Genomic DNA, 282,397 nt, shown 5'->3' with positions numbered 1-282,397 from the left:
ACTCCAGTTTCCTCCCACAGTCCAGAGATGAGCCGCTAAGGTGGATAGGCCATGCTAAATTGCCCCTTAGTGCAGGGGGACTAGCTAGGGTAAAAATATGGGGATAGGGCCTGGATGGATTAATGGTTAGTGCAGACTCAATGGGCCAAATGGCCTCTTTCTGCCCTATAGGATTCTATAATGTCGGGTGGAAGAAGAACAGTCAAGGCTGGAAAAGGTGGTGCAGGTACAGAAAAGGCAGACAGTTGTTTGCATTGTCCACTGATCTCGATGGGATGTTCAACGAGGACTGGATTAAATTCAGCTTTTAAGTCATGTCACACTTTCTCTTTACACACATACAGAATCACAAGATAAAGTTGTCTGCACACCCTGTCTCATCTTCGTCATGACAACTGGTAGCTTTGATGGGGAGCATGAAACTCCAAAAAGGGCTGTATCCCAATAAGCATTGATGCCCTAAGGAGACAAGGGGAGCAAATAGATGGGAAGCTGGGGGTGGGGTGGGGGGTGGTAATAAAGACTTGCTGAGCATTGCTGTTCAGGGGAATGTAACACATGGTAGCGAGGCTTCAGTCTGAGAATGGTTCATATTTCGCTGGCCTGACACATGTTTGTTTCAAGAAAACCAGGATCAATTAAAGATGATTGGGATCTACTCTCTGTACTGCTGCGCAGAAAAGTGAAGGGATAAAAGCTGAATGCTCATCTGTCACAATAATACAAAGTGTCACACAGGGAATGTTTAGCATTCCAGCCTGCTCACTGAGGAAGGCTAGAGTTGGTGCCGAAGAGCTAGTGGGATTAAACACATGGAAAAAGAGTTATATGACTCTTTTATTGGTATACTCAGCTATAGGCCACCTGGTTACAGTGAACACATCCAAATATGGTCAGATTGATCAAACACCATTAGTCACTGGTCAGCTGGCATTCCTGAATGTGGCCACCAATGGGGTGAATCTGGGCTGCATGGTATTACTGACAGCACAATATTTTTGTTAATGTAACAGACAAAGGGATTTTTAAACACTATTCACTGTCAATTTAGCCCAGGGCATTTTCTACTTTGATTAGTTTTCAGGATTTGATTTCATTTGATTTATTATTGTCACATGTATTAACATACAGTGAAAAGTATTGTTTCTTGTGTGCTTTACAGACAAAGCATACTGTTCATAGAGAAGGAAATGAGACAGTGCAGAATGTAGTATTAGTCATAGTTAGGGTATAGAGAAAAATTAACAATGTGAGGTAGGTCCATTCAAAAGTCTGACAGCAGCAGGGAAGAAGCTGTTCTTGAGTCGGTTGGTACGTAACCTCAGATATGAGGTGATGCACTTTGGCCGGAATAATGTGGAGGGGAGTTATACGATAAAAGGTAGAACTATCCGGAGTATAGATACGCAGAGAGACCTGGGGGTGCAAGTGCATAAGTCCCTGAAGGTGTCGGTACAGGTGCAGAATGTGATGAGGAAAGCGTATGGTATGTTAGCCTTCATAGGAAGAGGTATAGAATATAAGAGTAGGAGTCTGATGTTGCAGCTGTATAGAACGTTGGTTAGGCCTCACTTGGAGTACTGCGTCCAGTTCTGGTCGCCGTACTACCGGAAGGATGTAGAGATCCTGGAGAGAGTGCAGAGGAGATTTACCAGGATGTTGCCTGGTATGGAAGGGCTGTCTTACGAGGAAAGATTGGATGAACTTGGGCTGTTTTCCCTTGAGAGACGTCGGCTGAGGGGGGATCTAATAGAGGTTTATAAGATTATGAAGGGGATAGATAGAGTAAATGGTGGTAAGCTTTTTCCGCTACAAGAAATGGATAGAACGAGGGGTCACGGGCTTAGGGTGAGGGGGGCTAGGTATAAGACAAATATTAGAGGGCAGTTTTTCACGCAAAGGGTAGTGGGGGTGTGGAATGCACTGCCGAGTAAGGTGGTGGAAGCAGGCACGCTAGGGTTGTTTAAGAGTCACTTAGACAGCCATATGAGCGGGCTACATATAGGGGGATATAGTAGGCCTTACTGAACATTGTAGGCTTGGGAATACGTTTTGCCTCGAATGTTAGTCTTTGCCTGTTTAATAATGAATTTTTTTGTCTCCACAGGCATTTAAGTCCAGCAAGGGGCATGCGGGCGGCATGTTGTAGTGGGCTGCTCTTGGATGTTGCTTCGGGAGTTGCCTATTGCTTCATGTCGTTAGTGTGCTTAAACTGGACCATCTCGAGGGCAACATGACAGCTCAGAGACTATCTCTGTTGCTGTGCGGACACATGGATTTGGGCCTGTGTCTGTGGGAGTTTGCACGTTCTCCCCGTGGTTGCGTGGGTTTCCTCCGGGTGCTCCGGTTTCCTCCCACATCCCCCAAAGATGTGCTTTTAGGCTGATTGATTGGGTACTAAAATTGTCCCTAAATTGGACCTCCCTGATCCTCGCACGTTAGGCGTAGACTAAAATCATGAATAGGTCACTGAGATAGTAGGACGGCGGCGCGGGCTCGTTGGGCCGAAGGGCCTGTTTCCCGTGCTGTGTTGTTCTTTGTTCTTTGTATGAGGATTGCTGGCAAGGCTATGATTTATTGCTCACCCTTTCTTGGCCTCTGAAAGGGATGGTAGACCTTCTTCAAAATTAGTTTGTTTGTGCAACTTAGCCATGCTTCACAGGACATCAAGAGGCAACCACAAAATGCAACACTATTTCACCTGATTGGTGGCACTGATACTAGCTGAGAAGTTAGTGCTTGTTATGCTGCATTCCTGGTCTGCCAGACCTGGTGGTTGATGTGATTGAGGGCCTAAACCTCACAGAGAGTTTCCTGATTCTGGGAAGTATGCTCTTTGGGGATTTTGTGTGCACTGGCAACTTGTTTACAGCACTGCCAGTGTTAGGAGGAATCTCTGAGATGGAAGGGCTTCAGCTATTCTTTTTACAACTTACATCCCACCCCTGCTTAAATTAATGACAGCCATTGTGGTACAGTCCTCTTAGCAGCCTCCTGGTAATTTGTAACCTTTGTTTTTGAAGGCCCACGTGGTGACAGCGCCATCTTCTTCTGTGCTGAGCTCTCAGCTCAGCTGCACAGTAACAACCAACATTTATATAGTACCTTGGATGTAGTGAAACTGCCCAAAGCAACTTCACACAAGCAAAATTTAATCAAGTAAAATCTGACATCATAAGGAGACATCAGAACTGATGATCAAACAGCTTGATCAAAGAGGAAGACTCGAATGACTTGAGAGGTAGAGAGGCTGGGAGCGAGGTTTAAGAAGGGAATTCCAGCACTTTGGCTGAGATTTTCCTGTCTTCATCACAGGCAGAATGGGAAAATTTGGAGAGTGCAATGATGCCGGCTATTGAAGGGACTGGAAAATCACACTCCTAGTAAACCAGACCGTGGAAGGCACATGTTCCTGATACAAACTTGTGAAGCAGCTTGAGAGGTTTTACTGTGTATTAGGTGCCATGTAATAGAAATAGCTGTTGTACTTATCTCACTGGCCATGAATTCATTTGTATGATTTTGGGAAACCTTCCCCCACTAGATCTGCTGATTCTTAAAAACCCCACCTTGAGTATGAATGATGTTTATGCAAATATATTTACATCATCAGAAGATTCAGTGATATAATCTATTTGCCTACAGGTTAATGGAGCTCTTCTGAACCCTTAATCAATTTGTCCAACAATTAGTTACTGACCTAGGATATAATAATTTTCATACACGCCTCTGTGAAAGGAAGTGAAAAGGGGTTTGCAGCTATAAAGAGAGGCTAGGTAGCTTGGATTGTTTTCTTTAGAATAGAGAAGACTGAGGAGGGACATGATTGAGGTGTGTAAGATTATGAGGGATATGGACAGGGTGAATAGGAGGCAGCTGTTCCCCTTGGTTGAGGGTCAATCAAGAGGATTTTTGGTTTCATGATTATCATTAGGCTTTTAATTACAGATTTTAATTGAATTCAGATTTCACCATCTGCAGTGGTGGGATTTGAACACAGGTCCTCAGAGCTCTCGGTCTCTGGATTACTAGTCCAATGACAATATCAATATACCACCACCTCCCCTTTTGACATAATGGAAGATAATTGACTGACAATCCTTACATTATTCATAAACAAGATTGCTTTTTATTAAGCAGACAAGTTTGTATAGATTTGCAGCTTCTTCACTCACCAGGAGCAATGGAAGCCCAAATGGACTCAGAACAGTTTGAATTAGTCTTTATAAAGGAAGCAACATGCCTACAGCTGCAGGAGAGCATTCAGGAACCCTCTGAGGAGCAGGTGGATGAGAAACATGAAACTTAAAGAGAAGATGATGGCCTAGTAGTATCACCACTAGACTATTAATCCAGAAACTCAGCTAATGTCTAGCAACCTGGGTTTGAATCCCACCACAGCAGATGGTGGAATTTGAGTTCAATAAATTAAGGATGGAATTAAGAATCTACTGATGACCATGAAACCATTGTCGTTCGTCAGGAAAAACCCACCTGGTTCACTAATGTTTTTTAGGGAAGGAAATCTGCCATTATTACTTGGTCTGGCCTACATGTGACTCCAGAGCCACAGCAATGTGATTGATTCTCAACTTCCCTTGGGCAACTAGGGATGGGCAATAAATGCTGGCCAGTCAGCAATGCCCATGTCCCATAAATTATTAGAAAAAAGAGGGGGTATAGTTTTAGTGTAAGGGGCTCGAGATTCAGAAAAGATTTGAGAAAAAGAAATACACTCAGAGGGTGGTGGGAATCTGGAATGCACTGCCTGGGTAGGTAATGGTGGACAAAAACTTTACAATTTTAAAGAAATATTTGCATAAGCACTTGAAATAGCATAACATTAAGGTTATGGGTCAAGTACAGAAAAATGGGTTCAGCACATCTTTACTAGAAATTATTGCCAGTGCAGTCTTAATGGGCTGAAGGGCCTTTTCTGCATTGTAAGATCCTATGACTATATTCTCAAATTAAATCATTCTAAAAGTGCCTTATTTTATGTGCTGTGTTATGTGTCTAAGCCCTGAACTAAGCACCCAATGTTTGTGAAAAGGTAGGGAGGTGTAGAGGATGTTACAGGTTTGTAATCTCCTCCAGCCCTCCAATCTTCTGCATTCTTCCAAACACAGACTCTTTTGCATCTCCTGAAGTGTCATCAGAAATGGTCCCAGGGTATTATCCACAGAGAATACTAGAAAGAATGCATCAAGGAGCTTCCAAATGTTTATTAACGATGGCCAAAATTTTTAGCATGAACGGAACCCAACTCCCACCATCTGGGAAGCTGGTGGGAAACACCCGCTGACTTTGAAAGGCCTTTGGCCATTTCATGCTCTAATGAAAATTGATTAGCAGCAGATGGGACTTGTGTCCTCACTTGGACAGTCGTCTTGTCTTGGAGAGCTGCCAGTCAATCAGATTGGTTGACAGCTCGCCAAGCCATCCAGGCATTGTGCTACAGTGGCTGGAAGAGGCAATGCAACAATGTGCTGGGACTAAGTGTTGGGATACAGAGGTCAGGTAAGTGGCAGGACTCCCAGGGAGTGGAGGTTAGGGGACTGACATGAGGTGAGGTCAAGGGGGGGTGGGGGGAACAATTGGGGAATTGGTGGGTAGATTAGGGGAACAGGGAGGGAGGTCTGAAGATGTCTGGTCCTTTTGGGGATGCCTCCCTAACATTTCTGCCTAAATTCTAGGATTTAAAAAATGTTTATTTCCTACTCTGATTTGTCTGATGCCGGCAAGCCTAAAAATTGAGCTTGGTTGGGAAATCGGAAGAAGACACTCAGGCCCTTAATTGGGCCAATGGCAGGTATTCCATCTGAGGCCCTGCTGACTCATCTGTAAAATTGCAACCAAGTCGGAGCAGCCAGGCAGGATCCTGGCGGGAATCCCATCCATGCAATTTCATGGCCCATTCATTTATGCTCAGAAAGGACCAGGCAGACCCAAATCCATTCCTTGCTGCTATAAAAACTAAATTCAAAATCCAGTTGAACCTAATTCAATGTTCCCTTGAGAGGGACAGAGAAGATCTAAGCTGACAAGATAAGGCATTGCACCCCATCTTGGGCTTGATCTAAGTTCTGGTGACATGTGTTCTGACTACATTGATGATGTACATTAGCGATTAACCCTTATATGACATCTTCCACCCAAGAGTTTCATTATACTCAACAAACTACTCATTAACTATTTACACATCCCACATCCTCCTGCTTCACAATTACTTGTACCAGTGGCACAATCTCCAACTGTGTTCTTGGCTCCCTAAAAGGACATATAAGTTGTATGTTCTCCATATTCTTCCTGGAATTTACATGAATCAGTAGACAGAGATTCCTGTCTCTGAAGTAGGGTGCAACAATAATGAACAGACTCTTTTTCTTTTTTTTGGTACTCTATGGGTTGTGCTGCTCTTTTTTGAATGATTGAGACTTGGTCAGTTTCTGTTAATATTTGTATATCTGTAGTGTGTCCAGAATTTTTTGATCCAGCCTGGCAAAAATATCCATTGCTTAAATCCATTCAGTTATTCCTGTACCCGGAGTTAAGTGTGAGTGAATCCAATGAATAAACAGAAGAATGAGAATTATTTTCAAGTGGAATTAATGATACTTCGGTCAATACTGTGGAGTTTTGTCTTACTGCTTATGGTTGTTTGGCCTGTGCATACTTTGCTTTCATGTCACTGTGAGTTTGTTGTTCACTCAGTATTGTCATTTTAAGAGCTTCAGTCGTCAGGCTAACATCAGGAGTAGAGTTTTAAGTTAATTTATTAGTGTCACAAGTAGACTTACATTAATACTGCAATGAAGTTACTGTAATCTGAATGTCACCCTTAGCGATGGAAAGGTGGTAGGACTGGAGGGCCTCAGTGACATTATTGTTACTAGAGAGGCGGTGCTCGACAGACTGGAGGGACTGATTGTGGACAAGTCACCAGGACCGGATGGAATGCATCCGAGGGTTCTGAAAGAAATGGCGGAGGTGATAGTGGATGTCTCGGTGGTTATTTTCCAGACGTCGCTGGATTCCGGGGAAGTGCCGGAAAATTGGAAAGCGGCTAATGTCACGCCGTTGTTTAAGAAGGGTGCCAGGCAAAAGGCAGGGAATTATAGGCCGGTTAGTTTAACGTCTGTTGTAGGTAAAATGTTAGAATCCATCATCAAGGAGGGAATAGCAAGGCATCTTGAGGGGAATTGATTGATAGAGCAGACGCAGCACGGTTTCATTAAGGGGAAGTCATGTCTGACAAATTTATTGGAGTTCTATGAGGATGTGTCTAGGGCGGTGGATAGAGGAGAGCCGGTGGATGTGGTCTTTCTTGATTTTCAGAAGGCGTTTGACAAGGTACCTCACAAGAGGTTATTGCAGAAGGTAATGGGGCATGGAGTTGGGGTAGGGTGTTAGCGTGGATAGAGGATTGGTTGTCAAATAGGAGACAGAGAGTGGGGGTTAATGGGTGCTATTCGGATTGGCGGTTGGTGACTAGTGGAGTGCCCCAGGGGTCGGTGCTGGGACCTCAGCTATTTACCATTTATATAGATGATCTGGAGGAGGGAACCAAGTGTATGGTGTCGAAATTTGCTGATGACACCAAGATTGGTGGAACGGCAAATTGCGCGGAGGGTGTGGAGAGTCTGCAGAAGGATCTAGATAGGCTGGGTGAATGGGCCAGGAAATGGCAAATGGAATTTAATGTTGGCAAGTGCGAGGTGGTCCACTTTGGTAGCAATAATGGTAGGAAGGACTATTACTTATGTGGCGAAAAACTGCAGCAGGCGACGGTGCAGAGGGACCCCGGGGTCCTTGTGCATGAGTCGTAAAAACCCAGCCTGCAGGTGCAGCAGGTGGTCAGGAAGGCTAATGGGATGCTGGCCTTCATAGCGAGGGGGATTGAATATAAAAGTAGGGAGGTCTTGCTGCGGCTGTATAGGGCATTGGTGAGGCCGCAGCTGGAGTACTGTGTGCAGTTTTGGTCGCCGTACTTACGCAAGGATATTTTGGCCTTGGAGGGAGTGCAGAGGAGGTTTACTAGGCTGATACCGGAGTTGAGGAGGTTGAGCTATGAGGAGAGGCTGAATAAACTAGGCTTGTACTCGTTAGAGTTTAGAAGAATGAGGGGAGATCTCATTGAGATGTATAAGATGATGAATGGGATGGATAGGATAGAGGTGGAGAGGCTCTTCCCGCTCAGAAAGGACAGTAGGACTAGGGGGCACAGCCTCAAGATAAAGGGGGGTGCGGTTTAGAATGGTGTTGAGGAGGAACTTCTTCACTCAAAGGGTGGTGAATCTCTGGAATTCTCTGCCCGTTGAAGTGGTGGAGGCTGCCTCGCTAAATATTTTTAAAATGCAGGTTGATGGGTTTTTGATAAGCGAGGGAATTAAGGGTTATGGGGAGAGGGCGGGAATGTGGAACTGAGCCATGACAGATCAGCCATGATCTTATTGAATGGCGGGGCAGGCTCGAAGGGCTGGATGGCCTACTCCTGCTCCTATTTCTTATGTTCTGATGTTATGTTCTTATGTAGCTATATAGTGTTTTACTCGGTTAGGTTGTTCTGCTCCCTCTACTAGGTTCAGAGAAGTTATGCTTCCTTGTACATATAAAGTGTGTGAGAGATCAGTAGCTAGTATATCAGTATGCTAGTATATAGTAGCTAGTGAATCAGTAGTTTCAGTCACTTCCTCTTCAGCCTTGACATCAGGATCTGAAGAATCAGCATTGTGTTCAGCAATTGTTCAACTGGGCATTGTCAAAGCTTCTGTTCCTGGTTTCTCTTCGTGAAAGTCAGTGCCTGCATCAGGTTGTTCATGAGCATCAGTGATTTTACCATAAGGTGGATTGCCAGCCTGGTAACTCTAATATGTGGTAACTTTGTTATCATGGGGAGGTGATGGTCTGGTGGTATTATCACTAGACTATTAATCCAGAAACTCAGCAATGTTCTGGGGATCCAGGTTCAAATTCCATGATGGCACCTGGTGGAATTTGAATTCAATAAAAAATATCTGGAATTAAGAATCTACTGCTGACCACGAAACCAGTGTCGCTTGTTGAAAAAACTTATCTGGTTCATTAATGTCCTTTAAGGAAGGAAATCGGCTGTCCTTACCTACATGTGACTCTAGAGCCACACAATGTGGTTGATTCTCAACTGTCCTTGGGCAAATAGGGATAGGTAACAAATGCTGGCCAGCCAGCAACGTCCATGTCCCATGAATGAATATATTTTAAAAATACTTGTCCAAACTCTGTTCTTGTAATTGTCATCACTAGTGGTCTGGTTTTCTTTCCTCATCAATCTGCTCCTCAGAGAGTTCCAGAATGCCTTCCTGTGGCTGCAGGCATGTTGCTTCTTCTATGAAGGCTAATTCAAACTGTTCTGAGTCCATTTGGTTTCCGCTGCTCCTGGTGAGTTAAGAAGCTGCAAATCTTTACAAACTTGTCTGCTTATAAGAACATAAGAACATAAGAAATAGGAGCAGGAGTAGGCCATCTAGCCCTTCAAGCCTGCCCCGCCATTCAATAAGATCATGGCTGATCTGTCGCTGCTCAGTTCCACTTTCCCGCCCTCTCCCCATAACCCTTAATCCCCTCTCTTATCAAAAACCCATCAACCCGCGTCTTAAAAATATTTAACGAGGCAGCCTCCACCACTTCAACGGGCAGAGAATTCCAGAGATTCACCACCCTTTGAGTGAAGAAGTTCCTCCTCAGCTCCGTTCTAAACCGCCCCCCTTTTATCTTGAGGCTGTGCCCCCTAGTCCTACTGTCTTTTTTGAGCGGGAAGAGTCTCTCCACCTCTATTCTATCCATCCCATTCATCATCTTATACGTCTCAATGAGATCTCCCCTCATTCTTCTAAACTCTAACGAGTACAAGCCCAGTTTATTCAGCCTCTCCTCATAGCTCAACCCCCTCAACTCCGGTATCAGCCTAGTAAACCTCCTCTGCACTCCCTCCAAGGCCAAAATATCTTTGCGCAGGTGCGGCGCCCAAAACTGCACACAGTACTCCAGCTGCGGCCTCACCAATGCCCTATACAGCTGCAGCAAGACCTCCCTACTTTTATATTCAATCCCCCTCACTATGAAGGCCAGCATCCCATTCGCCTTCCTGACCACCTGCTGCACCTGCAAGCTGGGTTTTTGCGACTCATGCACAAGGACCCCGAGGTCCCTCTGCACCGTCGCCTGCTGCAGTTTTTCGCCCCATAGGTAATAGTCCTTCCTACCATTCTTCCTACCAAAGTGGACCACCTCACACTTGCCAACATTAAATTCCATTTGCCATTTCCTGGCCCATTCGCCCAGCCTATCTAAATCCTTCTGCAGACTCTCCACACCCTCCGCACAATTTGCCGTTCCACCAATCTTGGTGTCATCAGCAAATTTCGACACCCTACACTCGGTTCCCTCCTCCAGATCATCTATATAAATGGTAAAAAGCTGAGGCCCCAGCACCGACCCCTGGGGCACTCCACTAGTCACCATCCGCCAATCCGAATAGCACCCGTTGACCCCCACTCTCTGTCTCCTATTTGACAACCAATCCTCTATCCATGCTAACACCCTACCCCCAACTCCATGTCCCTCGACCTTCTGCAATAACCTCTTGTGAGGTACTTTGTCAAACGCCTTCTGAAAATCTAGAAAGACCACATCCACCGGCTCTCCTCTATCCACTGCCCTAGACACATCCTCGTAGAACTCCAGTAAATTTGTCAGACACGACTTCCCTTTAATGAAACCGTGCTGCGTCTGCTCTATCAAGCAATTCCCTTCAAGAGCAATCTTGTTCATGAATAATGTAGAGAGTGTCAGTCAATTATCTTCCATTATATCAAAAGGGGAGGTAGTGGTGCATTGATATTGTCATTGGACTAGATATCCAGACACCAAGAGCTCTGAGGACCTGCGTTCAAATCCCACCACCGCAGATAGTAAAATCTGAATTAAATTAAAATCTGGAATTAAAAGTTTAATGATGATCATGAAATCAAAAACCTCTGGTTCACTAACATGGAGAGGGAAATCTGCAATCCTTACCTAATCTGGCCCACTTGTGACTTCAGATAGTGGATTAGCAGATAGTGAGGAGGATTGTCAGAGAGTACAGCAGGATTTAAATCAGCTGGAGATCTGGGCAGAAAGATGGCAGATGGAATTAACCTGGACAAATGTGAGTGATGCGATTTGGAAGGTCTACTGCAGAAGAAAAGCATACAGTAAATGGTAGAGCCCTTAGAAATATCAGCATACAGAGGGATCTATGTATGCAGATCTACAGTTCCCTGAAGGGTGGCAACTCAGGTGACAAGGTGGTCAAGAAGGCGTCTGGCATGCTAGCCTTCATCGGTGGGGGCTTTGAGTATAGGAATTGGAAAAATCCTGTGGCAGCTGTATAACACTTTGGTTAGGCCGCGTTTGGAATATTGTGTACAATTCTGGTTGCCACACTACCAAATTTAATGTTGGCAAGTGTGAGGTGGTCCACTTTGGTAGGAAGAATGGTAGGAAGGACTATTACTTACGTGGCGAAAAACTGCAGCAGGTGACGGTGCAGAGGGACCCCGGGGTCCTTGTGCATGAGTCGCAAAAACCCAGCTTGCAGGTGCAGCAGGTGGTCAGGAAGGCGAATGGGATGCTGGCCTTCATAGCGAGGGGGATTGAATATAAAAGTAGGGAGGTCTTGCTGCAGCTGTATAGGGCATTGGTGAGGCCGCAGCTGGAGTACTGTGTGCAGTTTTGGGCGCCGCACCTGCGCAAGGATATTTTGGCCCTGGAGGGAGTGCAGAGGAGGTTTACTAGGCTGATACCGGAGTTGAGGGGATTGAGCTATGAGGAGAGGCTGAATAAACTAGGCTTGTACTCGTTAGAGTTTAGAAGAATGAGGGGAGATCTCATTGAGACGTATAAGATGATGAATGGGATGGATAGGATAGAGGTGGAGAGACTCTTCCCGCTCAAAAAAGACAGTAGGACTAGGGGGCACAGCCTCAAGATAAAGGGAAGGCGGTTTAGAACGGAGTTGAGGAGGAACTTCTTCACTCAAAGGGTGGTGAATCTCTGGAATTCTCTGCCCGTTGAAGTGGTGGAGGCTGCCTCGCTAAATATTTTTAAGAAGCGGGTTGATGGGTTCTTGATAAGAGAGGGGATTAAGGGTTATGGGGAGAGGGCGGGAAAGTGGAACTGAGCCACAACAGATCAGCCATGATCTTATTGAATGGCGGGGCAGGCTCGAAGGGCTAGATGGCCTACTCCTGCTCCTATTTCTTATGTTCTTATGTTCTTATGTAAAAGGATGTTGAGGCATTGGAAAGAGCGCAGAAGAGATTTACCCGGATGTTGTCTGGTTTGGAGGATATGGATTATGAAGAGAGGTTGAACAAACGTGGATTGTTTCCATTGGAGCATCAGAGGATGAGGGGGAGCTGATAAAGATTACGACAGGCTTGGATAGAGTGGGTAGTCAGAGTCTTTTTCCCAGGGTCGAATGGGCATAGGTTGAAAGTGAGAGGGGGAAAGTTTAAAAGAGACGTTAGGGGCAAGTTTTTCACAGTAAGAAGTCTCAACACCAGGTTAAGGTCCAACAGGCAGTCTTCAACATGTCATTGATGAAGATGAACATCTTGCCAAGGCCATTCCCACACCCCCACTCCTTCCCTTCAAACAACCGCACAATCTCAAACAGACCATTGTCTGCAGCAAACTACTTAGCCTTTAGGAGAACAGTGACCACGACACCACACAACCCTGCCACAGCAACCTCTGCAAGACATGCCAGATCATCCACACAGATGCCGTCATCTCACGTGAGAAAACCATCCACCAGGTACACGGTACAGAATCTTGCAACTCGGCCAACGTTGCCTACATTGGGGAGATCGTGCAGATGTTACGACAACGGATGAATGAACACTGCTCGACAATCATCAGGCAAGGCTGTTCTCTTCCTGTTGGCGAACACTTCAGCAGTCACGGGCATTTGGCCTCTGATCTTCGGGTAAGTGTTCTCCAAGGCAGCCTTCACGACACACAACAGCATAGTCGCTGAGCAGAGACTGATAGCCAAGTTCCGCACACATGAGGACGGCCTCAACCGGGATCTTGGGTTCATGTCACACTATTTGCCTGGGCTTGCAAAATCTCACTGTCGTGTCTGGAGACAATACATACCTCTTTAACCTATGCTTAATGCTATCTCCACTCACATTGTCTTTAAGGCTTGATTAGCTGTAAAAACTCACATTCTAATCAGTATTCTGCAAACTGAATATGTGTCTTTACATCCCCTGTTTGTGATCAGAACTCTCCACTCACATGACAATGGGTCAGAGGCCCAAAAGCTAGTGGCTTTTGCTACCAAATAAACCTGTTGGACTTTAACCTGGTGTTGTGAGACTTCTTACTGTCTTTACTCCAGTCCAACGCTGGCATCTCCACATCATGACTGCCATCAACTCCACAGCAAGTTTTTCACACAGAGGTTGGGATGCGTTGCTGGAGGTGGTCGTGGAAGCAGATTTTATAACAACGTTCAAGAGATATCTGAATAGAATAAGCAGGGAATAGAGGGAAATTGACCATGTACAGACAAGAAAATATTAGATTAGAGAGGCATCTGTGTCAGCACAGACTTGGTGGGCCATAGTGCCTGTTCCTGTGCTGTACTGTTCATTGTTCGTGATCCAGAACGATGTGGTTGCCTCTCTCTAGTAAGCTTAGCAAGCCATTTAGTTCAAGGGCAATTTAGGATGGGTAGATCACCTTTGTTTAGCACCAATCTGACAACCCTTTTAAAAGTGATACACAGTCAAATGGAAAAATGAGTACATGACCTTAGGTCTGGCATTAATTAACAAACAGAAGGATTCTGAGTTATTGTCACTGGAGTGACAGAAATGACAAGAATAAAGCAAATTAACTTTGATTTTCTCTAATCAGCAATTCCAAACCAAGCTCCATGACCTGCAAAAATAAATCATTGGGTTGCTTATTATTAACTTCTGCTCGCTACAGTAAAAAAGGAAATTTAAAACATTACCTTCTATATGGAGATAAAGGAATTGTGATAACAATCTCAGGAGCAAACACATTTTTGTGACAGCATCAAAACACGAGTGACCCTATATTTTATTAGAAAGATAAAGCAATACTATCAATTCAAAAGTAATATGCTGTTGTGACAGGAATATAGCATGCTGGAAGGAGTCTTGATTATTGATCAGAGCAAGAATGATGTTGGCAGAATAAAATTTTCATGCACTCCCAGTCTGAGGATTAGATCCCACTTGTTTTCTCAAGTAAGATTCTTTGCTACTAGGAATATTTGATTCTATAATTAAAAAAAAATTCATTCATAGGATGAGGGCATTGAGGGCCAGCAATTATTTGCCCATCCCTGAAGACAGTTGAGAATCAACTACATTGCTGTAGGTCTGAAGTCACATGTAGGCCAGACCAGGTAAAGAAAATTAGTGAACAAGGTGGGTTTTTATGCCAATCATTTTGTGGCCTACTTCTGTACTGTTGGGATTCTGTGATTCAATTCCAGATTTTTATTGAATTCAAATTTCACCATCTGCTGTGATGGATTTGAACCTGAGTCTCTGGATTACTAGGCCAGCAACAATACCACTAAGCCACTGCATCCAGGTACATTTTAAAAAGTAGAAGGTTTGAAGGAAAATATTCTTAATTTATTAAGTTTCTAATAAGTTTTGTCTAATATTTTAAGAAACTATTCTTATAGGCAAACATGCAATGTATTTATAAATAAAAACGTTGATGTACAGGTATTGGAATAATCAAGGCAAAACATATTTCATTAGTTGTGAATGTGAGCTATGGTCAAGGTATATATTCTTATGAAACCTGAAGCTAAATTTGGTGATATATTGGGTTTGAAGTTTCAAACAGGATTCAACAGCATACCCAGTTTTCACATTATTGGGATTCATGAACATGATGTGGACATGGAAATCGAACTACACTCCTGTATTATTCCTATTATGATCATAAAAGTCACAATATCTAAGGGGAGATGGTGATACAGTGGTACTGGCATTGGACTAGTAATCCAGAGACCCAGGGTAATCCTGGGTTTGAATCACATCACAGCTGATGGTGAAGTTTAAACTCAGAAAACATCTGGAATTAAAAACCTAATGATGACCATGAAACCATTGTCGATTGTTGTAACAACCCAATTGATTCACTAATGTTCTTTAGGGAAGGAAAACGACTGCCCTTTTCTGGTTTAGCCTATGTGACCCCCAGATCCGTAGTAACGAGGTTGACTCTGAAATGTTCTCTGAAAATGATCTAGCAAGCTACTCGGTGGTAATCAACTGCTTCAAAGAAAACACAAAGAGGGCAATTTTGTCAGCTTGCTCTGCCCATCGCTGGATGGGGCAAGCCGTTAACATCGCGCGAGAGCCGAAAAATCAGGTTCTCACACCATCCTGACAAATATTCCTCCCTCAACCATAAAAAAAATCTCACTGTCATGTTTGGGAGATTAATAGCATAGAATGTACAGTGTGGAATTTGCACGTTGTCCCCTTGTCAGCATGGTTTTCCTCCAGGTGCTCTTGTTTCTTCCCACAGTAAGAAGTCTCACAACACCAGATTAAATTCCAACCAATTTATTTGATAGTAAACTCACAAGCTTTCGGAGTTAGAACATAGAACATAGAACATAGAACATTACAGCGCGGAACAGGCCCTTCGGCCCACAATGTTGCGCCGACCAGTCTTATTTTTAAAAAAAAAACATTGACCCACTAATCTAAACCACTCCTTTTTCGTCCATAAACCTATCCACCAATCTCTTAAACGCCCCCAAACTAGGCGCATTTACAACTGCAGCAGGCAGGGCATTCCAGTCCCTCACCACCCTCTGGGTAAAGAACCTGCCCCTGACATCCGTCCTATAACTACCCCCCCTTAATTTAAAGCCATGCCCCCTCGTGCTAGATTTCTCCATCCGAGGAAACAGGCTATCACCATCCACCCTATCTAAACCTCTAATCATCTTATATGTTTCTATAAGATCCCCTCTTAGCCGCCTTCTTTCCAGTGAAAACAACCCCAAATCCCTCAGTCTCTCCTCATAGGACCTCCCCTGCATACCAGGCAACATCCTGGTAAACCTCCTCTGCACCCTCTCCAAAGCCTCCACATCCTTCCTGTAATGTGGGGACCAAAACTGCACACAGTACTCCAAGTGCTCCAAGAGTTTGAAGGGACAAACCCCAAAAGCTTGTGAGTTTACTGTCAAATAAATTGGTTGGACTTTAACCTGGTGTTGTGAGACTTCTTACTGTGTTTACCCCAGTCCAACGCCGGCATCTCCACATCATTCTTCCCACAGTCCAAAGTTGTTCAGGTTAGGTGGATTGGTCATGCTAAATTGCTGCTGTGTCAATAGATGTGCAGATTAGCTGGATTAACCATGGTAGATGTGTGGGTTTATGGGGATAGGGCGGGCTGGGGTGAGGTGGGGAGGGTGGAAGCAGGTAGGATTATCTTTTGCAGAGTTGAAGAGCCAAAAGGCCTCCTTCTGCATTGCACAGATTCTACAGTTCCTAATGGTCGCCATGTTTTCCCATAGATCAACTGCACTTCAAAGATAATTATGTGAAGCATTTTGAGATGTCTCTATGGTGTGGAGAAATGCATATTTAATTGCAAATATTAATTTTAAAAATGTTGTGTATGTCAGCTGGCTTAGGAAGCTGAGATCAAGAAAATAACGTCACAGGAATGAGGGTAAAAAGAGAGCAACATTCAGGATTAAACATCTGTTGCAGGAATCAAAACTCAGAAAAGTACATTTTAAAGCAATTCTATGCCCAGGAACAATTTAACACAAAACTAACAAACAGGCGATGTAAATTGCAGCATTTAGCAACCAGTTCCTTTCTGCTGAATAGCCCATTGCTATAAATGATTATCTGGGTGTCGGTGAGGTCTAATTCACAGAACTGTAACATATGGCTGTCATTAAACTTCACAATTTATGGTGGTGTACTCTGACTCCAGAGGTATTTGTGGTCAAGTTAAAGTATGAAGAATTGAACACAATGTGGGTCTCCTCACTTGCTCTGTTACTGAGAAAACAAAGTCAAATACGAAGCAGATGCACGAAACGTACTGGAGGAGGTGAGGAAATCCATGAATGAACATAATTAAAAATACATAATGTAAAATATCATGACCCATGCATGACATTCCAATCTGTCCTGATGCCAAAGGGAACATGGAAAGTGTCTAGAACAATTATATAATTCTTCTCCTTTTTACATGCTTTTATAAAACAGTGTAAAGATTTATTTTATATTAAAAATGTTACCTTCAAAAAAACAATTTGTTTCTGAGTTTAAGAATTCAGGATGGGGCTTGATGGGTGCAGTGATCTGCCATTATCGCTTTGGACAACGATCTGGAGAACAGATCATTTGTTTGTTTTAGAATCAGCCAGCTTTTCATTTCTGTTGGATTTATTCGTTATATAAGGGATAGAAGATTCACTAAATTAGTTTACTGCCCAAGAAATAAAAAGTACAAAAAGTAGTCCTATGAAACTGGGAGCTTCCTAGGGCTACAAAAAGTAGTCCTGGAAAACTGAAGCAGTAAATCTAAAGGGAAATAAATCCTTGACTGTTCTTAATAGACTTGGAAATGTGTAGAAGTTGTGACATACAAGCAGAACATTCAGGCCAACTAGTGTTAGTGTTTGCTCTCCATGTGAACAGATCATCCAAATCACATTTATTCTCCCCACCTGACCTTGCATTTCTTCATTCACTTTATAGAATTATAAAATCATCGAGTCCCTACAGTGCAGAAGGAGGCCATTTGGCTCATCAAGCCTGCACCGACAACAATCCCACCCAAGCCCTATCTCTGTAACCCCACAGATATACCATGCTAATCCCCCTGACACCAAGGGTCAATTTAAAATGGCCAGTCAACCTAACCTGCACATCTTTGGCTTTACATTCAATTTAATCTTGAATGTTAGCACAGGTTTTACCTCAACCAGCAACCCATAGCGAGGGGGATTGAATATAAAAGTAGGGAGGTCTTGCTGCAGCTGTGTAGGGCATTGGTGAGGCCGCAGCTGGAGTACTGTGTGCAGTTTTGGGCGCTGCACCTGCGCAAGGATATTTTGGCCCTGGAGGGAGTGCAGAGGAGGTTTACTAGGCTGATACCGGAGTTGAGGGGATTGAGCTATGAGGAGAGGCTGAATAAACTAGGCTTGTACTCGTTAGAGTTTAGAAGAATGAGGGGAGATCTCATTGAGACGTATAAGATGATGAATGGGATGGATAGGATAGAGGTGGAGAGACTCTTCCCGCTCAAAAAAGACAGTAGGACTAGGGGGCACAGCCTCAAGATAAAGGGGAGGCGGTTTAGAACGGAGTTGAGGAGGAACTTCTTCACTCAAAGGGTGGTGAATCTCTGGAATTCTCTGCCCGTTGAAGTGGTGGAGGCTGCCTCGCTAAATATTTTTAAGAAGCGGGTTGATGGGTTCTTGTTAAGAGAGGGGATTAAGGGTTATGGGGAGAGGGCGGGAAAGTGGAACTGAGCCACAACAGATCAGCCATGATCTTATTGAATGGCGGGGCAGGCTCGAAGGGCTAGATGGCCTACTCCTGCTCCTATTTCTTATGTTCTTATGTTCTTATGAACTCCACAATTCCCTTCAGGGAAGTTTGGGGTGGCACAGTGGCTCAGTAGTTAGCACTGCTGCCTCAGAGTGCAGGCACCCAGGTTTGATTTCTGGCTTGGGTCATTGTCTGTGTGGAGCCTGCACATTTTCCCTGTGTCTATGTGGGTTTCCTTCGGGTGCTCTGGTTTCCTCCTACAATCTGAAAGACGTGCTGGTTAGGTGCCTTGGCCATGCTAAATTCTCCCTCAGTGTGCCCGAATAGACAGTGAAGTGTGGCAATTCAGGGATTTTCACAGTAACGTCATTGCAGTGTGAATGTAAGCCTACTTGTGCCACTAATAAATAAACATTAAAACTTTAAACATTTGCCTTTTGTTCTAAAGCTCTTACATTTAATTTAGTAGCCTCTGGAACTAAAATTTGGAGGTGTGTCTAACCATGACCAAGTCATATTATACATTTACATTATCATCTAAAATGATCCCCAGTGATGTCTGCCCTTGCCACAAATTTCATTCCACTGCACAAATTTAGTGTCGGGCTAAATCTCAGTGTCCTATGATAAAAGCAAGCATCCTTAGTGTCCTATGATAAAACTAAGCCTCCTCAGTGTCCTATGATAAAAGCAAGCATCCTTAGTGTCCTATGATAAAACTAAGCATCCTTAGTGTCCTATGATAAAACCAAGCCTCCTCAGTGTCCTATGATAAAAGCAAGCATCCTTAGTGTCCTATGATAAAATCAAGCCTCCTCAGTGTCCTATGTGTCCCGATGTTCAGCTTCCAACTCCGTACTCTCTTAATCACACAACACTGTCAACTTCCATTAATCCCCATAATATTACTTCCTCTGACACTACCTCAGTTGAACTGTTGTTAAAATCTTCCTTTGGTTCTGTGTTTAATTTTGAGATATCTATTTTAAGATATATTGGCGGCATGGACAAGTTGGACCAAAGGGCCTGTTTCCACGCTGTAAACCTCTATGACTCTACATTAGGAGGAGCGACCAACCACTGGGTCAATGGATTGGATTTTAAAGGGGAGGGGAATTTTTTTTTCTATTTGTTCTATTCGTTCCTGGGATATCGCAGACAAGACCAGCATTTGTTGTCTGTCCCAAATTGAGAATGCCCATGTGGTATGGGTACACCCACAGTTCTATTTGGAAGGGAGTTCCATGTTATTGACTGGGAATGGTGAGGTTTAGGGAAGGACGTCAGTGTGATGGGGAAGAAGAGATGGAAGTACAGCAGCTTTTGGTAGGGGAAAGGCTGGGGTGAGGAATTTAAGACTCAAGGTTGGGCAGAATAAAAGGAGTGCTGCCGAGGAGGATGGTTAGTGGTTGTAGAAATGGACAAGGATTTAGATGGGGAATGGCAGGGTCACGAGTAGATTTTAGCAGGCGGATAATGAGAATTGTAAACTGGAGAAGTGGAAACCAAGAATCACTGTCCTTTAAATCCTGAGCAGCATTAAAAGGTTGGATGAGAAGTGGATGTATCACCTTATTGGAGAATTTAGAACAAGGGGGTTACTGTTTAGAAATAACGGATTGTTCATTTAAAACAAAGATGAAGAGAATTTTCTTCTACCAGAGGATTGTGGATCTTTGAAACTCTCTTCCTCAAAAGGCAGTGAAAATAGAAGCTTTGAATGTTTTTAGGCAGAGCTAAATGGAGACAAAGGGGCGGAAAGGTTGTTGAGAGTAGGCAGGAATGGGTTGAGGTTACAATCAGATCAGCCCATCTGCTCCTGAACTTCACATTTAGGCCACTTATCTCCTCTAGAATTGATGTGGAACATCCAACCATTCCAACCATTATCTTGCAATTTAGTCTATAAATGCCGTGTTTGTGAACCCAATTCTCCACTCACCTGATGAAGGAGCAGCGCTCCAAAAGCTCATGATACCAAAGAAACTAGTTGGACTTTAACTTGGTGTTGTGAGACTTCTTACTGTCCTCTAGAATTGACTGCTACAATGTACTCTTGGCCACCTTCCCATTCCCCACACCACCCATAAATTTCAGTTCATCTAAAACTTGCACTCTCTTTGGCATCAAGTTCCATCACCCCTGGCCATCTTTGCTGAGTGACATGCAAGCAATACATATGACCATATAAATTAGGAGCAAGAGTAGGCCACTCACCCCTTGAACTTGCTCTGTCACTCATTATGTTAGCCCAAAAGTTGTCGCATTCTGCACCCCTTTTAAACATTTTCCTATTTATAGCTTATACTGTCTTTCCTTTGAAAATGAATCACTTCATACTTCTCTCCATTAAGTTGCATCTGAATGTGTCTGCACGTTTCATAAATCTGTCTATATCTTTCCAAAGTCTGCCACTAGCCTCCACACTATTACTTTTCTGAGTTTCCAGGTCATTAATATATATTCTATGATTCTATGATTCTATGGTATCATAAAGAGCAGTGATCCTAATACCAATCCCTCCGGTCTGAAAAACAACTATTCACCACTATTCCCTGCTTATTGTCCCTTAGTCAATTCTGTATTCATGCTGTAACATGCTGCAGCTGTATAGGGCATTGGTGAGGCCGCAGCTGGAGTACTGTGTGCAGTTTTGGGCGCCGCACCTGCGCAAGGATATTTTGGCCTTGGAGGGAGTGCAGAGGAGGTTTACTAGGCTGATACCGGAGTTGAGGGGGTTGAGCTATGAGGAGAGGCTGAATAAACTAGGCTTGTACTCGTTAGAGTTTAGAAGAATGAGGGGAGATCTCATTGAGACGTATAAGATGATGAATGGGATGGATAGGATAGAGGTGGAAAGACTCTTCCCGCTCAAAAAAGACAGTAGGACTAGGGGGCACAGCCTCAAGATAAAGGGGGGGCAGTTCAGAACGGAGTTGAGGAGGAACTTCTTCACTCAAAGGGTGGTGAATCTCTGGAATTCTCTGCCCGTTGAAGTGGTGGAGGCTGCCTCGCTAAATATTTTTAAGAAGCGGGTTGATGGGTTTTTGATAAGAGAGGGGATTAAGGGTTATGGGGAGAGGGCGGGAAAGTGGAACTGAGCCACGACGGATCAGCCATGATCTTATTGAATGGCGGGGCAGGCTCGAAGGGCCAGATGGCCTACTCCTGCTCCTATTTCTTATGTTCTTATGTTCTTATGTTCTTAACTACTCCTTTAATTCCATTGGTTTCAGTTTTGGGAAAAGGTTTTGGCCAACTTATGGTTAATTAAAGGTAACCTCTATCAGGAGAAATGGTGACAGTGGTAATGTCACCAGACTTGTAATACTAAGGCTAATAATGCTTGTGTTCTTGTTGATGTTTCTCCATGACATGGGACATGATTTAAAAATTGGGAGTCTCCCATTTAAGGCAAAGATGAAAAGAAGTATTTTCCCTCAAGGGAAATTAGTGTGTGGAACTCTGTTCTCCAGAAAGCAGTGGAGGCTAGGTCACTGAATTTATTTAGGATGGATCAGCAGGTTTTTGATAGATAAGGAAGTCAAGCTTTGTGGGGGGCAGCAAAGTTGAGTTGAGGCCACTATCAGATCAGTCATGATCTTATTGAGTGGTAGAGCAGGATTGAGGGGCTGAATGGACTACCCCGTGACCCTAAATCATGGGTCCTTACATTCAATTTTACATATTGTTTTTAAAATTCATCCCTTCACAGGATATGGATGTTGCAAGAGAGGCCAGCATTCATTGCCCATCCCTAATTACCCTTGAGAAGGTAGTGGTGAGCTCCTTTCTTGAACTGCTGCAGTCCATGTGGTGTAGGTACATCCAAATCGCTGTTGGAAAGGGAGTCTCAGGAATTTGATCCAGAGACAGTGAAGGAACAGTGAAATATTTCTACAGCAGGATGGTGCATGGCTTGGAGGGGAACTTGTTGGTAGTGGTTTTCCCACCTGTCCGTTGCCCTTGTCCTTCTAAAGGTTATGAGTTTGGAAGGTGCTATTGAAGAAACCTTGGTGAGCTATATATTTACCTGGTTCTTGTTTTGAAGAAATTACCTGACACATTAGCAACTGCAACATAACTATTGTAGTAATGTGTTAAATAAATAAATGGTCCTGACAGATACTGCCATATTACATGGTCCTGTGAGTAAGCAAATATTGATCTTATTGGTTGAAGTGTCCAAGTTTCATGTTCAGCTATCTCTTCACTGGCTATGTACTAAATACAATAAGCTCACAAAAGGTTGGATGACAGATGTTTCATTTCAAGCACTGGCCCTAGTAGTACATACAGAACAAATGATTCCTTCCACTGAAGGAGTAGGACGGGTAGGTCACATTTCCTCACAATCACATATTAAGTGTTGTTTAGAAACATAGGAGATGATTCTCCCAAAGTACTGAATTGGTGGGAAGACTGTTCAAGATCACGATTGTTTTTTCAGTGCAGCTTTTCACGTGAATCTCTCCACCCTGTGCAATTCAGAGATCACAATAGGGAATCTCATTAAAAACCCAGGGGGGCAGGGGGGTTGGGGCCTATTCACATAGAAACTGACAGTTCCGGAACTCCGCGCATGCACAGTGGCCACGATCCGTCAGTCTCCCCATTTGCTGGCCAGCCCAGGACTCCTGTAGTGCTGTCCCTCCAGCCTACTCCCCCCATGATCTGACCGTGGCCCCCACAACAATTGCTGGGCCAACTCTGAATGACTCCCCCACCCCAGAGCACTCTGATGTGCAGCCCACCCCCCTCAGCAGTGGTGAACCCCCATTCCCTCACCCTGGCAGATTCCCCCCTTCACCCTCCCCTGCTGACCCACTCCCTGGAGTCAGACCTCCCCCAGGAGGCAGGACCTCCAGCAAACCCTACCCCCCAAGGAGGCAGGCCCCCCGGCAGACCACCATCCCCTCAGCCCGCCCCAATTGCTGCCCTCTCTCCAGCCCAGACTGATCCCAATGCAGAGTGGCAGTAGGACCCCTCACCCATTGCCCCTAGGCCCCACCCACAATAGGCCTCACCCCCTTGGCACTGCCCAATGCCCAGTGGACAGTGCCAAGATGCTTCTGGGCATGGGCACTTTGTCCCTTGGGCACTGCCAGGATGCCAATGCCTGAGGGCAATTTCCTTCGCTGCCTGACCCCATGGGGGTCCCTGATTGCTCCCTCCTTCACTCCGGCAGGGTCTCCTGCTAGTTACCTGAACATGGGAAGCTACTCTAAACCCCGCCCTGGCAGGGTGGGAGATGCTATCGGGGCCAGAAAGTTCCATGCTGAGTCCAATAATGGCATACAAAATACATTTAAAATACATTAAAAATAGATTCAAATCATTTACCTTGCTTCCCGCCAGTTTCCAGCACGGTCTCGATTGCAACTGTTCTCCGGTTCTGGGAGACATGCATGCGTTCCTGACGCATCCCACGAAATGGCCAACACGCGATTCTCCAGACCAGACCCGCCAGAAAAATTGCAGGTCGCGATGAGAGAATCGGGCCCTTCGGAACCGATCACATTTAAAAAAATCTCCACACTCTTACATTTTTGCTTTGATCAAAAGGAAGATAGTTTCATTTTGTTTGATAATTAAACTTGCCTGACTTATCTATGGACCAGTCAAGTGAAGAAATACTTGAAGAGCAATTCTGAGATCGTCATTGTTAATCGCCTAATGATTCATCACACAGCTCAGATCTTGCAGCCATGATAAAATAAAGTTTCACATGACTACCCCCTGCTACCTTTCCAAATTAATCCCCTCAGGCGTGTTCATGAGGCTCCATTGGTTTGATCTTCCCAGTGGTTATATCTTGGAAGATAAACGCTTTAAGAATGTTTATGGTGCCTGAGCTTGACAGGCCATGTGGAATTTTGACTCACAAATTACTCAAATTGGCCATAACTGTTATTTTGTAAATCTTTGCTTTTCCTTTGGTTTCAATAGTTTTGGGTGGGATTAGCTAATTACTTTAAAGTAAGGATTGTGGCTTGCTTGCACAAGTATGTTTTCTTTTGTGCTGTACTTTCCCACAGTTAAACAATGACTACATTTTAGAAGTGTTTAGAAGTATTTCATTGGCTGCAAAGAGCTTGGTTTGCCTTGAGGTTGTGAAAGATGCTAAATAAATGTAGGACTTTCATTATTGTTACCATTTCATCATTATGGGGTTATTTTTGTCCCTGTTTTCAGCAGGCGGGAAAGCCAGTTAGAACAGAGAATCTAACGGGAGTCCCCAAAAGGCTTTTACACCAGTTGAATTTCCCGTTGATATTTTCACTGCCCCTGCCAAAATGTAAAGGGATTGGACCATAAGACATAGGAGCAGGATTAGGCCACTTGGCCTATCGAGTCTGCTCCGCCATTCGATCATGGTTGAGATTTTTCTCATCCCCATTCTCCATGATTCTGCCATGAAAGATCAGGAACTCAATTACCATACATTTAAATACCATTAGCAGGCTTCCCCACTGTATAATTTCCCCACATAAGGATTCCAATCCTCCCCCACCGTCCCCTGCCAGTTTAACATTGCATAACTGTGTTTACAACAGTTTAGGATAAATGGAGATGTGGTGAATGGTCCCCGCCAGGAGAACACAGATAAATACAGCCCCCGGAAGGGGACGATAGAGGGTCATGCAGGGCAGTACCCTGGCATTGTCCCCTGGAATTGACAACTGTTTCATTAGGGAGGCTCAGAGTGGGGATGGTTCCTGGGGAGGTTGGGGGGGGGGGGTGTTCCCTGTGGCAAGGAGGGTCATGTGTCCATGCTAGTTAATCCATGTGTCAATCCTGGTTAGGAGTGAAAGTAATAGGGTAATTGTTATGGGGGCCTTTAACTTTACGAATATTGATTGGAATTGCTATAGTTCTAGCTCGTTAGAGGGGTCAGTGTTTGTACAAAGCGTGCAGGAAGGTTTTTTGACTCAGTATGTAGATAGGCCAACTAGAGGTGAGGCTATATTGGATTTGGTGCTGGGAAATGAGCCAGACCAGGTGCTAGACTTGGAAGTTGGTGTGCATTTTGGTGATAGTGACCACAATTCGGTTACGTTCACCTTAGTGATGGGAAGGGATAGGCATGAACCTCGGGTCAGTAGTTTTAGCTGGGGTAAGGGTAATTATGAGGCTATTAGGAGTGAATTAGGAAGCATAGATTGGACTAGGAGATTACAGGGACTGGGAATGTCCGAAATGTGGAGTTTTTTCAAGGAGCAGCTACTGCGAGTCCTTGATAGGTATGTCCCTGTCAGGCATGGAGGAATTGGTAGATCTAGGGAACCGTGGTGCACTAAAAGAGTTGAGTCGATGGTTAAAAAGAAAAAGGAGGCTTATGTTCGGATGAGATTTGAGGGCTCAGGTAGTGCACTAGAAAGCTTTAGATTGGCTAGGAGGGAGTTGAAGAGGGAGTTGAGAAGGGCTAAAAGAGGACATGAGAAGATCTTGGCTGATAGGATTAAGGAGAATCCTAAGGCATTCTATAGGTATGTCAGGAACAGAAGGTTGGTCAGGGCAAGATTAGGGCCAGTTACAGACAGCAGAGGGAAGTTGTGTGTGGAACCGGAGGAGATTGGAGAAGCATTGAACCAATATTTCTCTTCGGTGTTCACGCAGGGGGACATGAATATAGCTGAGGAGGACACTGGGTTGCAGGGGTGTAAAATAGACAGTATTACGGTTGATAAGGGGGATGTGCTGGATATTCTTGAGGGGCTGAAAATAGATAAGTCCCCTGGTCCAGATGGGATCTACCCTAGGATTCTCTGGGAGGCTAGAGAGGTGATTGCAGAGCCTCTGGCTCTGATCTTCAGGTCGTCATTGGTCTCTGGTGTAGTCCCGGAGGATTGGAGGATAGCGAATGTTGTCCCATTGTTTAAGAAGGGGAACAGAGACTTTGCCGGGAATTATAGACCGGTGAGTCTTACTTCTGTTGTGGGCAAGGTTTTAGAAAAAATTATTAGGGATAGGATTTATAGTTATTTGGAGTGTAATGAATTGATTAGAAATAGTCAGCATGGTTTTGTAGCGGGTAGGTCGTGCCTTACTAACCTTATTGAGTTTTTTGAGAAGGTGACCAAAGAGGTGGATGGGGGCAAGGCAGTTGACGTGGTATATATGGATTTTAGTAAGGCGTTCGATAAGGTTCACCATGGTAGGCTTCTGCAGAAAATGCAGGTGTATGGAATTGTGGGTAATCTAAGAAGTTGGATCAGGAATTGGCTATCAGATAGGAGACAGAGGGTGGTGGTTGATGGTAAATATTCATCATGGAGTTCGGTTACGAGTGGTGTGCCTCAGGGATCTGTTTTGGGGCCACTGTTGTTTGTAATCTTTATTAATGATCTGGATGAAGGTATAGTTGGGTGGATTAGTAAATTTGCTGATGACACCAAAGTCGGAGGTGTGGTAGATTGTGAGGAAGGGTGTCATAGTCTGCAGGGAGACTTAGATAGGTTGCAGAGCTGGGCCGAGAGGTGGCGGATGGAATTTAATGCGGAGAAGTGTGAGGTAATTCACTTTGGTAGGAGCAACAGATGTGTCGAGTATAGGGCTAACGGGAGGACTTTGAATAGTGTGGATGAACAGAGGGATCTAGGTGTATGTGTACATAGATCCCTGAAAGTTGGGAATCAAGTAGATAAGGTTGTTAAGAAGGCGTACGGTGTCTTGGCGTTTATTGGTAGGGGGATTGAATTTAGGAGTCGCAGCGTCATGTTGCAACTGTACACTACTCTGGTGCGGCCGCACTTGGAGTACTGTGTGCAGTTCTGGTCCCCACATTACAAGAAGGATGTGGAGGCTTTGGAGAGGGTGCAGAGGAGGTTTAGTAGGATGTTGCCTGGTATGGTGGGGAGGTCCTATGAGGAGAGACTGAGGGATTTAGGGTTGTTTTCGTTGGAAAGAAGGCGGCTAAGAGGGGATCTTATTGAAACATATAAGATGATTAGAGGTTTAGATAGGGTGGATAGTGATAGCCTTTTTCCTCGGATGGAGAAAGCTAGCACGAGGGGGCATGGCTTTAAATTAAGGGGGGGTAGCTACAGGACGGATGTCAGGGGTAGGTTCTTTACCCAGCGGGTGGTGAGGGATTGGAATGCCCTGCCTGCTGCAGTTGTAAATGCGCCTAGTTTGGGGGCGTTTAAGAGATCTGTGGATAGGTTTATGGACAAAAAGGGATTGGTATAGGCTAGTGGGTCATTGTTTTTGTAACTGGTCGGCGCAACATCGTGGGCCGAAGGGCCTGTTCTGCGCTGTAATGTTCTATGTTCTATGTTCTATGTTCTAGGGGAGTTTCCTTGTGGAGGAGAGTCCCATGTTTGTGGTAGTGACCTGATGTTGTCAGGCCAATGGTGCCAGGCCTATGGTGCCAGGTTGATGGTGTCAGGCTGAGACATCTTGGCTCCTCTTTGATTACTGATGGATATTATGATTCAACAGTTATACAATTTGCTCAATGAATCACTTGTTCCCATTTGCTTTCTTTTTATTGTGAGGAAGCTAATTTTTCCATCTGTACAGAATAAATGAGAGAAGTGCCTAGGTTGCAGTCAATTATTCATCACAGGGCCTAAAATACAGCAGAGTTTCTCCATTACTAACCAGTTTTGCTAATCTCCAATTTTGTCTTAAAGTTTCCGTTTTCTTTGAACACATTTGCTTTTTAATTGAATATGATTGCAATTTGCAAAGAAAGGCATTTTGAACAAGTGTGTTGATTTGGTGACAAAAGATCATGTGATGAAACCTCCTGGAAGGCATTCAATCTGAGTTGGAGACTAATAATCACCTTAATTTCAGATCAACCTCACCTCCGAATGTAAACAAAGACTGAAAAAAGAAGAAATTATTGTAGAATTTGTTAAGAATTGTGGCTAGGGCACGAGTCTTTTCAGAGAAAATGAAAGCAGGGTCTTTGAAGGAGAAGCTAATCTTTTAGTGGTGCGGGTGGGCAGACTGCCTGCGCAAGCAGTGTACAAGAATGGATGGCTTATAATTAGCCCACAGACTACTGGAGGGATTCCACTTGCAATGAGCAAAATAAGGCGTTGTTTCATTGAGAGACAAAGTCTTTCCCAGTCCGCAGCCCTGTGGATACGCATTTGAAAAGATGGAAGTCCAGTATTTATATAAATGGTGCCAATGCAGAAACCTTTCAGCTCTTGAAAGGCCATTCGTGCTGATTGGAGTTTCAGCTGTGCAGTTGTAGTATTGGACCTGATTGAGCTCATGTTTGCCTCGGAATCAGAAAGTTGTGGATTTAAATCCCACTTCGGAGACTGGAGCACAAAACCTAGGCTGACACTTCAGTGCAGTATTAAACAATATGAATAATGTCCTTCAATGAGATGTTAAAAAAAGTCCAAAGATGTGCAGGTTAGGTTGGTTGGCCATGCAAAATTACCCCTAAGTGTCCTGGGATATGTAGGTTTAGAGGGATTAATGGGGTAAATGTGTGGGGTTGTGGGGATAGGGCCTGGGGTGGGATTGCTGTCAGTGCAGACTCGATGGGCTGAATGGCCTCCTTCTACACTGCGGTGTTTCTATGGTTTAGCCATGGCACTGTCTGCCCCATGTGCTTATCTCAGTGCTTGAGGAGCAGCCTTTAAGAAGGACATTAGGGTTTGTTCGACAATCCTCCCATTGAATCTGGAGGATGCAGTGGAGATATTGCTGATAACAGTTTGTTCATGTGTTACTGATACAGAGTCCAGGTCATACATCAACCCCTGGTCAGTCAAATATTCCATCTCCCATACATGTTGAAAGAAGACATTGAAATATGTTGAGGATTTATCATACTTTGGTAGTGTCCTCTCTCAGAAGATCATCATTGACCAGAAGATCCAACACCAGATCAACTGCTCAGCCTTTGACCAACAATGGCAACGAGTCAACAAAACTCCTATTGTATGAAGCAGTTGTTAACACCAGACTTACATATTACAGTGGGACCTGGACTCTGCATCAGTGTGAGACAATCGCTCCATCGTAAGGCTAAACAGCAACTTCCAGACCTCTGACCGCTATCACCAAGAAAGACAAAGGCAGCAGATGCATGGGCACTACCTGTAAATTCCCCTCCAAGTCATGCACGATCTTGACTTTGAAACTATAATCTCTCCATTAACCTTGTCTTTTGATCTCATCATTAATTTACTGCTCCTCCTATTTCATTACTATCTGAAAATGTTTATACCAACCCTCTAAGCCAATTTCCAAATCATTGCTATGCACAGGACCAACTTCAAAACAATTCACTTCCAGCCAACCTGAACTACTACACTTAACTGTTGTCACTCATTAACCAGTTTTAATCCACTTCCCCTTAATTCCCTGAGGGCACAGGCCTGAATGGAATGTCACAGGAACAGTTAAGAATCCCCACTTTTTCCTCATTTATATTAACAAATTGGATATAGAAACTCATCATATTCATAATTGACGACAAACTACAAATAGCAGTAGAATTGAAGATCAGCAGATCCTCATTTAAATAAATCATTGGAGACATCAAGGCCAGATTGACTACCTGGCCGGAGAAGGGCAGCAGGAATTTGTGTCAGGAGGGGCCTATAGGAACATTGCCTGGCTTTTTACATGAGAAGCAAGGCTGCTATTATGGGTGAAATAGGGTGGCAAAGATGGAGGGAACCTGAAGGGTCGACTGCAATCAGGAGAGACTTGACACATAAGCAACTTAAAAACAGGTAAAGTTGTAAAATTTACTTAGGCCTCTTCTCACTCCCAGTGCAGAGATTTATGTGCTATGTGCACCCATCAGGAATTCAGGCACATGTGTCAGATCATTATCTGACCTTAATGGAGAATTGTGCATGGCACTCACTGATTTCTCTAAATGTGCCCCCATTGCATGATCCTCCGCACTAGGGAAATTAATTAAGTTTAAAGGACAGCCATGATGCTATTGAATAGCAGAGCAAACTCAAGGGGGCATATGGCCTATTCCAGTTGCTATTTCTTGTGTTTTATTACTTCATTTCCATCTGATCATCATTGCACACAGAATTATCAACATGTTATCCAGGAATAGAAATATAAAATAGGCAACATTTGCAACATAATGCAGTCTTATTGCTACATAACAAGAGAGCTGTAATTGCTTTGTATCCACTTTTCTTCCCTCTGAGCCGTCTCTTCAGCAGTATCCCTGCCTTTGTTACCTCCAGACTGACTTTTCCAATGGTCTCCTGGCTGAACTCTGTACATCTTCCATGAACTTCAGTTGATCCCAAACTTTGCTGCCTGTATCTTATCTCACACCAAGTCCCACTCACCCATTACCCCCTTTCCTTGCCATTGTAATTTGGCTCCCAGCTCCTCAAATTTAAAACTTGCATCCTTGTATTCAAGTCCTTCTATCGCCTCAACCCTTCCTAGCTCTGCAACTGTATCCAGTCTTACAAACTTCGGAGATCGCTGTTCATCTAATTCTGGTTTGCTGAACATCCCTATTCCTTTCCTCCTTCCAATGGTGGCCATTTTGACCCTAGATTCAGGAATTGTCTTCCCTCAAACACCTCACCTTTCTACTTCTCTCATTCAGCACACTTCTTAAAACCCGTTTCCCTGACCAAGCTTTTCATCTGACCTTATATGAGCCTGGCCCTACTTTTCATTGATTAATCTTCTGTGAAAGGCATTAGGTACTTTTCTACGTTAAAGGCACCATCTCAAGGCAAGTTTTATTATTTATTTATCAATTAGTGTCACAAGTGGGCTTTCGTTAACATTGCAATGAAATTACTGTGAAAATCCCCGAGTCGCCAACTCCAGCGTCCGTTTAGATACACTGAGGGAGAATTTAGCATGGCCAATGCACATAACCATCTTTCAGACTGTGGGACGAAACTGGAGCACTTGGAAGAGTCCCATGCAGACATGTGGAGAATATGCAGACTCTGCACAGACTGTGATCCAAGCCAGGAATTGAACCCAGGTCCTTGGCACTGTGAGGCAGCAGTGCTAACCACTGTGCCACTGTGTGCGAGTAGTCACTAGTATCGAGAGAAAACAAGTGCAAGTAAGTAAAACCCAATGGATGAGAACTATTATGATTGCAAATATGGACCTGGTAGCCAACTGATAAAACAAACCAGCTCCTGAACCCGCCCCCACCTCCATCTGACAGTAACTGGCACCAGAGTGGTACAGTGTGAGGTGGCGATGAGAATGATTTGCTTCTGTGCCATTGCTCAGTACCATCCTGTGCAACTACATTTCAGACTCTGGCTGACTATTGCTGTGCTTGCATGGGCATGGTAGTGATAACTTTTCCGACAGGATGTGGAACAGCTTGGCATCTACTGTTAAGCTAACTCAGACACTAAGAAAACAGGACCACATTATCAGTGGCAGGATTGCCAATGTCTCCAGAAATGGTTAGTGGCATCCTGGCAAATGCTGTCAGTCAGCATTGGCTTTTGACCATCTTGGCATTCATTCTTTCATCCATTTGTGTGGTACATTAAAAAATACATCATATTGTGATAGACGCCCTTCTGCTGAACAGCCAGCATTACAGTTAATCAGGCATTCAAATACCATCAGCTGGTGAAACTCTGTGGCAGAGTGAAACCTCCATCGTAATTATGTCTTGTTTAGGAATAAGCCACTCTCTCTGTTTGGAAAAGGTTGTCATCTTATAATTATCAATCATGAAATTCTACCTCAGTTATATTATCTCCTGATTTCAAAAATGATGTGACCTTCATCCCTAAATGTAATCTTTCCCATTTGATATTCCAGACAGATGTTCCAAAACCATGTACACTTTGCAGGAAATGTTTGTTGGATTTGGGTCACATCCTTAATGACTGCAGATGTTAGGCTTAAGGAAGAAAGTGAGAGGATGTGGGATGCAGCAAAGTAACCAGGCAGGGTGCAAAAGAGTAGCTCCTTTGTTGTTCTTGTTGCTATGGAGCAATTTGAGTAGAAGGATTGGTTGTGTCTAACTGCAAGTTATAAACTGAGCTGTGGTCTGTCAGAGCTGCTCACAGAACCATGGACTTGTTTAACTGTGGAGAAACAGCAGAGTTTTCCATTACTAAGATTTTTTTCCGAATCGTCTTCTCCCCACCCCCATAGGAAAGCAAGCAGCGATACTAACAAACATTTACATTGGCAAAGGCACCAAAAGTATGTTTTAAGAAGAATCATTACTGAAAAGGTATTATAAGATATTAATAATTATTTCTGCTGATCTCCGGTCATGGTTTATACAAAGGATCAAAATAACAGAGTGAAATAGTAAAGTAACTTTCAAAATGAAATGATCTGTGAATACAGCATGCAAAATCCAAACAAGAGCTCTTTACAAAACAACTTCAGCTTTCAGTAGAAACAGCCAGGGAATAACATTCAACAAAATGATATTGTATTGCAGGTTATGATTGATCTTTCTGGTGCCCTATTCAAATAAGCTTCTCCTTCAGGTACTTGGCTATTGCTAAGCCAACAACAGAATGTGGAAAATCAGATTCAATGCAAATACAAGCTGGAACATATTGTTCTTTTAACGAGACACTAAAAACCAAGGTCGTGTTGGTCTGCTCCGGATGGGGTGCCAACTTTGCTTGTTTGCTTGGGTGTATTTTTTAAAAATGTATTAATTCACTGGATTTAGACATTGTTGGTTTGGCCAGCATTGACTACCAATCCTTAATTGCCCTTGAGAAGATGATGGTGATGTGTCTTCTTGTACTGCTGCAGTCTATGTGGGTGTAGGTATGCCCACAGTGCTGTTAGGGAGGGAGCTCCAGAATTTTGACCCAGCAACAGTGAGAGAACAGCGACATATCTACATAGAACATAGAACACTACAGCACAAACAGGCCCTTCGGCCCACAAGTTGCGCCAATCACATCTATACCTACCATTTCCAATGCCATTAGATCCCATGTACTCATCCAGAAGTCTTTTAAAAGACCCCAGTGAGTTCGCCTCTACCACCACCGACGGCAGCCGATTCCACTCACTCACCACCCTCTGAGTGAAAAACTTACCCCTAACATCTCCTCTGTACTTGCTTCCCAGCACCTTAAACCTGTGTCCTCTCGTAGCGACCATTTCAGCCCTGGGAAATAGCCTCCGAGAATCCACCCTATCTATTCCTCTCAACATTTTATAAACCTCTATCAGGTCGCCTCTCAACCTTCGTCTCTCCAGGGAGAAGAGACCTACCTCCCTCAACCTATCTTCATAAGGTATGCCTCCCAATCCAGGCAACATCCTTGTAGATCACCTCTGCACCCTCTCAATAGCTTCCACATCCTTCCTGTAGTGAGGCGACCAGAACTGCGCATAGTACTCCAAGTGGGGTCTGACAAGGGTCCTATAAAGTTGCAGCATTACCTCCCGACTCCTAAACTCAATCCCTCAATTAATGAAGGCCAGTACACCATACGCCTTCTTGACCACATCCTCCACCTGCGAGGCCGACTTAAGAGTCCTATGGACCCGGACCTCAAGATCCTTCTGCTCTTCAACCCAGCTAAGACTCCTACCCTTGATATGGTACTCCTGCATCCCGTTGGTCCTGCCAAAATGGGCCACTACGCATTTATCCATGTTGAAGTCCATCTGCCACTTCTCCGGCCAGTCTTGCATCCTATCTATGTCACGCTGCAACTTCTGACAGCCCTCCAGACTATCCACAACACCACCAACCTTCGTATCGTCGGCGAACTTACTAACCCATCCCTCCACTTCCTCATCTTGATCATTTATGAAAATGACAAACAGCAAGGGTCCTAGAACGGATCCCTGGGGCACTCCACTGGTGACCGACCTCCATGCAGAAAAAGACCCATCCACAACCACTCTCTGCCTTCTGCAGGCAAGCCAGTTCTGGATCCACAAGCCCAAAGCCCCTTGGATCCCATGCCCTCTCATCTTCTCAAGAAGTCTTGCTTGGGGGACCTTATCAAACACCTTGCTGAAGTCCATGTAAACCACGTCCACCGCTCTTCCTTCGTCAATGTGTTCAGTCACATTTTCAAAGAACTCAACTAGGCTCGTAAGGCACGACCTGCCCTTGACAAAGCCGTGCTGACTATTCCTGATCATTCTAAACTTCTCTAAGTGCTCATAAATCTTGTCCCTCAGAATCCTCTCCATCAACTTACCAACCACTGAGGTCAGACTCACTGGTCAGTAATTTCCTGGGCTCTCCTTGTTCCCTTTCTTGAAAATAGGAACCACATCCGCAATCCTCCAATCCTCCGGAACCTCTCCCGTCTCCATCGACGATGCAAAGATCATCGCCAGGGGCTCTGCAATCACTTCCCTCACCTCCCACAATAATCTGGGGTACATTCCATCCAGTCCCGGCGACTTATCTATCTTGATAGAATTTAAAAGTTCCAACACATCCTCTTTCTTAACATCCACATACTCAATCTTTTCAGTCTGCCGCAGACCTGTAGTACAACCTCCCAGATCACTTTCCACCATGAATATCGAGGCAAAGTATTTGTTAAGCACCTCTGCCATGTCTTCTGGTTCCACACAGACTTTTCCCCATTCAAAGCTTTGTGGTTTGGACGGAAACTTGCAGGTGATGATGCTGCCATGTAAAATTAAAGTTTATTTATAGGTCACAAGTAAGGCTTTCATTAACACTGCAGTGAAGTTACTGTGAAATTCCCCTAGTTAACCACAGTCCGGTGCCTGTTCGGGTCAAAGCATCTAACCAGCACGTCTTTCAGAATGTGGGAAGAAACTGGAGCATCCGGAGGAAACCCACGCATTCACAGGGAGAACATGCAGACTCCACACAGACAGTGACTTGTTTAAGTCACAGCTAGATAGATTTCTGATTGATAAGGGAATTAAGGGTTACGGGGAGCAGGCGGGTAAGTGGAACTGATCTACTTCAGATCAGCCGTGATTTTTTGAAAGGTGGGGCAGGCTTGAAGGGCTAGATGGCCTACTCGTGCTCCTATTTTTTATGTTCTTATGTGACCCAAGCTGGAAATCAAACCCAGGTCCCTGGTGCTGTGAAGCAACAGTGCTAACCATTGTGCTACTGTGCCGCCCATGTATCTGCTGCATTTGTCCTTCTAAGAACATAAGAAGTAGGAGCAGGAGTAGGGCATCTAGCCTTTCGAGCCTGCCCCGCCATTCAATAAGATCATGGCTGATCCGAAGTGGATCAGTTCCACTTTCCCGCTTTCTCCCCATAACCCTTAATTCCCCTGTCTATCAAAAACCTACCTGTCCGTGACTTAAATATATTTAGCGAGGTAGCCTCCATGACTTCAACGGGCAGAGAATTCCAGAGATTCACCACCCTTTGAGTGAAGAAGTTTCTCCTCAACTCCGATCTAAACTGCAGCAACCCGCCGCCGCCCCCCCCCCCCCCCCCCTATCTTGAGGCTGTGTCCTCTAGTCCTGCTCTCCTTTCTAAGCGGGAAGAATCTCTCTACCCCTATCCTATCCATCCCCTTCATTATCTTATATGTCTCTATAAGATCCCCCCTCATCCTTCTAAACTCCAATGAGTACAGACCCAGTCTATTTAGTCTCTCTTCATAGGCCAACCCCCTCATCTCCGGTATCAGCCTAGTGATAGGCTAGATAGTAGCAGTCACAGATTTGGAAGGTACTGTCAAAGGAGCTTTGGTTAATTGCTGCAGTGCATCTTAGAGATGTGGTACACTGTTGCCACTGTGTGTCAGTGGTGGAGTGGGTAAATGTTTAAAAATGGTGGATTGGTGTCAAAGAAGTGAGCTGCTTTGTCCCAGATGGTGTTGAGCCTCTTGAGTGATGTTGGAGCTACATTCATCTTGGTATGTAGAGAGTATTCAATTACACTTCTGATTTATGCCTTGTAGATGGTGGACAGGCATTAGGGAGTCCAGAGGTGAGTTACTTGCCACAGTATCCCTAGCATCTGACCGGTTCTTGTAGTCATGATGTGGATGTACCGGCGTTGGACTGGGGTAAACACAGTAAAAAGTCTGACAACACCAGGTTTTAGTCCAACCGATTTATTTGATAGTAAACGCACAAGCTTGTGCGTTTACTATCAAATAAATCGGTTGGACTAAAACCTGGTGTTGTCAGACTTTTTACGGTTCTTGTAGCCACAGTATTTATAAGAACATAAGAAATAGGAGCAGAAGTAGGCCAAGTAACCTTTGAGGCTGCCCTGCCATTCAATATCATGGCTGATCTGAAGTGGATCAGTTCCACTTTCCCGCCCGCTCCCCATAATCCTTAATTCCCTTATCTATCAGAAATCTATCTACCCGTGATATATTCAACGAGGTAGCCTCCACCACTTCAAGGGGCAGAGAATTCCAGAGATTCACCACCCTCAGAGAAGAAGTTCCTCCTCAACTCTGTTCTAAACTGCACACCACCTCCCCGCCACCCCCCCTGTTATTTTGAGGCTGTGCCTTCTAGTTCTGGTTTCCTTTTTAAGTGGAAAGAATCTCTCTACCTCTACCCTATCAAGCCCCTTCATTACCTTGTAAGTCTTTATAATATCCCCCCTCAGCCTTCCAAACTCCAACCAGTACTGGCCCAGTCTATTTAATCTCTCCTCATAAGCTAACCCCCTCCCTCCAATATTAGGCTGGTGAACCTTCTCTGTACTCTGTCCAAGGCCAATATATCCTCTCGCAAATAAGGGGACCAAAACTGCACACAGTACTCCAGTTGTGGCCTCACCAGTGCCTTGTACAGTTGCAGCAAGACCTCCCTACTTTTATATTCTATGCCCCTCGCTATAAAGGCCAACATTCCATTTGCCTTCGTGATCACCTGCTGCACCTGCAGACTGAGTTTTTGCGAGGATTAAGGAATAGTAAGGGGAGAAAGTCACTGGTGGGTATGGTCTATAGGCCCCCAAATAATAACTTTGTGGTGGGGCGGGCTATAACCAGACAAATAATTGATGCGTGTAAGAACAGAACGGCGATAATCATGGGGGATTTTAACCTGCACATTGATTGGTTGACTCAAGTCGGACACGTGGGCTTGAGGAAGAGTTCTTGGAACGCTATCAGAATAGTTTCCTTGAACAGTATGTTACGGAACCTACGAGGGAATGAGTTATCTTAGATCTGGTACTGTGTAACGAGGCAGATAGAATTAGGGATCTTCTTGTGATGAGTGATCACAATATGGTTGAATTTCTGATACAGATAGCGGGTGAGAAAGTAGGGTCCCAAACCAGCGTCCTCTGCTTGAACAGAGGGGAGTATGATAAGATGAGGGCGGAATTGACTAATGTAGATTGGGGGCACAGACCGGTTGGTAGGACAACTGAGGAACAGTGGAGGATTTTTAAGGAGAGCTTTCTCAGTACTCAGCAGAAGTATATTCTGGTGATAAAGAAGGACTGTAAGAAAAGAGATAACCAGCCGTGGATATCAAAGGAAATAAAGGAGAGTATTAAATTAAAAACCAATATGTACAGAGCGGCTAAAAATAGTGGGGAATGAGAAGATTGGGAAAAATTTAAAAAACAACAAAGAATGACTAAGAAAGCGATAAAGAAAGATAGAGTATGAAACTAAACTAGCTCTAAATATAAAAAATGATAGTGAAAGTTTTTACAAATATATAAAGAAGAAGAGAATGGCTAGAGTGAATGTTGGACCCTTGATTAAGGGATAGTCAACACGGTTTTGTGAAGGGTAAGTCGTGCCTCACAAACCTTATCGAGTTCTTTGAAAAGGTGACCAAAGAGGTAGATAAGGGTAAGGCAGTTGATGTGTATATGGATTTTAGCAAAGTGTTTGATAAGGTTCCCCATGGTAGGCTACTGCAGAAAATGCAGATGCATGGGATTGAGGGTGATTTAGCAGTTAGGATCAGGAATTGGCTAGCTGATAGAAGACAGAGGGTGGTGGTTGATGGGAAATATTCAACCTGGAGTTCAGTTACAAGTGGTGTGCCTCAGGGATCTGTTTTGGGGCCACTGCTGTTTGTCATTTTTATAAATTACCTAGATGAGGATGTAGAAGGATGGGTTAGTAAATTTGCTGATGACAAAGTCAGAGGAGTTGTAGACAGTGAGGATGGATGTTACAGTTTGCAGAGGGACATAGATAAGCTGCAGAGCTGGGCTGAGAGGTGGCAAATGGAGTTTAATGCGGAAAAGTGTGAGGTGATTCACTTTGGAAAGAGTAACAGGAGTACAGAATATAGGGCTAATGGAAGGACACTTGGTAGTGTCGACGAGTAGAGAGATCTCAGTGTACATGTACAAAGATCCCTGAAAGTTGGCACCCGGGTTGATAAGGTTGTTAAGAAGGCATGCAGTGTGTTAGCTTTTATTGGTAGAGGGATTGAATTTCAGAGCTGTGAGATCATGTTGCAACTGTACAAAACTCTGGTGCGGCCGCACTTGGAGTATTGCGTACAGTTCTGGTTGCCACATTATGAGAAAGATGTGGAAGCATTGGAAAGGGTACAGAGGAGGTTTACCAGGATGTTGCCTGGTATGGTGGGAAGGTCTTATGAGGAAAGGCTGAGGGACTTGAGGTTATTTTCATTAGAGAGAAGAAGGTTAAGAGGTGACCTAATTGAGGCATATAAGATGATCAGAGGGTCAGATAGGGTGGATAGTGAGAGCCTTTTTCCTCAGATGGTGATGGCTAACACAAGGGGACATAGCTTTAAATTGAGGGGTGGTAATTATAGGATGGATGTCAGGAGGTAGGTTCTTTACTCAGAGGTAGTAAGGGCGTGGAATGCCCTGCCTGCAGCAGTTGTGGACTCACCAACTTTAAGGGTGTTCAAATGGTCAGTGGATAGGCATATGGATAACATTGGATTAGTTTAGGATAGAGGGTCATTAGATTGGTTCCACTGGTCGGTGCAACATCAAGGGCCGAAGGGCCTGTACTGCGCTGTAATATTCTATGTTCTATGTTCTTGGAGGATGAGAGGGGGGATTTAATGGTGAGAAACAAGGAAATGGCTGAGACTTTAAATAAGTTTTTTGTGTCGGTCTTCATATAGCTGGTCCAGTTCAGTTTCTGGGCAATGGTAACCCATAGGACTTTGATAGTGGGGGATTCAGCAATGGTAATGCCATTGAATGTCACAAAGAGGTGGTTAAATCTTTCCTGTTGGTGATGTCATTGCCTGGCACTTCTGTGGTGCAGATATTGCTTGCCACTTGTCAGTCCAAGCCTGCATATTGTCCAGGTACTGTTGCATTTGGACATAGACTGCTTCAGTATCTGAGGAGTTACAGATGGTGTTGATTCCAGATTTATTAATTGAATTTAAATTCCACCAGCTGCTGTGGTGAGATTTTAACCCGCATCCCCAGAGCATTATTCTGGGCCTCTGGATTGCTAGTCTAATGACATTATCACTATGCTGCCTCCCCTTCGATTCCTGGAGGTTTGATCACATGATGAATAATCATGTGAAAATTGATCACATGCCAATTATTCAGTTTGCAAATGTTATTTTACTTACCTAATATAAGTTGATTTCCCCTGTAATAACATGCACAGAATCAGACCCAGCATAAGTTAATGTCCTCAAGGCCACATAAAAAAGGAAGTTGGAAGAAAAATATAAATTTGCACCCTTGAATTCTCTAGTCAATAACCAAATATGTTCATGATCTTACTTGAAATTGTGCTTTGATGGCACTTTTCAGATAGGCATCATGGATTACTGATTTTTTTTGAAAAAAAATAGCATTTATACAATGCTTGTATAAATTTTGTTATGATCATTTCAGGGGAGCTGTAAACTAAAATAAACAAATAAAACAAATGTCTCCTCAGAAAAAAATTACCAACAAGATTTCACTTTTTGTAACTTTTCCTTAACTTTGAATCAGAATGACCATAAATGATACTTCAAATAAAAAGGTACATTTAACCTAAGTTGATACAACAACGTTAGATTGACAGGACCAGGCTTTATTTGTATAGTACACAAGAAACAATACTTTTCACTGTATAGTAATACATGTGACAATAATAAATCAAATCAAATCAAATCAAATCAAACCACAAGCAGCAACATCACTTCTTGTATAAATGTGCTATGTAGCTTCACAGTTCCACAATATGCTGTATTCAGGCAGGGCAGATCAGGAGTCCTATTCAACAATAGATTTCACCTTCCAGTTTCACAGGTACAACTGTCATCAGCAAGGCACAATTCTATAAATCCTCTCTCCCTTGCGTTGCAACAGTCCTGATAATCTAGCTTTCCAGGCTTCCTTTTTTACAGATCAACCAATAAACTTCAGTACATGGTTTGGCCATTTCTGGGAAAACACCAAGCATTTTTTACCAGCTCCAATTTGTTCACACAGCTTACCAAGTCTTAGACTTTTTAAAGCCAGCTTTCATATTGCCTCCAAGAGTTCTAGTCTCCTTTTCTGCTGAAAACAAGACAGATCTCTTCTTGCAAGAGATTTGCTTCTTCTCCTCACACAAGAATTTGATGTGCTCTACTTTCTGCCTCAGTCTGCTTTCTCTTTGTGTCTGCATCTGTGTGCTGATCTCCTTAAATAATCAGCTCTCCTGCTTGTAGCTCTCCTTTATGTCTGTTGCTCTCCTTTGTGTCTGCAGCTCTCCTTTCTGTCACAGTCACACAGTTTCTTGTTCTAACTTTCTTCCTGTTGGTGCCATTTCCAGGTCAAGTATTTATTGGTCACATGAATCAATATTTTATATTATCAAAGAAAAGTACCATTGACCATTTTGCCATTGATGCAAACTCATAAAAGTCATTTTCAAACATTCTTTCAAAAAAAAACAGATTCCATAGACATTTTAAAGGCATTTCTCATTTTCCTTTCTGTATTGCTTCCAGGTCAAACAATGTCACGTAGTGGATACAACAGTTGTTACTTCAGGGACGTGTCCACAAGCGGGGTTTCTTTTTAATTTTCCTTTAAATTTAAGCTTAAAGCTTAATGCTCTCTCCACTTACATTGTCTGTACCTTTAAGACTTGATTAGCTATAAAGACCTGCATTTCAATCATTATTCTGTAAATTGAGTTTGTGCCTTTATATGCCCTGTTTGTGAAAAGATTTCCCACTCACCTAACAAAGGAGAAGCAAGCGCTCCGAAAGCTAGTGGTGTTTGCCACCAAATAAACCTGTTGGAGTTTATCCTGGTGTCGTAAGACTTCTTACCAACATGATGCAGGCAGTGTAATGATTTTCTCCAAGGCAACACGTATATGAAAGGAATTAGGCCGCATACTTAAATTATAAACAATGTTATCTGAATGCTTCAAGGATGACTGGAAGCCCTTTCAATTTACTTAACAGTTATTCATATTCATGATTGTTTGGATACTAGTTATTAAGTCTGGATTGCTCAAATGTTGAGGATGTTTATAAATTGCTGTGAGTCATATAGCTCCTACAAATTGGAAAATAATAACTGCATACTTTAACTTTAAATTAATAGATATTGCAATCATTGACTATTTTATCTTTGAGGAGCAAATTTGATATAGTTAGTTATGTGCTGTATTATCATTTCATACATTCGCTTCATAAGTAAAGCTTGAAATGAGGTCTGATGTAAAGTGATGCGCTGCACTTTGCAAAGATTTGAGAAATGCTCTGTGCTAGCTTAAAGGAAATCTTAAAGAAAGGTTTTCTGTTCATTATCCTGAGCATGTTACCACAGTTTACCAAGACATCAGGGCCGTGAAGGCACACTTGAAGGGCACAGGATTTAAAAACTCACCCATAAGAGTAACCCACAAAACTGAAACAAAAATGAAAGTCAAGCCCAGACCAGCAATCACAATTGCCCATTTCCTATTTGCATTTCACTAAGAAGAAAGGCAAATTTTTCAGATTGGGTACTATGTTGAAGAAGGAACTTTGCTCGTAAGACCACCCCCCTTAAAACAATTTTGACCAAGGTTTTAGTCATCTGTTCTAATGTCCCCATCAATATTTGTCCAATCATGCTCCCGTGAAGCGCCATGGGCTATTTTACTACTTTAAAGGCCCAATATAAACACAAGCCTTTGTCTTAAAGACTGAGTCACTCGGACTAACCATTAAGATATACATAACTTTGGTGTGGGTTAATTAAGACAAAATACATATGAATATACAAATTAGGAGCAGGAATAGGTCAACTGGTAATGTTGCAGGAAAGGCATGTGCCGGTAAAGAGGAAGGATGGGAAAGGCAGGATTAGAGAGCCGTGGATTACAAGGGATACTGAGGACTTGGTCAGGAAGAAGAGAGCAGCATATATTAGGTCTAAACAACTGGGAACGGAGAGAGCGCTGGAGGAATATAGAGAGAGCAGGAGGGATCTTAAAAGGGGAGTTAGAAGGGCGAAAAGGGGGCATGAAATGGCTTTGGCTGATAGGATTAAGGAAAATCCAAAGGCATTTTACTCTTATATTAGGAACAAGAGAGCGGTTAGAGGGAAAATTGGTCCTCTTAGGGGCAAAGGAGGGGAGCTATGCATCGAGTCTGAGGGAATGGGGGAGATCCTGAATGAATACTTTGTGTCGATGTTCACAAAGGAGAGGGGCTTGGTGTCTTGTAATGTCTTGGAGGGAGCTGTAGATCAGTTGAAGGAAATATCCATTACGAGGGAGGAAGTGTTAGGGTTTTTAGGTAGCATAAAAACTGATAAAGCTCCGGGGCCTGATGGTATTTATCCCAGGCTGCTTAGGGAGGTGAAAGATGAAATTGCTGGGCCTCTGACGCAAATCTTTGTCTCTTCTTTGGACACAGGTGAGGTCCCAGAGGACTGGAGGATAGCTAATGTGGTACCGCTGTTTAAAAAGGGCAGTAGGGATAACCCTGGTAATTATAGACCAGTGAGTTTGACGTAGGTGGTAGGAAAATTGTTGGAAAAAATTCTTAGGGATAGGATGTATAAGCATTTGGAGAGTTGCGATCTGATTAGGGATACGCAACATGGCTTTGTTCAGGGGAGGTCTTGCCTTACAAATCTGGTAGAATTTTTTGAGGAGGTGACAAAAACAGTTGACGATGGGCGAGCCGTTGATGTCATCTATATGGATATTAGTAAGGCGTTTGACAAAGTCCCTCATGGTAGGCTGGTAGAAAAAGTTAAGGCACATGGGGTACAGGGACAGGTATCTAGATGGATTGAAAACTGGCTAGGCAACAGGAGATAGAGAGTAGTAGTGGAAGGGTCCTTTTCTGGCTGGAGGTCTGTCACCAGTGGTGTGCCGCAGGGCTCGGTACTGGGACCTCTTCTCTTCGTAATATATATAAACGACTTGGAAGAGGGCGTACGTGGTGTGATCAGCAAGTTTGCAGATGACACCAAGATGGCAGGATTGGCGGATAGTGAGGAAGATTGTCAGGTGACACAGCAGGATATAGATAGGTTGGTATACTGGGCAGATAGATGGCAGATGGAATTTAATCCTGACAAATGCGAGGTGATGCATTTTGGAAGGAATAATGCAGGGAGGAGTTACATGATAAAAGGTAGACCGATTAAGAGTATAGAAATGCAGAGGGGCCTGGGAGTGCTAGTGCACAAGTCTCTGAAGGTGGCAACACAGGTGGAGAAGGTTGCAAAGAAAGCTTATGGAATGCTAGCCTTTATAGGAAGGGGTATAGAGTATAAGAGCTGTCGTCTAATGCTTCAGTTGTACAGAACGTTGGTTAGACCGCATTTGGAGTACTGCGTCCAGTTCTGGTCACCTTACTACCGGAAGGATGTGGAGACCCTGGAGAGAGTGCAGAGGATGCGGCCTGGTATGGAAGGACTGGGTTATGAGGAAAGATTGGGTAAACTGGGGTTCTTCTCCTTAGAAAGACAGAGATTAAGGGGGGATCTGATAGAGGTGTACAAAATAATGAAGGGTATAGATAGAGTCAACAGTGGCAGGCTTTTCCCTAGATTGGAGACATCTGTCATGAGAGGTCACGAGCTAAGGGTGAGGGGGGAGAAGTATAATTTGGATACTAGAGGAAGGTTTTTCACACAGAGGGTTGTGGGGGTATGGAATGCACTACCAAGTAAGGTGGTGGAGGCAGGCACGCTGGACTTGTTTAAGGTTTACTTAGATAGGCACATGAGTGAAACAGGGATGGAGGGTTATAAACGACGGTTTTAAAAAGGATCAGAGCCTCGGGATGATACTGGAAATGTAATACTACATGTTAATGTTTTGTCTCTTTTAATCCACAGGTGTGTCAGTCCACCTTGTTGTCAAACGAGGGGCATGCTCACGGTGAGTCGTGCGTGGGCTGCTCTTGGATGTTTCGAGAGAGGCCTAGTACTTCGTGTCGTTGTGTGTGCTTAAACCTGGACCAGCAGACAGGCACCACAACAGCTCAGTGACTATCATGCTAGCTGTGCAGATACATGGATTTGGGCTAGTGTCTGTGGGAGTTTGTGCATTCTCCCTGTGGTTGTGTGGGTTTCCTCTGGGTGCTCTGGTTTCCTCCTACACCCCAAAGATGTGCTCTTAGGCTGATTGGTGTACCAAATTGACCCTACACTATTCTTCCCTGAATCTGGCTACAATAGGGGTACCATTCGCATACACATGGGTCAAGGTAGGTGTAGGAAAATGCTTTGCTAAAATGGCGGCGCGGGCTCATTGGGCCGAAGGGCCTGTTTCCCGTGCTGGGTTGTTCTTTGTTCTTTGTACTTGATCTCTCAAGCCTGCTCCACCATTCATTAAGATAATAGCTGATCTGATTGTAGCCTCAACTCCACATTTCCACCTATCCCAATAACCTTTCACCCCCTTGCTTATCAAGAATCTATCTACCACTTCTTTCAAACTATTCAAAGACTTGGCTTCCACTTGAGGAAGAGTGTTCGAAAGATTCATGACCCTCTGAGAAAAACAAAATTCTCCTAATCTCCATCTTAAATGAGCAACACCTTAACTTTAAAACGTAACCCCTAGTTCTAGATTCACAAGAATCCACAAGAATAAACATAAGAACATAAGAAGGAGCAGGAGTAGGCTATCTGGCCCCTCGAGCCTGCTCCACCATTCAATAAGATCATGGCTGATTTTTTTTATGGACTTAGCACCACTTACCCACCCCTCACCATAACCCTTAATTCCTTTACTGTTCAAAAATGTATCTATCCTTCCCTTAAAAACGTTCAGTGAGGTAGCCTCAACTGCTTCACTGGTTCACAACCCTTTGTATGAAGAAGTTCCTCCTCAACTCAGTCCTAAATCTGCTTCCCCTTATTTTGAGGTATGCCCCCTAGTTCTAGTTTCACCCGCCAGTGGAAACAACTTCCCTGCTTCTATCTTTTCTATTCCCTTCATAATCTTATATGTTTCTATAAGATCGCCCCTCATTCTTCTGAATTCCAATGAGTATAGCCCTAGTCTAGTCAGTGTCTCCTCATAAGCCAACCCGCTCAACTCCAGAATCAACCGAGTGAATCTCCTCTGCACTCCCTCCAGTGCGAGTATATCCTTTCTCAACTAAAGAGACCAAAACTGTACACAGTACTCCAGGTGTGGCCTCACCAGCACCTTTACAGCTGCAACATAATCTCGCTATTTTTAAACTCCATCCCTCTCGCAATGAAGGACAAAATTCCATTTGTCTTCTGAACTACCTGCTACAGCTGAAAACCAACTCCTTGAGATTTCTGCACAATGACACCCAGGTCCCTCCGCACAGCAGCAATTTTTTACCATTTAAATAATAGTCCATTTTGCCATTATTCCTACCAAAATGGATGACCTCACATTTACCTCACATTCTACCAAAATGGATGACCTCACATTTATCATGCCAAGTACTCTGCAATCTCATCTTTAATAATGGATTCTAAAATCTTGCCAATGACCGAAGTCAGGTTAACCAACCTATAATTTCCCATCTGCTGCCTCCCTCCCTTCTTAAAACAGTGGTGTTACATTAGCTACTTTCCAGTCCTCTGGTATCTTCCCAGTGATTCCTGAAAGGTCACCATCAATGCCTCCACAATTTCCTCAGCTATCCCTTTTAGAAACCTGAGGTGTAGTCCATCAGGTCCAGGTGATTTATCCACCTTTAGACCTTTCAGTTTCCCAAGAACCTTCTCCTTAGTGATGGCCACTACATCCACCTGTGCCCATTGATTCTCCTGGAGCTCTGGCATCCCACTGGTGTTTTGCACTGTGAAAACTGATGCAAAGTAACTATTCGTTCCTCTAGCATTTCTTTGTTTCATATTGTTACTTCTCCAGCCTCATTTCCAGTGGTCCAATGGCTATTTTTGCCTCTCTCTTACCTTTCATATATTGAAAAAACTCTTCCTATCTTCTTTTATATTACCAACTAGCTTACACTCATTTTTCATCTTCTCCCCCCTTACTGCTTTTTTAGTTGTTCTCTGCTCACTTTTAAAGGTTTCCCAATCCCCTGGCTTCTCATTAATCCTCGCCACTTTGTATGGCTTTTTCTTTTGCTTTTATGCTGTCTTTGAATTCCATCGTCAGCCGTGAATGCCTCTTCCTCCCTTAGCTTGCTTCCTCCTCCTTGGGATGAATTTCTGTTGTGCCCCTGAATAACCCAGAGATTGCAACAGTAATTCAGCGCTGTGTATAAGTCAACACTGAAACAGAAAAATTTAAATGTTCTTTGATAGAGGGAAGCTGCTGGGAATAGTAATTCCTGTGCATACATGAGCTACATATTGAACAATAATACCAACCAATTGTCTCTTACTCTGCTAAGCTGTAATAGATACAAGCCTAGACTGTCCAACCTTTCCTCACCAGTCAACCTGCCCTTTCACTCACTCTCACCATCTACTCAGTCGGTCCTACTAAGACCTGGAACTTGCTGAGTGATAAACTACAGGAAAGAATCTATGCTTTACCATTGCATTGGCCAATGTATCACTACATTTTCACACTCTGCAATCAGGATCAACCTTTATTTGATTTATTATTGTCACACGTATTAGTATACAGTGAAAAGTTTTGTTTTTTGTGTGCTATACATAGCATACCATTCATTGAGAAGGAAACGAGAGAGTGCAGAATGTAGTAAAACAGTATAATACTACAGCTAGGGTGTAAAGAAAGATCAACTTAATGTGAGGTACGTCCATTCGAATGTCTGATTGTAGCAGGGAAGAAGCTGTTCTTGAGTCGGCTGATATGTGTCCTCAGGCTTTTGTATCTTTTTCTCGACAGAAAACTGTTATAACTCTTGTTATTCTTATAACTGTTATACACAAACCTACAAAATTCTATCACCAATACATTGCTAAAAGAATCATGCAAAGAATCCAATTTGTCAATCAAATTAAAAAAATAAAAATCAGGATAAGCTAATGGGTATGCACTCAATATTTAAGATGATGTGCTACAGAGAAATCAGTAACAGATTATCCTTTCTGCCATTGACAGTGAGAACAAACCACAATGGAGTCATTCATGTGCACTTTCCTTCAGAAGTGTAATCATTTTGTTGCAGTGGTGGAAGGCAAAAGGGCAAGTATGCAGAAGGGTTGGTGCAAAATGTAAAATTATGCTGATTGCAACAGTAATCCAGCGCTATGTTTAAGCCAACACTGAAATAGAAAAATTTAAAAGTTCTATCATCGAAGGAAGCTGCTGGGAACAGTAATATTTGTGCACATATGAGCTACATATGAGCAATAATACCAACCATTTATCCTGAGATAAACTATACTGAATCAGTTCTGGTCCAAACCTACACAAAAATATCAAGCATTCCTAAGAATGGCACATGTTTATGACTGACTTCTGCCATCCTCATAATTCTCCCTTTAAACAAAAACATTTAGTTTGTTACTTTTAGTCAATAAGTCCTTTTAAACAAAATATATACTGGGCATTATTAATATGTTGATCTTGAGACAGCATCAAAATTCTCACTGTCCTCATTGTGTTGGTGCCAGAAACATGCATTGGATGCCAGTTCTTCACAACTTGTATGTTTCCATCAGGATAGTAACTCTGGCACACGTTTTCTGAGTGCTAAACTTACATGTCAAGTTTTTAAGCACAAATTTATTTGCATTGCAACCTCATTGCTTGGCAGCCATGGTGCAAAAATTGTACAACGGTGACTTGTAATTCTTGTGGTGAATTCACAGTTTAGAAGATATATTATAAAGCAACAGGGAAGACAGAAAACATCACCGTGAATACAGATCAAATGGAACTAATCAGATCAGTATGTGAGGATAGAACAGGCATCACTCTGCCAAATTTTAGAACAGCAAGGTTAATCCTTACATGAATTTCTTGCCTGTGCACGTTCCTAAATTTCTAATAACAGCAAGATAGTTGTCCTCCTAAATGTGTTTTTCTGCTGTTTCTTTGCACCAAGTGATCCAAGGGCTTGGGGCCTACGATAACTTGGTTGAAAGAAACAAGCAACTGCTGCTTTGATGTCACATATGTAACTGATCCAGCCACTGTTTGTTCACCAGTTTAGGGAAAATACAATTCATTTATTTATGGGCTAAAACAGGTTTACAGGTTATACAGAGACTTGCAGCCTTGTGACTGTAGTTAGCTCCCGAAAAGACCCAGAGTGCAGAAGTACACACTTACCAAAGCTCCCAGACTGGTTCCCTGGGTCATATGACCCTTATTCTGCAGCACCAATATGTTTGCTCATCTATCACAGTAGCTGATGCTTCCCATTTACCCAGAGCATAACAGTAATAGAGGCAATCTTGTCCGCTCTTATATTAAACAGTGAGTGAACATTTAAATCATTGGTGCTGGACTCTTCCACATTGTGTAATGGTAACATGTTATTTAATCAGCTACTTAGAACATAGAACATAGGAAATCAAATAATAGTAATTGACTAATTGAATACTTGATTTTGCTCTGCACCTCTGCCTTAAACTGCCTCTCATATGACATGGAAAAACAGTCTCCTTATACCTGCAGATTCAGGGGAGCGGTTACTTCTACATCAGTAACATTCCACTTCAAACTTTGCCAATTGCTTTCCTCTTATAAATCTTCTTGTTTTATTTGTGGCTGATTTCCCACTTTGTTTTGGTGCCACAGCTTACTGCAGATTCCTGCCCTAACTGATGAAAACAAAAATAAAGATTTCAAAACCATGCAGAGAAATACGAAGCTTTGAGTTGCTGAACTTAACTATCTCTGACTATAACTTTTACATTGAGCAATACTTTGGAAATTTCCTGGTGGATGATGTTTATACATCTATCTCCAAGGAGGCTGCATGCATCTTTTATATTCTGTTGCACTACCGACATTAATGATTAAAAGGAGTCCCAAATGGGATCCCAAGTTTTAAGTGTGCTACAGAAAGAATAACTCTTTTAACTTCTCTTCAGCACTGATGCAAAGCATACTAATTGAATATAGCCAATCCTTTTGCACATAACAAGTTGACAAATAGAATTTGCATCCCATGAGACATCTTGATTGTCTATTGATATCATTTCAAAGTTGTGATGTCTTATGATGGGTTCGAAATGGCTGCTCAGAGACATCTGTTTGATTCACAACTGAAGAAATCTCTTGATCTGTGGGCTTTATAATTGGCATCAGTCATGGTGTGATAGAATTAATGACAATGTAATATAGTATTGTCAGGCATTAAATAAAGAAGATCATGATGACAGAGAAGGTGGAACACACAGCCCATTTGCTTGCTTGCCTGTTTAAAAGAAAAACAATTGACTTCAAAAGAGAAATGTCCTTATAATTAAGTTATGTTCTAATGGTCCTAAATTTCTCTCAAACATACAACTATTTGGCAGGTGGCTGAGCTCTACAAACAATAATCATGCATCAGGGATGGTGGGGTGATTTTCTGGCCACAGTGCATTATGGCCAGAAACCTTCACGGGATTTGCGTTGGGAAGATCTCAGAAGGAGTATCTCGCCAGCAAAGTCATCAGATTCACACCCAATGAGGGCATAGTTACCATGGATTAACATACATTCAATTATTCATAATTGGCTCTACGTTGTTGCTTTTGCATTGGTTGTATGGTTCTCTCCCTTCCCACCACACCCCCTACCCTACACCCACTGGCGTGACATCTAAAAACAGAAACCAGTCATGATGACCACCCCAGAGATGTGGAGGCCAGTGTACCCCCTGGCTGGTCAGGGACATGGCATCCTGGACACTGCCATGTTGACACTGCCAGGTGCCTGACCTATAGGGGTGTGGCCTCAAGGGGGTAGGGCCCATAAGGGGCAGAGCATAAAGGCAAACTCATAGTGGAGTTTGCATCTATGAGGGGAGACAGTGGGGGAGAGAGTGCTGATGCCCTGATGCTGGTGACTTGGAGTGGGAAGGGAGGGAAGCGATGACCCAATGATGACAAATGCAGATGGGGGCTGGGGGGGTTTTAAGATTAATTTGAAATCAAGGCGTCCTTTAGAAAGAGCATTGAGATAGAGGCCGGGATTTCATGTCCCACCCACCATGGGAATCCAAATGGGTGAGGTCAGACCATGGAAAGGTCTGTTGAACCTGGGCAGGATTTATGGTTTCAGGATGAGCGAGGCCATAAAATCCTGCCCACTGAATCAGTCACAATCATACTGAACAGTGGAGATGGCTTGAGGGACTAAATGGCCTACTCCTTCTGTGCTGAAAAGTATCTTACTTATGCTTTTTATTCTACTGTACTTATGGGGAAGTAAAGGCCTACTGGAATTATCGCTGAACTATTAATACAGAAACTCAACTAATGTTCGGGGTTCTATTCCTGTCACAGCAGATCGTGGAATTTGAATTCCAGATAAAAAATATCTGGAATTAAGAATCTACTGATGACCATGAAACCATTGTCGATTGTCGGAAAAACCCATCTGGTTCATTAATGTCCTTTAGGGAAGGAAATCTGCCATCCTTACTTGGCCTGGCCTACATGTGTTCCCATTCACAAAGGGAGGGAGATATCCTCACTTACATATATTTGGTGACTTGCCTATGAAGCAGGGTGGGAGAAGGTACAATGGCATTGAGCAGGGGAAAGTGCCCACAGTAATTCTGCGGTGGTGGGTAAGCGGTAAAGAGAACTCTGATACTTTGTGGAGGCATGGTGGGAGGAAAAGAGCCCATGACACCTCCGTGGTGGCGGAGGGGACCCCAATGCTTGTCGAGTGGGGAATCCTCAGTGTCCATGGGGTGTGGGGGAAGTTCCAGCACTGATCAAGTTGCCCTTTAAAGATGGCATCCCGATCACGGTGGAGCCAACCTTGCCAGATCTATCAGGCCCCACCCCGCACAGTGATGGTGTAAACCACACCCTCAGACTTTTTCTTGCACTAAGTGCCAGAAAATCTGATCTGGAAACTCAACTACACACCTGGATTTGAAGTCAGAGACTGACACTCCAACAAATTATTGTAAAATTCCACCAAATTGTTACCAAAAATCTGAAAGATCTTGCTACAGACATTTCGTACTGGCATTTTATGTCTTCAGAACCCTGATAATGTTGTGATTTATATAACTCAATCAAGAGTCCTCGGAAAGGGATAATTGAAAATTTGGAGTTACAGTGGTGCAGACGGTAAATACTTAAAATGTAATTTGCCCTGCCTCTCTGTTTAATCAATAGTTCATTCCCTCTCTTTATTTTTCTCTGTGTCTAATTTGATTCCGATCCACTAATCTCTTCCTGAATATTAAAGGAAAATACCATGAATGCTGGAAATCTGAAATAAAAACAGTAAATGCTAGAAGAAATCAACAGGTCTGGCAGCATCTGTGGAGAGAGAAGAAGAGTTAATGAATCAACTTTGTATCAGACTCACAATGTTAACTTTGGATGGAATTTTCCAGTCACCTGCAGCATGTTTGGAGGTGGCTTGCCATTGGCTGCCGGCAGGATTTTCCGGTCCTGCCAATGCGTATGATGTTTTGCATGGCTCACCCATCCCACTGGAGGTTGCCTTCAGCAGGACCGGAAGATCCTGCTAGTGGGAAGGGTCAGAAAATCCTGTCTGCTGCTTCTCTGTCCTCAGAAGCTGCCAGACTGCTGAGTTTTCCAGCATTTCCTGTTTCTATTTACTTCTCTACTGTCTGTCTATTTCTCTATCCCTACATCTCATTGGTTAAGGAGCTAAGACTACCTGATGTGCATGAAATCAAAAGAACTTTGTTGCCCTCCCCGGGCCATTCTAAGCTAGCAGTTCCAGAAATTTACTTTGCAAACATAATCTGACCTGAAGAGTGAGGGGGAAAAATAAATCAATTTCATGTTGCGATCTCTGAGCTGTTTCACTCCAGCAATTTCAGGACCTTGATTTCCTTCTGTAGATAGTAATTTCTGGTCCTTTATTTCATTATGATCTCATTGAATGCTGGAGTAGACTCGATGGGCTGAACAGCCTACTTCTGCTCTTATGTCTTATCGTCTCTTATGGCCTTACCTTTAATTCCAATATTATAACTGAAATTGAAACAAGTTCCCTTGGCTTTGTATAGAGCATTGGTGCACCTACATCTGGAATAATATTGACTATTCTACCTTCAACAAGGACCCTCTTGTATGATGAAGTTTTAGAGAAGGGTAATTTGATTGACTGCAGGCTCAGACCTGAAGAAAGACTCACAATACTGTGGTTGATATTGGAGAAAAGACAATTGAGAAGGACTGTTAATCAGGCCTTTAAAAGGATGAAATTATGGATAACATGGCTATAAATCTGAATGGTCAGTGCTGAAATTGGGAGGAATACTTCAGGTTAATAAGCTTGAAACAAAACAATAAATTAAAACTTCACCATCCCCGCTCCACTTGAGTGTACATGAAAAAGAGGATTGGCAGCTAATGGTGCTCTGATTCATTCCTTCACAGAGACTGAATAAACATCTGGTTTTGGATCCTATTGCAAGTTTGAAGAAGTATAAATAGAGATGATCAAATACTCCATGAATGTAATGCTTCCTGCTTTGCTGAGACGGGTCAAAATGCTATTTGTGGAATGCGACAGGCTGTCCTTGAATGGTGAAGTGCGAGTGATCAGAAAGGTTGTAGAGTTTTGTAACATTTAGGATCATAGTAATTTAAACATCTTGCTCATCAAGAGATTAAGTAATTTTGATGGAATTCAAATTCATGAACATAGCCTGTGGAGGAGTCAACCGTCACATTCCAATGGGAGGTGATGGCCTAGTGATATTATCACAAAACTATTAATCCAGAAATTCAGCTAATGTTCTGAGGACCCGGGTTTGAATCCCACCATGGCAGATGGTGGAATTTGAATTCAATAAAAAAAACCTGGAATTAAGAATCTACTGATGATCATGAAACCATTGTCAATTGTTGGAAAAACCCATCTGATTCACTAATGTCCTTTAGGGAAGGAAATCTGCCATCCTTACATGGTCTGGCCTACATGTGACGCTAGATCCACAGCAATGTGGTTGACTCTCAACTGCCCTCCAAGGGCAACTAGGGATGGGCAATAAATGCTGGCCAACCAGCATTGCCCATGTCCCACGAATAAGTTAAAAAAAACCATGTTGATGATTATTACTTATTTTTGGGAAATTAATTATTTCATGACACAAGATGGTATATTTGCTAATGAATTCCAATGTAAAGAAGTGTTGACACAATCGGTTAGGAAATGCCTCCCAGCTAGTCCTGTTTCGCGTCACAACATTTTGGGTAAAATAGGGCTTCTCTCTTACTACTGATGGAATTACTGAAAGGAAGCAGAACTTACTCCAAGTAATTTCATGGCCAATTGCTGACTGAAAGTTAACAAATTATTTGCATCTAACAATATTAGTTGCTATTTACCTGGTAAAAGTGGATTTAAAATCAATAATGAGCCTAGACTGCTGAAGGCATGGCTGCCAGTGGGAGGCAAAGGAGGTGAATAAATGTATTAGAAACCAGGGTCAGAGTTTAAGTTGTAGGACGGCAGGAGGTTGCAGAGAAAAAAAGGGATGAGCCCTTGATAAGATTTAAACATGACAATGAGAATTTTAGTTGGAAATGTCTGGAAGGAATCAATGTAATCCAGTGATTTACGTGATTTGTCCTGTCATTCAATTTGAAATTATTACAGCTTTTAATTCCCTAGCTCAACAAAATACTATCAGCTACTGTTTTAAAATTTTCCATTGACCTCAACATCTCTTGTGGAAGAGTGTCCCAAATTTCTATCCTTTGCACTGAGTGGTGCTGTCATCACCTGTCTAGAAGCTAACTCTAATTTTGAAGTCAAATCCCTTTGTTCTGAATTCCCTCTCAGTTCTAACTACACTACCAAATCCAATCATTTTAAACACTTCAGTTAGATCACTTCACTGCGCTTAGGGAAATCTATGCAACTTGTCTTATGCAATTTGCTCTCATAATTCAACCTTTTCAGCGCTGATATCATTCTGGTGAATCTACACGGCACCCACTCTGAAGAATCCTGCTTCGCACACAATAAAATAGTCTTTACCCATGGATACAGTTACTTTAGTTGACTTCCAACTTACACATTGTTAGAAATCTTCTGCATTAACCTTCTTGTTACAACATTAATGTTATTCTAACATTTTTGGTATTATAGTATTAACACTAACGAAGTTAACAGCTTTCTCACTACCCCATCTCCCATCTTCAAGTCCTTGCAGTGAGAGATTCTGGTGGTCTGAAGGCCTTATAACCCTTCCACATCTCATTCACTGTTCTATCAGGAGAGTGATAGGCCTTGGTGTTGCTTGGAGGTTGGATTGGTGTTAGGGTGCGGTTTCGTCCATTTCTTCCATGGTTTGATGTGAAACTACATCTGCTTGGTCTGGTGGTTGGGATATGCATTTTTTTTGTCTTAATCATTACTTACAGGGTGGACAAAAATGGTACTTGTCTACTTGGCAGTGCTTTATCATCTTGCTTTTTGGTTTAGGCTATCGGAATACTCTCTGAGGCTGAGTAGAAGCATTCCTGTGACAAGAAGAAGATCGAGCAGCATGCTCACCCCAGCTTTTTGTTGCTGATGGTGCGCAACTGTTATTAGGTACTAGCATCCTTCGTAATTTTGGCATGCTGACTTGAAGTTGCTGTGTGTACACAATGGTTGGTTTGTCTATCAGCTGTACCATCATCATGGGTGGAGGTAGAGCCCTCAGACTTTTGATTTTTCTTGTGTGGTCAGTTGGTCTGATCACTGGGGACGTTCCAGCACCTGGAATGACAATGGCCAATCCTGCTCCACAACAAGAGAAGAGAGTGATCACAGGTGAAATCAGAGGACTCCAGAACATGCTGCTATAGCCACGTGTCAAGCTCCCTCAACTCCACACAGTGGAGTGTCTGTTGCTCAAATTCAACGACCTCGGAGTTATGGCTCTTCACCTGATAGGAGTGTTATGCTGGCACCTGAATCTAATTTAAAATTTATTAGATGACCATTTACCGGGATTTCATCATTTCAAAATGAAGAATGGCTTTCTCTGATGTCCCCCAAGAAGAATGGCTGTGCCTCTTCTGGACCTTCAGTCTCAACCTCGTTAATGGACCTTTGGACTGTTCGTTGGATGCTGGGGTTTTGACTTGCACACTTTGCCAATGTGTCCTTGTCTGTTACAGTGGAAGCACTGAGCAATACTGGTAGGACTCTGATCTTTTCTGTGAGGGCACTTAGCACTGCAGCGCTGATAAGGTTTCTCTGCTGGGCAGTTCAGGGGTTGCTTTCCCGGAGTTATGTGAACTCTGCATTTTTGTGACTTGATATAGTAGACTGAAGGTTGATTTGTGTCTCATGAAGTGCTCTTTCCCCTTAGAATGGTCCAGCTAGCTGGATAGACTGGTCAAGGGTAAGTTCATTTTTAGCTTGTAGCAGATCAGAGAGTGAATTGTCTGAACACTCATCATGACTGTAGCAGTATTGGATGAACACAGACTTAAAATTGGCATATTTACATCTTCTTGCCTCTTAGAGAGATCATTACTGAAGGAATCAACAGATTGCCCAGGGGGATGAAATCTCTTATTAAAGCCTTTTATGTATTTTATTGGATCTCAAGTTGAAATAGACATTTAAAGAAGACAAATTTGGTAGATCTTTCATCATTAGCTTTGCATGCAATGATGCTGTCGCCTATTGGCCCAATTGAGTAAAGAAGTGTACTAATTTGTTCTGCTTATGATTTTTTATTTAGACCAACAACAATGCTATAGCTTAAAAATCTTCATAGAACCATAGAATCCCTACAGTCAGAACCTGTACCAACAACAATCCTACCTAGCCCCTATCCCCGTAAGCCCACACATTTATGCTGCTAATCCTCCTTATCTGCACATTTTGGACAATAAGGGGCAATTTAGCATGGCCAATCACATCTGTGGACTCTACGAGGAAACCGGAGCATCTCGAGGAAACCTTTGTAGACACGGGGAGAACGTGCAAACTCCACACAGACAGTCACGCAAGACTGGAATTGAATCCAGGTCCCTGGCACTGTGAGGTTGCAGTGCTAATCACTTTCTCCTCTAAAGACTCCACTTCAGTGACTGGTCTGGGCCATTGGTAAGTGCCAGTGATGCTGGAAATGTGAACTATTGAACCACTTTTGATGATTTCAAAAAGCTTGGATATAACTTTAAGAGATTACAGCTTCCAAAATGGTGGTACCAGTTACTGCTGAACAAAGGATTCTATGCTTGCGAACTTTTGGTGGGATTTTCAAAATGACGGTGATGCACTTCTGGCTAAAAAGACCTTGACTTCAAGGATTTGAAGATGGGAGATGGGATAATGAGAAAGTTATTAATGTTGTTAGTGTTAATTATATAATAGCAAAAATGTCTGGTACTTGTGTGGCACAAATGTAATTTGCCACTTGTACTGCATTTGGATAAGGACTGCTTTAGTAACTGAGGAGTCACAGATGGTGCTGAACATTATACAACCTGAATGGCTGTAACTTGAGAGAGGGGAGTGCACAGAGGGGCCTGGGTCTCCTTGTGCACCAGTCACTGAAAAATGCAGGTGCAGCAGATAGTAAAGAAGGCAAATAGTATATTGGTCTTCATTGCAAGAGGTTTTGCGTACAGGTACAGGGATGTGCTGTTGCAATTATACAAGGCCTTGGTGAGGCCACACATAAAAAAACATGCGCAGTTTTGGACTCCTTTTGTGAGGAAGGACGTTCTTGCTCTTGAGGGAGTGTAGCAAAGGTTTACCAGGCTGATTCTGGGGATAGCCAGACTGATGTATGAGGAAAAATTGATTAAGGTAGGATTGTTTTCGCTGGAGTTCAGATGAATGAGGGAGGCGCTCACAGAGATTTATAATATTCTAACAGGACCAGACTGGGTAGATACTGGAAGGATGTTCCCGATGATGGAGTGGAGAACCAGGGATCACAGTCTGAGGATTTAGGGCGGAGACGAGGAGACGTTCCTTCACCCAAAGAGTGTTGAGCCTGTGGAACTCGTTACCACAGGAAGTAGTTGATGTCAAAACAATGAGCCGGCTGGATATAGCACTTGCGGCAAATGGGATCAAAGGTTATGGGGAGAAAGCAGGATTAGGCTATTGAGCTGGATGATCAGTTATGATCGTGATGAATGATAGAGCAGGCTCAAAGGGTCAAATAACCTCCTCCTTCTCTTAAATTCTAGTTTTCTATTTTCTATGTCCTTGTGCATGAATCGCAAAATGTTGGTTTGCAGATGCAGCAGATAATTAAGCTGCCAAATGGAATGTTGACCTTCATTGCTAGAGGGATGGATTTTAAAAACAGGGAGGTTATGGTGCAGCTGTATCAGGTGCTGGTAAGGCCACACCTGGAGTACTATGTGCATTTTTGGTCACCTTACTTGAGAAAGGACGTACTGCATTGGAGCGGGCGCAGAAGAGATTCACTAGGTTGATTCCAGAGTTGAGAGGTTTGGCTTATGAGGAGAGACTGAGTAGACTGGGACTAGTCATAGATAGTGTCATAGTGGTTTATAGCGTGGAAACAGGCCCTTTGGTACAACTTGTCCATGCGCCTTTTTTTCTTTTACAGCTAAGCTAGTCCCAATTGCCCGCATTTGGCCTGTATCCCTCGATAGCCATCTTACCCATGTAACTGTCTAAACGTTTTTAAAAGACAAAATTGTATCCTCCTCTACTACTACCTCTGGCAGCTTGTTCCAGACTCTCATCACCCTCTATGTGAAAAAACTGCCACTTTACGCCCTTTTGTATCTCCCCCCTCACCTTGCACCTATGCCCTCTAGTTTTAGACTCCCCTACCTTTGGGAAAAGATATCAACTATCTAGCTGATTTATGCCCCTACTTTATAGACTCTTTTACAATCAGTCCTAAGCCTCCTACGCTCCAGAGAAAAAAGCCCCAGTCTATCCAGCTTCTCTTTATAACGCTAACCATCAAGTCCTGGTAGCATCCTAGAAGATCTTCTCTGCACTCTTTCTAGTTTAATAATATCCTTTCTATAATAGGGTGATCTGAACTGTACACAGCATTCCAAGTATGGCCTTATCAATGTCTTGTATAACTTCAAAAAGACACCTCAACTCCTGTATTTGATGTCCTGACCAATGACTATACTCATTGGAATTCAGGAGAATGAGGGGAATAGATAAGATAGAAGCAGGGAGGTTGCATCCTCTGGTGAGCGAAACTAGAACTAGGAGGCATAGCCTCAAAATAAGGGCAGCAGATTTAGGACTGAGTTGAGGAGGAGCTTCTTCACCCATTGGGTTATGAATCTGTGGAATTCCCTGCCTAGTGAAGCTGTTGAGGATACCTCCTCGAATGTTTTTAAGACAAAGACAGATAAATTTTTGAACAGTAAAGGGATTAAGGATTATGATGAGTGGGCAGTTAGTGAAGCTGAGTCCATGAAAAGATTGGCCATGATCTTATTGAATGATGGAGCAGGCCTGAGGTCCCAGATGGCCTACTCGTGCTCCTAGTTCTTATGCTATTCTATCCTTATGTTCTTATGTAATTGCCCCATCCTGAAATAAGTAACACAGAAGGGACTGCTTAAACTCCTCACTAAAGAAAATTACACATCGGGCATCAAAGCATATGAATGAACTACTTTGTTTCGCATCATAGTGTGGAAAGTACATTCACCTGGTGGAATGAAGAGATGCTCATGACAGATTAGAGGCAATCATTAAAAGATTAAAATCAGGATTTCAGCATGTTTAAATAAAGATATCTGGCAATGAAGTTGTTTAATAATTTTACAGCTGAGCTCACCAGTTTAACATACACGTGAAAATCTTAAATAAAACGTCTGGAAATAAATACATAGCAGCAGCTCAGCTGGTGTGTGAAAAAAGAACTTGAAAAAAATATCAATTTACATTTTAACTGGGGAAGAAAACTAAAATTCTTAACTCTGTATTCAGTCCACCAGATTAATAAACAAATATCATACTCCATGGTTACACTGATGCACGCTGTTTTACTAGTGACAAGTATTACAAGAATTCAACTTCCTGTTCAGGAAGAGTGTTTCATATTTTGCATGGGCTCACACCACAACTTGAACAAAGCTTGCTGTGTCCTTATGGCAACACCTGCACCATGTAAATTCCTTTCTCTGGGACTTATTTATGGTTTAAATGATTGGATTATTATCCCTTGCACTAAAGTGAGACAGAATCAGATTTTGACAAGTTCAATACTTTCTATCTGATCACTGTAAGGAATAGAAAGTAGAAAGAGCTTGAAGTAAACATTTGTCAATACCTGTATTCGGACACTGGATCTAGTCCTGTGGAGGTAAACTTCATGTTGTCTCTTTGTCTTAATGATTTCAGCTTGCAGTCCAATGAGACTGTTGCTGCTGATTGGCTGCATTCTCAATGGGAATCCCAGTGTATGTGGCAAACATTGCTTTCAGCTAACCTGCTGCAGCTCTTAAAGGGAGTCTGTCTCTCTGAAAGGACAGCTGCATTCAGGAGCTGCTGTGGATTGTCGATAGAAGACTTGGTAGAAGGAGAGGCACAGAAAATGGAGAGGGCCCTCTGGTCTTCTGATACAGTGCTGAAGGTATTAGTCCAGGAAATGGAAAGAAGCAGTTGTTTCTGTGGTGGTGGTGGGTGGTGGTGGGTGGGGGGAGGGGGTGTTTGCTAGGAGGTCCTCAACGTGCAGCCTGAGAATTGGAGCAGTTGGCAAAGGAAGTCAATTCTTAAAGTCTGGCTTTGAGTTGCTGGCAGCAGTGCTACAAGAGTTCAATTACCCCAAATGGGTGGTAAAGAAAGTAAATTCACCACCTGTACCACCAGCCTCTCATTCTGCTCAATGTACTACTTTCCCATCACTGGCCCATCAGCAATTTTCAGGAATCAATATTAACATTCAGATATTCCATATCTCCCCCTTGCACATATGCCAATATTACCGGCTTAAGGTTTCACAAACATGCTTTCACATATCTCCAGATAGTCAGCAATGGCAGGCTGATTACCCAAGCACATTGCTGCACATTCTCAGAAATTCTCTCTTCTCTTTTATTGGACAGGGTGGCTCATTACCATAGATCAGAACTTGCAGGGACAGGCACACTAGTATCGCCTGAGCTCGCAGGAGAACAGCACGCTCTGTATCATGGGTCTGACTGTCAACATGGCATTCAGTTACATCCAGTGCCACAAGAACTGCCAGAATGACAGATGTCGTAGAAACCCTACAGTGCAGAAGGAAGCCATTTGGCCCATTGAGTCACCACTGACCACAATCTCATCCAGGGCCTACTCTCATAAGCCCATTTATTATTTGCCCTGCTAATGCCCTGACATTAGGATCAATTGAGCATGGCCACACATCTTTGGACTGTGGGAGGAAACTGGATCACCTGGAGGAAACCCATGCAGACAGAGGGAGAAGGTGCAAACTCCACACAGACAGTGATCTGAGGCCCAAGTTGAACCCAGGTCCCTAGTGCTGTGAGACAGCAGAGCTAATCACTGTGCCACCCTAATGCTGAATGTCCTTGCTTTTTTAACTTTTCTTACCTCATCCTCTTACCTCATCTGTTTCCAGTCCAACAAGGAAGGATTCATTGCTAGACCTGGTTCTGCAGAATGAAGTGAGTCAAGTGGATCCAGCATCCACAGTATTTTGCTTTCATATTCATATTTAGCTAACTTGATGAGGTTTTGGATGAGACAGAGAGAGTTTATGAGGGTAGTGCAGCTAATGTGGTGTACACGGACTTCCAAAAGACGTTTGATAAAGTGCTATATAATAAGCCTGCCAGCAAAATTGAAGCCCATGGAATAAAAGGGCTAGTGGCATGGATACAAAGTCACCTGAATGAAACAGGGAACTCATTAATGGAGAGCAGTTGTTTATCAGGCTGACACTATCCCAGTCTTTATTAGGATTATTAATGTTTTTCATTATCACTACTCTACTCAGCTTCCTGTCAGAATATTGATATTTGCATGATTTAGATGTCCACATGGTGGGATGCACTTTGAAGTTGACCTTTCTCTTTTCTGTTGATGAATATAATGTCACATTCCCAAAATAAAATTAATCAACAAATATGCTCCATTTCAGGGCAAATTGAAGGGCTCATTTTTTTTAGTGCCAGTGCAAGGAGAATTATGGCAGAGGTTGTTTCTCCTCATCTATAGACAGGTCACAATCATTTTCATTGCCCTTTCCTGAATATTAATATTACACTCCTTGTAAGATCCAAAAAAAACTTTTTAACGTTTGAATGCATCAGGTGACAATGCAACATCAAACTGATCCTCAATCCTTTCACCAGCCAACACTTCCCCTTCAAGAAATCTGCTCACAAGCACAACAAAGTCCTTCCCTCTATAGAAACCAAGGAACAGGGAAACAGTTTGCTTAATAAAATCTTGTAGTCCCTTCCCACCTTTGGAAACACTGGCAATCACTCAATCACCATGCTTTCAACCTTTTCCCTTGTCCTTTTCTCAAGATTATAGGTGAAGCAGTTGCTACAGTCATCAGCCAGAAATGACATATGGATGATCCTTCTTGGCCTCCTCTGGAGGTACACAGCATCACAGATGCCAGCTTTCAACCAATTCAAATCTCTCCACATGATGTCACAAAATGGCTGAAGATACTGAATACTGTAAATTCAATGGGTCCTGACAATATTCTGATGATAGTAGTTAAGACTTGTCCTACAGAATTTGCCACGTCCATAGCCAAGCTGTTCAAGTAAAGGTACAACCCTGGCATCTATCCGGAAATGTGGAAAATTGACCAGGTACGTGCTATACACAAAAAGCTGGATAAATCCAACCCAAGTTATGGGAATGTAGCTCCTTTAAAAGGCAATACTTTGTAGACCATGTGATCAGACTGGACAATATGGAACAGCTGTGTGGAAAGCAAGGCCAATCAGGACAAAGGCACACAGTCTGTGACAGGAAGGACCTGTGTAAGTGTTTCCATCAGACCCTTACCATGTACATATATTTGTTTTGCGCATGGGTGGCACAGTGATTAGTACTACTGCCTCACAGCGCCAGGGACCTGGGTTCAATTCCATGCTTGGGTGACGGTGTGGAGTTTGCATGTTCTGCCGTGTCTCTGTGGGTTTCCTCTGGGTAGTTCGGTTTTGTCCCACAGTCCAAAGTTGTGTGGGTTAGTTGGATTGGCAATGCTAAATTAGCCCTTAGTGTCAGGGGGATTAACAGGGTATATATGTGGAGTTACGGGAATAGGGCCTGGGTGGGATTGTGGCTGATGCAGACTCGATTGGCCGAATGGCCTCCTTCTGCACTGTAGGATTCTATGATCCTGAAACATTCATCCATCAGTCTGTCTCCTCAGTCTGAGTGTTAACTACAAAATAAATGACTTGGTCTTGTAAAGAGAAGGAAGGTGTTCATCTGCATGGCTGTCTTTAAAATCTTGAAACCAATGGGAGCTTGTTATAATGGGAGTCCAGAGAGGCATGTAAGGAAATGTATGGCCAATAATGTTTTACCTGATCACAGATCAGGTAAAGGAAACAGAATGTGGTTTGGTGCAAACACCAAAATTCTTTATCTAGCTTTTTATTTATAAGTTATGGACTGAACAGTTTGAGGAACTTTGGATGGAACTAATGATAGATTGGCATGTTAGGCACCACTGGATAAAGTGACCTTCATGTGAGTTTACAGATGGTTGAATTTTGACATTCGAGTGAGATACGGAGAAAAAATTTGCAACATGTTAACATGCTAGCCGGCCTGCTCAAACGTTTTGCCAATAGATATTGGAAAGTTCTCCTCAGTACATTTGCACCGATGTCCTATGGATCTCTATCATCTGACATTTGACTAAGATCTCCCTCATGCAAGCTTTGAGAATGTGATTGCAGAGATGGAAGCTCTGGTTTTGTGTCTCATTTATCTTTGTTGACCTTGTGTAAGGACATTCCCACACCTAAATGTTGACCCCTCTGCTAGTGTATGACATTAAGGAAAAACCAAAGACTCCCCAGAACAGTAGGTCGCTGCTAAGTTTTCACTTCAGCACCACACTTCTTCAGTAGCTTTATTGGAATGTGACTGCAGGTAAAGTTTGTCGCCTTCAGCTGTCTTGCTTTTTCTTAAAGTCGCGGTGCTCATCAAATGTTTGTCTTGCTATGTATGAGGAAGTGTTCCTCTGCAGCTCGAACCAACTGACTTCTTCAATGTTGCCATCTGCCTTGAGTGTCTATTATTAAACACAAACATTTTGCTTTCTTCCTCCACCTCTGACAGCCATTTCAAGATCCACGTATAATTGTCAGAACCTGACAATCAGTGAGCTGGGGCGGCTTGAGGTAGTGGAATGAGCCTTAGATGCATCACAAACAGTTAAAAGTGGAAAGGGCCAGAAAATACATGAAGTGGAGTGGAAGAAAACTAGTTGGAGGAAAAAAAGATAGAGAACTGGTGCAACGATGAGATATAAAATATTCTGCTACTTAGAGGCAATGCTAGCTTAAGCCTGTCTAAAATATCCAACATGACTAGGTCAATACGAAAAATCAACTATTACAGACCAAAGCAAATTATTTGTACTTCATTGAAAAGGGGGTGGAGTGGGACTGAGTTGTTCTTGCACAGTGCTAGTATGAACACAATGGGCCGAATAGCTTCCTTCTATGCTGTAATTGCTCGAGCGAGACTGGAAATTCTCGCCTGAGGTCAGTGGACATTTTCATTGTCCGTCTCTCGCTTGCTCTGATTCCATGGCAGGCGAGGCAATAGAATTCCAGTATCTGAGCCTGACAATGTATGGAACAGTTTGCTATTTTGTAAAACTGGTTTGAAGGATTTAATATTACACAGAGCCAAGTAGATCAAGTGTCAATAGTGAACATCTACGGAACAGTGATCATAGTAGCATAGGTTTAAAATTAGCTATGGTAAAAGACAAAGGATGGTAGGTAACGAACGTGCTGGAGGTCTTACTCAGCAGACAGTTAACAGACTTTCCTGGGATCGACAGGTAATGAAGGTGATGGGAGAGTCTTCTCATCGGACATTTAACTGACTTGCCTGGAATTGGTAGGTATTGAAGGAGATGGGGGTCTTGCTCATCAGACATTTAACTGATTTTCCTGGGATTGTGGATGCCAGAGGAGGAAATCCTGCCCCCCACCCCGTCCAAGAGCTGCCAGTCTATCAGAGGTTAGCCACTGTGTGTTGCTCAACTATGCCACTGGTGCAGCGATGGTTGCTGCTGGAAATGCACTCAAGGCCTAGCATCTGATGAACCCAGGCCACGGGTAAATGAAAACAGGAGTGGGAATTCATGGCTTGGGGTGGGATCAGGGAAGTAGACAGCAAGGATGAATGGTGGCTCTTAGCAGGCCCCACCTTCTTAATGTCTGGTCCCTCGTTCAGGCATCAATTGTCTTTGAATGGGCCCACATCCTCCCCACCCTGAAGCCACAAGCAATCCCAGCAGGGTTTGCCCCTTGAGCTTCCGCATGATGAATGCTTCATTAATTGCCCACTTAAGAGACTCAAATTACAAAGAGCCAGGAAGGTATTCCATGAACATTCCTGCCGAAGACTTAACTGTTGCAGTGATGGTAAAGTAGCAGATTTCCCAACTAGCAGTTTCTGAACTAACTAAATCTGCAATGGCAGAGAGTATTAAAGGGTACAGCTGACTAGGGAACAAAAGAGGGATAATTTTTCAGGCAGAGAGAGTGAAGGAATAGAGATCTGGGGCTGGTTATATGTGCACAAATCATTGGGAAAGTCGAGAAAGCGGTGAAAAAGGCATCCTGGGCTTTATAACTTTTAAAAATTATTTGTTCAAGGAACGTGGACTTTGCTGGCTGGGCCAGCATTTATTGGTCTTGCAATGAGTGGTTTGCTAGTCCATTTCAGAGGGCATTTAAGAGTTAGCCACATTGCTGTGGGTATTGAGTCACATGTAGGCCAGACTTAAGTAAGAGTGGCAGATTCCATGAACCAGATGATTTTTCTTTTACAACCATTGACTTTTAATTCAAAATTTTGATTGCTGTGGCAGGATTTGAACCTGGGTCCTGAGAGCATTATCTTAGGTCCACGGATTACTTGACATTACTATGCCACCAACTTCCCATAGAATACCAGGAATCTCTATATAATACTGGTTCAGTCTTAACTGGAGTATTGTATCCAATTCTGGGCACAGTACTTTATGATGTGGGTATGCCGGCGTTGGACTGGCGTAAACACAGTAAAAAGTCTGACAACACCAGGTTTTAGTCCAACCTATTTATTTGATAATAGACTCACAAGCTTTCGGGTTAGCCCCTTCGTCAGGTGAATGGAGAGTTCTGGCCTCAGACAGAGCATATAAAGCACAGACAGTTTAGAGATTACTGATTAGAATGCGAATCCTTACACCTAACCTTCTGTTCAAGACCTGAAGTGGCTGATAATGTGAGTGGAAGGAGCACCTATCACAGTTTAAAGAGATGTGTATTGTCTCCAGACAATACAGTAAGTGAGGTTTTGCAAACCCAGGCAAGTCACGGGGGTTACAGATAGTGCGACATGAACCCAAGATCCCTGTTGAGACCGCCCTCATGTGTGCGGAACTTGGCTATCAGTCTCTGTTCAGCGACTCTGCGCTGTCGTGTGTCGTGAAGGCCGCCTTGGAGAATGCTTACCCGAAGGTCAGAGGCTGAATGCCCGTGACCACTGAAGTGTTCGCCAACAGGAAGGGAACAGTCTTGCCTGGTGACTGTCGAGCGATGTTCATTCATCCGTTGTCGTAGCGTCTGCATGGTCTCCCCAATGTACCATGCTTCGGGACATCCTTTCTTGCAACGTATCAGGTAGACAATGTTGGCCGAGTTGCAAGAGTATTTACCATGTACCTGGTGGACGGTATTCTCACGTGTGATGATGGTATCCATGTCGATGATCCGGCATGTCTTGCAGAGGTTGCTGGTATGGTGGGAAGGTCTGATGAAGAAAGGCTGAGGGACTTGAGGTTATTTTCATTAGAGAGAAGAAGGTTAAGAGGTCTCCTAATTGAGGCATACAAGATGATCAGAGGGTTAGGGTGGTTAGTGAGAGCCTTTTTCCTCAGATGGTGATGGCTAACATGAGGGGACATAGCTTTAAATTGAGGAGTGCTAATTATAGGACGGATGTCAGAGGTAGGTTCTTTACTTAGAAGGTAGTAAGGGCGTGGAATGCCCTGCCTGCAGCAGTTGTGGGCTCGCCAACTTTAAGGGCGTTCAAATGGTCAGTGGATAGGCATATGGATTACATTGGAATAGTTTAGGTTGGAGGGTTGTTAGATTAGTTCCACTAGTGGGCGCAACATCGAGGGCCGAAGGGCCTGTACTGCGCTGTAATATTCTATGAAACTTGGAGTTTTGCACTTCCAGCTATAAGTGTCACCCTCACCACCACTTGTTCCAAAATCTAACAGTTGAGTCTCTGTTGCCAGCTGGAGCCTTCCTTCTGTGCAGTTGGCCACCCAATTGTTTCCTGCAGCTTTGTCCATCACTCTTCTGTCCCCACAATGCCATAGGGTGCCAACCCCATTCAAAGCCTGGGTGTGGAGTGCCCACTTGCCATGCCACTTGCACAATACATTGTGTACATTCTCCCTTTGTCCACTGACCATCTTATGGGGCTGTGGTGATGCCCTGGGTAGTCATGACTGGTGCTCCATTCAGCCCTCCCTGCAGTTGATCTGTTTCTGAAAGCTCAGATAACTTCTTTTAAATTTAATCCCCAAACCTTGTCAAGCTGCAAAGGAGCTAGTAGATAGATAAAATTGGCCTTGGAAGGGGAATGGAAATGTTGTTCATACCCTGCTCATGATTATTACCAATGCCAGGAAAGGCATCTTGAAACTGATGTGCTGCCTGCTGCTGGTATTCCCACCCACCTCAGTTCCCAACTGAAAAATTCAGCCTAATAGTATGGGACTGGAGTCTTGTATTGGCTGGATCATGCAGCAGTGGGAGATTACCTTCCCTGAAGGACACTGATGAACCAATTAGAGTTCAGCAATATTCAAGTAACTTTCATGGTCATTATTCTGCTGCTCATCTACAAATTACCACATTTACTGAATTAATTTTCACAACTTGCCATTATGGGATTTGAGGGTGGTTCTAGAGGGTTGTTTTTCAAACTGAAGGCCTGTGACCAGTGGTGTGCCTCATGGATCTGTTATTTGTCATTTATATTAGTGATTTGGATGAGAATTTAGTAGGCATGGTTAGTAAGTTTGCAGATGACACCAAGATTGGTGGCATACTGGACAGTGAAGAAGGTTATTTCAGATTGCAATGGGATCTTGATAAATTGGGACAGTGGGCTGACGAATGGCACTTGGAGTTTAATTTAGATAAATGGGAGGTGGTGTATTTTGGTAGGTTGAACCAGGGCAGGATTTACTCAGTTACTGGTAGGGTGTTGGGAGAATTATAAAACAAAGAGATTTAGGGATACATGTTCATAGCTCCTTGAAAGTGAATTTGTAGATGGACAAAGTGGTGAAGAAGACATTTGGCATGCTTGGTTTCATTGGTCAGAACATTGAATACAGGAGTTGGGATATCTTGTTGAAGTTGTACTAGACATTGGTAAGGCCACATTTGGAATACTGTGTACAGTTCTGGTCACCCTATTATAGAAAGGATATTATTAAACTAGAAAGAGTGCAGAAATGATTTACTAGGATGCTACCGAGACTTGATGGTTTGAGTTATAAGGAGAGGCTGGATAGACTGGGACATTTTCTTTACAGCGTAGGACACTGAGGGGTGATCTTAGAGGTCTATAAAATAATGAGGGTGATAGATCAGCTAGATAGTCAATATCCTTTCCCAAAGGTAGGGGAGTCTAAAACTAGACTGCATAGGTTTAAGGTGAGAAGGGAGAGATACAAAAAGGTCCAGAGGGGCAAATTTTACAGTGGTGAGTGTCTGGAACAAGCTGACAGAGGTCGTAGTAGAGGCAAGTATATTTTGTCTTTTTTAAAAGCGTTTAGACAGTTACATGGGGAAGATAGGTACCGAGGGATATGGACTAAATGCAAGCAATTGGGACGTGCTTTGGGGCTTTAAAAAAAAAGGCTGGTATGGCCAAATTGGACCGAAGAGCCTGTTTCCATGCAGTAAACCTCTGACTCTATAACTCATGATGTCAAGACTCCCAGATCCTATGTTGAGTGAATATATTTGAGCACAGTGTTCAGAAGTAGGATTGCTTTCATGAGGTAGATATTTTCATTTCATTAAATGAAAACAAAACTGATTGTGCTACATTGCAATCAAGGATGTTGGAAAGTGCGCCAGAAGGCATCTAGGGTGTTAGCGTGGATAGAGGATTGGTTGTCAAAAAGGAGGCAGAGAGTGGGGGTTAATGGGTGCTATTCAGATTGGCGGTTGGTGACTAGTGGAGTGCCCCAGGGGTCAGTGCTGGGGCCTCAGCTATTTACCATTTATATGGATGATCTGGAGGGAACCGAGTGTATGGTGTCGAAATTTGCTGATGACACCAAGATTGGTGGAACGGCAAATTGCGCAGAGGGTGTGGAGAGTCTGCAGAAGGATCTAGATAGGCTGGGCGAATGGGCCAGGAACTGGCAAATGGAATTTAATGTTGGCAAGTGCGAGGTGGTCCACTTTGGTAGGAATAATGGTAGGAAGGACTATTACTTATGTGGCAAAAAACTGCAGCAGGCAACGGTGCAGAGGGACCCCGGGGTCCTTGTGCATGAGTCGCAAAAACCCAGCCTGCAGGTGCAGCAGGTGGTCAGGAAGGCTAATGGGATGCTGGCCTTCATAGCGAGGGGGATTGAATATAAAAGTAGGGAGGTCTTGCTGCAGCTGTATAGGGCATTGGTGAGGCCGCAGCTGGAGTACTGTGTGCAGTTTTGGTCGCCGCACTTACGCAAGGATATTTTGGCCTTGGAGGGAGTGCAGAGGAGGTTTACTAGGCTGATACCGGAGTTGAGGGGGTTGAGCTATGAGGAGAGGCTGAATAAATTAGGCTTGTACTCGTTAGAGTTTAGAAGAATGAGGGGAGATCTCATTGAGACGTATAAGATGATGAATGGGATGGATAGGATAGAGGTGGAGAGACTCTTCCCACTCAGAAAGGACAGTAGGACTAGGGGACACAGCCTCAAGATAAAGGGGGGGCGGTTTGGAACGGAGTTGAGGAGGAACTTCTTCACTCAAAGGGTGGTGAATCTCTGGAATTCTCTGCCCGTTGAAGTGGTGGAGGCTGCCTCGCTAAATATTTTTAAGACACAGGTTGATGGGTTTTTGATAAGCGAGGGGATTAAGGGTTATGGGGAGAGGGCGGGAATGTGGAACTGAGCCACGACAGATCAGCCATGATCTTATTGAATGGCGGGGCAGGCTCGAAGGGCTAGATGGCCTACTCCTGCTCCTATTTCTTATGTTCTTATAACACCAAGCTTATTTTTCACTCTTACAAAATTGATGTCGTTCTTTGCCACTTTGATAATTTGAGCTTCAACGATCACTTGTTCTGCACTAATTGTACAATGTTGATTCAGTTATCTCTATATACAGACAGATAACTAAAAATAAGATATTAACATTAAACATTAGTGGTTTATTGTGAAATGGTATGATATCTTCTTTGGTGTTAGAGAAAAACATGACAAAAATATTGGCTGTGGTGTAGTTGAACTTATCTCCTTAAAATGATGCATGAACTGTGTCTTATGTCACATAGTACATTCCAATAACTGATAACTGTTAAAAACTGATGAAGTAATAGGTTCAAATTCAAATTTAGAAATCAGCTGCTGGTCCCTTTTTTAGCCTTTTTCCAAATATCCCTGGTTTGTATCTCATTGCCTGAATGGTGCTTAGTTTAAAGGATAGAACAGTTTCAAATTTTCTGTTGGGTAAGGAAAACAAGGTCAGATGCCGAAAACGCTGATGTTTGTACATTTTTGTGGGCTGGATAACACTCCTGTCTCAATCTGAATCTCCAAAATTGAAATACTTTTCAGATTTTATATAGACTCATCATCAACTTATTTTCTACACCTCATTATAAAACCTAGAATTCTTCTTAGTAAACATCCTCTGACATTGAGTTCAATGCCAGACTTTGTACTGCTGAGGTTTTATTTAAGCTCATCATTACTGATGGATTTTATGTTCCACACCTCCTCATAATATAATTACTACTTTTATGTTACCAAAATGCATCACCTCATGCTCACAGACATTAAATTCCATTGACTGTCTTTTAGCTATTACACCTTTTGCAGCTGCCATGGAAACTCAGGCAGCTTCTTGTTTGGCTGTGTGGTCCACTGTAGATAATAACATAACATTATGCCTATACTTGATGCTCAGAGAGCTGCAGGAGTGCTGAGACGCAGTGCAAGGACAGCAGCTTTGTCTTAAGGGAGAGACACTTCGGCTGAAGCTTCTGCCCTCTCTGGTGGTGAATGAGACAGGGAGGACATTTAATTAGATGGAATGGTGATGTACCCCAACCTGCTGTCTTCCTGCCTGAATGAAGGCCCTTAGGTGGGCAATTAATGACCACTTAAGGGTCTTGTCTCACCACTGCTAATATCAGCCCAGCTTCAGTTGGGCCTGTCGCCATCCAGCACATATGTTTGCTAAAACTTCATAGCCAGTTTGTCACCCCCTGACTTGGATGATCAGTCATAAAAAAGGCCAAATAGTCTATTTCTGCTCCTATTTTCTTTTTTTTCCAATTCATAGAATATAGAAATGACAGCAAATCACCTGGCTATTACCTGGTTACCCGGTTACATGGGTAGGATGGGTATAGAGCGATATGGGCCAAATGCAGACAATTGGGACTTAGGGTGGCATAGACAAGTTGGGCCAAAGGGTTTATTTCCAGGCTGTAAACCTCGATGATTCTATTACTCTACAACCTGACAATAATAGAAAGGAGTAAAATACTGTGCTGAAAATCTGAAAAACAGAAAATCCTGGAAATACTTGCCATGTCAAGTAGCATCTGTGAACAGAAAAACTGAGTTGGGCACCTCAGACTGATGTGATCTTGCAAGGATGAGGGCAGCATGGTGGCACAGTGGTTAGCACTACTGCTTCATAGCACCAGGGACTGGGTAAGACAGTGGCTAGGAATACTGCAGTGAGTAACTCACCTCCTGACTCCCCAGAGCCTGTCCACCATCTAGAAGGCACAAGTCAAGATTGTGCTGGAATACTGGTATTTCTGGAAATCTCTCCCTAACAGCATTATGGCTCAACCCACAGCAAGTGGACTGTAGCACTTCAAGAAGGCAGCTCATTGCCACATTTTCAAAGGGCAACTAAGGATGGCAAAAAATGCTTGCCAGCCAGTGACATCCATGTCCCACAAATGAATAAACAAAAAGATGCTCTGTTGGAGAGTTGGTGCAGAACCAATGGGTTGAATGACTTCCTTCCTCCTTCTGCACTGTAGGGATTCTATGAGCAGTAAAGAAACAAATATATCTGGAGGAGGTGTAATCTGAGGAATGACAACAACCACTCTCTCGAGAGCATTTTTGAGGAGGAGGATGATGACGACAGGTTTGAAAGGGAGAAGACAGTGGCAGTGGAAATGGAATCATTAATAATATCATGTAATGGGGGGGACCAGAAATTAAGCTGAGAAATCAACAGTGTGGTGGAAACAGGCTCAAGAGGGGTAGACCCCCAGAAAAGTATGCGCTTGAAGAGGACATATCGGGACAATGGAAAGAAGCTGGAGAAAGTTAGCAAGTTACAAGATATTCTGGGTGTAGCCAGGTTGGAAAAGAGTAGCAAAGTATTAGCATTTGAGTTCCTTTTCAAATTGCCATGCAATGCGACTAAATAATAAAAGTTTAATGACGTATTCTCCTTTTATTGCACAACCTCCTTCAAACAGGGCAGGTCATGTATTCACCTAATTTCTTCCAACAGTTGCAGTGGGTACAAATGCTATCAGGAGAATAAAAGATTTCTGCAGTATGAAACAAATGTGGAGATGCCTGTGTTAGACTGGGTTAAAAAACTGTAAGAAGTCTCACAACACTAGGTTAAAGTCCAACAGGTTTATTTGGTAGCACGAGCCACTAGGTTTCTAAGCATTGCTCCTTCATCAGATAAGTGGGAGCTCTGTTCACAAACAGAGCATGCATTCCAACCATTATTTTGTAAATTGAGTTTATGTCTTTATGTGCCTAAACTGAAATCGCAGTCACCTGATGGAGCAGTGCTCCAAAAGCTAGTGGCATGTGCTACCAAATAAACCTGTTGGACTTTAATCTGCTGTTGTGAGACTTCTTACTGTATGTAACAAAGCCAGCTGACCCAAGTTATACTGTTGTCTGCACTTTGCAATAAGATCTTTGGCAAAGGAGCTCTGCATCCTTTCATGCATGTGTGAATCTTTGCTCTTAAGAAGCTAATTTTCAATATCAATGTAAGTGGGCAAGCCAGAATGCAATTTATAAGGATCCCCTGGGAACTTTTGGAATGTCTGGTAGTTTTAAACTCTGACTTTGTATCAAACTGAAGTTACTCTTCCATTGGTGACACCCAAGTTTGAGGCTAAATTTGGTGACAATCTCAGAATTCTGGACTTTGTTGTACTCAAATCAGACCACTTGAATGTTACACATACCAAAACCATTTCAGCTTGATACATTATTAGATCTAATTGATATAGTCAACACGAATGTCTGGTTGCAAAAGTTATATTTATCTGTCTTGGAACATTATACATCTGTAACAGATTTACAATGCAAATTGTAAAGTCAAATTATATTTACAGTCCAATCTCAACTAGTAAACCCATAAAAATCTATTCCTAAGCAGCACAGAAATAATCCTTTGCCATTTCAAATTTATTCTGTTCCTCATTATGAATTGTCTAGATGTTAATAAACGAGGGTTTTTTAAATTAGAGGATTGTGGCGTGTACAAGATTAATTAAGTGAGGTTTATGTTGCTTTGTTTGGTGCAGGCACTGCCAAAAGAGAGAATTTGCATAAATAGAATCATAGCAACAGGAGTGGACCATTCAGCTATGATCCTGTTCAGCCATTCAAGTAGATCATGAATGATCTATATATTATAGTTATTAGTTGTTAAGTCACCTGACACTTTTGTATTCTGAAGATAGGGGCCCGATTTTTGTGGGGCTGAAAAGGGTCAGGTGATAAAAATCAAATGGCAGCAGCAGTATGGATATTTTGATTTGTTTTATTATTGTCACATCTATTAACATACAGTGAAAAGTATTGTTTCTTGTGGGCTATACAGACAAAACATATCTCTCATAGAGAAGGAAATGAGAGAGTGCAGAATGTAATATTTATTACAGTCATAGCTAGGGTGTAGAAAGAGATCAACTTAATGCAAGGTTGGTCCATTCAGAAAGTCTAATGGCAGCAGGGAAGAAGCTGTTCTTGAGTCGGTTGACACTTGACTCAGACTTTTGTATCCTTTTCCCGATGGGAGAAAGTGGAAGAGAGAATATCTGGGGCATGTGGGGTCCTTAATTATGCTGTCCGCTTTGCCGACAGAGCGGGAAGTGTAGACAGAGTCAATGGATGGGAGGCTGGTTTGCATGATGGGTTGGGCTACATTCACAACCTTCTGTAGTTTCTTGCAGTCTTGGGTAGAGCAGGAGCCATACCAAGCTGTGATACAACCAGAAAGAATGCTTTCTATGGTGCATCTGCAAAAGTTAGAGAGAGTCATAGATGACTGATCAAATTTCCTTAGATGTAAGATGTAGAAATCCCGTCTCCATTTCCAGAACTGGCCATTCCCGTGGGTGAGGCAACATCGTGGGATGTTGGCTATGCCATGAAGGTGATTACAGGATTAATAATTCCAGAATGTTGACAACATTGGGTGAGTTATAGATCATGGCAGCACAGTGCAGTCAGGAATGGAGCAAGAGGTCAATCTCAAAGATGTAAAAAGCTCCAGAAAGAGTGAAACTAAGCAGAGTTTTGCTGTAAAGTGGAAGTACTGGAGTTGAAACAAGGGAGAGGGCAAGAGGCAGGGTACTGCTCATTGGCAATTCAGGAGCTGCTCAAAATCTGTCATCAATAGAGCCTCGAGCCATTTATCTAGGCTCCCAGAAAGTCCACATGAAGAAAATAATTCTGTCACCAAAAGTGATTGCAGTTCCCTCAAACCTGTGAGGCAGCACTGTCATAAGGAAAAGGTTCCTGGGCAAGAGAGAAAACCTTAGGAACCAAGGATAAGGAGGAAGATGACTTGTGAATACCAGGAACACCATGCCTACCACAACCTAGAGGTAAAGGTGCAGATTAACTGTCCAGGGAGATAGATCCAGGTCATGGCTGTTGAGTCTTGGAGCTGCTAAGTCCCAGCTCTCACTTAGCTGCTGGATAGCTGTGACATTCTGGAATTGGAGTAGCTGAAGAGCATGAGTCAGTATGTGTGTTTTCCATGTATGTGGTGTGTCATTAGGTTGGCATCCTTACAAAGTGGTGAAGGGCTGGTGATCTGTAGTCCAGTTAGTGGTGAAAAGTGGCCTCACATGGTTATGTGACAAAATCGGTGTTGATACTGTAGGCAAGGATCAATGATATAAGACATATAAGCACGTGGAAATGTTTAGTGGTTAGTCTCCTCTGAGGTTGCAGCATCTGGGGAGGTGTGGGGGCAATACAGTTAAGGATTGGGTGTGGGGAACAATCCTTAAATTGGGCTGCTGTAATGTGGTGCTGCATGTTCAGTTGAGTGAGCAGCAGTTGCAGCGCAGTGCAGAGACTGGCTGGGACAGCAGACCCTCAGAGCTCGACGTTTCCAATACAACAGAACAAGAAGTCAAGTGAGCATGCAGTAAGCTGGGATATTACTGAGAGTTCCTTCAGGCTGGGCCAGCTTTCACAGGGCCATCAACAATGACAATAACTCCTCTCAATTCAAGTTCAGTTCTTCTTGTATTTCTTGCAGCACAAAGATGGTGATAGAGGCAGTCCACTTATCAGACCCAAGATGGGTTAGATCCTCCTCCAATTATGGCTCCATTTGTCTCAGTCCCGGTCCAAGAGACAACAGGCCCAACACGAGCCTGTCCCTCTCCCCCACCCCCAAAATATTCTGTAAACTGACACTCTCAGGAGGATTACGATGTGTGGAAATTTTCAACCCCTGAGTTCTGTGTCCAAGATGAAAGCCTGGCCCCAGCATTTTCCAGGATAGCTGTCGCCTCCCTTAACACATTTATTATTTGAGGAAATAAAACAACCGAAAATGTGTCGGGTGGATTTACAACTTTAAAAGTACACTCAGATATAAAGAGACTGTTATGATGGACCAACGTAGTTTGAAACTGATCCTAATCTATCTTATAAAGCAAACTGAATCCTCTAATTGATAACAGAACAGCTAAGTTTAAAGTAAAACCAATTTTGACACCCAGTGGTAACTCTGAGGTACTGCAGCATACAATGACAAACATGAAATCGGGGTAAATTTGTATTCTTTCCATCAATATTGCATGTATTTTTTCCAATTGTTCTTATGAAGTTGCCTTTCCCTTATCATGGAGGTGAAAGAGGACAAAAAAGCCCTCCAAGTTTATTTGTATTTACTTCAAATTCTCATGGCTTGCTTAAATTCCCATGGCTTGTTCAAAACAACCTGCCAGGCTAAATGATAGTGACTTATGGAGATATTATGCTATATGGAAAAGTGCAAAAAAAAGGCAATACAGGTAGCTTGCACTCATAGGATTTGGCTCTAACTGATTCTTTCTTAGAATCTCAAAACTATGCAGTTTCTTCGCTCTCCAGTCTTTCATTCCTTTCATCATTTTCAAAGTATTAATCTAAGTTAGTCTTCACTCCATCCTTTCTTCCCATTTCATGCCCTCTGTTGTCCCATTTAAACTGTTTTCAACTTTGCTGGGAATGAGTAAGGCCAAAAGACCACAAGACATAGGAGCAGAATTAGGCCACTTGGCCCATCGAGTCTGCTCCACCATTCAATCATGGCTGATATTTTTCTCATCCCCATTCTCTTATCTTTCCCCACAACCCCTGATCCCCTTATTAATCAAGAACCTATCTACCTCTGTCTTAAACACACTCAATGACCTGGCCTCCACAGCCTTCTGTGGCAAGGCGTTCCACAGATTCACCACTCTTGCTGAAGAAATTCCTCCTCATCTGTGTAAGAGTACTTTAGGTCCCATAACGTCACAGTTTCTCAGGATAAAAATTCAGTTTGTTATATGGCAGAACTAATCTGATATGGGGGAAGGATTAACATCTGATTGACAACTGACTAATGTCAGTCAGCTACCGAGGAGTTGCTGAGATGGAGATAGGGTGATGGGGGGAGGGGAAGTCAAGCAAAACTGGAGTACATAAGAACATAAGAAATAGGAGCAGGAGTAGGCCATCTAGCCCTTCGAGCCTGCCCTGCCATTCAATAAGATCACGGCTGATCTGAAGTGGATCGGTTCCACTTTCCCGCTGTCTCCCCATAACCCTTAATTCCCTTGTCTATCAAAAACCTGTCTACTCGTGACTTAAATATATTTAGCGAGGTAACCTCCACCACTTCAACGGGCAGAGAATTCCAGAGATTCACCACCCTTTGAGTGAAGAAGTTCCTCCTCAACTCCGATCTAAACTGCACCCCCCTTATCTTGAGGCTGTGCCCTCTAGTCCTGCTGTCCTTTCTGAGCAGGAAGAATCTCTCTACCTCTTCCCTATCCATCCCCTTCATTATCTTATATGTCTCTACAAGATTTCCCCCTCATCCTTCTAAACTCCAACGAGTACAGACCCAGTCTATTTAGTCTGTCTTCATAGTCCAACCCCCTCATCTCCAGTATCAGCCTAGTGAACCTCCTCTGCACTCCCTCCAAGGCCAAAATATCCTTGCACAAGTGTGGCAACCAAAACTGCACACAGTACCCAAGTGCGGCCTCACCAGTGCCCTGTACAATTGCAGCAAGACCTCCCTGATTTTATATTCTATCCCCCTTGCTATAAAGGCCAGCATCCCATTCGCCGCCTTGATCACTTGCAGACTGGGTTTTTGCGACTCATGCACAAGGACCCCCAGGTCCCTCTGCACCGTAGCATGCTGCAGCTTTTTGCCCTTTAAGTAGTAATCCCTCCTACTATTATTTCTGCCAAAGTGGATAACCTCACACTTGCTAACATTATACTCCATCTGCCAGGTCCTCGCCCACTTGCTCAGCCTATCCAGATCCCTCTGCAGACTTTCCACACCCTCCGCACAATTTGCTTTTCCACTCATCTTTGTGTCATCAGCACATTTTGTCACCCTACACTCAGCCCACTCTTCCAGATCATCTATATAAATGGTAAATAGCTGAGGCCCCAGCACCAAACCCTGCGGCACTCCATTAGTCACCAACCGTCAATCAGAATAGCACCCATTGATACCAACTTTCTGCTTCCTGTTAGACAACCAATCCTCTATCCACACTAACACCTTACCCCCAACTCCATGCCCCCTAACCTTCTGAAGCAACCTTTTGTGAGGCACCTTATCAAACACCTTTTGAAAATCTAGAAACACCACATCCACCGGTTCCCCTCTGTCTACTGCACTAGTCACATCCTCATAGAAAACCAATAAATTCGTCAAACACGACTTCCTCTTAACGAATCCATGCTGCGTCTGCTCGATCAAACCATTCCTTTCTAGGTGCCTCGCTATTTCTTCTTTGACGGATTCAAGCATTTTTCCAACTACAGACGTTAAACTAACCGGCCTATAATTCCCTGCCTTTTGTCTGCTACCTTTTTTAAATAGCGGCGTAACATTAGCCGTTTTCCAATCTTCTGGCACTTGCCCGGAATCCAGCAAATTTTGGTAAATAATCACCTCCACTATCACCTCTGCCATTTCCTTCAGAACCCTGGTCCATCCGGTCCTGGGGACTTGTCCACCATCAGTCCCGTTAGTCTATCAAGCACTACCTCTCTAGTGACGGCAATCGCATTCAGGGCCTCAACTCCTACCAACCTTCTATCTTTAATATCCGGCAAAGTATTCGCGTTGTCCTCCGTGAAGACTGAGGCAAAAAACTTATTTAAGGCCTCAGCCATTTCCTCACCTCCCACCACTAAATCCCCCCTCTCATCCTCTAAGGGTCCAACATTCACTCTAGCCAGCCTCCTCCTCTTTATATATTTGTAAAAACTCTTACTGTCCTTTTTTTATATTTAGTGCTAGTTTAGCTTCATAGTCTATCCTACCTTTCTTTATCAACTTCTTAGTCATTCTTTGTTGATTTTTAAACCTTTCCCAACCTTCTACTCACCCACTATTTTTAGCCACTCTAAATGCATCAGCTTTTAATTTAATACTCTCCTTTATTTCCTTCGATAACCACGGCTGGTTATCCCTTCTCCTACATTCCTTCTTTACCATCGGAGTATATTTCTGCTGAGCACCGAAAAAGATCTCCCTAAAGATCCTCAGCCGTCCTAACAACCAATCTGCGCCCCCAATCTACATTTGCCAATTCCTCTCTCATCCTATCATACTCCCCTCTGTTCAAACAGAGGACCCTACTTTCTCATCCTTCATCTGTATCAAAAACTCAACCATACTATGATTGCTCGTCCCAAGAGGATCCCTCACAATAAGATCCCTAATTCTTCCTGCCTCGTTACACAACACCAGAGTATGAGCTGATCCTGGCTGCTCTCATGCACCTCCTAGTGACATCATGAAGGAAATTACTGGAGAAGGCCTGAGACTAGGACAGATCACACAGTTGCCCAATCAATTGCGTTTATTAACAGGGGCTTGAGTTTAAGAGTTGTTGGGTAATGCTGCAATTATATAGGACCTTGGTGAGACCACATTTGGAATACTGTGTGCAATTCTGATCACCTCACAAAAGAAGGATGTGGAAGCTTTGGAGAGAGTGCAGTGGAGATTTACCAGAATGCTGCCTGGTTTGGATATTAGGTCTTATGAGGAAAGATTGAGGGAATTGGGGCTTTTCCCTTTAGAGTGGAGGAGGATGAAAGGTGACTTTTTAGGACACTGATTGGGAGGGACTGTTAGCTGGCAAGTCCACGGTTGGCAAGTGGGAGGCTTTTAAGGGCAAAATGAAATGGTTGCAGGGGAGGTATGTTCCGGTTAAGCGGAAGGATGGGAAAGGTAGGATTAGAGAGCCGTGGATTACAGGGGGTATTGAAGACTTGGTCAGGAAGAAGAGGGAGGCGTATGTTAGGTCGAAACGACTGGGTACGGAGAGTGCGCTGGAGGAATATAGAGAGAGTAGGAGGGAGCTGAAAAGGGGAATTAGAAGGGCGAAGAGAGGGCTTTGGCTGGTAGGATTAAGGAAAATCCGAAGGCATTTTATTCCTATATTAGGAGCAAGAGAGTAGTTAGAGGGAAAATTGGTCCTCTTAGGGACAAAAGTGGGGAGATATGTATTGAGTCGGAGGGAATGGGGGAGCTCCTGAATGAATACTTTGCGTCGGTATTCACGAAGGAGAGGGGTTCGGAATCGTGCGGTCTGTTAGAGGGAGCTGAGGATCAGCTGCAGGAAATATCTATTACGAGGGAGGAAGTGCTAGGGCTTTTAGGTAGCGTAAGGACGGATAAAGCTTCGGGGCCTGATGGTATTTATCCCAGGCTGCTTAGGGAGGTGAAAGATGAAATTGTTGGGCCTCTGGCACAAATCTTTGTCTCTTCTTTGGACACAGGTGAGGTCCCAGAAGACTGGAGGGTAGCAAATGTGGTACCACTGTTCAAAAAAGGTAGCAGGGATAACCCTGGAAATTATAGGCCGGTGAGTTTGACATCGGTGGTAGGGAAATTAATGGAAAAAGTACTTAGGGGTAGGATGTATGAGCATTTGGAGCGTTGCGGTCTGAGTGGGGATACGCAACATGGCTTTGTTAGAGGGAGGTCTTGCCTTACGAATCTGGTGGAATTCTTTGAGGAGGTGACAAAAACGGTTGACAATGGGAGAGCCATTGATGTCATCTATATGGATTTCAGTAAGGCGTTTGACAAAGTCCCTCATGGTAGGCTGGTAGAAAAGGTTAAGGCGCATGGGATACGAGGTCAGGTAGCTAGGTGGATTGAGAACTTGCTGGGTAATAGGAGACAGAGGGTAGTTGTGGAGGGGACTTTGTCCGGCTGGAGGCCAGTGACCAGTGGTGTGCCGCAGGGCTCAGTACTGGGACCTCTCCTCTTTGTAGTCTACATAAATGACTTGGAAGAGAGCGTAGGTGGTGTGATCAGCAAGTTTGCTGATGACACCAAGATGGCAGGGTTGGTGGGTACCGAAGTGGATTGTGAGGTGATACAACAGGATATAGATAGGTTGGTGCATTGGGCAGATAGGTGGCAGATGGAATTTAATCCTGACAAATGCGAGGTGATGCATTTTGGAAGGAATAATGTAGAGAGGAGCTATGTGATTAAAGGTAGACAAATTAGGAGTATAGAAACACAGAGGGACCTGGGAGTGCAGGTTCACAAATCCATGAAGGTTGCGACACAAGTGGAGAATGTTGTCAGGAAGGCTTATGGAATGCTAGCCTTTATAGGAAGGGGTATAGAGTTTAAAAGCTGCCGTCTAATGCTTCAGTTGTATAGAACGTTGGTTAGACCGCATTTGGAGTACTGCGTCCAGTTCTGGTCACCTTACTACCGGAAGGACATGGAGGCTCTGGAAAGGGTGCAGAGGAGGTTTACCAGGATGTTGCCTGGCATGGAGGGGCTGGGTTACGAGGAAAGGTTGGAGAAACTGGGACTGTTCTCCTTGGAAAGACGGAGATTGAGGGGGGACATGATAGAGGTATATAAGATACTGAAGGGAATAGACAGAGTCAATAGTGAGAGACTGCTCCCTAGATTGGTTACAAATACAAGAGGACATGATTTAAGGGTGAGGGGGGAGAGGTATAATTTGGATATGACAAGAAGGTTCTTTACGCAGAGAGTTGTGGGGGTATGGAACGCGCTACCGAGTAGGGTGGTGGAGGCGGGAACGTTGGATTCGTTTAAGGTTCAGTTAGATAGGCACATGAGTGAAACGAGGATGGAGGGTTATGGTAGGGGTTATTAAATAAGGGTTAGAACCTCAGGAGACACCGGAAAGGCAGGCTTGTGATTAACGTTTTTGTCTTTTATTCCACAGGTGGAGGTCCACCTCGTTGTCAAACAAGGGGCATGCACACGGTGGGTCGTGCGTGGGCTACTCTTGGAGGTTCCGGGAGTGGCCTAGTACTTCGTGTCGGTGTGTGTGCGTGATCCTGGACCGGTAGACGGGCGCCGCAACAGCTCAGTGACTAGCACTGCTAGCTGTGCAGATACATGGATTTGGGCCTGTGTCTGTGGGAGTTTGTGCATTCTCCCTGTGGATGCGTGGGTTTCCTCCAGGCGCTCCGGTTTCCTCCCACACCCCAAAGATGTGCTCTTAGGCTGATTGGTTTTACCAAATTGACACTATTCTCCCCTGAATCTGGCTAAGTCAGGGGTTCTATTCGTAGACACGCAGGGTAGAATAGGTGTAGGGTGATGCGGCGGCGCGGGCTTGTTGGGCCGAAGGGCCTGTTTCCCGTGCTGGGTTGTTCTTTGTTCTTTGTTTTTTGTTTTTGACTTAATAGAATTTTATAAGATGAGGGGAATTGATGATAAAGTGGACGTTCAGAGACTAGTTCCTCGGGTGGAATATAGCTGTTACTAAGGGGTATAATTATAAAGGTTCATGGTGGGAGATGTAGGAGGGATGTGCTTTACAGACTGAGTACACATGGGATGTGGAATGGACTGCCTGCTATGATAGTGAAGTTGAACATTTTAGGAACTTTCACGCTGTTATTGGATAGGCACTTGGAGCACACCAGAATGATGGAGAGTGGAATAGCTTGATCTTGGGTTTAGACATGGCTCGGCACAACAGAGGGCTGAAGGGCCTGCACTGTTCTATGTTCTAACTGGAAACTGGTGAGAGTGGTAATGGAGAATGGAAGGAGACAAAAATTAGTTCAAAAACATGACAAAGAGTAACTTAATATGATGCCACAAACAAATCTATGCCACACATGCAGATTTATTGAGCTGTGGGTTGAATCAAATTGACCCTTTGTTGAGCTATGTAATTAATCTCTTTTTTAATACCTTAAGCCAAGCTTACGCTACTAGATTTATCCTGGCGCTATTGTTGACTCGTATATAAACAGATGAAAAAATTATATAATCTCAATGAATAAGCTTGTTCCTACATCACAGGATTCAAAAGTATTTTCTAGACTGCATTTGAACTTCCAAGAACTGCCATTGCCCCTGGTGATTCTTGTTCTGGCAAAGACTTTTCCTTTAATAAAATATTTTATTTGTTCTTGAAAAACTGGACGCAAATATGTGATCTCAGAAAAGATACCGGGGAAAATGCACATAAAATAGAAAGATTTTAACTCTCTACAGACCAGGCATAAGAAGAAATTGAGCTCTTGTATTCATAGAAATATGCCATTCGGTCCATCATGCCTATGTCAGCTCTTTAAAAGAATGATCCAATTAGTCCCCCCCCCCTCTGCTCTTTCCCCAAAGCCCTGGCAATTCTTCCTTTTCCAATTCAGTTTTGAATGACACTATGGAATCAGCTTCAAACACCCTTTTTCATGCAGTATATTCCAGGTGACTCACTGCACTAAGAAAACCCTCCATTTTTTTTTGTCAATAGTGTTAAATCTGTTAATAGTGTTAGCTCTGTTTACTAACCTTACCTCTACTAGACATAGTTTGTATTTCCTCAGACAGAATAGAACATAGAACACTACAGCACCAACAGGCCCTTTGGCCCACAAGTTGCGCCAATCATATCCAAATTTACCAGGCCTATCTATAACTCTCAATCCCATGTACTCATCATAATATTTCACAATAATGAATCCTTCATAATATTGAACACCTGTTAAGATGCACTTTCGCAGACTTCATTTGTGAACACAAGTTATTAATGAGAATTATACAGCGTCTGCATGGGCTGTAGCCGGCTCTCAAAAGTCTCTGCCTAGGAGCCTTTCTTACCATGGGGTGATGCCACACTCTGAATTCTAATGAGTAACCTATGCTGTGTTTCCCTTTAAAGGGACAATCACTACATCCCTTCCCCTTTAACTCCTTTATATGATAAAATAACTAGTTAGTATTTAGGATGGAGTGAATTAAACTTTATGTACATGAGTTAGACATTAAAAGTCAAATCTTTGAGGGGGTTTTCTGTTTCCTGTAGAGTGACGAGATGCTTCAACAAGATTGATGTTAACAGGAACTGTAAAGATGGATATACCTTCTGTCACAGATAATTCATCTCCTTTTGCTTCCATTGAGGCATGTCGATAACAGGTCAAAGGGGTAGTTTGCTGCTTACGGGTTTAGAAACGTTTCTTGATGGCAACACTGACTGCTGGAATATCTGTCTACTTTTCAAGTGATCCACGTGTTTATGAACAATCAATCCCTCCATTGGTATGAAATGATGCCATGGTGACTTCTTGTGATGCTTTCTTGCAAGAATGGGCAGCATTCGCTATGTGTGTTCCAGGTCAGTGTTAAAAGTATATTCATAGGCGGACAGAGTTAACGCCCATTGTTGAATCTTTGCTGAGGCAATCGGCAGGATAGCCTTGTCCTCTTTGAAGAGACCCAAGTGTGGTTTGTGGTCAGAAATGATGGTTGAGTGTCTATCATGTAAGTACTAGTGGAATTTCTTGACACCAAAGACTATTGATAGTCCTTTCTTCTTGATTTGTGAGTAGCCCTTTGACTTCTGAGAGGGTTCTTGACTCAGACCCTATCAGTTTTTTAGGAGCCGTCAATCGATCTCCTGCAACAACACCATACCAACACCGTATAGAGAGATGTCACTGGTCAATGTCAGTTCTTCCAATGGGTCAAGATGTACTAACAGGTTTGAGGAATGCAGCAATTGCTTTACTCTGTTGAAAGCTTCCTCCTGGGGTGCCTTCCAAGACTATGCTGGTGTTTCTTGAGCAGAATATGCAAAGGGACCATTGCCATCGAAAGTTTGATTTAAAAAAAAAATCTATAGCAGTTTACCGTTCCCAAAAATGACTTGAATTCAGTTGTGTTTGTGTGGGCAGGTGCCTCCAGTGTCACCTTGACATTGTCTTCCATGGGGTGCAATCCTTGTGCCCCAGGTAGGACAACTCAGTGGCTTGAAAGGTGCGCTTTTCTTTCATGAAGCGAACTCCAACCTACTGAAATCTCTTTAACTTCTCTTCTAAGTTTGCTAGATGCTCAGCTTCTGTTGATCCAGTTATAAGGACATCATCAAGCATGCTACAATGCATGGTAGCCCCTGTGATAGACCTTTGTCCTTTGGAATATTGCACATGCCGAAAACAAGTCAAGAGGCAGGCGCATATGTTGGAATAGGCCTGAGTGTGTGTGTTTATCATAACATATCCCCAGGAAGCATCTAAATCTGATTCAAATTGTTGGTACATGACTCGTATCCAGTTTTGTGTAAGATTGACCTCCTGTCAGTTTTGCATACAGGTCTTCAATTCTTGAGATTGGATATTTATCCAGCTTGGTGGCCTGGTTAAATGTTAACTTATAATTGCAAATTGGATGATTATTTCTGGTTCCAATATGGGGACCAGAGGTGTTGCCCATTCTGGGAACCAAACTCGCTAGTTCTTTCAACTTGTTAAATTCAGTATCCACATTCTTTCATAACATATATGGTACAGGTTTTGTACAAGAATCAGGGAGTTGCCTCTGGATCCACATAAATCTTAGTTTCTAGTCCTTTGATTTTGATTAATTCACACAATTATTTTCACTCATTTCCTTATCAGCTATGGCAGTCCCCTTTCTTGAACTTGAAAAAATCTTGGCCTTGATTTCTTTAAGCCAATTGCAGCAAAGAAGACTTGGTCCTTCACCCAGAGTGTTATAGTAATAAAGGCCCATTTTGCCTGTTTTTAGATTAAACAGACAGTGAACACCACAATCACTGGTGCTAGACTCTACTATACTGTATACTTGTAACTTCTTGCTGATCTTGATTTAGCTCCCCACTGCTTTATCAAATGTCCTCTTTGTGACAACACTCAGCTTCCTTAAACAAACAGACTTCATTAGTGAATATAAAACTATTATTAATAAGAATTGAAAAGCAGCCACATGGGCTGTAGCTTGCTCCCAAACTGTCTCTGCATGGAGCCATTCTGACTATGGGTGATTCCATTCTGAGTCATGGTAAGTTACCCAGGCTAGCTGAGCCTTACTCTTCTGTGTTGCCCTTAAAGGGACAATCACCAGAACACCTCTTTTCAACATGCCTTTAACTTTTCCTACTTTAAGGAGAATAACCCCAACTTCTTAGCCTCTCTACTTACTGAAGTTCTTGCTACCATTCTAGTAAATCTCCTCCACATCCTTCCAAAGTGTGGTGCCCAGATTTGGGTATGATACTCCAGTGAAAGCCAATATGACTCATCAAGGTTTAGCATAAATTCCTTCCTTTGTACTCAGTTTGTAAAGCTCAGAATTTCACATCTTGTAATTACACATTCTATGATTCTGTCTCTCCACTGGGACTGACAGATGACTTGCAGCTGTTTGGTAACACGTGTTAAACAGCTGTGACAGGAATCTGATAGGCTGAACATTGACATACCTTCTCTGCAAGAGAGCACATTTGCTGAGAGTGGATAAATTGAAAGAAGAACATTACATGTTCATCTGACAGGGGTAGAATTCAGAGGAAATGTGTGAGAAAGGTATAAGCTTCACTTGCTACTCTCAATGATAGAACCCCCACAAATGGTTCAGAATCTGTTCTCTCCATTGGCCTTCCAACTCAAACTGGGCCAGTTAAGCTCATGAATACCTATATTCTGTGCCCTACTACAGAGGTGAAAAACAGTCCAGTGAGAAACTTGACACTATAATTTTTAACAGAATCCCTAAGATAGAACATTTTTACCTCCTGGAGGATTTCAATGCAAGAGCAAACACGGGCCACAAGGCAGTGACCTCCTGCATCAGACATCATGGCCAAGGAAAGATAAATGAGAATAGGCAGAGACTACTTGAGCTTTATTACTATGAGCTTTGTGTAACTAACACCTTTTTTCAGTACAAGCCATCCAGGAGACGTTCGAGATCAGGGCATTGGCACCACCTGGTTCTGATCATCACCAGACGTAATTCTCTGAACAGTATTCTCAACACTACAGAGCTGACTGTGATACAGATCACTCCCTGGTGTACACAGGGAATAGGATTCAACCCTTGAAGTTTATTCGTTCAAAGCAGAAATGCTTTGAAGTCAAATGGAGCACAGGACACTATCTGCAAAACCCTATTCTCAACATATAGGAAGCAAGAATGAAATAGTACATAGATTTGAGGCTAACGTCACTGCGATGGAGTCTGTTATTGAAGTCACATTGTTTGTCCTCATTAACTATCAGAAAGATCTGAGCAAGAAGACTCTGAATGCACTAAAAACTGTTCAGTCACATCCAACAGAGTGCTAGGTGTTTTGCCAATGACTGCTGGTCAAAACATTCAGGTGTCTTGTGAGATAGGGAATGCTATTGAAAATATGAAGTCAACAGGCCCATAGAGTCAGAGATGTTCACAGCATGGAAACAGGCCCTTCGGCCCAACTTGTCCATGCCACTTTTTTTTAAAACCCCTAAACTAATCCCAATCACCCGCATTTGGCCCATTTCCCTCCTATTCCCATCGTACCCATGTAACTATCTAAATGCTTTTTAAAAGATAACTTTGTACCTGCCTCTACTACTACCTCTGGTAGCTTGTTCCAGACACTCACCGTGCTCTGTGAAAAAATTGCCCCTCTGAACACTTTTGTATCTCTTCCCTCTCACCTTAAACCTATGCCCTCTAGTTTTAAACTCCCCTACCTTTGGGAAAAGACATTGACTTTCTACCTTGTCTATGCCCCTCATCAGAAAATAAAATAGTTCCATTGAAAACAAAGGCAGTGGAAGTCATCTCCACCTGCAATAAACAGTCAGAGAGATGGGTGGAACATTACCTTGAATTGTACTCAGGGTGTTGGAGCAACAATGTTACTGAGGAAGCTTTTGGCACCATGGAAAGATGGCCTGTCATTGGCAGGGCTGGAGATCAGCCCATACTGGACTGGCTGATCAATGCTATTGACTCATTTGCCATGAGCAAAGTTCCAGTTGCTGATGTTATACTGCATGAACTCGTCAAGCACAGAAAACTGACATTCAAAATCTACACAAACTTCCTGTTTCTGCTGAAGACAGGGGGCAGTGCTTCAAGATATGCATGACGCAAAGATTGTAACCCTATGAAAGGACAAACACAGAGTGCAATATCTATCGAGACATCTCCCTTTATGAACATTGTGGAAAACATATTTGCCCGTGTTGCTTTTGTCAGACTGCAACTCCAGGCTGAACGCAAAGCTGACACAGTTTTGACAAAGGGTCATTTGGACTCGAAACATCAGCTCTTTTCTCTCCTTACAAATGCTCCAGACCTGCTAAGATTTTCCAGCTTTTTTTTCTTGTAGCAAATGCTGATTGCTCGAGGAACTTCGACTCAGTTAATGAGTTGGAGTTCAAGTTTCAGACATTGCAACACAAGAAAAGGGGACAGTTACCTGAATGTTTTGTTTCAGGACACAGTCACACCCCTTAGATTAACTACCTTAAATTTGATCAGTCATCAAGGACAGGAGGATGTGACCACGAGTTAGGCAAGTAGAGGGATCCAGGTGGCCACTGCAGGAAACTCTGCATCTAGTCTTGTCCAACAGGTTCAAGATTCTTGCTTCCTGTGTGGATGAGAATGAGGACTGTAGGGAGGATAAGCGCTGACCATAGCACCATGGTACAGAGAGGCATTGAAGTTGGGGGAGGAAAAGAGAAATGTAGTTATAGTCTGGGATAGTATAGTTAGGGGATTAGACACTGTTCTCTGTAGCCTTCAGGTCACTCAATCCTGGTTGTTATCCTTAACCCTGACAGCACGTAGATATCTCATCTGGGTTGCAGAGGAACTTGGAGTGGGAGGAAAAAGATCCAGTTATTGTGGTCCATGTACATACCAACAATATACATAGAATGAGGAACGAGGTTCTGCAGAAGGAATACAAGCAGATAAGTGCTAAATTTAAAAAAAAACACAAAGATAGTAATTTGAAGATTTGCAAACTCAGCATTGGGACAATAAGATTAAAGAGGTAAATGCATAGCTCGGTGATTGGTGTGGGAGAAATGGGGTTGCGTTTATTGACACTAATACTGGGGGAAAAAGGGATCTACTCCATTGGGACAGGCTCCACTTGGACAATGCTGGCATCAGCGTCCTGGCAAATTGAACAACTAGGGCTGTAAATAAGGTTTTAAACTAAATAGTGGGAGGGAGTGTTCAGTTGCATAGAAATTTAAAAAAATCTAAGCATAAAGAGCACAGGCCAATGATGAGGCTGATTGTTACCAGATAATGGAAAGAAGGGACAGAACTTGTGCAAATCATATTCAACCAGGGAATCATACAAGATTTTGGAAAAGTAATAATAGGATAAACCTAAAGGCTTTTAGCATTCAGAATAAAATTAATGATTTAACAGCATAGAGACAATGGAATACGATTTGGTGGTGATTACTGAGACATGGTTACAAGGAGGCTAGGTCTGGTAGTTGAATATCCAAAGATATTCAGTGTTTTGGAAGGATAGACAGAAAGGAAAAGGAGATGGTGTAGCTTTGATAGTAAAGGAAGGGATCAGTGCAATAATGAGAAATTGTATTGGCACTTGAGACATTTGATAAGGTTCTGGACAGAAGGTTAATACACAAGGCAAGATCCTACAGGGTTGGAGTAATATATTAGCTTGGATAGGGGATTGGCTAACCAACAGAAAGCAGAGAGTGGGGATAAATGGGTCTTTGTCTGGTTGGCAAGCTGCAACTAGTGGTTCAGTCTTTAGGCTCCAACTATTTACAATCTATATTAGTGACTTGGATTCACAGAATGTGATATAGCCAGATTTGCAGATGACACTAAAATAAGTAGGAAAACAAGTTACAATGAGAAAATAAAAAATTACAGGTGAATATGGATAAGTTAGGAGATTTTGGTAGATAGAATTTAACGTGGTTAGGCATGTGTTTGTAGTCAGAGAAATAAAAAAGCAGCCTATGATCTAAATGGTGAGAAAATCCAAAATGCTTTAATGCAGAGGGATCTGGGTGCTCTCATACACGAATCACAAAGTTAGTATGTAGGTGCAACATGTAATAAGGAAGGCAAATGGAATTTAGGATACTGTTGTGGAAAATGGCGTCAGGGGATACCAGCAGCAGCAGCACTACAGCTGGCTCTGTTGTTAAGCAGGGAGGAACAAAGTGGACTAGAGCAATAGTTATAGGGGACTCTATAGTTTGGGGTGCAGATAGGCATTTCTGTGGATGTGAAAGAGACACCAGAATGGTATGTTGCCTCCCTGGTACCAGGGTCCAGGATATCTCTGAACAGACAGAAAGCTCTCTAAAGGGAGAGGGTGAACAGCCAGAGGCCGTGGTACATATTGGTACTAACGACGTAGACAGGAAGAGGGATGAGGTCCTGCAGCAGCGGTTTAGAGAGTTAGGTAAAAAGTTAACAAGCAGGACCACAAGGGTTGTAATCTCAGGACTACTCACTGTGCCAGGTGCTAGTGAGGCTAGGAATAGGAAGATAGTGCAGCTCAACACGTGGCTAATCAGCTGGTGGAGGAGGAAGGATTTCAGATATCTGGACCATTGGGGTCTCTTCTGGGGCAGATGGGGCCTGTACGAGGAGGATGAGTTGCATCTAAACTGGGGCACAAATATTCTGGCTGGGAGGTTTGCATGTGTCATATGGGAGGATTTAAACTAGTTTGGCAGAGGGGTGGGAACCAAAGGAAAGGTGAATTAGCTGAAGAGGAACCAGAGAATAGGGCCAGTAAAACTCAGAAATAACAGGCAGGGTGGGATTGCTAATAAGAGAGGTTCTAGTAGACTGAAGCGCATTTGGCTCAATGTGAACATAAGAACATAAGAAATAGGAGCAGGAGTAGGCCAACTAGCCCTTCGAGCCTGCCCCACCATTCAATAAGATCATGGCTGATCTGTCTTGGCTCAGTTCCACATTCCCACCCTCTCCCCATAACCCTTAATCCCCTCTCTTATCAAAAACCCATCAACCCGCGTCTTAAAAATATTTAGCGAGGTAGCCTCAACCACTTCAATGGGCGGAGAATTCCAGAGATTCACCGCCCTTTGAGTGAAGAAGTTCCTCCTCAACTCCGTTCTAAACCGCTCCCCCTTTATCTTGAGGCTGTGCCCCCTAGTCCTACTATCCTTTCTGAGCGGGAAGAGTCTCTCCACCTCAATCCTATCCATCCCATTCATCATCTTATACGTCTCAATGAGATCTCCCCTCATTCTTCTAAACTCTAACGAGTACAAGCCTAATTTATTCAGCCTCTCCTCATAGCTCAACCCCCTCAACTCCGGCATCAGCCTAGTAAACCTCCTCTGCACTCCCTCCAAGGCCAAAATATCCTTGCGTAAGTACGGCGCCCAAAACTGCACATAGTACTCCAGCTGCGGCCTCACCAATGCCCTATACAGCCGCAGCAAGACCTCCCTACTTTTATATTCAATCCCCCTCGCTATGAAGGCCAGCATCCCATTCGCCTTCCTGACCACCTGCTGCACCTGCAAGCTGGGTTTTTGTGACTCATGCACAAGGACCCCGAGGTCCCTCTGCACCGTCGCCTGCTGCAGTTTTTCTCCACGTAAGTAATAATCCTTCCTACCATTATTCCTACCAAAGTGGACCACCTCGCACTTGCCAACATTAAATTCCATCTGCCATTTCCTGGCCCATTCGCCCAGCCTATCTAGATCCTTCTGTAGACTCTCACCACCCTCCGCACAATTTGCCTTTCCACCAATCTTGGTGTCATCAGCAAATTTTGACACCCTACACTCGGTTCCCTCCTCCAGATCATCTATATAAATGGTAAATAGCTGAGGCCCCAGCACCGACCCCTGGGGCACTCCACTAGTCACCATCCGCCAAGCCGAATAGCACCCATTGACCCCCACTCTCTGCCTCCTATTTGACAACCAGTCCTCTATCCACGCTAACACCCTACCCCCAACTCCATGCCCCCTTACCTTCTGCAATAACCTCTTGTGAGGTACCTTGTCAAACGCCTTCTGAAAATCAAGAAAGACCACATCCACTGGCTCTCCTCTATCCACCGCAAGAAGTGAGAAGTGTAACAGGTAAGGCAGATGAACTTGGAGCTTGGATTAATACTAGGAACTACGATGTTGTTGCCATTACAGAGACTTGGTTAAGGGAAGGACAGGATTAGCAGCTTAACATTCCAGGATACAGATGTTTCAGGCGGGATAGAGGGGGACATGTTGAGAGGAATAGATAGGATGGATTCTCAGAAGCTATTTCCCAGGGCTGAAATGGTCGCTACAAGACGTCACAGGTTTAGGGTGCTGGGAAGCAAGCACAGAGGAGATGTTAGGGGTAAGTTTTTCACTGAGTGGTGAGTGAGTGGAATCGGCTGCCGTCGGTGATGGTAGAGGCGAATTCACTGGGGTCTTTTAAAAGACTTCTGGATGAGTACATGGGATCTAATGGGATTGGGAGTTAGAGATACTTCTATGGCTTGGTAGGTATAGATCAGGTCGGCACAACTTGTGGGCCGAAGGGCCTGTTTGTGCTGTAGTGTTCTATGTTCTATATAAAAGGAGTGAGGGAGTTGCACTACTGGTTAAGGAGAATATCACAGTTGTACTCTGGGAGAACACCTTGGAAGGCTCATACAGCAAGGCAATATGGGTAGAGCTCAGGAATAGGAAAAGTATAGTCTCAATGTTAGGGGTTTATTATAGGCCACACAAGTGCCAACAGGAGATTGAGGAATAGATATGTAGGCAGATTTTGGCAAGGTGTAAAAACAGGCTTGTGGTGGGAGATTTTAATTTCCCCTATATTGACTGGGACTCACTTAGTGCTAGGGGTGTGGATGGGGCAGAGTTTGTAAGGAGCATCCAGGAGGACTTCCTGAAACAGTATGTAGATACTTCCAACTAGGGAAGGGGCCATACTGGACCTGGTATTGGGGAATGAGACTGGCCAGGTGGTCAATGTTTCAGTTAGGGAGTAGTTCGGGAACAGTGATCACAGTTCAGTAAGCTTTTGAGGTACTGATGGATAAAGATAAGTGTAGTCCTCAAGTTAAGGTGCTAAATTGGGGGAAGCTAATTACAACAATATTAGGCAGGAACTGAAAAATATAGATTGCGGGCAGATGCTTGAAGGCAAATCAACATCTGGCATGTGGGAGGCTTTCAAGTGCAAGTTGATAGGGATTCAGGACCGGCACATTCCTGTAAGGATGAAGGATAAATATGGCAAGTTTTGGGAACCTTAGATAACGAGAGATATTGTGAGCCTAGTCAAAGAGGAAAAAAGGAAGCATTTGTCAAAGCTAGGAGACTGGGAACACATGAAGCAAGTGTGGAATACAAGGAAAGTAGAAATAAACTTGAGCAAGGAGTAAGAAGGGCTAAAAGGGGTCATGAAAAAGCATTGGCCTGCAGAATTAAGGAAAATCCCAAGGCTTTTTATACATATATAGAGAGCAAGAATGTAGTCAGGGAGAGGGTTGGCCCACTCAAGAACAAGGGAGGGAATCTATGTGTGGAGCCAGAGCAAATGAATGAAGTATTAAATGAATACTTTGCATCAGTATTCACCAACAGAAGGATGATGAGTCTGGGAAAGGATGTGTAGATAATTTGAGTCATGTTGAGATCAAAAAGGAGGTGGTATTGGAGTTCTTGAGAACCATTAAGGTAGAGAAGTCCCCAGGGCCTGATGGGATATATCCCAGAATACTGAGAGGCAAGGGAGGAAATTGCTGGGGCCTTGAGAGAAATCTTTACCCTCACTGGCTACAGGGGAGGTCCCAGAGGATTGGAGAATAGCCAATATTGTTCCTTTGTTTAAGAAGGGTAGCAAGAATAATCCAGGTAATTACAGGCCAGTGAGCATTACATCAGCGGTAGGGAAATTATTCAAGAGGATTCTCAGACAAGATTTATTCCCACTTGGAAATAAGTGGACGTATTAGTGAGAGACAACATGGTTTTGTGAAGGGAAGGTCGTGTCTCACGAACTTGATCGAGTTTTTCGAGAAAGTGACGAAGATGATTGAGGGTAGGGCAGTAGATGTTGTCTACATGGACGTCAGTAAGGCCTTTGACAAGGTCCCTCATGGTAGACTGGTGCAGAAGGTGAAGTCGTACAGGATCAGAGGTGAGCTAGCAAGGTGGATACAAAACTGGCTCGGTCAAAGATGACAAGAGGGTGTTTCTGAATGGAGGAGACAAGTGATATTCCTCAGGGATCAGAGCTGGGACTTTTGCTGTTTGTAATATATGGATTGATTATTAAGTTTGTGGACGACACAAAAGATTGGTTGACTTGCAGATAGCGATGAGGACCATCCGAGGATACAGCAGGATCTAGATCAATTGGAGACGTGGGCGGAGAGATGATAGATGAAATTTAATCCAGACGAATGTGAGGTAATGCATTTTGGAAGGTCTAATACAGATAGGAAATATACAGTAAATGGTAGAACTCTTAAGAGTATTGATAAGCAAGGGGATCTGGGTATACAGGTCACTGAAAGTGGAAATGCAGGTGGACAAGGTAGTCAAGAAGGCATACAGCATGCTTGCCTTCATCAGTGGGGTATTAAGTTTAAAAATTAGCAAGTCATGTTGCAGTTTTATAAAACCTTAGTCATGCCGCAATTAGAATATAGTGTTCAATTCTGGTCCCCGCACTACCAGAAGGACGTGGAGACTTTGGAGATGGTACAGAAAAGATTTACCAGGATATTGCCTGTTATGGAGGGCATTAGCTACAAAGAGAGGTTGGAGAAACTTGGTTTGTTCTCACTGGAGTGACAGAGGTCTACAAGATTGAGAGGCATGGACAGAATGGATAGTCAGAAGCTTTTTCCCCAGGGTAGAAGAGTCAATTATTAGGGAGCATAGGTTTAAGGTACGAGGGGCAAGATTTAAAGGAGAGGTACAAGGCGGATTTTTTTTTTACCGTTGTGGGTGCCTGGAACTGTTGCCGGAGGAGATAGTGGAAGCGGATACAGTAGTGACTTTTAAGGGGCATCTTGACAAGTACATGAATAGAATGGCAATAGAGGGGAAATACTCCCCAGAAGGGTAGGGGGTTTTAGTTAAGTTGGGCAGCATGGTCGGTGCAGGCTTGGAAGGGCCAAAGGGCCTGTTCCTGTGCTGTAATTTTCTTTGTTCTTTAAGGAGGTATGTTTTTAACTAGTGGCGGGATGAAGAGTTATGGAGAGGGCAGGAAGGTGGAGATGAGGAGGAGATGGAGATCAGCCATGATTGTATTGAATGGTGGAGCAGGCTCAAGGGACTGAATTACCTTCAGCTCTGGTTCATGCATTCTTATTTGTAAGCTTCTTCACACAGGAGTGCAGAATACATGATATACCTTGGCCTCCTTTTTAAGCATTTTATCATTGCAGCCTGTGGGTATCGCTGCCTAGGCCAGATTTTATTGGTCATCTGTAATAGCCTTTGAGAAGTTGGTGGGGAACTGCCTTCTTGAATTGCTACAGTCCACGTTTTGGAGGTATACCCACAGAGTTCCTGGGAAGGGAATTCCAGGATTTGATCTAGTGACAGTGAAGGAATGGCAATATAATTCCAAGTCAGGATGGTGTGTGGCTTTGGAGAGGAACTTGCAGGTGACAGTGTTCCCATACATCTGCTGCCCTTGCTCTTCCACGTGGCAGAGGTTTGAAAGATGCTGATGAAGGAACCTTGAGTTGCCGTAGTGCATCTCATATGCTACATACTGCTGCCGCTGAAGGTCAGCAGTGGAGAGACTGAATTTAAGGTAGTGGATAAGGTACCAATCAAGCTGCTTTGTCCTAGATGGTATTGAGCTTCTTGAGTGTTATTGGAGCTGCATTCATCCAGGCAAGTGGAGAATATTCCGTCACACACCTGACTTGTGCCTTGTACATGGTGGACAGGCATTGGGGAATCTATAACTGAGTTATCCTTTGCAGAATTGCAACTTCTGACTTAGTCTGGTAGTGACAGTATTTATATGTCTGCTCCAGTTTAGTTTCTGGTCAATGGTAACCTCCCAAGATATTGACTGTAGAGAGATTCAGAAATGTCAAGGTGAAATAGTTGGATAATGTCTTGTTGGACATGATCATTGTCTGGCGTGGCGTGGTGTAAATGTTACTTGTCACTTATTAGCCCAAGCCTGAATGTTGTTCAGGTCTTGCTGCATATGGAAATAGATTGCTTCAGTAACTGAGGATTCGTAAATAAGAACATAAGAACATAAGAAATAGGAGCAGGAGTAGGCCATCTAGCCCTTCGAGCCTGCCCCGCCATTCAATAAGATCATGGCTGATCTGTTGTGGCTCAGTTCCACTTTCCCGCCCTCTCCCCATAACCCTTAATCCCCTCTCTTATCAAAAACCCATCAACCCGCTTCTTAAAAATATTTAGCGAGGCAGCCTCCACCACTTCAACGGGCAGAGAATTCCAGAGATTCACCACCCTTTGAGTGAAGAAGTTCCTCCTCAACTCCGTTCTAAACCGCCTCCCCTTTATCTTGAGGCTGTGCCCCCTAGTCCTACTGTCTTTTTTGAGCGGGAAGAGTCTCTCCACCTCTATCCTATCCATCCCATTCATCATCTTATACGTCTCAATGAGATCTCCCCTCATTCTTCTAAACTCTAGCGAGTACAAGCCTAGTTTATTCAGCCTCTCCTCATAGCTCAACCCCCTCAACTCCGGTATCAGCCTAGTAAACCTCCTCTGCACTCCCTCCAGGGCCAAAATATCCTTGCGCAGGTGCGGCGCCCAAAACTGCACACAGTACTCCAGCTGCGGCCTCACCAATGCCCTATACAGCTGCAGCAAGACCTCCCTACTTTTATATTCAATCCCCCTCGCTATGAAGGCCAGCATCCCATTCGCCTTCCTGACCACCTGCTGCACCTGCAAGCTGGGTAAATGGTTCTGAATATTATTCATGCATTAGCAAACATATCCACTTCTGAACTTTTAACAGAGGGAAGGTCATCGGTGGAGCAGCTGAAGACAGTTGGGCCTAAAACAGTGCCTTGAACTCTGTAGTGATCTTGGACTGATCTGATTGGAGTGGCACAGTGGTTAGCACTGCTGCCTCAAAGGGACCTGGGTTCAATTCCTGGCTTGGATCACTGTATGGAGTCTGCATGTTCTCCCTGTGTCTGCATGTGTTTTCTCCAGGTGCTCTGGCTTCCTCCCATAGTCCAAACATGTGCAAGTGAGGTGAATTAACCATGCTAACTTCTCCCTCAATGTACTCGAACAGCCGCCAGAGTGTGGTGACTTGGGGATTTTCAGAATAACTTCATGCAGTATTAATGCAGGCCTACTTGTGATTAATAAATAAACTTTAAGACCTCCAACAACCACAACCATCTTCCAATTTCCAATCGGTAGAGATTTTTCACCCTGATCTCATTAAAGTTTTGTTAGGGCTATTTGGTGTCATACTCAGTTGAATGCTGCCTTGATTCAAAGGCGGTCACTCCCACCTCACCTCTTGAGTTCAGTTATTTTGTCCATGTTTAGACTTAGCCTCCATTTTGCTGATGATCAGCAGCAGACAGATGGGTGTGACAATTGGTTTGATCTTTTTGGCTTTTTGTGGACAGGAACACTGGGGAGTTTTCTACATTGCCAGATAAATGCCAGTGTTGTAGCTGTACTGGAACAGCTGGGACAAAGATGCAGCTAGTTCTGGGTAGGAAGGAATTTTGATGTGGCTTGTGTATGAACTCTGGGCTAATTTCAGATAGCAATCATTTGCTTAGTTTTTCAAAAAGCAAAAAGGACAAAGTGAAAACTTTCCTCCCACTCTATTGCTGTAACTTTGCAGTTTAGGAACATGAACAGAGCTTCCACCAAACAGCAGATAGGGAGAAATTCTGATTTATCTCCAAATTTGCATACATATGCCCCCGTATCATCTGAACAGGATATTTGAAACCAGTTTTGAATCAATAGAATTATGAAGTACATTCATTATTATGTTGACAAGTGCAGCAGGAAATTTGAGCACAGACAGATCTTCTACAGGCAGTGTAGAAGGCTGAGGGGTGATCTTATAAAGGTCCATTAAATAATAGAGGGGCATAGATCAGCGAGATAGTCAATATCTTTTCCCAAAAGTAGGGGAGTCTAAAACTAGAGGGCATAGGTTTAAGTTGAGAGGGGAAAGATACAGTAGGGTCCAGAGGGGCAAGCAGTAGTACAGGCAGGTGCAATTTTGTCTTTTAAAAAGCACTTAGATACTGACATGGGTAAGATGGGTATAGAGCGATATGGGCCAAGTGTGGGCAACTGGGACTAGCTTAGGGGTTTAAAAAAAAAGGACAATATGGACAAGTTGGGCTAAAGGGCCTGTTTCCATGCTGTAAACCTGACGTTATGACTCTATTTCAAGCAAAAAAAGTTCAGCTTAAAATCTCATCTGGTAATCTGCATCTCTAACAAGGCAGAAGATCCTTAGTATTGCATTCAAGTACACACCATAGGTTTCAGTCCATATTAGGACTTGAACCCACAATCTTCTAACGCGATGGTAAGAATATTATTGTCCTGGAGCTAAGAACTTGCTAGATTTTATATTGTATACATTATATATTAACATGGCTACACTGGGGGTTAAATAGTAGCACTCCCCTCCCTTGTGTTGTTTATTAAGACATACTCAAACCCTCTAAGTTTGCCCTATCTCAAGTTTGCTCTGGGGTTATCGATAGAAATTGGATCACACCAAAACTGAGGGGTTGGAAAATATACTAATGGGAAATCAAAAGCAAACACCTTCCTCTTTACTGATGCGTGGAGAGAGGAGAAATCGGGTCTGTTTAATTGAAACCCCCTCCAGTCCATAACACTATCATCTGAGACAAGTGTCATTCAAAAGATAAGATCACGGCACTGAATTTCAACCTCGCTAGCCTCCTACACCTTGGCAAGTCATGTAAAGAAAAGTCCCAGAGGCATATGGAAAAGCAAATCTGCCGAGGGTAACTGCTCAACAGCGAATACGTCTGGGCTGTATGGTGAATATAGGAACTGTTGAACAATGGTAGAATTGTAAATGATGATCAAAGAAAACGATTGTCAAATTTGAGTAGATTTTCTGGATCATATCACATCTGCTAATGAGATACAATGTAACAGAGAAAAGTAAATAAGAGTAAGAACTGTACTGTGCAAGACTGCATCATTATTTAAGGAAGTTTTTTTTTTAAAAAAATAACCAGAAGTAGAACAAGTTTTCCATTATATTTTATTAACTGACAGACATGTACAAATGCTTTATGTTAATCATCCCCGTGGAGCATTCTATACAAATCTGCTCTCATATCAACAGAACAAAATATACTAGGAGCCAAGTGAAAAAGCAAAAGCTTGTTATTGTTCCTGTGGTTAGAGCACACTCTTACAATTTCTGCCAGGGAAGCATAGTGATGCAGTTCATTAATTTTACCACCCTGTCACTCCATCAAGTGCTATGTGTTTACGCATGTGGTGCCCCTTCAACTTTTTTTATTAATCTTAGCCTTGCTGTTGAAAATGTGTCAAATTAACCCCAGATTTCTCCCCAAACAAGAGGGAGGGAAATGGGGAGGCAGGTAGGCAACAATAACAGAAAATCACCTCAGGCTGTATTCACTCAATTCTTGATGACTATGACCAAAAGAAAAAATTGGCAAAAGCATAATCAGGCCACAAATCCAAACTTTTGTTAGGGAATAATAAAGAACAGCTTCAGAAATAAAAAGTCAAATAAGAAGTCAAATTTCCCTTCATGCATGAACCATCATAGTTCTTGTGAGTACTGAATAAAGGCAGTGTTCATTAACAATTTATTGATTTTTGCATTATTAATAAAAGTGATTCAATGGAAACAAGAGGGACAGAAATTTTGTTTCTAGTCTGTTTTTTATATCCTTTATGATTTGTCACCTAGATGCTTGGCATGTTTACAAACTCTTCTATTGCAATAAATCAATTAGAGTAAAAACAATAGTTTTAACTCACTACTTCATTACCCAGAATGATCAATATTTGAAATATGTCAAATAATCTAAAGTTTCAAAGTTCATTTTTAGTATCTTCTCAAATTTAAGATTTGGATTGCCTTTGAGATTTACACCAGACATCTAATAAAGAGCAATATATCCACTTATGTTTTTTTGACAGTAGAGCAAGGAGAATCAGGGTTGAACTAATGAAGATCAAATTTACAATGGACACAAATTCTGCACACAAATAATCAGTCACTAAGATATGGATGGATATTGTTCAGATGTTTAGCTGCTATAATGCTCCAGCTAGCTGGCCAATAATCCTATTGCAAGACCTGATCCATTTAAAGCCTGTGCCAGGCTGGTCTCAAACATTCAAGCAGTGGAGACTGGAGAGAAAATAAATATCCTGGGACAGCCCACCAGCTCTGGGCCAGTGCAATGTTGGGAAGCTCTACCAGTATCTGGGCAAGCTGGAAAAATGTAGATCATTGATTAAGGAATAGCAGAAGGGAGGATCCACAGACTGCCTAGACTGCTTTTGTCAAACTCAAAGAACTTCTGTTCAAAGGCTCTAAGAAATCAGTACAAGCTTAACTGTGAAGTTTTTTGGATACTGATACTGGAGACCAGTATCAGTTAAGTTTGTAAACAGTGTTGCATGTATATTTTGGGACCCTTATTTGCATTTTAACAACTCCTATCTATCTCAGGCAGATGTTTCAGCTGTGGGAAAACCAAAAATACCCCAATTGACTGACTGACTTCTCAAGAGATGAGAACAAGATTCCATTTTTTTTTGTAACTTTCATTTTAACATAAACCAGCAGCAACACAAAATTACAACTGATTGACAGGCAAATGGTACTCCAAATAAGAGAAATTTCATTATAAATCGTTAATACAACAGAAATATGTCTTCTGCAACCACAAACATTTACATCATTCCCATCAAAATGTGGCACTACAGAGCAACATCACAGAATCATAAAATTATTAGGGTGCAGAAGGGGGACATTTAGTCCATTTTGTCTGTACTTGCTTGTCATGACTTAGTGGCATTGTCCTTCCTTTTCCCTGGACCCCTACAATCTGTTTCTATTCAAATAATCATCTAATGTCCTCCTGAATGCCTCAATTGAATCTGCCTCCACCATACTTCTAGACAGCACATTCCAGATCTGAACCAATCATTCTCAAAGTTTTTTCTCACACCACATTTGCTTCTTTTGCAAATCACTTTATTCTGTGCCCTCGTTCTTGATCTATTTACAAGTGGGAACAGTTTCTCCCTATCTACACTGTCCAGCCTCATGATTTTTAACAGCTACATCAAATCTCTCTTAGCCTTCTCTGCAAGGAGAGCAGTTCCAACATCTCTAATCTATCTCCAGAGCTGATATTTCTCATTCCTGGAACCATTATTGTAAATCTGTTCTGCACTTTCCTCAAACGTGTTCACATCCTTCCTATAGTGCGGCAACCAGAACTGTACACAATATTCTCGCTGAGGTCTAACTAGTGTCTTGTATTCATGTGAGGTTGGTTATAAATCCTATTCAACAACAACTTTCTCCTCTGACTTTCACAGACACAATTATCATTAGCAAAGTGATCACTTCAATGAACCTTCTCTCCCTCAGTTCAAGTGTAGCTTTCCAGAGTTCCTCTTCAATTGACCAACCCATAAACAGTCAACAGTTCGGCTAATTCTGGGTAATCACCCAATTTTTAGTTTCTCTAAGCTGTTCATGCAACTTAGCAAGTTTTGGACCTTTTAGCCAGCTCAAGCAGTACCTCCTGTCTCATTTTCTGCCAAGCAGAAAAAAAGTGATCTATTCCTGAAAGTGATTTGCTGCTTCTCCTCACTAAATAACCTGCGGTGGTCTTTTTGTTTGTGACTGCTTTTTCTTAATGTCCGCATCTGTGCATGGATCTTTTTTTGCCCTCTAGCTCCTCTGCTTATGGCTGTCCTTTGTATCTGCATCTCTTCTTTGTGTCTGCCAACCACACAGCTTTTTCCTTAACTTCTGTCCAGTTGTTATTGCTTGCAGGTCAAGGGTCACCAGGTCACAGACCAGAATTTCTCATTATCTAAGAAAATTACAACTTGCTTTACAATTGAAGTAAACTCCAAAAGTTATTTTCAAACAAACATTCTTAAAAGCAATTACAGACTCCTGACGTTAAAGAAATTACAAACTTTCATTACAATATTCTTCTGGCTCAAACGTTATCACAGATGAAGATGGTATAGGAACAGAGTTTATGGCAGGGATGAGGATGACCAACTCCAACAGAGGGACTGGTGGAGGTAAGGTTTGTTTTTGTGGGGGGGGGGGGGGGGGGGGTGCAGAGGGGGGGAGGTTCACGTTGTTGACAAATTCTTAGAGGTTGGAGACATGGTAATAAGACCATAGCAGCAGAGAGAGGAGGGATATGCCAGTTGATCAGCCATCTCAGATTACTGTGTCACCCTGCTCAAGCACTACAAAAGCCTGCTACGGCCCAACTGGATCCCCTGTCCAAAGTTCTTCCCTGGACTTTTTCTGCCCTCTCATCCCAGGACCACAACTTCATATCTTCTAGGATTCCCGGATTCCCCATTTCACGCCCACCCTCCCTGAACTACTCTCAGGTATCGTTGCACCACAATTCTACGAACCTTATCTTGTATACCAACCTTTTGTGTAGAACCTTAAGTGTCTTTTGGAAATCCTAGTGACTATATCTATTGGTTTCTTTTATCTACACCTCTATTTACATCCACAAAAATTTCAAATAAATTTGTTAAACAGGATTTCTCTTTCATAAAACTATGTTGACCTAGTCTGCTCATACTATGATTTTCTAAGTGTATTGTTTAAGACTTCGTTAATAATAAATGCCATTATAATAATTCCTCAGATAATAAAGCAGCCAATTTCCTCATGCAACTTGTGGGCAACATTCAAGCTTGGGATGAAAAATGCCAGGTAACATTTGCACTACATAAGTGCTAAACAATTGTATAAAGGCAGAAAATTTTGGAAAATCTCAGCAAGTCTGACAGCATCTGTGGAGAGAGAATAGAGCCAATGTTTCGAGCCAGGACGACACCTCATTAGAGCTGAAGACAAGAAAAATAGGCCAAGTTTATACTGTGAGGGCAGGGAGGTGAGGTATGACAGGAATGCATAGACAAAAAGGAATGTAATTGGTGATGATAAAGGCTAGGAATGGTGCTAAACAATGTGATATCCAATAAGAGTCAAACCACCTCTCCTTGACATTCAAACGCATTAGAACTAGTCTCCACCATTAAAGTTCAATGGTTTGCTATTGAGCAGAAACTGAACTGGAGCAATCATATAAATGCTCTTGACTACTACAGTAATTGAGGTTGATTATCCAGCAGCGAGTTGTTCACCCATGATTCTCCAATGCCTCTCGACCACCTGCAATAGTCAGATGTAACGGAACAGTCTACGCAATTGAAAAATACCCAAGAAGCTTAGCAGCATGTTTTTTGAAATTAACTTATTCTTTCAAAGCTGCTTCCAGGTGTGGAAAGTTTTTTTTTAAACACTCTTGTGCCTTGTACGTGTTGAAAAGGGAAGTTAAGAGATGAGAAATCCCATCCTCTGACCTGCTTTATAGTTATTTCCTGGTCAGTTAAGTTTCTGGTCAATACTGACACTCCAGGATGTTGCATAGTTGGGAATTCAACAACAGGAATGTTGCTAAATGTCAAGGGAAGATGGTTAGATTCTCTCTTGTTGAAAGTGACTATTTCCTGGCATTTGTGGCCCAAATGTTACTTACCATTGTCAGCCCAAACCTAAGTGTTGTCTAAGACTAGCTGTATGAGTAAATAAGGAGTAACTGTTACCAGAGCAGAAAGGTTGGCAAAAGAACCAGGGGGAAATATACAATTTTTTTTTAAAACTGAGTTTCTGATCTACTTAAAAGACTAGTAGAAAGATATTCTTCAAAACATTAGTCAATCTAGAAAGGATATTGCCACTTGTGGGATTGTCAAAAATTATAAGATAATGCACTGTCTAATAAATTCAATAAGGAATTCGGAAGTTTCTTTATCCAGAGAACTGTTAGAATGTGGTACTTATCTTAGCTACTGTAAATGATAACAAATAGCATTATTGTGTTTAAGGAAAGCTAGATAAATACATCAGGGAGAAAGGAATAAAATGCGGTGGTGGGAGGAGGCTTGTGTGAAGCAAAAATGACAGTAGGCCAAATAGCCTGTTCCTGTGCTGAAAGTTCTACAATATTCTATTCTCTAAGCCAGGAAATCACCTTTTACTACAGTTATGTCTTGGTCAATTATTAACTCAGCTATCTGGCTACATATTCCATGTCAAGGATTGTTTGGCTTGTGGCAATTCTATGTACTTAGAGCCAGGCTAGAACTCAGATAAATGGATGCCCTTGAATTTGTTATTGTAAATAGATAATGGCTCTTGTACTTTGTGCATGTTTGTGATTTTGAAATATTTTGAATCCTTTTCTTTCTTTCCATCCTTTCAATTTCCCCTGTGCTACATAGGAATTAGGACCCAAAGTAGGCAAAGTCAGCCCTTTTGAGCCTGCTCAGCCATTCAATCAGATCACGGCTGATCTCTCTCTGGTCTCAAATCCACCTCCCTACCTGTTCCCCATTTCCCACTTTCCCTTTTTTTGATTAGGAATATGTCTATCTCCCTTTTGAGCCATTCAATGATTCAGACTCCACCATGCTGTAGGGTAGTGAGTTCCGCTGTTGCTTCAATGACTGGGAACAAGCAGGCAGATACATTCACTTCTATTAGGAATCTAAGCTTCATAAGAATAGAAAAGCACCACCTATGCAAGAAATAGTTCATCCTCATCTCAGTTTTAAATTGACTGCCTCTCAACCTATACCTGTGACCTCTTGTTCTAGATTTCTCTTTAAGAGGAAATATTTGGTCTACATTTACTTCATCAATCCTTTTTAAAATTTTATATACTTCAATCGATATGGTGGCACAGTGGCTAGCACTGCTGCCTCACAATACCAGAAACTGGAGTTTAATTCCCAGCTTGGGTCACTGTCTGTGTGGAATCTGCACATTCTCCCTGTTTCCTCCCACAGTCCAAAGATGTGCAGCATAAGTGAATTCACCATGCTAAATTCTCCCTCAAACAGGTGCCAGATTGTGGTGATTAAAGGATTTTCACAGTAAATTCATTGCAGAGTAAATGTAAGCCTGCTTGTGACTAATAAATAAGCTTTACCTTTTTCAGAATCCCTGTCATCCTTCTAAACTCCAGTGAGTACAAGCCCAAACTGTTTAATCTCTCCCCATTCCTTCATCCCTATCAATCTAGTGAACCTATACGCTTGACAATTCTCTAATTCAGGGTGCAGGTAATCGGAATTCCGACCTTCGTGTTTTGGATCCACTCACGATTACAGATATCCCCTAACTATTCAGAATTCCTTGAACCTTTGTTCTTGCTGTGTCCTCAGATACACTCTGTGCCAAGCACAGCCACAAGCACACTCTTGACCTGCCTCTCTTAGGCAGCACCGACCCAATCCATCTCAAAGCTGTCTTCCTCCAATTGTGTTACCCTTCACCTCATTCAAAAAAAATGTCTAATCTTCCTTTCAGATGTGAAAGATTAAAAGCTTTTCCAATTTATGATACTGATACCCTCTGGATCCATCTCCCTTCCCCTTGTCTCCCTTCAGATCCCATCCTTTCAAAGTCTTTGTCCTGTATTCACTATACCACCTGATCTTTTCTCTGACTTTGAACAACCTGTCCCTCACTCAATCTTTTCATTGAGAACTGCCAGCCTGCTGGTAACCTGCTTCTACATCCTTCCAAAAATCCAAATGCAGCACTGACCTGATTGATGACCCATCACTTACTCTGTTCCTGCGCCACTGAATTTAGTTATTTCTATCTTGACTCTATTTTTTTGCCCCTTGTCCACAGGTGGAACTTGCCCCTCTTCTTACCTACTCCCTGCCTCTTTCAATAGGTAGAGGTAAGAGGATGAAGCTGAGAGCTTTGCAGAGGTGAATATTAATTAGCAAGATAAATGCTTCCATTAACTACAACAGTAATTGACATTTCAGTAGTTTCCAGCTTCCTAGCCCTTACAGTCTCCACGTTCCCTAACATCCATGCCTTTTTCAACAGTATATGAGAAATATTCATTTAGGATCTTGCCCATCTCTTGTGGATCTGCACATAGATGACCTTGTCGATCCTTAAAAGGCCCTACTCTTTCCCTAGTTAATCTTTTGCTCTTTATATATTTGTAGAAGCTCTTTGGATTCTCCTTTGCTTCATCTGCAAAAGCAATCTTGGGTCCTCTTTTGCTCTCCTGATTTCTCTCAACTCTACTTCAACACCCTCCATACTCTTCAAGCGATCAACTTGATCCCAGCTGCTTATGCATGTCATATGCCTCCTTCTTCTTCTTGACCAGGGCCTCAATATCCCAAGTCATCCAGGGTTCCCTACTTCTACCAGTCTTGCCCTTCACACCAAAATGAAAGTGCTTACCCTGAACCCTGGTTAACACACTTTTGAAAGCTTTCCACTTACCAGACATCCATTTGCCTGTCAGACTCCCCCATCAACTTATGAAAGTTCCTGTCTAATACCATCAAAATTGGCCTTGCCCCAATTTAGAATTTTAACATTTCGGCCAGACCTATCATTCTCCATAGCTGTCTTAAAACTAAGATAAAGTCCCACATAAGAGATTATCATGCAAGATTAAAGGGCATGGATTGGGGAAAGTATATTGAGATGGATAGAAAATTGGTTGGCAGAGGGGAAACAAAGAGTAGGAATTAATGGGTCCTTTTCAAATTCGCAGGCAGTAATTCATGGGGTGCCACAGGGCCGGGACCCCAGCTATTCCCAATATATATTAATGATTTGGATGAGGGAACAAAGTGTTCCATCTCAGTTTGCAGATGATAACAAGTGGGAGGGTGAACTGTGATGAGGATGCAGAGATCCTTCAGCATGATCTGGGCAGGTTGGGGGAGTGGACAAATCAATGACCAATGCAATATAATTTGGATAAATGAGGTTATTAACTTTGGAAGCAAAAATAAGAAGGCAGATTATTATCTGGGTGACTGTAATTGGGAGAAGGGAATGTGCAGCGGGACCTGGGTGCACTAGTCACTGAAGGTAAGCATGCAGGTGCAAGAGGCGGTAAAGAAGGCAAATGGCATGTTAACCTTCATTGCAAGAGCTTGCAAGTGCAGGAGTGGGAATGTGTTGTTGCAATTATACAGGGCCTAGGTGAGGCCACACCTAGAGTATTGTGTGCAGTTTTGGTCTCCTTTTCTGAGGAAGGATGTTCTTGCTCTTCAGGGAGTGTAGCAAAAGATTACTGGGCTGATTCCAGGGATGATGGAATTGATGTATGAGGGGAGATTGACTAGGTCAGGATTGTTTTTACTGAAGTTCAGGCAAATATTGGGGGCGGGGGGCAGGGAATCTCAGACTTATAAAATTCTAACAGGATTAGACTGGGTAAATGCAGGGAGGAGTTCCTGATGGTGGGTGTGTCTAGAACCAGGGGTCACAGTCTGAGAATTCAAGGTAGACCATTTAGGACAGAGGTGAGAAGACATTTCTTCACCCAAAGAATGGTGAGCCTGTGGAATTCATTATCACAGGAAGCAGTTGATGCCAAACCAATGAATGTATTCAAAAGGGTGCTTCCTGCTGCTATCTTCTGTTTCTATGGTTAATGGAATTATGGTCATTGATCTCTCACTAATACTTCTGTCACCTGCCCTTCCTTATTTCCCAAGAGGTGGTCAAGTTTTGCCCCCTCTCTAGTTGGGCCATCCATATACTGAATGAGAAATTCCTCTTGAATAAACTCAACAAATTTTTCTCCATCCAAGCCTCTAATACAATGGCTGTTCCAAACAATGTTGGGAAAGTTAAAGTCCCCAACTATTACTGCCATATTTTTCTTGGCACTATCTGCAATCTCCTTACATATTTGCTCCTCAATTCCCCACTGACTATTTGATAGGATTGTACTACAGGCCCACAAAGTGATCTCTCCCTTCTTATTTTTCAGTTTTACCCATATAGACTCGGTGGGCGACCCCTCAGAAACATCTCCTCTCAGTACTGCCATGATGTTCTCCCTAATCAAAAACGAAACTCCCCCTCCTCTCTCACCTCCTGTTGTATCTTTCTATAGCTCTGTACTCTGGAACATTGAGCTGCTGGTCCTGCCCCTCCCCAAGCCATGTTTCAGTAATAGCTGTAATATCCCAGTCCCATGTATTTGTCTATATCCTGAGTTCATCTGTCTTGCCCATCAGGCCTTTTGCATTGAAATAAATGAAGTTTAATCTAAATTCCCTTGCTTTCTCAGAACATCTGTCTCACTTTGTACACGCTACTTGTGTTTTGTTTCTCTTAGCCTTATGGACTCATTCACTGAGTTCGCCACAGTCTCTGTACTCTGTACTGTGACCCTTTTTGATTTTTGTCTTTGGTTTCTCTGCCTTCCACTTTTCCCCTTTATTGCCTTTTGTTTTGTCCCCACTTCACTTCCCTCTAACTTCCTGCATCGGTTCCCATCCCCCTGCCACATTAGTTTAAAACCTCCCCAACAGCACTACCCTGTAGGACATTGGTTGCAGTCCTGCCCAGGTACAGACTATCTGATTTGTATTGGTACCACCTCCCCCAGAACAGATTCCAATGTCCCAGGAATTTGAATCCCTCCATCTTCTACCATCTTGCAAGCCACACATTCATCCTAGTTATCCTGACATTCCTACTCTGACTAGCACATGGCACTGGTAGCAAACCCGAGATTAGTTTTTCACTTTCCTACTACCTTTGAGGCCCTACTTTTTAGCTGAACTCTTAACTCCCTAAATTCAGCTTGTAGGACTTCCTCATTTTTTTACATATATTGTTGGTGCTAATAAGAATCACACAGCTGGCTGTTCACCCTCCCCTTCCAGAATGTCCTGCAACAACTCTGAGATATCCTTGACCCTTGCACCAGGGAGGCAACATACCATCCTGGAGTCCTGTTTGCATTTGCAGAAACATCTGTCTATTCTCCATACAATTGAATCCCCTATCACTATAGCTCTGCCAGTCTTTTTGTCTGCCCTCTTGCATAGCAGAGCCAATCATAGTGCCACAAACTTTTAAATTAGACTACTGAATTTAAAAAGGAAAAAAAAAACACTTACCAATAGTTATCCATGCAGCTCCAAATTCCTGATACCCTCACTCTGGCTGAATCTCACTTCAGCTGCAGTCCCTCTCCCACTGGCCTGTGCAAGCTCACTGGTCTTACATTGAGTGACCTAGGGCTTCTGTTTTATCATTTGAGAATGATGAATTAATGTCCCCTATCCAAGTAAGCAAAGCCTGCACTATAGCCTTAGTTTTTATTCTGTTTGCAATACAAGCCCTATGCACAAACTGGTTTAGGGAGGAAGTGCCACATAAATGCTAGGGAAGTTCAAAAGGCACTTGTATCACATCTATCCTAACAATCTAAATCTAATCTTAAACTTCTGAGACCATGAACCAAAAACACTTTTGTAATGACTGACAAGCATATTGGACCACCATCCTTCACCTGCACAGAGTGAATTAAACAAGTCAGAACTTATCATTCAACCATATCTTCAAAGAATTCATCCGTAGCACAATTATGTTCCTAGGGAGTACCTCAAGAAGGTTTAGCCAGCTTCGTGTGCAACTAAGTTTGCACAATTGTATGATGTGGCACTGACATTGACCATGGTTGTTCATGGATGGATGCAGTTCTATTATCACCTGGTATCTAATGCCAAACAATCTCAAGATTTAAGTGATGTGATTATTTAGAAATACATGTCCCATTTAAATTCGATGAATGGTGGCTGGGGGCCAAAATAATAACCCTTATTACATACACGTTCCGAAAATGAAGTTGAAAATATTGTTCATATGCGAAACTGCACGTACATAGGTTATATAACTCTTCATTCATATATCACCTTTCACAATTCCTTGCTCCTGTTAGTTTATGAAGTGACTAGTTTTGTTCCCAAGGACTGAACGTAGTCATTTGCTTTGATACCATCAATTAGACTTTGGCAAAGAAAATACCATTTGGGAAGAAAAGATCTTAGTCTATAACAATCTCAATGCACTATTATAAAAGACATGTAAATTTCTGCAAAAAGATTACCTCTGACTAACATGCGAAGTATTCTAAATCCTTTACCAAGCTTTATTACCTGAAAATTATATTATTTTTTATATGCTGCATATGAAACATGTATATGCTGCATGTTTTAATGTTGTGCATTTTTTATATTCCTGTAATATTCTGCCTTCACAATCAGAGATGATACAAAACATATATTGCAGAAATTGCACAGCAGATTAGTTAGGTTTAAGGGTAGTAGAAATTTAAGAACATAAGAAATAGGAGCAGGAGTAGGAGTAGGCCATCTAGCCCTTAGAGCCTGCCCCGCCATTCAGTAAGATCATGGCTGATCTGAAGTGGATCAGTTCCACTTTCCCACTTTCTCCCCATAACCCTTAATTCCCTTGTCTGTCAAAAACCTATCTACCCTTGTCTTAAGTATATTTAGCGAGGTAGCCTCCACCACTTCAACGGGCAGAGAATTCCAGAGATTCACCACCCTTTGAGTGAAGAAGTTCCTCCTCAACTCCGTTCTAAACTGCCCCCTCCCCCTTATCTTGAGGCCGTGCCCTCTAGTCCTGCTGTCCTTTCTGAGTGGGCAGAATCTCTCTACCTCTACCCTATCCATCCCTTTCATTATCTTATATGTCTTTACAAGATCCCCCCTCATCCTTCTAAACTCCAACGAGTACAGACCCAGCCTATTTAGTCTCTCTTCATAATCTAACCCCCTCATCTCCGGTATCAGCCTAGTGAACCTCCTCTGCACTCCCTCCAAGGCCAAAATATCTTGCACAAGTGCGGCGACCAAAACTGCACACAGTACTCCAGCTGCGGCCTCACCAGTGCCCTGTACAGTTGCAGCAAGACCTCCCTGCTTTTATATTCTATCCCCCTCGCTATAAAGGCCAACATACCATTCACCTTCTTGATCACCTGCTGCATCTGCAGACTGGGTTTTTGCGACTCATGCACAAGGACCCCCAGGTCCCTCTGCACTGTAGCATGCTGCAGCTTTTCGCCCTTTAAATAGTAATCCCTCCTACTATTATTTCTGCCAAAGTGGATAACCTCACACTTGCTAACATTATACTCCATCTGCCAGGTCCTCGCCCACTCACTCAGCCTATCCAGATCCCTCTGCAGACTTTCCACACCCTCCACGCAATTTGCTTTTCCACTCATCTTTGTGTCATCAGCAAATTTTGTCACCCTACACTCAGCCGCCTCCTCCAGATCATCTATATAAATGGTAAATAGCTGAGGCCCCAGCACCAATCCCTGCGGCACTCCACTAGTCACCAAAAGTCACTTTTGACTAGTCGTCAAAATTTGGCATTCTCTTTGGCAAAAGGTAGTTGCTACTAGGCCAATGGTAAATTTTAAATTTGAGTTTGATAGATTTCTGTAACCAGAGATATTGAGAAGTGTAGGACATAGACAAATTTATAGGGTTTGGTCTCAGGTCATCTATGATCTCAGCAAATGCCTAAACAGGCTTGAGTGGCTAAGTAGCCATTCTTGTTCCCATATTCTTCAGGTCATCCAAAACTCTATTGCCCATATCTTAACCCCTACTATTGCCTCTATTGCCTCTATTGCCCATATCTTATTACCTCTATTGCCCATATCTTAACCCCTAGGCGTTCTATAGGTATGTCAAGAACAGAAGGTTGGTTAGGGCAAGATTAGGGCCAGTTATAGACAGCAGAGAACATAAAGAACATAAGAACATAACAAATAGGAGCAGGAGTAGGCCATCCAGCCCTTCGAGCCTGCCCCGCCATTCAATAAGATCATGGCTGATCTGTCGCTGCTCAGTTCCACTTTCCCGCTTTCTCCCCATAACCCTTAATCCCCTCTCTTATCAAAAACCCATCAACCCGCGTCTTAAAAATATTTAGCGAGGCAGCCTCCACCACTTCAACGGGCAGAGAATTCCAGAGATTCACCACCCTTTGAGTGAAGAAGTTCCTCCTCAACTCCGTTCTAAACCGCCCCCCTTTTATCTTGAGGCTGTGCCCCCTAGTCCTACTGTCTTTTTTGAGCGGGAAGAGTCTCTCCACCTCTATCCTGTCCATCCCATTCATCATCTTATACGTCTCAATGAGATCTCCCCTCATTCTTCTAAACTCTAACGAGTACAAGCCCAGTTTATTCAGCCTCTCCTCATAGCTCAACCCCCTCAACTCCGGTATCAGCCTAGTAAACCTCCTCTGCACTCCAAGGAGTGTAGCGAAGATTTACCAGACTGATTCCTGCAATGGCGGGACTGACAAGATATGAGGAGATATTGAGTTAGTTAGGATTTTATTCATTGCAGGTCAGAAAAATAAGGGCTGATCTCATAGAAACTTCTAAAGATTCTAACAGGTCTAGAATCAGGGTAGAATCAAGAAGGATGTTTCCAATGGCAGGGGGAATCCACAACCAGAGATCACAGTCTAAGGATACAGATTAAACCATTTAGGACAGAGATGAAGAGAAATTTCTTCACCCAGAGACTGGTGAGCCTGTGGCATTCATGACCATAGAAAGGAGTTGAGACCAAAACAAGAAGGAGTTAAATATAGCTCTTGGGGCTAAAGAGATCAAAGGAAATGGGGGGAACTGGGAACAGGTTATTGAGTTGGATGATCAGCCATGATCATAATGAATGGCAGAGCATATTTGAAGAGCCGATTGGCCTACTCCTGCTCCTTTACTATGTTTCTATCTTGCAAGGTGGAAAGTTCCTGGCTGTTTGGGGATAAGGATAAGATTGGGGTAATTTTGTGTGGTCCCATTTGCACGTTTGGAGCCATCAGTGTCAACCTCATTGTCTGTGGTCTGTAGTCAGTGGAGTTAATTGAGTCAGTTGATTCCATTTGACTATGGAAATATGTAGATTCCCTGCATGTCCTAAAGTCTACTGTTTATTTTCCGGGAAGGATAATTCTGATATAATTTTAAACTGATGATTTTTGAAGTGGTGGGTGTTACTACCTTGTGTGTTGCCACAAAATGAAAATAATTAGGAGGAAAATATAGCTCCATTTCTATTATAAACCAATCTGTTTCTATACATAAAACATTTCTATAACGTTAATCTTTTATTTGTAGCTTACCAATTGTGTGACAATTTTATAATGGGTTCTATATCTCGTTAGTGGGAGAGTTGAATTTGTTTTCCATTATGGGGTGGGAGGGCATGGTGGGTGTGGGGGGAGAGAGTCTATGTTAAGTAGTATATAGTTCCCAAGGTGAAATAATGTGAAATAATTCACCAATATTTATGTTGATTGACTATAAGCTGCCCCTTGTTAGAACAAAAGAATTTGATTGTTTTGGCAGTTGTAGAAGATGGAGTATGTCATATTGCTTAACAAAGGGCACCCTGTGCATTCAGATAATAGAATAAGTAACTTTAATCACCAGCCTGTCATCTCCTAATTTTTCAAATTATGGCCTTTGGAATGGTTGCACTGAGAATAAGACTCTTGCAATTTTATTCTGTCATGAAACTGTGTAAATTACTTGTCAGGATACTGAGAGGCCATTCTAACGTTTTTAAAAATTGATTGACAGTTTTAATTAATGTTGAAAGTACATCTTTATTTTCCTGTTATATTGGCAGGACATCAAAGTAGAAGAGAAGTTCATTATGAGCAATGGTTTGTATAATCTTTTGTTTCCTTTTGACCGCATTATTATAAAGGCCAGAGGCAAGTAAAGAACTTGATGGGTTGGGTCTCTCAAATGAAATTCTGTCTTCATAGATGTGTAATTCAAAAAAAAAATCTCTGTAGCTTTGGGACTTATTTTGAATAAACTTTAAAGTAAATTTGTAAAATCAAATATTCTTTGTAAATATTTTCCTAACGGATCAATCGTGTTTCTATATTACTTCTGTATCTTCTTGTCATCTTGATCCTAAATTGTTATACTTTTCATTGTGTGGCATTGTGTATTATTTCCAATGCACTTTCTCAATGGTAGGCATGTTAATTTTTCACTTGGAAGCATTCTATTCTAGACAATTCATAAACAAAGTCATGTTTCAATTCATAGGAAAGACTTGCTTGCCTATGGACATTCACTATTGCTTGAGTTGCATGTAAGAATACCAGAGAATGGTTTGAATCATTACAGAAAGTCTGGGAATAAAATTGGATAGCCTGTAAAAATAGGCATGGAGATCATGATGCACAATCAATCTCGATCTATTCCTTCTGATGCAGGCTGCATTGAACTTCATACTGCCAACTCATTGAAATGATTTCTGTAGCCAGCACTATGACCAATGCTTAGCGATTGCAACCTGAACAGGGCTCACAAAATTGTGAGAGGCTAACACCAGATAAAGCTAGCCTCCACTTCCTAAAAGGGAGAAGATGCATGCTGGCTGGAGCAGATACATGAAATTGCTGGAAAAGAATGTCAGAGCATGAAGGATCTGAATAATAGGGCAGGGAGAATGCACCAAGATTTTCCAATGAAACAGTGAGGGGGAGGTGGACAGAGGATGAAAGGTCCTTTATCCACAAGGGATCTGGAGGTCCTCTGAACACACCACAAAGGCAATGGAAGCAGATAACCATCACAGTAAACGCTTGTTGGTAGCCCTGAGGACCTGTGTGCTGCAAGAAGTTCAATGACGTTATGTGATTAAAAATGTCGGCAATATCCAACAAGCCATAGATAGGCAAGGCTGCATGTCCTTATCCTGATAGAGCAGAATTCATTGGAGTCGCCTTGACTGAGGCTGCGGCAAGCTATAAGGCTAAAGCCATCAAAGAAGATGATATGCTCATACTTGATCCTCCTTCTCACACTCCACTTCTCCTCTTTCAATATCTCTTCTGATTTACAAGTATCAGATGCTCAAAGCTATCCTTTGCATTCCTCCCACCTCCTCACAACAGCATTACCATTTGTCTTTCTCCTTTTAAACACCCAAGAACTGGCAATTGTCCCAATTTGTGGTGTGCAAATGAAAAGTCCCAAGAAGTTGGGCAGAGATGATGAAGAACTACTGGCACTCAAAATGACTCTTGCAGATATCAACTCAGATACTGACACTGATAATTTTACAGGCCACATTTTTGCATCATGAGATTGGTGTTTCAGAGACATGCGAGATAAATTGGCCATGATATATTGCCCCTTAGCATCAGAAGGATCAGTAGAGTAAATACATAGAGTTACGGGGATAGGGCCTCAGTGAGATTGCATTTGATGCAGGCTCGATGCAACATAAGGAATCTATAATTCAATGATTCTGAGATGAGGTGATGTCAAATATTAAATTTCATGTTAATTTGCTGGTCTCACATGGGGAACTTTAGAAAAGGCAGTTTCAGTTAAAACAAAGACACTGACTTAAGGGAGCTGCGAGAGTTCACGTGACTTATCTGAAACTGCAAGTTGGTCAAGGTTCTGGAAATTTCCCAACTGGATTACAAATGGACATGCCCAGACTACCTTCCTGTACAATTTCACACTTGCTAATGTCAAGTGTAAGTTTAAAGTTGGATTGAAACTAAAATATCAGCCACCATTGAATATAAAAGTAGGGAGGTCTTGCTGCAGCTGTATAGGGCATTGGTGAGGCCGCAGCTGGAGTACTGTGTGCAGTTTTGGGCGCCGCACCTGCGCAAGGATATTTTGGCCCTGGAGGGAGTGCAGAGGAGGTTTACTAGGCTGATACCGGAGTTGAGGGGATTGAGCTATGAGGAGAGGCTGAATAAACTAGGCTTGTACTCGCTAGAGTTTAGAAGAATGAGGGGAGATCTCATTGAGACGTATAAGATGATGAATGGGATGGATAGGATAGAGGTGGAGAGACTCTTCCCGCTCAAAAAAGACAGTAGGACTAGGGGGCACAGCCTCAAGATAAAGGGGAGGCGGTTTAGAACGGAGTTGAGGAGGAACTTCTTCACTGAAAGGGTGGTGAATCTCTGGAATTCTCTGCCCGTTGAAGTGGTGGAGGCTGCCTCGCTAAATATTTTTAAGAAGCGGGTTGATGGGTTTTTGATAAGAGAAGGGATTAAGGGTTATGGGGAGAGGGCGGGAAAGTGGAACTGAGCCACGACAGATCAGCCATGATCTTATTGAATGGCGGGGCAGGCTCGAAGGGCTGGATGGCCTACTCCTGCTCCTATTTCTTATGTTCTTATGTTCTTATGTTCATTCACATAACTACGTTTAATTATATCAGGCTGGAGAGGCATGAATATCCTTAGAGCCGTTGATACTTTGTTCATCATTCATGACATGTAAGAATGGTTCATTCAGAAGTGATGGCTAGGATATTAAAAAAAGTTAATCCGTGAGGCCATACCACAAGTCATGGTCCGTCCAGACATGAGATAAAAATTACCTTTGGTGGAATACCCAAACATCATGGAGAGAGGTCATGTGATCAATTCCATCTTTTTGGAATTTATTTATGACAAAAATGCTGCTTGCTTTGGGACAGTCGAGTGAACAAACATCAGTGAGCAGTAAAATCCTATTTGCCACTCTCTCGCCCTCAACTAAATTGGACTCATTAATATCAGACTGTGGGCTACAGAGAAGTTCTAAAGATATCAAATTCCAAATCAGCATTTCTAGGAGAAAAAAAGCTACAGCTTTAGGAACTGATTCAGCACCAAAAACTTAAAATCAATTAACTATTTATTTGCCTTTTTTTGTTAAATTTTAGTTAACTGTGTGTGTGCGTGCGTGCGCGTGCACGTGTAGGACACATGATTACCTTTTTAAATTAATTTCTAAAAAATCTTTACCCAGGTGGATTGACATGTTGACATACAATGAGAACAAGAACAAACCTTTCACTTGTTTAAACTCAAGCCTGATTTATTTGCAATCAACAAGTAAATGGTTAAGTACATCCAATGAATTAGCACATTCATCCATCTTTTTAAACTCAAAAACCTGTCATAATCAACCAAGGAGTGGGGAGAAAAGGTGAGTCCTTGCACCTTTTCTCACCTGGTCATAACACTGGCAACAGGTATTCTGCAGCCAGGTAGGGGTAGAGGATAGCACAAGGAGCAGCTCATCAGAAGACCCAGATCAGTACTACAATAGACCAGTCCTCTTTTCTCCTTTTCAAGTAGTTTGTCTTCTTGTGTTTTCTTATTCTCCCTGTAATGCTGTTGGTCAAGGGATGGGATTGAAACTGCTGCATCCATGATTGGGATCAGTAGAAATCAATCAGCAACTAACCTGAATGTGATTGATTGATTGTCCTTTTGAACAGCACTCTTATGAATGGTCCTCCCAATTGCTATCCTTTTAGCTAAAATTAAGTATGTGTCAGACCAAGCCCAAGATGGGGTGTAATGCCTCATCCTGTCAGCTTGTTTGTCTCCTTTGTGGGGACCATGAATTGGATTCAGTTTGGATTTGGTTTTTTTTGGATTTAAAAAACAATTAAACACAAGTGTGCAAGTTTAAGAGAGGAGGTTAGGTTTAGAAACATAGAAGATAGGAGCAGGCCCCTCAAGCCTGCTCCACCATTCATTACAATCATGGCTGATCATCTAACTTAACTGCCTAATCCTGCTTTTCCCCATAACCTTTGTTTGAATGTTTGGTTATGTTTTGTCTGTATAATGCTCAAGAAGCAATGCTTTACACTGTATACTAATACATGTGACCATAATAAATCAAATCAAAAATAATGTAAAAATGGATTAGAATTGGACTGGGATGACCAGCTAAATCTGGGAGCATCGGCTAAATTCCTAACTGACAATAAGATAATCTACCAGCAATGAATTTAAACATATTAGCCTTGAAAAATATATCCTAACAGTTTGATTAACATGTTGTAAGAATACTGTTTTTCTAACACTGCCCATATCCTTACCCAGTCATTTTCACTCTTTCTGCCTTTCTCTTTTGTAATATATCATGTGACCTGGATTAATGGGATGGATAGGATAGAGGTGGAGAGACTCTTCCCGTTCAGAAAGGATAGTAGGACTAGGGGGCACAGCCTCAAGATAAAGGGGGGGGCGGTTTAGAACGGAGTTGAGGAGGAACTTCTTCACTCAAAGGGTGGTGAATCTCTGGAATTCTCTGCCCGTTGAAGTGGTGGAGGCTACCTCGCTAAATATTTTTAAGACGCAGGTTGATGGGTTTTTGATAAGAGAGGGGATTAAGGGTTATGGGGAGAGGGCGGGAATGTGGAACTGAGCCACGACAGATCAGCCATGATCTTATTGAATGGTGGGGCAGGCTCGAGGGGCTAGTTGGCCTACTCCTGCTCCTATTTCTTATGTTCTTATGATTGCCTCAATGTTCACTGAATTTTCTCTTAAATGTCAGTCTTGATAAATGTCCTTATGAATGTCACTGTAATGAATACAGCAGTGTAAAGTTTCTTTAATAATGGGGTTTGTGATAGAAATTGCTCAGTAATTGATGAGATATTTCACAAAATCTTAGTTGATGAATCAAGCTATAAGCTGACGTATGCCCTGGCGTGGGACCGTCTATGTGATTGCCTCAAATGATTGGTGGTTATGGGAGAAATCCAAAAGTACCTCCAGTAATGTGGAATCATCTCCTGGCCTTGAAAGGCACTATGACAAGTTAATTTTTTTTGAGCATTTGAATGCCCTGTATGCAGAGAGGAAGGACATTTATTAAGGTTGAGGTTTCAGACAGAATTTGGCAAGCCTTACGGCACCGCAGAAGGCCATCAGTAATAAATTTTAAACTCAGGGATATGGTATATTACAAAAGAGAAGGGCAGAAGGAATGAAAAGGCCTGGGTAAGGTTATAGATAGTGATGGATAAACAGTAACTTTGCAATATCTCAATCAACTGTTAGGCTAATCGGTACTGATTATACATTTATAAAATGCAAATAAGAGACACCATGCACTTCACATTACAGCAGACAAAGAGCTACCATTCTACATCTGTTCCACAATGGAATTATGGAATTACTACAATACAGAAGGAGGCCATTCAGCCCATTGAGTCTGCATGACTCTCTCACAGACCATCTTGCCAAGGCCCACCCCCATAACCGCATACATTTACCCTGCCATTCCCCCTAACGTACGAATCTTGGGACATTAAGGCACAATTTAACCTGGCTAATCCACAAAACCTGCAGATCTTTGGATATGGGAAGAACCCCATACAGACATGGGGAGAACATGCAAACTCCACATGGATAGGCACCCAAGGCTTGAATCAAACCCAGGTCCTTGGCACTGTGAGGCAACTGGGCTAACCACTGTGCCACCATACTATTAGACATGCCTCAGTGACATGCCTGCTGTCATCCTGATGAATGGATCCACCACAGATCCAATTCATGTTCTGACTGGGGCCAAACAAGGCTGTGTCATTGCACCAATCTTCCGATCTTCCTTGTTGCAACGTTCCATCTCACGCCCAACAAGCTCTGCACTGCAGTGGAGCTAAACTACAGAACAAACGGGAATCCGTTCAATCTCTGCCACCTGCAGGGCAGATCCAAAGCCATCCCATCCTCTGTGATTGGACCACAGTGTGCTTGCAACACTTGTGACTGTGCGTACCCGGACTCTACTGATTTGATTTGATTTATTATTGTCATATGTATCAGGATACAATGAAACGTATTGTTTCTTGTGTGCTATACAAATAAAACATATCATTCATAGACTACATAAGGGAGAAGGAAGTTACAGATAAGGTGAAGAGGAAGATCAGCTTAATATATAATAGGATCATTCAAAAGTCTGATGGCAGCTGGGAAGAATCTGTTCTCAAGTTGGTTGGTACGTGTTTTCAGACAATTGTATCTTTTTATCGATGGAAGAAGGTGGAAGAGAGTTTGTCTGTGTGCATGGGGCCTTGATTACGCTGGCTGCTTTTCCAAGGTAGCAGGAAGTGTCAATGGATGGGAGGAAGTTTTGCGTGATCGTCTGGGCTACGTTCACAACCTTTATTAGTTTCTAGCAGTCTTGGTCAAAGCAGGTGCCGTACCAAGCTGTGATACATCCATAAAGGATGCTTTCTATGGTGCATCTGTAAAAGTTGTTGAGATTGGTAATGTACATGCCAAATTTCCTTAGCATTCTGAGAAAGTAGAGGCATTGGTGGGCTTTCTTAACCATAGCGTCGGTGTGAAGGGACCAGACAGATTGTTGATGATCTGAACACCAAGAAACTTGAAGGTCTCAGCCATTTCCATTTCATCACCTTTTGAGTAGACAGAGGTGTGCCTTCCATATTTTTCCTGAAGTTGATGACTATCTCCTTCATTTTACTGACATTGAGGGAGAGATGATTATCATTACACCATTTCACCAAATTTTATATCATTTTCCTATATTCCGTCTCATCATTGTTTGAAATCTGACCCACTATCAGCAAACTTGAAGATAAAGTTGGAGCGGAATTTGGCCACGCAGTCATAAATGTATAAGGAGTATAGTAAGGGGCTGAGGACACAGCCTTGTGGGGCATGATGTTGAGGATAATCGTGGAGGAGTGCCATTACCTATCCTTACTATTGCGGTCTGTGGGTTAGGAAATCAAGTGTTCAGTCGCAGAGGGAGGAGCTGAGCCTAAACCATGGGGTTTGGAGATGAGTTTTGTTGGGATAATGGTGTTGAAGGCTGAGCTGTTGTTAATGAATAAGAGTCTAACATAAGTGTCCTGTTATCCATGTGTCCCAGTGTTGAGTGTAGGGTCAGGGAGATGGTGTCTGCTGTGGACCTTTTGTGGTGATAGGCGAACTGTAGTGGTTCCAGGCAATCTGGATGAATAACATACCAGAAGTGCTGAGAGAAACATGTTTTAGTGAGGAGCTGAAGCAAATCCACATTAGTAAAGAAATGGTTTGAAGGTGGATAAATCTCCAGGGCCTGATAATCTTCATTCCTGAGTACTTAAGAAAGTGGCCCTGGAAATAAATCCATTGGTGGTTATTTTCCAAATTCTTTGGACTCTGGAATAGTTCCTACAGATTGGAGGATAGCTAATGTAAGCCAGATGTTCAAAAAGGGAGGTAGAGAGAAAAGAGAATTATAGATCAGTGAGCCTAACATTGGTACTGAGGAAGTTGCTAGAGTCCATTATCAAGGATTTCATAACTCAGCATTTGGAAGGCAGTGGTATAACAGACAAAGTCAGCATGGATTTATAAATGAGAAATCATGCTTGATGAATCTATTGGCATTTTCTGAGAACGTAACTAGTAGAGGTTAGTGAAGGTTAGGGTGCACGGAGTTGGGGGTAAGGTGTTAGCGTGGATAGAGGATTGGCTGTCTAATAGGAAGCAGAGAGTTGGTATCAGTGGGTGCTATTCTGGTTGGCAGTTGGTGACTAGTGGAGTGCCACAGGGATCGGTGCTGGGGCCTCAGCTGTTTACCATTTATGTTGATGATCTGGAGGAGGGGGCTGAGTGTAGGGTGACGAAATTTGCTGATGACACGAAGATGAGTGGGAAAGCAAATTGCATGGAGGGTGTGGAAAGTCTGCAGAGAGATCTGGATAGGCTGAGCGAGTGGGCGAGGACCTGGCAGATGGAGTATAATGTTAGCAAGCGTGAGGTTATCCACTTTGGCAGAAATAATAGTAGGAGGGACTATTATTTAAAAGGCGAAAAGCTGCAGCATGCTACAGTGCAGAGGGACCTGGGGGTCCTTGTGCACAAGTTGCAAAAACCCAGTCTGCAGGTGCAGCAGGTGATCAAGAAGGTGAATGGAATGTTGGCCTTTATAGCGAGGGGGATAGAATATAAAAGTAGGGAGGTCTTGCTGCAACTGTTCAGGGTACTGGTGAGGCCGCAGCTGGAGTACTGTGTGTAGTTTTGGTCGCCGCACTTGTGCAAGGATATATTGGCCTTGGAGGGAGTGCAGAGGAGGTTCACTAGGCTGATACCGGAGATGAGGGGGTTGGACTATGAAGACAGACTAAATAGACTGGGTCTGTACTCGTTGGAATTTAGAAGGATGAGGGGAGATCTGAAAGAGACGTATAAGATAATGAAGGGGATGGATAGGGTAGAGGTAGAGAGATTCTTCCTGCTTAGAAAGGATAGCAGGACTAGAGGGCACAGCCTCAAGATAATGTGGGGGGGGCGCAGTTTAGATCAGAGTTGAGAAGGAACTTCTTCACTCAAAGGGTGGTGATTCTCTGAATTCTCTGCCCATTGAAGTGGTGGAGGCTACCTCGCTAAATATATTTAAGTCACGGGTAGATAGGTTTTTGATAGACAGGGGAATTAAGGGTTTTGGGGAGAAAGCGGGAAAGTGGAACTGATCTACTTCAGATCAGCTATGATCTTATTGAATGGCGGGGCAGGCTCGAAGGGCGAGACAACCTACTACTCCTCCTATTTCTTATGTAGAGTTGACAGAGATCATTTGAGGATATAACTAGTAGAGTTGACCGAGGTCTCACATAACAGACTACTATGTAAAGTTAAAACACATGGAATTGCAGGTAATGTCTTAAGATGGATAGAAAGCTGGTTAGCAGATAGGAAGCAAAGAGTTGGCATAAATGGGTCTTTTTCTGATTGGCAGTGATTAGTGGAGCTCTGCACGAATCTGTGCTAGGACCCCAACTGTTCACATTATATACTAATGATCTGGAAGAGGGGACTGAATGTATCACCTACAGATTTGGGGATAATACAAAGTTGGGTGGGAGGGTGAGGTGTGAGGAGGATGCAGGATGCTTCAGCATGATTTGGACAGGCTGAATGTGTAGGAATATGCACGGCAGATGCAATATGTGGATAAATGTGAGGTTATTCAGTCTGGTAGCAATAATAGGAAGACAGGTTATTACTTGAATGGGTGTAAATTGAGAGAGGCAGATACTCAATGAAACCTTGGAATCCACGTGAATTAGTCACTGAAAGTAAGTGCATGGTTACAGCAGGCAGTAAAGAAAGCAAATCATATGTTGGTCTTCATAGGGAAAGGATCTGAGTATAGGAATAGGGATATTTTGCTGCAATTGTATACAGCGTTGGTGTGGGCACACCTGGAGTATAATATGCAGTTTTGGCGTCCTTATCTGAGGAAGGATGTCTTTGCTAAAGAGGGAGTACAGCAAAGGTTTACCAGGCTGATTCCTGGGATAACAGGTCTGTCATATGATGAGAACACAGTAAAAAGTCTGACAACACCAGGTTTTAGTCCAACCGATTTATTTGATAATAGACTCACAAGCTTTCGGGGTTAGCCCCTTCGTCAGGTGAAAGGAGTGTTCTGGCCTCAGACAGAGCATATAAAGCACAGACAGTTTAGAGATTACTGATTAGAATGCGAATCCTTACACCTAACCTGCTGTTCAAGACCTGAAGTGGCTGACAATGTGAGTGGAAGGAGCACTGATCACAGGTTACAGAGATGTGTATTGTCTCCAGACAGTACAGCAAGTGAGGTTTTGCAAACCCAGGCAAGTCACAGGGGTTACAGATAGTGCGACATGAACCCAAGATGCCTGTTGAGACCGTCCTCATGTGTGCGGAACTTGGCTATCAGTCTCTGTTCAGCGACTCTGCGCTATCATGTGTCGTGAAGGCCGCCTTGGAGAATGCTTACCCGAAGGTCAGAGGCTGAATGCCCGTGACCACTGAAGTGTTCGCCAACAGGCAGGGAACAGTCTTGCCTGGTGATTGTCGAGCGATGTTCATTCATCCGTTGTCATAGCGTCTGCATGGTCTCCCCAATGTACCATGCTTCGGGACATCCTTTCTTGCAACGTATCAGGTAGACAATGTTGGCCGAGTTGCAAGAGTATTTACCATGTACCTGGTGGATGGTATTCTCACGTGTGATGATGGTATCCATGTCGATGATCCGGCATGTCTTGCAGAGGTTGCTGTGGCAGGGTTGTGTGGCATTGTGGTCACTGTTCTCCTGAAGGCTGGGTAGTTTGCTGCGAACACCGATCTCCTCAGAAGGCAAACACGGGACACAGTGGACAGAGTACCCTTCGTCGTCCAGTACTTCCCCGGAGCGGAGAAGCTACGACATCTTCTCCGGAGTCTTCAACATATCATTGATGAAGACGAACATCTCGCCAAGGCTATCCCCACACCCCCACTTCTTGCCTTCAGACAACCACACAACCTCAAACAGACCATTGTTCGCAGCAAACTACCCAGCCTTCAGGAGAACAGTGACCACAATACCACACAACCCTGCCACAGCAACCTCTGCAAGACATGCCGGATCATCGACATGGATACCATCATCACACGTGAGAATACCATCCACCAGGTACATGGTAAATACTCTTGCAACTCGGCCAACATTGTCTACCTGATACGTTGCAAGAAAGGATGTCCCGAAGCATGGTACACTGGGGAGACCATGCAGACGCTACGACAACGGATGAATGAACATCGCTCGACAATCACCAGGCAAGACTATTCCCTTCCTGTTGGCGAACACTTCAGTGGTCACGGGCATTCAGCCTCTGACCTTCGGGTAAGCATTCTCCAAGGCGGCCTTCACGACACACGACAGCGCAGAGTCGCTGAACAGAGACTGATAGCCAAGTTCCGCACACATGAGGATGGTCTCAACAGGCATCTTGGGTTCATGTCGCACTATCTGTAACCCCCGTGACTTGCCTGGGTTTGCAAAACCTCACTTGCTGTACTGTCTGGAGACAATACACATCTCTGTAACCTGTGATCAGTGCTCCTTCCACTCACATTGTCAGCCACTTCAGGTCTTGAACAGCAGGTTAGGTGTAAGGATTCGCATTCTAATCAGTAATCTCTAAACTGTCTGTGCTTTATATGCTCTGTCTGAGGCCAGAACTCTCCATTCACCTGACGAAGGGGCTAACCCCAAAAGCTTGTGAGTATTATCAAATAAATCGATTGGACTAAAACCTGGTGTTGTCAGACTTTTTACTGTGTTTACGCCAGTCCAACGCCGGCATACCCATATGATGAGAAACCAGGTCAGTTAGGATTACATTCATTGAAGTTTGGAAGAATGAGAGGGGATTTCATAAAACTTATAAAATTCTAACAGGGTTAGACAGGGTAGATTCAGAAAGAATGTTCCCAATAGCAGGGGTGTCCAGAACTAAGGATCATAGTTTGAGGATAAGGGGTAAACCTTTTAGAACTGAGGTGAGGAGGAACTTCTTCACCTAGACAGCGGTGAATCTGTGGAATGCACTACCACAGAATGTAGTCGAGGCCAAAATGCTATCTGAAATCAAGAAGAAATTAGATATATCCCTTGGGGTTAAAGGGATCAATGGATATAGGGGGAAGGGGGATCAGGATATTGAATTAGATGGTCAACCATGATTAAAATGAATGGCAGTGCAGGCTCAAAGAGCCTACTTCTGCTTCTTGTTTCTATGTAATCTGGGAGACTGAAATTTGATGTGTGCCTCAGCTCCAAGCCATCGTCAATACTGTCATTGACAGCATAGCTTTCCTTACACTAAATATCCATAAAACAAAAGTTCTCTGCACAACACTGTCAGTTATTAAAATCCACAACAAGGTCTTGGACAATATTGACCACTTTCTATACTTTGGGAGCCTACTGTCAACAAGGGCAGACATTGATAGTGAGTCTATGGAGGTGTCAGCATTGGACTGAGGTGCGCACAGTAAGAAGTCTCTCAATACCAGATTAAAGTCCAACAGGTTTATTTGGAATCACGAGCTTTCGGAGCACTGCTCCTTCATCAGGTGAGTGGAGGATATAACTAGCAATAGTGCTAGTACTAATGGAGACTAGTAGTCTCCAGTCACCTGATGAAAAAGCAGAGCTCTGAAAACTCATGATTCCAAATAAACCTGTTGGACTTTAATCTGGTGTTGTGAGACTTCTTACTTTTGATAATGAGATTCAACACTGCCTTCAGTGTGCCAGTACAGCCTTCAGTAACCTGAGAGAGTGTTTGAAGACCAGAACCTCAGATTTGGCAAGAAGCTCAAGATCTACAGAGCAGTAGTGATACCTACCCTCCTATCAGGCTCAGAGACATGGACTATGTACAGCAGGCACATAAAAACTCTGGGGAAGTACCACCAGCACTGCCTCCATAAGAAGCTATAAACACATTGGCAAGATAAGTGCACTAAAGTGCTATTGCTCACGTTGGATGGGCTGCATTTTTCACATTTCTGACATGAGATTCCTGAAACAGGCGCTCTACTCAGAGCTTTAACACAGCAAGTGAGTAGGAGGGCAGAGGAACCGCTTCAAGGAAACCCTCAAAACTTCTCTGAAAAAGTGCAACATCCGCATTAATAACTGAGAATCCCTGAAGTGGAGGAAAAGCATCTAGGAAGGAACTGAAAACCTCAGGTTTCATTGGCAAGAGCAAGCTGAAACCAAGTGAAAAGAACACATGGCAACCTGGGCATGCCAACAACCGCTCCTCCAACCACCATTTTCCTCAACTGTGACAGAGATTATAGTTAGCGCATTGGACTCCTCAGTCACCTGAGAACTCATTTTTAGTGGACGGAAGGATCATGACTCCAAGGGACTGCCTAAGAAGAAGGTAGTGATGGAAGACAGTACAGTTGAGGGATTGATATTATTCTTTGCAGCCAAGAGGGTGAATCCAGATGGTTATGCTGCCTGCCCAGTGCCAGAGTTCAGGATTTCTGCTCCACGTGAAAGGGGTGGGGTGAGGATCTAATGGTCATGATCTGTGTAAATACTAACAACATAATTAAGGCTACAACAGCACGATGGCACAGTGGTTAGCACTGTTGCCTCACAGCAAAAAGTCTGACAACATCAGGTTTTAGTCCAACCGATTTATTTGATAATAGACTCACAAACTTTCGGGGTTAGTCCCCCCGAAAGCTTGTGAGTCTATTATCAAATAAATCGGTTGGACTAAAACCTGGTGTTGTCAGACTTTTTACTGTGTTTACGCCAGTCCAACGCCAGCATACCCACATCATGACTACTATCGACGCCTCACAGCACCAGGGACACAGGTTCGATTCCTGGCTTGGGTCACTGACTGAGGAGTCTGCACACTCTTCCTGTGCCTGGGTGGGTTTCTTCTGGGGTACTCCGCTTTCCTCCCACATATCGAAAGACGTGCTTGTTAGATGCACTGGCCGTGCTAAATTGTCCCTCAGTGTATCTGAACAGGCGTGAATTGTGGTGACTAGGAAATTTTCACAGTAACTTCATTGCAGTGTTAATGTAAGCCTACTTGTCACACTAACAAAAATAAAAACAAGATTAGTAAATAGGTTCTGCACACAGAGTATGAGGAACTAGACAGTAAATTAGAAAGTAGGACCTCAAAGGTTTCTCTTGATTATTACCTGAGTTAAATGCAATTTGGTGTGGCATCACTAATATTAGGGAGATGAATGTGTGGCTCAAGGAATGGTGTGAGGGAATTGGATTTTGATTCATGGCATAAGGGCATCAGTACAGGGGAAAATGGGAGCTGTACCATTGGGGCCATCTATACTGGAACCATCTGGGGCTAGTGTTCTAGTAAGTCATATAACTATGGAAGCAGAGAAGGCTTTAAACTAACTAGCGAGGGAAAAGGAACCACATCAAGGAAAAATAAATAAATTACAAGGAAATGACAGGGCAACAGATCAAGTTAGCAACGAAGATAATGATAATCAGAGTATAGCAGGATACAATAGTGATTACAATCTTAAGAGTATGCCAGCAGGTAAGGCCAGGGTTTACAAAAACAGTAAAAAATCTGAATTAAGGGTTCTGTATCTGAATAAACATAAGAACATAAGAAATAGGAGCAAGAGTTGGCCATCTAGCCCCTCGAGCCTGCCCTGCCACTCAACAAGATCATGGCTGATCTGTCGTGGCTCAGTTCCACATTCCCGCCCTCTCCCCATAACCCTTAATCCCCTCTCTTATCAAAAACCCATCAACCCGCGTCTTAAATATATTTAGCGAGGCAGAGAATTCCAGAGATTCACCACCCTTTGAGTGAAGAAGTTCCTCCTCAACTCCGTTCTAAACCGCACCCCCCTTTATCTTGAGGCTGTGCCCCCTAGTCCTATTATCCTTTCTGAGCGGGAAGAGTCTCTCCACCTCTATCCTATCCATCCCATTCATCATCTTATACGTCTCAATGAGATCTCCCCTCATTCTTCTAAACTCTAACGAGTACAAGCTTAGTTTATTCAGCCTCTCCTCATAGCTCAACCCCCTCAACTCCGGCATCAGCCTAGTAAACCTCCTCTGCACTCCCTCCAAGGCCAAAATATCCTTGCGTAAGTACGGCGCCCAAAACTGCACACAGTATTCCAGCTGCGGCCTCACCAATGCCCTATACAGCCGCAGCAAGACCTCCCTACTTTTATATTCAATCCCCCTCGCTATGAAGGCCAGCATCCCATTCGCCTTCCTGATCACCTGCTGCACCTGCAAGCTGGGTTTTTGCGACTCATGCACAAGGACCCCGAGGTCCCTCTGCACCATCGCCTGCTGCAGTTTTTCGCCACGTAAGTGATAATCCTTCCTACCATTATTCCTACCAAAGTGCAGCATTCATAAAATAGATGAATTTTCAGTTTACTAGAAACTCTTTGTATGACCAGATAGCCATTATAGAGACATGATTACAAGGAAACCAAAGCTGGGATCTCAATGTCCAAAGGAATGTGCCATTCAGGGAGGACAGGAAGCTGGGAAAAGATGGTGGGATAGCTACATTAATTAAAGAGAATATTAGTACTATACTGAAAGATGACCTTAGTTATAAACAAGATGTAGAATAAGTTTGGATGGAACAAAGCAACAGTAAGAGGCAGAAGACACTGGTGGGCATTGTTTATAGACCACCAAAAGAGTGATAATGTAAATCACAGAATAAGTAGGCAAATTAGAAGTGTATATAATAAAGGCAATACACTAATTGTGGGAGATTTCAATCTACATATAGACTGGGTAAACCTAATTAGTAATGTTGTGGAGGGCAAATTATTGGAATGTATGCAAGCTGATTTTCTACAGCAATGTGTTAAGGAATTAGCAAAATGGGCTACTAATGTGCAATGAAAAAGGTCTAATTAATAATCTTATAGTAAAAAAACTTTTGTTTAAAGTTTATTTATTAGTGTCACAAGTAGGCTTACATTAACACTGAAATTAAGTTACTGTGAAAATCCCCTAGTCGCCAGACAACGCGGCTTGTTCGGGTACACCGAGGGAATATTTAGCATGGCCAATGCTTCTAACCAGTATGTCTTTCGGACTGTGGGAGGAAACTGGAACACCAGAAGGAAATCCATGCAGACACGAGGCAAACGTGCAGACACCGCAGACAGTGATCCAAGCCAGGAATCAAACCCAGGTCCCTGGCCCGGTGAGGTAGCAGTGTTAACCACTGTGCCACCATGCCGCCTACCCACATTTTGGAAATAGTGATCATAACATGACGCAGTTTTACATTAAGTTTGAGGAGTTATATCGGACTCAAAATGTAAACTGTGAATCTCTCTCCATTGATTCTGCCAGATTTGCTGAGTTTTCCCAGCATTTTCTGCTTTTTATTAATGCAGAGGCTTGGACTAACAATCTGGGGATGAGTTCATATTCCAGCATAGAGGCTTGGGACATAAATTCAGTTCATTTAATAAATCTGGGATACAAAACTAGTATCAGTAATGGTGACCACGCAACCAGATTTTTGTAAAAGCCAATCTGGTTCACTAATGTCCTTTAGAACAGGAAATTGTCCCTCTGTACCCACTCTGGCTTTTACATGACTTCAGTCCTACAATGACGTGGTTGACCCTTAACTTCCCTCTGAAATGGCCTAAAAATCCATTCAGTTGCATTCTCAAAAGCAGTTATAAAGTCATAGAGGTTTATAGCATGAAAACAGACCCTTTAGCTCAACTTGTTCATTGCCACCCCTTTTTTTTTAAATCCCTAATCTAGTCCCAATTGCCTGCATTTGGCCCATATCCCTCTATACCCACCTTACCCAAGTAACTGTCTAAATGCATTATAAAGGACAAAATTGTATCAGCCTCTACTACTACCTCTAGCAGCTTGTTCCAGACACTCATCACCCTCTACATGAAAAAATTGCTCCTCTGAACCCTTTTGTATCTCTCTCCTCTCACCTTAAACCTATGCCCTCAAGATTTAGAATCCCCTATCTGTGGGAAAAGATATTGACTATCTAGTTGATTTATGCCATCATTATTTTGTAGACCTTTAAGATCACCCCACAGCCTTCTATGCTTCAGAGAAAAAAGTCCCAGTCTATCCAGCCTCTCCTTATAACTCAAACCATCAAGCCCCAGTAGCATCCAAGTAAATCTTTCATGCACTTTTTCTAGTTTAATAATATCCTTTTCTATAATAGGATGATCAAAACTGTACACAGTATTCCAAGTGTGGCCTTAACAATGTCTTGTACAACTTCAATAAAACGTCCCAAATCCTGTATTCAATGTTCTGACCAATAAAACCAAGCAATCTGAATGCCTTCTTCACCACTCTGTCCACCTGTGACTCCACTTTCAAGGAGCTATGAATCTGTACGACAGACTGGAGGGGCTGATTGTGGACAAGTCCCCAGGACCGGATGGAATGCATCCGAGGGTTCTGAAAGAAATGGCGGAGGTTATAGTGGATGCCTTGGTGGTTATTTTCCAGACGTCGCTGGATTCCGGGGAAGTGCCGGAAGATTGGAAAACGGCTAATGTTACGCCGTTGTTTAAGAAGGGTGCCAGGCAAAAGGCAGGGAATTATAGGCCGGTTAGTTTAACGTCTGTGGTAGGTAAAATGTTAGAATCCGTCATTAAGGAGGAAATTGCGAGGCATCTTGAAGGGAATTGCTTGATAGGGCGGACGCAACACGGTTTCATTAAAGGGAAGTCGTGTCTGACAAATTTACTGGAGTTCTATGAGGATGTGTCTAGGGCAGTGGATAGAGGAGAGCCGGTGGATGTGGTCTTTCTGGATTTTCAGAAGGCGTTTGACAAGGTACCTCACAAGAGGTTATTGCAGAAGGTCAGGGGACATGGAGTTGGGGGTAGGGTGTTAGCGTGGATAGAGGATTGGTTGTCAAATAGGAGGCAGAGAGTGGGGGTCAATGGGTGCTATTCGGATTGGCGGTTGGTGACTAGTGGGGTGCCCCAGGGGTCGGTGCTGGGGCCTCAGCTATTTACCATTTATATAGATGATCTGGAGGAGGGAACTGAGTGCAGGGTGTCGAAATTTGCTGATGACACCAAGATTGGGGGAAAGGCAAATTGTGCGGAGGGTGTGGAGAGTCTGCAGAAGGATCTAGATAGGCTGGGCGAATGGGCCAGGAAATGGCAAATGGAATTTAATGTTGGCAAGTGTGAGGTGGTCCACTTTGGTAGGAAGAATGGTAGGAAGGACTATTACTTACGTGGCGAAAAACTGCAGCAGGCGACGGTGCAGAGGGACCTCGGGGTCCTTGTGCATGAGTCGCAAAAACCCAGCTTGCAGGTGCAGCAGGTGGTCAGGAAGGTGAATGGGATGCTGGCCTTCATAGCGAGGGGGATTGAATATAAAAGTAGGGAGGTCTTGCTGCAGCTGTATAGGGCATTGGTGAGGCCGCAGCTGGAGTACTGTGTGCAGTTTTGGGCGCCGCACCTGCGCAAGGATATTTTGGCCCTGGAGGGAGTGCAGAGGAGGTTTACTAGGCTGATACCGGAGTTGAGGGGGTTGAGCTATGAGGAGAGGCTGAATAAACTAGGCTTGTACTCGCTAGAGTTTAGAAGAATGAGGGGAGATCTCATTGAGACGTATAAGATGATGAATGGGATGGATAGGATAGAGGTGGAGAGACTCTTCCCGCTCAAAAAAGACAGTAGGACTAGGGGGCACAGCCTCAAGATAAAGGGGAGGCGGTTTAGAACGGAGTTGAGGAGGAACTTCTTCACTCAAAGGGTGGTGAATCTCTGGAATTTTCTGCCCGTTGAAGTGGTGGAGGCTGCCTCGCTAAATATTTTTAAGAAGCGGGTTGATGGGTTTTTGATAAGAGAGGGGATTAAGGGTTATGGGGAGAGGGCGGGAAAGTGGAACTGAGCCACAACAGATCAGCCATGATCTTATTGAATGGCGGGGCAGGCTCGAAGGGCTAGATGGCCTACTCCTGCTCCTATTTCTTATGTTCTTATGTTCTTATGTACCCCTAGATCTGTTTGTTCTGTAAATCTCCCCAATGCCCTACGATTAACTGAGATTGAACCAGAGCAGGACTTACTATCAAAATGCATCACCCTTGCATTTTTCTAAATTAAACTCCATCTGCCATTCATCAGCCCATTGCCCCAATTGATCAAGATCCCATTGCAATCTGAGATAACCTTCTTCACTGTCCACTATGCCACCAATCTTGGTGCCATCTGCAAACTTACTAACCGTGCCTCTTATATTCTTATCCAAATCATTAATATAAATGACAAATAATAGTGGACCCAGCACCAATCCCTGAGGCACACCGCTGGTCACAGGTCTCCAGTTTGAAAAACAACCCTCTACAACCACCCTCTGGCTTCTGTCATCAAGTCAATTTTGTATTCATTTAGCTACCTCACCCTGGATCCTGTGAGATTTAACCTTATTCAACAACCTACCATGTAATATCTTGTCAAAAGCCTTGCTAAAGTCCATGTAGACAACATCAACTGCACTACCTTCATCTGTCTTCTCAGTTACCCCTTCAAAAAGTTCAATCAAATTTGTGAGACATGGTTTTCTACTCACAAAGCCATGTGACTGTCCGTGATCAGTCCTTGCGCATCTAAATGCCTACAGATCCTGTCTCTCAAAATACCTTCCAACAACTTATCCACCACAGTTCATCATCACCTTCTCAGGGGCAATTAGAGTGGCTCATAGATAAGAACATAAGAAATAGGAGCAGGAGTAGGCCATCTAGCCCTTCAAGCCTGCCCCGCCATTCAATAAGATCATGGCTGATCTGAAGTGGATCAGTTCCACTTTTCCACTCTCTCCCCATAACCCTTAATTCCCTTGTCTGTCAAAAGCCTATCTACTCGTGACTTAAATATATTTAGCGAGGTAGCCTCCACCACTTCAACGGGCAGAGAATTCCAGAGATTCACCACCCTTCGAGTGAAGAAGTTCCTCCTCAATTCCGATCTAAACTGCACCCCCCTTATCTTGAGGCTGCGCCCTCTAGTCCTGCTATCTTTTCTAAGCGGGAAGAATCTCTCTACCTCTACCCTATCCATCCCTTTCATTATCTTATACATCTCTATAAGATCCCCCCTCATCCTTCTAAACTCCAACGAGTACAGACCCAGTCTATTTAGTCTCTCTTCATAGTCCAACCCCCTGTTTTCTGTACCAGTGACAACCACATCCCATGAACAAACAAAATTCTACCAGAAATATCTGGACATGTACAGAACCTCTGTGGGTTTTTTTTGTCCTAAATAGAAATTGGAGCAGAATGTTTGCTTATTTTTTTCCATTTTCCTTTCGTCCAACAGAAACTATTGCAGCCCCACTGGCACCCATTTTAAACTGAGCAATTCAAATACATTACAAATCAATCTAGGACTTTTTACTGTGTGTAGCTCAGGACATCATTTAATACATTGCTTTTGATTTGTTAATGTCATCAGATTTCCTGAAAAGTAATTTAATCTTGGTTCTGAAATAGATAACATGTTGAAATCTAAAGCCATTGATTTAGTGAATGCAGTGCACCCTGACTGACATCTGTGAATGTTTATATGGTGGCAAATTCAAGGCTGTGGTAATCAAGCAATCTGGATATTTACATAAGAACATAAGAACATAAGAAATAGGAGCAGGAGTAGGCCATCTAGCCCTTCGAGCCTGACCCGCCATTCAATAAGATCATGGCTGATCTGTCGTGGCTCAGTTCCACTTTCCCGCCCTCTCCCCATAACCCTTAATCCCCTCTCTTATCAAGAACCCATCAACCCGCTTCTTAAAAATATTTAGCGAGGCAGCCTCCACCACTTCAACGGGCAGAGAATTCCAGAGATTCACCACCCTTTGAGTGAAGAAGTTCCTCCTCAACTCCGTTCTAAACCGCCTCCCCTTTATCTTGAGGCTGTGCCCCCTAGTCCTACTGTCTTTTTTGAGCGGGAAGAGTCTCTCCACCTCTATCCTATCCATCCCATTCATCATCTTATATGTCTCAATGAGATCTCCCCTCATTCTTCTAAACTCTAACGAGTACAAGCCTAGTTTATTCAGCCTCTCCTCATAGCTCAATCCCCTCAACTCCGGTATCAGCCTAGTAAACCTCCTCTGCACTCCCTCCAGGGCCAAAATATCCTTGCGCAGGTGCGGCGCCCAAAACTGCACACAGTACTCCAGCTGCGGCCTCACCAATGCCCTATACAGCTGCAGCAAGACCTCCCTACTTTTATATTCAATCCCCCTCGCTATGAAGGCCAGCATCCCATTCGCCTTCCTGACCACCTGCTGCACCTGCAAGCTGGGTTTTTGCGACTCATGCACAAGGACCCCGAGGTCCCTCTGCACCGTCGCCTGCTGCAGTTTTTCACCACGTAAGTAATAGTCCTTCCTACCATTCTTCCTACCAAAGTGGACCACCTCACACTTGCCAACATTAAATTCCATTTGCCATTTCCTGGCCCATTCGCCCAGCCTATCTAGATCCTTCTGCAGACTCTCCACACCCTCCGCACAATTTGCCTTTCCCCCAATCTTGGTGTCATCAGCAAATTTCGACACCCTGCACTCGGTTCCCTCCTCCAGATCATCTATATAAATGGTAAAATTTGCCACTGTACTAAATGTTTCACTTGAAATTCAAGGTCTCTGCAGCATTTCAACTACATGATATTCTGGTTTAGCTAGGAGGACCAGCCTAGGGATTTCAAGCTTTTGCATCTAATGTCATTCTCTTCTAAAACAACTGACAAGAGGCAGAATAGACTAATGGTGAAACCGTCAGCATTTGTTGTCATTATTCTTCTGAAACTGAAATTTCTGGAGTTTGTGCATTTGCAATTAAACACAGAAATACACAAGTTGCTGTCAGTAATTCCAAACTACGTTATAGAATGAGTTGTTGAGTATCCAGGCTGCAATCAAACTGGGGATCTAAATTGAAACTTGCAGAATAATAAGACATCTAGATAGAGTGGATGTGGAGATGATGCTTCCACTACTGGGAGAGATTAGAACTCAAGGGCACAACCTCAGAGTGAAGGGACGCTCCTTTAAAACTAAGATGAGGAGGAATTTCTTCAGCCAGAGGGTGGTGAATCTGTGGATCTCATTGCCCCAATGAGGGCTGTGGAGGCCAGGTCATTGAGTGTCTTTAAAACAGAGATAGGTTCTTGATCCATAAGGGGATCAAGGATTACAGGGAGAAGGCAGGAGAATGGTGATGAGAATCATATCAGCCATGATTGAATGATGGAGCAGGCTTCATGGGCCAAATGGCCTCATTCTGTTCCTATATTTTGTGGTCTTGTTATGCTTTGGGAAAGGAAAGAATGAGAGGGATTGAAAAAAGTTTATTTATTAGTGTCACAGGTAGGCTTACATTAACACTGCAATGAAGTTACTGTGAAAAATCACTCATCGCCACACTCCAGCACCTGTTCAGGTACACCAAAGAAGAATTCAGCATGGCCAATCCACCTAAACAGCACATCTTTTGGACTGTGGGAGGAAACCAGATCTCTGAGGAAACCCACACAGATATGGGAAGAAGGTGCAGTCTCCACACAGAACAGCGACCCAAGCTGAAATCAGACCCAGGTCCTTAGCATATGAGGCAGCAGTGCTAACCATTATGCTACTATGCCGCCATATTGAGCTCTCATTCGGAATATACTTACTAGAACCAAAGCTGGAAGCTATCAACCACAAAGGCCCATATAAAAGGAAACATTGGGGAAAAATTAAGGCAAAGTAGAGCTTAGTTTGATGAAAAGGTAACCCATGTAGAACTCTTGACAGGAGAACAAATGATGGTGAGAATATAATAAATGGAGAATTTTCTGACCCCAAAATTTGCAGGACCATATACCATTGTTGAGCCAGTTGGTCCTACTAGACACCGGAAATGTGTCTAGTAGGATCAACTTTAATCAGTTAAAACCGTACAAGGGATCATAAGGGAAACTGTCCAATGACAACAATATGTGGGATTTGCTGTGATATTTTACTTAGAATCCCTACAATGCAGGAGGAGGTCATTCAGCCCATCGAGTCTGTATCAAATCTCTGACAGAGAATAGCATCCAGTCTCTACCCTACCTATTTACCCCACTAGTCCACCTAGCCTGCAGGGTAATGGGAGAAAACCAGAGCATCTGCAGGAAACATATAAACACAGGAAGAACATATAAACTCTACATAATCACCTTAAGCCAGAATTGAACCTGGGTCCCTGGTGCTGAGGCAGCAGTGCTAACTACTGTGACACCATACTGCCTATGCTGATCAACCCAAGGGCTGACATAAAATAAATATTACACACATAACAGAGCATTTGGTTGAGATATTTAGTAATTAAGCTGACTTTAGTATAACAAAGCACTGATTGATTGTTTAATTTGAAACTTATGCATTTTGGTTGCCACTCGAGCATAATGTGGTGCTAGACACAACTTTAAAACTTTTGACTTTACATATTTGCTTCCATCTCTTCTGCAAGATGAGCAAACATGATTGTGCTGGTGGATTTACTGGGGTGAATATTAATTCCCACCATCTATTAGAAACTGGGCAATGAACATGGAACAATAGATCAGCTAAACTCTCTTCCCCCCACCCCCAATCTGGCCAACTGCAATTTTAAATACCATTTTAATGAGCTTTATGGGAGTATGTTCCTGGCCAGGCCAAACCTACCGGAATTGCATCTAGGGCCAGAAAAGGCTACCTTTTTTTTAGTTGACTCCCATGGTGATTCTTGCTGAGGTCAGGTCCTACCTACCACTGTGAGCAAAGATTTTGGCCATTGGTCATGGAATGTCTAAAGTGCAGCAGGCCCTTTGGCCCAAAGTCTGCATGAACTCTCTCTGGCAGAGTACCTTACCCAGGCCCTAGCTCTATAACCACACACATTTACCATGGCTAATGCATCTAACCTACACATCTTTGGATACTAAGGGGCAATTACTATGGCCACTTCACCTAACCTGCACATTTTTGGACTCAGAGGAAACTAGAGCATCTGGAGGAAGCCCACACAGAAACAGGGAGAACATGTAAACTCCACAGTCACCCAAGGCTGGAATTGAACCTGGGTCCCTGGCACTGCGAGGTATCAATACTTGCCACCATAATATCCCCAAATGGCTCCATGTCCAACTTTTTTTTTGCTAACATCCCTACGAAGACTCTTGGAACATTTTACTACGCTAAAGAGACTATAATATCCACGTTGAGTAAAGAAGATGAAAGTGTAGCTGACTCTCCCAGTAAATCACTGCAATATTTTATTGTGCAACATGTCGTAACGCAGATATTTTCAGCCAGTGACAACAATATTTTATGTGTCGGTTGCGACAGACCGATAATACCAAATGGGGGGGGAGGGGTGGGGCGCTTAGTTTCTATCTTTAAAAAAAAACTACCTTGACATTTCGCCTCCTGTAAAGAGAGTGAAAGTAGACTTTTGGAGCCGGCAGAAGAGAGTCTCCAGTGGGCGGTTATGAATCCGCCTGACAGTTGATAAGGGAAGAAGTACAAGGTTGTTGGGGTTTAAGAAGCTGTTTGTAACGGGGCTGCTGGTGACGGTGACAGTATCAGCTGTTGACGGTTAGGCCCTGGGTTTTAAACGCCGCTCGCGCTCGGTTCTAACGTGCCGCGGCGGGGCTCGCGGACATGGTGCAGTCAACCGACGGCAAGACCCTGACACTGGGCTTGTTAGCCGGGGTGGGCATCGGGATGGCCGGCCTGGCGTTGGCCGTTGTCTGGTACCAAAGGGCCAAGAAGAGCAGCGGCAGCGGAGCAGGGTGGAGCCGGGCCGACTTTCACAACCATTGGAAAGCCTCGGGCCCCAGGCCGCCGTCGCCGCGCCAGGCCGACATCTTGGAGAAGCTCCACGGGCTGATCCGCAGCCTGGAAGAGGTGAGGGGCGAGGTGCAGAGCCTGAAGGAGGCCGTGCCTCGCCTGGAGGAACGGGTGCGGAAAGAACTCGCGCCGGAGCGGAGTCCGCGAAAGAGGGGCAGCCCTGGGCACACGGCGGCCAGGAAAAGGAAGAGGAGCGAGCAGGTACCAGAGGATGGGGGTGGAGATGCTGCAGCTGCTGGCTCCGCTTCTCTGAGTTCTGAGGAGGTGGAGAGTGAAGGAGGGTGAGCAATTAAACTCACTTCAATTTTATACGCGTAATCCAGGTGTTTGTATTTTGTTAAAAGTAGAAATCAGCCACAAATTTAATGATACCGTAACTTTCCATTGACACCACATTATTGTCACAAGGTTTATTTAGCATATTTATATTCCAGAATGCCCCGGATGCTGGAATGTTCCCCATTGATTTGAAAACCTACCATTCAAGGAAGTGGGAGAGAGAAAACATGCAATTCTAATCCCGTCATCTGAGATTGGGGAAAAACGTGATTACCATGCATTTACAAAGCCTTGATACACATTTATGAAGCGGAATTGTGTTTGACAAATCAGTTAGAGCTTTTGAAGGTGTAACTAGTTGCATAGATGGAGGCAAAGTGTTTGAATTTTCAAAAATAGGTGCTGCGTGGGAAGCCACTAAACATGGATAATGTAAAAACATGGACTTTTTTATTGGTTCAAGGAATGTAAGTGTTGCTGACAAAGCCATCAATGCCCATCCCTAATTTCTCCTGAGAACAGTAAGAAGTTTCACAACACAACTTAAAATCTGACAGGTTTATTTGGTATCCCGAGTTTCCGGAGCACTGCTCCTTCATCAGGTAAGCCCAGACACTTGATGAGGGATTAGTACTCTGAAACCTTGTGATACCAAATAAACCTGTTGGACTTTAACCTGGCGTTGTGAGACTTCTTATTGTGCCCACCCCAGTCCAACACTGGCATCTCCACATCATGGTTTCTCTTGAGAAGGTAGGTGATGGTGAGGTGCCTCCTTTAACTGCTGCAGCCATGTGGTGCACGCACACCCGCAATGATGTTGAAGAGGGACTTGCAGGATTTTGACCCAGTGACGAGCTGCAGCAATAAAATTTCAAGTCAGGATGGTATGTGATGCAATGGGAACTTGTAGGTAGTGGTGTTCCCTTGCATCTGCTGCTTTTTTTCCTTCTAGGTAGTACAGGTCACAGGTTAAAGGAGTCTTAGCAAGTTGCTCTGGTAAGATGCTCAGTCAGAGAGTCAGTGCAGACTCGACGGGCTGAATGGCATCCTTCTGCACTTGAGGGATTCTGTGAATCTATGAAAACCACAATCTTTGTCAATGGCTTAAATGCATCCATATTTGGTAACAATACAGTTAGATGGGAATCTCTGAGAAAAATTCAAAGAGGTTCCAAAAGGTATATGAATGGCTTTAGTAATTGGAGAAACATGAAGTTGTCCACTTTTGGTGACAAGATAGAAAATGAGTTTTTTTCCAAGAGTAAGAGATTGGGAAATGTTATTCAGAGTGACCAAGATGTCCTTGTATACAAATTACAGAATACAATTCCATCAAGCAATTTGGAAAGCAAAGTATGTTGGCCTTTATTACATAGGATATTCAGGATAGAGATTGATACCTTTGTGGATGAAGAGAAAATCAAGAGATATGGGCAGTGTGTTGAGGTGGAAAATCAGCTTGAAGGGCTGAATGGTCCACAACTTCTACTATTTCAATATTCATATGATATCAGTGCTCTTCAGAAAAATTATATTCCATCCTATATGCTTTAATTTTGATTTCATTCTGCTTTGATCACTATTAACATCATTGAATTTAGATGAAGTGAATAGCATATATTCATTTGGGAAAATGGATAAACATAGGGGGGGAGGTCTAGAAAGTTATGATGAAGGTAGAGCTGGAGGAGGTTCTAGAGTTAAGAAGGGGCACAACCATGGAGTGATTTGAAAAGAAGAGCTTATGTAGAGGGTAAATGGGACTTGGTGTGAGTTAGCATGCAAGCAGCATTTTTGGAGGAGCTCAAGTTTATGGGCTTGGGAGTCTGCCCAAGAGTGCATTGTAATAGTCACGTTTAGAGGTAACAAAGGCATTGATGAGGGCTTCAGCAGTAGAGAATTGAGGCAGGGTGAAGCCATCAGACCTGCTGTCATCAGACTTTTGAATGGACCTCCATATATTAAGTTGATCTTTCTCTACACCCTAGCTATGACTGTAACAATTTCTCTCCCATGTACAGTATGCTTTTCACTGTATACTAACACGTGACAAATCAAATTAAATTGATGAAGCAGGAGGTGAGACTTGTGGAGTTGATGAACTCAGATAGGATATGATGTTATAGAAATACAGAAAATACAGAAAAATGCAAATTCAGGGCATAGGATTCTTAAGAAAAATTTGGTTGAAATTGTGGAGGGTGAGACAGGTGGTGCTGATGGACCAGATATGATCGTAAGCTCATCTGTGTCCAATACAACAGTTGCAAACTTTTTGATTTGTCATATGTGTTAGTGAAAAGAATTCTTTCTTGCGTATTCTTTCTGAACCGTGCTGGGACCAGAGTACTGGCGAATCGTATAACTAGGACTGTAGATAGGGCTTTAAACTAATTAGGGGGAGAACGGTGCATGGGTAGGTGAAATTACAGTGTCTAGAGTAAAAGAGAGGGTACAGGTACGGAAGACGTCAAGGATGTCCCAATAATAAAGGGAGTAAGGAGCATGAGTAAGGTTGGTAGCGTTCCTTCAAATAGGGTCCAGATAAAGGCTGGGATGAAGACACTTTATCTGAATGCACGAAGCATTTGGAACAAAGTGAATGAGCTGGTGGCGCAGATCAGCACAAATGGATATGATCTGGTGGCCATTACAGAGACGTGGTTGCAGGGTGACAGGGACTGGGAGCTGAATGTCCAGGGGTATCAAGTGTTTAGGAAGGATAGATGGGAGGAAGAAGGGGGAGGGGTAGCTCTGCTGATTAAGGATAGTATCAGGGTGGTAGTAAGGGAAGATGTAGGCGCCAAAGAGCAGAACGTGGAATTGTTGTGGGTGGAGATAAGGAACAGCAAGGGGAGGAAGACGCTGGTGGGTGTGGTCTATAGGCCCCCAAATAATGACCTGGAGGTGGGGCGGGCTATAAATACACAAATAAATAATGCGTGCAGGAATGGAACGGCGATAATTATGGGGGATTTCAATCTACACATTGATTGGTCGACCCATGTTGGACGCAGTGGGCTTGAGGAAGAGTTCTTGGAATGCTGCCGGGATAGTTTCCTTGAACAGCGTGTGCTGGAGCCGACGAGGGAGCGAGGTATCTTAGATCTGGTGTTATGTAATGAGGCAGGTAGAATTAGGGACCTTGTTGTGAGGGATCCGCTTGGGAAGAGTGATCATTGTATGGTGGAGTTTTTGATGCAGATGGAGGATGAGAAAGTAGGATCTTAGACCTCTGTCTTTTGTTTGAACAGAGGGAGTACGATAGGATGAGAGAGGAATTGGCGAATGTAGATTGGGAGCGCAGATTGGGCAGTAGGACTGCTGAGGAACAGTGGAGGATCTTTAAGGAGATCTTTCTTGGTGCTCAGCAGAAATTTATTCCAATGGTAAAGAAGGATCATAGGAGAAGAGATAATCAGCCATGGATATCGAAGGACATAAAGGAGAATATTAAATTAAAAGCTGATGCGTTTAGAGTGGCTAAAAGTAGTGGGCGAGTAGAGGATTGGGAGAGGTTTAAAAATCAACAAAGAAAGACGAAGAAGTTGATAAAGAAAGGAAGGATAGACTATGAATCTAAGTTAGCGCTAAATATAAAAAACGATAGTAAGAGTTTTTATATATAAAGAGGAGGAGGCTGGCTAGGGTGAATGTTGGACCCTTAGAGGATGAGAGGGGGGATTTAGTGGTGGGGGATGAGGAAATGGCTGAGGCCTTGAATAACTTTTTTGCTTCGGTCTTCACGGAGGAGGACGTGAATAGTTTGCCGGGTATTAACGATGGAAAGATGGTAGGATTTGAGGGCCTGAATGAGATCATTGTCACTAGAGAGGTAGTGCTCGACAGACTAGTGGGACTGATGGTGGACAAGTCCCCAGGACCGGATGGAATGCATCCCAGGGTTCTGAAGGAAATGGCGGAGGTGATAGTGGATGCCTTAGTGATTATTTTCCAAACCTCGCTGGATTCCAGGGAAGTGCCGGAAGATTGGAAAACGGCTAATGTTACGCTGCTGTTTAAAAAGGGTAGCAGGCAAAAGGCAGGGAATTATAGGCCGGTAAGTTTAACGTCTGTTGTGGGAAAAATGCTTGAATCCGTCATCAAAGAAGAAATAGCGAGGCATCTTGAGAAGAATTGTTTGATAAAGCAGACACAGCATGGATTCATCAAGGGGAAGTCATGTCTGACGAATTTATTGGAATTCTGTGAGGATGTGTCTAGTGCGGTGGACGAAGGGGAACCAGTGGATGTGGTGTTTCTCGATTTTTCAGAAGGCGTTTGATAAGTTGCTGCACAAAAGGTTGTTACAGAAGGTTAGGGGGCATGGTGTTGGGGGTAAGGTGTTAGCGTGGATAGAGGATTGGCTGTCAAATAGGAGGCAGAGAGTAGGTGTCAATGGGTGCTATTCTGATTGGCGGTTGGTGACTAGTGGAGTGCCCCAGGGATCGGTGCTGGGGCCTCAGCTATTTACCATTTATATAGATGATCTGGAGGAGGGAGCTGAGTGCAAGGTGTCGAAATTTGCTGATGACACAAAGATAAGTGGAAAAGCAAATTGTGCGGAGGGTGTAGAAAGTCTGCAGAGGGATCTAGATAGGTTAAGCGAGTGGGTGAGGACCTGGCAGATGGAATACAATGTTGGCAAGTGTGAGGTTATCCACTTTGGCAGGAATAATAATAGGAAGGACTACTACTTAATGGGCAAAAAGCTGCAGCATGCTACAGTGCAGAGGGACCGGGGGGTCCTTGTGCATGAGTCGCAAAAACCCAGCCTACAGGTGCAGCAGGTGGTCAGGAAGGCAAATGGGATGCTGGCCTTCATAGTGAGGGGGATTGAATATAAAAGTAGGGAGGTCTTGCTGCAACTGTACAGGGCGCTGGTGAGGCCGCAGCTGGAGTACTGTGTGCAGTTTTGGTCGCCGCACTTGCGCAAGGATATTTTGGCCTTGGAGGGAGTGCAGAGGAGGTTCACTAGGCTGATACAGGAGTTGAGGGGATTGAGCTATGAAGAGAGGCTGAATAGACTGGGCTTGTACTCGTTGGAGTTTAGAAGGATGAGGGGGGATCTTACTGAGACATATGAGATGATGAAGGGGATGGATAGGGTAGAGGTAGAGAGGTTCTTCCCGCTCAGAAGGGACAGCAGGACGAGAGGGCACAGCCTCACGATAAGGCTCTTGATAAGGCGCAGTTTAGAACAGAGTTGAGGAGGAACTTCTTCACTCAAAGGGTGGTGAATCTCTGGAATTCTCTGCCTGTTGAAGTGGTGGACGCTACCTCGCTAAATATATTTAAGACGCGGGTAAATAGATTTTTGGTAGGCAAGGGAATTAAGGGTTATGGGGAGAAAGTGGGGAAGTGGAACTGAGCCACTTCAGATCAGCCATGATCTTATTGAATGGCGGGGCAAGCTCAAGGGGCTAGATGGCTTACTCCTGCTCCTGTTTCTTATGTTCTTATGTATTATACAGGCAAAGTATACAGTTCATAGAGAAGGAAAGGAGAGATTGCAGAATGTAGTGTTATAGTCATAGCTAGGGTGTAGAGAAAGATCCAACTTTAATGCGAAGTGTGTCCATTCAAAAGTCTGATGGCAGCAGGGAAGAAGCTGTTCTTGAGTCGGTTGGTATATGTTCTCAGGCTTTTGTATCTTTTTCCCGACGGTGGAAGAGAGCATGTCCAGGGTGCATGGGGTCCTTGATTATGCTGGCTGCTTTTCAGCAGCAGCAGAAGTATAGACAGAATCAATGGATGGGAGGCTGGTTTGAGTGATGGGCTGGGCTTCGTTCATGACCCTTTGTAGTTTCTTGGGGCCTTGGAAAGAGCAGGAGCCACACCAAACTGTGATGCATCATAGAAAGCATTCTTTTTGGTTGTATCTGTGAAGTTTGGAGAGAGTCAAGGCAGATATTGCCAGATTTCCTTAGTCTGAAAAAAATAGAGGCATTGGTGGGCTTTCTTAATTACAGTGTTGGCATGGGTGGGTGGGTGGAGAGAGGAGGAGGAGGAGAGAAACCAGGACAGCTTGCTGGTGATATGGACACTTAAAAACCTGAAACTTTCGAACATTTCTACTTCGTCTCAATCGAAGTAGACAGGGGCATGTCCTCCACCTCCATTACACTTCCTGAAGTCATGAGTATCTCCTTCATTTTGTTGCCGTTGAGGGAGAGATTGTCATTTCACCAGTTAACTGTAATGGATCCAGGCAATCTGGGAGGCCAGAATTGATTTGTGCCATTTCTAAACAGGCTGATTCAGTCTGAGATAGTTATCAGCAAGTTGGCATCTAAGGAATAAAGTTTGAGGTAGGGACTTGAAAGGCTTCAGTTTTCTCAATATATAGTTGGAGGAAATTTCTGTTCATCCAGATGTTAGGTAAGCAGTGTGATATCCAGAGACAGTGGAGGGGTCAAAATAGGCGAGTTAGAGGTGGGTGAGTATATGTGTAGGACCCTCTTGTGCAGTTTCAGATGTCTCCATGGGGCAACATGTGGATGAGAAATAGAGAGGGACTAAGAATGAATCCCTGGGAGTTTGAGTAAAGTGGTAAAGGGACGAAAACCTATTTCTAATTACAACCAGGATATGTGGGAATAGGACCAGGCAAGAGCAAGATGGTGTGGTCAACTGTGTCAAAGGCTGCAGACAGGTCAGGAAGGATGAGGATAAATAGTTTACTTCTGTCACAGTCACGTAGGGTATCATTTACTTTGAGGGTATAATTCTTGTTGTTTGGCATGTTTTATAACTTTTTCATCTAATTTGGATGCCACCAAAATCTCACAAGCATGTGGGCTTTTACTAGTGGTATTCGTAGTCTTACCCCTATTCCAATATAGTGTCAAGCTATGCCTCCTATCCCACCTGATATCTCGTTCTGTGCTACCGTTGCTTGATCTTTCCCTCCTGCTGTGGGATGTTCTTTCAATAGTTCTTGATCTCTTCCTGTGATCACCCTTACTACCAGACTTACTATCTGAACTGACAATATGTTTATGTTAATGAAATGATTCGCTCCAGCAATGTTGCAAGGGATCACCACTCTTTTCAGCGACTTCAGAATATGATCATTCCCAAACCTGAAACTTGTGGAACTTGCAAATTCTTTAATCTTGTGACGATTTTCAGCGTTTAAGGAGTCCAGGTAACATTTTAACTAGTTAATCCCACACATGGTAGACTTGCAGCCATTGTCTAATACAGCACAATTGAAGGACTCTGCAACCAAAACTCTCATTACAGGAGTAAAACTTGTTGTTAATAAGACAATGCTTACTTTCTGGTCACTATCTCTTTCCTCTTCCGATTCTTGTATGTCATGTGTAGCTTCAAACGCTTGAATTGTTTTGGACAGTTGATAGCATAATGAAGTTAAGAGTCACACCGGAAACATCAATTTATCATTCTCTGGGCATTTCTGGGGTTCATTTTCTTATTACTATTCTCTATATCTTTCCTCCTGCTTTAGGTATTAAAGGGGTTTCTGTCCTCATAATTTCTGGGTCCCAATCTTTTGCAATACTCTGTTAGCCTGCTTGTGCCCGTACGATCTCGTCATACGGTATCTTCCACATTCTGGTTTACCACTGTCTAATCCATTTGTCTCATAAGAGCAGAAGGGATAACATATTTCCTTAGAAACTTAAGGCTTCTGTCATTTGATCAAACAAGATATTATCTGCAAACTTAACTCCTGTCAAAACCAGGAGCCTATCCATTAAGGTCACTTTAGCACAGCCCAGTAGCTTAAATGACAAACGGACTGTGGACATTCCAGATGGTATTTTTGCAACCTTTTATATAGTATTACAAATTCCATCATACTTTTCAATAGATTTCTGAAGTTTGTCAAATCCTGACCAGACTTCATACGCAATTAGTAAGTCATCCTTTTGATAAATTTTATCCATGAAATTTGATAAGGGGTCCAGATTTTCCTTCCAAGTCCAAATGCTCCAACTCTAATTCAGAAAATACTTTCCATCTGATTTTACTCCAGTATAGTAAAGAAAGAGCCAAGGCCATTCCTTGTTTTTTTTCCCCAAACAGGTTACATAACTTCACTTCTCCATTGGTCATAAGGTTCAGTTTCTGAAAATAATGGTAGATAGTCATATCCTGACACTTTTACTCTGGATTCAGCCATTTTGGTGTCTCCTACTCATTCACAAAATGTTGCTGCAAAAGGTTAGGGTGCACGGAGTTGGGGGTAAGGTGTTAGCATGGATAGAGGATTGGTTGTCTAATACGAAACAGAGAGTTGGAGTCAATGGGTGCTATTCTGGTTGACAGTTGGTGACTAGTGGAGTGCCGCAGGGATTGGTGCTGGGGCCTCAACTGTTTACCATTTACATAGATGATCTGGAGGAGGGGGCTGAGTATAGGGTGACGAAATTTGCTGATGACATGAAGATGAGTGGGAAAGCAAATTGTGTGGAGGGTGTGGAAAGTCTGCACAGAGATCTGGATAGGCTGAGTGAGTGGGCAAGGACCTGGCAGATGGAGTATAATGTTAGCAAATGTGAGGTTAACCACTTTGGTAGAAATAATAGTAGGAGGGATTATTATTTAAAAGGTGAAAAGCTGCAGCATGCTATGGTGCAGAGGGACCTGGGGGTCCTTGTGCACGAATTGCAAAAACCCAGTCTGCAGGTGCAGCAGGTGATCAAGAAGGCGAATGGAATGTTGGCCTTTATAGCAAGGGGGATAGAATATAAAAGTAGGGAGGTCTTGCTGCAACTGTACAGGGTACTGGTGAGGCTGCAGCTGGAGTACTGTGTGCAGTTTTGGTCGCCGCACTTGCGGCAGGATATATTGGCCTTGGAGGGAGTGCAGAGAAGGTTCACTAGGCTAATAACCGGAGATGAGGGGATTAGCCTATGAGGAGAGATTGAATAGACTGGGTCTGTACTCGTGGAGTTTAGAAGGCTGAGGGGGGATCTTATAGAGACATGTAAGGTGATGTAAGGGGCTAGATAGGGTAGAGGTAGAGAGATTCTTCCTGCTTAGAAAGGATAGCAGGATTAGAGGGCACAGCCTCAAAATAAGGAGGGGGGGGGTGCAGTTTAGATCAGAGTTGAGGAGGAACTTCTTCACTCAAAGGGTGGTGAATCTCTGGAATTCTCTGCCCATTGAAGTGGTGGAGGCTACCTCACTGAATATATTTAAGTCACGGGTAGATTGGTTTCTGATAGACAAGGGAGTTAAGGGTTATGGGGAGAAAGCGGGAAAGTGGAACTGATCCACTTCAGATCAGCCATGATCTTATTGAATGGCGGGGCAGCTCGAAGGGCTAAATGGCCTACTCCTGCTTCTATTTCTTAAGTTCTTATGTTCTTTGTTGATTTGGAATTTGAGTAAAGTTTTCCTTTTGTTTTTATTCCCAAAAGGTTGTAACTTGCAGCCCTTTACCTGAAACTAGCAACCAACCTCTGCTGCCATTGTTTGAGCTTCCCAGTCACTGTGAGTAAAGGAGACACAAGTTCTACTTCTTCATATGATAACTTTATTTCTTTGATCCAACTTCACACCCAATTCTCCACTAACACCAATGTGCCACCCCTGACCCTTTCATATATCAGTGATGTCTATTGAATTAATTGACATCAAATTAAGATTTAACTGGAAGGTCTTTTAACCCATTCCTAACATAGGGCTCATTTCCTCCCTCTGTGAATAGATCCTAGACTTCCTAATTCTCACAATTGGTAAGGATAGGCAACAGTACCTTCTCCACGATTATCCTCAAAACTGGTGCTCCACAAGACTGTGTCCTCAGTCCCTGACTATATTCCTTATACGCCTATGACTGTGTAGCCAAGTTTCCCTCCAGCTCAATTTTTCAATCACCGTAATGGCTCAGATCTCAGACAATGATGAGAGTACTGAAAGTACTGAAAAGAAATAGAAAATCTGGTGAACTGGGTGTGATGACAATGACCTCAATGTCAGTAAAATGACACTGAAAGGGGATGAAGTGGAATGGCCAACAGCTTCAAATTTCTAGATGTCCAGATCATCAACAACCTTTCCTGGTCCTTCCAGACCAATGTTATAGTTAAGAAAGCTCACCAATACCTCTACTCTCTCAGGAGGCTAAGAAAATTTGACATGTCCGCTACACCTTTCACTAACTTTTAGATGCACCATAGAAAGCATTCTTTTCTGGTTGCATCATAGCTTGGTATGGCTCCTGTTCTGTCCAATTCCACAAGAAAGTACAAAGGGTCTAGGATGAAGCCAGTACATCACTCAAACCAGCTTTCCATCCATTGACACTGTCTACACTTCCCACAGCCTCAGAAAAGCAGCCAGCATCATCAAGGATCCCATGCACCCCAGACATACTCTCTTCCATCGTCGTCTTCCGTTGGGAAAAAGATACAAAAGTCTAGATCATGTACCAATTGTCTTAAAAAAAAGCTTCTTCCCTGCTGCCATCAGACATTTGAATGGACCTACCTCGCATTAAGTTGATCTTTCTCTACACCCTAGCTATGACTGTAACACCGCATTCTGCACTCTGTCCTTTCCTTCCTTGTGTACACTATGCTTTGTATAGTGCATGAGAAACAATACTGTTCATTGTACATGTAACAGTAAATCAGTGGAGCAGGAGATGGGACTTGTGGAGAAGATGAACTCGGGGTATGATGTTAGATAAAAGAGAAAATAGGGAAAAGTGCAAATTCAGGGTACAGGATTCTTCGGGAAAATTTGGATCCATGGGCTAAGGAAGTGACAAAATCAATCCCTTTTTTTCAAAGCCTTAAATCAGTCTCCTCAGTCTCTTTTTTTCCACTTTTTTTTAGAAGAAAGAGCTACAACCTGGTCTTTCTTTCCTGATGGTTATGCCACTTAGTTCTGGTATCATCCTTGTGAATCTTTTTTACATTTTTCCAGTACTTCCTTGTTATGTGATAGAGACCACGATATTTGCCGCTTCATTGCATCAATAGCATAAATTGATCCATAACATTCTTTTGTCAAGACAGAAAGTGTTGGTAGGAAAATTTTACAGAAGCTATCTATTCATTAGCTCCTTCCTCAGCTTCCAACCTAATCATGCTTCTCTTGTTGGTATGTGGCTCCAATTCCACTTTGCCTGCCAATCCACAGTGGCTTTCATATACTCATAAATGTGCTTCTTTCAGGGTTTTCAGCTACTGTGAAATACTTGTAATCAGTGCTGTGATGCAGGAATTTCTTTCACCCAGTTTGCACTTAACAAGAATCACAAACGCAAAGCACCAGGTGTTGGGATTCATAGAATCTCTATAATGCAGAAGGAGGCCATTTGGCACATCGGACCTGCACCAACTCTCTGACCACAATCCCACCCAGGCTCTATCCCTGTAACATCATGTATCTACCCTGCTAATCCCACAAACCTACACATCCTGGGGCAATTTAGATGGGCAATCAACTTAACCTGCATATCTTTGGATTGTGGACGGAAATCAGAGTGCCTGGAAGAAACCCTTGTAGTCACTGAGAGAGCATGCAAAGTCCACACAGGGCAAGAACTCCTTTGACTTCAACTTTGCTAGGGCTCCTTAGTGTCACAGTAAATAACTGCTGCCTTAATGTCAAGAGCAGACACTCAGCCCACCCTCTGAATTTTTAAAATTCAGATTTGAACCAGAATTATAATGAGCTCAGAGAGATCAAGTTGCCCTGACAGAACCCAAAAAACCCAAACTGCATTGGTATGCAGGTTATTGCAGTGTAACTGCTTCTTGATAGCACTATCAACTCCAATCTACTCTCAAGCATCCTTTAGTTTACTTTGCAGATCAAGTAAGTCATCTATCTCCTTGGTTTTACAAAACATTATTCTACAGTTTTGCAGAAGGTTGAGAGTAGGCTGATGTGGTGGTAATTGGCCAGATTGGATGTCTCCTTTTTATATAGACAAGACATACCTAGAAAATCTTCCATGTTATTGGATAGATTTAACTGGAACAGCTTGGCTTGGGGCACAGCTGGTTTTGGAGCACAAGTCTTTGGTCTTCATACCAGAATTTTAAGCCCAAAGCCTTTGCAGTATCTGATATCTTCAACTATTTCTAGATATCATATGAAATGAATCAGGTTGGCTGAAGACTGACATCTGTGATGTTGAAGACCTCAGGAGGAAACTGAGGTAGATCATTCACTTGGTAGTTCTGGTTGAAAATGGCTGTGAATAAGTTAACCTTTTTTTTGGACTGATGTGCTTGGTTCCATGGTCATTAAGGGCAAGGATATTTGTGGAGCCTTATCCCCTGGGTAGTTGTTTAATTGTCAACCACCATTCACCACTGAATGTGGCAGGATTTGTTGGTTGTGTGATTGCTTAGTTCTGTCTGTTGTTTTACATGTTGTCTTGCACTGTAACTTTGCCTGGATGACCCCCCATTTTTAGGTATGCTTGGTGCAGCTCCTGGCATGCTGTCCTACAGTCCTCACCAAGCAAGGTCTTTATTCCTGGATCAGTGTTAATGTTAGATAGGGGATATGCCAGGGCATGAGGTTTCAGATTGTAGTTGAATGCAGTTGTGCTGCTGCTGATGCTCTACAGTACTTCATGAATATCCAATTTTCTGAATCTTTCCAGCAGCCACCTTAAAGGAACCAGATGCATAAAAATTAAGAGTTATGGTCTCCTTGAAGTCATTAGCAATGCTATAATTTACTGAGTTTGCAGTTATGGCAGATTACAGTCACAACTTGTTATGCAAAATGACCACATCTCATTTCATTAGTCCTCACTGAAGTTGAGATAACAAAACTCAGTGGTTAGCTGGCTGCTTGAAAAATGGATGCTGCATTGTCTAAATTAGTCCCTTATGGTATGAAATATAAATGGACTCAAAATTGGGTTTAATGACTGAAAGTATTTATGTTTTCAGGGTTGTTGCCCCTTGAACAGATGACCATGAAGAAATGGAAATATGGATTTGCTAGAGACTTTTGAAAGGGAACTTGACCAGCTCCTGAATAAATGGGGTATTTTTAGTACAGTTCAGATTACTTAAATTTGGTAGGTATCTGGATATCTGAGTCTAATTTTTTTACTTGGTTAAGCTGACTGCTAGGCAAAACCTAGGTTAGGAGCTTTACAAAAACTCCTAACCATTTGTAACCTTGATAATGAGGCATTATCTCTCTCCTTGATTTTTCTACGGCTTTTTGACATGGTCATTCACACCATCCTTCAACACTTTTTTCTTTTGTCCAGTCATTGGAATTGCCCTAGTTAGGCTTTGTTCTTGCCTACCTGATTGGAATCAGAATGTGTTTAGCAATGACCTCTGTTCCTGCTTACCACACAATTACCACCAATAAACAGTGCCACCTCTTCCTCATTTATATACTGCACCTTACTGATTTCTGGGTCAATTTCTGGAATTGGCGATTGGTGATGGTGATAAACTTCACCACCTCTCCAATAAATCTTGACTGCAAGTCCTGGAACCTGAAAAGACATAGAACGTTACAGCGCAGTAGAGACCCTTCGGCCCTTGATATTGCTCCGACCTGTGAAACCAATCTAAAGCCCATCTAACCTACACTATTCCAATATCATCCATATGTTTATCCAATGACCATTTAAATGCCCTTAATGTTAGCAAATCCGCTACTGTTTCAGGCAGGGCATTCCACGCTCTTACCACTTTGAGTAAAGAACCTACCAATGACATCTGTCGTATATCTATCACCCCTCAATTTAAAGCTATGTCCCCTCATGCTAGCCATCACCATCTGAGGAAAAGGGTTCACACTGTCCACCCTATCAAATCCTCTGATCATCTTATATGCCTCTATTCAGTCACCTCTTAACCTTCTTCTCTCTAACAAAAACACCCTTGAGTCCCTCAGCCTTTCCTCATAAGACCTTCCCACCATACCAGGTAACATTCTGGTAAATCTTCTCTGCACCCTTTCTGATGCTTCGACATCCTTCCTATAATGCGGCAACCAGAACTGTATGCAGTACTTCAAGTGCGGCCACACCAGAGTTTTGTACAGCTGCAACATGACCTCAGGGCTCCTAAACTCAATCCCTGTACTAATAAAAGCTAACACACCGTAAGCCTTCTTAACAAACTTATCAGTCTGGGTGCCAACTTTCAGGGACCTATGCACATGGACACCGAGATCTCTCTGCTCATCCACACTACCAAGTAGTTTACCATTAGCCCAGTATTCTGTATTCGTGTTACTCCTTTCAAAATGAATCACTTTATACTTTTCCGCATTAAATTCCATTTGTCGGTTCACAGCTTATCTATGTCCCTCTGTAACCTGCAACATCTTTCTGCACTGTCCACAACTCCACTGACTTTAGTGTTATCCGTAAATTTACTAACCCATCCTGCTACGCCTCATCCAGGTCATTTATAAAAATGACAAACAGCAGTGGCCCCAAAACAGATCCTTCCGGTACACCACTAGTAACTGGACTCCATGATGAACATTTCCCATCAATCACCACCCACTGTCTTGTTGCAGCTAGCCAATTTCTGATCCAAATCGCTAAATCACCTTCAATCCCGTGCCTCCGTTTCTTCTGCAGTAGCTTACCATGGGGAACCTTATCAAACACTTTACTGAAATCCATATATACCGCATCAACTGCTTTACCCTCATCCACCTCTTTGGTCACCTTCTCAAAGAACTCAATAAGGTTTGTGAGGCATGACCTACCCTTCACAAAATCTTGCTGACTATCCGTAATCAAATTATTCCTTCCTAGGTGATTATAAATCCTATCCCTTATAATTCTTTCCAAAACTTTGCCCACAGCAGAAGTAAGGCTAGCTGGTCTATAATTACCAGGGTTGCCTCCGCTCCCCTTCTTGAACAAGGGGACAACATTTGCTATCCTCCAGTCTTCTGGCACTATTCCTGTAGACGATGATGACCTAAAGATCAAAGCCAAAGGCTCTGCGATCTCCTCCCTAGCCTCCCAGAGAATCCTAGGATAAACCCCGTGGGCTTTATCTATCTTCATACTTTCCAGAATTGTAACACCTCCTCCTTAGGAACCTCAATCCCGTCTAGTCTAGTAGCCTGTATCTCGGTATTCTCCTTGACAATATCGTCTTTTTCCTGTGTGAAAACTGATGAAAAATATTCATTTAGCACCTCTCCTCCTATCTCTTTGGACTCCATGCACAACTTCCCACTACTGTCCTTGACTGGCCTCATTCTTTTATTTCTGACATACCTATAGAAAACTTTAGGGTTTTCCTTAATCCTACCTGCCAAAGACTTCTCATGTTCCCTCCTGGCTCTTCTTAGCTCTCTCTTTAGGTCCTGACTGGCTAACTTGTAACTCTCAAGCGCCCTAACTGAACCTTCACATCTCATCTTGAGATAAGACTCCTCCTTCCTCTTCACAAGCAATTCAACTTCTTTAGTAAACCACGGTTTCCTCGCTTGATTACTTCCTCTGTGCCTGATAGGTACATACTTATCAAGGACATGCAGTAGCTATTCCTTGAACAAGCTCCACATTTCAATTGTGTGCCCATCCCCTGCAGTTTCCTTCCACATCCTATGCATCCTAAATCTTGCCTAATCACATCATAATTTTCTTTCCCCCAGCTATAACTCTTGCCGTGCAGTATACGCCTATCCCTTTCCATTGCTAATGTAAACATAGCCGAATTGTGGTCACTATCATCAAGTGTTCACCTACCTCCAAATCTAACACCTGGCCTGGTTCATTACCCAATGACTGGATTTTGTGCATCACCTCTGCTTGGCAGCCCTGCTTTCAACCATCTGGGGACAACACTCTGGAATTCCCTTATAAAACCTCCCCACCTCCCTCTCCTCCTTAATGATCCTTCTGAAAGCCTTCCTCCGATCAAGTTTTCTGTCTTTTTCTTTTTGCCATTCATTTTTGGGCAACATTGTGAGCTTGATGCATTCTATAGCCATGTTGAGCAAGTGGTCAGTGAGAGCATGCCCTCCACCCCGGAAGCCTCGGATGAATTGGACTTGAGGTCACCATGGCAGATGCCAGAACAGCTGCCTTAAAGAGCAACCCATGGAAAGCAACTGGCCTGGATGAGCACTTAGATCCTGGTTGGACCAGCTGACAGGGGTATTTGCAGACATCTTCAACCTCTTCTTACAACAATCTGAGGTCACCAAAGAAGAAAAGCCAAGCACCGTGCCTGAATGAGTATCGGCTCTGACATCCATCATTATGAAATGCTTTGAAGGATTAGTCATGGCACAATCCATTCTAGCCTCCTGGACTGCCTGTACCCACTAAAGATTGTGTACCACCACATCAGGTCCACGTTAGATGCCATCTCCCTGGCCCTGCACTCAACTTGGAACACCTAGATAACAAAGACATTTTAATCAGGCTCCTATTTATTGATTGCAGCTCGACCTCCAACACTATCATTCCGACAAAAGTCACCTCCAAGCTCCGTGGCCTGGGCCTTGGCTCCTCCCTCTGTGACTGGATCCTGAATTTCCTAACAAACAGACCACAATCAGCAAGGATAAGTAACAACGCCTCCTCCATGATCATCCTCAACACCGGTGCCCCACAAGGCTGTGTCTTCAATTCCCTACTATACTCCTTATATACCCATGAATGTGCGGCCAAATTCCCCTCCAACTCGATTTTCAAGTTTGCTGATGACTTCATGGCAGTGGCTCGGATCTCATGCAATGACGAGGCAGAGTACTGAAAAGAGGTAGAGAATCTGGTGAACAGGTGCAATGATAATAATCTCTCCCTCAATGTCAGAAAAATGAAGGAGATTGTCAACGACAAGCAGAGTGGAGGGCATGTCCCTGTCTACATCAATGGGGACGAAGTAGAAATGGTCAAGAGCTTCAAGTTTTTAGGTGTCCAGATCACCAACAACCTATCCTAGCTCCTCCATGCTGACACTGTAGTTAAGAAAACCCATCAACGCCTCTACTTTCTCAGAAGACTAAGGAAATTTGGCATATCAGCTGCAACTCTCTCCAACTTTTACAGATAGAAAGCACTCTTTTCTTGCTGTATCACAGCTAGTATCATGGCTCCTGCTCTGCCCAAGACCACAAGAAACTACAAAAGGTCATGAATGTAGCCCAGTCCATTACACAAACCAGCTTCCTAGCCATTGATTCTGTCTACACTTCCCGCTGTCTCAGAAAAGCAGCCAGCATAATTAAAGACCCCACACATCCTGGACATACGCTCTTCCTCCTCCTCCCGTTGGGAAAAAGATACAAAAGTCTGAAGACACGTACCAAACGACTCAAGAACAACTTCTTTCCTGCTGCTGTCAGACTTTTGAATGGACTTACCTCGCACTAAGTTGATCTTTCTCTACACCATAGCTAAGACTGTAACACTACATTTTGCACTTTCTCGTTTTCTTCTCTATGAATGGTGTGCTTTGAAACAATACTTTTCACTGTATCCCAATACATGTGACAATAATGAATCAAATCAAGTGCCTTGTAAATTGTTTCCACTTTAATCTTGCTGCTTATTGCAATGTACGTGTGTAGCATGCTCTTCATCTGTAGTAGGAACCAGCATAGTAAAGTTTGTGATGACAAATAAGATAACAATTTCCTGATGTCTGCATGATTTTAGATGCTGAAATTGTTGCTGATTTACTTCTTAACTATGAGCTCTGATAGTGTCACTATTAGTTCTACCTTAAAATCCACTTGACACTCACTAAACATGTCAGAAAAAAAGACGATTCAACTAAACTTTTAACAGTGTGATAAATCTTACTAACAAATAACCTCTGGTGCTGGAAATTTATGTTTATTAGTATGGAGCTGCATTCCTTCAGATTATATTTCTTCAGCCAGAGAGTGGTGTATCTGTGGAATTCACTACCACAGAAAGTAATTGAGGTCAAAACGTTGTGTGATTTCCAGAAGAATTTGGATGCAGCTCTTGGGCTAAAGAGGTCAAGGGATGGGGTGGAGCAGGCGGGATCACCATACTGATTTTGAACAGCCATGATCAAAATGAATGGTGGAGCAGACTCGGAAAGCCAAATGGCCTACTCCTGCTTCCATTTTCTATATACATTGTTGGTAATTTAAGTTTTTTTTTCTTTTACTGTCTGTCAACCCATTTTTTCTGTTTCATTATTTTGTGTTCTGTGCATGGTTTTGTATTGATTAAATTATCTAATTTACACATCCCGGTTTAGTCTCATGCCTCAGTAAGGACACTATTGTGTGTTTAGCAAAAGAAACACATTTGTTTCCTTGTTCATAAAATTTGATGTCCTCATTGTATTAGAGTCCCAAAGTCCATTAGCTAGCTTTCAAAAGTTGTTTCGTTGCTTTAGAATGGAAATGCTTGAAAAATATTAAAGGACGTGGTATGGGTCATGTAGTGAAAGACATTGAATAAGATTAGATGAATCGAATGATCTGTTTCAATCATTTAAATTAGTATTTAGTTAAATCAAGTGAAACAGACTTTGAGGTGTGACTGAACTATGCTACATACAAGACTTTGCTATTCATTGATAACAGAAATTGCTTGATAACCTAAACTTTCTTAGGTCGGCATTAAACTTTGCAATGCATGAAAGATTAAAAAACTACACCATCTACAATCTTTGTGTTTTTATTCTACCATAGGATATTCTATTTTAAGAAGTACACTTGATCTCGTGAAATCTGACAATCAGTTCTGATAGAGACATGTGGTATGCTTGCCTTTATTAGCCGAGGCCTAGGGTTTAACAGCAGGGAGGTATTGCTAGAACTATATAAAATGCTGGATAGGCCACAGCTGGAGTATTGTGTGCAATAGTGTCTGGAATCCACATGGAGACTTGGGCACAGAAATGGCAAATGGAATTTAATCTGGACAAATGTGAAGTGATATATTTTGGAGGATTAAATTTAGATGTGAAATATACTGTAAATGGCAAAATCCTTAGGAACGTTAACATACAGAGGGATTTGGGCACACAGGTCCACAGTTCCCCAAAATTGGTAGCACAGGTGGCCATGGTGATTAAGAAGGCATGTGGCATGCTTACCTTCATCAGCCGGGGCATTGAGCATAAATCATGTCACAGCTATATAAGACCTTGGTTAGGCCGCATTTGGAGTATTACGTGCAGTTCTGATCACCACACTATTAGAAGGATGTGGAAACTTTGGAGAGAGTGCAAAGAAGGTTCACCAGGATGTTGCCTGGTCTCGAAGGTGTTGGCTTTGAGGAGAGATTGAATAAACTAGGATTGTTTTCACTGGAAAGATGGTGACTGAGATATGTGGCTGACAGAGGTGTACAAAATATGAGGGGCATATGCAGGATGGATAGTTGGAGGCTTTTTCCCAGAGTGGACATGTTAATTACAGGGGGGCACAGCTTTAAGGTGAAAGGGGGGAAGTTTAAGGGAGATGTGTGGGGGAAGTTTTTCACACACAATGTTGAATATCAGGGACATACAGTCAGAGGAAGTGTTGGAAGCAGGCACATTAGCACTTAAGAGGCATCTGGATGGATACATGAATAGGGAGGGATTAGAGAGATACAGACTCAGTAAGGGCAGAAGGCTTTTTTTAGTTTAGCTAGGATATGATTGGCACAAGTTTGGAAGGCTGAGAGGCCTGCTCCTGTGCTGTACTTTTCTTTGTCCTTTGTATAGAGTTTAGAAAAATGAGGGGAGATCTCATTGAGACGTATAAGATGATGAATGGGATGGATAGGATAGAGGTGGAGAGACTCTTCCTGCTCAGAAAGGACAGTAGGACTAGGGGGCACAGCCTCAAGATAAAGGGGGGGGCGGTTTAGAACGGAGTTGAGGAAGAATTTCTTCACTCAAAGGGTGGTGAATCTCTGGAATTCTCTGCCCGTTGAAGTGGTGGAGGCTACCTCGCTAAATATTTTTAAGATGCGGGTTGATGAGTTTTTGATAAGAGAGGGGATTAAGGGCTATGGGGAGAGGGCGGGAATGTGGAACTGAGCCACGACAGATCAGCCATGATCTTATTGAATGGCGGGGCAGGCTTGAAGGGCCAGATGGCCTACTTCTGCTCCTATTTCTTATGTAATAGCATTGGAAAAGGTGCAAAGAAGATTTACTGTGATGTTGCGTGAGTTGCCGAGTTTTGGCTATAAAGAGAGATTGGATCGACTGCGGCTGTTTTCCTTGGAGCAGAGGACACTGAAGGGGGGGAGCATGTCTGAGATATACAAAATTATGAGAGGCATAGATAAATAAGAAGAAACCTTTCCCATTGGTGGAGGGTTCAATGATTAGGGGGCATAGATTTAAGGCAGGCGTCAGGAGGTTTGGATGTGAGGAAAAATCTTTTCATCCAAAGGATGGTGGGAGTCTGGAATTCACTACCTGAAAGGGTAGTGGAAGCAAAGACTCCGTAACATTTAAGAAATATTTAGATTTGCACTCGTAATGACAAGGCACGTAAGGCAAGTGTTGGAAAATGTGATTAGAATGGTTAGTTGGTTTGTCTTGACTGGGGCAGAAATGATGGGCTGAAGGGCCTTTTTCTGTGCTGCATATCTTTTATGACACTAATTATCTATAATCCTCAGTAGATGGCAGTAGAAGTCTCACAGACCGTATCTGTTAGGTTCAGTGACAGCAAAACTGAGCAATTGTTAAGTAATGCCTTTGTCTCAGAAAAACATATTTCAAGCATTTACTATGATGGTTACTGAATTATGTTAGCCATTTTGTTTATAATGTTTGGGTTAAAAATATCGTCAATTATTGTGTGTAACAACAGGCATTTCAACCACGCCTTTGTTGTCTCTTAGCAATTTTCTGGTCAAACTTGGTGAATTTCCACAGTTCTCCAAATCCTCAAGCTAATACAATTTTTTGAATACTACTTTAATTTACTACGATCATTAACTTTTTTAGTCAGCCATGGATGGATCACTTTCACAAGCAGTTTTGAATAATTGCCACTATTTATTTACTTCTATAACTTATCATCACCACCACCTCCTTTGGAAATGAATATTTTGTTCTCAAACTTACACCTTAAGTCACTCTACCCCATATGATCACTCTACCCCATAGATCCCTGTGCTGAGAGGATTAATTAACTCTACTTCACTAAACAATTTAGGATCTAAAATAGCCTCATTTCTGATTGGTTCCGAGACTTACTGTTTTAGGAAACTGTCTCAAATGCATTTTGAGTGCATTTTTAAACTCCCTTTGTCATTTTGTTTTTAGATGCAAACAAAATTGGAGCACAAATAGGCCTTTCATCCCTCAGCCTCATCTACCATTTAATAAGTTTGTGTTTTGAATTCTTCAGTCCTGGGCCTGCTAATCGGATGGTAATGCTTATCGGAATATTTAAATCAGCTCCGTGCCAATTTCTGTCGCTAAATTGATGATGGCGGAAATCCGGGCTCTGGGCATGTACGGAGGCTGTGGCACCCAGTGGGGAGCCTGCTAAATGGTCTCCATTGTTGTCTCCCTCTATATGTTTTCAAAATGCAGTCATATATAACATTTGGAGTAAAGGGGATAACGGCTACAGGTGGAAGGTGGGATCAGGCTTTGCCATTAATTAAGATCAGCAATGATTATAATAAATGTCAAAGCAGGTTTGAAGGGCTGATTGGCCTTGTCCTGCTCCTATTTTCTATGTTAATAAACACAGTTGACTAGAGGTTAAGTAGAAAATCATTAATCTGTGAATCGAACCCTATTTCAAGAACTACACCATAAAACTGAAAGAGATCAAAGGTTTTCAATGGAGTAGAGAGGGTCTCAAAGCATTAGAGCTCCCTAGAAAAGCTCAGAAACCTCAAATAAAATCTATGTACATAGAACACTACAGCACAAACAGGCCCTTCGGCCCACAAGTTGCGCCATTCATATCCATAGCTACCAGGCCTATCTATAACCCTCAATCCCATTACATCCCATGTACTCATCCAGAAGTCTCTTAAAAGACCCCAATGAGTTCACCTCCACCACCACCGACGGCAGCCGATTCCACTCACTCACCACCCTCTGAGTGAAAAACTTACCCCTGACGTCTCCTCTGTACCTACTCCTCAGCACCTTAAACCTGTGTCTTCTCACAGCGACCATTTCGCCCTGGGAAATAGAGTCTGAGAATCCACCCTATCTATACCTCTCAACATCTTAAATCTCTATGAGGTCGCCTCTCAACCTTCGTCTCTCCAGGGAGAAAAGACCGAGCTCCCTCAACCTATCCTCATAAGGCATGCCACCCAATCCAGGCAACATCCTTGTAAATCTCCTCTGTACCCTTTCAATAGCTTCCACATCCTTCTTGTGGTGAGGCGACCAGAACTGAGCACAGTTCTCCAAGTGGGTTGATATGTAAATTGCTTGGGGTTGAGTGAATAGTGTTGGAAAAGGGAATCCTCCTGTGAAATTGACATCTCTTCCTTGTCAGAGGACTTCAAAGAGGTTTCCTCACCTCCGCAGCTTCTGACAGAGAGAAAGGGAAATCCCTGCTGTAGAATGGAGTGCTGCTGTGATTTTAAAAGCCTGCCAGCTGTCTGGGGTTGGGGGGGTGGGAGGAGGGAGACTAATGCGATCAGGCCATTTCAAAGTTTTCACTGTTAACAGGCAGGAATGTAGATGTTGAGCGCAGAGCTACCTGAAATCACCATGCCAGGAGTGATCTTCATGTCTGCCAGGGCCAGAAGGGGTAGTCCAGCCATGGAATCTTCATCCGCAGGGACAGTATGAAGATCAATCCCTTGCCCCCAGGCAGAACCTAACTGCCCCAGGACCTTTTGAGGGTCCTTCCTCCTGCAGCCTGGCAGCGACAGTGGGAAAATGGCCACTCGACCTAACCCCTTGATCCACTCGATTCAGCACACCAGATCCACACTGGTCATTATCAACACCAAAGACCACCTGGTGCAGTTCCCGCTGGGAAGGCAGCTAAATGGCAGTGGGCAGCAGCTATGCCCTAACTATATTAGGGGTTGTGGGTCTTTAAACAAAAAGAAAAGATGTGGTTTGCACACGTGGATTCAAACCAACAACGACAGATTTATCAAAAGAAATGTTGCCTGCACAAAGTATAAACTTAACCTAAAAACAGAGTCTTTGAAGCACCCCATAACATCACCACCAAATCATGTAACCTGCTCTTAATGCAAACATGCAACTACTTATATATATGGCAGCAGCTAACTCCATTTCAATCCAATATGCTCAAACCAAACTTCATATTCTGATCTCTTTTCCTGTACACAGTTGAATGCAGAGTTGGTGTGGCAACTCTGTGACAGATGTTCCCAATTTGATAGCGTATTAGTGGACTTTGTCCAGAAGAGCTTGATTGAGGTCAGTGAGGAAACTTGGGGTGCTTTCTGGGTCAGAGATAGGGCAAATTTTGAGACAAAGTTGACCTTTCTTCTTGAAGTGATATGATTTCATTGGCTTAAGCCTGACCTTGCTGCACACCAGGGAAGCAGTGAGGATGACGCACAGGCCGGAATTTTCCCAACTCACCCACCATGGGAATTGTAGTGGGCAGGACATGGGCCACGCAAAGGTCAGTTGACCTCGGTCAGGATTTTCTGGCTTTGGGGCTAGTGCGGCCAGAAAATTCTCCCCAAAGAGTCTGCAGAGGGATATACACAGGTTAAGTGAGTGGGCAAAAACTTGGCAGTTCAAATATAACGCAGGAAAATATGACGTTATGCACTTTTGGTAGGAAGAATAAAGGAGCTGAATATTATTTGAATGGCGAAAGACTACAGAGAGATTTGGGGCTCCCCTTGCTTAAATCACAACACTCTAATGTGCAAGTTCAGTCGGTAGTTAGGAAGGTAAATGGAATGTTGGCCTTTATTTCAAAGAAGTATAAAAATAGGGAGATTGTGCTAAAACTGTATAAGGCACTAGTCAGACCACACCTGGAAAACTGTAAAGGAATACCTAAGGAAAGGTGTACTGGCATTGGAGGCAATCCAAAGAAGGTTCACAGGTATGGAGGGATTTTCTTGTGAGGAAAGATTGAGTAGGTTGGACCTATATTCACTGAAGTTTAGAAGAATGAAGAGTGACCTTGTTGAGGTTCTGAGATGTTGTTTCTCCTTGTGGATTAGTCTAGGATCAGAAAATATAACTTCAGAGTAAGGAGTCACCTCTTTTAAGACAGAGATGAGGAGGAATTTCTTCTGTGGTTAGCGAATCTGTGGAATTTTTTTCTACTGAGGGCTGGGTTGTTCAAGGCTGAAATCAGCAATGATCACCTCATTGAATGATGGAACAGGCTCAATGGGCCAAATGGCCTACATCTGCTCCTATGTTTTTTGGTCCTGAGATGCTGCGAATAAATTTTGCTTAAAAGTTAAATGTAGGCCTGTATATGTGAAATGATTTTTAAAAAACTGCATAGGCATAATTCACATTTTACTGTAGAGCGGCACAGTAGCACAGTGGTTAGCACTGCTGCTTCACAGCTCCAGGGACCCGGCTTGGGTCACTGTCTGTGTGGAGTTTGCACATTCCCCTTGAGTGTGCGTGGGTTTCCTCCGGGTGCTCCGGTTTCCTCCCACAGTCCAAATATGTGCGGGTTTGGTGTATTGGCTATGCTAAAAATTGCCCTTAGTGTCCTGAGATGCGTAGGTTAGAGGGATTGGTGGGTAAATATGTGGGGATGTGGGGGTAGGGCCTGGGTGGGATTGTAGTCGGTGCAGACTCGATGGGCCGAATGACCTCTTTCTGTGCTGTAGGGTTTCTATGATAACATTGTGTAGATTGAATAAGAAAAAATTGATTCCCTTGCCTTCTTTGAAATATGTGAATGACAAATATTTCCTGAATTAATCACTGATCAACTTTGATATTATTAGGCTTAAAATTGAAAACCACAAGGGAATAAATGGATTAATACACATAGCCTTCAATTAACACCATACATGCTTGTTCACATTCTCCTTCTGTTTTGAACATAGTGGACGGTTTCAGGTATTTTGAAGAGACCACTGATTGCTTTTTTTTGGTTTGACGTGATGGTTTGGAAAATTGCCTGACTATAATAAACTTTATCAAAGCAAGCTGTTTCCATTTCTGGCCAAGTTAGCTTGAGATCCCTTGCGGCAACATACCAGCAACTCCCTCTGAACATTAACAAAACAGACCAATACTTTGATGCTTCAAAACTGAAAACACACCTGCTTCTTAATATTAAGCAGTTTGTAGATACGTTTTCCTTGATCTAGCAGATTGAGAACTGTAAATGTGATACAAGCCTAAATGTATTATGCCATTATTGAGCTATTAGTGATACAGCATATGGAAATATGATCATAGGTTGTGGGGAGGGGGAGGGCATTGATTAATGAATATATAAACTATTGGCCACAATCTCCTTTCAGTCAACAAATAACACAGGTGTAGGCACAATATGGTGAGCAAGAGGGGGTGACATGAAATAGGGAGACATCAAATTGAGGTATACAAGATGATGAAAAGTATGAATAAAGTAGACGTAGAGCAGATGCTTCCACTGGTGGGGCATTCAAAGATGAGAGGTCTTAGGATAAAGGTTAGCAAATTTAAAACAGTTGAGGAGAAACTACTTATCTCAAAGGGTTGCGAATCTGTGGAATTCGTTTCCCCAAAATGCGGAGGATGCTGGAACAGTGAGTAAATTTAAGGAGGAGTTAGATTTTTAATTGGCAATGGGTTGAAGCGTTATGGGAAGAAGGCAGGAAAATGGGGATGAGGAGCATATCAGCCAAGATTGAATGATGGAGCGGACTTGATGGGCCAAGCTGCCTAATTCTTTTCCTATATCTTATGAACTTATGACGTTGATTACATTTTTTTAAATTCAGGTTGGCTACAGTTCTTGCAATCTGGATGTGAATTCTAGTCTTAAAATGATGTTAATATTGTGCTCACTAATTTTTACCAGTTCTTCGCTATAAATAGTACTATGTGCCACTAAAAATTGATGAAAATCTAAAACAAAAATAAAAATGGCTGGAAATATCAGCATTTTAAAAGATAGGTCAACACCTGAAATGTTACCTGAATAACAGTAGGCTGCTTCAACTATTTGTCCTTTCAAAGAGAGGTGATGGCCTAATGATATTATTATTGGATTATTAATCCAGAAACTCAGCTAATGTTCTGGGGACCCAGGTTTGAATCCCACCACAGCAGATGGTGGAATTTGAATGCAATAAAAAAAATCTGGAATTAAGAATTTGCTGATGACCATGATACAGTTGTCAAAAAAAAACCCCACCTGGTTCATTAATTTCCTTTAGAGAAGGAAATCTGCCATCCTTATCTGGTCTGGCCTATGGGAGGCAATCACATTGCATACTAGGAATGGGCAATAAATACTGGCCAACCAGTGAGGCCCATGTCCCATGAACGAATGAAAAAAGAAACTTGCTGTGAGCATGAATAATGTGTTCAGTGGAAAAGGTAGCTATCTATCTAGCTATCAAAGTTATCTGAAATTAAGTAAGATACCAACCAAGTTTCTGCCATAGTGTGGTCCCAAAACTCAAATAAGCCAGTCAAGTTAACTGGTAAAGGATGTGAACGTTAAGCAAGCAAAGATTTGCTGATTCATTGGAACCTCATTTATCAGCCTTTATTCAGAATTTGTAAAAATATATGACATCTTTCAAAGTTGAGATTTTACAAGGAGCAAATTAGATTGCTTTCTCCCAAAACTGTCACTCCGTACATTTGAGGTTAATATTTGTAATATTCATTACATGTCAATTGTACAACTTGAAGGGTTTCCAGCCTCTCCATGTACTGCGGCTGAATTAAAGTGGTCTTTCCCCATTTGTGCTTTTGCAGCGGCTGCTCTAAGCTTTCATGTATCCCTCAGCACATAGTCCTGCACTTCAGAATGTTTCATTCTGCAATCCTTAATTGTGTTAAAATCTTTGCACTTGAAAACCAGCAAATTTTGTGCAGACTAAATTTCTGAGCACCTATTGATGACGCCAACTAGCATAATTATCTCTCCTTTTAGTAATGAATTAATTGTATATCTGATCCAAGCATCTGTTGTTATGTTTCTTTATTTACCTTTCTTTAACCATCATTTCCATACAAGATGTTTTTGTAGAATAGTATTTTAGACGAACCAACTATCAATTGGGCTACTTTAGAGCTAGGATGGTCCAATGAGAAAGAGTTAATTAATAATTGTGTTGTAAAGGAACCTTTAGGGAATAGTGAGCATAATATGATAGAATTTCATATTTACTTAGAAAGTGATGCAGTTCAATCAGAAACAAGGGTCTTAAATCTAAACAAAGAAAGCTGCAAAGAAATTAGGCAAATTGCTATAGTAGATTGGGAAATTACATTAAGAGGTAGTCAAGCAATGACTAGCATTTAATACATGATTACAACAAATTTACATTTCTTTGAGACACAAAAAACCAGCATGATGAATAAAATAAGTTAAATATTGTATTAGATCAAAGAAACTTACAAAGTTGTTCAAAAAAGTAGTAAGCTTGTGAATTGGGGACATTCTTGAATTTGGCAATGGAGGACCAAGAAATTGATGAAGACTGAGAAAATAGAATATATTATTTAAAACTTTTATTTATTAGTGTCACAAGTCGGCTTCCGTTAACACTCCAAGACGTTAATGTGAAAATCTCCTAGTTGCCACACTCTGGCGCCTGTTCAGGTACACAGAGGGAGAATTTAGCATGGCCAATGCACCTAACCAGCACGTTTTTCACAAATATGAATACGTCAAAATATGAAATTAAACTAGAGAGAAACATAAAAATGGACTGTACAAACTTCTATCAGTAGGGTAAAAGGAAAATATTAGTAAAGATGGTCATGGGTGGGCCCTCTACAGACAGAGACACGAGAATTTATAATGACTTTTTCATAGAATCCCTACAGTGCAGAAAAAGGCCATTCAGTCCATCAGTCTGCAGTGACTCTCTGGCAGAGTATCTTGCCCCGGCACACCCCGCTGCCCTATCTCTGTAACCCAGCATGTTTACCCCAGTAATCCCCCTAACCTACACATCTTGGGATTCTAAGGAACAATTTAGCGTGGCCAATCAACCTAACATGTACATCTTTACGACTGGAGGAAACCCACGCAGACACAGGGAAAATGTGCAAACTCCCACACAGTTATCCAAGGCTGAAATTAAAACCAGATCCCTGGCTCTGAGATGGCACTACTAACCACTGAGCCACCACGCGGAATAAGAAAATGGCAGAGAAACGCAACAAATAATTTGTGCGTGTCTTCATGATGGAAAATACTAAAAGCTAATGTAAAAAGGGACTAGCAAGAAAAAGAAACTGAATGAAATTATTCGTAAACCACTAACTGGAGCATTCTTCCTGCATCTACCCTTTTTAGTCCTGTTAGAATTTTAGAGGATTTTTTATGAGGTTCGCCCCTCATTCTTCTAAACTCTGGCGAATATAATCTTAACTGACTCAATCTCTTCTCATCCATGGATAATTGTCTATACCTCAGGATCCTCTTCTTGGTGCAAGCAGGCATCGACGATAAAATTGAGCATTGACTCCAAGGTGCCAGTGTAGTCTTTGGACACCTCAGGAGCAGTGTTCAAAGACCGAGACCTCAAATCCAATTCCGGGCTCATGGTCTACAGAGGAGCCATGGACCCTGTCCTCCTGTATGCTTTGGAAACATGGACAATGTACCACAGACACCTTAAATCCCTGGAGAGATATCACCTATGTTGCCGCTGCAAAATACTGGAAATCCACTGACAGAATAGGCATACCAATGTGAGAATCCTGTTCCAGGCCAATTTCCACAGTATCAAGGCACTGGTCATGTTGACCAGCTACGATGGGCAGGCCACATTATCAGCATGCTCCGTTCAAGACTCCCGAAATAAGTGCTCTACTCTGAGTTCCATAATGGCAAGTAATCATTAGGAGACCAGAGGAAATGCTACAAGGACACTCTGAAAGCCTCCCTAAATAAATGGAACATCTCCATCGACACATGGGAATCGCTTGCCTTTGAACACACAAACTGGAGAAAATACAAAGGTGGAACACGTGGAGGCCAAGCATAAACACCAGAGAAAGAGTGCAGAATCCACCCACCTCATCAAACCTGTGGCAGAGTCTGAAACTTCAGGATTGGACTGTTCAGCAAAACCCACCTCCCCAAAGTGGAAGCAAGTCATCCTCAACCCTGAGGAACTGCCAAAGAAGAAGATGATGTCCTGGCTGCGGGCATGTGGTCTCATATCAGGGTACACAGCCTCAGAATAAAACATTTAGGACTGAGATGACAACTTTTTCATGCAAGGACAGTACTTCAGGCTGTTGAGGCTGAGCCGTTGAGTATATATTCATGATAGAGATCGATATATTTAAGAATGTAAGAACATAAGTAGGAGCAGGAGTAGGCCATCTAGCCCTTAGAGCTTTCCCCACCATTCAGCAAGATCATGGCTGATCTGAAGTGGTTCAGTTCCACTTTCCTGCTTTCTCCCCATAACCCGTAATTCCCTTGTCTATCAGAAACCTATCTACCCGTGACTTAAATATATTCAGCCTCCACCACTTCAATGGGCAGAGAATTCCAGAGACTCACCACCCTTTGAGTGAAGAAGCTCCTCCTCAACTCTGATCTGAACTGCCTCCCCCTTATTTTGAGGCTGTGCCCTCTAGTTCTGCTATCCTTTCTAAGCGGGAAGAATCTCTCTACCTCCATCCTATCTATCCTTTTCATTATGTTATATGTCTCTATATGATCCCCCCCCCCCCCTCAGCCTTCTAAACTCTAACAAGTACAGACCCAGTCTATTCAATCTCTCTTCATAGTCTAACCCCCTCATCTCTGGTATCAGCCTGGTGAACCTTCTCTGTACTCCCTCCAAGGCCAATATATCCTTGCGCAAGTGCGGCGACCAAAACTGCACACAGTACTCCAGTTGCGGCCTCACCAGTGCCCTGTACAGTTGCAGCAAGACCTCCCTGCTTTTATATTCTATCTCCCTCGCTATAAAGGCCAACATTCCATTCACCTTCTTGATCACCTGCTGCACCTGCAGACTGGGTTTTTGCGATTCGTGCACAACGACCCCAGGTCCCTCTGCACCATAGCATGCTGCAGCTTTTCGGCCTTTAAATAATAATTCCCCCTTACTATTATTTCTAGTTTATACATTTTAGTATTATACATAACAATATTATACATTTCTAGTTATTAAAGATATCAAAAAATACAGGGATAGCGCAGGGAAATGGTGTTGAGGTAGAAGATTAGTCATGATCTAGTTGAATGGTGAACCAGGCCTGAAAGGCCAAATGGTCTACGCTACCAATGTTCCCTATAACTGGTAATAAGTTATTCAAATCAGAAGGATCTTGAGTCCAGTCTCATATCTCATCAATTGAAGTAACAATTCAAATTGCAATACCTGTCCACAAACCTGGAGCAGAGTAAGAATCAGCAATAGTATTCATGTGAGGCGGCATGGTGGCACAGTGGTTAGCGCTGCTGCCTCAGCGCCAGGGACGTGGGTTCAATTCCCGGCTTTGGTCACTGTCTGTGTGGAGTTTCCACGTTCTTCCCGTGTCTGCGTGGGTTTCCTCAGGGTGCTCCAGTTTCCTCCCACTGTCCAAAGGTGTGCAGTTAGGTGAAGAGGCCATGCTAAATTCTCCCTCAGTATACCCGAACAGGCACTGAAGTGTGACGACTGGGGAATTTTCACAGTAACTTCATTGCAGTGTGAATGTAAGCCTACTTGTGACTAATAAATACATTTTAATTTTATCTGAATTTGATGGAATGTATGCACATGCTTTTAGACTGAATTAAGTACTGTGCTAATGCCACTGGCTGCTGGTTTGTGACTAAGATAGCTACTTAGAATTCCAAAATAAATTTAGTAAATTTGGTTAACCCTTTTTAAGCATATCCTCCCATTGGCATTAGGTTTTTTTAAAACTTTTTTTTATATATAAGGTTTGTGCTGATTTCATAAGAATAATGTATTAGAAGCTGGTGGTACCACCCTGGCATTTACCAAATATAAAAGCAGCTTATATGTGTGAAACTTTGGTCAGGAAAAGTTTTTTAATTCTGCCTGAGCTGTCTGCGTAGTTGGAACTGTGTGCTCATTTAAGTGCTTAAATATGAAGGGTCAGGTCCTGACAGCTTGCAATGTAGATCAGTCATATACCAAACAGTTGACAAGTTCAGGACATTTGGGAACGCCAGATGTTTGCTGCTTTTCTGGCACACTTCCCAAAGGAACCTCATCCCAACTCAGACCCAGCATTTGCTGCCAGTGTTCATGAGGCTTTCTTGAGAAGAGAAATTCAGCCCAATCTGCAACAGCGGGGCCAAGGAAGGGGAATCTTGGCCAGGGGTTTCCTTGTTTCCAACATGGGATTGCTGGGCAAGAGAAAATTCTGCAGAGAATTCATGCTTTTTTATTTGCCTACACCTGCAAAGAATCAATCTGCCAGTATATAATTAACACTACAAGTGACTGAAAATCTTATGGGGATGGGACTATCAGCACATTTCAGAGTAGCTGGTCCCTGTTTCGTCTCCTGCATCTCCTCTCATCTTGCAGTGGTGGTCAACCAATATATAACAATATTGACATGGTGCCAGTAAACTCTTTGATCATTAGGAACATTCACTGGCCTTCATGCTTAGTGCAGAGGCTTTCAATGGTGCATTCTGTGATTTCCTCTTGAATGAAAGGCCTGTGCTTGCATGAACTCTGGGGAAGAAAAGCAAAAAAAAGACTCCCCTGTTCGCCAATTCACTTTGGGCTTCTTATTACTTATATTACAATGGAATGTTCAAGTCATTAATGTGTGATTCATTTGATGTTCTCAGCCAATTATGATTGTGATGATCTCACTCAATTGGCAATTAAACTTTGAGTTGGAATAAATGTGTCATCTTGTGCAAATTGGGAATTACATTTCTTTTTTAACCACAAGACGCAGGAGAAATCTTCTTTCCTTCCCTAATTTGGGGAGATGGTGATGCAGTAATAATGTCACCGGACTAACAATCCAGCAACCTGGACTAATTCTTTAGTGAACTAATGGTTCACTAAATGTCCTGAAGTAAGGATGGCAGATTTCCTTCCCCATCTGGTCTACATGTGACTCCAGATCCACAGCAATGTGGTTTGGTATACAACTCAGTTCAAGGGAATGTTGGAATTGGCAACGCATGCTGCCTGTCAGTGACACCCACATCGCATGAAAGAATTTAATAGATCATGAATGTTAATGAACTTATATTCTTCGAACCTACGTATTTCAAAATGCTGCTTTCTTGTTGGTGGATTATGGAAAAAGTGGCATGCCCTATTCTACAAGTAGGGGAAATTACAGGCTTTTCATTCATTTATGTTCGTGGATCTTCATTCTAGAATACTGCCATGTTATCAAATTTAGATTTGAGAGATGGTTCTAGCTACATGGATGCGCTAGCTATAGTAATCTTAATAATACTGACCACAAATCAGTTAGTTGTTATCACTTTGCAAGTCACATTACAGGAATCAGTTCCATTCAATCTTGTTTTATCTCCTTTTTGGAGATTATATTTAATGTTTCAAAATGGCATATGATTAACCCATACTTGGTCAATGCATTTCAGGCAAAATATTAAATTAATGCTGTGTATTGTTTTAAATGTAAATTTATAATTCATTTCCTGCATTATTCATTGGCTGCATACAAGAAATTCAGACCCAATATAATGAGTGGCTAGCACTATTTAAAACAGCTGGCTCTCTCAAATAAATGGACTGCCTCTTTACTGTGGCTGCAAGAAACAGTGGGAGTTTCTTTGGAAAGTGAATCTTGCATATCATACTTTTAGGAAAGGTTGACAGCGAAAGGGAGTGAGCACCAAGATTTTCTGATGATGCTTTGGTGGTCGATGAACACTGGTGCAATATGGGGAAAAAGAAATTAACAATCTGACCTGAGTTACCAAGATACGTGCATGTTCAAGTGGCATATCATGCCAACTACAGCAGTTGCCTCATTCACCACATCTCCATCACATAACAATCTCTAACAGTAGCCAGTGCTTCTATTCACATGCATTAGCTGTCACTTGCATGTGCAACTCACAGTTCACGCACACCTCCAGCTATTCAATAATCGTAGCCACATTGTCCAAAACTATATATTGCAGGAAGCTCAGTGACAAAATTTGAATTATAAGGAGAGGTTGGGTACATAGAACATTACAGCGCAGTACAGGCCCTTTGGCCCTCAATGTTACACTGACCATTGGAACCAATCTAATGACCCTCTAACCTAAACTATTCCAATGTTATCCATATGCCTATCCACTGACCATTTGAACGCCCTTAAAGTTGGCGAGTCCACAACTGCTGCAGGCAGGGCATTCCACGATCTTACTACCCTCAGAACCTACCTCTGACATCCGTCCTATAATTACCACCCCTTCATTTAAAGCTATGTCCCCTTGTGTTAGCCATCACCATCCGAGGTAAAAGGCTCTCACTGTCCACCCTATCCAATCCTTTGATCATCTTGTATGCCTCAATCAGGTCACCTCGTAACCTTCTTCTCTCCAATGAAAATAACCTCAAGTCCCTCAGCCTTTCCTCATAAGACCTTCCCACCATACCAGGCAATATCCTGGTAAACCTCCTCTACACCCTTTCCAATGCCTCCACATCTTTCTTATAAAGCGGCGACCAGAACTGTACGCAATACTCCAAGTGCGGCTGCACCAGAGTTTTGTACAGTTGTAACATGACCTCACTGCTCTGAAATTCAATCCCTCTGCCAATAAAAGCTAACACACCGTACGCCTTCTTAACAACCTTATCAACCTGGGTGCCAACTTTTAGGGAGCTATGCACGTGTACCCCGAGATCTCACTGCTCGTCAACACTACTAAGAGTCCTTCCATTAGCCCTATATTCTGTACTCCTGTTATTCTTACCAAAGTGAATCACCTCACACTTTTCCGTATTAAACTCCATCTGCCACCTCTCGGCCCAGCTCTGCAAACTGTAATATCCATCCTTACTGTCTACAACTCCTCCAACTTTGGTGTCGTCAGCAAATTTACTAATCCATCCTTCTACATCCTCATCTAGGTCATTTATGAAAATGACAAACAGCAGTGGCCCCAAAACAGACCCTTGAGGTACACCACTTGTAACTGCACTCCAGGTTGAATATTTCCCATCAACCACCACCCTCTGTCTTCTATCAGCTAGCCAATTCCTGATCCAAACTGCTAAATCACCCTCAATCCCATGCACCTGCATTTTCTGCAATAGCCTACCATGGGAAACCTTATCAAATGCTTTGCTAAAATCCATATACACCACGTCAACTGCCTTACCCTTATCCACCTCTTTGGTCACCTTTTCAAAAAACTCGATAAGGTTTGTGAGGCACGACCTACCCTTCACAAAACTCTGTTGACTATCCCTAAACAATTTATTTCCTTCTAGATGATTATAAATCCTATCCCTTATAATTCTTTCCAAAACTTTGCCCACAACAGAAGTAAGGCTCCCCAGTCTATAATTCCCAGGATGGTCTCTACTCCCCTTCTTGAACAAGGGGACAACATTTGCTGTCCTCCAGTCTTCCAGCACTATACCTGAAGCCAATGACGACATGAAGATCAAAGCCAAAGGCTCTGTAATCTCCTCCCTAGCCTCTCAGAGAATCCTAGGGTAAATCCCATCCGGCCCAGGGGACTTATCTATTTTCACACTCTCAAGAATTGCCAACACCACCTCCTTATGTACCTCAATCCCGTCTAGCCTACTACCTGGTGTCGCAGTATTCTCTTCGACTACATTGACTTTTTCCTGTGTGAACACTGATGAGAAATACTCATTCAGTGCCTCTCCTATCTCTTCAGGCTCCATGCGCAACTTCCCACTGCTGTCTCTGACTGGCCCTAATCTTGCCCTAACCAATCTTTTATTCTTGACATACCTGTAGAAAGCTTTAGGATTTTCCTTGATCCTATCCGCCAAAGTCTTCTCACGTCCTCTTCCACCTCTTCTTAACTCTCTCTTTAGCTCCTTCCTGGCTAATTTATAACTCTCCAGTGCCCTAACTGAGCCTTTACGTCTCGTCTTTACATAAGCCTCCTTCTTCCTCTTCACCAGAGATTCAACTTCCTTAGTACACCGCGGTTCCCTCGCTCGACCACTTCCTCCCTGCCTGACAGGTACATATTTATCAAGGACTCGCAGTAGCTGCTCCTTGAATAAGCTCCACATTTCAGATGTTCCCAGCCCCTGCAATTTCCTACTCCACCCTATGTATCCTAAATCTCGCCTAATAGCTTCATAATTACCTTTCCCCCAGCTATAACTTCTGCCCTTCGGTATATGCCTATCCCTTTCCATCACTAAGGTAAACGTAACCGAATTGTGGTCACTATCACCAAAGTGCTCACCTACCTTCAAGTCTAACACCTGGTCTGGTTCATTACCCAGTACCAAATCCAATGTAGCCTCACCTCTTGTTGGCCCATCTACATACTGTGTCATGAAACCTTCCTGCACACATTGGACAAAAACTGACCCCTCTAACATACTTGAACTATAGCTTTTCCAATCGATACTTGTAAAGTTAAAGTCCCCCATAACAACTACCCTGTTACTTTAGCACCTATCCAGGATCATCTTTGCAATCCTTTCCTCCAAATCTCTGGAACTTTTTGGAGGCCTATAAAAAACTCCCAACAGTGTGATCTCTCCTTTCCTGTTTCTAATCTCAGTCCATACTACTTCAATAGACAGGTCCACATCAAACATCCTTTCTGCCACCGTAATACTGTCCTTGACTAACAATGCCACGCCTCCCCCACTTCTACCACCTTCTCTGCTCTGACTGAAACATCTGAACCCCGGAACCTGCAACAACCATTCCTGTCCCTGCACTATCCATGTCTCTGTAATGGCCACAACATCAAAGTCCCAGGCACCAATTCAGGCTACAAGTTCGTCCACCTTATTGCGTATGCTCCTTGCATTAAAGTATACGCACTTCAAACCACCCTCCCGCCTGCCAATACACTGCTCTGACCTAGAAACCTTATCCATGACCTCTCTATTCTCATCCTCCTGTACATTGGAGTTACAGTTCAGGTTTCCATCCCCCCTCTGAATCAGTTTAAACCCCCCTGAATAGCATTGGCAAATTTTCCCCCCAAGATATTAGTTCCCCTCTGGTTCAGGTGCAGACCATCCCTCTTGTAGAGGTCCCACCTACCCCAGAATGAGCCCCAATTGTCCAAGTATCTGAACCCTTCCCTCCTGCACCATCCCTTTAGCCACGAGTTCAAATGTTCTCTCTCTCTATTCTCCATGCTATCCCGCGGCACAGGTAACAAATCAGAGATAACCACTTTGTTTGTTTTAACCCTAAGCTTCCACCCTAACTCTCTGAATTTCTGTTTTATATCCCCGTCCCTCTTCCTGCCTATGTCATGGGTGCCTACATGAACCACAACTTGGGGCTGGTTCCCCTCCCCCTTAAGGATCTCAAATACTCGCTCAGAGATATCATGGACCCTGGCACCTGGGAGGCAACATACCGACCGCGAGTCTCACTCGTTCCCACAAACTCTCCTATCTATCCCCTTAACTATGGAATCCCCAATCACTAATCCTGTTCTTTTCTTCCCCCTTCCCACCTGAGCATCAAGGACAGGCTCTACCCCTGAGACTTGTACTCCATGGCTTACCCGGTTGAGTCTTCCTCCCCAACAAAATCCAAAACAGAGTACATATTTTGGAGAGGAACAGCCTCAGGGGATCGCTGCTCTGACTGCTTTTTCCCTGGAGCATAGGAGGATGAGGGATGACCTTATAGAAGTTTATAAAATCATGAGGGGCATAGATAAAGTAAAGAACCAAGGTCTCTTCCTCATGGTTGGTCTTATGGGGCTGTTATGACAGCTTTCTTGTATTTGAAACTATTGTTTTCCTCATGTAGCTAGACAAAGTCACAAAGTGGTTTTAAGATGATTTATTAAAGTAGACTATAGCGGGTCATTCAGACCATCCAGAGTGAACGATTCAGAAATACATAGACATTTAAAGACCTTGGCTATTTACTTTATCTATGCCCCTCATGATTTTGTAAACTTCTGTAAGGTCATCCCTCATCCTCCTACGCTCCAGGGAAAATGTCCCAGCCTACCCAACTTCTCCTTATAATTCAAATTTTGTCACTGAGCTTCCTGCAATATATAGTTTTGATTACAAGTGATTAGTATATACCAATAAAAGAACAGAAGTTGTCTCCATTTAATCATAGCTATTAATTAAGATTATATCATATAAAGTACAGCTTTTGAAAACCAGGAACAATCACTTTACACTTGCTTAATTATAATATCCAATTGATGTAAGGTTTTTACTTGCCTCAGTTGAGTATTGTTTTTGCCTATCTTTTAGGCAGTCTAACTGTGTCTGGACATTAGAACATGGATCACTCCCTTGTCCTATGCATGATTTAAAGACCTTTTCCCAACATAGTATCTTTCTCTCTTTCCAGTCTGAAAGTCAGGTGCCTGGAACTAGCTGCTTACTATCCTGCAGTTGTGTAGGTTTTTGTGATTTGTCTGTGTTAACCCTTTCCCTGGACACAGTTATAAACATGATTTACTTTCTTCCATAAGAAGTGGACAATGAGGAACCTGTGGGTGTTGTGTATCTGGATTTCCAGAAGGCATTTGACAAGGTGCCGCACTAAAGACTGTTACATAAGATAAAGGTGCACAGTGTGACAGGTAATGTATTAGCATGGATTGAGGGTTGGTTAACTAACAAAGCAAAGAGTGGGGGTAAATGGCTGTTTTTCTGGTTGGTGATCAGTGACTAGTGGTGTGTCTCAGGGATCAGTGTGGGGACCACAATTGTTTACAATTTACATAGATGATTTGGAGTTGGGGACCAAGTGTAGTGTGTCAAAATTCACAGATGACATTAAGACACTAAGATGAGTAGCAGAGCAAAGTGTGCAGAGGACGCTGAAAGTCTACAAAGGAATAGAGATAGTCTAAGTGAGTGGGCTTGACAGATGGAGTACAATGTTGGTCAATGTGAGATCATCCATTTTGGTAGGAATAACAGTAAAATGGACTATTATTGAAATGGTAAAACATTGCAGTATGCTGCTGTGCAGAGGGACCTGGGTGTCCTTGTGCAGGAATCTCAAGGAGTTGGTTTGCAGGTGCAGCAGGTAATTAAGAAGGCAAATGGAATTTGTCCTTCACTGCTAGAGGGATGGAGTTTAAAAACAGCAAAATGATGTTGCAGCTGTACAAGGTGCTGGTGAGGCCACACTTGAAGTAACCTGTGTACAGTTTTGGTCTCGTTACTTGAGAAAGGATATACTGGCACTGGAGGGGGTGCAGAGGAGATTCACTCGGTTGATTCGGAGTTGAGAGGCTTATGAGGAGAGACTGAGTGGACTGGGGCTATACTCATTGGAATGCAGAAGAATGAGGGGAGATCTTATAGAAACATATAAGATTATGAAGAGAATAGATAAGATAGAAGTAGGGAAGTTGTTTCCACTGGCAGATGAAACTAGAACTAGGAAACATAGCCTCAAAATAAAGGGAAGCAGATTTAGGATTGAGTTGAGGAGGAACTTCTTCACACAAAGGGTTGTGGATCTGTTGAATTCTCTGCCCAGTGAAGCATTTGAGGCTATCTCATTGAATTTTTTAAGGCAAGGATACTTACATTTTTGAACAGTAAAGGAATTAAGGGTTATGGTGAGCGGTTGGGTAAGTGGAGCTGAGTCCATAAGAAGATCAGCCATGATCTTATTGAATGGCGGAGCAGGCTCGAGGGGCCAGATGGCCTACTACTGCTTCTAGTTCTTATGTTCTTATAATTAATAGTATGGGTATTAATCCCTCTCAGTAGGGAAGTCCAAAACTAGAGGGCGTAGGTTTAAGGTGAGAGTGGAAAGATTTAAAGGGGACCTGAGAGGCAACTTTTACATACAGAGGGTGGTGCATTTGTGGAGTGAACTGTCAAAGGAGGTGGCAAAGGCGATGTACAATACAAGATTTAAAATATTTTCGGACATGGATGGGAAAGGTTTAGAGGGATATGGGCCAAATGCAGGCAAGTGGAACTAGGTGCAGTTTAGGAAACCTGATCGGCATGGTCGAGTTGAGTCAAAGAGTCTGCTTCATGTTCTATATCTCTCTGATGCTTATGACTTTCTTGCAGCAGAAGATAGCACATAATAGGAGATAGCAGAAAAAATTTGGTGAGGGCAAGCACTCCTACATGTTTAACTATTCATTGAGGTGATGATAGTGGCCATCATGGGAAGGGATATCGTTGAGACTGGGATTATTGGTGGGACTGGGTTATCTGATGAGGATACCTGCTTATCTAATCCTCCTCATCTCATTTTACATCTTCCTCATTGCACATCTCTTTTGACTCACCACTGCAGATGGTGTAAGCACATCCTTCTCACTTTCATCTTCTTCTGTTCTTTTTTCATTTAATATAAAATGGAACACGTTGCCAGCACTTTATAATGTTCCTTGTGGCAGCATAACTGCATTGGCAGATTGCCACCCTGGAGGGACTTGTCCTCATTGAAATTTCAAAGCTCTTGTCTGACCTAACCCTTGTCTCTCAGGCTGGGTGAGACAGGAGCAGTGAAGTATGCATCTGGGTGCACACTGCATGGACTAACTGGAGCACAGAGAGAAAAGATGCATCCCCTTTTTACAGTACTAGTGGGGGGCAAGGAGGGAAGCAGAGTTGAGATGAGGGGGACAGTGGGTGTTTGGGGTCAGATTGGAAGAGGATGATGTAGGAGTCAAACTGGGTGGGGGGTTTCGGGGTTGGAGGGGGTAAGGTTTGGGGTCAGACTGGGTATGGGGAATGGTCGGAGAGAGGGGAGAATGATTGGGGTCAGAGCATCTGGTTGTGGTTGGAGTAAGGTGGAGTGGTTGGAGGGAAGGTGGGGGGACCAGGGTCAGACCGAGGGGGTGGGTGATGGTCGGGGTCAGAGCATGTGGTGGTGGGTTGAATTTGGAGTTTGGGAAGGGGGGGGCAGTGGTCAGAGCGTGGATGATCAAACTGGGTCCAGATCACAGGGTTCAGAACAGAGGAGGATGCCGGAGTCAGACTGGGATGAGGGGTAAGGTTGGTGTTAGGCTGGGGTGGGGGAGGATGTTGTGGAGAGTGTTGTCTGGTATTTGGTCAAGGCGCATCGGAAGGGGGATTGGTTGTTTGAGGGTTCCCCTGGGTGTTTTGGGGTGGTTTGAAGGATCCCATGGAGTGTCCAGATTGGGTATGGTGTGGGTGTGGGTGTGGGTGGGGGAGGGTCGGGGGGATGGTCGGGTCATGGGGGTAGGAGGGGTGGCTCCTGGGGATCGTAAGTATGCAGGGTGTCCCATGTGGAACTCGGTTTGGACTTGTAAAATAGTTACTATGGAGAAAGAAGTGCTTTTTCCTTTTATCAGAGTAACTATCAGGGTAAAATGGTAGAATTATCTGAAGTTAGCAATTTAAATCGTTTTGTATAAATCGTTTTACCAGCACAGTTGTCCAGGTGAAGGTGGCCTTCTGGAGGTTCAGGTAATCCTTGTGTGAAAAGTTGTCTGAGGGAATTCCCCAGCACATCATTGGGGTACCAGGAATTATGGGCCCTTATTATCTCTGGTGGAAAGAGCCAGGGGCATGAAAATTAAGAGCCATGGTCACCTTGATAAGGTAAAAAGTCTGACAACACCAGGTTTAAGCCCAACCGATTTATTTGATAGTAAACTCACTAGCTTTCGAGGTTACCGGCTTCATCAGGTGAATGGAGAGTTCTGGCCTCAGACACAGCATATAAAGCACAGACAGTTTACAGAAAGATTTGCATTCTAATCAGTAATCTGTAAACTGTCTGTGCTTTATATGCTCTGTCTGAGGCCAGAACTCTCCATTCACCTGACGAAGAGGGTAACCTCGAAAGCTAGTGAGTTTACTATCAAATAAATCGGTTGGACTTAAACCTGGTGTTGTCAGACTTTTTACTGTGTTTACCCCAGTCCAACGCCAGCATATCCACACCTTGATAAGCACAAGCAATGCTTTGAGATTACACCCAGAGCTGCAGCAGTTGGCAACTTCCTGTTTTGACCTCTTTTTGTGAAGTGAATACTTCTGATGCACTGGTTCTCATTGAAATGGAGGTAAAAGAATCATTCAGTAAGGATGCTCGATAAGGTGGCACAGTGATTAGCACTGCTGCCTCACGGGTTCAATTCCCGGCTTGGATCATCTTGTCTGTGGAGTCTGCACATTCTTCCTGTGTCTGCGTGAGTTTCCTCTGGGTGCTCCGGCTTCCTCCCACAGTCCGAAAGACGTGCTGGTTATGTGCATTTGGCCATGCTAAATTTTCCCTCGGTGAAACCAAACATGTGCTGGAATGTGCGACAAGGGGATTTTCACAATAACTTCATTGCAGTGTTGATGTAAGCCTACTTACGACAGCATTAAATAAAATAAGGTGACTATGGTGAGCCCTTCTACCTCTTCTGTCAGATTTTCTTACATTATATAAGGCCTCTTTTCATTCTCACAAACTTCATAATTCTTGTGAAACACTACTAGGCCTGCCAATAACAAATTTCAGCACAAAATTTTATGTGATAAATGTACTTCAGCATCATCTGGATCCCTGTAGACTATTCACACGTTAACCAAATATAAGAAAGCTCCAAAAACATTTACAGGCGCCAGAAGAAATAGATCAGCAACTAATCTGTAAGTAATTCATGAATTAAATAATCCTGGCAAGGGCCCCTTCATTCTGTTCAATAGCATGTTCTTGCTGTGCAAGATTTAGAAGAGTCATTGGATAAAGTATGGAGTTCAAAAACAAATCATTGTGCACTGATAGACGCCTTGATTTGTCTTGCGCTGCGTGTTGCTGGTAGTAATTGGGTATGGGAGCATGCAAATCCCTTTGCCAAGATGTCAGCCACTTCTTATGCAAGTGCTCACATGTTTCTTGGACTTCATTTTCAAATGTTGGATTGATCCATAGCATCCAAAAACACGTGCTACATCAACCATTTCTGCCCTCAGCATATCTGTAAATCAGCAGTTCAAATGAGTGATCTGAAGGATTCATTTAAATTGTAAGTGTTCCCATAATTTGACATACCACATTATGCATGAAGAATCTCTCCAATAATTAACATGCTGAGTCCAGTTTATTACTCTCAACTTTCTTATTTCATTTATATTTTTGTTATTACAAGTTTCTGTTCTTCATAAACCTAACTGCACTTTTTTGGTAATTGAGTTGCACCCAGAAGGCAACAGGACAGAATTATATTGATTGATCTTCTGGAACTGTTTCAGAAAACATATGGTAATGCAATGAATTTAAACAATTTCTACTTTTTCAATACATTTTATTGATGAGAAATGCAAGCTTTCTTATCTATATTAATATCAATAATATTGAATATAGTTCATTATTTTCTGAAAGAATTTCCTACCATACCAGATTGCACTTAAATAAGTATGTTTGTTATAATTATTGTTTATTGCCTTGTTCTTCCCACTTGACTGACTCAAACTCTGATCTTTCCAACCTTCTGTTTGTGTCTGTGTACTGGAGGGGCTGTTCTCCACAGCATTATTGGCTTGAGATTTATGAAAATTGAACTTGCACCTAATACAAACAATGGCTGTTTTTCCCTACCATAATAACGAGTGTTGCAACTGCGCCTACTGTTTCTTCATGTCATTCCTGTCCTACTCCACTGTCCTGAGGATTGTGACCTTTCCCATTATTCAAGTACTGTGACAGTGACTTGCTCACACTTTGTGATACCATGGGGATAATTTTCAAGATGTGGAGATGCTGGCATTGGACTGGGGTAGACACAGTAAGAAGTCTCACAACACCAAGTTAAAGTCTAACAAGTTTGTCAGGTGACGAAGGGGCAAACCCCGAAAGCTTGTGGGTTTACTATCAAATAAACTTGTTGGACTTTAACCTCGTGGTGTATGACTTCTTACGATAATTTTCAACCTAGCCACTGGGTGGTAACCTAGTGGAACACATTATCTGCCTTCTATATAACCTGCCAAATTATTGATGCATTGATTTCAGTGAAATGAAAATAAAGCAAGTTCTAAAATTTGCAGTCTATTCAGATAGTTTAACATACAAGTGGAAAAATTAACTTTAAACCCCATATTTCTGTGTTTTAATTTTGAGGAACTGGACTAAGTTTTCACAAGTATGATTCTAAGAATTTGACTGCTAAATCTAGTTCACTATGAAAATTGCTCCTTCTGGAAATGGGGAGAAGTGATCTTATGTTGGCTGTCCCAGCACTGTGCTTTAGTTATTTAAAAACACATAGTAAACTTCTGTAACAATTACCAACATGCAGTCAGTAATCACAATAGTAAGTATCTTTTAAAGGTAACAGGAAACCTCTGGGAGTAAATGATAACTAACAGCATTCTCCTTCACTCACCCACCTCTCAAAATAAAATATACTATTCTTTAGCCCTTACATTATTGTATTCCAGATCCACCAATAGCACCTAGATCATACCAGTCCTCAATACTTCTGGAACATAGAACTTAATTCCCCAACAGACCCTTGCTCCCACTTCACTAGTAAGCACACATCATATGACTAGCTTTGTATTCCCAAATCTCTTCCACACCCAGTTCAAGGGCAGGACTTTTCAAGCAGAGGTGAGCATCCCTGGCCAGCATTTATTGCCCATTCCTAATTGCCCGTGAACTGAGTGTCTTACCCAGACCATGTAAGGATGGGAGATTTCCTTCCCTAAAGGACGTTAATGAACCAGATGGAGTTTTATGACAATCAACAATGGTTTCATGGTTATCATTAGACTTACAATTCCATATTTTTATTTAATTCAAAGATTGGGGGAAAGGCAAATTGTGCGGAGGGTGTGGAGAGTCTGCAGAAGGATCTAGATAGGCTGGGCGAATGGGCCAGGAAATGGCAAATGGAATTTAATGTTGGCAAGTGTGAGGTGGTCCACTTTGGTAGGAAGAATGGTAGGAAGGACTATTACTTACGTGGCGAAAAACTGCAGCAGGCGACGGTGCAGAGGGACCTCGGGGTCCTTGTGCATGAGTCGCAAAAACCCAGCCTGCAGGTGCAGCAGGTGGTCAGGAAGGCGAATGGGATGCTGGCCTTCATAGCGAGGGGGATTGAATATAAAAGTAGGGAGGTCTTGCTGCAGCTGTATAGGGCATTGGTGAGGCCGCAGCTGGAGTACTGTGTGCAGTTTTGGGCGCCGCACCTGCGCAAGGATATTTTGGCCTTGGAGGGAGTGCAGAGGAGGTTTACTAGGCTGATACCAGAGTTGAGGGGGTTGAGCTATGAGGAGAGGCTGAATAAACTAGGCTTGTACTCGTTAGAGTTTAGAAGAATGAGGGGAGATCTCATTGAGACGTATAAGATGATGAATGGGATGGATAGGATAGAGGTGGAGAGACTCTTCCCGCTCAAAAAAGGCAGTAGGACTAGGGGGCACAGCCTCAAGATAAAGGGGGGGCGGTTTAGAACGGAGTTGAGGAGGAACTTCTTCACTCAAAGGGTGGTGAATCTCTGGAATTCTCTGCCCGTTGAAGTGGTGGAGGCTGCCTCGCTAAATATTTTTAAGAAGCGGGTTGATGGGTTTTTGATAAGAGAGGGGATTAAGGGTTATGGGGAGAGGGCGGGAAAGTGGAACTGAGCCACGACAGATCAGCCATGATCTTATTGAATGGCGGGGCAGGCTCGAAGGGCCAGATGGCCTACTCCTGCTCCTATTTCCTATTTCCTATTTCTCACTGTCTGCCATGTTGGGATTTGAACACTAGTCCCCAGAACATTACTCTGGGTCTCTAGTCCAGTGAGTGGCAATATTGTGCTTTTAAGACGTATATTTGTCATTTCCTTGTGCAGGATCTGTTTTAGTGGGTTTTTTTACTACCAATGCTATTTTGTCAACATTCAGCAGCCTTGTATTATTACTGTTGCAGCTAGAATGTTTGTTTTAATCTGGACTAATGATGTTCTGTTGTTTTCAGTTGTTTCCCTGAGGTTTTTGCAGAGTAACACTTGATTAGGTTGATTAACAGGTAAAGTCATATGATTGGGTGGAGCTAGGCTTACACAAAAGAATCAAGTCAGATACTGCTTTGAGTTGTTAGGGAGCAGTGCCTCTCTTCTCCACTCTCTGAAGTTGGAGATTGGAATCTGCCAGGAAATAAGCCTGTCTGTGAGATTCTGCTGTTTGGGAATGGATCTTTTTCTGAGAGTCTGCTGAATGAGAGTTGCCGTTTAGAAAGCTGCAGAGAGAGGTGTCTCTTTCTGTCTCTCAAGTCTAGAGAGTGGGAGCTGCCAAAGACTAGGTTTACTTCTCTGAAGTTCTGCTGTTTCATGATGTAGCTTTCTTTGGGAGCTGCTGACTGGACCTCTCTCCAGCGGTGTTAAAACCTGGAAATCTAGTGTCCATGTAAGCATATTTACTTTTCATGCTAAAGAAGGGATTTATGTCTATGGGGGATACTATTACATTGGGACAATAGAGATAGCTAGCTGTTAAGAATTATACTTTGTCATGTTTAAGTATTTTAATTGATAAAAATTATGCAAATTCTTTTAGTTATAGTCTAACTTTTCTTAAATAAAGTTTGTTTCAATAAAAGCTTCCCAGTGGGTCAATTGAATTATACCTGAAGCAAAACACATTACACTCACTCTAATTTCAAAATCAAATGTAAAAGTTTGGGTCTAGGCTAACTGCATAATACATCTTGGAGTTTCTGGTCTGGTCCCTAAAAGGTGATAATACCACTAAGCCACCGTCTCCTCATCTGGTGGCGGAGTTTCTCACTTACACTGAAAAAGTAGGCAGGGAATGTATCCATGCCAATATAGGCTACTATGCAGCTATTTAATATTCCACAAAGCCTTAATTGGCTGGAGAGGGGGCTCTGCCCATCATTCTGGATGAGCGCCCCTAAAAGTCCCCTTGCAGCGCCACTGGGAGTGGTGGTCACTGCAGGGATTACACCTTGAGCCACAAGTACGAGTGCTGGAGCACATGACAATGGTAAGTACTGGTTGATTCATGGCAGGGACAGAAGGGGAAGTGCGACGATATGGGAATTGTTGGAAAGCTTGGGGGATAAGCACGTGGAGACAAAATGGAATGTGGGAGAGAAGGGAATGAGGTGGGAGACTTTGGTGGAAAGTTCCAAATGGGAAAAGGGGCAAATGATGGAGGTGCTCATCTGCCTGAGGCCCAAGTAGGCTAACCTGCTGTCCTTCCTCATCCCCGTCCCTGAGTTCTTTCCACATATTCAAAATCTGGAAAATGACACTTAAGAACCTCATTTGGAGTGAAGGTTGGCAGGCTTTTTTAGTAGGCCTTATTGATTCCATTGTAAAATTTCTGACAGGCAGCATGGTGGCACAGTAGTTAGCACTACTGCCTCACTGTGCCAGGGACCGGGTTCAATTCCCAGCTTGGGTCCCTGTCTGTATGGAGTCTGCATGTTCTCCCTGTGTCTGCATGGGTTTCCTCTGGGTGTTCCAGTTTCCTCCCACAGTCCAAAGGATATGCTGGTTCAGTGCATTAGCCACGCTAAATTCTCCCTCAATGTACCTGAAAAGGCGCTGGAGTGTAGTGACTTGGGGATTTTCGCAGTAATTTCAATGCAGCATTCGTGGAAACCTACTGGTAACACTAATAAATAATAATAGTTGAGGTTGAGCAACAGGAAGGCCACTTGGTGAACTCTATAGATCTTCTCACCACCTGCCAGTGGGACCCATAAAATTCTGTCTGATTTTTTGAGATCAGCAATCCCCTCCCCTCCTCCTCCTCCCCCCCCTCACAAACAAACAAACAAACAAACACACACACACACTTATTCTGCATCCAGGACTTGTTGAAAAAGGGCACAGATAAAATCACCCCATATTAGTTTGTTGGAAAAACAGAAGATTAACAAGTAAACTGAATGAATGGATTCTTAATTTTTTATCAATGTTTTTACCCTTCTGATCTCTTTTCCACAGACCCCTTGCGGGCTATGACTTGAATTCTGGCTTCAGTCCAGAGTTAGAAATTTAATTTGGACTTCAGGTGCAGGAGATTTCTGTCTCAAATGAACACAGTCCATTGGATTGAAAATAATCATATATTTACTCTATGTTGTTACAAAGTTTAGGCCATTAACTAAAAATTATGAATTAGAATTCAAAGAAGTGTATTTTTAGATCACTGGTAAGGAAACTAATGGTGTAGCATGAAGGGAATGTTTGTAAAGCTTTTGATGCTGATCTCAGATATTGCGTCCAAAGTCAGGTCAGCCAGCTTCAGAGCATGGCATATTAGAATCTGTTCAATGTCAGTGGAGATTAGACAGTGGGGAATATCCCTTGAGAATTAAGGGAGAAATATTTTGTTATGTAAATACTGAAGAAATATAGCTTGACAACAGTAAAGAAACTTACAATTCAAGCAAAATTCTATATGTATCTATTATAGTGGATGGATATAAATGATGGTGTTATTATAAGACTGAAACAGTCTGGGATGTAATTTGTTCACATTTTGTAAAATGCTAGAATATTGGTTGATGGTGAATGCATCTGAGAGGTAGTTGAGAATATATGAAGGAGTAATTCGGCATCGTAATGGAAAAACTAGAGACAAAAAGAGGCATCGTTTGGTGAGAGAAATAAGAGAGTGAAAGGATTAAAGCAGGTGGAAAAATAAAAACAAAAGCTGGAAAAACTCAGCAGATCAGGCAGCATATGTGGAGAGAAGTAAAGTTAAGGTTTCAGTTGGTGACCTTTCATCTGTGAAAGTTGAAATTCCATTATGACCTATGCCATAAAATCCCCACTACTGATTCCAGCATAGTCCTGAACCACAATCACATTGAACTAAACTGTTCACATCAATGTCTTAGTTACTCCGGGCTAAGATTCTGATCTCATATTCCAGTCCATTGCAAAGACTACCAACTTTCATTGATTGGCTCCACCCCTGCTCATTTCTCCAATCTCACCTATTCCATGAACTGGCAAACAGTTTCCCATCTTCTAAAACTTCAGATCATCCAAATATCATCTTGTTCTATACCAATTCCTGCTCCCTCAACACTGGCCAGGAGAGCATTGGAAAATTTGAGATTGAGGTAGCAAAAACATGGATTAGCGTTTCAAAAGCAGCGCAATTGAGGCAAAATAGAGGTGGATTATGGGATTGGAAATAAGTAATCTTGTGAATAGTTTGAAGGCTCTACTAAGTGAAATAGGAGACTTGAGGGTTACATTATTCAACATAGAATTACCAGCTTCTGACTTACCCTTGTAGGCTAGTCCAATTCACTTTCTGGTCAGTGATAATCACCAGGGTGTTGATAGTGGGGGCATTCAGTGATGGTAATGTCACTGAATGCCAAGAGGAGATGTTCAGCTTCCCTCTCAGTAAAGATGGTCATTGACTAGCATGTGGACATAGATTGCTTCAATATCTATGGCGTCGCAAATGATACTGAAAATTGTGCAATAATCACCTAGCGTTCTCAGTTCTGACCTTAATAAGGTCATTGAAGGGGTTGAAGGTGGCTAGGCCTAGGTCACTGTCCCAAGGAACTCTCGCAGCATTATCCAAGGACTGAGATTATTAGCATCCCACAACCATTTAATTATGTAAACATCTGAAATATAAACGAAACATAATAGAAAAGCTCAGCAGTTCTGGCAGGCAGCAGCTATGAAGAGAGAAACAGGGTTAATGTTTTGAGTCCAGAAAAATTATGTGGAACAGTTTGGCTAAGGGCGCAGCTAGTTCTGAGCACAAGACTTTAGTACTATTGGCGGAATGTTGTCAGGGCACATAGTCTTTGCAGCATCCAGCACCCTTGCCATTTCTTGGTACAGCATAGAGTCAATTAAATTGGCTTAAGACTGACATTTGTAATGCTAGGATCATTCACTTGGCAATTCTGGCTGAAGATGGTTGGGTTTTGTCCAGCGTTGTCTTTTGCAATGATGTGCTAGGTTCCATCATCATTGAAATAGTTATTTAGTTGTCCACCGTCATTCATAACTGGATGTGACAGGGCTGCAAAATCTACTGCACTAATGCCGTGAATATCATCTGGAAAGATGCTTTTAATGGCAGGAACTGTTGATTTTTGTTTCTCTCACTCTCATCTTCCTTCCCCACAACCATCCTGTAAACAAAGTGGTTGTATGTTTGTTCAGTACGTGCAAATTTTCTCTCCCTCCATTGCCACCCCGCTGTACATCAAAAGATTAAGGAATATCAAATATGTTATTTGGCATCCGTGTAATATGTTCCTAATTCTAATAAGCGCATTGATAAAATCTGCCTAGCTCCACCTGTGTTATCAGATTTCAACATGATTTGAGAAGGAAGGTATTTGCTGTCTTTGGAAAAGCTTGCCTTCGACATGTAGAAACTGAAAGAATCTTATCTTGTATACTTAAAGGTTTTTTTATGATTTCCTTTGAAAAATCATAAATGCTGCACTTTAGCAATTTTCTTCTGTAAATTCTCATGGATATAGGATTACAATGTTAGTGCTTTTTTATATTAAAGGCAGATTTCTGCCCCCCCGCCCCCCAAATGTTATTGGTTACATTTCTGGAAATCTAGATAATCGTAGTCATTGATGGTTGATTATTTTTGGATGATACTTCTGAAAATACAACATCACTGCTGTATCTAGAGTTTTTAAATCTTGCAAGTTGTTTTTGTTTTTGGAAATAATTCTGTGATTTTGATACAATCACTTATTCCCAATTTTTGAATTGTAGGAATGGTTTAAAAGCCAACATTTCTGAGCATGGGAATAATTTGTGATTTTGTGGAAGAAAGTGTATTTACAACACTTCATTGTGAACAGATTTGTACCAAGATGTAGTATTTCTGGCTAGCGTAATATGATGCATGTTCAATATGTAGCGCTTTTGTAATTTAATATGTTTTTAAAAGTGCTTCCGGCACAGATTAAGAGTTTTCCTTCCTCTGTTCCAGCAGTATGTTTGTGCTTGTCTACTGCACCTATGAGAATCAAGTCCACTAATGCAGTAATCTCACTAGGACAAGAAATATTAAAAACACTGAGCGTTACAAATATTTCATATTAAGTAACATTTTACTTGCTTTCAACAATAACTTGTATTTATATGAAACCTTTTGAAAAATAGAAACATAAGTAAAAGCAGAAGGATCTAGATAGGCTGGGCGAATGGGCCAGGAAATGGCAAATGGAATTTAATGTTGGCAAGTGTGAGGTGGTCCACTTTGGTAGGAAAAATGGTAGGAAGGACTATTACTTACGAGGCAAAAAACTGCAGCAGGCGACGGTGCAGAGGGACCTCGGGGTCCTTGTGCATGAGTCGCAAAAACCCAGCTTGCAGGTGCAGGTGGTCAGGAAGGCGAATGGGATGCTGGCCTTCATAGCGAGGGGGATTGAATATAAAAGTAGGGAGGTCTTGCTGCAGCTGTATAGGGCATTGGTGAGGCTGCAGCTGGAGTACTGTGTGCAGTTTTGGGCGCCGCACCTGCGCAAGGATATTTTGGCCCTGGAGGGAGTGCAGAGGAGGTTTACTAGGCTGATACCGGAGTTGAGGGGATTGAGCTATGAGGAGAGGCTGAATAAACTAGGCTTGTACTCGTTAGAGTTTAGAAGAATGAGGGGAGATCTCATTGAGACGTATAAGATGATGAATGGGATGGATAGGATAGAGGTGGAGAGACTCTTCCCGCTCAAAAAAGACAGTAGGACTAGGGGGCACAGCCTCAAGATAAAGGGGAGGCGGTTTAGAACGGAGTTGAGGAGGAACTTCTTCACTCAAAGGGTGGTGAATCTCTGGAATTCTCTGCCCGTTGAAGTGGTGGAGGCTGCCTCGCTAAATATTTTTAAGAAGCGGGTTGATGGGTTCTTGATAAGAGAGGGGATTAAGGGTTATGGGGAGAGGGCGGGAAAGTGGAGCTGAGCCACGACAGATCAGCCATGATCTTATTGAATGGCGGGGCAGGCTCGAAGGGCTAGATGGCCTACTCCTGCTCCTATTTCTTATGTTCTTATGTTCTTATGTAAAAAATCTTGACCTATTTCCCTTAATTTTTTGCGACAATATGTTTTCTCTTTTGTGTATTATTTTATGAGTACAATTTTCCATCATGAATTTTTTTTAAACTAAATTTTTTTATGCACCCAACCAGGTATCTGTGGCATTAGAGCCCCAGTAATTAAAATATTTTAGCAAACGTTAATTATTCTCAAAAAATAAAGGCTTCTTTGTTTTCATGAATTGAGAAGCAATTTCTCACTGTTGGATTTTCACCAAATTTGTTCAGAGACTTCCTCATAATTTAGAATTTTAAAAATGCACAAGCTACAAAATATCAGTGAATTGGGCCATTGCTGTAAACATGTATAGCAGAAACCTCTGACTTTGTCTGTGGCTGGATTCTCCAGTGCTGCTGCAGTGAATGGAGTTTCGGCTGAGTGCCAAATTCTCCATTCTAGCTAGCAACAGGGGTGGAGTGAATGAGATTGGATATTCACGCCCCATGCTTGAATACTGGCTTGTACATAAAACATACAAAATTGGGAGCAGGAGTTCCTTGAGCCTGTTCTGCAATTTGACAAGATCATGGTTGATCTGACCTGGCTACTATTTTCCTGTCTAGACCCTTGTCATTCAAGAATTTATCCAACTCAGCCTCAAAAATATTCAGTTACCTTGCCCCCAATACTCGTGGGGAGAAAGTTCAACTGACTAACGATCCTTCCAGAGAAAAAAATTCTCCTCATCTCTGTCTTGATTGGAGACCTCTTTTATTTAAACTGTCCTCCCTGAGTTCCGATCTCTCTCGTGAGGATAAACATCTTCTTCTCATCCTGTTGAGCTGCTGCAGGATTTTATGGGTGAAATCTTCTGCCTTTGTTCCCAGTTGGGATTTTTAGGTGCTGCTGGAATGGGGTTTTAACTAGAACACCAAATTTTATGTTCTTGCTCACAATGGGTCCTACAATGGACGAGACCAGAGAACCTGCCCTATATGTTTCAATAAAATGATCTTCATCTTTTCAATGGATATAGGCTCAGTCTGCCCAATCCTTAGAGGGAATCAGTTCTTTCAACTTTTTTAGCACTGCTTTCAATGCAGTTATGTCCTTTCTTAAATGTCAATCTTAGCCTTCTCTCTTTGCTGAGAAACTTTATTTATTTTAGTGTTGAGTGAGTTGAAAGTAATTGTTTATGTGTATAATATTTTACATGGTCACTTATGACAGTAGAAGATGTGGAGAGGGGGTAGTGACTCTCCCAGCGGGCTGGGAGACATAAATGGAGGCTGTTTATGGGCTTTCTGCAGGATGACACGCCCTGTGCGTCTCCAGCCTCCGAAATTCCGACATCCAGGCCCAGAACTGAAGCCTCCGGGCTTGCTAGCCTCTTTCCCCTTCACCTCTCCCCTTGCCAGGAGTGTTTCACTCCAGCGAGATTTACTGTCAAGGAGCTGGTGGTCTGACCCCGCTGGAGTGAATGGGGGCTATAGAGGCCGTCCCCCCAGAAGATCAAGGATAAGGGTGCGCTGCCTAGTCATTGCCAGCCTGCCCTGGCACTGCCCAAGGGGCAAAGTGATGATGCCCACTGGGCATCGGGCAGTGCCAAGGGGCAGGGTCAGTGGGGGACGGGGCCTGTGGAGGGGGGAGATACGTGGAGTAGGGGGGCCCCACTACCACTCTGCAGTTGGGATCATGGTTAGAAGGAGGGAAAGGCGAATCGGGCGGGTCGGCCTGTCGGAGAATTCGGGACTGCGGGGGCATGGGGTTGACTTGAAGGTGTCTGAAAGGCCAGTGTCAGGGCATGGGGGAATGGGTTGGAGGGGCAGCGTTCTGGGGTCGTGGAGCTGGTCGGCAATTGGGAGCCTGGCTGTGCAGGGCTACTGCACATGCGCTGACCTTTTCTATGACAGATCAGCGCGTGCAAAGTGGCCCGTTCAGCGCTATGCTGCCGGCCTCTCCAGCAGGGATAAATCCCACCTACTGGATTTTATCGTGATTCAAGCTAGGGCACTCTGCAGTGCTCAGAATGTTGGAGGTCATTTTGAAACTCCTGCTTTAAAAAAAACTAGAGGGATTTACTCCAGTTTTTACACAAACTCAGCACGTAAGAATGTTTTGGGAAAATTCCGGCCAAGAACTTTGTTACTTTTAGCCAAACTTTAGACTTGCTTCATGCCACAAACTTTTCTTTTTTTATTATTATTAACGTTTAATTTGTATTTTTTCCTAAAACCAGTTCATTTTGTGAGAAAGTACTTAATTGTTTGCATGATTGTAGAAATAACCCAGAATTTCCAGAAGCATGAGACTAATGATGAGGCCTTCACAGTCGTTTGTCTGGGTTTGGTGTTAGTGAATGGTCTGAGAATCCTGTTTAATAACAAGTGGGATTTAATTAATATCAAGAATGGCATGTTTCCCAAGTTCACAACAAATGTGTCCAGCGAGGTTCTGGGCTTGCTGCTGCTTAACTTTAGGTTTTCCTGGGGAGGCACTAACTTGGCAACATATTGTTAAAATTCCCATTGACTCCAGTTTGCTTCGGCCATACTCGGTCAAATGTTGCCTTGATGTCAAGGGCAGTCACTCTCACTTCACCTTGGATCTCAATTTTTTCATCCATGACCGACATCTATATATCCTCATAGATGGATATAAAAAGAACCCGAGCAAAATGTTTCATAGGAACTGGAGGAGCCCATTCAAACATGTTCTGAGCCTGTTACACAAGAAGATTATGAAGCCTTTCAGCCTGCTCTTAAACTTGTTACACAGGAACTGGAGGAGGCCATTCTGCACTCTCTTGAGCTGGTGACACGCAAACAGACTGGAGTGTCCAGAGGGCACATTTTCAATCAAAAGCATCAGTGCATTCAGTGAGGGTGACTGTCAGTCAGATGCATCATGACTGCCACTGGTACATTTGAGAATATGTTTCCTATCAGATGAGCTGACTGAAGTGGTGTCACATTGCATAAGGATTGGGTTAATGGCTTGAATCTGTTGGTACAACTTTAACCAAAAAAATAGGAATATGAGTCCTTAGGTTGAGTTGCCTAACTTCTGTCTGCACTCTGTCCTTAAGCTAGGACAGAAGTTCTCTCCCCATCTCAGCCTTTCTTTTGTTTATCAGACTCTTTAACAAAAGGAGTAATTTTGACTTTGTGTAAAATGGGTGATAGCAATTCAGTAACACATTTTACATCTCTCCGGAGTTTCTATTTCCGTGGAGTTCAATGGAATGCTATTTTCTTTTAACATTATTCAGATACTGGGGTATCACTCTTACTTTGTCTTTTCTTTTCTGACAGAACATAACCATTTCTACTGAGTGGATGGTCTAAAGATTTTAATTCTTTAATCGCTTTTTAATTTAAAAACAAGCAAAGGAAGACTGACACTACTGCATATGAGAAATTAAGTTCACAGACACATATCCCAACTTTGATTAGCTTTCGAGATAGGGGATTGTGAAATGTAAAACCCTTAGATGTAAATAATTTCAGATTTATTGAACTCAAATTAATAAAATTGGGATGACAAAATTGGGATGGCACATTGTTATAAAGTACTCTAACGAATTATATTTAATTTCATGTCTTAGCACATCTCAGAAATGTTCAGAAATACTTTGAAGTGCCAAGTCTATTGCAGATAAGTGTGGCAGACTTTGTACATAGCAAGATCTCATAAATAACAATAACAGATGAAATGATCCTTCATCTTATGTTAATGTTAGTTGCTAAGAATGAAATATTTGCTTGAACTCTACGACAACTCCCAACTCTTCAAAAGTACCTTTTGGGTTTTTAAATCTACACCTGACTAGGCATACTGGGTGTCTGTTCGGTATCTTAGTTGAAAGATGACACCTGAAAGATGTAACACTCCCTTAACCTTGCATTGGCATGTCACCATGCATTATCTGAATTTTCACTGTAGCCTGTAACTTCAACTGTGGCAGACAGTCTATAGATTGAGCTAAACTGTCAAATGAGATCCTAATTCAGAAGAGTGAAACTTGAATTGTCATAAAATGTCATTTGAATTTTGAAGTTGGTTGGGATTGCATAGCTCTGGCTATCTTTATTGTGTAACATAAAAGACTTTGTGGTGAAAGTGGACATGTTAGTACAGCATAACTATTTAAAGGCTTGTTCTTGCAATGTTTCACCTTTATTCATTCTGACACTGCACATTTTTGCAGTCACGTTTTGATTTATCATGTGAAACTGTGAAAGTTCAGTAATTAAAGCCTATACGTATACACTGTAGTAAACCTGCAAACATTTTAATTTGCAGCTATATCACAGCACACACAGATACAGAAGAAGAATCTGAAGAGGAGAAGGTGATATGTTCTACAGTAAATACTGCATTTGGATCTTCATTACAGGAAGATAAACAGACTAGTGAATTTGATGTCCTAATGCAGAAAGCAGATAATCTACATGAGAATCCAGAATTGGACAAGAAAGAAGGATTCCAGTTACTGCTTGAAAAAAAAGACCAGGTAGCTGCAAACTGCTATGTATCTTCAGTTAAACTTTCAGTAAACATGGTGGACGTTTAGCATATCTCGCTCTCAGGAGATGCAGAATTTGGGGTTAACTATAACAAATACCACAATATAAAGCTATCTAATGGTGGTAGGTGTACAGGTAGAATAGGCTGTTCGGCCCATTGAGTCTGCACTGACAATAACTACCACTAAAATTGCGCTAATCCCATTTTCCAGCACTTGAATATTATGATGTTTCATCCAAATACTTTTTAAAGGTTTCCTGACTCCATTATCTTACCAGGCAGTGCATTCCAGATTTCCACCACCCTCTGAATGAAAATAAAATTCCCAAATATCTTCTGAACCTCCTTACCCTAAAACTATGCCCCCTCGTGATTGACCCCTCAACCAAGGGGAATAGCATCAAGCCCAGTACCTCACTGGCTGCGTTTGTTGCAAACTTGGGAAATATACCATTCTTGAGTATTTTTCTGAAAAAATAATCTTATGCACCTCAATTATTTTCCCGTTTAGCCTTCCCTGCTCTAAAGAAAACAATCCAAGCCTATCCAGTCTCTCCTTGTAGCTCATATGTTCCATCCCAGGCAACATCCTGGTGAATCTCTTCTGTGCCCCCTCTAATGCAATCATATCTTTCCTTTATTGAGGTGAGCAGAACTGCACACAATATTCCACCTGTGGTCTAACCAACACTCTGTACAGCTCCAACATAACCTCCTTGCTCTTATACTCTGTGCCATGACTGATTAAAGTAAGTGCTCCATATGTCTTTTTGACTATCCTATTTACCTGCTCTGCCACTTTCAGGGATTTACGAATAAGTACCCCAGATCCATCTGTTCCTCTGAGCTTCCTAGTGTCCAGCCATTCATTATCTTGTTACTTCTTCCAAAGTACATCATCTCGCATTTACCAAGGTTAAATACTATCTGCCAGTACTCTGTCCATCTGACCAATTCATCTATATCTTCCTATAACTTCTTTCTTCTGTATTAACCACCCTACCAATTTGGTGTCAACTGCAGACTTGCTTATCTTCCCCCCACATTATCATCTATATATTTATGTATATAACAAACAGTAAGCATCCCAACACTGAACCTTGTGGTATGCCACTGGACACCTCCTTCTTCCAGTCACTCAAACAGCCTTTTACCACTACCCTTGTGTCCTATTACAAAGCTAGTTTTGGATCCATCTCTCCAAGTTTCTTTGAATTCCACATGCTTCAACCTTCTCAAGTAGTCTCCCGTGAGGGACCTTGTACTGAGGTTAGGAGTTGAGTGATCCTGTGGAACCCAAACTAAACATCAGCAAGAAGGTTATTGCAAAGCAAATGCCACTTGGTAGTACTGTTGATCAACCTTTTCATTACTTTAATGATGATCAAGAGCAGACTGATGGGGCAGTAATTGACAGGGTTGAATTTGTCTAGCTTTGTGTGCTGCATGTTCCTGGACAAGTTTTCACCAATGTAAGTGTTTATCTGGGCCTGTTTTAGGGCAAACCAAATAAACCAACTCAAATGAACTCAGGGACAAAGTAAAAGGGGCGCCTCCCCAAAAGGAGGGAGAACAGCCCGAACAGAAACAAAGGAAACTTAAAACATCAAATCATAATGTGAGTATCGGGGTCTATAATGCACCCCAGCCTGTGTGGTGCCCAACAGGCACAGAAGGCGTCAACTGCGCCCATGGACACCGCAATGGTTTATCTGGGAAATGCAGCCAGAGCCAAGCCCATGGCACCACCAGTAGCTCAGCTGCAGCACAGGATAAGAAGGCAAATGGAATGTTGGCCTTTATCGCGAGGGAGATAGAATATAAAAGTAGGGGGGTCTTGCTGCAACTGTAAAAGGCACTGGTGAGGCTGCAACAGGAGTACTGTGTGCAGTTTTGGTCCTCTTATTTGTGAAAGGATATATTGGCCTTGGAGGGAGTACAGAGAAGGTTCACCAGGCTGATACCGGAGATGAGGGGGTTAGCTTATGAGGAGAGATTGAGTAGACTAGGTCTGTACTTGTTAGAGTTTAGAAGGCTGAGGGGGGATCTTACAGAGACTTACAAGATAATGAAGGGGCTAGATAGGGTAGAGGTAGAGAGATTCTTCCCGCTTAGAAAGGATAGCAGAACTAGAGGGCACAGCCTCAAAATAAGGGGGGGGACAGTTTAGAACAGAGTTGAGAAGGAACTTCTTCACTCAGAGGGTGATGAATCTCTGAATTCTCTGCTCATTGAAGTGATGGAGGCTACCTCGTTGAATATGTTTAAGTCACGGGTAGATAGATTTCTGATAGACAAGGGAATTAAGGGTTATGGGGAGCAGGCGGGAAGTGGAACTGATCCACTTCAGATCAGCATGGTCTTATTGAATGGCGGGGCAGGCTCGAAGGGCTAGATGGCCTACTCCTGCTCCTATTCCTTATGTTCTTATGATATTAATTATATCATTAGAATCCACATGTGAAGGATATTGTTTAACTAAGTACTATGAGCACATGTAAATTGCAGACAACTGAGACACTAGGTGTGTGGGAGGAGAGCTGTGAGACTGAACAAAGTCAATAAACCCTCTCCATAAAGAAAAGTTCTGTTCTTAGTTTCTGCTTCACCAACCGGCTTGGACCCAATTAACATTGGTAGCCGTCTATTGGCGTAAAGGTGAAGATTTGAAACTAAGATTTCTTTTCAGACAGAATTGAAGTTACATTCAAGAAGAATGGATCCAAGAGTAAAGTATCAGAATATGATCTTTCATTATTGTTTAGTGAAATAGATCCTTATGACTAATGGAAGAATTAAGTGGATTTAGGGATATGGGTTATGTCCTTGCCAAAATAAAAGCAAGGTATGGACTTGGTACTCCTGCTTTCCACCAGGATTAGAGGCAAAGTATTTTCATTATTTGGGTACTGAAGACAAAATTTATAAGAAAGATAATCTATTAAATACATGAGACTTGTCAGACTTTTATAAACTTAGAAGAATGGATGGTTATTCCATAGAAGAGTATAAAATGGAATGTAACACATTATATGCAAGGTTGCAGAAATTCTATTTGGAGATCCATGATTCATACTTTTAAATTGTTAGAAGATTTTGCTGAAGCATTGAACATGGTTAGGTTTCTGGCCTTGACTGGAGTTTGATTCTCAGAAAGAGGTACACTTTTGGAACAGATGTCTGAAGCTTTAAAACAAAATTGGAGAAACATTCATTTAAGACCATTTCATGGGCATAAATGGGACCTTCAGTGGGAGCATTAAAGATGGAAGAGTCAATACTGAAATCATTTTGAGACTGTTTAAATATGGGATGCAAATTTAAATATGAAAGAAGAAACACAAACAAAAGGAATTAGAAGAGAGACCCCTTTGGCTGGTCTAACAGACAACAGGTATTAGGTAAGTACAATTGGAGAACGAAGCCCAGAAATAATCAGGGAGGAATGGTCAACAAATGTTTCCAATGTGACATGAAATATTATGGTTCAATGAATTATCCAGAACGTAATGGTACATTAAATAGAAGGTGTGGAAGGGGAAGTTGATAAAGCTGCTCAGTTAGAAGGATTTGTACTGGTCACCAGACGCTTTAGTCCAATAATGGGTGGTCAGCTTGTGGACCCACTCAATTGTGCTGGGTTACCTGTGGATGCAAGTCCACAATCTGTGAAGTAGGTTGGTTATCCAAATAGTAAAAGCTGAAGAAAAGTTAGGGAATACTGAAGTTCTACTTAATTCAGGCTTAGGGATGACGTGTTAAAGACATTAAGAACAGTGGTGATGTCGTGTAAAATAGCTCGTGTAAAGCATTTTATCAGCAAAAATGCCATATTGTCTCCAGAGTAATACCTTTATTGTTGAGTAATCTGTCTAACCCTGCACATTCTTCATTTTCATATAACGGTTTAATTCCCTTTTGAATGTTTCAATTGAACCTTCCATCCACACCCTTAAGGTAGTGAATTTCGGACCTTACTCCCCCAGCATGGAAAGGTTTCCCTTGTGTTGATTTAGCTTTTTCTGCCCTGCCTTTAAGACCACGGAATGCAGCCATCAGGGCTGCCAGACAAGTCAGCCTTCAATTCAGTTAGTTTTTCTAGCACTTTTTCTGTAATTGTGATTGTTTTAAGTTCCTCTCTTCCTTTTGACTCTTGTTTTCCTACTACTCCAGGATGTGTATTGTGTTTCTATCATGAAGACAGATATTTGTTCAAAGTATCTGCTATTTCCTTGTTTCTCATTATTAGTTCAGCAGTCTCACCCTCTGAGGGACTGTCACTATTCTTTTCCTTTTTATATACTTGTAGGATCTTTCACTGTCTGTATTTGTATTTTTTGCTGGTTTTCCCTCATGCTCCTTTTTTTCTGTATCATTTGTTATTCGTCCTTTGCTGGTTTCTAAAATTTTGCCAATTCCTGGATACCGTCTTTAACTTCCTGAGTTGGCCATGAATGTTGCATTCTTCTTGTAGATATACCTTTGTTGATAGTTGTGAAATACCTCCTTAACATCTGCTGCTTCTTCTCTACTATCTTACCTTTCACCTAACTACCCAATCTACTTAAGACAACTCTTCATGCCTTTGTAATTGTCTTTATTCAAGGTACTAGTTTCAGTCCCAAATTTCACACCTTCAAATTGAAATTTTGCCCAAAGTTACCTGAAGGACCATTTGCCAGAAGATAATTTATTAATCTTGTCTCATTACACTTGAGCAGGTCTAACTTAGCCTGCTCTGTGGTAGGTTCCAGAATGTATTATTCTAAGAAATTGTCTTGAATACACTCTTTTGAACTCATCTTCCAGACTAATATTGCCAATTTGATTCATCTATTCTACAGGTAACTTTGTTTACAAGGCCCCCATTATTTCTAGTATTGATGCCAGTATCTCATGAGTTGAAACCCATTTTTCCCACACGAATCTTTGAGCCACATTTAACTCTCTGATTTTATTTGCCATATGCCAATATGCTTATGGCACAGGTCATAATTCAGAGATTATTTTGATGTTCTTTTTAATTTAATTCCTAAACCCTCATATTCTCTTGGCAAAATCTCTTTCTTAGTCCTAATTATGTTGTTGATACCCTTGTGGACCACAATAACTGGACCCTTCCCCTTCCTGAGAAGGTCTCTTTAACCAAGGCACCAGATAGGCAACACAGCCTTTGGGTCTCATGCTCCAACAGTATCTATTCCCCTATCTTTCTGCCCCTACTACAACTGCATTTCTTTTTGCACCCTCACTTGAATCACCTCCTGCATAATAGTCAGTTTATTCATCTTCCCTGCATTCCCTGATATCATCTACATAAGTTGCAAGAAGTTCAAACACTTGGACAATTGCAAGAACTGAAACTCTTCCTGTGCCAATTTCTTGATTCTCGTACCTGCCTCACTCGCAGTCACAACTTCCTGTCCCTGACCATAGACCAAATTTGAAGTATCTGTCCTTCCCTGATGCATTGCAATGCTTGAACTCAGATACTAGCTCATCAAATGAGAGATGAAGTTTCTCAAGCTCATTTACTGCAGATGTGGTTTCCATGCATCAAATTGATGTTCACCTTAACCCACATGCTGTAGCTGCAACACATCAACACAGGATGTCATGATCAAATTGAATGGCAGAGCAGGCTTGAAGGGCCGAATGGCTTCTGTTCCTATTTTCTATGTTTCTAATAAGATTTCAGATTCAGACTGTCATTCAACAATTACCCATAGTTATATTTTGGAGTCTAACTAATTATGCCATAATTTAATATAATGTGTCCATATCTCACCAGTACTAGCTTGAACTACTGCCCCAGTTTAGAGGGGGAAAAGCCCACTAATTGATCATGCCATTCATGTTCCAAATGACTTCGTTGTTACTCCATAACCTTTCACGTTCCTGACATTAGCAGTTGTTTTCAAAGATTATTGAATATATTATTTAATGGTAAAATGTAAAAGACATAACAAACACTTCCATTTGTTTTTCAAGTTTTGGGATCAGGTGGAATTTCTGTGGCGATTAGCCCGGGCATATGCTGATATGCATGACATTACACCAGAAACAGAAGACAAAAAAAACTATGCTACAATTGGTAAGTTATGAATATAATGTTTGGTTCTGCATGTTCTTCTATTTTTAAGAAACAAAATGTATCCTGTTGTTTCCAAAGTAGTTGATTCGTTGATTGTTAAATGGTTTCAAACAAATGACAGTATATGCTACTGTATTGAATAATGTCTTCTGACTTTTTGTAACCTGGTTCAAAAGCAGAAAAGTTCGTATTTCTCTCTGACAGTTGAAAATGTTCTACATGGCATGACATGTAGGGTTCCAAACACAATTTCTAGTGAACAAGAATAAGGGATATTATTCATAATTTAATAATAAATATACAATCACGTTCATCAAAGGCATTAAAGATGCTGCTATGGAAATCGAAAATGTGATTGGGATGCTGTTCTGCTGTTCCAAGGTTGAGTTTCAGGGACCGTGTTGGAGACACCATCCCTTGCTTATAACAAGAAAGTGTTTTTTTCTCTATCTTTCTTTCATTCTTCTTTTCCTTTCATTTTTCTCCCCCACCACCATCCCCACACCCCCCGGCCTCCGCCCCACCTCTTTCTCTTATTTTTGTATGGCTTTCTCTTTGTCTACATGCACAGACATACATACACACAATTTGAGTTGGAACTTTTCAAAGTTAGAGGATGGATGAGGCTAGGGAGCAGTAAAGTTAATGAGTTTAGAGGTGGCAATGACATGTATGAAAATTTTCAATTGCATATTTACTAAAGAAGAGGTTTACAGAAATGGACGTGTGTAGTCTATAATGAAGAGGGTACATCATTAAGCAGTACACTGAAACTGGAAAGAAGTCAGTTCAATAAGGACAGTGGCCAGGAGAAGAATGCAATCAATAGAAAAAGTTTATGGAGAATGCCAAAGATGATGGCTTCAATCTTGAATTAGAGGACAGAAAATTGGATCAGGGTTGGATATTGGATTGGCAGTTTTACAGTGCAGATGGAAAGGGACTGGAGATGCACGCTTGGGCATTATGGCATATATGTGGAAGCTCATTCCATATTTTATGATTATATGATACCTATAACACATTATTATCTATGTACCACGCTTTCAGTATACAGTGGACTGTCAGCCTTAGGGACTCAAGTCCTAGTCTGAGGGCTGAATTATAAAACCGTAAGCTCAGAAAGAGGTCATTCAGCCCATCACGCTGATGCCAGCAACTTTGAAAAGCGACCCAGTTAGTTTCACAACCCTGCTGTTTTCCCATAACCCTGCAATTCTTAGCCCCATCAAGTAACTTTGGGATTCTTGAAGGTTACTAATGAATTTGCTTCCACCACCTATTGGGTGAGGGTATTCCAGATCTGAACAAATTTATGAACAATATTTATTTCTTACACCATCTCAGGTTCTTTTTGCCAAATCTTTGTTCTCTGATTACCAACTTCTCTGCCACTGGGAACAGATTCTCATATACTCTTATCAAAGTCATTCATAAAGAAAATCTGGCTGTGATTCCAGATCCACAAAATTTAACTGCCATCTGAAATGGCCTTAGCAAGCCACTCAGTTCAGGGCAATTAGGGATGGACAACAAATGCTGACACTGCCAGCAATGCTTACATCTCACGAAAGAATAAAACATAGTTATATCAGCATAAATAGGTCTGTGCCAGTGTTGGGCACTGTGGGTGCACAGCTAGCTTCTTCAATTCATTTCTTCACCAACAACTTCAACCATGGGAACCATAATGTGTGAGAAGGACTGGAGCAGAAAGATCATGGGGATGCCATCATCTTCAGGTTCCCATGACTGGACATGCATTGTTATTTCTTCAATCAAAACAGAATCATAATCATTCCTATCTATTATCGTTGTGAAAGCACCACCATCTCAAAGACTCCAGTCATTTAACAAGGCCTACTACCACCCTCTCAGGGCAATTCAAATACGTTCATGAAAATGAAAGGTTCAATTAATCATGGTGTCCTGGAATTGCCCTTGATACTTTATTATACAGCTCTCAGTAAATCTTCAAAATGCATTTCATTTCTGAATGCAGGCAGGATGACCAGTATATTGGAAATCGCTACTAAGCAGCAGCTGAAAAATATACACCTTCTTGTATGTCAACCTATTGGGGCAGTTGAGCATTAATCCATTTATGTGGATCACTTTAGGCAAGTGTGGCTCTCCAGTCTTTCCAAAATCTTTAAAATTGTTATTGTTTAAATGTACCTGACCACTTTGCCATAAGCACATTGCCATGCAGAAGGGTGAGGGGAAGAAACACTAGCTTGCCTGCCACAAGAAAAGGGATGAGCTGGTCGAGCAGCAAGGTGGCACAGAATTGAACTGGGGTTTCTGGCACTGTGAGGTTAGCATTGCTGCCTCACAGTAGCAGGAACCTCAGGTGACTGTGTCTGTGTTGTGTTTATATGTTCTCCCTGTGTTTGCATGGGTTTCCTCTGGGTGCTCGTTTCCTCCAAAGATGCACATGTTAGATTGATAGGCCATGCTAAATTGCCCCTTAGTGTCAGGGGGATTAGCAGGATAAATACCTGGGGTTACAGGGATAGGTGAGATTGTGGTCGGTGCAGGCTCAACGAGCCAAATTTATTTATTTTTATTTGTTGCTGGGGCATGGGCATCGCTGGCTGGCTAGCATTTATTGCCCATCCCTAGTTGCTCGAGGGCAGATGAAAGTCAACCATATTGCTGTAGCTCTGGAGTCACATGTAGGCCAGACCAATAAGGACTACAAAGTTCCTTCCAGATGGGTTTTTCTGACACTCAACAATGCCATCAGTAAATTCTTATTATGTTTTATTGAATTCAAATTTCACCACCTACCATGGCAGGATTAACCAGGATCTCCAGAACATTAGCTGAGTTTCTGGATTAATATCTATTTGGCAATAATACCACTAGGCCATTGCCTCCACTCAAATGGCCTCCTTCTACACTGTAGGGATTCTAAGATTCCATGGATGACGAGAAGGGACTGATGTACAGGCGAGGAATTTGGTGCAGAACTCTGAGGTCCACTTCCAGTAATGGGCATGTTCTGCCAATTCAGTTCTTGTTCTTTATTTCCATGCATCATGTCCTGCAAACATTTTGCCTTATTAAAACTGAACTACCCTATTCAGTGGTTATAATTTTCCAGTGGTTATACACAAATCAATATGAAGTTTAATTCAAAGCACTTCATATATTCTGATACATGCTCTAAAACTTGCACCCATGCGTCCCCTTAATTGCTATTATTTACAACTTGCATTACCTATAAGTCTAAGCCTTTGTTCCAAGTGCTTCCTGAATAAGAATCACAGTTTTAGTGGCAGGTTGCTAAGTAGTGCTGCAGCTTCTAATGTTGTTTACAGCCACAAATCTTTAACTGCAAGGTCAGGAGGGGCCATGAAATAACTGGAACCATAATTGTCAATATTAGTGATCTAAAAACCCACTCTCAGGTTTTAGTGTTTTGTGGGGTCTAGCTTTACAGTAAAGATTTGGGGCTACCTTGTGAGGCAGTCAACACACTTGCCATATACCTACTTGAGCATAGTTGAATATCTTTATTGTTGTAATCTCCAAAAGATCTCCATCCAGTCCATGCAATCTACCAGCCACTGACTGACTCATATAACTAGCTGCCTAGAAAATCTATGATACTAGTTACAGTTCTGCACCTTTTCCCTTGTTATTTTGGAGTTTCCCTGAAGATGCATTTTTTAAAATTAGTTTACGGAATGTGGGCATTGCTGGCTAAGCCAGCATTTATTGCCCATCCCTAGTTGCCCTTCAAAAGGTGGTGGTGACCTGCTTTCTTGAGCTATTGCAGTCCCTGACGTGTAGGTATACAACATGCTTTCAGGGAGGGAATTCCAGGATTTCAACTTAGCTACAGTGAAAGAACAACGACATATTTCCAAGTCAGGATGGTGAGTGACTTTGTAGTAGATCCTGATGCAACCAAAGCAAGTCCCTCCCCTTGTTGATAAAAATATTTGTTCTGTATTTCTGCTTTTCTCCCCTGCTGCAGTGTCTGGGGTCTGTTCAAAATAAAAAGCAAATATTCTCCTGCATCCCTTTACCTCTGTCAACTGTGAAGGCTTATGTAGGTCCTCCTCAAATGTGGCCACCCTCAGAAATTTGTATCATTCCTCCACCTCCTCCACAATGGCATTCAAACTCTGATACTCACTACCGAGCCACCACGAACCAATCTCAGCAAAGACTGGGTTCAACCAAAGCTCTGTGTTGTACCAACCCTTCCCTGTTTTCTTTGCTATGATACTCCACCTCACCTCCAACAAATTGCTCACAGGTGTGGAGTTAATGTACAGAACAGACAGTAAACTGATCAACCTACACTGCTTCAAACATGAACCAAAAGCAGTCAAATCTTAGTCATTGAAGTTCAGTAAACAGACAATACTTCTGTGTACATCCACTCAGAAACTGAGCTCCAAGTCAGTGTCAACTCCTCCTCCAAATCCTCTGAGAAATTGAGCTTTTTCACTAAACACTGGAGGACGAAGGTCCTCTTCCAACTAGTTCTCGCAGCACAACACCTCCCTTTGTCAATTAAAATCAACAACACAATCCTGGAAAATGTGTTCCATTCGCCATATTTTGACAGCCCCCTCACAATGAAGGCAGACATAGAGGACAAAGCTCATTATCACAATCATACCAGCTCAGCTTTCCACCAACTGAGGAAAAGAGATTTGAGAATCAGGATCTCAAACCTGAGGCTAAGGTCATGGTTTATTGTATTCCTGCAATCCCTACTGTGTGATTTTTAAAGGATTTTCTCGCAGATCGTGAAGATACAAACAAACAAGGGCTTTACTGGAAACAAGTTTACTCTACAGACTATTAGGATAGGCTGCCTGTTTGCCTGTGCAAACAGCTGATGATGTCATCAGCATGCCCTATGATTGGACTATTAAAGTGACCGTCTTTACATCAGAGGTTCCTGCATGGAAAAACAATATAACATTTAAGGTCAAAATTTGCAATATGAACAATTAATAAACACAACAATTTATAAGTTAGATCTTTCGGAGGATGTTGATTCCTATGTGGTTATCGGTGAACCTCGAGCTTCTGCTTTTTCATGTTGACTACAACCTCTTGTGATTTTAGTTGGGCATTAATGTCGATTTTCAGCCAGAGTCAAAGTAGGTTTTAGAGGTTTACTTGGTGTTGAAGTGTTCTCAACTGAGTACTGGCTTCCACAGTTGTTTCTGGTATTGTCAGGTTCTGAGGAACATCTAGGTCTTCACTTGGCAGAGTCTGTTATGGAATCTCAGCTGACCTTGTCTTTGGCAAATTAGTTCTCTTGCTAAAAGATGATCAGCGTGTCTTCTCCACATTACAGTGTGCTGAGCTTGAATGGTGTAGGAGACCAGTACAGTCTTTGTTTGTATGATGGCAGGAACCCACTCCTCACTAATTTCTTGACAATACTTTCATTCTAATACCCATTGCTTAGCCGTGTTTTCACATTGCAAAACCTGACTTTGTTGTTTCCTCTCAACTTTTTCTCGTCTTATGCAGCTTAAGTAAACCAAACTCTATACATAGTTGATATTTTATCATGCCAAGAACTTTGGGCTGTCAAATGTTTGAATTGATTTATTATTGTCACATGTATTAGTATACAGTGGAAAGTATTGTTTCTTGCATGTTATACACACAAAGCATACCATTCATAGAATATATGGGGAGAAGGAAAGGAGAAATGTAAGATAGGTCCATTCAAAAGTCTGATGGCAGCAGGGCAGAAGCAGTTCTTGAGTCGATTGGTACGTGATCTCAGACTTTTGTGTCTTTCCCGATGGAAGAAGCTGGAAGAGTATGTTCGGGGTGCATGGGATCCTTGATTTTGCTGGTTGCTTTTCTGAGGCAGTGGGAGGTGTAAGATGAGTCAGTGGATGGGAAGATGGTTCGCGTGATGGACTGGGCTACACTCAATCATTTTTAGTTTCTTATAGTTTTAAGGAGTGTATAAGGAGCAAGAGTCTGAGGACACAGCCTTGTGAGGGAGGAGCCGAGCTCTAGGCCACAGAGTTTGGAGATGTGTTTTGTAGGAATAATGGTGTTGAAGCTTAGCTGTCATCAATAAATAGGAGTCTGTCATCTGTCTTTGTTATCCAAGTGTTCCAGGGTTAAGTGTAGGGCAAGGGAGATGACATTTGCTATGGATCTGTTGTGGCAGTAGGTGAACAGTAGTGGATCCAGGCAATCTGGGAGGCCGGAATTGATTCATGCCATGACTAACCTTCCGAAACACTTCATAATGATGGATGTCAGAGTCACCAGGTGATAGAATGTATTAAATTTCTGTATGTCCTCAAGAATTGGTTTAGCCATTTAGACAATGATCCTTACTCACAAGTTACCTTAATTAGTGCTTCATTATCTGAACAAACTATTCAGCCAGCCCATTTGTGGCAGGATGATAAGAGCAGATCGGATGTGTTGGGTTCCATTCCCTTTTACATAATGTGTGAATTCTTGCAAAATGAACTGTGGCCCATTGTCACTAACAAGTTGTTCAGGGTAATTCTCACACCATCTTTCTACTGTTCTCTCTAAAGATGTAGTCTTCATAGTGGCAATTCCAGGCCATTGCGAGCCCAATGAAAAACACTCATCTTCCAAATGGTCCAGCATAACTTATATGAACTCTTTGCCATGGTCCTTTTGGTCATTCCCACGGGGCTAATGAAGCTAGTTATGGCAAGTTTTGAACTTTTGCACAAGCCGGACCCACAAGATGATGTGTCACATGCCACTTGCAAGGATAACTTCTGATCAAAGTTTGTCAGTACTTCTGACTTTACTAATGCTTTCTTAGCTTTATGAAGGCCTTCTCGTACTAATCATTTTCTATCGTGAAAAGTATCGTAAAGGGAAGTCGTGTCTGACAAATTTACTGGAGTTCTATGAGGATGTGTCTAGGGCGGTGGATAGAGGAGAGCCGGTGGATGTGGTCTTTCTGGATTTTGAGAAGGTGTTTGACAAGGTACCTCACAAGAGGTTATTACAATGGGTCAGGGGGCATGGAGTTGGGGGTAGGGTGTTAACGTGGATAGAGGACTGGTTGTCAAATAGGAGGCAGAGAGTGGGGGTCAATGGGTGCTATTCGGATTGGCGGATGGTGACTAGTGGAGTGCCCCAGGGTTCGGTGCTGGGGCCTCAGCTATTTACCATTTATATTGGATGATCTGGAGGAGGGAACCGAGTGTAGGGTGTCGAAATTTGCTGATGACAGCAAGATTGGTGGAACAGCAAATTATGCGGAGGGTGGGGAGAGTCTACAGAAGGATCTAGATAGGCTGGGCGAATGGGCCAGGAAATGGCAAATGGAATTTAATGTTGGCAAGAGCGAGGTGGTCCACTTTGGTAGGAATAATGGTAGGAAGGATTATTACTTACGTGGAGAAAAACTGCAGCAGGCGACGGTGCAGAGGGACCTCGGGGTCCTTGTGCATGAGTCGCAAAAACCCAGCTTGCAGGTGCAGCAGGTGGTCAGGAAGGCGAATGGGATGCTGGCCTTCATAGCGAGGGGGATTGAATATAAAAGTAGGGAGGTCTTGCTGCGGCTGTATAGGGCATTGGTGAGGCTGCAGCTGGAGTACTGTGTGCAGTTTTGGTCGCCGTACTTACGCAAGGATATTTTGGCGTTGGAGGGAGTGCAGAGGAGGTTTACTAGGCTGATGCCGCAGCTGAGGGGGTTGAGCTATGAGGAGAGGCTGAATAGATTAGGCTTGTACTCGTTAGAGTTTAGAAGAATGAGGGGAGATCTCATTGAGATGTATAAGATGATGAATGGGATGGATAGGATAGAGGTGGAGAGACTCTTCCCGCTCAAAAAGGATAGTAGGACTAGGGGGCATAGCCTCAAGATAAAGGGGGGGCGGTTTAGAACAGAGTTGAGGAGGAACTTCTTCACTCAAAGGGTGGTGAATCTCTGGAATTCTCTGTCCGTTGAAGTGGTGGAGGCTGCCTCGCTAAATATATTTAAGACGCGGATTGATGGGTTTTTGATGAGAGAGGGGATTAAGGGTTATGGGGAGAGGGTGGGAATGTGGAACTGAGCCACGACAGATCAGCCATGATCTTATTGAATGGCGGGGCAGGCTCAAAGGGCTAGTTGGCCTACTCCTGCTCCTATTTCTTATGTTCTTATGTAAAGTGGGAAATGCTTAGGAAATCAGAAGCACAAAGGGACTTGGGAGTCCTTATTCAAGATTCTCTTAAGGTTAATATGCAGGTTCAGTTGGCAGTTAGGAAGGCAAATGCAACATTAACATTAATGTCAAGAGGACTAGAATACGAGAGCAGAGATGTATTTTGAGGCTGTATAAGGCTCTGATGAGACCCCATTTGGAGTATTGTGAGCAGTTTTGGGCCCTGTATCTGAGGGGAGATATGCTGGCCTTGGAAAGGGTCCAGAGGAGGTTCATGAGAATGATGCCTGGAATGAAGATCTTGTCATATGAGGAATGGTTGAGGACTCTGAGTCTTTACTCGGAGTTTAGAAGGATGAGGGAGGATCTTATCAAATTTACAGAATACTGCAAGGCCTGGATAGAATGGACGTGGAGAAGATGTTTCCACTAGTAGGAAAAACTAGAACCAGAGGGCACGTCCTGAGACAAAAGGGACGATCCTTTAAAATAGAGATGAGGCGGAATTTCTTCAGCCAGAGAGTGGTGAATCTGTGGAACTCTTTGCCACAGAAGGCTGTGGAGGCCAGGCCATTGAGTGTCTTTAAAGCAGAAATAAATAGGTTCTTGATTAATAAGAGGATTAGCAGTAATGGGGAAAAGGCAGGAGAATGGGGATGAGAAAAATATCAGCCATTATTGAATGGCGGAGCAGACTTGATAGGCCATGTAGTCTAATTCTGCTCCTATGTCTTATGGTCAGACCATAAATTATGTAAATGCTTGAGAATAGTTGCTAGATAAACCTTTCACAATAGTTTAATAAGGCCAAAAATAATCAAAATTGATTGATGTTTTAAGGTGCAGATGTCTCAGTTATGGCTTTTACTTTTGAGGGTGATTTGTGCAGTCCCTTTGCATCTATGACATGCCCTAGCTATTCAATAGAAGACTTAAAGAATTTACATTTATCTTTCTACATTCGTAATCCATAATCTTGTCCGTAATCTTCTTGTCCCTGGAATGTAGCATTTAAATTTTGAAGACGTTCCTCTTTATTCTTTCCAGTAGCAAAGATATCGTCTAAGTAGCCCTGCAATCCTGGTAGTCTGCTTAGAAATTGATCCATGGCATGTTGAAACAGAGCAGGTGTGGACATAGTGCCAAATGGAAGCCTTTTATATTTGAATAACCCATTGTATGTCATGATTGTCAAATATTGTTTTGAATCTGGATCCACATTTATCTGGAGACAAGCTTGACTGAGGACTATTTTGCTGAAATGGTGGCCTCCAGCAAATAAATCATCAATAAAAGGCAGAGGGTACTGCTCTGCACACAGTACCAGATTGATAGTTACTTTAAAATAGCCACATAGATGCATACTAAACCATATTTCTTCAACACGGGTACTATCACCGTGGCCCAATCACTTACATTAACAGGTTTGAGAACCCCCATCTTGACCAGCCTCTCCAGTTCTGTCTTGACCTTGGACCAGATGGCATACTGACCTGGCTTTTAAGCATCTTGCTTGGCTTTCGTCCTTAATCTTTAGTTTGGCTGAGTACTCTCTAATGCTTCCCAGTTCTTCATTAGGCTTCTTTAAAACATTTGGTAGACCTAGATCCGGACACGAATAGTTTGCCAGATCTTAAGGATAGTAGGATGCTAGGAGTTGAGGGCCTGAATGCGATTACTGTCACTAGAGAGGTAGCGCTTGATAGCCTAATGGGACTGAAGGTGGACAAGTCCCCAGGACCAGACGGGATGCATCCCAGGGGTTCTGAAAGAAATGGCAGAGGTGATAATGGATGCCTTAGTAATTATTTACCAAAATTCGCTGGATTCGGGGAAGTGCCGGAAGATTGGGAAATGGCTAATGTTACGCTGCTGTTTAAAAAAGGTAGCAGTCAAAAGGCAGGGAATTATAGACCGGTTAGTTTAACATCTGTAGTTGGAAAAATGCTTGAATCCGTCGTCAAAGAAGAAATAGCAAGGCACCTAGAAAAGAATGGTTTGATAGAGCAGACGCAGCACGGATTCGTTAAGGGGAAGTCGTGTTTGATGAATTTATTGGATTTCTATGAGGATGTGACTAGTGCAGTAGACAGACGGGAACCGGTGGATGTGGTGTTTCTAGATTTCCAAAAGGCATTTGATAAGGTGCCTCATAAAAGGTTGCTACAGAAGATTGGGGTGCACGGAGTTGAGGGTAAGGTGTTAGCGTGGATAGAGGATTGGCTGTCTAATAGGAAGCAGAGAGTTGGTATCAATGGGTGCTATTCTGATTGGCGGTTGGTGACTAGTGGAGTGCCGCAGGGAACGGTGCTGGGGCCTCAGCTATTTACCATTTATATAGACAATCTGAAGGAGGGGGCTGAGTGTAAGGTGACGAAATTTGCTGATGACACGAAGATGAGTGGAAAAGCAAATTGCGTGGAGGTGTGGAAAGTCTGCAGAGGGATCTGGATAGGCTGAGCAAGTGGGCGAGGACCTGGCAGATGGAGTATAATGTTGGCAAGTGTGAGGTTATCCACTTTGGCAGAAATAATAGTAGGAGGGATTATTATTTAAAAGGCGAAAAGCTGCAGCATGCTACGGTGCAGAGGGACCTGGGGGTCCTTGTGCATGAGTCGCAAAAACCCAGTCTGCAGGTGCAGCAGGTGATCAAGAAGGCGAAAGGAATGTTGGCCTTTATAGCGAGGGGGACAGAATATAAAAGTAGGGAGGTCTTGCTGCAACCGTACAGGGTACTGGTGACGCCGCAGCTGGAGTACTGTGTGCAGTTTTGGTCACTGCACTTGCGCAAGGATATATTGGCCTTGGAGGGAGTGCAGAGGGGGTTCACTAGGCTGATACCGGAGATGAGGGGATTGGACTGTGAAGAGAGACTAAGTAGACTGGGTCTGTACTCGTTGGAGTTTAGAAGGATGAGGGGGGATCTTATAGAGACATATAAGATAATGAAGGGGATGGATAGGGTAGAGGTAGAGAGATTCTTCCCTCTTAGAAAGGATAGCAGAACTAGAGGGCACAGCCTCAAGATAATTGGGGGGGGTGGGTGCAGTTTAGATCGGAGTTGAGGAGGAACTTCTTCACTCAAAGGGTGGTGAATCTCTGGAATTCTCTGCCCATTGAAGTGGTGGAGGCTACCTCGCTAAATATATTTAAGTCACGGGTAGATAGGTTTTTGATAGACAAGGGAATTAAGGGTTATGGGGAGAGAGCGGGAAAGTGGAACTGATCCAGTTCAGATCAGCCATGATCTTATTGAATGGCGGGGCAGGCTCGAAGGGCTAGATGGCCTACTCCTGCTCCTATTTCTTATGTGCTTATGTTCTTTCATCTCTGACATGAGATTCTCCTCAGTCAGGCTCTCCCTATTAGGTCTGGATAGTTATCTTTAACAATGTGCAGAGACAAATCTACCGTCTGTCCGTTTAGCTGCACATTCACGTTGATATGGCGCCCTCAACAGAATTACTCCCCCAGTATAGGATTTTGGTATTATCTTTTGAGGGTTTCATGGCAATATGTCATAGTTTCTCTTGATAAACAGTTTCTGGTGCCAATGAAACTGCTGTTCTGGTGTCCGAGTCCTTTCTCACTGGTTGTCTGTCCAATAAAGGAGTGACCCAGCAACAGTTTGTTGCACCCACAATGGCCAGTTTGATGGCAATTTGTCATCTGACTGTAACTCTGGTCCTTTTTTGTGCCCTTTTTGTATTCTGTGGATCCTTTTCCCTCAATTTGTTTTCCATTTGATACATTTTGGTTCTTGCTTTTTGTAATCCTTGTTCGGAACATGTTGTTTCTTTCTCCAACATGCATGTTCAATAGGCCCTTTTTACCACAAATCCTGCATTTTGCCTCTTCACTTTAGCAATCTGTTGCTGTGTACCCATTTTTTGCTCATCAGTGGCAATTTCAAACTTGTGCCTGTGTAATGATATTAGCAAATACTTTATGGACTTCAGTGTTCAAGCTTAATTGTAGGACTTTCTTCACTGTTAATTCCATAGAGATTGCGACTTCTAAAGCCTTCTTTGGTTTAAGTTGCTTTCTGTTAACTGCTTTTTCTGGATAGCTTTGCTTTTTAACCCACACACTAGTCTGGCTCTAATGGTGTCGTTCAAGACATCTCCAAATTCACAATATTCAGCTAATTTCCTTAAAGTAGCTACAAATTGTGTGATTGAATCATCTTCTTGTTGGTTATGTTTATGGAACATGAACTTCTCATGCTGACCAAAGTTTTAGTTGAGCTGTAGCATTGCAGTATCTCCACAATCTCCATAGGTTTTCTCGCTGCAATAGATTTCACAGGAAGTTGAATGTTCCCCCCCAACCATGATGCTCAAGAAAGGTGGGACTACTAAGCCCTTCATAGTTTTGTTCACTTGGACAAAATATTTGAATCGTTCACTGTATGAGCTCCACCACTTAGTGTTTTCATCATATAGTCCCATGGCTCCAAAAACTCCTGCCATTTTTACTATGGGAAGGGCTTACGTAAGCAGAGCGTGCCATGACATTTGTATTATCTTGCTTTTTCTTCAATCAAGGTAGCCCTGAGCTCAGCCTGTTTGCTTCCAAGCTTTGCCACATCCCCAGCTCGAAATTATTGTTGCAGGGCATTTTGTTTTACTCTCAAAGCATCCGGTACAGTTCTGGATCTTTCCAGATAGAGTATGTGGCAACTTCATTTCAAAGTTGTTTCCTCCAAAATTGGCATTTAAATTTTGGTTCTTTTGGCTGCAGCCGATATTTAAACCTCTCCATCACCAGCTTTGGTGTACAGTAAGAAATCTCTCAACACCAGGTTAAAGTCCAACAGGTTTATTTAGTAGCACAAGCTTTCGGAGCGCTGCTCTTCATCAACTTGGTGACGAAAATTTGTTTGTATCTTTGTGGTGATACGAAGGATGATCCTTCATTATCCTTTCCTGCCGTGTAGCAATCTGAAACGCTGCAGGAAAGGGTGTCCTGAGGTATGGTACATTGGCGAGACCACGTCGACGCTACAACAACAGAAGAATGGGCACCACTCAACAATCACCAGGCAGGAATGTTCCCTTCCTGTTGGGGAACACTTCAGCAGTCAAGGGCATTCAGCCTCTGATCTTCAGATAAGTGTTCTCCAAGGCGGCCTTCACAATACACAACAACAGAGAATTGCCGAGCAGGAACTGATAGCCAAGTTCTGCACGCATGAGGACAGCCTCAACCAGGATCTTGGGTTCATGTCATACTATCTGTAATCTCCACAATTTGCCTGGGCTTGCAAAATCTCACTAACTGTCCTGGCTTGAGACAATTCACACCTCTTTAACCTATGCTTAACCCTCTCTCCACTCGCATTGCCTGTATCTGCAAAGACCTGATTACCTGTTAAGACTCACATTCCAACTATTATTTTGTAAATTGAGTCTGTGCCTATATATGCCCTGTTTGTGAACCCAGCCCTTCATTCACCTGATGAAGGAACAGCACCCTAAAAGCTTGTGCTACCAAATAAACCTGTTGGACTTTAACCTGATGTTGTTCTTACTGTGCCTACTGCAGTCCAATGCCAGCATCTCCACATCATAGCTTTGGTGTAGTGATGTTTTTATTTTCGTAATTCTTTTCATATGTGTTGCAACATGAATCGATGACTGTTCTATTTATTTTCTTTCTCTGGAGAGTCTGTCAACATGGGTCCAACCTTCTAACCACCAGCTTTCTTTATGGTATTTTAAAAGGATGGGCTTGTAGCTCACAAAGATACAAACAAACAAGAGCTTTATTTGAAAGGTATTTACAGGCTGTTAGGATAAACTGTCAGATTGTCCATGTAAATGGCTGATGACCTCATCAATATGACACGTGATCGGACCCTTGTTCCAACACCCTTACTTCTATATGCTTCAGAGACTTGGACAACCTACAACAAGCACTTGAGAAGTACCAACAAGAGTGCATTTGCAAGATTCTCTAAATCTTGCAGTAAGAAAGGCAATCCAACAGCAGCTGTCTCTACACAGCTAAATCCTGATACAGCAAAGAATTATTAAACAGACCCAAAAATTATTTGCTTTTTTTGGCTCTGTTGTTAGTACATTTTTAATCAGCAGGTGAATCTGGGGTCACATGGGTAACAAGAGACAGTGGAGCTGAGATAATAGTATCAGGTCAGTCATGATCTCATTGAATGGGGGAGCAGACTCAATAGCCAAATGGTTTACTTCTGTTCTTTTGTCTTATGATCATAGAATCATAGGATCCTCCAGTGTAGAAGGAGGTCCATCGAGTCGGTGCCGCCTACAACTCCAACCAAACCTTATCCCCATAATCCCATGCATTTACCCTAGCTAGTCCCCCTGACACTAGAGTCAGTTTAAGAACATAAGAACATAAGAAATAGGAGCAGGAGTAGGCCATCTAGCCCTTCGAGCCTGCCCCGCCATTCAATAAGATCATGGCTGATCTGTCGTGGCTCAGTTCCACATTCCCACCCTCCCCCCATAACCCTTAATCCCCTCTCTTATCAAAAACCCATCAACCCGCGTCTTAAAAATATTTAGCGAGGTAGCCTCCACCACTTCAACGGGCAGAGAATTCCAGAGATTCACCACCCTTTGAGTGAAGAAGTTCCTCCTCAACTCCGTTCTAAACCGCACCCCCCTTTATCTTGAGGCTGTGCCCCCTAGTCCTATTATCCTTTCTGAGCGGGAAGAGTCTCTCCACCTCTATCCTATCCATCCCATTCATCATCTTATACATCTCAATGAGATCTCCCCTCATTCTTCTAAACTCTAACGAGTACAAGCTTAGTTTATTCAGCCTCTCCTCATAGCTCAACCCCCTCAACTCCGGCATCAGCCTAGTAAACCTCCTCTGCACTCCCTCCAAGGCCAAAATATCCTTGCGTAACTACGGCGCCCAAAACTGCACACAGTACTCCAGCTGCGGCCTCACCAATGCCCTATACAGCTGCAGCAAGACCTCCCTACTTTTATATTCAATCCCCCTCGCTATGAAGGCCAGCATCCCATTCGCCTTCCTGACCACCTGCTGCACCTGCAAGCTGGGTTTTTGCGACTCATGCACAAGGACCCCGAGGTCCCTCTGCACCGTTTCCTGCTGCAGTTTTTCGCCACGTAAGTGATAATCCTTCCTACCATTATTCCTACCAAAATGGACCACCTCGCACTTGCCAACATTAAATTCCATTTGCCATTTCCTGGCCCATTCGCCCAGCCTATCTAGATCCTTCTGTAGACTCTCCACACCCTCTGCACAATTTGCCTTTCCTCCAATCTTGGTGTCATCAGCAAATTTCGACACCCTACACTCGGTTCCCTCCTCCAGATCATCTATATAAATGGTAAATAGCTGAGGCCCCAGCACCGACCCCTGAGGCACTCCACTAGTCACCATCCGCCAATCCGAATAGCACCCATTGACCCCCACTCTCTGCCTCCTATTTGACAACCAATCCTCTATCCACGCTAACACCCTACCCCCAACTCCCTGTCCCCTGACCTTCTGCAATAACCTCCTGTGAGGTACCTTGTCAAACGCCTTCTGAAAATCCAGAAAGACCACATCCACCGGCTCTCCTCTATCCACCACCCTAGATACATCCTCATAGAACTCCAGTAAATTTGTCAGACACGACTTCCCTTTAACGAAACTGTGCTGCGTCTGCTCTATCAAGCAATTCCTCTCAAGATGCCTCGCTATTTCCTCCTTGATGCCGGATTCTAACATTTTACCTACAACAGACGTTAAACTAACCGGCCTATAATTCCCTGCCTTTTGCCTGGCACCCTTCTTAAACAACGGCGTAACATTAGCCGCTTTCCAATCTTCCGGCACTTCCCCGGAATCCAGCGACGTCTGGAAAATAACCACCAAGGCATCCACTATCATCTCCGCCATTTCTTTCAGAACCCTCGGATGCATTCCATCCGGTCCTGGCGACTTGTCCACAATCAGTCCCTCCAGTCTGTCGAGCACCTCCTCTCTAGTAACAGTACCAATCCACCTGACCCACACACCTTTGGACTGTGGGAGGAAACTGGAGCACCCGGGGGAAACCCACGCAGCCACAGAGAGGATGTGCAGACTCCACAGTTACCCAAGCTGAGAATAAAGCCCGAGTACCTGGTACTGTGAGGGAGCAGTGCTAACCACTATGCCACCAGACACTGTATCGTGATCTTGCCTCTAAATTGCAAGGCTCTGGGTTCAATTCCCGCTTCATAGCCTAAGCACAAAAACAACAACTGACACTGCAGTGATGGATGATGGCTTAAACTGAGGCCCTATGTGCCTGCTTTGGTAAATGCAAAGATCCCTAGGCACTATGTTGAAGAAGAGCATTGGAGTTAACTCCAGTATCTTGGCTAATATTTATCCCTCCATTATCATCACAAAAGAACAGATTATCTAGTCAATATCACTTTGCTGTTGACTTTCCTATATTACAACAGTGACCAGACTTCAAGAGGACATAATTTCAGAAAAGCGCTTTGAAACGTTCAGTGTTTGTGAAAAGCACTGTATAAATACAATACATTATCTTAAAATTAAGGCAGCTCTTTAGGAACTAAAGAAGATATGAGGGTGACGTGGGGCACAGTGTTAGTACTGCTGCCTCACAGCACCAGGGACTTGGGTTCATTTTCAGCCTAAGGTGACAGTATAGAATTTGCACATTCTCCCCGTGTCTGCACAGGTTTCCTCTGGGTGCTCTGGTTTTCTCTCACACTCTGAAGATGTGTGGGGTCGGTTGATTGGCCATGATAAGTTGTCCCTTGGTGTTAGGGTGGTTAGCAAAATAAATGTGTGGGGTTGTGGCGGTGGGGCCCGGGTGGGATTGTTGTCAGTGTGAGTTCCATTGGCCGAATTGTCTCCTTTTGCACGGTAGGGATTCTATGATTTAAATAATTTCTAGTGAGATAGATTTGGAAAGTTACGCCAAACCTGTATTGGTCAAGCAAAATTTTCCCTTTTAAAATGCATGTTGACTATTCATTGTTATATTTTCATTTCTAGATGTTCTTCTATTCTCTCCTTTTGTAAGTATTCCTTTATTTTCCCTTTCACTGATGTTAAGCTGACTAGTTTATAATTCCCTGAAAATTATCTGTTCCCCTTCTAAAGTATAACAATTAGCTATCCACCAGTTTTCTGGCACTACAGCTTTTTTCTATCAATTTATTTAAATATGAGTGATCCTAATCTCTCTTAGTCTTTTTACTTTCAAGGGTTTGCAATCCATCAGTTGCTTGCTTGAGTGGACTGTACTATTAGTCTGCAACATACTTATTGCCCTCAATTCCTTTTTCATTGTCTTGTTTAAATTGATTTCCCTGTCTCCACCCTATGATTGAAACCATGGAAATGCTATTGCATTTCTGTCCATGCTGATCCAAAAATACCCAGGTGCCCTTTCTAATCCCATCTTCCTATACATTGCCCATGGCCTTGCAACTTGCAGCATTTAAGATGCAGATTCAAGTACTTTTTAAACGAGTTTAGGGTTTCTTCCTCCAGCACCAACTCTGGCAGCGAGTTCCAGACACTCATCATCCTTGATGGTGATTTCTAACCTATTATCCTCAATATTCTCAAGAAGCATTATTATTATTGTAATGTTATCTATTTTTAATTCATTACTCATAAACTGAACAGCTGGAGTAAAATATCACAATGTGATCCACAAACTTATTTCATAGCTTAAAAACTATTTAATAACTGAAAGCACAGTTATAATGTGGCTTGCTGTTTTCATCACTGGCAAGCTCAGCATTTATTTCCCAACCCTAATTGCCTCTGAGAAGGTGGTGGTGAGCTGGTTTCTATCTGGCTTAGAAATATCTATAGTATTGTTAGGAAGTGAAATCCAGATTTTTGACTCAGCGACTATGAAGGAATATGATGTAATTTCACATCATGAAGCTGTGCCATTTGGAGAGGAATTTGTGGTGGTGGTGTTCCCAGGTATCTGCTGTTCTTGTTTTTCTAGGTAATAAAGGTTGCAGAATTGGAAGGTATTGTTGAAAGAGGCTTAGCGAGTTGCTATAGTGCATCTTGTATATATTACACATTGCTGCCACTTTGCATCGATGGTGGATGGCTGCCAGTCAAGTGAGTTGCTTTGTCCAGGATGATGTCCAGCTCTTGAGTGTTGATGGAGCTGCACTTGTCCAGGGAATTCATAAATATTCTATTGCACTTGTGCCTTGTACATGATGAACAGGCTTTGGGGAGGCAGGAGATGAGTTACTCGGCTCAGAATTCCCAGCCTCTGATCCGCCCTAACGCCGTAATATTTATGTGACTGGTCCAGCTGAACAACCACTCAAGATGCTGATGGTGAGGGATTTCACATTTATTAATACTTTTTGGAGTAAATCCTAAATCCTCCAGTTTTGTTAAATTGTAAACACAGCAGTAATTAAAGTGTTCACAATATCCTTTCCAGGTAAAGAGATAGCTATGGATGCAGTTAATTTGGGTCCCCAGAGTGCTGATAGCCACATGTGGTAAGTCTGAATAACATTGTAGCAAATACTGAATGCGTATTATCTGTCAATAACACTAAATCCTTAAAAAAATCTAAATCTCCAAACCTTTTGTTTGTATCTATTCATTTGAGGCCATGTCATGTTGCTAAGAATCTTCCTTTATCAAAATTTAGGCTCAGACCTTGGAAGTTTTGGTGTATAATTTTTGCAAGATCAGATTATTATTGGGAGTATCAATTGATTCTGTCTGCAACAATTTGTATAAATATGATGTAATTTGTTTGAGTCAAAACCTGACTTGTTTTTAAAACTTTTTGAAATAAGCAACTTAACATTGGTTGTAGAAAAATAATGGAATCCTAAAGGAAAGAATAGCAGAGTATCTAGAAATGTGAAAGTATGAATTTCGAAAGGGAAAATCTTGCATGACCAACCTTGTTGAAAATTTTGAGAAGGTAACAGAGAGAGTAGGCGATGGAAATTGTCTAGTAGAAGTAATTTATCTGGATGTTCAAAAGGCTTTTGATAAGGTGACTCATAATAGCTTAATGAGTAAAGTCAAAGAATGCAGAGTCGGGGACAAGCAACATAATGGATTGTGAGCTGGCCTCAAGACAGAAACCAGATAGTGGGAATAAAGATAGTTATTCAGAATGGCAGAAAATGGGAAGTGGTTTTCCACAAGATTTAGTGCTGGGACCACTTACATTCTCAACATTTTTAAAATCTATTCATTCTTGAGAAATGGGTGTTGCTGGCTAGGTCTACATTTACTGCCCACGTGAGCAGGTTAGATGGATTGGCCACGCTAAATGGCCCCTTTGTGTCAAGGGGACTACCAGGCTAAATACTGGACTAGGGATTGTTGTACATGCAGACTTGATGGGCCAAATAGCTTCCTTCTGCACTGTAGGGATTCTGTGATTCTATATGGTCAGCATGATGGTGCAGTGGTTAGCATGCTGCCTCACAGATTCAGGGACCTGGGTTTGATTTCCAACTTGGGTCACTGCTATATTCTTCCAGTGTCTGTGTGAGCCTTCTCCATGTGCTCCAGTTTCCTCCAACAGTCCAGAGATGTGCGGGTTAGGGCATTGGCCATACAAAATTGACCACTATTGTCCCAGGATATGCAGGTCAGAGGGATTAGCGGTGTAAATATGTGGGGTTACGGGGATTGTTGTTGGTGCAGAATCAATGGGCCAAATTGCTGCCTCCTGTACTGTAGGGGTTCTACGATTCTATTAATACATTTTTTATTTTAAATGCATTTATCTCATGCCCAACTTGTTGTTTAATGTCATGTTTACTAGTAAATATCAAAGTAATTATCTAATATATCTGCCATCTCTCTAGGCATTAGAATGAGAGTTATAAAGTTTTGCAGTATAGAAAGAGATTCTTCAGCCCATCTGTGCCAGCCAACAAACACCTATCTATTCTAATCCCAATGCCACACATGATATTTAGCCTTGTATGCTGTGATATTTCAAGTGCCCATCTAAATGCTTCTTAAATGTTGTGATGGTTCCTGTCTCTACCACCCTTTCAGGCAGTAAATTCCAGATTCCCACCACCCTCTGAATGAAAAGTTTTTTCTCAAATCCTCTCTAAATCTCCTGCGCCTATCTTAGCCTCCTTTGAGGCTATCTTTGACAATTTGATTAATCCAGGCTATATACATATTAAAATCACTCATGATTATTGCTGCATTTTTCATACAGGCCTCCTGTATTTTCTTGCTTATACTGTGTCCCACTGAGGTACTAAAGGTTGCTGCAAAAGATTAAGGTACACGGAGTTGGGGGTAAAGTGTTAGCGTAGATTGGGAGTTGGCTATCTAACAGGAAGCAGAGAGTTGGAATAAATGGGTGCTTTTCCAGTTGGCAGTTGGTGACTAGTGGCATGCCCACTGAAGCAGTGGAGGCTACCTCAGTAAATATGTTTAAGTCACAGGTGGATAGATTTCTGATCAATAAGGGAATTAAGGGTTATGGGGAGCAGGCGGGTAAGTGGAACTGAACCACCATCAGATCAGCCATGATCTTATTGAATGGCGGGGCAGACTCGAGGGGCTAGATGACCTACTCCTGCTCCAATTTCTTACGTTCTTATGTTTGGGGAACTATAGATTACTGCCACCAGGGACTTCTTCTCTTTGCCGTTTCCTATTTCTACCCAGACTAATTCCACATCTTAACCTCTGGTGCCTATATCATTTCTTACCAGAGATTGATCCCTTCCTTTAACTAACCATCTCTTTTTCCTTTCTGTCTATTTATGAAACACTAAGTATCCTTGAATATTCAATTCCTAAACCTGGTCTTCTGGTAATCGTGTCTCAGTAATTATCACCAAGTCATACTATTTGTCTCTGTTTGCATTCTTAACTCATTTATTCTGAATGCTTTGTGTATTCAGATTCAAAGCCTTTAAATTTATTCTATTATCACATTTCCTTACCCTTTGTGTGATTCCTGATGTTCACATGTTCTGTTCCTTCCTTTTATTTTCTGGTAACAACCAATCTCATCACTAATTTGTACTCTTACTTTTCCATACAACTGAATTTACAGAAAAAGGCCATTCATAGAACATAGAACATTACAGCGCAGTACAGGCCCTTCGGCCCTCGATGTTGCGCCGACCAGTGGAATGAATCTAATGACCCTCTAACCTAAACTATTCCAATGTTATCCATATGCCTATCCACTGACCATTTGACGCCCTTAAAGTTGGCGAGTCCACAACTGCTGCAGGCAGGGCATTCCACGCCCTTACTACCCTCTGAATAAAGAACCTACCTCTGACACCCATTCTATAATTATCACCTCTCAATTTAAAGCTATGTCCCCTCGTGTTAGCCATCACCATCTGAGGAAGAAGGCTGTCACTGTCCACCCTATCTAATCCTCTGATCATCTTGTATGCCTCAATTAGGTCACCTCTTAATCATCTTCTCTCTAACGAAAACAACCTCAAGTACCTCAGCCTTTCCTCATAAGACCTTCCCACCATACCAGTCAACATCCTGGTAAACCTCCTCTGCACCCTTTCCAGTGCTTCCACATCTTTCTTATAATGCGGCAACCAGAACTGTACGCAATACTCGAAGTGCGGCCGCACCAGAGTTTTGTACAGTTGCAACATGATCTCACGGCTCCAAAATTCAATCCCTCTACCAATAAAAGCTAACACCCCGTACATCTTCTTAACAACCTTATCAACCTGGGTGCCGACTTTCAGGGATCCATGCACATGTACACCGAGATCTCTCTGCTCATCGACACTACCAGGAGTGCTTCCATGGGCCCTATATTCTGTGTTCCTGTTACTCTTTCCAAAGTGAATCACCTCACACTTATCCGCATTAAACTCCATTTGCCACCTCTCAGCCCAGCTCTGCAGCTTATTTATGTCCCTCTGCAAACTGTAACATCCTGTAACTGTAACATCCTCACTGTGTACAACTCCTCCAAGTTTGGTATCGTCAGCAAATTTACTAACCCATCCTTCTACACCCTCATCTAGGTCATTTATGAAAATGACAAACAGCAGTTGCCCCAAAACAGATCCCTGCGGTACACCACTTGTAATTGAACTCCCGGTTGAATATTTCCCATCAACCACCACCCTCTGTCTTTTATCAGCTAGCCAATTCCTGATCCAAACTGCTAAATCGCCCTCAATCCCATGCATCCGTATTTTCTGCAGTAGCCTACCATGGGGAACCTTATCAAACACTTTGCTAAAATCCATATACACCACATCAATTGCTTTACCCTTATCCACCTCTTTGGTCATCTTCTCAAAGAACTCGATAAGGTTTATGAGGCACGACCTACCCTTCACAAAACTGTGTTGACTATCCCTAATCAAATTATTTCTCTCTAGATGATTGTAAATCCTGTCTCTTATAATTCTTTCCAAAACTTTGCCCACAACAGAAGTAAGGCTCACCAGTCTATAATTCCCAGGATGGTCTCTACTCCCCTTCTTGAACAAGGGGACAACATTTGCTATCCTCCAGTTTTCTGGCACTATATCTGTAGTCATGATGTGGATGTGCTGACGTTGGACTGGGGTAAACACAGTAAAAAGTCTGACAGCACCAGGTTTTAGTCCAACCGATTTATTTGGTAGTAAATCGGTTAGACTAAAACCTGGTGTTGTCAGACTTTTTACTGACTATACCTGTAGCCAATTCAGCCCATCAAGTCTGTCTCCTCCCATTATTTAGTAGCAAGGGGAGGTCGGGTCAGGAGTTGGGGGGTGGGTGTTGGGATGGTTCTAGGGGTGGGTGATATCTTGTCTGGTGTCATCTGGGGTCAGGTGCAAAATGGGGGAAGAGGTATGGGGTTCATACCTCTTGCAGGGCGTGGTCTGAGTCTAAGTTAGAAGTGCCTTTTTTCCTTCAGACTCTTTCAGAGTAACAATGGGTGGAATTTTCAGCTAGAAATATTTTTCCACTCCTATCAAAGTCAATGGATTTTTGAATGGCTCGGTGCATTTTCCTGCCCCACCCGTCTTTTAAAGGGTCGCAAAATTCAACCTCAAGTGTAAAAACTGGCAGAACCAACCAAAGTTAGTGATTTAAATTGCTTTTTTTAATGGATCCCAGCCCAGCACAATTGTCCAGTGGAAGTTAGCACTTCTGGGCATTTGCTGGGTAAACCCTTATGCGGCAACTTCTAAGATTCCCCACCGCATCTTTGGGGTACCCCCAAATGCAAGACCGGAGGTCCAGGAAGTTGTGACTCAATATGACATTGAAAAGAGTCTATACCTTATTGTTGCTTCGTCCTACAGAGTGTACTTTAGATACAGAAAGTGCTGCATTAAATCTGTACCATCACAATCACATATTATAATGAAACCTTCCTACTTGTATTTCATCTAATTAATCTGTAAAATAAGCTGCATGTTTCCTCACAAAGCTGCAACAAATTCAATAAAATCTGTCATAAATTGAATTCCAGCAACTCAGAAATTTTGAAATGAGAGAGGTGTTATCACTGCACTGTATTCCCAGATGTTCATTGTATCACTGCAGCTCTGATATCACATGCCAAGTTCTTAACTTTTGCAGTCCACATGACAGCAGTTTTTCATCAATGGAATAAAGCAGTTGAAGAAAAAAGAAAGGAATTTACATATTAAAATGATAGACAGTTGGAATGGATTCAAATATTTTCAGTTTGCGCAAGATTGGCACAGCCATGCAAATACCCAGTGATTCCAAACAACTTTGGACTGCACACCCTGAAATCATTCTCAATCGTTCTGAGTGCTATAGAATTCCTACAGTGCAGAAAGAGCCCATTCAGCCCATCAAGTCTGCACCAATTCTCTAACAGAGTATTTTACTCAAGCTCTCTCCCCCAACCTATCCCCATTAGCCCATATGTTTACCATAGTTATTCCTGCACATCTTGGGATACTAAGGGGCAATTAACTATGGCCAATCCAACTAAGCTGCACATCTTTGAACTGTGGGAGGAAACCAGAGCACCCAGAGGAAACCTGCATAGACTCATCCGAGGCCAGAATTGAGTGGTTAGAACTGTGAGGCAGCAGTTCTAACCACTGCACCATTGTGTTGCCCTACATATACTTAAACATTACAAAAATTTAAATAATTTGCATTGTCACTCTTATTATGAGAGGCTTATTATGAGAGATGACTTATTATCAATCCTAAATATCTGAAACCAAGGTTGGGAATATATTAAACTTTTTTTTTTACAGAAGAAAAGAACATGCTCCTTAATGCCATGTTAGAATTCCTTTAAAAACCAGACTTGGGCTGACAAATGGTAGTTGACGCTTACAGCACGGTTATTAAGGAAGTATTAGCAGCAGATTTGGAAAATCACATTCTAATCAAGCAGATTCAGCATAGCTTCATGAAAAAGAAAATGTACCTGACTAATTTATTAGAGTTTTTCAAGGTAGTCTCAGCCAGAGTGGATAGCGGGAAATCTGTAGAGCTACGGGGACAGAGTCCTTGTGTATATTTAGGCTGAGATAGATAGATTTTTGACTGATCAGTAAAGGAATCAAGGATTATGGGGAAGGGCAGGGAAGTGGACATGAGGAACATCAGATCGCCATGATCCTACTGAAAGACAGAACAGGCTCGAGGGGCCGAATGGCCTACTCTGTTTTTATTTCTTATGGTCTCTACGAGATTTGTGCAGTGGTCACTCCTACAAAGGCTGTCAATGATAGATGTGCCAGTGGTACATTGAGGATGAGCAACAAATGTTGGCCTTGCCGGTAATGCTTACATCCCATGAAAACATTTTTTTAAAAATATATTTTTCTCCTGAGTTGGTTCTCTCTACCTGCCACGCATCCATCTGTCATCTATTTCCTTCAGGACCCAACCGGCTTGGCATATATCAGTGCTACTGAGCCACTTTAGGTGATGTACATTGAAATTCCCCCACCCAGCCTATCATTTCATCCCCATGCTACCTTCAGTGGTTTTTCCACATGGTGTTTAACATTGAGGACTATTGATATATCAGCTGAAAAAGGGCAGTAGATATTTATAATTAGGAGGGTTTCTTGCCCTTGTTTGACTTGACGTCAAAAATTCATGCCAGAGTCAATGTTGAGGAGCACAATGCTACCACCTCTGGTCAGTCTGCCCTTGCAGTGAAGTAAGACATCCTCTGGGATGGTTTGACATAAGGTTATGACTCAGTGAGGCTGCTGCTTGACTATTTTGTGAAACAACTTTCCCAATTTTGGCACAAATCCTCACCCAGACGCTAGTGAGCAGGATTTTTCAGGGTCAGCTCTGCTGTGTGCCTTTTTGTGACTAGGTCAGTGCTGGGTGGCCCACCCACTTTCATTCTTATTAGACTTTTTCACAGTAATTTGTTACACATGAGTGGTTTGCTAGCTATTTCAGAGATTGGTTAAAAGACAAGCAAGTTATTGTGGGTTTGGTGTCACATTTAAGCCAGACTGGGTAAGGATTGCAGATTTCCTTCCCTCAAGGACATTAGTAAACTAGATGTGTTTTCGCAACAAATCAATAGTTTAACTGTTGTCATAACTAAGACTAGTTTATTTTTCTAGATTTATTTAATTAACTAATTTTAAATTCCCCAGCTGTCATGTGAGGTTTGAACTTATGCTTGGACTAATGATCCATTAGATTACTGAATCTAATGATTACTGAATTACGAGTCCAGTAACAGAACCACTATCCTACCCCTGTCGTATGAGTACTACTTGAATATTCAGTAAAATTTAAACTTGAAAATAAAAAGTGACACAACAGCTGGAAATACTAAAATATCTGAAACTGGCTGCATTTGAAATCCATCTTTCACTATTCTGTTAACGTTTTTCCTTTTTATTTGGGCATGTTTGGTTAGCAGTTTTTCAATTTGAATTTTATCTTTCTCTGTATACGACTTGTTTACTTTTAATGTTTTTCATTGAAAATATAAATAGTTTGTAATACTCAGTAATATCTGCAGATAATGCAGAAAAATCAAAGGGGATAATTTTAACTTGACAGTAGTATTTTTTTTCCTTATTCTTTCATGGGATATGGGCGTCACTGGTAAGACCAGCGTTTGTTGCCTTTTCCTGAGTGACTAGCTATAATGTGTTGTATTACAGTTTGAGTTTTGGCTGAAACAGTCAACCATACTGCTGTGGGTCTCGAGTCACGTGTAGGGCAGACCAGTTAAGGTTGGCAGATTTCCTTCCATTGAGTGCAGTAGTGAATCAGACAGGTTTTTAATGAAATCTGTTAAGTTTAATGATCACCATTTTTGAGACTAGCTTTCAATTCTAGATTTTATTAATTGCATTTAAATTCCACCAGCTGTTTTGGTAGTATTTGAGCCCACGTCCTCTGGGCTAGAGCCTGGACTTCTGGATTACTGGTCTAGCGATCAGTTCAAAGATGTGCAGGTTAGATTGATTGGCCATGCTAAATTGACCCTACTGTCAAGGGGATTAGCAGGGTAAATGTGTAGGATTATGGGAACAGGGCCTGGGTGGGATTGGTACAGACTCGATGGACCGAATGACCACCTTCTGTACTGTAGGGATTCCATGATTCTATGACATTACTACTACGTCAGCATCTCTCCTCAACTGAGTAATGTGGAATCGGCCAGCGGTTATATAACTCAATCGACTTTTCCTTGTCATTAACTTCACTGAAAAGAAAAGTCAGGCCATGTGAGTAATTACTGGCTGATCTGATATTTGATATTTCACACTTTTGCAACATGTTTAAATTATCATATGGCATGTTGCTGAATTGGCTGGTTTTGAATTGGAGTGAATCTTCATATCTGTTTTACAACAATTGATCGTAAAACAGGCCCAAGAGTTCCTTAATCAAAACATTTTAATTTGCACTGAACTTTTTCGACCATGGGTGACAAATTGTGTACCGAATGAGTTCAATTCTGCAATGTTTTTCTATCAGCCTTTCTAGTGGCTAGACAGTTGTACATATCTGGCTTTGCCTTGTTCATACATGTCCCAATATGTTAGAAATCTGCTGCTGTGACAAGTAACTTCCAGAAAAGATGAAACATGATAAATGATATTCAGTACTATAAAATACATTTGTTACAAATTTATTTATTTGCGATTCTCAGTGCATTTAAGGCAGAGTTAATTTTGTTTGTAGTTGCAAACAAAAATGCAGTATTTTTGTGTTGAAACTTTTGACTTTTTATTGTACTGTAAACATGCACTCTTTAATTGTATTCTCAAATTGAAAACCTCTGAATGCACTGGATGTCAGAAAATAACATTGTTAACATATCTGAAACTTACAACTGAAATGCTGCAGATGCACAGCAAGATCCACTAGCAGCCAAAAGAAAATACTGAAATTTATACTTCTGCAATTAGCATTTATTTATAATAGAATAGTTCAATAATTTAACTGCATAAATTTGTTTTCTGTTACAAAATTGGTACCGTTTGCATTTTTTTTTTGTTATTGCATGTAATAAGGTTGTGAAATCCTGATACTTGTTTGTACTGGCGCAATTTTTCAGTTTTGAGAGGAAAACATTATCTTTCAATCCTGATGATGTCGGCATAATCATTCATAGATATTTAACATCCATCCAAAGTTTGTCACTCGTCAAGTTTTTCAGCCAAAACTCAAGCCGTAACACAACTCTTTGTCAAATGAGAACATAGGAAGTTTATTTTATGGCAGTTATTTGTCTACAGTGCATTTTTGTGCAGATAAGCTTGATGCTGCTTTTATAATACAGACCACAAAAATTGGTTTGTAATCCTTAAATAATTGTTAAGCAACATGCAACACTAAAGCAATTTTTTTTTTTGCTTGGTATTACATAGGGCATACTTAGCACCAAAACTGCGCCCAACTAAACTGCTGGTGTTTACATCACAGAATTGTTACAGCCTAGAATAAGACTATTTGGCCTATCATGTCTGCACCAGCTCTCCAAAGGAGCATTGTGACTTAGTGCCATTCACCTACCTTTTCTCTGCGTCCCTGCACATTCTTTCTGTACAGATAATCATGTAATGCCCTCTTGACTGCCTTAATTCCACGATACTTCCAGGCAGAGCATTCCAGACCCGAACCACTGTGAAAAAGTTTTTTTCTCACGTCACATTGGCTTCTGTTGCAAATCACTTTAAATCTGTGCCCTTTCATTCTGGATCCTTTTATGAGTGGGGGCAGTTGCTCCCTATCTATTCTGTCCAGCCCCCTCATGATTTTGAACACCTCTATTAAATCTGCTCTTAGCCTTCTTCACTCCCAGGAAAACTGTCCCAATATATACAATCTGTCCTCATAACTGAAGTTTCTCATCCCCGGAACCATCCTTATAAACCTCTTCTGCACTGTCTCCGATGCATTCACATCCTCCTATAGCATGGTGCCCAGGGATTTACACAATATTTCAGCTCAGGTCTAACTAATGTCTTGTAAAGTTCAGCATACCCTCCTTATTGGTATCCGAATTGGTATCAATGGGTGCTATTCTGGTTGGCGGTTGGTGACTAGTGGAGTGCCGCAGGGATCGGTGCTGGGGCCTCAACTATTTACCATTTATGTAGATGATCTGGAGGAGGGGGCTGAGTGTAGGGTGACGAAATTTGCTGATGACGCAAAGATGAGTGGAAAAGCAAATTGTGTGGAGGGTGTGGAAAGTCTGCAGAGAGATCTGGATAGGCTGAGCGAGTGGGTGAGGACCTGGCAGTTGGAGTGTAATGTTAGCAAGTGTGAGGTTATCCACTTTGGCAGAAATAATAGTAGGAGGGATTATTATTTAAAGGGCAAAAAGCTGTAGCGTGCTACGGTGCAGAGGGACCTGGGGGTCCTTCTGCATGAGTCGCAAAAACCCAGCTTGCAGGTGCAGCAGGTGGTCAGGAAGGCGAATGGGATGCTGGCCTTCATAGCGAGGGGGATAGAATATAAAAGTAGGGAGGCCTTGCTGCAACTGTACAGGGTACTGGTGAGGCCACAGCTGAAGTACTGTGTGCAGTTTTGGGCGCCACACTTGCGGAAGGATGTATTGGCCTTGGAGGGAGTGCAGAGGAGGTTTACTAGGCTGATACCGGAGTTGAGGGGGTTGAGCTATGAGGAGAGGCTGAATAAACTGGGATTGTACTCGTTAGAGTTTAGAAGAATGAGGGGAGATCTCATTGAGACGTATAAGATGATGAATGGGATGGATAGGATAGAGGTGGAAAGACTCTTCCCACTCAAAAAAGACAGTAGGACTAGGGGGCACAGCCTCAAGATAAAAGGGGGGCGGTTTAGAACGGAGTTGAGGAGGAACTTCTTCACTCAAAGGGTGGTGAATCTCTGGAATTCTCTGCCCGTTGAAGTGGTGGAGGCTGCCTCGCTAAATATTTTTAAGACGCGGGTTGATGGGTTTTTGATAGGAGAGGGGATTAAGGGTTATGGGGAGAGGGCGGGAAAGTGGAACTGAGCATCGACAGATCAGCCATGATCTTATTGAATGGCGGGGCAGGCTCGAAGGGCTGGATGGCCTACTCCTGCTCCTATTTCTTATGTTCTTATATTGTATGGACTATGAAGAGAGACTAAATAGACTAGGTCTGTACTTGTTGGAGTTTAGAAGGATGAGGGGGGATCTTGTAGAGACATATAAGATAATGAAGGGGATGGATAGAGTAGAGGTAGAGAGATTCTTCCCACTTAGAAAGGATAGCAGGACTAGAGGACACAGCCTCAAGATAAGGGGGGGCAGTTTAGATCAGAGTTGAGGAGGAACTTCTTCACTCAAAGGGTGGTGAATCGCTGGAATTCTCTGCCTGTTGAAGTGGTGGAGGCTACCTCGCTAAATATATTTAAGTCACGGGTAGATAGGTTTTTGATAGACAGGGGAATTAAGGGTTATGGGGAGAGAGCGGGAAAGTGGAACTGATCCACTTCAGATCAGCCATGATCTTATTGAATGGCGGGGAAGGCTCGAAGGGCCAAATGGCCTACTCCTGCTCCTATTTCTTATGTTCTTATGTTCTCACTCTTGTACTCTATGCCCCTATTAATAAAGGCCAGAATACAACATGTTTTATTAACTGCTCTCTCCACCTGCCATGCCAACTTCAGTGATCTATGCACATATATACCCAGGACCCTCTGCCCCTGCATCCCCTTAAGAGTTTTTGTTTTATATTGCCTCTCCATGTTCTTCCTATCAAAATGCATTACCTCGTACTTCTCCACATTGAACTTCATCTGCCACCTGTCTGCCCTCTCCGCAAACTTTTTCATGCCCTTTTGAAGTTCTACATTGTCCTCTTTACAGTTTACAATACTTCCAAGTTTTGTATCATCCACAAACTTTGTCCCCAAGAACAAGAAAGGTCCCAATACTGACCCCTGGAGAATTCACTACAAACCTTCCTCCAGCCCAAAAAATATCCATTGACCATTATTTTCTGCTCCCTATTATTCAGTCAGTTTTGTATCTATACGGCTACTGTTCCTTTTATTTCATGAGCTATAACTCTTCTCAACCTTTCAGCATATTTTTCTATATTTTTTCCTCTCCTTTATTCATCTAGTTTCTTTTTGAAAACATCAAAACTGTTTCCCTCAGCCGCTTCCAGTTAGTGAAATTAATTTATTTTTGAAATGGTAATTTAACTTTGATAGAACGTCTTGTTGCAATGCTGTTCCCTAGTCCTAGCAGAAACTAACTCAAATTTTAACCAGGAAGGACAAAAGGTCAGCGGGGGCCAGTGGGGCTAGCAACAAGTTTGCATATCACTTCTGTAGCCCTGGCCATTTTAACTAACATATACCAGGTCCACCTCCTATTCATACATGGCAGGATTGACAAGACAGGCAGATAGGAGTGGAATGAACACAATTGGAGAGCACTGCCAAGAAAACATTACCTAGCAAGGTGAAAGAAAATGGGGATGAGTTGACTACAGGAAGGGGAGGGGAGAAAGCATTCTTACCAATTTAAGATCTTCCAATGATAGAATTGCAGATTTAGAATAGTTATGAATTTACCAATTACTTTAACATACTAGTTTTATGACCAATGATTAGGCATACAAGCCCCAGTTTGAAATTGGGAATGGAGCATTGCAATCCATTTAGTGGAGGTGAACCCAGGGAATCTGAGGGTATGGCGGTCTGGCCATGTCTAATGTCTGGATCAATTTCTCTGGAGTGCTGTTTGAAACTGACCAGATCCACTACTTGGCTCATGGACAGGAGAGGAAGGCCATAGGAAGCCAACCACCCAAAGGAGTAATCCCCAGCAGTCTGTTAGAAGAAGGGTATAGATGCTCTTGTCAGAAAGAGGAAGGGGAGCTTTCTAATCATGAACAGAGCCTTGTGAGACCTGGAGGGACCCTGCTTTTTTTTTTAAAACTTACCTTGCACAGTCCTAACCCACAATCCCCTTCCCAACAGGCAAGGTCTGACACTGATTCAGTCACTGCTCTTTCACTCAGGCCTCCAACTAAAATTGCAGATCAACTTCAAATATCAGAATTAGACCCAGTATGGCTAATTAGAGGAAAACCTCACATCAACCCTGGTAAGTGTTCCACTTACCTGGTCAAAAGACGTTTTGAACTCCAATTTACCCAGCACATGAGATCATCATTGTATTGCCAAATGAGTGCCAGGCTGCTCCTAATTTATCAATATGAGGTCCTGACTGCTTTAAAGCCCGATCTTTTAACAGAATCCATACCTGGCACCTACCTCAACCCGATGAGAATAGTGAGGAGGCCAATAGGCTGGATGGAACCATGCTAAGAAGTGACTTCAGTAAAAAGTCTGACAACACCAGGTTTAAGTCCAACCGATTTATTTGATAGTACACTCACTAGCTTTTGGGTTAGTCTCTTCGTCAGGTGAATGGAGAGTTCTGGCCTCAGACAGAGCATATAAAGCACAGACAATTTACGGATTACTGATTAGAATGCGAATCTTTACACCTAACCTGCTGTTCAAATCTTAAAGTGGCCGACAGTGTGAGTGGAAGGAGCACTGATCACAGGTTAAAGAGATGTATATTGTCTCCAGACAGTACAGTAAGTGAGGATTTGCAAACCCAGGCAAGTCATGGGGGTTACAGAGTGCGACATGAACCCAAGATCCTTGTTGAGACCGTCCTCATGTGTGCGGAACTTGGCTATCAGTCTCTGCTCAGTGACTCTGCGCTGTCATGTGTCGTGAAGGCCGCCTTGGAGAATGCTTACCCGAAGGTCAGGCTGAATGCCCGTGACCACTGAAGTGTTCGCCAACAGGAAGGAAACAGGTCGCATCGCAGAGTCGCTGAGCAGAGACTGATAGCCAAGTTCCGCGCACATGAGGACGGTCTCAGCAAGGATCTTGGGTTCATGTCGCACTATCTGTAACCCCCATGACTTGCCTGGGTTTGCAAAACCTCACTTACTGTACTGTCTGGAGACAATACACATCTCTTTAGCCTGTGATCAGTGCTCCTTCCACTCACATTGTTGGCCACTTTAAGACTTGAACAGCAGGTTAGGTGTAAAGATTCGCATTCTAATCAGTAATCTGTAAACTGCCTGTGCTTTATATGCTCTGTCTGAGGCCAGAATTCTCCATTCACCTGACGAAGGGACTAACCCGAAAGCTAGTGAGTGTACTGTCAAATAAATCGGTTGGACTTAAACCTGGTGTTGTCAGACTTTTTACTGTGTTTACCCCAGTCCAAAGCTGGCACATCCACATCAAGAAGTGACTTCACCAGAGGTTCATAAGATTATTACTCAGTAGACAGTTAAATATATCTTACCAAGCCTTCAAATATGATCATTGTTAGGAAGACAAGTTGGGAACATTTGAATAAGAGTAAGGCCCCAATATTTCCTTTATGGGGTTCTGTTCCAATGACCCGACAAAGAAACTTCCAAGAAATTGTTAACCTGGACATTGCTGGCCCTTGGTTCATTATATGCTCAGCATTGATCACCAAAAACATGATGGGAAGTAAAATAGTGTCCGAGTTCGAATGACTTCATCAGACTGCAGCTTTTAAATTTCATTTGTGCCCTGAGCTGTTTTGCACGATGGCCTTGCATACTGACCAAAATATGCCTCTGCTTTTACCATATTGGTGGTTTGAAGCCTTATCCTCTCCTATTCCCACACCATATAGATACACAAGGTAGTCTGGAATGGAGTTTTCAATTTGGGTGCAATTAGTCATCCATATTGCAACCCAAATTTGCACTAGTTTCAAAACGTGTTTTTTTTTCAATTTTCTGCTCATTCATTTTAATTTGTCAAATATAAAAATATCTGCCATAAACCAGCATCATTAAGCAGCATTTTGTAATATAGATTTTATTTTTAAATTTTGTTTTGAAAATATTACTTGATATATCTGAGATTGGTAACTTGGTGCAATTTGATTAATACAGCCTAAATTGGGTTTATCACAGAAAAATAAGCATTTTGTAATCAGTGTGGCACCACCTGTGAATAACCCAATTTTAAGTAACTGAATAATCCAAACAGAATCACTTGCTAGTTTTATATGTGTTAATCTCTTCATATTTAAAAAATATATATATTCTAAAACCTTCACTGTCTGCCTGTTAGTGTTGGGGGTTGGATTAGTTGAGTTGGCTGGACGACTGGTTTGTGAAGCAGAGCAATGCCAAAAGCGCAGGTTCAATTCCTATACCAGTTGAGGTTATTCATGACCTTTTCAACCTTGCCCTTTGCCTGAGATATGGTGATCCTCAGGTTAAATCACCACCAGTCAACTCTGCCCCTCAAAGGAGAGAGCAGACTATGGACAGCCTTCTTGCATTAATTGCGCCCTAAAGAACTAGCCTAATTTTAAGAACTTCTTCGAAGGCCTGCAAAATCTCAGTGGTGATGGGGCATGGTTGCTTTACTAGGCGGGGGAGCTTCTAGTGTCCTTTTTTTTAAAATACCAGTGCAGGAGATTGCAGAAACTCAATTTACATTCAATTTATGTTTGAAATTATTTGATCTTTTGGGCTGATGTGGTTGACTTAGGCTAATTGCACCGAGAGAAATCAGTAACCTAATGGAAACTATGGGATCTATTGTCTTTTGATTCAAATGAGTTTGGTAAAACATGCCCTCTACTGGTATACATTGTAATTTGTTAGTTAAAATAAATCTGGAATAAAAAAGCTAGCATTAGTATTGGTGATCATATTACTAACAGATTTTCTTAAGAACTCATCTTGTTCACTACATATTGTTTATTAGAGAAGGAAATTTACTATCCTTACTTGATGTTGCCTATAAGTGACTTTGTAGAAGAAAGGTTGGGATTCAGAAGCTTTGTGCTAGAATTTTAGCTCCGAATGTATATTAATGCATGTGTAAATGCAGCACAAAAATTGTATTAAAAATAAACAAATAATGTAGGCAAATATAAAACAAATATCATTATCCCTTGTCCAACTGTGAAAGTAAAGAATCTCATGTGCTGACTGAACTGATATGGCACCAGATATTGCTATCTAACTAACATGAGCACCCTCCATAGTTACTATGCTGCATTTTAATTGTGATTGTTTGTTTGTGTGCTCAAGCACTGTATCATTGAGGAGATCTGTCCTGCTGTGACTATAATGTAAATAGAGATGGCGTTGATCATAGATCTCTATTCTTAAGAATTAAAAAAGTTATTGTTATTACTATACCAAGAACATCTATCAATCCTCTGGTGAGCATTGTACAAATATATATTTTATATAGGTCTATCTATAACTCAAGACTTTTATCTTTGTACATCTCTTTTTATTTTCAAACACATTGCAAATTGGTAAGTTTTGTTTTAAAAAATACATTTCATTGCTGTGAACTGTCTGCCAAATTAGATTTTACACCTTCTCTTTCCCTCCACCCCCAGCAGCCCCTATCCAAATGACCTTCTGTGGCCTTCTGAACTCAATCCGTTGCATAAGAGATGCTTGTGCCCTGCTGCTGCAGTTGATAGACGCACCAGCAGGATTAGCTAAATTCCTTTCACTGCTTTGATCAGATCACGCATCATGTTTGACATTGTTTAATGAACTATCACAAGCTCACACGAACCAATATACTTTCTTCATAAACTTCACATCGCTATGTATTTTCTGAGTGCCGAAATAAACATAATGTCTTGTCCAAAGTATATCATTTCCAACTGCCTACCAGTGTTGTAAAAGCAACAGGATTAATATTGATTAGTTTAATGGAGACTAACATTTTGTTGAGAGAATACATTGTTCAATTTGACATCTTTATTGCCATGTTAAAACCAGGAAAAGACAAACTACCCTGTCAGAATTAACAGAAGTAAATATGAGTGGCAAACAGTCAAAACTGTACAGCATATTCAGAGAAGGAAATGAATGCTACGAGAGAACTTTTTTTTCTGTGTTCAATGTATACATTTAATATTTAGGCGGCACGATGGCACAGTGGTTAGCACTGCTGCCTCACAGTGCCAGGGACCCAGGTTCAATTCTCGGCTTGGGTCACTGTCTGTGTGTAGTTTGCATGTTCTCTCTCTGCCTGCATGGGTTTCCTCCGGGTGCTCCAGTTTCCTTTCACACTCTAAAGATGTGCGGGTTAGGTGGATTGGCGATGCTAAATATACTCTTAGTGTCAGGGGATTAACAGAGTAAATAAGTGGGGAAACGGGAATAGGATGTGGGTGGGTTGGTGCAGACTTGATGGGCTGAATGGCCTCCTTCTGCACTGTAGGATTCTATGATTTTATGACTATTTTAATACAGTGCATGTATTTAATACTTATAGTTAATATCTGTGTCACCTGTGCAATGTAATTTTACATCACTTAACTAAAAGGTACTTGGTTTAGCTTGGTGCCCAGTGGAAGGTGTAGATTCGCTGTAACTTATCACTAGATATGCAAGGAATTTCTGGGCCAGCTTCTCTATTTGCTGTTTAATTCTTTGGGAAAGGTTGGACTTGGATTAGATATTTCTACATATGTGACATTGTCCTGTCTTGTAACATCACTTGATTGACACTTCACTTTTTTAGATATGCCTGTTGCTGCACGTGGTATATTCTCCTGAACTATTCATTGAACTAGGGTTGATATCCTGCCTGCTGGTAGTGGTATGGGGTACATCTGATTGAACCTTCTTTGAACTGCTTTGAACATATTTATGTCCTTTCTTAAATGAGGATATCAGAACTGTACGCAATAAACCAGGTGGAAGGCATGCTAGGCAATGTGAGTGGACAATATGGCTGAAAATCAATTCACACTACCATAAAACGAGTTAGTGAATGTCCCCCATGCCCGTCAATTGTGGGCAGCCTTTCTTGTTGTCCAACATTGAGAACATAATTTTAATACAGTTATATCTCATCATCATACCTGGCTGCTTCTCTCCTTGAAGGGAGGGAAAACTTTATAAACAGGCATTCTTTCACAGCTGAGGCAATTTATGCACAGGTATGTTGACATGCTTGGAATGTGACCTCTAGCTCATCTGTGCATTTTAAGCAATGCAAAAGCATGAAAGTGTTAGTATATCCTTTGTGAGCTGAGCCCTTCAGGATCACACTATCCTGGACCATCAGACGGGGCTAGTCATACCCAATAAGTGCTGAGAGCACTCCAAGTGAATAACAGAACTCCATGATGCCAGCCCAGAACATTCTGGCAACAATGATAAGTCCCATCATGACTGATGTGTCCAGTGACTGTGAAGGCGCACCATCAGTGTGCTGGGAAGGTTGCACAGAGCATAGGGAGGAGGTCCAGGACTGAAACACCTGCCTTTATTTTGTGTGGTGACCAAGCTTTTACTTCAGACTGACAAAAACACAGCTCAACATAACAAGGATCTTAGACAGGGTGACATTAGTGGGAGTTTATTTACACTAGTTAACATTATGTGCAAGTGATTAAAATCCATGCCCACATGATAATATTACAGTTTTTTAATCTTCCTAACCCTGCCTCTACAACTTGGTTCCTGCAACATCCACAGTGGAGGGAAAGGCAGCCTGCTGACTGCACTGTCTGTAATGACCTTGGCGGGCATGCTCTGGGAGACCCCGGTCTGCTTTAGGTCTCCTGCTGTGAGACAGGGCACCCTCCTCAAACTATGGAACTGGAGCTGATGGGCTCGCAGGAAGAGGAAGTTTGATTGGCTGGGTATTTGCATTAATTTGTGTGCTTATAATTGCGTTTTCCTCTTTCCTGTACATGTTCTCTTTATCAGACCTTCAGAATATTTGTATGGCTATGCTTTTTAATGGAATGATTTTGTTTTGTTATTTGCAGGCTTGCGATTATTTGTGGGCATCTTTCCGAATATGGAAGTGTACAAACTAAAATCAAAAATGGCTCTCTTTTCAAAGTAAGTTTGGTTGTTGTGTCAGTTGACCACATTTTGCAATACTTTTGTGATAGATCAGAAACCTGTGCTCCGAAAGAGGACAATCATTTTTAATAGATAGAGTGGATGTGCCAGTATTATGCCTTTGAAATTGGGTATTGTAGTGTTGGAAACATCCTGTCTAGATAGGAAGTATGTCTTTCAAACAGAACTCGAGGATCATTTTGAATCAAATAGGTCACAGCAAATCAGAAACGAAACACAGAATGCTGGAAAAGCTCAATGGGCCTGACAACATCTATAGGGAGAGAAACAGAGTTAATAGTTGAGTCCATTTGACTTGCATTTAATTTTATCTTGTTAGTGTCACAATAGGCTTACATTAACACTGCAATGAACTGACTGTGAAAGTCCCCTAATCAGTACACTCCGGCATCTGTTTGGGTACACTGAGGAAAATTTAGCATGGCCAATGCAACTAACCAGTGCATCTTTTGGACTGTGGGAGGAAACCAGAGCACCCGGAGGAAACCCACATAGACACGGGAAGAACGTGCAGACAGTGACCTAAGTCAAGAATCAAACCTGGGTCCCGGCACTGCAAGACATCAGTACTAACTATCTGCCGCCCAGAATTAAAGAGACAGAAAATGTATTGGATGTTGTACTGTAGCTGGGAGAGATTGTGACAGAAATGTAGAAAAAACTTAAGAACAAGAGATAGCTGATCCAATGTTGGAGTTGGGGGAAGTAGGGAGGGTTTGCATTGAGGCAAAAAATATGTGGGATATAAAAAAAGGATTAAGGTAGAGGAGAAAGGTCACAGTCTGAAGTTGTTGAACTCAGTATTGAGTCCTGAGAGTTGTAACATACTTAATCAGAAGATAAGGTATTGTTCCTCCAGCTTGTGTTGGGCTTTGCTGGAGCAGCAGGTCAAGGACAGACATGTGAGCATGAGAACAAGATGCTGAGTTGAAATGGTAAGCAACAGGATAGTTGGAGTCATGTTTGCGGGCTAAGCAAAGATGTTTCACAAAGTGGTCATCCAGCCTCCCCAATGTAGAGGCAACCACATTGGGAGCAGCAAATACAACAGGCCAAATTGAAGAAGCTGCAAGTGAAATGTTGATTAATCTGAAAGGAACATTTGGGGCCTTGATTGGTAAAGAGGGAGGAGGTAAAGAGGCAGATATTGCACCTTCTGTGATTGCAGGGGAAGGGGAGTTGGATGTGATGCTGGAGTGGACCAAGGTGTCATAAAGGAATGCTGACAGAGAGGGGAGGGGGAGTGAGGGAGTGAGGAAAAGATATGTTTTATGGTGGTGTCGTGTTGGAGTTGGTGGAAATAGCAGAGGATGATTCTTTAAAGTGCCAGTTTTGGCTCAATACAATCTCTCCCTGCCAGCATTATCTGTTTTTGTTTCAAATTCAGCATTCACATTAGAACAAAAACATAGAACATTACAGCGCAGAACAGGCCCTTCGGCCCACGATGTTGCGCCGACCAGTTTTTTTTAAAAAAAAACACTGACCCACTAATCTAAACCAATCCCTTTTCGTCCATAAACCTATCCACAGATCTCTTAAACGCCCCCAAACTAGGCACATTTACAACTGCAGCAGGCAGGGCATTCCAATCCCTCACCACCCTCTGGGTAAAGAACCTACCCCTGACATCCGTCCTATAACTACCACCCCTTAATTTAAAGCCATGCCCCCTCATTAGTTTGTTTATAATAGCAAATCAGAAGCCTGTTCTACATATGTCATGATTCCATTGGATCAGTGGAATAAAAATTGAGAGTTCTAAAGTAGAGCAGATTGCTGATTTGGTGTCATCCTTTTTACTCTCATCTTGCAGCCAAAATTATCAGATATCGTTAATTCGTAGCTATTTGAATAATGTGACTTTGAGATACTTTGAGAAAATGTTTTAAGACTGGAACAAGTTATCACTATTATCTAAACAGTGGTAAGGAACACACATCTTGCCCAAGTGGTAGAAATACTTTATATTGAGCAAAGGACTGCAATCTTCCAATACTTAAAAATAGTAATACGTGGGATGTTGTCAGGATGAAAGGTTGGGAACATCTGGCGAGGACATAAGTGCACGTCCTCCCTCCATTTTTCTTTGTCCATCACGTTACATGATATGGTACAAAAATGCCTCATTGTTGATCGACCACATTTTTCAATGTCACTCCCCAGTTGTGTGAAACTTTCAAAACCATGAGTGAGGCGATTAATTCCAGTGAGATGATTGGAAGATGTTGATGTTGGAGACAATAAGAGATTTGAAAAATAAATTCCAGAGTTCTGAATGTGATAACTAAGAGCACTGTCACCAATAGCGGAGAAGAAGGATAGAAAGGAAAAGTGTATGGGACAAGACATGGAAAGATTTTTAAACAAAGAAAGATTCTGAAAAGAGAGTATTTATACACCATTTTTTGACATTGTGAAAGGTATTTTTAGATTTAAGGCAATATTTACGCATGATATTTTGTACTAATTGCTGTGATTATCATTTCTTTTTATACATAGGATCATATAGACAAAGCAATTGAACTGAGGCCACAAGATCCTAAGCTGTATCATCTGCTAGGAAGATGGTGCTATGCAGTAAGTTGGTGAATTTTGTAAAAATATCTTTGGGCAGACCAATAGCTGGGCAGTCAGCAGGTGGAATGGTGTTTTCCCTCCAATTTAACTTAACACTTTTAAATGTTAATGCATCCTGATTGCCATGGTTTCTCAATCATTAGAGAAATTCTCCTCCAGGAACATACACAAGGCATGCTAGAATGCAAACATTTAACAAGCATGGCTTGTTTTTCAACTATGAGCTGAATTTATGATCCAATTTCCTCTGCACCACATAAATAAAAATAATAAATAATATTTAAACTTAAGTTTCTTACTTGCTGGTTTTTCCTGTTTAAATACTTTTGGTCTGGAGAATTGAAATTCAATGCTGTTGCTCCATTGGTGATTAAATCATAAATTAGAACACTGCAATCTGTCGGCATCAGAACTTAGGATGTGTGCAAGCTAATAGAAATATGGATTTATACTCTGGACTTCACCATCTCCTCAGTCCTGAATGGGCTGGGAGACAGGATGAATAGGAACTTCAATCGCACCACACTTGTTCCTATTTTACCTATTTCTGTCTCTGCGGACACTATCTGACCTCCCAAGTTTTTCTGTCATTTTTTGTTCTTATTTCTGATTTTCATCTACCATATTTTCATTTTGTACAGTCTGCCCACAACAAATCATATTGAAATGCCAAAGTCATTTTGGTAATTGATACAAATGGATTGTTCACAGTCTGTGCAGTAATAGGGTAACACAAGGGAAAACTAATTGTTAATCCACTTGAAGTCTAATAATTCCACCTATTCGAAGTGGCTTAGAAGCATTTGCATTTCACTACAGATCTTGAAACAAGCTTTAATTTCATAATTCATTGTCACAAAAAACTTTCAGACTCTTTTTTCGACTACGCTCAGCCTTGCAGAGTTCTGGCTGCAGACTGTTGATGACACTCTGCTTTTTTACCATCCTCTCAAATGTCATATGTGTCATCTTCATCTTGTGTCTGAAGGTTCTTATCCAATAGTGACTCCTTTTGTTATTCCCCACTGACTATCAAAGTTACACAGCAAACACTTCAGATAGACCCCCTGGTCCAGACTTTCAATCCCTGGTAGGATGCGAAGGGCTGAGAGAATTTTTGGCTCCATGAATCCAATCTTTAAAAATGACTATCTGGAGCAGAAGGATGGTCTGGATTATAAATTTAGGGCAGGTGACCTAGGAAAAAGTGAAGAGACATGAGGTGGGCCAGGCAAATAGTCTGCCTTGGGGCCCAGAATTGTATCAAAAATGTTTTTAAGAAAAATAAATCATGAAACATCCCTCCACTCTCACCTGCCATGTATTTCCAATGCTTAATTCATCACAACCCATTCCACCTCATGTCATCCACCCAATAACCCCTCATCATCTCAGTGCCAACCGATAACCACCCCCCCCCCCCCCCCCCCCCCAAACGTACCCTCCATGGCCTTTTATAGCCTCTATCCAACCTAGTTAAATGTCATGCCCCACACCCATCACTCTTTGCCATTGTATGTACTATGCCAATTCACCAAGTATCCATTAAGGTCAGACCTCAGAACATATGCAGAAATGAAAGAAGATGAAGTTCTACAAAATAAAGCATCTATATCATATAGGGAGGCAGTGACATAGCAGCAATATTACTGGACTAGTAGTCCAGAGGCACAGGCTAATGCTTTGAGGATGCGGATTAAACTCTCACCATGGAAGCTGGTGGAATTTAAATTCAATTAATAAGTCGACAGTCAAAATCTAGTCTCAGTAATGGTGACCATGGAACCATTGTTTATTGTCATAAAAACCCATCTGGTTTACTAATGTTCTTTAGGTAAATGTTATGATCCTGAACCAAATCACCAGGTTCCTGATGTGATCCAGTTCAGGACTGATAACGTTTTTTAAAGTAGGCAAAGTTTCAGATCCAAGAGATTTTGAACAAACAAAATGAACTTTGCAATGCAAGGTCAGAAAGATAAAACAAATTACAATATCTATGTTATACTCTAACATCCAGGGTTAATATGAGGTACATGTGAATTCATAAGCAAATTGTGGTCAAACCCACTGCATTGCACAATAAATAGCAAATGTGACAAGACAGATTCCATGGATTTTTCAGCAACCCACCCAGACATTAAACAGGATGAATCAACTAATGTCTCAAAACATGTCCCATTCCCAATCCCATCTCCACAAAATTGGGAATAGCTGTGTTTTGGAAAGCCCCCCATTATGACAAAAATCTGGGCCACTCTCTTTGACGTCCATTGGAGAAAGTTATTAATTAGCAGACAGTAGGAACATTGCTTTAGCATTGCAATGACCTATTTAATGTGGGCTCTAGTTGATGTTGATCCTCTGGTACCACAGTTCAGCCAGCAGGTATGAGTTTCTGAAAGGAAGCATGAACTAAGTTTGCAGAGCCCTTGTCAATAAACAGCAAGTCACTACTATCCAGCCTGAAAGAGTGGGATGTTGGGGTATGGAGAATGGGTGCAAGCTAAAAATACCATGAGCAGAGGCCTGCATGTTGTCGGCGCAACATCATGGGCCGAAGGGCCTGTTCTGCGCTGTAATGTTCTATGTTGCAATATCCACACACTATTGCATTTTAGCAAATTACAAATTCATCAGATCCATGCAGCAATTTTCAAGACAGCATATAATGATGTGTGTCCAGGAAAAGTTCTAATTAACCTGGATCCCAGAGCCTTGTCACTTGTTCATGGATAAGTGATTAAATAATTTGGAGGTTACATAAGAACATAAGAAATAGGAGCAGGAGTAGGCCATCTAGCCCTTCGAGCCTGCCCCGCCATTCAATAAGATCATGGCTGATCTGCCGTGGCTCAGTTCCACATTCCCGCCCTCTCCCCATAACCTTTGCTGGCATAAAACTTTAACTGCAACAGGCAAATTACAGGGAACATTTTAACTTCTGGTTAAGTCCAGTCCTGATGTGGGTATGCCGGCGTTGGACTGGCGTAAACACAGTGAAAAGTCTGACAACACCAGGTTTTAGTCCAACCTATTTATTTGATAATATACTCACAAGCTTTCGGGTTAGTCCCTTCGTCAGGTGAATGGAGAGTTCAGTCCCAAACAGAGGCAACACAGATCTGTGACAGCTGTTCTGGAGAAGTGCAGTCTTCTATGCAATTTTCCTCTGAGAAGTACAAATATGTAACCCTGGACATGCATGTTCTTTTGGTAGAGTAAAAAATCTCCAAACTCCATTTCTCTCAGTATTATCCATGCAATTGAAGTTCCATGTGTTCCTCCCAGCAATTGCCCCGGCTTCTCCCATTAGCAAGAGTTTTCACTTTTGTGGCCAGTGATCCCTAATCATCCTGAATGTTGTCTAGCCACCAGAAACTTTAAATTCTGCAGTGAAAATAACAACAAAACAATCCGTACAGCAAGCATTTACATCCAGCATTGTAGCAGGTGCTTTCCCATTTAATACTGTTGGAATTGGCTATTTCTACTCTGTACAGCAATACCTGGTCGTTCAGTGAAATCCTGAGATCAATAAAATATCAGTTAATATCATGGACAAATTCTGCAACGACTTAACAATTGATGGTGACTGAAAAAGAGGGAGAAAATAGATTATGAGCGCAATCAAGCAAGACATATAAAAACAGAGCTTCTACAGATATACCACAGCTTCTACCCTGTGGATCCCTGTAAAGACTTTGCATTTTCTTTTGAGGCTGAGGCTGGGTTTTAATGTGAAAAGCAGAAATTGCAAACTTACACAAATATTTTGTATCTGTCACAGAGTCATAGAGATTTACAGCGTGAAAATCAGCCCTTCGGCTCAACTTGTCCGTGCCGCCTAGTTTTTACCACTAAGCTAGTCCCAGTTGCCTACGTTTGGCCAATATCCCTCGATACCCATCTCACCCATGTAACTGTCTAAATGTTTTATAAAAGACAAAATTGTACCCATTGCAGCATATTTGGATTTCCAAAAGACTTTTGAAAATGTGCCACATAAAAGGTTGTTGCACAAGAAAAGAACTCATTGCACTGGTAGGAATATATTAGTATAGGTAAACAATTGGAATTAATAGGAGACAGAGTCAGGATAAATGTGTAATTTTCAGATTGGTAAGCTGTAATAAGTGGAGTGCCACAAGGATCAGTGCTGGGTCTTCAGCTAATTACAATCTATAGCTATGATTTGGATAAAGGGACCAAGTGTACTGCAGAAAGTTTGCTAATGATATAAAGTTGGTGAGAAATCAAATTCTGAGGAGGGCACTGTCTGCAAAAAGTTACAGATGTTAAGTGTGTGGGCAAAAGTGGCAAGTGTGGGAAAGTTTGAATTTGTCCATTTCGTAGGACAAATAGAAACGCAAAATAAAAATTAAGGGAGAGACTACAGGATATTCAGTGTCCTCATATGAGAAACAGAAAGCATTATCAAGCAAGTACAGCAAGTAATTAAGAAGCCAAATAATATGTTGGCCTTTTGCAAGGGGGGATAAAGTATAAATGTAGGGGAGTCTTGCTAGAGCCGTACAGGGTGTTGGTGAGATTCATACTTAGAGTACTGCGTACAGGGTTTGATTTCTTCATTGCATTGGAGGCAGTTCAGAAGGCTCACTGAGTTGCTTCTAGGGATGAAGTTGTTTTATGAGGAAAGATTGAGCAGGCCGGGCCAATACTAGAGTTTAGAAGAATGAGGTAATTTTATTTAAACATATATGCTAGTAAGGGAATGAGAGGATATTTCCACTAATGGGGTAGCTTACAAATAGGAAGTATAGTTTCAGAAAAAGGGAACATCCATTCAACACAGATGGGAAGGAGTTTCTACCCTGAGGGTTGTGAGTCTCTATAATTTTCTACCCCAGCAAGTTGTTCAGACTGAGTCGTTGAACTTATTCAAGGCTGAAATGGACCAATTATCAAGTTATATGAGAGTCAAAGGTTATGAGAAACAGGGAGGAAATTGGAGTTGAGGCTCAGCATATACCAATCATGAAGAGGGCAGTGCAGTTGATGTTGTCTACATGGACTTTAGCAAGGCCTTTGACAAGGTACCACATGGTAGGTTGTTCCATAAGGGATCCAGGATGAGGTACCTAAATGGATACAAAATTTACACAAGTCAGAGGGTGGTTATAGAAGGATGTTTTTCAAACTGGAGGCCTGTGACCAGTGGTGTGCTCAGGGATCAGTGCTGGGTCCACTGTTATTTGTCATTTATATTAATAATTTGGATGAGAATGTAGGAGGCATGATTAGTAAGTTTGCAGATAACACTAAGATTCATGGCATAGTGGACAGTGAAGAAGGTTATCTCAGGTTGCAATGGGATTGCAAGGTGAAAAGCTGCAGCATGTTACAGTGCAGAGGGACCTGGGGGTCCTTGTGCACGAATCGCAAAAACCCAGTCTGCAGGTGCAGCAGGTGATCAGGAAGGCGAGTGGAATGTTGGCCTTTACAGCGAGGGGGAGAGAATATAAAAGCAGGGATGTCTTGCTGCAACTGTACAGGGTACTGGTGAGGCCGCAGCTGGAGTACCGTATGCCGTTTTGGTCGCCGCACTTGCGGAAGGATATATTGGCCTTGGAGGGAGTGCAGAGAAGGTTCACTAGGCTGATACCGGAGATGAGGGGGTTAGCCTATGAAGAGACATTGAATAGACTAGGTCTGTACTCGTTGGAGTTTCGAAGGCTGAGGGGGGATCTTAGAACATAGAACATAGAACACTACAGCACAAACAGGCCCTTCGGCCCACGAGTTGCGCCGAACACATCAACACCTACCAATCTATAGACCTATCTATAACCCCCAATCCCATTAAACCCCATATACTCATCCAGAAGTCTTTTAAAAGACCCCAGCGAGTTCGCCTCCACCACCACTGACGGCAGCCGATTCCATTCACTCACCACCCTCTGAGTGAAAAACTTACCCCTAACATCACTTCTGTACTTTCCTCCCCGCACCTTAAATCTGTGTCCTCTCGTAGCGACCATTTCAACCCGGGGAAATAGCCTCTGAGAATCCACCCTATCTATTCCTCTCAACATTTTATAAACTTCTATCAGGTCGCCTCTCAACCTTCGTCTCTCCAGGGAAAAGAGTCCCAGCTCCCTCAACCTAACTTCATAAGGCATGCCTCCCAGTCCAGGCAACATCCTTGTAAATCTCCTCTGTACCCTTTCAATAGCTTCTACGTCTTTCCTATAGTGAGGCGACCAGAACTGCGCACAGTACTCCAAATGAGGCCTGACAAGGGTCTTATAAAGTTGCAGCATTACCTCCCGACTCCTAAACTCAATCCCTCGATTAATGAAGGCCAGTACACCATACACCTTCTTGACCACCTCCTCCACCTGCGAGGCCGATTTAACAGTCCTGTGGACCCGGACCCCAAGATCCTTCTGCTCTTCAACACTACTAAGACTCCTGCCCTTGATAGTGTACTCGTTCATCCCGTTGGTTCTGCCAAAATGGACGACTACACATTTATCCGCGTTGAAGTCCATCTGCCACTTCTCCGCCCAGTCCTGCATCCTATTTATGTCCTGCTGCAACTTTTGACATCCTTCCAGACCATCCACAACACCACTGACCTTCGTGTCATCAGCGAACTTACTTACCCATTCCTCCACTTCCTCATCCAGATCATTTATGAAAATGACAAACAGCAAGGGTCCTAGAACAGATCCCTGGGGCACTCCACTGGTGACTGACCTCCATTCAGAAAAAGACCCATCCACAACCACTCTCTGCCTTCTGCAGGCAAGCCAGTTCTGGATCCACAAGGCCAAAGGCCCTTGGATCCCATGCCCTCTCACCTTCTCAAGAAGTCTTGCATGGGGGACCTTATCAAACGCCTTGCTGAAGTCCATGTACACCACGTCCACGGCACTTCCTTCGTCAATGTGTTCAGTCACATTATCGAAGAACTCAACTAGGCTCGTAAGGCACGACCTGCCCTTGACAAGTCCACGCTGACTATTCCTGATCATGTCAAACCTCTCCAAATGCTCGTAAATCTTGTCCCTCAGAAGCCTCTCCATCAGCTTACCAACCACTGAGGTCAGACTCACCGGTCGGTAATTTCCCGGGCTGTCTCTGTTCCCTTTCTTGAAAATAGGAACTACATCCGCAATCCTCCAATCTTCCGGAACCTCTCCCGTCTCCATTGACGACGCAAAGATCATCGCCAGGGGCTCTGCAATCACTTCCCTCGCCTCCCACAGTATCCTGGGGTACATCCCATCTGGTCCCGGCGACTTATCTATCTTGATAGAATTCAAAAGTTCTAACATATCCTCCTCCTTAATATCCACACGCTCAATCTTTTCCATCTGCTGCAAATCCGTAGCAAAATCTCCCAGATCAGCTTCTACTGTGAATACTGAGGCAAAGTACTCATTAAGCACCTCTGCCATTTCTTCTGGTTCCACACAGACCTTTCCCCCTTCACCTTTTATAGGGCCTATCCCTTCTCTTCTCATCCTTTTACCTTTCACATATTTATAGAAGGCCTTGGGATTCTCCTTAATCTTACCCACCAAGGTCTTCTCATGACCCCTTCTGGCTCTCCTAATTTCCCTTTTAAGCTCCTTTCTACAGTCCTTATACTCCTCAAGATCCTTAACCTCTCCTAGTTCCCTGAACCTTTTGTACACCTTCCTTTTCCTCCTGACTAGGTTCAACACAGCCTTCGTGCACCACGGTTCCCGCGACCTACCAAAACCCCCTTGTCTCATCGGAACGTTGTCATGCAGAGCTCCAGACAAACATTCCTTGAATATCCGCCACCTTCCTTCAGTACTTTTCCCTAAGAACGCCTCCTTCCAGTTTGTTTGTCCAAGTAACTTCCTGACTTCTTCGTATCTCCCCTTACTCCAGACAAACACCTTCCTAGCCTGCCTGATCCTATCTCGTTCCAATGCAATTGTGAAGGAGATAGAATTATGGTCACCATTCCCAAGATGCTCTCCTACCGAGAGATCCATCACCTGCCCTGGTTCATTCGCCAGTACCAGGTCAAGTACAGCCTCACCCCTCGTAGGCTTATCCACATACTGTGTCAGGAAACCTTCCTGAACACACCTAACAAACTCCTCCCCATCCAAACCCCTTACCCTAGGGATATTCCAGTCGATGTTTGGGAAATTGAAGTCTCCCATCACGACATCTCTGTTATTAATACATCTTATAGAGGCTTATAAGATAATGAAGGAGATAGATAGGGTAGAGGTAGAGAGATTTTTCCCGCTTAGAAAGGATAGCAGAACTAGAGGACACAGCCTCAAAATAAGAGGGGGGGGGGTGCAGTTTAGATCAGAGTTGAGGAGGAACTTCTTCAGCTGGAATTCTCTGCCAGTTGAAGTGGTGGAGGCTACCTCACTGAATATATTTAAGTCACGGGTAGATAGGTTCCTGATAGACAAGGGAATTAAGGGTTATGGGGAGAAAGCGGGAAAGTGGAACTGATCCACTTCAGATCAGCCATGATCTTATTGAATGGCGGGGCAGGCTCGAAGGGCTAGATGGCCTACTCCTGCTCCTATTTCTTATGTTCTTTTGTATCTTGATCAATTGGGCAATTGGGCCAGTGGGCTCATGAATGGCATATGGAGTTTAATTTAGATAAATGTGAGATGATGCATTTTGGTCAATCGAACCAGAGCAGGACTTACTCAGCTACTGGTAGGGCGTTGGGGAGAGCTACAGAACAAAGAGATCAAGGGGTACAGGTTCATTGCTCCTTGAAAGTGGAGCCACAGGTGGACAGAGTGGTGAAGAAGGCATTTGGCATGCTTGGTTTTATTGGTCAGAACATTGAATACAGGAGTTGGAACGTTATGTTGAAGTTTTACAACACATTGGTACAGCCACACTTGGAATACTGTGTACAGTTCTGGTCACCCTATTATAGAAAGGATATTATTAAAGTAGAAAGAATGCAGAAAAGATTTACTGGAACGCTACCGGGACTTGATGATTTGAGTTATAAAGAGAGACTGGATAGACTGGGCCTTTTTTCTCTGGAGCATAGAAGGCTGAGGAGTAATCTTATAGAGGTCTATAAGACAATGAGCAGCATAAATCAGTGAGATAGTCAATATCTTTTCCCAAAGGTAGGGGAGTCTAAAAGTAGAGGACATAGGTTTAAGGTGAGAGAGGAGAGATACAAAAGTGTCCAGGAGGGCAATTTTTTTCACACAGAAGGTGATAAGTGTCTGGAACAAGCTGCCAGAGGTAGTAGTAGAGGCAGGTACAATTTTGTCTTTTAAAAAGCACTTAGACGGTTATATGCATAAGTTGGGTATAGAGGAATATGGGCCAAATGCGGACAATTGGGATTTGCTTAGCATTTTAAAAAAAGGCAGCATGAACAAGCTGGGCTGAAGGGCCTATTTCCATGCTGTAAACCTCTATGATCTTAGTCAATGGCAGAGCAGGTTCCAGGGGCCCTATGGTCAACTCCTACTTCTATTTCTTTATTTTGATCTTGTTTTCTTATTATGTCACCAATGTTTCAATATCAGTAAAACAAAGGAAATGGTCATCGACTTCAGAAAACGTAGGGGAGGACATGCCCCTGTCTACATCAACAGGGATGAAGTGGAAATGGTCGAGAGCTTCAAGTTTCCAGATCACCGACGACCTGTCCTGGTCCCTCCATGCTGACACTATAGTTAAGAAAGCCCACAGATGCCTTTATTTTCTAAGGAGGCGAAGGAAATTCAGCAAGTCCACTATGACTCATGTCAACTTTTACAGATGTACCATGGATAGCATTCTTTCTGGATGTATCACAGCTTGGTATGGCTCCTGCTCTGCCCAGGACTGCAAGAAACTACAAAGGTTGTGAACAGAGCCCAATCTGTCATACAAACTACCTCCCATCCATTGACTCTGTCTACACTTCCCAGTGCCTCAGCAAAGCAGCCAGCATAATCAAGGATCCCACGCACCCAATACATACCATCAGGAAAAAGATACAAAGGTCTGAGGTCGCATGCTAACAAACTTGAGAACAGCTTCTTTCCTGCTGTCATCAGACTTTTGAATGGATCTACCTTGTATTAAGTTGATCTTTCTCTACACCCTAGCTATGACTATAATACTACATTCTGTGCCCTCCTTTCCTTCTCCAAACGGTGTGCTTTGTCTGTATAGCTTGCAAGAAACAATACTTTTCACTGCATACTAATACATGTGACAATAATAAATCAAATCAAATCAGATTGGCAGCATTCGCTTTGACTTTGGCAAGCAAGAGCAGACAGCCTGGCAAAAACAAGGGATTTTTCTGCCAATAAAGTTTGCAATATACCAAACTTTGCTTCACACCACTTTATTTGGATTCAGTTCATGGATCTGCTCCTGCTGTCACATTAAGCTATTTTGACCATTTCCACTTGCACTATTTATGATGAATTGCTGACATAAGTAGCAGGACAGGATGCATAAGACTGCACTTTAAGTGCTGCAATATAACAAATCAAAAAAGTAGACCCTTAAGGCCACCTAACAGTATCTGAAAAGAGAAAGAAACAGGTTAGCATGGCAGAAGGGCTTTCTCCAAAATATTTTTACTTGTAACTTCGTTATCCATTTACTGAATTAACTGAGCATGCCATGCTACACTTCATTGCTTTAGAAGATGTAAGTAAAGAAATCTGTGTCCTTTTTTCAATAAGTGTCAGAATTATTAACTTTAATGAAATGTTTAAGGCAATAACATCTGCAGCAATTAAGCCAATTATTCTTTACTGTATTTTATCATTCGATTTGGACGATCTAGCCAGAATCCATGTCATTCAAGATGTTATTAAATTTGTTTGTCACAGGATAAGGGCATTGCTGGTAAGGCAGCATTTATTGTCCATCCTTATATGCTATTGGAAGGTTTTGGTGAGCTAACGTTTGGTTATAATGCAGTGGCTTGCTAAAGCATTTCAGAGAGATGTTAAGAGTGAACCACATTGCTGTATAAAGCAATGATATCCCAACAGCCATGCAGTCAGATACATAACACAAAACAGGACAAAACAAACACAGACTTTGCAGAGGCTGGACTACAGGAATGTTGCCTCAGTTGATGTTGCAATCATTGTGTTTGTCCTTGTTCCTTGTACAGGGTCACAGTCTTTGTATCATGCATATCCATTCTCCAGCAGCAACCAAGAAGTTTGTGTAGATGCCCTCGGAGTGCCAGTTTCTTGTGTTTGATGAGATCGGACAGTATAGCATCAGCACCTGGAGCATTGCCCTTGGCAAGTGAGTCAGTTGCTTTGCTAAGTTCCTCCACTGGTTCAACATCCAACTCTGCCTTAATGGGCTTTCTGTAGTGTCTAGAGCGTCCTCGATTCCTGTTGTTTACAAACAACAAGAACCAAGTACATCTGAAGTCGTGTTCTGCCCATCTCTTCAACTGTTTGTTATAATTGGTGATGACCTCCAGATAGGCTTTTATGACAACTTAGTAGTTCCATGGTCACTATTACTGACAGTAGCTTTTTAGCTTTTTTTCTTCACTGTTACTGGGTCAAAATCCTGGAACTCCCATCCTAACAGCACTGTGAATTTACCTGCACCAAATGAATTACAATGGTTCATGAAGATAGCTCACCAACACCTTCTCAAGGGTGATTAGTAAGGGGTAAGAAATGACCTTACCAGCCACTCACATCTCATGAAATAATGTTTTAAAGTTTAAAACAAAGATTGTAGCATCATTTTCTAGAATATAATTTTTATATTTGCCACTAACATGATAAAACCTTTGGATTAAAGTTTTTCATCCTAAGTATTGTGATATGTATCTCTCAATGCACTACTGATTACCATAAGTTAATGAACAGCCACATTCATCCTTTACTTTTTAAAAAATTACCTCTATATTTAGGAATCATTTCATAGGTACTGTCAGAGTCTGATTGCATACTGTTACGCTAAAGTGGCTCATTTGATTTGTTTTATTCATGCTAATGCTGTCGGAGTTGATGGTTTGCAGGCTTCACAGTTGTCGTGGCTAGAAAGAAAGGTGGCTGCAACGTTATTTAACGAGGCACCAACTTCAACCATACAGGATGCTTTGCAATGTTTTCTCAAGGTAATAAACTTTTGCCAGTTATTCAGTGTTTTGTGTCCTGCTTAAAGCTTGGTTACTGAATCAAATGTTGATTTTAATTTTAGAACATTTCAGAATGGAGCAAAAACTTCAGGCCATTTAGATACTGCATTTATTTCTTTCTGCCATGTATCATTTGTATTCATCATCCTGCAAGATAACAATGACCATGTTCATCATCTGGGGTGTTTGGTAGAAGTCTGGAGAGTATTTAGTTGACTGCGGAGGCTGATCTGCACCTGGAGATTTCTATTGCAAGTACGACAGGATACCTCAGACAATCGAATTTTCAATGAATTGCTGGCTTGGGATTTTCTCTTGGCTTCTAACCTGTGCATGCTTTTGAAGGAGGTCACACTTTTTTTATTTGGTTGTACTGGGTGCAGACATCCTAGCCAAGTTTCTCGCAGAACTTGATGTTGATGTCAAACCTAAGTGACGCCTTCAGGATATCCTTCTAGTGTGCAAACATACAGAAAAGGGGTAGAAATATGCCACCCCAGTGAGATACAACAGGGAAATGAGAATACTGGACTGAACTGTTTTGTATACTTTAAAATAGAACACCAGTAAAACAGGTAAATAAGAATACTGGTCCAATCTGTTTTTCCCCTCCTTGAACTCGTCCCCTTGAACCTACTCCATCATTCAATAGGATCACAGCTGATCTGAATGTAACCTCAACTTCACATTCCTGCCTACCCAAATAACCTTTCACTTCCTTGCTTATCAAGAATCTATCCAGCTCTGGCTTAAAAATATTCAAACACTTTGCTTCCACTGCCTTTTAAGAAAGTGAGTTTCAAAGACTCATGACCCTTTTGAGAAAAGTATTCTCCTCACTTCTGTGTTAAGTGGGTCACTCCTTATTTTTACACAGTGATCTCTAGTTCTAGGTTCTCCCTCAAGAGGAAACAACCTTTCCCCATCAAACTTGTCAAGAGCTATACGGGTGTTATGCATTTCAATCAAGTTGCCTCTTGCTTTCTAAACTCCAGTGGATACAAACCTTTCTTCATAAGACAACACACCCATTCCAGGTATTAGTCCAGCAAACCTTTTCTGAACTGTTTCTAACACATTTACATCTTCTTTAAATAAGGAGACCAATACAGTACACAGTTTTCCAATGTAGTTGCATCAATGCCCTGTATAACTGAAGCATAACATCCCTACTTTTGTATTCAATTATCCCCACAATAAACAAAAATATTCTATTAGCTTAATGGTTGCTGTATCCGTATACTAACCTTTTGTGATTCATGCATTAGGACACCTAGATCCCTCTGCATCTCAGAGCTCTGCAATATCTCACTATTTGGATAATGTGCTTCTCTTTTATTCTACCTATCAAAATGAATAATTTCGGATTTTCTCACATTATACTCAGTTTGCCAGATCTTTGGCCATTGATGTAATCTATCTAAATTCCTCTTCACAACATACTTCCTACCTATTTTTGTATCATCAACAAATTTAGCAACCATCCCAAGTCACTTATATAAATTGAAATAAGTTGAGGCCCCAGCAGTGATTCCAATAGCATACCACCCTTCACATCAACCAGAAAGTTACCCGTTTATGCTTACTCGCTATTTACAGTTTGCTAGCCAATCTTCTATCCGTACCAATATGTTTTCTCTGCACCATGAGCTTTTATTTTCACAATAACCTTTTGATGTGGCACCTTATCAAATGCCTCCTGGAAATCTAATCATTATCCTTGCACAATTCTATTTTTTTTCTTTAAGTTTAATACTGTCTTTAACTTTTTTAGTTAACCATAGATGGTGGTCCTCCCATTGTAATTTATCTATTTCGTGTATAACTAAGAACATAAATGCTGGCTGTCTTAATTTTATTATTGTAAAATCTTAGTAAAATCTGGGACAAGAATAAGCCATTTAATCCATCATCTGCTTCCAGTCAACTAATTTAGCTAGCTTAACTTTTAACAACACTTGGGCCACTTCATATTGTTTCATCATTACCATTCTGCTTGACTAATTATTCCAGGCATTAATGAAAATCATTTTCATATTAAGTGTTTAAAATGACTTTAAACCTGTTTTTTTCTGGTATAACAAGCTTCTGTGGTGATACTAGATTCCCTTACTTTAAAACAATACTTTATCTTTACCTGAATTTCCAATAACAACTTAAAATTTATATACTCCTTTAACATAGCAAATGTCCTAAGTGCTTCATTGGAGTCTTATAAAACAGAATGTTACACTGAGCCACATAAGGAGCTATTAGTATTGGGATTGGATAATAAAGACTTGGTCAAGGTGGTGGGTAATGAGATGTATCTTAAAAGGGAGAAATAAGAGGCAAAGATTTTTAGGGATGGAATTCCAGAACTTAAGGCCCCAGCATGAGAGATATGCTAATCAGCCTGTTTCAAGCAGAGCTTCATGGTCTGCCTTGCAAATTAGCCGCTCAATTCTGCATTTGAAATCTGATTGCCACCCTAACACAGCTCACTCCTTTAATTCGCGAATCTAACCCATGTGTTTGTCTTCTGTTTTCAGGTAGAGGAACTACATCCAAGATATTCCAAAACTAATTGTGTATATATAACAAAGGTGGGTGCCATGTTTCCCTGGTCCCTTAGAAATATTATGAGCATTCTGTTTATAAATTTAAAACCATCATGTTTAAAATTGTTTAAAGTACATTTCTACAAATTATTTTGTTTCACCTTTAGTGTTACAAAGAACTTGGACAAACCAGCAATGCACAAATGTGGTGTGATATGGCAACATCCTTTCCTGACACTGCAGAGGTATTTAACCATGATCCTTAAAATTCATATAGATATATATACATATACAAAACATGAAACATTATGAAGAATACATAATCTGTATCTGTTAACATGTCTGTATTTTCCAGGTGGATTTAATCTGTGGTTAACATTGTTTATGTGCACTTCCCTAGCGATTCAATGAATTTCTCCTGTGATAGCTGACTCTTACCCCTATCTGAGGCTTAGATGGGTGGCACTAAGAGTATTACAATTAGCTTCAGTAATCTTTATGCTGAGAAGGGGGAAATCTCCAAGATTCGCCATCCTGATGATAATTGACTAACAGCTGCTAGAAGTATGTATATATGGATATCAGAATTGATCATAATATCATCTGCCTTCTGTGGCAACCTTTCATATCATAAGAGATGGCTTGCACTGTGGTCTATTCTGCCTGGCTCAGAAATCCCACTTTGACATGGCAACCCTGTTGCGTTTGCTGTGGAGGAAGACGGCAGGCTGAGTAGATACACAATTCTCTGACCTCTACAGATGTCAGAAAGCTGGGTGGGTGAGCTATGAGGAAGATGCAAACATACATCAGTGATTTGCACAAACTGACTGAGTGAGCAAATGCCCACTATATGATTCTACAGGGTTGGAAGTTGTTGTCAAAGGAATAGCTGCTATGTCAACCAAAATGGTCCTGTCTTTGCAACTTGACTAGATTCCTTGGCATGCTTCCTCTCTCACTAATCACTCATTTCTCTACATTTTCCCTTCATCCACCTTTGTAAATGCCTACTGCTTTTTACCGATATTAAGCACTTAGAAGTAAAATAAATAGAATCATTTTCTTATCTTGGTATCCTAGTAACACCTGACAGCAAAGTGAGTAAGATGTCAGGAAGCACGTCACACTTGCAATACAAAGCTTCACAATAATGTTAGTTGAGAAACAAAACTTTACAATAATTTCTCAATGGAAAGCAGAATGAAATTACTTAAAATGCTATATTTAATCAACATTACTATATGAATGTTGAAATTGGAATACAAGCAAAACAATGGAGGATAAATTAAAGGCAACAGATGTGGTTTCTGAAACATATGAGGAGGATTAGTTGAAGAACACACACAACTGATGAGGAAGTTTTGAGGAAAGCAGGATCACCATGAGACAATTACAGTTGGGCATGTACTTAGGAGAGTGAAACTACATCATTTGGTAGTGACTGGTAAAATTGAGAGCAGCAGACCTAGAGGAAGACAGAGGAGGAAATGTGTCAATAGCTTAAGAAGCAGGAAGGTACAAAATGTGAAAACAACACCAAGACCTGTTTAAATACCCATTTAAAAGCATTTTTGTGGGCTTTTTGTATTTACCTCTTTAAGAATTCTGAGGGAGTGGTTAGAAGGGAGTTGTGGACCAGCAAGCTTTAATTATCAGGTGGTCACACGGTGAAGCCTTCCATTGTTTGCTGGAGCAGAGAGAGAGATAAGAATTTACCTGTTAAAAACCTGTTTAAATAAGTTTAAAGCACTTTGTTCCTTGTAGAACTGTTTAAATCATTTAAAAGCATTTTTGTGGGCTTTTTGTATTTACCTCTTTAAGAATTCTGCGGGAGTGGTTAGAAGGGAGTTGTGGACCAGCAAGCTTTAAATCAGCGCCAGGTTTAAAAAGAGGCCTGGTATAGACAGCGGGCAGTGTTGGAGCGGGCAGCGGAGTGAGAGGGAAGCAGAGTGAGCAACTAGGGCTTAATATCAAAAGGGCTGGAGAGAAGGGCCAGGTAAGTTCATGTGGAAATTTTCAATACTACTACAGTGAATAATGGAGGAGCATGTGATGTGTTGTTTCTGTATGATGTGGGAACTGCTGGACCCCAGGGTCCTTCCCAGTGACCATGTCTGCAGTAAGTGCAGGTTGCTGGAGGAGCTCCAGCTCAAGGTAGATGAGCTGGCCTCTGAGCTACAGACGCTGAAGCTCATCAAGGGGAGGGAGGGTGACATTGTCAATGGGGTGCAAGTGACATCCACCCCCCCTAGACAGGCTAACTCTAAGGGTCAGGAACAACAGGGGGCTGCTGAGAGGAAGAAGGGGGGTGGGGAGCGGAGGCCTCAGCCTCTCAATCTGCATAACAGGTTTGAGGTTCTTGCTTCCAGTCTGGACGAGGACGAGGGAGGTGAGGTTGGTGAGCAAACTGCACACGGTACAGTGATGCAGCAGGACATAGGCAAGGAGAAGGTGAAAAGGAACATAGTAGTGATTGGGGATAGTGGGGTGAAGGGTATTGACACTGTCCTTTGTCACAATGACAAAGTGCACAGAAGGGTGTATTGTCTGCCTGGTGCTCAGGTCCGGGATGTCGCATCTGAGCTGCAGAGGAACCTGGAGTGGGAGGATGCGAATCCGGTCGTTGTGGTACATGTGGGTGCCAACGACGTAGGCAAAATGCGAACTGAGGATCTGGGGAGGGAGTATGAGAAGCTGGGAATGGAATTAAAGAGTAGAACCGACAAGCTGGTTGTCTCTGGGCTACTGCCTGAACCAAGTGCAGACGGGCGTAGGGTTGATAGGATTAAGGAAGTGAATGGGTGGCTCAGGGATTGGTGTGGGAGGAATGGGTTTGAATTTATGGGGCATTGGCATCAGTATTGGGGTAGGTGGGACCTGTTCGGGCGGGATGGGGTTGGTCTGAACCGTGCTGGGACCAGAGTGCTGGCGAATAGAGTAAAGAGGACTGTAGACAGGGCTTTAAACTAATTGCGGGGGGGAGGGTGCGAGGGTAGGTGACATTACGGGGTCTAAAGTTGAGGAGAGGGTACAGGTAAGGGAAGAGGCCGAGGATGTCCCAACAATAGAGGGAGTAGGGGGCGTGAGTATGGTTGGTGGCGTTATGGCAAATAGGGTCCAGGTGAAGGCTGGGATGAAGGCACTTTATCTGAATGCACGAAGCATTCGGAATGAAGTGGATGAGCTGGTGGCGCAGATCAGCACAAATGGATATGATCTGGTGGCCATTACAGAGACGTGGCTGCAAGGTGACAGGGACTGGGAGCTGAATGTCCAGGGGTATCAAGTGTTTAGGAAGGATAGGCGGGAGGGAAAAGGGGGGTGCGTAGCTCTGCTGATTAAGGATAGCATCAGGGTGGTAGCAAGGGATGATATTGGAGCCAAGGAGCAGAAAGCGGAATCGTTGTGGGTAGAGATTAGGAACAGCAAAGGGAGGAAGACGCTGGTGGGTGTCGTCTGTAGGCCCCCGAATAATGATCTGGAGGTGGGGCGGGCTGTTAACGCACAAATAAGTGCGGCGTGCAGGAATGGGACGGCCGTAGTTATGGGGGATTTCAATCTGCATATTGATTGGTCGACCCATGTTGGACGTGGTGGGCTCGAGGAGGAGTTCTTGGAATGCTGCCGGGATAGTTTCCTGGAACAGTGTGCGTTGGAGCCGACGAGGGAGCGAGCTATCTTGCATCTGGTGTTACGTAATGAGGCGGGTAGAATTAGGGACCTTGCGGTGAAGGATCCTCTTGGGGAGAGCGATCATTGTATGGTGGAGTTTCTGGTGCAGTTGGAGGAGGAGAAAGTGGGTTCCCAGACGCGCGTCCTTTGTTTGAACAGAGGGGAGTACGGTAGGATGAGAGAAGAATTGGCGAATGTGGACTGGGGGAGTGCGTTGGAAGGTACGTCTGCTGAGGAGCAGTGGATGATCTTTAAGGAGATCTTTCTTGGTGCTCAGCAGAAATTTATTCCGATGGTCAAAAAGGACAGTAGGAGGAGAGGTAATAAGCCGTGGATAACGAAGGAGGTGAAGGGAAGTGTTAAATTAAAAGCAGAGGCGTTTAGAGTAGCTAAGAGTAGTGGGCGAGAAGAGGATTGGGAGAGGTTTAAATGTCAACAAAGATTGACAAAGAAGTTGATAAAGAAGGGTAGGAGAAACTATGAAGCTGGGCTAGTGCTTAATATAAAAAAGGATAGCAAGAGTTTTTATAAATATATAAAAAGGAAGAGGCTGGCTAGGGTGAACGTTGGTCCCTTAGAGGATGAGAAGGGGGACTTAGTGGTAGGGGTTGGGGATATGGCTGAGGTCCTCAATAACTTTTTTGTTTCTGTCTTCACGGAGGAGGACGTGAATAATTTGCCAGGTGTTAGAGATGGAAAGGTGGTAGGACTGGAGGGTCTTAATGACATTACTGTTACGAGAGAGGCGGTGCTTGACAGACTGGAGGGGCTGATTGTGGACAAGTCGCCAGGACCGGATGGAATGCATCCGAGGGTTCTGAAAGAAATGGCGGAGGTGATAGTGGATGCCTTGGTGGTTATTTTCCAGACGTCGCTGGATTCCGGGGAAGTGCCGGAAGATTGGAAAGCGGCTAATGTTACGCCGTTGTTTAAGAAGGGTGCCAGGCAAAAGGCAGGGAATTATAGTTTAACGTCTGTTGTAGGTAAAATGTTAGAATCCGTCATCAAGGAGGAAATAGCGAGGCATCTTGAGTGGAATTGCTTGATAGAGCAGACGCAGCACGGTTTCGTTAAAGGGAAGTCGTGTCTGACAAATTTACAGGAGTTCTATGAGGATGTGTCTAGGGCGGTGGATAGAGGAGAGCCGGTGGATGTGGTCTTTCTAGATTTTCAGAAGGCGTTTGACAAGGTACCTCACAAGAGGTTATTGCAGAAGGTCAGGGGACATGGAGTTGGGGGGAGGGTGTTAGCGTGGATAGAGGATTGGTTGTCAAATAGGAGGCAGAGAGTGGGGGTCAATGGGTGCTATTCGGATTGGTGGTTGGTGACTAGTGGGGTGCCCCAGGGGTCGGTGCTGGGGCCTCAGCTATTTACCATTTATATAGATGATCTGGAGGAGGGAACCGAGTGCAGGGTGTCGAAATTTGCTGATGACACCAAGATTGGGGGAAAGGCAAATTGTGCGGAGGGTGTGGAGAGTCTGCAGAAGGATCTAGATAGGCTGGGCGAATGGGCCAGGAAATGGCAAATGGAATTTAATGTTGGCAAGTGTGAGGTGGTCCACTTTGGTAGGAAGAATGGTAGGAAGGACTATTACTTACGTGGCGAAAAACTGCAGCAGGCAACGGTGCAGAGGGACCTCGGGGTCCTTGTGCATGAGTCGCAAAAACCCAGCTTGCAGGTGCAGCAGGTGGTCAGGAAGGCGAATGGGATGCTGGCCTTCATAGCGAGGGGGATTGAATATAAAAGTAGGGAGGTCTTGCTGCAGCTGTATAGGGCATTGGTGAGGCCGCAGCTGGAGTACTGTGTGCAGTTTTGGGCGCCGCACCTGCGCAAGGATATTTTGGCCCTGGAGGGAGTGCAGAGGAGGTTTACTAGGCTGATACCGGAGTTGAGGGGATTGAGCTATGAGGAGAGGCTGAATAAACTGGGCTTGTACTCGTTAGAGTTTAGAAGAATGAGGGGAGATCTCATTGAGACGTATAAGATGATGAATGGGATGGATAGGATAGAGGTGGAGAGACTCTTCCCGCTCAAAAAAGACAGTAGGACTAGGGGGCACAGCCTCAAGATAAAGGGGAGGCGGTTTAGAACGGAGTTGAGGAGGAACTTCTTCACTCAAAGGGTGGTGAATCTCTGGAATTCTCTGCCCGTTGAAGTGGTGGAGGCTGCCTCGCTAAATATTTTTAAGAAGCGGGTTGATGGGTTCTTGATAAGAGAGGGGATTAAGGGTTATGGGGAGAGGGCGGGAAAGTGGAACTGAGCCACAACAGATCAGCCATGATCTTATTGAATGGCGGGGCAGGCTCGAAGGGCTAGATGGCCTACTCCTGCTCCTATTTCTTATGTTCTTATGTTCTTAAGATGATGGCCGTTATCAAAGATCATGAAAGTTGGAGAGCCATGATAGTTATGTTGCGAAACATGACAGCTGAAGAAGAGACAGTTAGCGACATATTCCTGTACATTTGACAATTATTGCTATGTGAAAATATGGCAGTTTAAAGTGGAGTATTGATTAAACATTTTTATAGGTATTTTCCTTCCCCCTCTTTCAGGAACCAGAAACTGAAGAAGAATTAGAAAACCTGATATCTGTCCTCATGCAATAAACTCAACTTCTTCAATTCTTGTTTTAAAACATTTAAATGTATTCATGATTGGCATAACTATATCATAATATTTGAATGTATTCATTGACATAACTATACTGTAATATTTCCTTGCGGAAAGGGGCAAGACAAATGAGTTACATTGCAAATAAGCAGTAAAGAACATTCTCTAACATGTACTAAAATTTTGCTTGAATGGATTTATTTATTGAATCATGTTGAGTTCAAAGATTCTAAGTTAATTTGGTTAAGATTATTAACATTAAGATTATTAACATTGAAAATATCCACAGTATGGAAATGTACATTTTAAAATGATGATGGGCTATATCAGCAAATATAGTTTTTTTAAATAGATTTATGATCACTAAAATATTTGTAAAATCCAGGAAATGGTTATTTTTAGTGACATACAGAAACCACTACCTGCATCTTTACCAAAAATATTGGGAAGCCCAAAGGCAGTAAAAATGACTTGAAACATTAACATTCTTTTTTTATGTTTGAAGGGAAGAAGGGTATAATTATCAACATCTATAATGGATGATCAAATAAATTGTATTTAGCTACATGTTGTATTTTTTTCCAAAGATTAATAAAATATAAAAGTCAGTATACAGGACATAAAGTTTCTATCTTCTGTGCTATAAAAATAAATGTGGTTATTATTTATTTATTAGTCACAAATAAGGCTTACATTAACACTGCATTGAAGTTGCTGTGAAATTCCTCTAGTTGCCACACTCCTTGACTGTTCGGGTCAATGCACCTAACCAGTACGTCTTTCAGACTGTAGGAGGAAACCAGAGCACCCGAAGGAAACCCACGCAGACACAAGGAGAACGTGCAGACTCTGCACAGACAGTGACCTAAACTGGGAATCGAACCCAGGTCTCTGGTGCTGTGAGGAAGCAGTGCTAACCACTGTGCCACCATGCCGGCCCAGTATTAGAGTATTAGAGAGAGTAAAAACAAATATCATAAATTAGAAAGGTTCCTCTTTTAGATTTTGCTCTGCTGTTCAAACAAATAATAGCAAGAAATGAGATTGTAAGTGAGAAATCAACTTTGTAAGATGGTATCTTAGGATGGAAGATTTTAATGCATCAAAAAGTGAATCCAGTGCAGCTGAGGACTTTTATTTTAGAAGTAGCATCCAGAGAATTCACATTGTCTCCAACGCTTTGAAGAAAAGACATTAGGATTTTCCTGATTCCCACTGACCTCCCAAGCTGGAACCACATATCTATTGAACCTCATAGACTTTGCTGCTTTTGCCACTACCATCTTCTAATACCTTTACTTTTGAGACCATGTGTAAACATTGGACTTCACAGCCCCAGTCAGCAACAGATGAAGACTTCTTCACATAACCTTCGAACAGCAATCCCTGGATAAGGGTCAGCAGCTCCTTGGTAAGTTATACTGGCCATGTTTCATTGAAATTACAGTATGAATTTATTAATCAACAGTATTGGCCTATAATCTTTGATTCCTGGCAGAAAAGTATGGTCCGCCAAAAAGAAGAAACGTTGCGCACTTACATTTCCTGAGAAGCTCTGCCAAAATTCCCGATGGATGAGCCTCCAACCTTCAGTGCAACCATCTCACCAGGCTTCACGTGATGCAAAAGAATTGTAACCACAGCCCCTTATGAGGTGGCAAGACTGGGAACTCCGATTGAGGTCCAGGTTCCAAAAAGCAGTTTTGCATTGAAGACAGGATCCCCTGCTCTTGTAAAAGGTATGTATTTGTATTTTCTTTCTGCTATTTATTTTAAGTGGTTGATACTACTATTATTGGCTCACTCAATCTATAATTTGTAATTCATTTTAATTATTGAACAAGAGTATTATTTAATATGTTAAAAATAACATGTTTTATTTGTTTTAAATTTGTGTAAGTATTATTTAGAATCATAGAATCTCTGTAGTGCAGAAAGAGACTATTCAGCCCATTAAGCCTGCACCAATGACAATTCCATCCAGGCCCTATCCCTACAACCCCATGTATTTACATTGTTAATCTGCTTGACAATAAGAGGCAATTTAAGATTGTCAATGCACCTAAACCCCCACATATTTGGACTGTGGGAGGAAACCAGAGCACCCAGAGGAAACCCACACAGACATGGGAGAATGTGCAAATGCCACACAGACAATCACCCAAGAGTGGAATTGAACCTGGGCCTCTGGGTCTGCAAGGCAGCAGTGCTAACCTCTGTGCCACCCTAAATCTGCATTGTATTATTATGTAACTTATTAATATGTGTAACATGCTTATAAGTGTTGGTGTGTTTTAATTTAGAATATGGTCAGAACGTCTTGAACTGTGATTTGGATACCTGCATGAGATTGATCAAAGGAGAGTTCACATTTTGGGCCATGGAAAATCTAGATGTGTTTATCATTAATATTCTTCTGCCTTGCTTACTTTTATAATTCTCATATTAACTATTCTGTATGTTTCAGTAAAGCATTTGTATAATTTTGTGTTTAAATGTTCTTGTTTCAATAAAGCATTAGTAGAACTTTGTAGTTTAATGAAAAATATTGACAAAAATAATGTTATAAATACAAAACTAAACATTTTATTGATGCAGTCATGTTTAATTACCTTGTCTTTTCAAGTTTCTTACAGAATATACATTTCTCTAACAACAATCAATAACATGTCTATACATTAACACAACAGTTCTGTTGCCTCTAAACAAGGAGGTGAGGGATGAAAATGAAGAGGAATAAGGAGGGAAAGGGGGAAAAGAAGGGGAAAGAGTAGAAGAGGAAAACAGGACAGGGGAAGGTTTGGATTTTACATGTAGCCTGCCTCTTCCATGCCTATATCAAATCGAGCAAAAAGTGCAATGTTCTAGTGATGTTGGTCCATGATTCCAGATTTTCAATCTGCACTAGATTCTATAACACTGAGTTCACATCAGCTTAGAGGAGACTTCCATATGTCATCTTGAAGGATACACTGTCCTGAAGCATTTGAACGAGCAAGGTTACACAATGATCAACATTGCATCAGGAAGACTGTTCAAATAGGGTTAATAACTGGTTACTATATTGCAAAACCAAATACTGAAATTCACTCCAGACACTAATTTGTTATAAATGAACAAACTTTTGTATTGGAATTGGTTGCCATGACAAAGTTGTCAAAAATATTCAAATTATTCTTTTGCTCTTTGTGCTTTACATATATGTTAAACAATCTTTTAAAACATATACAAAAAAAACCCACCCAAGAATGTCTGCTGCAGCTAGAGCAAAAAATAAATGTCCAAATAAATAAGGGCAAAAATTCACCTAATAACAGTGCAGGTGACAGAGGTTTTGGTACAACTGCAGTTCAGCACTTCAGTACCAGCAGCTTTCAGAACCTTAATCAGGAGTTCAAAATTGGTGCTCTTTCAGCACACATGTGCATGCACCGGGACTTTCATGATGTACCACACGCATATACCGCGCATAATCAAATTAAACCCAGCATTCAGGCCAAAAGTTACACCGTGTTATCTTTTCCTTGAAGAATGCCTTTAATTCATGTTTGAATTCTCCAAGCACATAGCAAGGTTTGCATTAGTTGCTAAGTCAGTGGCTGTTTTTAATATCAGCCCTAGCAGAATCACTTTTTTTATTTGCAGTATCTTGTCCACCACACACAGCCACAGTGTTTTGAGACTGGGTTACACTCTGACCTGAATATAATTTTAGTAGTAAACCCTGTAGCACAGCTTGCAATGCTGCAATGTTGAAGGCATGCCAAAGTGAACAGAATTGCTCCCAAACAATGCAAAATGGGCCTATGACCGTGTGGCCAAATTCCCCTCCAATTCAATTTTCAAGTTTGCCGATGATACCACCACAGTGGGTCGGATCTCAAATAACGATGAGATAGAATACAGGAATGAGAGAGAAGCTGGCCAACTGGTGTGGCAGCAATAATCGCTCCCTGAATGTCAACAAAACAAAGGAGATTGTCATCAATTTCAGGAAGCATTAAGGAGAACATGCCCCTGTCTACATCAATGGGGACGAAGTAGGAAGCATTGAGAGCTTCAAGTTTTTAGGTTTTCAGATCATCAACAACCTGTCCTGATTTCACCCCCCCCCCCCCCCCCACCCCATGCCAACACTATAGTTAAGAAAGCCCACCAACACCTCTAGTTTTTCAGAAGACTAAGGAAATTTGGCATGTAAGCTATGACTCTCACCAACTTTTACAGATGCACCACGGAAAGCATTTTTTTCTGGTTGTATCACAGTTTGGTATGGCTCTGTTCTACCCAAGACCTCAAGGAACTACAAAAGGTCATGAATATAGCCCAACCATCTCACAAACCAGCCTCCCATCCATTGACTCTGTCTACACTTCCCGCTGCCTCAGCAAAGCAGCCAGCATAATTCAGGACCCCATGCACCCCGGACATTCTCTCTTCCACCTTCTTCCTTTGGGAAAAGAATACAAAAGTCTAAGGTCACGTACCAACTGACTCAAGAACAATTTCTTTCCTGCTGCTGTCAGACTTTTGAATGGACCTACCTTGCATTAAGTTGACCCTTCTCTACACCCTAGTTACGACTGTAACACTACATTCTGCACTCTCTTGTTTTGTCTCTTTGGCATGCAAGAAACAATACTTTTCACTATATGTTAATAGATGTGACAATAATAAATCAAACCATATCACTTCCCATCCATATTCTCATGCTGACCTTGGGCTTCAGCTCCACTTTCTCACCCAATTCCCATCTCCCTTGATTCCCTGATAAACCAAAAATCTTTCTACCTTAGCCTTGAATATAATCAATGATATTCATTCACAATCCTTTGAGTGAAGACATTCCTCCTCAGCTCAGCTCTACATGATCAGCCCTCATTCCCCTCGCTAGAAGAAACAATGCTTTAAGTGTCAACCTTGTCAAGTCCTCTCATAATCTTGAATGTTTCAATGCGATCACCTCATTCTGCTGAAGTCCAGAGAATATACATCCAATACTCAGTTTCTCAACATAGAACAATCCTCTCAAACCGAGCACCAATCCAATGAACCTTCACTGTACTGCTTCCAATGCTAGTATGTCGTTCCTCAGATATGGAAACCAAAATTGCGCACACTATTCTGGGCATGGTCTCACCAAAACCCTTACAAAGGGTGCAAGATTTCTTTATTCTTGTGTTCCAATTCCTATGCAATAAAGACCAACAAGACATTAAGCTTTCTTTGTTGCTTGTTGTACTTGCGTGTTAACTTTCTGTCCCTGGTCTGAGTACACCCAACTCAATCTGAACATCAATATTTTCTAAGTTACAAGCCTTTTTAAAAATTTTTGCTGTTCCATTCTTATGGCTAAAGTGAATAACTTCACACTTCCCCACATTATACTCCATCTGCTATCTTGTTGCCTACTCACTTAATCTGTCTCTAACTATTTGAAATCTCTTTGTGTCCTCACAGCATGCATTCCTAACTTGCTATGTATCACCAACTTAGATGTCTCTATGTTGAAGCCATTATTTTACATGGTAAATAGCTGAGGCTGTAGCACTGATCCTTGTGGCAGTCCACTAGTCACAACCTACCAACTTCAAAATGGCCCATTAGTCCCCACTCTTTTTCCTGTCCATGCTAATGCATCACCCCTAACTCCAACAGCCCTTGTGTATGAACACTTTGTGTGACATCTTATCAAATGCCTTTTAAAAATCCAAGTACACTACATTCATGATTCTCCTTTACTTAACCTACTAGTTACATCCTCAAAAAATTCTTGGGTTGTGATCTTACTGGCTGTTCACCCACCGATTATGGCAAGATGTACACAACATAAGATGCTACAAGATGAAGGCATGTAAAATCACCGGCAATGATACGCCACCCCCTCCCCGCAGTGAGCTCAATACAATCTATGTGTGTTTTGAGCAAGAGGTCAACAAGAGGACACAATCCGCCCCGGAACCTTTGGCCGAACCAGTATCCAAGGTCACTATCACAGATATCAGGCCCACGGAAAGCAACTGGTCTGAATGGGGTTCCCAAATGAGCACTTGGGTCCTGCATGGCTGGCAGCGGTATTCGCAGACATTGTTTAACCTCGCCTTACTCCGATCTGATGTCCCTATCTGCTTCAAGAAGATGAATATTATCCCTGTATCAGAGAAAAGCTAGGCAGTGTGCCTTAATGACTACTGCCTGGTGACTCTGACACCCATCATTAAAAAGTGCTTCGAATGGTTAGTCACGGCACGCATCAACTCTGGTCTCCCAGGTTACCTGGATCCACTACAGTTCGCCTATTGCTGCTCTGCAGAAAAATAGTTGAAGTTAGTTTATTAGTCACAAGTAAGGTTTACATTAATATTGCAATGGAGTTACTGTGAAATTCCCCTGGTTGCCTGTTCAGGTCAATGCACCCAACCAGCACGTCTTTCAGAATGTGGGAGGAAGCTGGAGCACCCGGAGGAAACCCACACAGACACGGGGAGAATGTGCAAACTCCACACAGACAGTGGCACAAGTCAGGAATTGAACCTGGGTCCCTGGTGCTGTAAGCAGCAGTGCTAACCACTGTGCTACCATGCCACCCCAGTAACCTCTCATCAAATTCTAATAGATGTTTGGTTCAAGTGCACTATCTATTGACTACCATTATTGATAAAGGCAGTAATGAAGAAGAAAATGATTTTGATAATGAATGAGGCTTACTATATAAATATATATATAAATGAGGTTTACTAGGCTGATACTGGAGTTGAGGGGGTTGAGCTATGAGGAGAGGCTGAATAAACTGGGCTTGTACTCGTTAGAGTTTAGAAGAATGAGGGGAGATCTCATTGAGACGTATAAGATGATGAATGGGATGGATAGGATAGAGGTGGAAAGACTCTTCCCGCTCAAAAAAGACAGTAGGACTAGGGGGCACAGCCTCAAGATAAAAGGGGGGCGGTTTAGAACAGAGTTGAGGAGGAACTTCTTCACTCAAAGGGTGGTGAATCTCTGGAATTCTCTGCCCGTTGAAGTGGTGGAGGCTGCCTCGCTAAATATTTTTAAGACGCGGGTTGATGGGTTTTTGATAAGAGAGGGGATTAAGGGTTATGGGGAGAGGGCGGGAAAGTGGAACTGAGCAGCGACAGATCAGCCATGATCTTATTGAATGGCGGGGCAGGCTCGAAGGGCTGGATGGCCTACTCCTGCTCCTATTTCTTATGTTCTTATGTTCTTATGTTAACAGATCCACAGCAGAGGCCATTTCCCTGGCTCTACACTCAACCCTGGAACACCTGGACAACAAGGACACTTATGTCAGACTCCTTTTTATTAACTATAGCTCAGCCTTCAACACCATGATCACAACAAAACTCATCTTCAAACTCCATGGCCTAGGGCTTAGCTCCTCCCTCTGCGACTAGATCCTAGACTTCATTGCCCACGGACCGTAATCAATAAGGATAGGCAACAACACCTCATCCACAATTATCCTCAACACCGGTGCCCCGGTGTACTATACTTCTTATACACTTATGACTGTGTGGCCAAATTCCTCTCCAACTCCATTTTCAGGTTTGCTGATGACACCGCCATAGCGAGTCAGATCTCAAACAATGACGAAATGGATTATAAGAAAGAGGTAGAGAATCTGGTCCATAATATTTTCTCATTGAACAATTGCTTCCTTGAAAGTCTCATTAACTTTATCATTTAATTTGTTTTTTTTTGTTTGTAATCAGTAAGTTAGACTTCTAAGATCTATAATAGAATAAATTACAACGTCAACAGATCCAGACCACACTATTCATTAATCTCCTTAAAAGTTTCAATAATGGCCACCACCCATATTAACTTAAACTAACTGATTTCCCATCCCTAGCCCGTGGGTACTGAGGACAGTTGTGGATTTGCGGCAGTAAAGTTTGTCCATCTGTTAAATTCCAATTCATTGACTACAAACCAAATTTCACGATTAACTTAATGACATACCATTTGTAAACCACATAGAACAATAATGTTATTACACATTTCAAGGGTGGTGGCAAGGCTGCAGACATGTAATTTGAGGCTGTCAATTAACTATCTGCAACATACAGCCAATACAAAGCATCGGTATCTTAAAATGTACACAGTGTGGAAACAGTGTGGAAAATTGCTATGATTACCGTACATAGCTAGACTTAACCATTCAGTTTTGCACACTGTAGCACTACCCTTGTTCTATTCTGTCTTGCTGTAATTGATTCTCACAGAGGTCAAACCTCATGGTGATGAGTTAAATATACAATCAGTGCAGTGGATATGGTGTAATATAATTAACACATCATTTCACAATAGTCATGATGTGTGATAATCCCAGATGTCTGTGCATGCCACATGAAACATACATAAGAACATAAGAAGTAGGTGCAGGAGTAGGCCATCTAGCCCTTCGAGCCTGCCCCGCCATTCAACAAGATCATGGCTGATCTGAAGTGGCTCAGTTCCACTTTCCCGCTTTCTCCCCATAACCCTTAATTCCCTTGCCTACCAAAAACCTATCTACCCGTGTCTTAAATATATTTAGTGAGGTAGCCTCCATCACTTCAACGGGCAGAGAATTCCAAAGATTCACCACCCTTTGAGTGAAGAAGTTCCTCCTCAACTCCGTTCTAAACTGCACCCCCCTTATCTTGAGGCTGTGCCCTCTAGTCCTGTTGTCCTTTCTAAGCGGGAAGAATCTCTCTACCTCTACCCTATCCATCCCTTTCATTATCTTATACGTCTCTATAAGATCCCCCCTCATCCTTCTAAACTCCAACGAGTACAGACCCAGTCTATTTAGTCTCTCTTCATAATCCAACCCTCTCATCTCCAGTATCAGCCTAGTGAACCTCCTCTGCACTCCCTCCAAGGCCAAAATATCCTTGCGCAAGTGCGGCGACCAAAACTGCACGAAGTACTCCAGCTGCGGCCTCACCAGTGCCCTGTACAGTTGCAGCAAGACCTCCCTGCTTTTATATTCTATCTCCCTCGCTATAAAGGCCAGCATCCCATTCGCCTTCTTGATCACCTGCTGCACCTGCAGACTGGGTTTTTGCGACTCATGCACAAGGACCCCCAGGTCCCTCTGCACCGTAGCATGCTCCCGCTTTTCGCCCTTTAAGTAGTAATCCCTGCTACTATTATTCCTGCCAAAGTGGATAACCTCACACTTGCTAATATTGTACTCCATCTGCCAGGTCCTTGCCCACTCGCTCAGCCTATCTAGATCCCTCTGCAGACTTTCCACACCCTCCACACAATTTGCTTTTCCACTCATCTTTGTGTCATTAGCAAATTTCGACACCCTACACTCAGCCCCCTCCTCCAGATCATCTATATAAATGGTAAATAGCTGAGGCCCCAGCACCGATCCCTGCGGCACTCCACTAGTCACCAACCGCCAATCAGAATAGCGCCCATTGATACCAACTCTCTGCCTCCTATTAGACAACCAATCCTCTATCCACGCTAACACCTTACCCCCAACTCCATGCCCCCTAACCTTCTGAAGCAACCTTTTGTGCGGCACCTTATCAAACGCCTTTTGAAAATCGAGAAACACCGCATCCACCGGTTCCCCTCTGTCTACCGCACTAGTCACATCCTCATAGAATTCCAATAAATTTGTCAAACACGACTTCCCCTTAACGAATCCATGCTGCGTCTGCTCTATCAAACAATTCTTCTCAAGGTGCCTCGCTATTTCTTGTTTGATGACGGATTCAAGCATTTTTCCAACAACAGACGTTAAACTAACTGGCATATAATTCCCTGCCTTTTGCCTGCTACCTTTTTTAAACAGCGGCATAACATTAGCCATTTTCCAATCTTCTGGCACTTCCCCAGAATCCAGCAAAATTTGGTAAATAATCACTAAGGCATCTACTATCACCTCTGCCATTTCCTTCAGAACCCTGGGGTGCATTCCATCCGGTCCTGGGGACTTGTCCACCATCAGTCCCACTAGTCGATCAAGCACTACCTCTCTAGTGACAGTAATCGTATTCAGGCCCTCAACTCCTACCATCCTTCTATCTTTAATATCCGGCAAACTATTCGCGTCCTCCTCCGTGAAGACCGAGGCAAAAAACTTATTTAAGGCCTCAGCCATTTCCTCATCTCCCACCACTAAATCCCCCCTCTCATCCTCTAAGGGTTCAACGTTCACTCTATACTTATGACATATTAGTGATTTCCACAGTAATTTCATTGCAGTGTCAATGTAAGCCTACTTGTGACTAATAAATAACTTTATGAAAAAAACTTCATAAGAGTTTTGAGAATCATATGAAGGTGAGCTTTGAAACTCAATGTAGGATGGTTTCAATGCAATGCTGGAGTGTTGCTTTGATAGGAAACTGATTTCAGTTACATCTACAAATAATAGAGGAAGACTTTTTATATCAAAGGAAAGACAGCTGTTTTTCTTCACAGAATTTTGTTATTAATGGACATCATTTTTTTAAAGTAACAGCACTGCTTGGAATATCGATCAATGGCACCATGAAATGAAGTGGGTGAAAGTTTGATTCACTTTCATGATCTGGAGAGATCAGAGGCCAACATTCGTCTTGGACTGTTCTCACTTTCCTCTTAGTGAGCAACTCAGAGCAGCACTAACTGTGCCTTCAGAGTACATTAGCCGAATACTAAAGGACATCGTGAAGTCCAGAGAAAATAAAGTGTTGTTAAACTGCCCCTAAGATAAATGTAAAGTGCAAGCAACTATCTTTTGTAATGACAATCAGCTTATAGGTATTTGGAAGACATTAAAATTGCCAAGGTCTTTGTTAGACTACAGAAAACAAGAGAGCCTTGGATCATATGCTGCCATTGTTTTCCGATAGTGGTCTGCCTCCTGCATCGCTCCCTGGCTTTATTTTGATTCATTCATGGGATGTTGACATTGCTGATTAGGCTAGCATTTATTGCCCTTGAGAGGGGCCTTAATTGTCCTTGAGAAGGTGGTGATGCACTGCTTTCTTGAATAGCTATACTCCATGTATTATAGGAACACCCACAGTGCTGTTAGGAGGAAAGATGTTGAAAAAAGTACCCCCTCACTGCCTTTCTAATATCTGGCTACATAATATTGCTAATGGCCAAAGGCAGTAACTGTTGTACCTCTTGCTTTGCTGTCTTGGGAAAAAACAGGACTATTTATTGCCACTCTAAACTTCAGTTATGTATTATTGAAAGCGAGCCTAATTGCAGAATGATAATAAAATTAAGTTTCAAATCTTATTAGGAAGATTTAGCATCTAAATCCAAATAAGTTGGACAATTTGTATAATTGTTAGTGGAAACATGTAACATCTGTAAAATTGTTAACACAGACGGCTATTTGCCCCACGGTAGGATGAGAGAAGAATTGGCGAATGTTGACTGGGGGAGCGTGTTGGAAGGTAGGTCTGCTGAGGAGCAGTGGAGGATCTTTAAGGAGATCTTTCTTGGTGCTCAGCAGAAATTTATTCCGATGGTTAAAAAGGACTGTAAGAAGAGAGGTAATAAGCCGTGGATAACGAAGGAGGTGAAGGAAAGTGTTAAATTAAAAGCAGAGGCGTTTAGAGTAGCTAAGAGTAGTGGGCGAGAAGAGGATTGGGAGAGGTTTAAATGTCAACAAAGATTGACAAAGAAGTTGATAAAGAAGGGTAGGAGAAACTATGAAGCTGGGCTAGTGCTTAATATAAAAAAGGATAGCAAGAGTTTTTATAAATATATAAAAAGGAAGAGGCTGGCTAGGGTGAACATTGGACCCTTAGAGGATGAGGGGGGGACTTAGTGGTAGGGGATGGGGAAATGGCTGAAGTCTTGAATAACTTTTTTGTTTCGGTTTTCACGGAGGAGGATGTGAATAATTTGCCGGGTATTAGCGATGGAAAGGTGGTAGGACTGGAGGGTCTCAGTGACATTATTGTTACTAGAGAGGCAGTGCTCGACAGACTGGAGGGAACTGATTGTGGACAAGTCCCCAGGACCGGATGGAATGCATCCAAGGATTCTGAAAGAAATGGCGGAGGTGATAGTGGATGCCTTGGTGGTTATTTTCCAAACGTCGCTGGATTCCAGGGAAGTGCCAGAAGATTGGAAAACGGCTAATGTTACGCCATTGTTTAAGAAGGGTGGCAGGCAAAAGGCAGGGAATTATAGGCCGGTTAGTTTAACGTCTGTTGTAGGTAAAATGTTAGAATCCGTCATCAAGGAAGAAATAGCGAGGCACCTTCAGGGGAATTGCTTGATAGAGCAGACGCAGCACAGTTTCGTTAAGGGGAAGTCGTGTCTGACAAATTTATTGGAGTTCTATGACGATGTGTCTAGGGCGGTGGATAGAGGAGAGCCGGTGGATGTGGTCTTTCTTGATTTTCAGAAGGCGTTTGACAAGATACCTCACAAGAGGTTATTGCAGAAGGTCAGGGGGCATGGAGTTGGGAGTAGGGTGTTAGCATGGATAGAGGATTGGTTGTCAAATAGGAGGCAGAGAGTGGGGGTCAATGGGTGCTATTCGGATTGGCGGTTGGTGACTAGTGGAGTGCCCCAGGGGTCGATACTGGGGCCTCAGCTATTTACCATTTATATAGATGATCTGGAGGAGGGAACCGAGTGTATGGTGTTGAAATTTGCTGATGACACCAAGATTGGTGGAACGTCAAATTGCGCGGAGGGTGTGGAGAGTCTGCAGAAGGATCTAGATAGGCTGGGCGAATGGGCCAGGAACTGGCAAATGGAATTTAATGTTGGCAAGTGCGAGGTGGTCCACTTTGGTAGGAATAATGGTAGGAAGGACTATTACTTACGTGGCGAAAAACTGCAGCAGGCAACGGTGCAGAGGGACCTCGGGGTCCTTGTGCATGAGTCGCAAAAACCTAGCCTGCAGGTGGTCAGGAAGGCGAATGGGATGCTGGCCTTCATAGCGAGGGGGATTGAATATAAAGGTAGGGAGGTCTTGCTGCAGCTGTATAGGGCATTGGTGAGGCCGCAGCTGGAGTACTGTGTGCAGTTTTGGTTGCCGCACTTACGCAAGGATATTTTGGCCTTGGAGGGAGTGCAGAGGAGGTTTACTAGGCTGATACTGGAGTTGAGGGGGTTGAGCTATGAGGAGAGGCTGAATAAACTAGGCTTGTACTCGTTAGAGTTTAGAAGAATGAGGGGAGATCTCATTGAGACATATAAGATGATGAATGGGATGGATAGGATAGAGGTGGAGAGACTCTTCCCACTCAGAAAGGACAGTAGGACTAGGGGGCACAGCCTCAAGATAAAGGGGGGGGGGGCAGTTTAGAACGGAGTTGAGGAGGAACTTCTTCACTCAAAGGGTGGTGAATCTCTGGAATTCTCTGTCCGTTGAAGTGGTGGAGGCTGCCTCACTAAATATTTTTAAGACACGGGTTGATGGGTTTTTGATAAGCGAGGGGATTAAGGGTTATGGGGAGAGGGCGGGAATGTGGAACTGAGCCATGACAGATCAGCCATGATCTTATTGAATGGCGGGGCAGGCTCGAAGGGCTAGATGGCCTACTCCTGCTCCTATTTCTTATGTTCTTATGTTCTAACTAACCTAATTTCCCTCCTTTTATCCTGCCATATTTGTCTTCAGAAGTTTGAAGAATATAATTTCCCCTTAAATGTGGTGATCAACTTGGTTTCAACTGTCATTTTTAGTAATACATTCCATATTCTAATTACCATTAACATGTAAGGAATTCTACCCTTCAATTTTCCTCCCACTCCAGTCCTAAGTTCATTGGTAACGCCACCACTAATTCGACCCTTTAATAGATGCTTGTTTAAAAGGAAGGAAAGTAAAAATAGTATATTGTGGTGTTAAAATTATTAAAGATAAGGGCTGGGTGGCATTCACCTGCCTTGTCAGGTAGTGGTGGGAGTCATCATAGAAGAATTATAGATAATCATAGAATCCTTACAGTGCAGAAGGAGGCCATTTGACCCATTGATCCTGCACTAATACATCCCAATTAGACCTTATCCTGGTAACCTCACATTTTTACTCTCCTAATTTAGCATAGCCAGTCAACCTAACCAGCAAGTCCTTTTGGCCTGTGGTTGGAAACCGGAGCACCCGGAGGAAGCCCACACAGATACGGGGAGAATGTGCAAACTCCACACAGTTATCCAAGGTCAGAATTGAACCTGGGTCGCTGGCACTATGAGGCAGCAGCACCAACCACAAAGTCACTGTGCTGAAAGGAAGATTAGCCAATAATTGGGATTCACCCAACTACCAGTGGCCCCGATTGGATGCCTTGTCCATTGCAGCCCAATTATTATGCAAATTTAACAGGCTTGATGGCCCATTCACTGATTCCCCACCACTCATTCACCACTCCAACAGGAAATGCACCAGGTGGGCTTTGGCACTGGTAGTGATCAGTGTGCAGCTGATGGACTGGATTCTGAGGATCCAGTAAAGAGGGGCGTTCTTCCCCTCCCCACCACCCCACCACTATTCAAATAATGGGGAATCCATCCATCTCCCCAATACATACCATGCAGTCATGAGGATGACCCAACCTGCCCCCCCCCCCTCACTTTCCCCTGCTCCCCCCCCCGCCTCAGACTCCCACTCAGGTTTCCCCCCCCATTCAGACACCCACTCAGGCCTCCCCCTTAAAGTTTTGGGAATGGTCTGCAAAAGAAGTGACACCACTTATTCCTTTTGTAGAAACCACATCTGTCAGTTGGGGTTTAAAGTCTGTGCAAATGTTGCAATTAGGAACAATGAAGGTACTTGTGATACATTCAAGCATAAAGGGAAGGGTAATTAAACACAGCTGACAGGAGGCTGAGTAGGAATCCTTTAATGGAAGCCTATCCCAAAGCACTGCACTGTGAAATTCACAGATCAAAAGGTTCCAATGGAATAGAAAGGGTTTCAAAATTTGCTAGGAAGGCTCAGATACTTCAAACAAAAACTCTGTGAATACATTGGTGCTGAGTGCACAGCTGTGGGGAAGGAACGACCCTCCCCCCAATGAAATTGACATTCCCTCTCTGTCAGAGGACTTCAAAGTGGTCTGCTCACATCAGCAGTTTGTGACAAACAGAAAGGGAAATCCTTGCTGCAGAATGGAGTGCTACAGTTGTTTAAAAGCCTGTAAGGTAACCAAATGACCAGGTTGCATGGAGATTAAAGTGACCAGACCACTTCAAAATTTTCTCAGCTGACAGACAGGAATGAAGATGTTGATTACAGAGCTGCCTGAAATCACTATGTCTGAGTGATCTTCAGGTATGCAAACTGGAAAAAAGTAGTCCAGCCACGAAACCACCCCCCCCACCCCGTCCTGGGAGAGAGTGGTGAGGTCAACCCCTTGTCCCCAGCCTGAGGTCACCCAACTTCCAGGACCCTTAGAGGACCCTTCCTCTGCAGCCTGGCAGCGGCAAAAGCATGTGGGAGCTGTACTTACCTCCTTGACCCCACCCTCACTTTGGGGCCCAAGGCAACAAGCCAATGTGTTAGGACCACGGGTAGTGCACTGTTGACACTACCAAGGTGTGTGACATGAAGGTGGGCCTGAGTGGAGGTCTGAAAGGGGAAGGAAGCTGACTGGGGAGAGGGGAGGTATCTGAAATAGGAGGGGAGGCCTGAGGTGGGGTTCATAAGACTATGTGAACTAGAAGTAGGAGTAGGCTATCTGGCCTCTCGAGCCATTCAATAAGATCATGGCTGATCTTTTTGTGGACTCAGCTCCACTTACCCACCCGCTCACCATAAACCTTAATTCCTTTACTGTTCAAAACTTTATCGATCCTTGCCTTAAAAGCATTCAATGAGGTAGTCTCAACTGCTTCACTGGGCAGGGTATTCCACAGATTCACAACTCTTTATGTGAAGAAGTTCCTCCTCAACTCAGTCCTAAATCTGCTTCCCCTTATTTTGAGGCTATGCTCCCTAGTTCTAGTTTCACCCGCCAGTAGAAACAACTTTCCTGCTTCTATCTTATCTTTCCCTTCCTAATCTTATATGTTTCTTATAAGAGCTCCCCTTATTCTTCTAAATTTCAATGAGTATAGGTCCAGTTTACTCAGTCTCTCTTCATAAGCCAACCCTCTCAACTCTGGAATTAACCTAGTGAATCTCCTCTGCACCCTCTCCAGTGCCAGTATATCCTTTCTCAAGTAAGGAGACCAAAACTGTACACAGTACTCCAGGTGTAGCCTCACCAGCACCTTGTACAGCTGCAACATAACCTAGCTGTTTTTAAACTCCATCCCTCTAGCAGTGAAGGACAAATTTCATTTTTCTTCTTAATTACCTGCTGCACCTGCAAACCAACTCCTTGAGATTCCTGCACAAGGACACCCAGATCCCTTTGCACAGCAGCATTTAAATTTACCGTTTAAATAATAGTCCATTTTGCTATTATTCTTACCAAAATAGATGACCTCACATTTACCAACATTGTAGTCCATCTGCCAGATCCTCGCCCACTCACTGAGACTATCTATATCCTTTTGCAGACTTTCAGCGTCCTCTGCACATTTTGCTCTTCCACGCACCTTAATGTCATCTATGAATTTTGACACACTACACTTGGTCCCCAACTCCAAATCATCTATGTAAATGGTAAAAAATTGCGGTCCCAACACTGATCCCTGAGGCACACCACTAGTCACTGATTGCCAACCAGAAAATACCATTTACCCACCGCCCCTTTGCTTTCTGTTACTTAACCAATGCTCTATCCATGCTAATACATTAACCGTAACGCTGTGCACCTTTATCTTATGTAGCAGTCTTTGATTCGGGTCACCCTCATGTCTGCATGGTGGGGAGGGAGGCCCCTCTTCACCGAGGGGCTGGTGGTATTCCACTAGTCAGCGGGAAAGAGCAGGGGACAAACCATTTCCAGTTTTTGGGGGAGCGGGGCCTGTCTCTGACTGCGGAGCTCAAAGCATCCTGACCTCTGAACAGCAGTGCTGGCCAGTATGATTTGCAGAATACTGGTGAGTGAATCCCACCTGACAAGCACTTCCAGGGGTAGCACTCCCGTTTCCACGCCAGCGGGAGCGTTTAGCATTAAAACAGGAGAATCACGGGCACTATAGATGTTTAGATACAAGAATGCCAAACAATTTCCAAGGTAATAACTAAGTAACCTTTGCCAACATTGCATTGCTTTGTGTTTCAGGCCTACATGTGTGTCAAAAGGTCACATCAATTACCATCACTACAGCACATTGTGCTTAAGCAAGGTTTGTTCTTAGTAACAGGTGAGCCATGGATCCAATTTCATGGCTGTTATTCTCATCTTAAGAACTCAAAAAATAATGAACTAATTAGAGTGTTTTCTCATGTTTCCTTTCCAAAAACATAAACAATAGTAGGAATAAAATCTTGTTAATAAACCTGGTGCAGATATTATTGTAAGAAGCCTCACAACACTAGGTTTACCCCAGTCCCAACTGTATTAAATCTCACCTTCCCTTTTGGCTATGATCAAAGGTAGTATCGACATGCTGCGCTTGGTTGAAGTCATTAGGTTACATTTTAGCTTCATTTGAAGCAATTTTTAAAAGCAGCATCTTGGCCTTTTGGCTAAGATGCAAATGAGATCAAGCCTTGGAGGAGGAGCTATGCCTACTCCAATCAGCTTGGATCATGTAGATCAAGCCCAAGACAGGAGATGAGAGCCCTGTCTCGTCAGCTTGGATCAGGAATGGCTCAACTTGTTGAGACTCTGAATTGGAATAAAAACAAAAAAAACAAAAAGCACAGGAGCATCTGCTTCAAGTTCGGTGAGGTCAGTTATTTTGACCATCCCTCCTCCAGCCTGGGATCTTTCAAAAGAACATAAGAAGTAGGAGCAGGAGTAGGCTATTTGGCCCCTCGAGTCTGCTCTGTCATTCAATAAGATCATGGCTGATCTTTTTGTGGACTCAGCTCCACTTACCCGCCCACTCACCATAACCCCTAATTCCTTTATTGTTTAAAAATCTATCTTTGCCTTAAAAACATTCAATGAGGTGGCCTCAACTGCTTCACTGGGCAGGGAATTCCACAGATTCACAACCCTTTGGGTGAAGAAGTTCCTCCTCAACTCAGTCCTAAACCTGCTTCCCCTTATTTTGAGGCTATGCCCTCTAGTTCTGGTTTCACCTGCCAGTGGAAACTATCTGCCCGTCTTATCAATATTATCTATTCCCCTCATAATTTTAGATGTTTTTATAAGATCCCCCCTCAGTCTTCTGAATTCCAATGTATATGGTCCCAGTCTACTCAGTCTCTCCTCATAAGCCAACCCTCTCAATTCCGGAATGAACCTAGTGAATCTCCTCTGCACCCCCGCCAGTGTCAGTATATCCTTTCTCAAGTAAGTGGCCTCACTAACACCTTATACAGCTGCAACATTACCTCCCTGTTTTTAAACTCCATCCTTTAGCAATGAAGGACAACATTCCATTTGTCTTCTTAAATACCTGTTGTACCTGCAAACCAACTTTTTGTGTTTCTTGCACAAGGACTCCCGGGTCCCTCTGCACAGCAGCATGCTGCAATTTTTAACCATTTAAATGATAGTCCATTGTGCTGTCTTCTTTATCTTCAGCTCTAGAGACATATAAGATTATGAAGGGAATAGATAAAATAGAAGCAGGGAAGTTGTTTCCACTGGTTAAACTAGAACTAGGGGACATAGCCTCAAAATAAAGGGGAACAGATTTAGGACTGAGTTGAGGAGGAACTTCTTCACCCAAAGAGTTGTGAATCTGAGGAATTCCCTGCCCAGTGAAGCAGTTGAGGCTATCTCATTGAATGTTTTTAAGGCAAGGATAGATAAACTTCTGATCAGTAAAGGAATTAAGGGTTATGGTGAGTTGGCAGGTAAGTAGAGCTGAGTCCATGATCTTATTGAATGGCAGAGCAGGCTCGAGGGGCCAGATGGCCTACCCCAGCTCCTAGTTCTTATGTTCTTATATTTTTATGTCAGTGAAGCATGTTACCCACTGTCTTTCAGAGGGCATGTCTTCCTTCATGCTGTTTCTTTTGCACTCTGCCACTCGAGCTGTGAATGTGCTTTGCTTCTTCAGTCTCACCTGGCCTGAGTCAGGAAAGTTGGGCGAGACAGCCACTTCACATTTTAAGCACAAGCAAGTCACTATGGAGTGACAACTGCCACTGATTGCCGAGAAGGTTTTGGGGCAATATCTTTCAGAAATAAATTCTGAACATTTTCCAAAATCAAGTGAGCTGAAAATTAACAGGATATGCTCAATGACTGTAAAAAGTTCTGTTTTAATCCATGGATAGAAAGTTAATGCTGTATTTATCACATACAACCACAATTTCACTTTGTATTGATGCAACACTTATAATGGTCAATTCTGCAAGTCTTCATGCATCTTTCGGACTTTATCTTATTTATAGTTCAAATGCAGCCTAAGTCCAGAGTCAGGATCTGGCAATGTTTATGTCAGTTTTCACAGGTTACTAGGATGGCATTTCCACTTAGGGTCACTAGTTCTGGACCATAATCACCACCGTACCCATTTAATCATGCTGTAATTTATGCTTCTTACAAGCATCTTGATTGCAAAACCCAAGTTGCTGCAGTGAGTGAAGAGTCTATTACAGTGGTGGGAAGATCTTGGTATAATAAGCCAGTCATATTAGCAGCAGGTTCCACAAGATTTTTTGTAAATTACATACATAAGTCATAAACAGGTAATGATCTGAGTTTCACATAGTATGGTCAGATTAACTAAATCCTAACCAAACAAATTACATGAGCCAAGTCTCAAAGCTCTCGACCACATCAAAACACTCTACAAGATAATGAAGGGGCTAGATAGGGTAGAGGTAGAGAAATTCTTCCCGCTTAGAAAGGATAGCAGAACTAGAGGCCACAGCCTCAAAATAAGGCGGGGGGGGGCGCGGTTGCAGGGTGCAGTTCAGAACGGAGTTGAGGAGGAACTTCTTCACTCAAAGGGTGGTGAATTTCTGGAATTCTCTGCCCATTGAAGTGGTAGAGGCTACTTTGTTGAATATATTTAAGTCATGGGTAGATAGATTTCTGATAGACAAGGGAATTAAGGGTTATGGGGAGAAAGCGGGAAAGTTGAACTGATCCACTTCAGATCAGCCATGATCTTATTGAATGGCAGGGCAGGCTCGAAGGGCTAGATGGCCTACTCTTGCTCCTATTTTTTATATTCTTATGACCACCGCACCAATATTTAATTCCATGTAAGATTCTTAATTTGTTTAAAATTAATACAATTGTTGAGAAATGTTTTGTGTTTGTGGCCAACCTGCTTCACTTTCTTTCAATTCTACACACCCAGATCTTAGCCTATCCCACCCTCCCAGTTGAATTAAGATTCAGTATTTGAAAATGCGGAAGTGATATTGGCATTTGAAGAATTTGAGATGATTACATCACTCTACATCAAAGTGTAGAACTCTGGCTTAATTCCAGGAGATCTTTGAAAGTCGGCATTCATAGCACTCCCTAAAAGATCAGTTGCCACAGAATGTGAACCTCATCAAACAATCGGCCTCCTGGACCACATAATCAAAAGCATTCTAAGAATCATCAGGATTACAACACCAAGTAGAATTAGACAGATATCAAAAGAACAACAAGGGTTCATTGAAAGAAAATGAACCAGAAATGAAACATTTGTGTCAAGAATTATAATAAGGGAGCAAGAAAATTCTGAAAGATGTTTTATAGATTACACCAAGGCGTTTGACAGAGTGAGGCATGAGCAGGTATTTGAAATGCTGTCTG

At 42.6% G+C, this 282,397-nt stretch overlaps 1 protein-coding gene across 2 annotated transcripts; it reads left to right on the top strand.

Annotated features, from left to right (window-relative positions):
* Nucleotides 1-138,016: 138,016 nt before the first annotated feature.
* Nucleotides 138,017-264,138, top strand: rmdn2 (regulator of microtubule dynamics 2). Of its 2 annotated transcripts, XM_080192957.1 has the most exons (12): nt 138,017-138,762; nt 194,218-194,428; nt 200,434-200,536; nt 219,146-219,206; nt 237,992-238,067; nt 240,594-240,671; nt 252,682-252,780; nt 255,333-255,386; nt 255,509-255,586; nt 261,575-263,043; nt 263,131-263,371; nt 263,936-264,137. In XM_080192957.1, the coding sequence occupies exons 1-10, from the start codon at nt 138,293-138,295 to the stop codon at nt 261,626-261,628; spliced, it is 1,284 nt and encodes a 427-aa protein (XP_080049083.1). In that variant the 5' UTR covers nt 138,017-138,292; the 3' UTR covers nt 261,629-263,043; nt 263,131-263,371; nt 263,936-264,137. The 2 variants fall into 2 exon arrangements, with proteins under 2 accessions (XP_080049083.1, XP_080049082.1); XM_080192956.1 differs by having other exon boundaries at nt 261,575-263,371; nt 263,936-264,138.
* The last annotated feature ends 18,259 nt before the right edge of the window (nt 264,139-282,397 follow it).

Source organism: Carcharhinus amblyrhynchos, chromosome 7 (assembly GCF_965287045.1).
Source record: "Carcharhinus amblyrhynchos chromosome 7, sCarAmb.v2.hapA, whole genome shotgun sequence".
NCBI lineage: Eukaryota > Metazoa > Chordata > Chondrichthyes > Carcharhiniformes > Carcharhinidae > Carcharhinus > Carcharhinus amblyrhynchos.
Note: the sequence above shows the minus strand (reverse complement) of the source record. Positions and strands in the feature narration are given on the sequence as shown.

Bases quoted from the DNA above. Each gene is read 5' to 3' on its own strand.
- rmdn2 (XM_080192956.1), top strand. From the start codon at position 138,293: ATGGTGCAGTCAACCGACGGCAAGACCCTGACACTGGGCTTGTTAGCC. The intron at 194,429-200,433 runs GTAGCTGCAAAC...TTGTTTTTCAAG, and splicing joins TGCTTGAAAAAAAAGACCAG to TTTTGGGATCAGGTGGAATT. The intron at 255,587-261,574 runs GTATTTAACCAT...CCCCTCTTTCAG, and splicing joins CCTTTCCTGACACTGCAGAG to GAACCAGAAACTGAAGAAGA.